Below are 231,190 nucleotides of genomic sequence, written 5' to 3' on the forward strand. Positions count from 1 at the left end.
ATTCATCACTTACATGTAACACCTAGTGCTCATCATAACAAATGTCCTCCTTAATACCCATCACCCATTTAGCCCATCCCCCTGCCCACTCCCCTCCAGCACCGCTTTTTGTTCTCTGTAGTTAAGAGTCTTTTACAGTTTACTTCCTTCTGTCTCTCTCCTTTTTTTTCTTTCAGATCAATGTACTCCTAGGGCAAGGTTTATTGTACTGATAGAAGGTCCAAGTCCAATATTTCCGTCTTCTTGATTTTTGTTGTTGTTGTTAACTTTTTCAATGACTAGATCATTGTATTTACCTAGTAATGTTTCTGACAGAGTTCATAGTTCTGTTATTTTCTTTGCTTGTTTTTGCATTATCAGTATTAGCTCCAATCAGCAGTTTCTTTGTAAAAATCTAAGCCACTTATCTACTTCATGAAGATTAGTTTAGTTAAACTAGTAGATAATAAATTCCACAAACCAAGTGCATACAAAGTATAGTCTGTAGCAATTTGCTGAAAAGTTCCTTTATTCTCCCCTTGGAAGTTAGAACTCCCACTTCCCTTTCAAGATACCTTATTTACAAAAATTCTATGTGACCACTTGGAATCTGCCAAATGAGGGAAAATCCCACTGTCAATCTGTACAATAAACTTTAGCAAAATTGAATTCACTTTTATTAAACATGAAAAAATATATATGTAAGTTTAAGTATTTTCTCTTACTTCTCCAGTGGAAGGTCTTGCACCTTCCCTGAATTGTGTGAATTGTGTGAATTGTGTGTACCCAATTTGGGACACCATAGAAAATGAGCCTATTCTCTGATAACCAAATTTTTAAAAGAAAAATGGTAAATATGATCATAAATAGGGAAGAGAAAGAGAAGAATGAAGGGTAGGATTCAACCCTGCAACCCCTTCTTTTTCTTTTTCATTTTCTTCTATCATATTGACCATTCACATGTATAAATTCCTATTGTTTCCATGTTTTGGTCTTTGTCAACATTTTCTTTTCTTTTTTTTGTCAACATTTTCTATGCCACCTTGTCTCCTTGAAGTCCTGTTACTTTTTTTTCCTTATGCTACTTTTTAAAAAATGTGTTAATCTCTTTCAGGAGGTGTACCAAAATAGTTTCAAAGCCTAAGAATACAGTAAAATTATTGTATTCATTATTTGCTGTTTTGCATTAAATATTACATGCCATAATTATATTTTTAAAAATCACTACAGTTTAGTTCAAGCATAATTAGATAGTTCTGAGAAAAGATCCAAAAGAATAATTTTATGGCATCTTATAGTACTTATCACATACAACATGATAGGTAATATAATATGGTGGTTACTACGGAGTCAGATCTGAATTGAAAATCTAACTCTGGAACTTACTAGCTGTGCCATCTTAGGCTTGGTCAATTTACTACAGACTTGCCTTACATACAAAATGGAGCTAATAATTTTACATATAATCATCTACAGTTCTTAATTATGAGGCTAGCAAACACATAACATTATTTGCAATTGTACTTTGGTCATACATTTTAAGAATTAATATTATATTTAATATGGTTCTAGTCCAAGTAATGGCAACAGCTAGATGACAGCAGTTTATATGCTCTGCAGCTCCCAAGGAATTCAGGCAATAGTTTTCAAATTAACAAAATATAAGGAAAATTTTACTCCTTCCTTCCAGAAAAAGAATTGTAAGAAAAATTATAAAATAGGAGAGAAAAATTGTTATTCTTTGCTATAGATGTGTCAAGCACTATATTTTCCATCTTTTCTGCACTTAACCTAGCAAATGAGTTACTCATAGCTATTCAGCTATCTACTGTTTTTGTTCATTTTTTAAAAAATTTAAGTTCTATACCCAATGTGGGGTTTAAACTCATGACCCTGAGATCAAGAGTCATACACTCTACTGACTGAGCCAGTCAGGCACCACAGGTTATCTTCTTGAATGAGTTTTGGTAGTTTTGTCTTTTTAAGGACTTTGTCAATTTCACCAAAATTTATTGGCATAAAGTTGTTTGCAAAATGTGTTGTTTTAATGTCTCTAGGATCTGTAGTGATACCTCTGCTTTCATTACTAATCTTTGTGTCTTTTATCAGTTTGGCTAGAGGTCTATCTTACTAGTTGCATCCCACAAATTTTGGGATTTGTGTTTTCATTTTATTCAGTTAAGAAATCCTAATTTCCGGGGCGCCTCAGTGGCTCAGTGGTTGAACATCTGCCTCTGGCTAAGGGTGTGATCCTGGGGTTCTGAGATCAAGTCCTGCATCGGCTATCTCGAAAGGGAGCCTGATGTGGGACTCCATCCCAGGTCTCCAGGATCACGCCCTGGGGCTGATCGGGTCTCCAGGATTAAGCCCTGGGCAGAAGGTGGTGCTAAGCCACTGAGTCACCGGGCTGTCCCCCTTACTGTAACTACATTTTAGAGTTTTCATGTAAACAGCTTATAGTTGGGTCTTCCTTTTTGCCTAAGCTGACAATGTGTTTTAATTGAAAGGTTTTAGAGTTTCAATTTTAGACCATTTACATTTATTTATTATTTTAAAGATTTTATTTGAGAGAGAGAGATAGCACAAGCTGGGGGAAGGGCAGAGGCAGGAGAATCAGGCTCCAGGTGAACAAGGAGCCCCATGTGGGGCTTGATCCCAGTACTCTGAGATCATGACCTGAGCCCAAGGCAGATACTTAACAACTGAGCCACCCCAGGCATCCCTAGACTTTCAGTTTTTTAACAATGAAAAGTGTTATGGGAATGGATGGTGGTGATGGTTGCGCATTTTGAATGTATTTAGTACCACAGGCTGCACACTTAAAAATAGTTAAGATGGCAAACTTTATCACACTAAAAAAAACTTGAAAAAAAAAAAAAAACCTTTTAGAATATATTCATTTGTTCAAATATATGCTGGTACTCAATACCCATACCCCCAAATATTTCAAACCAAATCTGATATGGCTTAAGACATTGTTAAAAAAGTAATCCCTACACCTAATGTGGGGCTCAAACCCAAGACCCCAAGATCAAGAGTCTTACGCTCTGCGAACTGAGCCAGCCAGGAGCCCTGAGTTTTTTTTGTTTGTTTGTTTTTTGTTTTTGAAAGAATGATAAAAACAGACTGAAAGGGGTGCCTGAGTTGGTTAAACGGTTGCCTTCAGCTCAGCTAATGATCCCAGAGTCCTGGGATCAAGCCCTCTCTCAAATAAATAACTAGAATCTTTAAAACAAGCAACCAACCACCACCACCACCACCACCAACAAAAACAAACCCTAAAACAGACTGACACATGTATTATTACTTTATTAAATCTTAATAGTATTTTTTACAGGAAAAACACAGACGAGTAGGCTACATTGAAGAAATCTTATTTTTAGAAGAGAATTAAGAAGCCTTTAAGATACTTCCAGGTATTATCTTCAGTGATGCTTCTTATCTTTATTCTTGGACTCCAGGAAATATTCAGCCCCTACAGCTACCACAAATGCAGCAAATCCCCATTTGAATCCTTTTAATAACGCACCAACAAAGGAAACATTGTTTGCAAATCCACCTGCATATCTCCAAGCTTCATTGCTAGAGGAAAAAAAGGGGAAAATCATAATCACACACAACTTATGTATATTCACTGAGTAAAACAGATTTAATTTTCATCTTTCTAACAGACTTATATGCAACCTTATGTAAGTGGATCACAATGGGAATCTTACTGTGACATAAGATAATTAGGTCTATATGTCCATGTTTCATATATAAAACATAAGACTTGATTTCACAGTTTTTTTTTTTTAAGGATTTTATTTACTTATTCAAGAGACAGAGAGAGAGAGAGAGAAAGAGAGAGAGAGAGGCAGAGACACAGGCAGAGGGAGAAGCAGGCTCCATGCAGGGAGCCTGATGTAGGACTAAATCCCAGGACTCCAGGATCACACCCTGGGCCGAAGGCTGGCATGCAACTGCTGAGCCACCCAGGTGTCCCTCATAGTCATTAATAACTAGACTTTTACAGAATTCTCAAATGCAAGACTCATTTCAGCCTATTCATTACAGGTCAGTTGTGTGGCTTTGCCCATGTCAGTCATTACAGCATCATTTAAAGAGGAAGTTAGAAGCTTGGATATCAAACTGTTCTGCCACTTAGATTCACAATCTTGTAGGCTGCAAAAATAACTTAACCTGTCAAGGCATGCTTCCTTTTATTCAATGATGATTAGTATCTACCTTATAGTGTTATTACAGAGATTAACCAGGGTAACCAGATATATTCTGGCACAGAGAGTATGTAATACTTAACATTATTTTTTTAAAGATTTATTTATTTATTTATGAGAGACAAGAGAAAAGCAGAGACATAGGCAGAGGAAAGCAGGGTCCTCACAGGGAGCCTGATGTGGGACTTGATCCTCAGACCGCGGGATCACGACCCGAGCCAAAGGCAGACACTCAACCATTAAGCCACCCAGGCACCCAACATTATTATTATTATTATTATTCCAGAGAATCCGAACTTTTCCCTGTCATAGCAGCCTGAGCTTTAGAAGACTGACCTGCTTAAAAAAATAAAAAAGAAAAAGAAAAGAATACCAACTTCCTGCTCTGGCAATCATTTTTCTGAATATCCTGAACAGGAAAGTAAACAGAAATGAGAAAGCTCTAGTGAAAAAAAGTCTTCTCTCACAGGTAGGGATTAATGAGTAGAAAAAATAAGATATAAAAAACAAAAACCATCGAACTCTAAAAATCTGACTTACTAGAAAATGAGTTAATCAAATCTAATCAGATACCCAAACCAAAGACATTAGAAAAAAAAGCTACAGAGTAACATCCTTCATGAACACAGATGCAAATATTCTCAAAAGAATTTTAGAAAATTGGGTAGTCCGGGTGGCTCAGAGGTTTAGCGCTGCCTTCAGCCCAGGGCGTGATCTTGGAGACCCAGGATTGAGTCCCACGTCAGGCTCCCTCCATGGGGCCTGCTTCTCCCTCTGCCTGTGTCTCTGCCTCTCTCTCTCTCTCTCTCTGCTTCTCCCTCTGCCTGTGTCTCTGTCTCTCTCTCTCTCTCTCTCTGTCTCTCATGAATAAACAAATAAAATCTAAAAAAAAAAAAAAAGAATTTCAGAAAATTGAATCCAGCAATATACGAAAAGATAATATATCATGATGAAGGGTTTACCTCAGGAATGCAAGATTGGGTTGGTATTTTAAAATAAGTCAGTCATCATATTAACAGAAAAAAAAAACTATGTAAGCATCTCAATAGTTGCAAAAAATCATTTAAAAAGATTCAACACTCAAGAGAAACTCCACAATTGGATGAAAGACCTCTATGACCACCCTACAACTAATATACTTAATGGTAAAAGACTGAATGCTTCCTCCTCAATTAGGAACAAGGCAGGGGCTCCTGGCTGGCTCAGCTGTAGAGTGTACAACACTTGATCTCATCAGGGTCATGAGTTCCAAGTTCCACGTTGGGTGTAGAAATTACTTAAAAAATACATTAAGACAAAAAAAAGGAATAAGGCATGGATGTTAGCTCATACCACTTTTATCCATTATACTAGTAGTGTTAGCCACTGCATGAAAGAAAAAAAGTCTGTAAATTGAAAAGTAAAAAATAATACTGGTTTGAGACAAAATGTTCATCTATTAAGTAAATTCTAAGAAATCTGTAAAAAAAAAAAAAAACCCTGCTAGACTGAAAATCTGAAGTTAGCAAAGTAGTAAGATACAAAGTTGATATATAAAACTCCATTGTATTTTCACACATTAGTAAAGAAAACTGGAAAAGTTCAACAATACCATTTATAATAGCATAAGGTATGGAATAATTCAGGATAAATTTAATAAAATACATACAAGGTTTGTTTTTATTTTTTATTTATTTTTTAAAAAGATTTTATTTATTCATGAAAGAGAGAGAGAGAGAGAGAGAGGCAGAGACACAGGCAGAGGGAGAAGCAGGCTCCATGCATGGAGCCCAACGTGGGACTCGATCCTGAATCTCCAGGATCACGCCCTGGGCTGAAGACAACGCTAAACCGATAAGTCACCCGGGCTGCCCACAAGGTTTGTTTTTTATTTATTTTTATTAAAAAATAATTTTTTAAAAATTTATTTATGATAGTCACACACACAGAGAGAGAGAGAGAGAGAGAGAGAGAGAGGCAGAGACACAGGCAGAAGGAGAAGCAGGCTCCATGCACCGGGAGCCCGATGTGGGATTCGATCCCGGGTCTCCAGGATAGCGCCCTGGGCCAAAGGCAGGCGCCAAACCGCTGCGCCACCCAGGGATCCCAAGGTTTGTTTTTTAAAGCAATAAAACACTATTGAGAAAATTAAACTGAATCTAAACTGTCCATAGTCTAGAAGACTCAATATTGTTAAGACACCAACTTTCTAGGTTTTTATTTAAATTCCAGTTAACATACAGTGCAATATTAGTTTCAGGTGTACAATATAGGGATTTAACTTGTTAAGACCTCAATTATCCTCAGTTGAGCTCTGAGTTAATGTGATCCCAATTAAAATTCAAATAGCCTTTTTCTAACTTTGAAAAGCTCGTTTTAACATTTAAATGTAAATACAAAGAATCTAGCTAAAACAATTAAGAAAAAAAATGGAACATAGATACTGATCCTGTAGAATAAATTGCCTAAATTATTTAATTATTCTTACCGGCCCCATGGATCCCTTAGCCCTCGTGCAGCCAGCTTCTCCTGGACAGTTTCTAACGGTGTCCCTTCTATCTTCCATTGTTTATAATCTGGAAGTTCCAGTTTACTATGGCCATGATCATGGCCATGTCCATGGGCCATGTCTAAAGGATAAGATTAACGTAAAAAAGAAACATGCTGACTGTAGATATTAAATGCCCAAACATTTGTTAATGTTTTAAAAAGAGCCAGTATAAATACTTAAAAATTCTGAGTTAATAGGTTTTATAAAACAGCATCCTATTATGTAACTAACATATTTACAGTTAGGAAATACACATATACAAAATATAAAAAAGAAAAAGTCAATAATCCTCCCACTCAGAGAAAACCATTTACTATTTTGTTCCTTTCTGCATTACAAGAACAGCAAACATTTCTTGTGCCCTATGTGCCAGGTGCATTAAAGTGCTCTAACATGTATTAATTCTATTACTCCTAAAACAACTCTTTGACCTTAAATTACAGTTATATGTGAAGATCATGAAGCTTCAACAAGGTAAGTAACTTTCTGAAGGTAACAAAAACAGTAAACGGTACAATTGGTTTTGAACCTTGCAGTTTGGTTTAAAAGCCCTAGCTCCTAACTTCTAAGCAATACCGTTTCTTTCTTTTTAGTCCTTTCAGTGCATAATGAAATGAAAATGTACATACTGTTTAGTTACCTGCTTTGTTCAGATGATTCTTTTAAAATGCAGTGCTACTGTGTTTAAATATCTATGGTCACATGAACTTTTTCTGTAAAGAGCCAGATAGTAAATATCTTAGGCTTTGTGGACCAAGAGGTAAAATCAGGTATATTTTATAGGTAGTTATATAACAAGAGAAAAGAATTTCATTGATAAGATTCAAAGTATATAATTTTTTTAGAAAACAAGTCTGATGAAAAAATGAAATTCCCTTTTTTGGGGATAACATTTTGCTTAACTGGGGTTCAAAGTTAGCATTCTTTAGTTAGCAAATTTATTCCAAATGTTCATATGTAAAACCTTCTTACTTCATGGGCAGTATAAAAACAGGCAATATGCTGGATTTGGTCAGCAGGCTGTAGTTTGCTGACTCCTGAACTGACCAAAGAGACCTTAGGACCCCTAAGGCTCTTTAAGTAAAATATGCCTGTAATAGTTATAATAAAGACTTCAGTTTTACTAGTGATTTTTTTTTAAGTTTATTTATACTCTCAACACCCAACATGGGGCTTGAACTCACAGCCCCATGATCAAGAGTCACATGCTCTATGGATAGAGCCAGCCAGGCACCCCGCCAGTATTATTTTTATAGATAATGTAAAAATAAACTTTAGTTCAGTCCCGATTTAAATTACTATGAATTTCAAATTAAGGGTGTATGAATTAATACCCCCTTTGTATAAGGTTAGCAGTAGCAATTCTATAATCACTGCTCTCCAGAAATAAAACCAAACCAAATAATTGCTACCATAATGTCTGCATTTATAACCACGAACAGGCTCAATAATAAGGCAGGGCTCTTACACGGCATTTTAGAAGACAGAGGTAATTATTAGATAGTGTATACTAAAGATACATCATGTGAAATGTTGATTCCATTAAACAATAGTTCCCAAGAATATTGTGGGTTTAAACATAGCAATTCTGACAAATTAACCAACACTTTAATATTTAGAAATACTAGGATAATCACAAAACATTATTTTAATGTTTTTTACATTTAAAAAAGAATGAAACCCAGTAACTACCAAACACAAGTTAAAAAAACATCCACAATTTCAAATGAAACATTTGATCTATTATTTCTTTTTTTTTTTAAAGGTTTTCTTCTGACACCTTTTTTTTTTTTAATTTTTATTTATTTATGATAGTCAGAGAGAGAGAGAGAGAGAGAGAGAGAGAGAGGCAGAGACATAGGCAGAAGGAGAAGCAGGCTCCATGCACCGGGAGCCCGACGTGGGATTCGATCCCGGGTCTCCAGGATCGCGCCCTGGGCCAAAGGCAGGCGCTAAACCGCTGCGCCACCCAGGGATCCCTTGATCTATTATTTCATTATTATTTGGTGTATTCAATAATATAAAGGAAAAAAGTTACCGTTTCAGATTTCAGGCTGACTTTTGAGATTCAATACATTATAAAAGAAATAGTTTTAGAAGTGTTTAATTAGAAGGACATCTTGGCTTCAAACCATGTTTAAAAAAATTTTGTTTTATTTTAAAAATCTTTAAAAAGATTGCAAGACAAACTCTTATTTTGGCAAATATCAATTCTAGAATGCTAACCCTAATTGAGTATTAACATACTTGGAAGGGAATACAAAACAAATATCAAAATCTTTTGATGAAATAGTTTGATTTTAAAAATATACATGGAGGGGCGCTTGGGTGGCTCAGTCAGTTAAGTGTCCAATTCTTTTTTTTTTTAAAGCTTTATTTATTTATTATTCATAGAGACAGAGAGAGAGAGAGAAAGAGAGAGACAGAGACACAGAGGGAGAAGCAGGCTCCACGCAGGGAGCCCGATGTAGGGCTCGACCTCGGGTCTCCAGCATCACGCCCTGGGCCAAAGGTGGTGCTAAACTGCTGAGCCACCCAGGGATCCCCAAGTGTCCAACTCTTGATTTCAGCCCAGATCATGGTCTCAGGGTTTTGAGATCAAGCCCTGCGTCAGGCTCTATGCCGGGCAAGGAGCCTGCTTACGATTTTCTCTGCACCCTCCCTTAAAAAAAAAAAAAAAAAAAAAAAAAAAAAAAATATATATATATATATATATATATATATATATATATATATATATATGCATTACCATGTATGAAGGCTATTCCAAAGTTACAATATTACTATGTTCAAATTTTAACTTGGGAGATAAATCTTTGAACAAAAACATGAAAGTATACATACTAATTTCTAATTTCCTTTAACAAAATCAATGTGTTTTCTCTTCTACCTCATTAAAATATTTCAGAAAGCATCCCTTTATAGTCATTGACTAAACAGAGTATCTCAATGACTTTTTAGAAAGTTGAACAATACAATTTCTAGAGAACTTTTCATTTTCTTTCAAAAAATCACTTCTACTTCAGGGCGCCTGGGTGGCTCAGTGGTTGAGCGTCTGCCTTTGGCTCAGGGTGTGATCTCCAGGTCCTGGGGTCGAGACCTGCTCTAGGCTCTCCTGCATGGAGCCTGCTTTTCCCTCTGCCTGTGTCTCTGTGTCTCTCATGAATAAATAAATACTTTTTTTTTAAAAGAATAATGTCATTTATAGTACATGTAATTTAATGGTTTATTAATGACTTTCAGGTATATATCCCAACCACTCCTCGTTTTTAAACTTGTGACTTAAGAACACTAGAAAATAAAACGAACACAAGTGACTTTTAGTGTCCCTGCACCTACTTATATGGCAATTTAAAAACAGTAATCACTCTAAAAATGGATGTAATTCTGTAACCTGGTTTTTTTTTTCTCTTTAACGTTGTCATACACATTCACACTAGGAAAGCCTTACTATTGCGATTATCCTCTTATTTTACAATGTTTCGATTTGGGGCCGTTGCCTTTAGGCAACTCAAAGGTCGCCACCAGAAAATACACGGCGGGGGGTTTGCGGGTGGGAAAGTAGGAAAAAAAGCACATGGACTTAACTACAGTAATTGTCACCGCATCCTTCTGCCAAGGGCCCTTCTCTAACCCCAGGACTTCATTGTTCTCTAGTGCTAGTTCTTTGATCCCCTTCCCTCGAGGTTACAGACTCTCAAGACGGTTCTCCACTTAGTCTCTCCCTTTTCTACAATCCCCAGAACAGTGTTGCACGGTTACTCCTGATCAAGAGGTGTCCCACCACCTCTAATTTACCTGACAGCAATCCGACCTCTCACGACACTCAAGAGTCAATCCTCCAGCCCGAGCCAAGCGGAAACGGAAGTAGTCTCTCGGAGTGCCTTTCGGCAGGAAAGCAGGAGAACCGTTCAACCGTTCCGCACCGGGCCACGGATTCGTGGACCGACGGGAGAGGAAAACGCGAAGGATGTGGAGTTCGACATTTTTTTTCCGCGCATCTGTGCATCGGTGGTCTGACTGAGGTAAGAATCATTGTGCAGGACGGAATGGCAGGGCAGAGGCGATGTTTCCCCTGCTCGGAGGCCGGAATCCTTAGACGCCGTACAGAAGGGCGGGCCGCGAACATGCTCCAGCCAATGAGGGAGGCAGTTTTTAGAGCGTGGACTCGGCCAATGGGAAGGCTGGTTGTTGCGCTGCAGTTGGCAGGCTGCTGCGGGAGGCGGTGGCGGCAAGAAGCCGGAGGCAGCGGGGTGACAGGTAGGCGGCGGCGGCGTCTTTGCGGGGCGCGGAGTGCTGGGTCAGGAGGGCTTCTTCTTCTCGGGCTGCAGGAACCCCCACAGGGGATGTGACGAGGGTGGTCCGGGAAGGCGGTAGCTGGAGTGGCGGTGGTTCCGGAACCTCGCGTAGACCAGGTAGCAGCTTGGGAGGGCGGTGAGGAGAAGGCAGCTGAGGCGGGGGGAGGCCGGGCGTCGCGGGGCGACGTGGGGGCCCCGGGCGGCCGGAGGCTGCGGCGGCAAGGGCCGAGGGAGGAGAGAGGCGGGAGCACGACGCTCTCGTGAGGGCTGGAGGAGTTCCTTGCACGAAGCTCGGAGAGAGGAAAGGACGCGCGCGGCATTGCGGGCACCGGAGAGAAATCCTAAGAATTGCTTCTTAGGGTCATTTCTCGAGGTGGGAAGGGTGCGTGAAGAGACGCCTATTTGCTGGCGGTCAGAGCCTCCAAACTCCTTATGGCTACATATTATGTAACCCTTGGCTATTATTTACCTAAACAACTAGGTTGTCGCTCTCGGAAGAGGAGGAAGGTCTTGCAACCTCTTGATGTGTCAGAATAGTTTTTGTTTTTGTTTTTTGTTTTTTGTTTTTTTTTTTCTCGTTGGTTTGCGTGCTCCCTACCTTGGCAGGCTCCGTATAGGTGAAGCAGCATGGAGCAGCGTCAGGTCGAGCTTATCCCGACTCCGGACTTGGGTCGAGAGAGGCGTCGGTGTGAGACGGGCAGCCAGGGTGGTGTTTTGTAGTGTTTATGAATTTATTTGTTTCCAACGGTCAATGCTGATCACAAATACTTTTTGTTTGTTTGTTTTTGATCTTCAGGAAAGTGGGGAGCCTCAAAAACCTATAGTAGGAGGTAAGTGCGAGTTGGAAAAGGACTCGAAATTTAGTTGTTAGGGAGGGAAACCTCCCCCCCCCGCCCCCACCTAAATATTGTGGATGTTAGAGACCGTGAAAATCAGGTGGTGGTGGTTTTTAGGGGCATAAGGTAGGGGAGAAGAAGTCCTCTTTTAAGTAATATGCTCTTTTACGCCTGATAAACCATTTGCCCGGAATAGTTATGAGTGATTTCTTAGGTTTAAAAGAGTATGCTCTTGGAACCTCTCCAACGGAGGTTAAAAACATGTATTCATGGACAGGATTAACTGTAAATTATCCCTTTTTCTGAGTTTTTACAACTGCACAGTGGAATAGAGAATAAAATAGGAATTCCATTCAGTATGTGTTTACCGAACCACAGACTGCCTTAAAAATGAGGTGTCCTAGCACACCGGGAAACTTTAAAAGACGCATCATAAATTGCTAAAATGTAAGCTGGTTGAAATGTAGCCTTTGGCTGAGAAGATAAGGACTAAGGTAGTGTGAGCACGTGTACGATTTTCGTTTTTGTATTAGCGATGATTTAATATATCCCAGAGCCTAAATGAAAAGATTCTTGATTTTCCCTCTAAATATCATTTGGTAAAGAGAGGTAGATCATTAGAGTTTGTACTGAAATGTTTAACCACAAATATTTATCAGTGCTTCAGTCAAAATTTTTGATTCCCGGTGTTTTCCTTGGTCTTTTTTACCTTTTTGCAAGAGTAATACTGTCTCAGTCTCAAAGAATACTGCTGTAGGTGCAGTTCTGTAGTGTGAGTACCTGCGAACAAATCTCTGCTGCTTGTGCAGGGTGGTGTGAGTGTGTGCCTGTGTGTTTCTGTGTGTGTGTGTTTCTTATGTAACCAGCCTGCTAAGAGCTCTTAGAGAACTAACTAATGGCTGATTTTGAACGGCCAGTAGGTGTCATTGTAGAATGCAACAAAGTTGAACATTGAGTAGGAAATTACCAACTGATTTAAGAAACGCCAGTCAGAATTAGAATATAATAATAATTGGCCTATTATTTATATAACATTAGAAGCCCACTTTCCTGACACATTTCAGTATTGGAGCTGTTTATAGGAAGCTGAAACACTGGCTTAAAGAAGTATAATTTTTTTTTTTTTTGCTCTAAAACGGACCTGTAGAGTTTTTTAAATCCAACTCTTAAACCATCTTGACATGCAATTTAGATTTAAGTTTGTTTCATTAAAAAAAAATTTTTTTTAATACACAGTTTTGGCATTTAATAGTAGTTTATTAAATTCTATAATTAAGATTTTCAGCTTGACGGAGCTTTATAATAGAAAAAACAATGCTACATAATAAAAAAACTAAAATGATAAAATATGGAAAGAAAGTCTCCAAATTATCAGCTGCACCAAAAAAAGTGCTTTGTTGTTCTTTTAAAGCAAGAACAGAGGAGTTTCTATCTTTCATTCTGTGGTTTCTTAGTTTTTTTGATGCCCAAAATAGCTTCTTTTTATATTTTTATCTGGCTACTAGACTATGTGCCTTTCTCCGGATGATGAACTGGATATTTGTCATGGTCTAAAATATAACATCATGAATTCTGGAAGGAGCTGGCGCAGAAAGCTCTTGAAGGTTGCTTACAACTGGTGTGAATACAGCCGGTTACCTGCAGAGCCTCCTTCTAAGCTCTTGTCTCTTTGTAGCTCTGATCCTTTGCCTGCTGTTGATACAGTGTTTAAAAAAAATAGAGTTGGACCTAATTCAGGAATTCTCATTGAGGGTAGAGAGTTACATATGTATCAGAATAATCTAGGAGTTAAAAAAAAAAAAGGCATACACACATAACTATTGTCTCCACTTCCCTTCAGAATCTTAGTGGTAGGGGGAATGTGAAGAGAAATAGATACATTTTGAAGGAAAAAACATCTCCTAGGTGATGTGGTTCACCACTGGCTTCCATGTTAGAATTGATCTAATTCATGGCTCTCATACTTGTGGTATGAAATAGCAATGGTAGTTTTCCCTTGAAAGAAAAGGCTGCTAAATCTACCAATATTCTTATAGCTCAATAAAATTTCACCATTTAACATTATAGCTGGGCTAGAGTCTCTAACCAGGAGCTGAAGTTGCCAGAAATAAAAATTTCCTGACTGTTTTGGTTTGGATTAGTTTTTACTTGGTAGTCGCTATCCATAAAACAAACTAATTTCTTCCACAATTCAGACCTGTGCTAATTTGCACAGATATTTAGTGATAATCTTGTTTTCTCTCTCTTTTTTAAAGATTGTGTTTGTTTGTTTATTTATTTATTTGGAGAGAGAGAGAGAAAGCGAGCCAGGGAGCACAAGCGGGGGAACAATAGAGGGAGAGGGAAAAGCAGGCTCCCCACTGAGCAGGAAGCCCCACATAGGGCTCAATCTCAGGACCCTGGGATCGTGACCTGAACCAAAGACAGACACTTAACCAACTGAGCCACCCAGGGGCCCCTTTATCTTGTTCTCTTAAAATGTCTCTAAAAGCTATCTAGTTTAAGAATTAAATAGAACTGGAAAATAAAAATTGGGAGTTTTCTTGATTAAAGTTCTTTTTGTGATATTGCTATGATACAGTGAAAATATACATTTATCTTTTGTGTGAACATTCATTCATATATGTTAATATGTTAAAAATTGGAACTGTGAATGTGTTGACTTTGACATGGGCCCTGTTTAGAAATTCCTGGTTCATTTTTACAAAGTTTGAGCTTTTCTGTTTGGGTCTCTGCCATGGAGACAAGTATGAGAAGAAGTAGATGAGTAGACTTATTTTGGAAGAAGATGTAAAAACTCAATTATGTAATATATTAAGAGGTCATTCTATAAATGACTTTGATCATTTATAGAATTATAGTTCTTTCTAGGTTTGAAATACAACAAAAGTCATGAAATATGGTAAGTGGGCAGCCTGGATGGCTCAGCGGTTTAGTGCCACCTTCAGCCCCGGGCGTAATCTTGGAGACCCGGGATCAAGTCCCATGTTAGGCTCCCTGCATGGAACCTGCTTCTCCCTCTGCCTGTGTCTTTGCCTCCCTCTGTCTCTCTCTCTCTCTCTGTTTCTCTCATGAATAAGTAAACAAAAAATTAAAAAAAATATATGGTAAGTGACACCAATTTATTGGATGGCAAAGTAGGGGTTACAAAATAGTTATTTTGTTCATTGTAAAACACTGAACTCCCAAAAATGTTGGAATTCAATTTATCACTTTTGTTATTATGGACCCTTAACTCTTTTTTTTTTTTTAATTGAGGTAAAATTGACATAACCCTTGACACTTGATAGTGCTTGGTTTTTAATTAATAAAGACTTGTTAGCTGCTAAGATTTGTCAGTTTACTTGCTTAAATTCCTGTAGAGGGAGTTGGATGCTGAGTGGGGAATGAAACTAATAATTTTTAATATATTCTTTTATATTGAGGATTAAAAGCAATTTTTTTTTATTAAACTTTATTTTTTAGAACAGTTTTAGGTTCACAGTAAAATCGGGTGGGAGGTACAATGATATCCCATGTACTCACCCCATACACTTGTAGATCCTCCCCATTATCAGTATCTCCCACAGAATGATACATTAGTTACAATTGAGGAACCTACATTGATACATCATTATCACCCAAAGTCTATGGCTTACATTAGAGTTCAGTCTTGGCCTTGTACATTGGACATGTATCCACTATTATGGTATTAACAGAGTAGTAGTGGGGCTTTTTAAAAAAATTTTTTTAATTTTTATTTATTTATGAGAGAGAGAGAGAGAGAGAGAGAGAGAGAGAGGCAGAGGCAGAGACATAGGCAGAGGGAGAAGCAGGCTCCATGCACCGGGAGCCTGATGTGGGTGGGATTCGATCCCGGGTCTCCAGGATCGCGCCCTGGGCAAAGGCAGGCGCCAAACCGCTGCGCCACCCAGGGATAGGAGTGGGGCTTTTTAACCAGCTTTTTATAGTTTTATAGTTCTTTCTTTCTAAATGAAAAAAAGTAGTGGGGAGTATACTACTGTCCTTTCTACTTGATGATTGTAAAATCTAAAGTTAATATGAACTTGGAGTCTGTCACAGTACTTACTGTTTGTGGAAAAAGACTAGAAGGAATGAATGTTTGTTTCTCTTCAGAGTTCTGTGGTAACATCTCTTCTAAATCTGTACCTTGTCCCTCTGATTTTATTTGCTCAGCATCTAAATGTGATGTGATTCTTAAATCTATGTCTTTAATCCAGAGCTTTTTCTTGATCTCTGGTTCCTGTTCTGTAAATCTAATTGCCTGCTAGATGAGGACGACCTGCAGGTCCCTCAAATATAGTATATCTAAAAGTGAATTTTATCTTCTATCATCTAATGTGCTGAAGCTGGAACCTGGTATTATCTTTGAATCTTTACTCATATACTCCTCATCTCAGCAATGATAGGTTCTGTTGACTTTATTCTCTTACTACTTTTTAAATTCACTTCTCTTAATTTCTGCAACCTCTAGGAGTGTGAAGAGTTAGGACTTAGAAGTACACTATCTATTTTTTTTTTAATTTTTATTTATTTATGATAGTCACACAGAGAGAGAGGCAGAGACATATAGGCAGAGGGAGAAGCAGGCTCCATGCACCGGGCGCCCGACGTGGGATTCGATCCCAGGTCTCCAGGATTGGGCCCTGGGCCAAAGGCAGGCGCCAAACCGCTGCGCCACCCAGGGATCCCAGAAGTACACTATCTAGATGAGAATTCCAGCTCCACATTTGCAGCCTCAGTTTCTTTGTCATTAAAAACAGAGTTGTACAACTGCGCAGTTGCATTCTTAGGCATTTATTCCAGATAAATTGAAACTTATATTCACATAAAAACCTGTATATGAGGACAGCCCAAGTGGCTCAGCGGTTTAGCTGTCTCTCATGAATAAATAAATCTTAAAAAAAACAAACAAACCAAAAAAACCTGTGTATGAATGCTCATAGCAGCTTAATTCCTAACAGCCCCAAACTGGAAACAACTCAGATATTCTTCAGTAAATGAATGGTTAAACAAACTGGCACATTTACACCATGGACCACTATGCAGCAATAAAAAAGATTGAACTATTGATAAATGCAACATCTTAGAAGAGTCTCAAGAAAAAAAAAAAAAAAAAGTACTCTCAAGAGGTTCCATACAGTATGATTCCATTTATATAATGTTCTGAAAATAACAGATTTATAGAGATGAAGAGCAGATTAATTATTGCCAGGGGTGAAGAATCAGGGGGAATGGAGCCTTTTGTTAGAACAGTTCTGTATTTTGATTGTGGCAGTAGTTACACAAATATACATATGTCATAAAATTGTATAGAGCTACACAGACAAATGAGCGCTTATAAAACTGTTGATATCTAAACCTCTGTAGACTGTGCCAATGTGAATTTCTTGGGTCTCGGTATTTTACCATAGGGCAAGATGTTACCCTTGGAAGAAACTGGACCAAGGGTACCTGGGACGTCCTGGCACATATTTTGGGAACTTCTTGTGAGTCTATTTATATATTAAAAAAAAAAATTAGAGTAATTAGATTAAATGAGCAAATATAAGTAAGGTTCTTATTATAATATTTAGTGCATCATAAATACATAGTAAATTTAATGGTAGTGGCAGTAGCAGCAGTGATAATTCAGGCCTCTAACCTCTTTCTAGGCCTTTCACTTGGACCATGCCAACAGTCTCATGGGTCATCATGGCCTCAGTCTTTTTTTCTCTCCCGGCCATTCTGTGCTCTTTCCGAAATGCCTATCACATATTACTTATTTCATGCAAAATACTTTAATGGCTCCTCGTTGTACTTTCATACATTAATTTTATTTTTTAAACCATAGTGGAATGAAACATCGGAGTCAGCATGACTTCTGGGATACTACAATAGCTGAATTAAAGATAAAAAAAATTCTTGAGTGATTTTTCTCATCTTCAAGGAATTATTAAATATTATTTTAAAGTTCGGTGGTTTGGTTTTTTGTTTTTTTAGGGGAAGGTTTTTCAGTACTGATGCCTAACACCCTATGCCAAAACTTAATGACTTAGGAAAAAGAGATTTATTATTTTTCATCATCTGTATGTAGGTTGACTGAGCAGTTCCTCTGTTGGTTTCACTTGGCTCTCTCATGTAGTTGAATCTACCTAGAGAATTGACTGAGTTGGAAGATCCAAGATGTCCTCACTCACTTGTTTGCACTTGGTGCTAGCTGTCCATTAAAGTTCTTCAGTCTTCTCAGTGTGACTTCTCATTCTCTACTAGGCCAGTCTGGCAACCTTACATGGCATTTTCAGGGTAGCATTCTCAGAAGGTAAAGGTGGAAGCTATAGGGCTACAAGCGGTCTTTGGAGCTTAGGCTTTGGAACTTACATAATGTTCCTTCCATCACATTCTGTTGGTCAAAACAATTCACAAAGCTAGCCTAAATTCAGGGGGATGAAGAAATAAAGATAAAGACCTTTGTCTCTGTCAGTTTGGACTGCTATAACAAAGTATGATAGACTAGGCAGCTTAAACAACAATTTATTTTTCAGTTCTGGAAGCTGGAAAGTCCAAGATCAGTGTACCTCTAAGTGTACTCATCCCACTTATGAGAGCTCTACCCTCAACTTAATCACCTCCCAAAGGCCTCACCTCCTAATACCATTACTTTGAGGGTTAGTATCTCAATATATAAATTTTGGGAGGATACATTCAGATTATTTTCTATTTTCTTAATGTAAGGATGAAAAACAGTAAAAAAAATGACACATCACTAAGAATTTTTGAAAAGTTTTGCTGAGACTTAAATAACTATAAATAAAAACATTAGTATAAAAGATGTTAAATGGCAAGCTAGGTAGGGCAGGTTTATTTATTTTTTAAAACATTTTATTTATTTATTCATGAGAGACAGAGAGGCAAAAATAGAGGAGAGGGAGAAGCAGGCTTCCTGCAGGGAACCCGATGCGGGACTCAAGCCCAGGACTCCAGAATCACAACCTGAGCCGAAGGCAGACGCTCAACTACTGAGCCACCCAGGTGCCCCATAGGGCAGGTTTAAAATAATTATGATAATCTGTATAATATATGGGAATTCAACCTTATTTGATTGTTATACATACAACAATAAATATTAACTTAAAACTTGAAGGAGGTTATTCTGTAGAAAGGTCACTTTTTTTAAAAAAATTTGAACAGCTTTTAAATAGCTGATTTAACATCTTTCATCAAAATGTTTTTTCCTAAAAAAAAAAAAAAAAATGTTTTTTCCTAATCTCTTATTTTCATGTAATTTGGTCTTGCCAGTCACAGTTTTATAAGTCACATTACTTTTCTAGAACATAACTCCCAAATGTTGGCAAGAAATTACTATATTATGAAATCTTGTCACTGTACCAAACTACTATAAACATCCCTCCAACTGAACTATAATGGTGCCTGTACCTTCACAGAGTACAGGTTTTTTGTTTAGTCTTGCTTCCTACTCTACTCTGCTCAGTGGAAATGTCTTATATTTTATTATCATCATTAAATTGAAGCATAACTGAGATGGCTGTTGGCATCTTAGACCACAGATTTGTTGCTGGAGTCTCTTTTTCACCTTAGCAGTAAGGAATTGTGTTTGGCTGCTAGAAAGAGAGATAAAGAACCATTGCTTAAACAAGATAGTAGTTCATGTCTTTGTCTTGTGGGGTAAAAATCAGAAATTGGAAGTCTAGGATTGTTAGAGCAACTGGATAGAGTTGTCAAGGATGCAGTCTCCTCCTTTCTTTTCCTTATGCCATTTTTAGCACTTTAGGCTTCCATTCTCAAGATCACAGAATGGTTACTAGCTACCCAGCCATCACATCCAAGTTCTAGGCAAAGGGAAGGAAGAAGAAAGGCAAAGAACAAAAGGGGCACGCTTCTCATCTTTTAAGAAACCTTTCTAGAATTACCCACACAGTGTTTACCAGAACTTAATGATTTGGGCATATTTGGCTATAAGTGAGGTTCAGAAATAGTTGAGCATATAGGGTAGATCTGTAGGGGGAGGGGTAGGCATCCGTATTTGGGGGGAACTAGTAGTCTTTGCCATACGTCTCTTCTCTGCTGAGTCAGCTGCTGATTGCCCAGTTGTTGCCGCTAAGTTGTTCATTCAATAAACTTGAATTAATTGCTCTGTGCTAAGCTGGGTGGAGCTGGAAATGCAAACACAACTGAGGAATATTCCCTGCCCTGGAGAAGCTATGGTTTAATAATAGGACTAATCAACCTGTACACAGGTGTCTAGGAATTGAAAGTATTAAGTACTGTATTCTAGGGATCCCTGGGTGGCGCAGCGGTTTAGCGCCTGCCTTTGGCCCAGGGAGCGATCCTGGAGACCCGGGATCGAATCCCACGTCAGGCTCCCGGTGCATGGAGCCTGCTTCTCCCTCTGCCTATGTCTCTGCCTCTCTCTCTCTCTCTCTCTCTCTCTCTCTCTCTCTGTGTGTGTGTGACTATCATAAAAAAAAAAAAGTACTGTATTCTATTAGGACTAGTTACCACTGTGTTTCTGCCTACTGCATCAATTTACAAGAGGCTTAAGATGGATAGGGAGAGGCGATTGCTTTGAAAGAGCAATATCCGTGGAAAGAAATCAGTTGTGCTCTGCTTCCTAAGGAGAAGGAATGAAGGCTGTTTTCTTTCCCTGAAGGCTAGAGAAAGAGGTGTCCTAAAAGAATCACTCTTGATGTTTTGTGTGCTTTTAAGAAGAGAGACTATTGTTGTAAACAGTTTTTTTTTTTTTTTTTCCAGCATGGGCAGAAGCTGTTTAACCAGAGATATTGTGACATGAAGTAATGAGTATAAATGATATTTTGATGTCTAGACACTGTGAATTTTTTGTTTCACTGTTTTGCTTACATTTGTAATCAAATTAAATGATAAATTTTAGTTAGAGATTAATAAAAAGAATGATATGGGGCACCTATGTGGCTCAGTTGGTTAAGCGTCATGACTCTGTTTTGGCTCAGGTCATGATCTTCTGGTGGTGAGATCAAGCCCTATGTTGGCATTCATGCTCAGATTGGAGTCTGCTTGAAGATTCTTTCTCTCTGCCCCTCCCCTCACTCGCACATACTCTCCCTCTAAAACAAATAAATATATCTTAAAAAATAAATAGGAATGATATAATTTTCTTCCCATCAATTGCACAGGTTCCAGGGGGTCTGTGGACTCTAGGTTGAGAATTTGTGAATGAAGGAGGAAGAAAGGGTTTCAAATGGATACCAGATTGTATGTTAAGAAAGGCTTTAAAGAGGAAGTGACTTTTGATCTGAGTCTTAAGAGTAGATGGTTAGGCTAGAGGGTAGTTGACAGGCATTCTCGAGAGGAGAGAATAGCTTAAGAAAATGCATGGAGGTATGAAATAGCCTGACATGTCATGGAATTGTAGGTAAACATTGATGAGAGACTTCTGTGTTCAGCCAAGGTATAATTTCTGTTCCTACCGATTGAGCCATTTTGTTCATGAGCATAGTGAGCAAGTGCTAGTGATAGCCTCTTTGTAGCCAGTTCTTAAATATGTACCTCTGATCATTCTTTTCAGGCATGATGAACAATCAGATACAACCACCTGTAAATCTGCCTACTGAGAGGATTTCCCTTTTCTCCTGTGTTGCAGGGCCACCTCTATGTAGGGGTAATGCTGGTATTTCATATTGGAGCCATGTGAATTTTTCTTTCTTTGATCATGAGGAACTCTGCAAATTCTTAGATTAAAGGAATGTTGACATTTAGTAGAAGTGTGTACCATGGGTGTTTGAGCCATTTGTTTTTAAGGTTTATTTGTGCTTTCAGGGCTGCACTAACCTTATGTATAACCTTTTGTAGTCAGGATCAGCTACTTATGTAGTGCTAATAATACCTGATCTTCAAATAATGGCTTAAAATTTAAAAAAAAATTTGTTTTTTCTCCTGTAAAATGTTACAAGTTTGGGTAACTGCAGATGCGTAGTTATTGCATCTTTATGTTTTTTTCTGCTTCTGTTATCATAGTGGCAAGAGAAAAACAGGAGATTGCATACTGGCAGTTAAATGCTTCCACAGGAATCATTTCTGCTCATTGGTCAAACAAGTCAATGAGGTCACATCTGACTTTAAAGAAGGTAGAGAGCTATCATCTCATGTGCCCAAAGGATAGGAAAAGCTAATATTTGGTACAGTATCACTTCCATTTAATGATGGAACACTGCTAGCACATTCAGCTTTATGGCTTGGTAGGTTAGAACACCCAGTTGTTAAGAGTTGATCAGGTCACATAGTCATTTTGGTGCCCTGTGGTTCTCTATCAGAACCCAAAAGCCAAGCAAGGAACTCTTTCTCAACAGTAGTATAATCATCTACAGAAGACGGCATAGCTTTATTCTAAGCAGTGATTCTCAGGGCTCCTGAGTGGGTTAGTTGTTTAAGTGACTGCCTCTTGATTTTGGCTCTGGTCATAATCTCAGGGTCATGGGATTGAGCCCCATGTTAGGCTCTGCACTCAGCACAGAGTCTGCTCGGGATTCTTTTGCTACCTCTCCATGCTCCAATAGGGCATGTGACTTTTTTTCTTTAAAAGTCTATTTTCACCATGAAATTATGTTTAAAAATATGGAACGCTTCACGAATTTGCGTGTCATCCTTGCACAGGGGCCATGCTAATCTCTGTATCGTTCCACTTTTAGTGTATGTGTTGCCAAAGCAAGCCCGGCATGTGACTCTTGATCTCAGGGTTGTGAGTTTGAGCCTCATGTTGAATGTAGAGATTACTTCAAAATAAAATCTCCTACCTCAAATAAAATCTTAAAAAAATAAATATGTTTAGAATAGTGTGCCACATCTAATAAATGCCACATAAGTATCAGCTAATAATACCAGTAATAATACAAAATCTTTATGGAGAAAATATAAGTGGGTATGTTTTTAACCTTAGCATCGGGAAGGAGTTCATTAAAAAACAAAAAGCATAATACTATAAAGAAAGAAAGAGATTGACAGATGTGACTAGCTGTTTTCTTAATTTGTAAATCTAAATTTTAAAGATAAGCTCCTTTGTAATACATTAGATTGTATTTAAAATTAGAAATAGTACATCTGTTTTCTAGTACTATTTAAAAAGGAATAATGGGGCAGCCCCGGTGGCCCAACAGTTTAGCGCTGCCTTCAATCCAGGGCATGATCCTGGGGACCTTGGATCGAATCCCATGTTGGGCTCCCTGCATGGAGCCTGCTTCTCCCTCTGCCTGTGTCTCTGCTTCTCTCTCTCTGTGCCTCTCATGAATAAATAAATAAAATCTTAAAAAAAAAATAAAAAGGAATAATGGTTACAATAAGAAGAAGGGAAGAAATATTTTTTTTTAATTTATTTTATTTTATTTATTTATGATAGTCACATAGAGAGAGAGAGAGAGGCAGAGACATAGACAGAGGGAGAAGCAGGCTCCATGCACCGGGAGCCTGACGTGGGATTCGATCCCGGGTCTCCAGGATCGCGCCCTGGGCCAAAGGCAGGCGCCAAACCGCTGCGCCACCCAGGGATCCCAGGGAAGAAATATTTAGGCACTTAGATGCTCACCCCTACTCCATCCCTTTTTATTCAATTTCCTGCTTACTCTTTTTCCTAATTGTAGTTCTAGATTATAGTTTAAAATGATTTATTGAAGAGGCACCTGAGTGGCTCAGTCTGTTAAGCATCTAACTCTTGATTTCAGCTCGGGTCATGATCTCAGGGTTGTGAGATTGAGTTCTGTGTTAGGCTCCCATGCTGGACGTACAGCCTGCTTAAGATTTTCTTTCCCTCTCCTCCTGCCTCTCTCTTAAAATGATTAACTCAAATATTTTTTGCCTTCAGGAAGAGCTTCTTCTGAACTTTGTCAGTTAACTAGGTAAAGAAGAGAATTATTTAGAGCTAAGAATGCTACCAAACCCAGATGCTACTGCTTTCCTGGACTCTTTAAATACCAGCTACTTAAAACATTTATTTGGTATTTGAAAAATTTATTCTAAAACTCAGTGTAATTTCCTGGAATAAATTGTATTTAAAGTATGCCCATCTTTAGCATCCAGAATATAGTCTCTAAGTATTATTTCCTGCTGAAAGGGACAAGGGTTTTTTGGAGAAATGTTTGATCCTAAGTCTAGGGCAAAAACTGTGCAGGATGAGCCTGGAACTTCTTGGCTTATCAGGAAGTTAGATGTCTATCATCATTTACTAGGTTTATGTCAAAAGGGCTTTGGAGCTGTGTTGGGGCTCCCATGACCTCTCCCAAGTTTCATGATTTGTTAGAATCACTAATAAGTCATTATATTCAGTTATACTTTATTACAGTGAAATGATAAATATCATCAAAAGGAAAAGCATATAAGGTGAAATCTGGAGGAAACCAGGTGCAAGCTTGCAAGAGTCCTCTCCCTGTGGAGTTGAATAGGATGTGCTTAATTCCTCCAGTGATGAGTTGTGACATGTGTAAGATGTCTGCTAGGGAAGATCTCTTGAGCCTAGACGTTCAGGGTTTTTATTGAGGGGTCAGTCATACAGACCATAGTTACTGAAGTTTCAGATCTCCTAAAGGAAAGCTGATTTTACCATAGTCACATTGTTTATACAGACTACCTAAACAGACTAGTACAGTTTGATTGAAGTCCCCAAGAATGCAAAACGCTTTTATCAGAATGTTTCAAGAGCTCATTTTCCAGGAGCCAGCTATTAGGAGTTGAATGTATTGCCCAAAAAAATTAATGTTAAAGTCCTGACCCCCATTCCCTCAGAATTTGACCCTGTTTGGAAATAGGATCATTGCAAATGTAATTAGATAAGATTAAATCATAGTGGAGGAGGCTGGACCTTTAATCGAATATGACTGGTGTCCTTACAAAAAGAGGAGACACAGGCACAGTAAGAAGAAAGCCATGCGACAACTGAGGTAGCAGTTGGAGTAATGAGTCTACAAGCCAAGGAATACCAAGAATTGCTGGCAACTCCAAAACTTGAAAAGGCAAGGAAGGATTCTCTGCAAGTTTCAGAGGAAGTATGGTCCTGCTGATATCTTGATTTTAGGTTTCTTCTAGCCCATCAGAACTGTGAGATAATAAATTTCTGCTGTTGTACAATGTGCAGTTTATGTGTTATGGTACTGTGTGTTATGGCAGCCCTAGGAAAGTAATACACTAGCCGATGGCACAATAACAGACCCTTCTTGGGAATGTGCAAAGTTTGAACAACCCAGACTTGCTGGGTTAACTGTTGCCTTCATTGGAGCCAAGCATGGAAAACCTTCCACGGGCAAAGATGGGACAATTTGAGAATTAGTAAGAATAGTAATTATAGTGGGTTGAAATATATCCAGTATATTTAGCCCATGAGTTTATAATGATACTTAAAGCAAAACTAATTCACTACTAGTAGAGGATGCTAGCTAGCCAAATCATTTTGGAAACTGGTGAATAAAAGGAAAAAAGTTAAGCATTTATTCCATTTTTCCTATAAAAATGCTATTACAAAGTAATCAAATACTAGAGAAAGAGAAGTTTCTCTTTATAGAAGTATTCCATAAATGAATAATTAAACTAATTAAATGAAGAAAGAATAATAGGATTAGTTAATTAATTATAACTACCTGGTAATCCCTAAAAATCCTTAAGCATTGATCACCAGCAGCTGCATGACAACCAGACGTTATGAACCTTCAGACAGAAGCACGCAATATGAACAGTCTTCCCCCTAGAAAAATAAACCTGATCTGGTCAAACTGCTGTATCCAACCACAATTTTATAAGAACTACAGAAGGTAGGGACACTTGAGTGGCTCAGTCAGTTAAGTGTGTCTGCCTTTAGCTCAGGTCATGATCCCCCAGGGTCCTGAGATTGAGCCCTATATCAGGCTCCTTGCTCAGCCAGGAGTCTGCTTCTTTCTCTCCCTCTGCTGCTTCCCCTGCTTGTGTTCTCTCTCTCTCTCTCTCTCTCAAATAAATAACAAAATCTTAAAAAAAAAAAAAAAAAAGGATGACAGAAGGCAGCAGAATATATTAAATCATCATAAGGGTGCTGTCAGCAAAATCCAGATTTGTGGAAAATGGTAAATAACTTTCTTCAACAAATAATTTACAAGATACACATACACACACCTATAGATTAAAAGAAATTTAAGAGACATCATTCAGTCTTTTTTGTATACTGATTATATTAAGGAATTATTTTAAAATTTCTTAGATGTAATATTATGGTTACGTCTTTTTGAAAGGTCTCATATTTATATTATATAATATATTTATGTTACATGTAGAGAAAAATCCTATGTGATGAAATTATATCGGACTATTTCTGAAGGATTTAGTATTTTATTCATTCTCCTTTGGAATAAATGACTTGCTGTTTTCTGGAAGTGGAAACGTAACAAGACTGGGAAAGAGATTGCAGGTAAACAGAAAAATTAGTTACCTGTATATTATCTTGATTATGTTTTGCCCAAATAACCCCCCACATATAAAGCCATTAATTTAAGCTTTCATATTCTTTCTCTACTATATTCTTTGCACTTTTGCCTCTCATTTCTGAGACCAGATTTCATATCATTAACATATCTCCTTCCATGAAATCTGAAGTTGTTTCCTGGAGCTGTCTAGTAAGATCTAATTTGTTTAAAAAAAAAAAAAAAAAAAAAAGGGATCCCTGGGTGGCGCCGCCATTTGGCGCCTGCCTTTGGCCCAGGGCGCGGTCCTGGAGACCCGGGATCGAGTCCCACATCGGGCTCCCGGTGCAGGGAGCCTGCTTCTCCCTCTGCCTGTGTCTCTGTCTCTCTCTCTCTCTATCATGAATAAATAAACAAAATCCTTTAAAAAAAAAAAAAAAAAAAAAAGACAACCTCCCCGCCCCCAAAAAACCAAAAACCTTCAACCATACATTCAAATTATTTTTTTTTTAAGATTTTATTTATTTATTCATGAGAGGCACAGAAAGAAGAGAGAGGGAGGCAGAGACACAGGCAGAGGCAGAAGCAGGCTCCATGCAGGGAGCCCATGTGGGACTCGATCTCAGGTCTCCAGGATCATGCCCTGGGCCCAAGGCAGGTACTAAACCGCTGAGCCACCCAGGGATCCCCCCATACATTCAAATTAGCACATATTCAAAATCATTTTCAGTAGTTTGTTGTGTGTCAAGATGTGGATCTTACTGAGTTCATCCACGCAGGAGTTTGTTGAGATTCTTAGATGTGTAGGTTCACACATGTGAAGGTTCATTTTTAGATGTGTTGATCTTTTTCATCAAATTTGGGAAATTTTAGGCCATTAATTCTTCGACTACTATTTCTGTCCCTTTCTTTCTCCTCTATTTGGGAGCCCCATTGTGCTTTTGTGTAAGTGCGATGCTATCCCACGAATCTGTAGGCCTCTATTCATTTTACTCCATTCTTTTTTTGTGTGTGTGTTCCTCAGATTAGATAATCCCAATTGATTTATCTTCAAATTCACTGATTCTTTTATCTGCCAGCTCAAATCTAATGTGCCCCTCTAGAGATTCATTTGTTTCAGCTATTGTACTTTTCAACTTCAGATTTGTTTTTTTATTAAAAATGATCTCTATGTTCTCTAATTGGAGAGAGATCATTCTTTTACTTTCATTTAGTTCCTTAGATATGGTTCTTTTATCTTTGAATGTATTTGAACGAGGTGACTTAAAATCTTTGCTGAGTAAGTCTAATATTTGGGATTTTTCAGGGATGGTTCTGTTTACTCTTTTTTTCCCATATGGCTTTTTCATTTTTCATGTAATTTTGTTGATATTTCAGAAATTCTTCCTGATTGCTAGAGGTCTCTGTCCTATATCTTACTTGTTGAAAGGAAATACATCTCTTCTGCAGGTGATGCTTTTTTACTCTTTCTTTGGCTCCTGTGTATTCAAAGGAGCCTCTAGCTTCTTTCTGTGGTCAGCCTCTCTCACAGTGTTCTCTCTCTCTTTCACATAACCCATCTCTGATCCATGGTTAGCATTTTTGCAGTCTTCATGGACACACTCTGGGAGTGCTCATTCCAGCATATCAGTAAGCCCTTTTCACTCTGACATCCTGGAGTCATTGGCGAGCCCATTTCTTGCCCTTTAGATTTCTTAAATGTGAGTTGCACCAGTCTAATGTATCCTTCCAGCTGCTGATGACATATATCAAGATCTCTGAGTAATAGCTCTGAAGTTCCTTCTTTTTTGAACATGGTTCAAGAGGTAGTACTGTCGCCTGTATTTACTCCTTGGGGAAGGATATGACACATGACATTTCAGTGACCCTTTCTAAAAAGTACTCTCCAGTACAGTTCTTTAGTAACTAACTTCTAAATACTTTTGTACTTTGGCTGAAGGATTAAGATGTGTGGAAATGGGTTGAAACTATCTCCCTTGCAAATACTGCATTGACTCTCTCACATCTCATTGTCTTTTGATTTTAGTAATGTATCTAGGTGGTGGTTTGTTTCAATGGGAGGGTATTCATCCTGCTTAAATTCTCTGAGCTTCTTGGATCTGTGGTTTGATGTCTTTCAAAAATTCCCAGCCATTTTCTTTAGTGTTTTTTATTCTATTTTCTCTCTTTCTGAGACTTTAAATAAAACTGTTTTAAACAATTTGATACTGCCCCACAGCTCTTGGATTATCTGTAAATATTTCTGTACTCCTTTATTTCTCTTTGTGTTTCAAGCTTAATAATTTCTTTTGACTTTTTTTTTAAGTTTATTGATTCCTTCCTAAACTGTTGAAATCTGATAGGCTTGGAAAAGGAATTATTTGGCTCATTGTTATTGTTGTTGTTTTTCCCCTCTAGCATTTCCATTTGATTTTTTTCTTGTAGTTTCCATTACTGTATTGTAATTACTTATCTACTCATGCTTGTTGTCCAACTTTTTAATAGACTCTTTATTTTTTTTAAGATTTTATTTATTTATTTATGAGAGACACAGGCAGAGAAAGAAGCAGGCCCATGCAGGAGGCCTGATGTGGGACTCAATCCCGGGTCTTCAGGATCAGGCCCTGGGCTGGAGGCAGCACTAAACCTCTGAGCCACCTGGGCTGCCCTAGAGTCTTTAATATAATATAGTTATGCTGAAGTGTGCCTTTCTGGTAATTCTGAAATGTGGGTTATTTCTTAGTCTGGTCCTGTTGATTGCTTTATATCTTGGCTGAAGGTGGTTGTTTTGTGTCTTGAAATTTTTTCTTGAATGCCAGATATTTTGTGTAGAACGGTAGAGACGATTAAGTTGTATTTATGCCAAAAAATGAGCACATTTCTGTCTGGCCGTTAGTGTGGGGGGGGTGGAAGGGAGGGATGGTTTAGACAGCCTACTCGGGAGTTGAGCTGGGTTTGGGTGTGTTGCTACTATCATTACCTTCGCTGTACTTCACACTTCAAAGTTTTCTAATGGTAGGTTGGTTTGCTTTGTGTTAGGGTGAGGATTTAGTTCTCAGAGAGATTTCCTCAGTGTTCATGCTTTCCCTCAGCTTTCAACCATCCCTGTCTACCTGTAACACAGGAGTCTGGTCTTACATTTGACAGGGGCAGGGAGGTTTTTTATATTGCAAATTACATTTTTAAAATAGAGAAATATTCACATTATTTACTTCTTCTCGAGGAAGGTTTGATAAAATGTTTCTTTCAAGAAATTTGTCCATGTTGGGGCTCCTGGGTGGCTCAGATAATTAAGAGTCTGCCTTTGGCTCAGGTTATAATCTCCATGTTTTGGGATTGAGCCCCACCTAGAGCTCCCAGCTCAGCACAAAATCTGCTTCTCACTCTCCCTGTGCATCTTCCTCTACCTGTCTCTGTTTCTTTCTCTCTCTCAAAAGAATTAAAAAAAAAAATTGTCCATGTCAACTAAATTGTTAAGTGTATTGGCATAAAGTGTTTTATAAGATTCCTTTATTTCTCTTAATATCTGTAGAAAATAAGAAATTAATAAAAATCACGTGTTTATCTTTGTAATTACTGTTTATGATTCTCTTCAATCCTTTGTATAAATCCATATTTCTATTTGGTTTCCTTCTCTCCAAAGGGCTTTCTTTAAAGGGCCTTTTTTTTTTCTTTCAAAGGGCATTTTTTTATAGCACTTTTATGTGTCTAAAGGTCTGTCTTTTGCCTTTGTTTTTGAGAAATATTTTTGCTTTATAGAATTCTTGGTTGATAGGTATTTTTTTCTTTTAGTACTTTATTTTAAGATTTTATCTATTTATTCATGAGAGACAGAGAGGCAGAGACACAGGCAGACAGAGAAGCAGGCTCCATGCAGGGAGTCCCATGTGGGACTGGATCCCCGGGACTCCAGAATCACACCCTGGGCTGAAGGCAGTTGCTCAACTGCTGTACCACCCAGGCGTCCCAGTTTTGAGCAGTTTAATTTTAACATGCTTTGTTGCAGTTTTCTTCATATGTCTTGTGCTTGGGTTTCATTGAACTTCTTGGAACTGTAGGGTAATAGTTTTCATCTAATTTAGGAATTTTTTTCACCATGTTCTTCAAAACATTTTTTTTAGTCCTCTCTTCTATCTTTTCTCCTTTGAGGAATCCAGTTACACATATTGTAGGCTGCTTGAAAATGTCCCATAACTTACTGGTGCTTTGTTTTAATTCTCTTTTCCCTGTGTTTCATTTTGACTGGTTTCTGTTGCTGTGTCTTCAAGTTCACTAATATTTTTTTTTTTTTGCAGTGTCTAATGTGCCATTTTCCCCATTCAGTGTAATTTTTATCTCATGTTACAACTTTTGTTTCTAAAATTTTGGTTTAAGCCTTTTTAAAAACATCTTCTATAATCCTGCTTAATGGTTTGAATATTATTTATAATTACTGTTTTAGAGTCTTTGCTTGTTGTAACATCACATAATTTGGGCTCAGTTTTGATTGATTTTTCTCTTCATTTTAGATCTTGTTTCCTTTTTCTTTGTGTTTTATTGGATGATTGATACTATGAGTTTTACTTTGGGGTGTTCTGGATATTTTTGTATTGCTATAAGTATTTTTGAGCACTCTGGGATGTCAAATTATTGGAAAACAGTTTGATTCTTCCATTTTGATTATAAAATTTATTAAGTACTGGAACTTGTTCAGTAAAGAGCTACTTGTTCCCCATTATTTAGAAAGGAACCTCTTAAGATGTATTTTACCTCATTTTTAATCTGGTTTGTGAGAATAGTGCCATTTCCAGCCCTGCATGAATTTTAGGCACTGCTGCTTCTAATTCTTTAGGCATTTCTTTCCTGGCTTCTTCCCTTTCCCTGGCTGTCACACACATATGCTGAGCACTTTTCTGACTACAAGAGGAGAACCTTCTACAGATCTCCAGAGTTCTTTGTGCTGCTCTTTCCTTTCTTACTCTGTCCTGCAAACTCACTAATATCTTGGTCTGTCTGGATTCTTATCCTCTGCCTCTTTAACTCACGGTTCTACCTGCTTTTCCCTTCCTTGCTGCAGCCTGGAAACTCTCTCAAGGAAGGAAATTGGGCAATTTCATTGTTCTTCATTATCTGTGCCCAGTGTCTTGAAAACCTATGTTTTCTAATCCTTTCATCCCTTTTTTGATTACTTCAGGCAAGAGAGTAAATTTAGTTTCTATTACTCTTTCTTTTTTTCCTTCGGGAACTTTGACAATGCATATTTTGGTCCACTTGTTAGCAGATGGGTCTCTTAAGCTCTGTTCACTTTTTTCAGTCTTTTTGTGTTTTTCATCCGTGATAATTTTTATTTTATTTTACTTTATTTTATTTTTAATGAGGCTCCATGCCCCACACAGCGCTTGAACTCATGACCCTGGGATCAAGACCAGAGCTAAGAGCAAGAGTCCGACCAGCAGAGCCACCTGGGCTTCCCATATTTAAAAAAAAAAAAATATATATATATATATATATATTTATTTATTTATTTATTTATATTTATATTTATATTTATATTTAAATTTTATTTAACATACAGTGCAATATTGGTTTCAGGAGTAGAATTCAGTGATTTTTCACTTATATACAACACCCAGTGCTTGTTACAAGTGCCCTCTTTAATACCCATCAACCATCTAGCTGATCCTCCACCCACCTCCTTCCAAACCATCAGTTTGTTCTCTGTCGTTAAGAATCTCTTATGGTTTGTTTCCCTCTCTCTTCTCCCTTTTTTCTTTTCCCCTTCCCATATGTTCATCTGTTTTCTTACTTAAATTCCACTTCTGAGTGAGATCATATGGTATTTGTCTTTCTCTGGCTTATTTCACTTAGCATAATACACTCTGGCTCCATCATACATGATAATTTTCATTGTTCTTAAAGTTTGCTTCATTTCTTCCTCTCACTCAAGTCTGCTTTTGAGTCCCAGTAGTTAATTTTTCATTTCCGTTATTGTATTTTTCAGCTTCAGAATTTCTTTTCAGTTTTGTTTTAGTTTTTCTCTTTATATTTCCATTTTGTTCATACCTCATTTTCTTGACTTTCTCCACATACTCCTTTATTTCCTTAAATATCTTTAAGACAGTTGTTTTAAAGTTTATGTCTAATATATCTGGCACCAGATCTTTTTCAGGGATGGTTTCTGTTGATTTCTTTTTCCTTTGAATGGATTGCATTTTCCTTTTTCTTCATATACTTTTTGATTTTTGCTGTTGAATGCTGGACATTTGAATATAACAATATGGAACTCTGGAAATCAGATTTTTGCCCTTCCCTAGGTTTGCTGTTATTTGTTTTTGTTTTCACTTTGACTCTTGTTATAAGCTGTCTCTGTATCAAGGGTCGGCCTAGGATGTAAACTGCATCTTTTTCTGTGCATATGGTGGGCATGCATGGTCACTTTCTATTTTTCCCTGCATATGCAGTTGTTTTTGTTCTTTTGTTCTAGTCTTCAGTGTCTGGCTTCCAAAAGGAGAAAAAGAAAAATGGAGGGGGAAGATGGGCACAGTCCTGTCAAATCCCCTGGAAATCACTTCAGTGGGAGGGGTGAGGCTTGCAACAGTGAGGGGAGATGGAACAGCAGTGGTTGGCATCTCTTTTTCTGTACCTCCATGATCAGAAGCAGCAGTTAGCGATCAGAGCACACATCTCTGATACTGGACAGAGTCCTATTTGCCCTCTCTGGCTCCTGCAACCTGGTATAGGAACATGTGCTCTGCTGCTTGCCCTGTGGTTTGGCGTAGGGAATGGGCAGCTGTTGCTGTGCTGAGCCGATCAAAATTAGTCACAATTAAAATTAAAATCCAGAAGTCTTTCCATGGAAGTTGCAAGCATTCAATAGACTTCAGAATTCCAAAAACAGATTCTGCAAGTATAAGTGTTGTCTAGATGTTGATAGATTCCTGGTGCTCTCTGTTCTGCTATCTTCCCCCAAATCTCCACCTACATTTTTAAAGGATGTTTTGCTGGATATTTAGAGAATAGTTACTATATTCTAGATTGGCAGTTACATTCTTTTGTCCTTTTAACTGTCATTCTGTTATGTCCTGGCTTCTTTTGTTTCTGTTGAGAAATTTGCTGTCAGTCATACTGTTTCTTTGAAGGTCCCCTGATTTTTTTCTATGAATTTTCTCTTCCTTTACTCCTTCCTTTGATAACTTGATTATAATATCTCAGGTATGGTTTTCTTTGAGTATATTCTGCTTGGATTTGGCAGATTATCTTGAATCTCTGAATTGATTTCTTTCATCAGTTTTGTTAAAACTCTGTTATTCTCTCATTGAATATTGCTTATATCTCTTTCTCTTGTCTGGGACCTTGGTTACATGTATATTAGACATTTTGAGCATGTCTTCCATTTCTCTTAAACTTCTCCAACTCTTTCCGCTTTTTCCCTACCTTCTACTCTTCCTTCTGTCTTCTTTCCTACTTTCTATCTCTAGCTATAATTTGGTATTTCTTATTGACTTAGTCTTCTAATCCTATAGTCTGCTGTGTCCAATTTGCCATAACCAAAATACTGAAATCTTAATTTCATATATTGTATTTTTCAGTTCTAGAATGTACATTTAATTATTTTTATAGATCCTAATTCATTGGTGAAATTTTCCATTTTACCAATTTTGTCCATTTTTTCCTATGGTTTCTTTAGTATGTTACTCAGAATTATTTAAAATTATTGTCCTTGTGTGTGAACTCTCTTACTGGATCATTTGTGGATCTGACTCTTTCTAGTTTTCTCTTCATTATTGGTCATATATTTGTCACTCAGCATATTTAGGAATTTTTTATTGTGTGCCAGACCTTATGTATGAAAAAAACCATAGTCTCCGGACAGTGGTACCTTCCTGACAAGGTTCCCATATTCTTTCTGTTGCTCAGATGACTTCTTTCTTCCAGTTTATCAGGAGTTCATGTGTTAAAGTTTAATAGAACTGTTCGTATCCTTTGCCCTGTTGGGATTTTTTTCTTTTCTTTCTTTCTTAAATTGAGAACCTAGTGAGTATCTGTTTTGTTAACCATGAAAGATTGTTGGAGACTCATCTCTACAGAGATTCCCAGTAGAGCTATCGAGTCTGCTTACTTACAGTGCTTCGAAATCTGACAAGGTACAAAGAGAGAATTTCTTTGGGGCACCTGGCTGGCTCAGTTGGTAGAGCATGCGACTCTTGATCTTCAGAGTTGTGAGCTTGAGCCCCATGTTGGGTGTAGAGATTACTTAAAAATAAAATTAAAAAGAGAGTGAGTTCATTGATGTCAGATGTCCCTTTCCAAAGTATGAGCAGCTCCTTATGTATCTTTCAAGAGGTATTCTATTAGTCCTCTTCAAGTTTTTTCACCCACTGCAGAACTTATGAAATGAAAGTCTCATGTGATAGTAGCTTAGAGCAAAAAAGTCAGTTGCTGTGGTTGTATTAGGAGGCCCTAAGACATCTTCAGTTTGAAGAACATCAGAGACCTTGCAATAATGATATAACTTAACTCCAAGAGAATTTTGTTGTATTATTTGTATTTTAAAATCACATTTTGTTAATGAAAATATTTTAAGATGTTAATTTTGGGGGGTTTTAGATTTTAAAGTTGTGATACAGTTTTGAATCAAAGTGGTAGAGCATAATGTGGTCAACAACTACTTGAATATAGTTTTCAGTTTATGAGGACAGTATACTTTTAACAAATTGAAAAGAATTCTCTCTGATCAAAAAAGCTTTTAATACGTTTTGTACCAAAAATTCAAGGAATAGCATTTTCTGTGTTCTTTTTAAAAGTGATAAAATTTTCAGTTCTGTGGACCTAATCCAAAAGGATTTTATAGCCATTGATACTTCTTATTTAAGCTTGATGTTATACTGCATATTGAAATTTTAATGATTGTTTGCATGTGTGTGTATGAGAATGACATCACTGTAACATGTTCGAAAAGTTGGATTCATAGAATTTTTGACTGATAAGGACTTAATTTTATAGATTATTCAGGTGAAGCTCCAGAATATTTAAGTTACCTACTCAAGGTCTTACAGATAATTAGTGGGAAATTTGAAACCAGAACTGAGGCTTCCTTTCTCCAAATCTAATGTTTTTAAAATCGGGTTTGATAATGGTAGACAAATATATGCTGGTTATTATAGAAATTTTTTTAATACCTAATTATTTTTTAAAAATAGATAAATTGTGGTATAAATGTTTTATTGAAGTTCTTTTTATTACATTCTTAAGATTATTATATCAGCATTTCACAGTTTTTAATTTTTATTTTTTATAGAGCTGGAAAATATTTAAGTCTCAACAAATGAATTCCACACTTGAACTTTGCCGCATTCCTGTGCCACCTCCTCCTTTAGAAAACTGATCTTAGAACAGAGGTAAGATGATGGAATTTAACTTTTTAAATTTAAGAATGAATTTTCCATACAATTAGACATGTTAGAATTTTTGGTTATCTTTGGTGGGTAGCTTCTATTTATTTAGCAGTTTTACCTAAGAGACTTAAAATAATCACATCTTAATGATTGCATTTGAGTTTTACTTTTGTTTTTTTTTGTTGTCGTTATTTTAAAGGTTTTATTTATTTACTCATAAAACACACAGAGAGAGGCAGAGACATAGGCAGAGGGAGAAGCAGGCTCCCTGTGGGGATCCCAGTGCGGGACTTGATCTCAGGACCCTGGTATTATGACCTGAGCCAAAGGCAGATGCTCAACCACTGAGCCACCCAGGTGCCCATGAGTTTTACTCTTGAAAGTATTTTCTTCTTAATAGTTGTGCCTTTAACCTTGTTGCCTAGTCTTTACAGTTACTGAATAATTGAATGTACTCAGCATAATCATATTATGTAGCTAGACTGAGATTAGTGCTGTCCAATAGAATTTCTGTGATGATGTCCATGATCTGTATCTGTGTTCTCCAGTATGGGAGACAATAGTCGCATGTAGCTACTAAGCCCTTGAAATGTAGCTAGTGCAAGTAAGGAATTAAATCTTTAAATTTTATTTTATTTTAATTAAATTTAAATACCCATATGTAGCTAGTGATACCATACTGAATGGTGCAGCCTTAGGTTTTTTTCCTTAGAGAAATTAGTATTTACAATAACCACACATCTTGAATGCTTAAATTTCTGAATTATATCTTGAAATATTTTCATAGTTGTTGGCCTTGTTTGAAAATTTGCAGTAGCAAAACCAGTTTTTACTCTTTCATATGTTTTCCTGATAAATGTATAGCTTTGTTTATCCAATAATTTTGGTCTACTGGAAACCCTTGAGAGCAGTTTTCATTGTTTTTCTCATTGATGTGTTAATTTATTTAATTAAAAAAAACCCTTGAGAAAAATTAAATGAGATGAAAATAGGCAAACCATAAGAGACACTGAACTCTAGGAAACATACTGAGGGTTGCTAGAGGAGAAATGAGTAGGAGGATGGGGTAACTGGGTGATGAGTGGTAAGAAGGGCACTGGGTGTTATGCGCAACTGATGAATCACTAAATTCTACCCCAGTAACTAATAATACAGTATATGTTAACTAAATTGAATTTAAATAAAGAATTTAAAAAAACCTCTGGCATAGGTTCTTACATTATTCCCCTTTTATAAATGAGGAATTGAATTAGGCCATAAATCAGTAAAAGTTAATAATAATATAATAACTAATAAATTAACTTTCCCACATATATAGCTTGTAGGTCATGGAATTAGAATTCAAACTCAGGCAGCCTAGAGCCCATACTCTTAATATTAGGCTCTACTGCCTCTTATAATCTTATTCTCTATAAATTGGTAATTTCCAAAAAAAAAAAAAATACATGTTAATGTCAGCTAAGACACAATTTCTATCTATGTAGGCATTGGAAAGCTTATTGTACTCAGATGGATACGGTGAGTTTATTTACTGGCAAGTAGTTATTGACTTCAAGATCATGTTCCAGCAGTTTATTATTTTGTTCATTATTTTGTATTCAGGGCTTGCTAATAAAAGTTGCTATTACCATGGTCACCAAAAAGATAATTATTTTTGTGATTTTTTTTTTTTACTTTGTTAAATACTGAGAGGCAGTGTGGCCTGAGTTGAACTATATGTTGGGATAGCAGCTTGATTTTTGCTTTTAAGATTTTAATTTTTTTAATTTTTTAAATTAAAATTTTTAATTTTAATCTTTAATTTTTAATCTTTTAAGATTTTTAATTTTTTTAAAAAGTAATCTAGGCCTAGCATGGGGCTCAAACTTGTGACCCTGAGATCAAGAGTCACATGTTCTACTGACCAAACCAGGTACCACTTGATTTTTGCCTTTTTTTTTTTTTTTAATATTTTATTCATTTACTCATGAGAGACACACACAGAGAGAGGGGGCAGAGACACAGGCAGAGGGAGAAGCAGACTCCATGCAGGGAGCCTGATGTGGGACTAGATCCCGGGACTCCAGGATCACACCCTGAGCCAAAGGCAGACGCTCACCACTGAGCTACCCAGGCATCCCTGATTTTTGCTTTTTAATATAGTTTTTATATCCCAGGTAATGGGATGGGCATAATATATAGTAGGAAAAAATCTTAGGAATTATATATTGTATAGATAAATAAAAAGAAAACTTATAGTACATTTATCACTATGCTCACAGCTGTCTCTAGATACTAAGATACTGAGAATAGCAGAAATCTATATTTATAAAATTTTTTGTAATCTGTAGTAATCTGTTTTCAAATAAAGGTGCTAAAATATATTTTTAGAATTTTAGATGTAGTAAGTAATTTATCCTTGTAGAAAACTGAAACCCAGAGAGTTTAAGTGAATTGCCCAAGGTCACCTAAGCAGTGTGGTTTATCGATTCAACAAATACACATAAATACCTGTCATAAATCCAGATACCATTGTATGCTTGGTAGCTTTGAGTGCATAGTGAACACTCAAATGTGAGCAAACCAGAAGTGGACTGTTTTCATGTAACTCACGTCTGGTGGGGAAGATAGACAATAAGTAATAAGGTCTAAGAATTTGCAAGGTACAAAATGCAAAGCACTAGGAAGGAAATGAACCATGTTTGTGGGAATGTAAAATACTAAAGCGAGAAAGGGATGCTATTTAAAGTGGTCAAGACAGGCCTGCTGAGAATAAGAGGACTGAAAAAAGCCAGCTCTTTAAATATCACACAATCTAAATATCTATACAGAATCCCTGGGGTGAAGGGGTGCATGAAGCTATGGGAAAACAGAAAGGAGATTATGGCCAGGACATAGAAAGCTGTGAGGGGAGTAGTATGAGCTATAAGAAAGGAGCCAAGGTACATTTTTCAACTGTTGTTTTTAGAATAGTCATTAAATTAAAATCTGAGTTCTGCTATTTAAACTATGTTACCTTGTTTGGGTCATTTGACCTCTTTACACTTTAATTTTCTTATCTGTTATTGGAGAATAATAGAGGCTATATTATAGTATATAGTATCAGGAAAATTAAGTATATAATTCTTGTAGCAAACATTTTATAGTAGTTTCTTTGTTATAAGATCTAAGTATGGGACACCTGAGTGATTCAGTTGGATAAGCGTCTGCCTTCAGCTCCGGTCATAATCCTAGTCAGGCTCCCCGCCCCACAGGGAGTCTGCTTTCCCTCTGCTCCTCCCCTCCACTCATTCTCTCTCTCTCTCTCAAATAAATAAATAAAATCTTAAAAGAAAAAAAATAGGGCACCTGAGTGGTTCATTCAGTTGGGCATCTGCCTTTGGCTTGGGTCATGATCCCCACTGAGCACTGCATCAGTCTCCATGCCCAGTGGGGAGAGCCTGCTTCTCCCTCTCCCTCTTCCCCTGGCTAGTGCTCTCTCACACATTCCCATCAAATAAATAAAAATAAAATCTTTAAATATATATATATATATATATATGTGTGTGTGTGTGTGTGTATGTATGTATGTAAGTCTTCTTATCTTACAAGATGCCCATCATTTACCTTTGGTAGTTTAAATGCATAATACTATCCTCATGTTCAGTGTTTTTTTTCTTGCAGAGATAAAAAAGAAATAGAGTGTAGAAGAAGATGCTGGGATCTGAACGTGGTGTTGTGGAAGAATGGTTATCAGAATTCAAGGTAAATTGGGTTGGGATAAGAATGTGTCCTAGGGCTCTATATGTCAGTAATTGAAACAGGAATATATGTTCTATGGAGAAACTGAAATAAGTGAAAATGACAAAATATGAAATAATGTATTTTTATATTTGTGACTCTTTAAAAAGGCATTAGGTAATAATGACTAGAAAGTAATATGTAAAAATGAAAATATTTGTTAAGATTGATGAGGGGGTATGTGAGTTTTTAAATACATTCCATAAAAGAGGAGAAGCTTCCAAGCTTTAATAAGGCACAGACATAGGATTTGTGCCTTATATTTTTATTTCCTGTAATTAAAAATCACCCATTGATTTGATTTAAAACTACATAATTTCTGAGTACCATAGAAATAAATGTTCTATGAACATTAAATGCAAGAATTAAACTATATCCTATACTTATTTTTTTAGAGTAGATTAGTTTAAGGTGACCCATTTCAGCAAATCTTGGTATAATGTATGATTTCTAATCATTTTTCATGGCTGAGTAGTTTGAAGAACTGTATACTATAACATTCTGGCTTTTGTTTTATTAACTCTCATGGTTATTTCTTGTATTATTTTTATTTTTCTTAGTTGACTCTATCACAAATCTTTTCAAGAAGGACTCAGGTAAAATAAATTTCCTGACTTCCAAATATTAAGTTTGCTTTGATTTCCTTTGATGTTTTTTTAGGCATTACCTGACACTCAGATCACCAATTATGCAGCAACTTTACACCGGAAAAAAACCCTGGTACCAGCTCTCTATAAAGTTATTCAGGATTCGAATAATGAGGTAGGAAGGTTCATAAGAAAAATAATTTCAACGTAGTGAGATGAAATAATGTGTACTAAAACACGTATGTAAGTTTTGTAGTTTTCCCTCCTCTTTTTTTTTTTTTTTTTTTAATTCTTCTCATGGGACTGGAAAACTTTCTTTCTGCCATGTTTCATTCCGGTAGTTGCTTTGGCTTTCCCTTTGCCCTCCCTCTTACTATTTTAAATATTTTGATCAGATTTGTTTCTGTTGAGGACTATATGTTTTGATTCTTGATTTGAGAGACCATCATCTCAATAGATTACTTACTTAATTTGAGACTTTTCTTTGTTTCCTGTTTGGAATGTTTCCTTTTTTGGAATCCAGATTTTAGCCAAACACTGATTCAGATTTTTTTAAGTATTGTTTACAGTTATCCTATTGACAATATAGAACTATGTATATTACTGTAATCTGTGAACTCAAATGGGTGACTTGAAATGATGCTGCTAGTAAATTTAGCTTGAAATGATTGGAGGAGAAAGCGCTATTTAGCATGAATAGTCAAGATCAGTAAACTTAAAAGTTTCCTGTTACTCAACTTTGTGATAGAAGGGGGGAAACTGCAGCTGTTGAATCTATATGTTAACTTATGCAAAATACACACATTATCTTTCCATTAACACAATAGTATGACATACAGTTTTATCACCACTGGATTCATGTATGCTTTAAAATGAAAATGGAAGGAACACACAGGAAAGTAGCTTCTTATCTTCCCAGATACAGCCTCCAAGAGTGCCTCTGCTGTGTACTGGAGTGAGTTTGAAGAAGTTCAGGTAATCATCTCCTAACCAGCAGCTTAATTTAAAGTGTATCTTAATTTTTGTCCTATCACTAAAAGCTTGCTTATTGACCTCTTTCTTTCCTGTCTCCTAAACTTAGATTGGCTCTCAGTTAGGCTTGCATCTGTTGCTATTTGTAGCAGCAATTGCAGGATTCATTTGCTTCTTTTTCTCTTGCTGTGTATTTATGAATGTTTTATAACTTTAGGTGTTGTTTTATGTATATATATATCTATTCAAATCTTTTTTGGTTAGGAGTTTTCAAAATTCTGTTTGAATAATGAATGTGTGTATTCCTACCCCTTGTTTTGCATTGTTTTAACATTTAAGCTTTGCTTATTAAAATTTGTTTTATGCTTTCTCTTTAGATTGTAAGCTCTTCATGGGCAGTAGTCATATATTCTATATTTGTTACTTCCCTAGAATATATTTTGTCATGTACATAATGCACACTTAGTAAATATTGATAAGAATAGTGAAACACAAAATGACATTCTAAAATGCTGTCATTTTCATTAGAAGTCACAAGTATATAAAAAAGAATGCTTTCTTTTTTCTTTTATACTTTAGAAGCTATGACATTAAAAAAGTTATTCACATTACTTTATACTATAATACTTCTTAATACTCATGTATGAGACCTTATCATGGCTAGAAATGGGAAAATTACAGCGTGGGAGCTTCAGGCTCAGTAGAAGTCACTGTAATCATCCAGGTTCCCGAGCATATCTGTCTTTCCATATTTTCTCTTGTCAGATCATAAGGTTTTAACCATGTGGTCATATTTCAAAAATGCAGAATGTTTAGCACTATAACATCTCAAACCAATTCTGGACTTTAGTCCTAGAAGGAAACACCTTTTAGTCCTGATTTTATTATATTCTGAAACACAATCAACTGTTTTTATTTAGTTAACAGGAAATTATTTCAGAAAATTGTCACATGTCATATATAATATTAATTGAAACTTATGACAGTCTTACGAATGGTTTTGCTTTAAAGACTTTAAAAGTTCTTAAGAAAGTGTGTTTCCTAGTTTGGTATTAGATATTATGGCCAACCTGTACTGCAGCTGAAGTTTTACTCTCTAGACCAACGTATAGTGTAATTCTCATTTTCCTTGTTCCACATCCTTTGAACACTCTAGTAGTTCTTCCATTTCAAGGAGCCTTCCATCCAATCTATGAATCCTATCACTTTTTCATGATTTGATTCCCTTTTCTTCTTCCCTCACATATCTTGCTTCTCTTTTCACCCAGCTAAATTTTCATGGTATATCATAGTCTCTTTCCTTGCCTACATTCTTAGGTCCTTTGCTTCTCATTCCATTAGTTCTTATTCTTGAGGAAAATCTCAACACTGGATAAAACCCAGGTATTTGTCTTCTTTAGGCTTGTACCGCAGCAGCTGAAGATACTTGTAGAAATCAGCTGCAATAACAATTTTGTTGACTTTCTCCACTTTATATTTTATGTATTTATTTTTTGAGTAAAATAGAGGGAATCACTAACAGACTCCAGCTCAATAGGGAGCCTACATTGGGCAGATGCAGGGCTCATCTCACAACTCTGAGATCATGGCCAGCATGAGCCAAAATCAAGAGTTGGAGGCTTAACCAGCTGAGCCACCCAAGCACCCCTCCTTCTGCATTTAAAGTGAAGAAAGTCAGGGTGCCTGGGTGCTGGTTAAGCGTCTGACTCTTGATTTTAGCTCAGGTTGTGATCTCAGAGTCCTACAATTGAGCCCCAGATTGGGCTCCATGCTCGATGGGGAGTCTGCTTGAGGATTCTCTCTTTCTCTCTGCCCCTTCCCCAGCTCTCTCTCTCTCTCTCTCTCTCTAAAATAAATACATTAAAAAAAATGCAGGACTAAAAATCTCAAATATTCATATAATACCACCTTGCAGTCTTATTTTACTTTCTTGGTACACTGTCCCCACTGTGAATTTTATACCTTCTCTTTGTTCATCAGTCTTACCCACCTTTCTCTCATCTTCAGCTTGCTTTCTTTGTCATTAAAAAAGAAGATAATTGGGAGCTCTCTTATTTTCTCATTCATATCTACCACTCTACCAGCTTCTCCACCTATACTTTCCTGCCTTTTCTACTACGATGGATGAAGTGCCCCAGGTTATAGCAAAGGCAGTCTTCCACATAGGGCTAGATCACATCTTCTCAAAGATTGTTCCTGCAATTATATCTTCTCTTTCCTTCAACATTGATTTCTGATCAGAAGTTATTGGATTGCCAGCTATTCATCCCTCCCCTTTTTAAATAAAGCGGAGTAAAAATTTTGGCAACTCTGTATTTCCTTGCTGTGTTTAATTAATATATAGTCTCTTAAGTGCCATTGTGGTTCTTGCTACTGAGAAAGGGAAGTTAAAGTCTTTATAACAGAAACATTTTTTTTTTTAAAGATTTTGTTTATTTATTCATGGGAGATACAGAGAGAGAGGCAGAGACACAGGCAGAAGGAGAAGCAGGTTCCATGCAGGGAGCCTGAAGAAACAAATTGTAATTGGGGCACCTGGCTGACTCAGTTGGTAGAGTGTGTGACTCTTTTTTTTTTTTTTAAGATTTTATTTATTTATTCATAGACACACAGAGAGAGGCAGAGGGAGAGGGAGAAGCAGGCTCCATGCAGGGAGCCCGATGTGGGACTCGATCCCAGGTCTCCAGGATCACACCCCAGGCTGCAGGTGGCACCAAACCGCTGCACCACCGGGGCTGCCCGAGTGTGTGACTCTTAATCTCAAGGTCATGCGTTTGAGCCCCTTGTGTGGTGTAGAGCTTACTTAAAAATTAAAAAAAAAATTATAATAAAATTTAGAGACAGCAATTTTGGAGTCCTTACTAAAGAGAAAAATAGATTTGAAACACAGGTATATATTTTTAACTAATACATTCATGAGAGCAGCAATCTTTTTTTTAAAGTTTTGGTGGAATTCACCAGTGGAACCATTGGGTTCTAGGTTTTGTTTTTGTTTTTAAGATTTTATTTATTTATTCATGAGTGACACAGGGAGGGGCAGAGGGAGAGGCAGGCTCCCTGCAGGGAGCCTGATGTGGTACTCAATCTCAGGACCCTGGGATCATGACCTGAGGCCAAAAGCTCTACCACCGAGCCACCTAGGTGTCACGAGAGCAGCAATCTTTAATTCCCCAAAAGATCTGGCTGTTTTGTCAGTACTTTAAAAAAGATGCCACCAAAAAAAAAAAAAAAAAGATGCCACCAGTTGGCTATTTTCAGAAGTTTACTTCATTATTGACACTATGTGGAATATAGTATTTGTAATTAGATAATCCTCACCTCCCATTTTCCACCTTCATTCTAGTATAAAAAATGTGGTATAGTGGGGGCATCAACTTAATGTTTAGAAGACCTGAATTTTAAGTGTCTTCTTCTATCACTAACATCTGTGACTTTCTCGGCAAATTGTCTGACTAGTCTAGATTTCTGTGTAAGAGAAGAATTGGAATTTTCAAAGGATTTTAAATATTATTGGGGCACCTGGTTGGCTTAGTCAGGAGGAACATGCAACTCTTAACATTGGGGCTGTAATTTCAAGCTCCATATTGGGTGTAGAGATTACGTAAAATTAGAAAAATCCTAAAAAAAAAAAAAAAAAAAGAAAAACCCATGGTAGTGATTTCACATAAAGGGCTTAGTAGTTACTAGACAGTAGGGTGTGTGTATGTGTAACTTTTTTTTTTTTTAGCTTTCCTTAAGAGCTAAGCTTAACTAGTATTAACTGTATGATTATTTTTAGCTTTCCTTAAGAGCTAAGCTTAACTATTATTAACTGTATGATTGGGTTTATTGACTTTAAATTTCCAGTTGTGAAAATAGTAACTTATTGTAGAGCGATTATTACAGACATATATAACTATATTCAAGCAGATTTCCAAATGTATGTGAATTACTTAATCATTCAGAATAAAGATAGGCGTATAAATACTGAGTGATTGTTTTAAAATCTAGTATTAAATTTTAAACATTATATTATAGTTTTCTATCAGTTTTTTATTTGCATTTTAATTATGTCCCGTTTTGTTTTATTTCAACAAAACCATTATAGATTGGCAGTACGTGATTAGGATAAAGGGAGAGGTTTATTTTAAACTAAACTCATTTAGTTCTCAAGGTTAATGAAGATCCTTGTAAGTCATATTCTGTGATATCATATGAAAAATTAAACACTGAAAAAGCTATTTCTGTATACTTGCCTCCTTTACAAAATCTTTCAAGTAAATATAATTAGTAGAATTTAAATCAGTCTTCAAACATAAAGTAATTTGTTTTACTTGTGTGTATTTTAATATTAGCTAGCTTTTTTTTTTTTTTTAAAGATTGTCTTTATTTATTCATGAGAGACACACAGAGAGAGAGGCAGAGACACAGGCAGAGGGAGAAGGAGGCTCCATGCAGGGACATGAGACTTGATCCTGGGTCTCCAGGATCACACCCTGGGCTGAAGGCGCGGCACTAAACCACTGAGCCACCAGGGATGCCCTTAGCTAGCATTTGGGATGTCCAAATATTATACATTGCAAAATCCTTCTCTCAACTGAGTGGTATATAATTTTATTTAAACCATAGTCTAAATTGAGATTTAAAGGTTATTTCCAACAAGAACATTTGAAGTTGTTTTCTTCCAATAGAAACTTTTTTAAATGGAGGATAGTAAGGGCTAGTAATACTAGAAAACTTACTAAATATAAATGTAGTACATTGATTAAAAGACGAATTGTCTAATGTAATGGGTAGAGTGTATTGAAAAATATCTTGATATCATATGGCACAAAATTCTTAGTAGATCAGTTTAATATGTAGTCTTTGTACATAAATAGAGATTAGGTTTGCATCACACTGATTCAAAAATGCAGAAACTAATATGAGAATATATTTTTAAAATATTACCCGAGTATATGTGCCTTTTAAAAAGTTACAGCCAAAAGAATGGAAATAGCTAATGCACTTTATTTTCCTTTTAGCTTCTGGAACCTGTCTGCCACCAGCTGTTTGAGCTCTATCGTAGCTCTGAAGTTCGACTTAAGAGGTTCACACTGCAGTTCTTGCCAGAATTGATGTGGGTTTATTTACGGCTTACTGTTAGCCGAGACAGACAGAGTAATGGTTGCATCGAAGCACTTCTGTTAGGAATTTACAATTTGGTAAGTTGAAAATGATAGTTTGGGAAATTTTAACTATCTTTTTTTTTTTTTTTTTTTAATTTTTATTTATTTATGATAAAGAGAGAGAGAGGCAGAGACACAGGCAGAGGGAGAAGCAGGCTCCATGCACCGGGAGCCCGACGTGGGATTTGATCCCGGGTCTCCAGGATCGCGCCCTGGGCCAAAGGCAGGCGCCAAACCGCTGCGCCACCCAGGGATCCCTAACTATCTTTTATTTAAAATCTTCTGAGGTAATACTTAATGCTTAGGGGTGCCTGGGCAGCTCGATCCATTGAGCATCCAGCTCTTGATTTTGGCTCAGGTCATGATCTCAGGGTCATGACATTGAGTGCCAAGTTGGACTCTACATTGAGTGTGGAGCTTGCTTGGGATTCTCTTCCTCTCTGCCCCTCATCCCTCCACTCACATGCTCACACACTCTCTCTTTCTCTCTAAAAAAAACAAACAAAAAAAGGAATAATTATAAAAAATAAATGGAAAGTTCTACTGAATAATTTATTTAAATTAATATAATTGAGTACATAGAGGCTTAATAAGTAATTGCTGATAATGGCATTTTATAAAGCAGGCGAAACTATTTTAATTGATAGTGGTGTTAATATGTTGTGACAACTCTTTAAATTACTTTATTTGGAAAAAAAAAAAAATAAATTACTTTATTTGGGATGCCTGGGTGGTTCAGTGGTTGAGTGTCTGCCTTTGGCTAGGGGCATGATCCCAGAGTCCTGGAATTGAGTACTACATTGGGCTCCCTGCATGGAGCCTGCTTCTCCCTCTGCCTGTGTCTCTGCTTCTCTGTCTCTCATTAATAAATAAATAAATAAATAAATAAAATATTTAAAAATAAATAAATAGGGACGCCTGGGTGGCTTAGCGGTTGAGCATTTGCCTTCAGCTCAGGGCATGATCCTGGAGTTCTGGGATCAAGTTCCTGTGTCGGGATCCCTTCATGGAGCCTGCTTCTTTCTCCCTCTGCCTAAGTCTCGGCCTCTCTCCTGTGTCTCATGAATAAATAAATAAAATCTTTTAAAAAATAAATAAAAATAAATAAATAAAATTTATTTGACCAATGTTTATGAATGTGCTGCATTTAAAATTTTTGAAATTGTTTTTAATAATCATTTGCTAATATGTTATATATCCTTGATACTCTATGGTTTGAAACAGTTTTTTAAGAGATTCTTAAGTACCTTAAGCATTTTTTCCCTAGTGTCCAGTTAGAACATTGGTACTAAAACTCCTGTTCTTTGAAGTCTTATGTTCTATGTATTTAGTACTCATTAAATAAGCATTCCACATAATAAAAATAAAGTTTAATAGTTGAGAGGTAATAAAGTATCTCACAAAACATTGAGTCTCACAGTAAATAAATTTTCTTCTCTACCACTGCTCTCTCCTTGAGGTATTATCCCTTAAAAAATCATTAGAAAACATTTCAATCACTGGAACATATATCTGAAGGAAGCAGTGTGGCCTTTGGAATCACTTGTATTTTGTTTAAAACCAGGCATTGTTCTTTATTGGCTGCTTTAAATTCTGGCAAGCTACTTAATATCTTGACTTCAGTTGCCTTATCTGTAAAAGAGAAATAAAACATTGTTAAAATTAAAAATAATTAGAATCTGGATGTTGCCTGGGTGCTTAATAAATGTCATTAGCAGTAATTGTAGTAGTATCAAAATTAGGGGTGAGTTTTTTTTTTACATGAAAAGCTGGTCCAGGCATAAAATTTTCTGTTTCGCTAACTTGCCTGATTATTTTTTCTTTTAAAGCAGGAAAATTGTTTCATATACTACTCTCTTCTCTAGTATTTAGCATAGACACTTAGTAGATGTTTGTTGAGTTAATAATTGAATTTAGTGGTTTACCATATGTTGAAAATTAAGCTATCTTTGATTTGTTTAATAAAACTCAGTAGTGGGACAAATGAAGCAAAAAATTTTTATAGCAGAACGCTGACAAGTTCTTGACTTTGCTTGTTGGTGCTATAGTTTAATTATCTTTTAGTATCTCAGAAATAATGCCTATATAAGTGCTCAGTTATATGTCAGAAATGTAACCTCAGGCTTCTGTCTTCTTCTAATTCCCTGTGTTCTCACTTCTCTGTGGCTCTCAACTTTTTTTACTGCACTGGGTTTCTTTTATATATTTATTTCTCTTTCTCTTTTTTTTTTTTTTTTAAAGATTTTATTTATTCATGAGAGACACAGAGAAAGGCAGAGACATAGGTAGAGGGAGAAGCAGGCTCCCTTCAGGGAGCCTGATGTGGAACTTGATCCCAAGACCGAGGGATCATAACCTGAGCCAAACACAGATACTCAACCACCGAGCCACCCAGGTGTCCCTTCTCTTTCTTTTCTTTCTCTCTCTAGAACTTCCCTTGCTTCACCTAGCTGCAGGGGAAGTTTTTATTACCCTAAGCTTAAACATATTGCAGAACACCCTTTTTCAGAGATATATACAAATATAGACAAAGTTTATTTGGTTTAATTTGAAATTTAGGAATAAAAATTAAAGTTTTATTGCCTAACTTAAATGAGGTCCATTCATCTTACAATAGACTTTCTGTGAGGCATAATGGCCCACTAGTCAACTAGTTTGACTATAAAGTAAAAGGACCTCCCTAAGGAATCCTTAAACCCACTTCCCTGCAAAATTAGAGACATGGCCATTGTTCACATATAATTGGTACTCTCCTGTGACATATTAAACTCAGAAATGAGCCCTACAGGGAGGTTCTTTTGGGTTTGTATTCTGTTGAGATGTTTTTATTGTTGTTTCTTCCTTCTGTGGTGTGAACTACTCAGTCTCTCACTAACCTTCCTTTTAGGTCTACTAACAGTGGGAGGGGGCAGCCTTTTATCTCTGGATTCTATGCTAGTTATGTATACTAATAGGAGTTGTAAAAGAAACAGACAAAAATGAGGCAGTACAGAAAAGGAGTGATGCCAGAGGATCATTTCATGTCTCTATTTGCTAGCATCTATAGGCAGATTTATATTGATACTTGTAGGTGCAATATTGATACCTGGAGGTGCCAAGACTGTAAAAATGAAGGACACCATTGTCCTTTTCATTCAAAGATAAAATGCTTTAAAAAAAAAAATAAAGATTTTATTTATTTATTTATGAGAGACACAGAGAAAGAGAGGCAGAGACACAGGCAGAGAGAGAAGTAGGCTTGACGTGGGACTCGATCCTGGGTCTCCAGGATCACGCCCTGGGGTGAAGGCAGCTCTAAACCACTGAGCCACCCGGGCTTCCCGATAAAATGCTTTTAAGAGAAAATAAAGGGGGTGTCTGGATGGCTCAGTCAGTTAAGCATCTGCCTTTGGCTCGGTCATTTATCATAAATAAATCTTTAAAAAGTTGTCTAAATATGAACTTAATCACTGGAACTAATATGTTAATATGTAGCTTACTCAGGTCACTAATGTTTTGCTGAATAATTGTTTCTTTTAGTCAAGATTCATTTGTTTTTTAAAGATTTTATTTATTCATTCATAATAGAGAGAGAGAAAGAGGCAGAGACACAGGCAGAGGGAGAGGCAGGCTCCATGCCAGGAGCCTGATGCGGGACTCGATCCCGGGATTCCAGGATCGCACCCTGGACCAAAGGCAGGCGCCAAATCACTGAGCCACCCAGGGATCCCAAGATTCATTCTTTTAGTCAAAATATTGTTTTTCTTATTTAATAAGTGTATATCTTGGCTAAAACATATCATCTGTTTAACTCAGATCTAGTCACTTGTAATCTTCCTGTCCTGTCTGTATATTTAACATGAAAATCAGTTTGTGTGCCTGCCTAGTGTCTCTGCTGTCACATTGCATTTGATTTAGCTACAGTATTGCTCTTCATATCTCTCAAAGGGTAACTCAATTACTAAACTGTGTAGATTTGGTTAAAAAAGATACACTAGGGTAGTATTTTTTATATATTACTGTTTTAAAAATATTCCTTGGTTGCCATGATATATTTGGTAAATTAAGAAAGAAATTATTTCTTTTTTTTTAAAGAAATTATTTCTTATAGTCTTATAATTATCTTTGTATATTATTTTTTAACTATAGGAAATTGCTGATAAAGATGGAAACAATAAAGTTCTATCTTTTACTATCCCTTCCTTATCCAAGCCTTCAATATACCATGAGGTAAGTAAGATTGGAAAGATAGAATTATTTTAAATTATATTGAATAAGAGATGGAAAGTCAGTTTCTTACCAGAGATAAACGCTCCTAACACATCTTTATTGATTTCCTTCTTAAAAGTAAGTGCTACTTACTTAAAACTAAGCTTTTATCAAGAGAGGCAGAAAATAATTAATGGAAGATTTTCCTGTAGCTCTTGTTTATTTCTTTTTTATTCTTCCACCACTATCATTTTCAATTTTTTTAGTCTTTTGTGAATTCTTAAAAATATTCTTTAATTTTTTAAAGTTTCCCATGTTAATTAGAAATCTGTTAGAAAATTTTTTTTTTATTTTTTAGGGAAATGTCTACTCAGGATATTAACACTGAATTATTTCCATTTAAAGGAGTCTATAATTGATGCATTTTAGCTATTCATTAACATTATGCTTCTGAGTTTTGCTTATATTTATTTTTTTGGAGAATTAAGAACACTGATAATCATATAGAAGAAAGACAACTGTGAGCTGAAATCCCAGATTTAAGGATATGTTATGAACTTCTGGTTCATAACTTCTGGTTATACACTTCTGGTCTGTAGTGACCTTTAGTGTATAAAGTATAAGAAAAGCACTTAAACTTTATCAGTAGTCCAAAAATTATATTCCATTTTCTTATCAACAGATAGTATCCAGTTACGCATAGCTTCATGCAGCTATTTATTTCCTTAGTTAATTCCCCTGGGACTTTGTTTTGTATTAGAATGCGTCTAATAGACTGGGCTCATTTAAGCATAGACTATTTCTGAGTCATAGATATTAAGTTCTGTGTATCATGTTATAAAATAAAATGGGAGCATAGTAAGACACTTATGAATGGATGCTTCTAACTTCAGAAACCTGAAATCAGTTGTCACCATTAAAGAAACATTTGATCACAGTCTTCAGTATTATTCAGTATATAACTCTGCAACCTTTTTTTAAAGTTTTTATTTTAATCCCAGTTAGTGCTATATTAGTTTCAGATGTGCAGTGTAGTGACTCAGCAAACAGCAATTCCATACTCCATCCAGTGCTAATGATGATAAGTGTACTCCTTAATCCTCATTACCGATTTAAACCATGCACCTTGCTTTCTTCATTATAGAATGGGATTAATGAGAGTATCCACCTACCTGAAGTCAGACAAACTGCAAAATTTAAATGCATAATCTCAAAACTGGTGTGTGTTCTGGAGTACAAAGAATTGTAAAAATGGTGACTGAAAAACCTTCAGTCTTTCTAGCAACTTTTCATATTCTGTGTCCTAAATATAGATTGTAATCTTTTAAAAAACTAAAGCAGCGTATTTTTCGTTTTATATATTATATATAATTTCCAAAAAGAGCTATAGAATGTATGTAATTGAAAAATGCAAAAGGTTTTAAATGAGAAGAAGAAATGGTCTTAAACTGCCTTCTATTAAAACAAAATTAAGGGGATCCCTGGGTGGCTCAGCGGTTTGGTGCCTGCCTTTGGCCCAGGGTGTGATCCTGGAGTCCCGGGATCCAGTCCCACGTCGGGCTCCCGGCATGGAACCTGCTTCTCCCTCTGCCTGTGTCTCTGCCTCTCTCTCTCTCTCTATCATGAATAAAAATCTTAAAAAATAAAATTAATTATCCCTACATGATATAGATCTTTACTTCATTTTAGAGACAATGTGTCTTTAAAAGATACTTTATTTTATTTTATTTTTTTGTAGCCCTCAACAATTGGATCCATGGCTTTGACAGAAGGGGCATTGTGTCAGCATGATCTCATCAGGGTTGTTTATAGTGATCTTCATCCTCAGAGGGAAACATTCACTGCACAAAACCGGTAATGCTCAAAACTGCAGGCAATAATAATTATTAATTTGTGTTTGTTAACTGTAATTACTTTGGTTCAGGTTTGATGAGGGAAGAGGCAAAAGGTTTAAAAGGTCATAGTAGTGAATACATTATAGTGGTGAAATACCTATCTATCTCATGCATGGTACTTTATATGGTCATCTTGTATAAAGCAATGTAAAATCTAAAAGTGTGGGCACAGAGCAGCTAAGCCAAGGTTTGTGTTCTAGCACTACACCTTAGAAGCTCACTTTCTCAGGCAGTTTATCTACTCTCCATACCTTGCTTTCTTCATTGCAGAATGGGTTAATGAGAGCACCTACCTTCCTGAAGTTACATAGACTGCAAAGTTTGAATGCATGATCCTCAAGACTTTCCTCACTTCTGACACCAACTGCAAGTTTGGGGGCTTCCCACAACCACTTTAAACTTGGATAACTCACTAGAAGGACTCAGGACTCTATGAAAGCTGTTATATTCAGAGTTAAGGTTTACTACAAGGGAAGGATGCAGATTACAGTCAGCCAAAGGGAGAGACTCCTAGGATAGAATCTAGAAGGTGCCAAATGCAGAGCTTCTGTTGTGCCACTCACTGAAGGAGTTAGGATGCATTACCCTCCCAGCATCAGTGTGTGACAAAATGTACAGAGTCAGGCTCAGTGGCCATAGTTTTCACTGGCTCCATTATTGTATGTATGACTGATTGGATTGATTGCTCACATGGTTGATCTCAGCCTCTAGGTTGATTGAGGCTGTGTGACCCAAAGCCCTACCCTAAATCACATGGCATTTGTTTGTTTGTTTAAGATTTGTCTATTTTAGAGAGAATTAGCAGGGGGATGGGCAGAAGGAGAGAGAGAGAATCCTCAAGCAGACTCTGTTGAGCATGGAGCCCAATCCTGAGATCATGACCTGAGCCAAAATCAAGAGCCTGCCACAATCAACTGAGCCATCCAGGCACCCTATGGTGGTTGTTCCTAATGTGGCTAGCCCCTACCCTAAACAAAGACACTCCTGTCAGGTATGACAGAGGTTACTTACTCACAGGGGGCAAAGGGCAGACTTCTTTGGGCAAGGCCAAATTCTGTACTACACACAGGCCATGCCCTGGCCACTGGCTTAGGCTCTTTTAAACAAAAATAATCAGGTGTATCTGGGCATCTACTTTTAGTATAGAATTTATGTGACAGATATAGACAGCAGTATGATCATTAGGAATATGCCCAACATTTGAAGAGCCAGTGTAAGTTAGGAATAGATTTGAAGAAACAGTTTGTTTTCTAAAGCCACTATATACATACATTTTCATATTTTTGTACCATTTTGATTATTTTCCATCCCAACCTACCTGGGTACATAATCTACTGCTGTTTGTGCCTTATGATAAACTTTAGTAGAAATAATGATCATAGAAATTAGCTGATTATTAGCTAGGTCCAGTTTTTCCCTCAAGCCAATTGTTTTCTATAAGGAAGCTTTAACTCAATTTACAATATTTCATTATCAGTATTATAACCTTATCAACCATGCTAGTGTTACAGCATATCACAGAATGGCAGTAGGTGTGACCTGAAAAATTAGTCATAGATACTAAGAAATTAATAGTCTTAGTCACTATTATTGCAGTTCATTATCATCTCATGTGGCCAAAATGTTCCTAAAACAATGTCAGTCAGGTTTGCAGGCTTTGAGTTGACTTTATCAGGTATAAAAGTAGGAGTGGTCTCACCAACATATGGTTTCACCTTTTTAAGTATCTAATGTATATTATTGAACCAAGAGATAATGACATTTCTTGCTCTGAACCTCTCATGGTAGCAATGTAATATTGAGTTTCCCTCATTGCATCATCCATTTATTAATTCCTTTATCTCAGCTAAACATTCCAACCTCTCTCCATTTGTACCCAAACTTTGGAGAGGCTGTTAAGATGTGGCCACTGTGCTGGTCCAGATTTCTGGCAGCAATACTAGCCTAGCATGTGTCTCCTGCCTTAGTCCACTCCCACCCATGTATGGTAGATTTACCTAGGTATAGAACTAGTGGGCTGTTGACCACTAGGTGATATATCTGCACTCGTGTCAAGCCCAGTTTTGTCAGGTGGGATGAAGATACCACTCACCTCATCAGGCTCTTGGGAATTTTTTTTTAAATTTTTTTAAAAAATTTATTTATGATAGTCACACAGAGAGAAAGAGAGGCAGAGACACAGGCAGAGGGAGAAGTCGGCTCCACGCACCAGGAGCCCGATGTGGGATTCGATCCCGGGTCTCCAGGATCGCGCCCTGGGCCAAAGGCAGGCGCTAAACCGCTGCACCACCCAGGGATCCCAGGCTCTTGGGAATTAGGAATATAGTTATAATTTCTTCCTTAGAAATCCTTTGCTTCTGGCATCTGCAATTAGAGCCCTGGTCCTAGACCAGTGCTTTAGATAGCAAAAGAAAAGTTGAGCTGATGTGGGGAAGAAGGAAGTAGTATAGTTATACCACCATGTTAGGAAGAATTGCATAATCTTACCAATATTGTCCTACCCACCTCTTCCCACATCCCTAGAAAAGCAGAGAAATCTATCTAGTGGTGACCCTCTGGTGTAAACTTGCCCCTCATGCTTCATTCCTTTTCCTTGTCCCATTTTAGATGAGGGGTGTTTCAATTGCTTGTTCCACTTCTCTATCAAACCACTATGCTGAGGATATCTCCCTACCCATTGTTAGACCTTACGGGCTGTAAAGTGTGTTCACTGCTCTAAAGAAATGTGACTCAGCAGTCCAAATTATGCAGTATCTTCTGGTCCTTTTATAGCACTCTGAACATTTGATCTACCATCAGATAAGCAAAGTTTAGTGCAGAGTGTCTATTCCTGTCAGGACCCATTTGTAGCCACCAGGGGCTACTGGCATCAGTCCAGTTGTCACCTGTGTACAGGCCTTACCCCAGAGTAATCTGCCTCGTAGCCGGTCTATGTCTCTCTTTTTGGTAAACAAAAAGTTCTTACAGCATTTTTTTTAACTTAGGGTATAAAAAGAGTATGTCTAAATTCAGTTCATCTCTGCATTGCTGCAGTACCGCCACATCCACTCATTTTGTGGACACAGATAGTCACTTCAAGCTAACACATTGATACCAGTCTATTCATTGTTACCAGTTGCCTTCTGATTCCCCTGATAGACAGAGACATAATTCTACTTTAATGCACTCCTCAAAATCCCACGGTGATTTCCATAGGATTATTCCCCTTGCAGGCATCCTTTAATAGGCCGGATTTCCCTTGCCTTATTATGGGACCATATGGCTAGGCCATTGGCCACTACCACTCATTGTGGCAAACAGTGTGCAATGAAGTCTACATACCAACCTGATTTGCTTTTAACCTTCTTCAGTCAGAGTGGCAGTCTTCCAAACGGAATGTATTCCATTCATTTCAGAACTGTCATCCATAAATCAGACAGTTCTTTGTTGCTCAATGAGTGACCATCACTCTGTGTCCAGGTGACAGTAGAATCTAGCAGTTTGTTAGGTAGTACCAAAGTTGACCCTATGGAAAAAAAGAGGCTCCTTCTTGATGAATACTCTGAGCACCTCTTTGCATTCTCTGGTAACACTTCTCTGCACATACCATTTCCATTTTATTATGGAATTCTTCTGGCACTGCCTTTGTTTTTCTTACATCACCCAAGATGTTATGGGTGTTTCAAATTTTGAGATTATTTTATGTTTCTGGGTTACCAGCTCCACCTGAAACAAAGCTGTCAGGTATGACATGGATTATTTCCCAGAAGCTGAGAGCAAAGGCCATACCTCTCTTTGGGCAAGGCCAAATTCCTTACCACACATTGTGAGGAATAAATGAGGAGATGTCCGAAATATGCTTAGCATGGTGCCTGGCACATAGTAAATATTAGTGATATTATTTATCATTGTATAATATTTGGCAATAAAATAATACTATTATCTTGTTGGTTATAATATTAGAGTTATGGGAGGAATATAGAATCAAGCAGATTTTCATGGTCATTGACCTTTGGTCAGTGCTTCTGTCTGGAATTCTGGTTCTTTTACGGATCTTTCCAGTATTACACACGTCATAGAAAATACATTGTCTTTACCTGCATTCTAACACATTGTTTTGGAATTTAGCTCTATTTTTTTTTTTTTTTAGATTTTATTTATTTATTCATGAGAGACACAGAGAGAGAGGCTGAGACACAGGCAGAAGGAGAAGCAGGCTCCATGCAGGGAGTCCGATGTGGGACTCGATCCTGGGACTCCAGGATCACGCCCTGGGCCGAAGGCAGGCACTAAACCACTGAGCCACCCAGGGATCCCTGGAATTTAGCTCTAGTGATCATCCTTTATTAGCCAGAAGAATGCTTGTAGAAGGCTTTTTCTAACTTAAAGTAACAGCTTAATTTTTTTTCTATATAGTTATATTGGTTTACTCAAATCATTTCACAATATAAAATTTATGTTAAAAAAGTGGTTCAGGGGCTCCTGGGTGTCTCATTCAGTTAAACATATGCCTTTGGCTCAGGCCATGATCTCAGGGTCCTGGGATTGAGCCCTGTGTCAGGGTCCGTGTGCTCAGCAGGGAGTCTGCTAGAGGATTCTCTCTCTCCATTTTCTTCTGCCCCTCCCTTCGCTTGCATGTACATGTGTGCTCTCTCTCAAATAAAATAAATCTTTTTAAAAAGAGAGTGGTTCATAGTATAGTCTGCATTAAAATCATCTGGTTACCTGGCTCCCTTTCTGTTTTCTAATTTTAATTTTTAAAAGTATAACTTGTGAGATACTTGTGGTAAACTGTAAATAGAACAGAATTTAAATAGATTAAAATAGATGGAAACACAAAGAGAAAAGTATGTGTCCCTTTTCCCTCTAACCACCATTTCCATTCTCAGTAGTTAAAATTTTAGCTGTTTTGTTCTGTGTCCTTCCCGAAATTTTTAATGCATGCAAAACCATGTATTCGACCTTAAACGTATGTAGGTCCATATGCATTGGATTCAGTTGTATGTATTGTTCTGTAACTTTTTTCCATTTAAGAATGAATCTTAGACTGACTTTTCTAACAGCATGTAGAGGTCTCCACATTCTTTTTTAATGACTACTTAGTATTTCATTGTATATACGCACCATCAGTTTTTAACCATTCTTATATCAACTAAAATTTAGATTGTTTCACTTCTTTGCTACTATAAACAATATTACAAGGAACTCTTTATTTTATTTTGTATGTATATTTGCATGGGAGCACCAAAATTATCCAAAAGAAAAATTCCTAGCATCGAAATTGCTAAGCTAAAGGGTATTTCCTTTTTCACTTTGAGTACATATTTCCAAATTACACTCTCCTGAATAACTGCACCAACTAAATCTCCTACCAGTAGTTTGAGAGGGCCTATTTCCTTGTACCAACTCCCAGTAATGAGTATTTTCAAATTTTTTAAGGTTTGCTGATCTGATCTTTAAAAACTGATATTATGGGCAGTCTCAGTGGCTTGGCGGTTTAGTGCTGCCTTCAGTCCAAGGTGTGATCCTGGAGACCTGGGATTGAGGCCCATATCAGGCTCCCTGCACGGAGCCTGCTTCTCCCTCTGCCTGTGTTTTTGTCTCTCTCTCTCTCTCTCTCTCTCTCTCTCTTTCTCTGTCTCTCATGAATAAATAAATAAAACCTTTAGAAAATAAATAAATAAAAACTGATACTATGTTGTTTTACTTGGCATTCCCTTAATTATGAGTGGGCCTGAACACATCTGATATATTAATTCACTAGTTATTTTTTCTGACCTGTGAAATGCATATTCTAATCCTGTGTCCATTTTTCATATTGAACTGTATATTTTTTCCTGGTGATTTGGAAGAGTTTTTTTTAAATATTAAAACTACTCTGGGGCAGCCCGGGTGGCTCAGTGGTTTGGCACCGCCTTCAGTCCAGGGTGTGATCCCGGAGACCCAGATCGAGTCCCATATCGGACTCCCTGCATGGAGCCTGCTTCTCCCTCTGCCTGTGTCTCTGCCCCTCTCTCTCTCTCTCTCTCTCTCTCTCTCTCTCTCTCTCTGTGTCTCTATGAATAAATAAATAAAATCTTTAAAAAAAATTAAAAAAAAACTATGTGTTCTACACCTTGCACATTTTCAGTTAATAATTGATTTTTTAAATTATTTTTAATTGAGGTATAATTTGTGTACCATAAAATTCACTCCCTATACAGTGTACAATTCAGTGATTTCTAGTTTATCTACAAGATTGTGCAACCACTACTACTATTTAATTCCAGGAAATTCCCCCCCCCCCCCCCGGGACATTTTTATCACATCAGAAAAGAAACTTTTTTTTTTTTCCTTCCCTTCAGCCCCGGGCCCCACCATATCTTAGTTTTCTATCTGTAGAATTCTGTCCATTCTAAACATTTTATGTAAATGGGATTGTCTAATATGTGGCCTTTTGTGTTTGATGACTTAGCACATTTTCAAGATTCATTTATGTGGTAATGTATATCAGTACTCCCTTTGTATGACTGAATAAATATTCCATTATTTTGATACACATTTATCCTGTATCAGTTGATGGACATTTGGATTATTTCCACTTTTTGGCATTTCTGAATGATACTACCATGAACATTTTTTTTTTTTTGGTAAGTTTTTGTATGAACATACATTTTCAGCTATTTGGGATATATACCTAGGAGAAGATGGTTAGGTCATATGAGAATTCAGTGCTTAACTTTCTGAGAAACCATCATAATGTTCTCTAGAGTAAGTACGATTTTACATTTCTACAAACAGCTCTTTTTGAGTATAGCCATCCTACTGGTTGTGAAATGTGGTATCTCACTGTGCTGTTGTTTTATTTTTGCTGTATATTCTAGTTTTGTGCACTGTATGAGGAATACACTCACAGATACACAGGCAGATACATATTTTCAAATTTAAACATGCATTTGTTCTATATAGTTTATCAAGAAAAACTGTGATTTCCTTTTCCTCTCCCCCTTCCATTTCTCCTTTCCCACATATTATAACAACTTTTTTTTTTAAAGATTTTATTTATTCGAGAGAGAGAGAGAGAGAGAGAGAGAGAGGAAGAGACACAGGCAGAGAGAGAAGCAGGCCCCATGCAGGGAGCCTGATGTGGGACTCGATCCTGGGTCTCCAGGATCACGCCCTGGGCTGAAGGTGGCGCTATACCGCTGAGCCACCAGGGCTGCCCTACAACAACTTTTAACCAGTGGTTCTCAACCAGGACATTTCTGCCTTCCAGCAAACATTTGGCAATATCCGGAGATTTTGTTTGATTGTTAAAACTAGGTAGGAGGGAGGGCTGTTATAGGCATCTCATGTGTAGAGGTCAGGGAGGCTGCTCATCCTGGTGTGCTGCCAACCCCCCACATTTATCTAGCCCAAAATGCCACTGGTGCTGATATTGAGAAATCTTGCTAACTGACTCTCTTAATATTTATTTCCACATCTTTCAGTAACTTGCTGCTTCTTAATTTTCAGTCTTGAGCATTATCTAACAATTTATCCCTATGAAAGATAAAGATTTAGCTCTTTATCTCTTTCTCCTATCGTCTCAGTGTAGCTCTGTTGTAACTGTGGGGAATTCATTTTTCCAATTTATTATTACTATGAATGACCATAGTTCATTTGAAGCTTCCTTGCTTTGTATGACTGAGGCTTGTGATTAAATGTTTACTTTTCCTTTCTTATATACCTTTTTAATTGTCTTTTATTTTGTTTATTAATTGCTTTATAATTCAACTCCTGCAAATTCTCTATCAGTTGTCTAAATCTCCTTGTAAGTCTTCATTCACATCAGTTATTCTCTCAATTTCATTCTCCTACAAAAAGGGTTCCTGGAGCTTTTGACTTACTCCAATCCAGACTGTGTTGCCCTCTTTGCCTGATATACACTTATTATTGTGGGGTCTTCCTTCACTCTTATCCTGGGATTCCCTTTGTCTTTTTCCTGAGTGGATCTACTGTTTTCCTGTATGCACCTATATCCTCATTCTTTTTTCCTAGTGTTCTGAAACTCCACTGTGATATTTCTTGGTGTAGGTTTATTTCCTCCATTGTGCTGAGCATTAAGTGGAACTTTTTGATTTGGAAACTCATGTCCTTTAGACTGGAAATTTTTCTTGAATTATTTTTGTAAATTAATTTGGCCTCTCTGTTTTATCTGGTCTTTTATTATTTGTTGGTCTTTTACTTATTTGGGTTTTTATTGTCTGTCTTTATTATTTGGATTATTTTCATTATTTGGATGTTGGAACTCTTGGAGTGGTCCTTTTTTCTCTCTCATCTACTGTATCTTTTTCCTTTTGCTTTACTTTCAGTGATATTTCCTCAACTTCATCAACCAGTCTTTTTCTTGAGTTCTTAATTTCTGCAGTTCATATATTTTATATATTTAAATAGAAGCTCTTCTTGTTTTCTAAGTGCTTTTAAAGTAGATGCTTTTTTCCCCTAGAAACAGCATCTTCTATATTTTTGAGAATATCAATGATAATTTACTTTGTTTAAGGGTTTTTTCCTTCTTTGTGTATTCTGTGTTTCCTCCAAATTGTGCCCCACCTTTTGTATTTCTTTATTTTGTTCTTATTTTCATATTAGTAGACTTCCTCAGATGTCTGATAATCCTCCCCACCTTATACTAAGGAAGTAAGGAAAGGAAATAAAAAATGAACAGCTCTGACCATGTGAGAAGGGCTAGTTGACTATGAACTTCACTGAGCCATTCAGTTGGAGAACTTCCCAAGTCTATACCTCTAAGTCTTTCATTTTGAGGTGGTCCAATTCCCTATAGAAAACTCTTTCTAGTCTCTCAACCAGAGGGCTGGCTGTTAACATTCTGGTGGCCTGGCCAAGGAGGGAAGGAGAACTTAAGGTTTCAATATCCAGTAAGAAGTATTTAATTTTCCTGTTTTCAGTATGATATCCTTCCCGCAACCTCCATTCCAAACAACAATTGGGCTTGGTGGTTCCCAGGTAGAAATTTCTTTTATCCTTTAAAAAAGAAATCTTCAATAAACCTAATGCCATAGAGAAGGAGAAGGGAAGGGATCTGAAGATGTGACTGCTTCCAAGTCAGACTTTCAACTCAGTTTTAACTCTTTATTTTGAAATAATTTCAAACCTACAAAAAATGTTTCAAAAATAGTACAAAGAATTTCCATATACTCTTTACGGCCTATGGAAAGCTTTTTAGAAGAACAACTTTCCTGGGTGGTGCCCTCATAGATTCTAATTGGGTCAGTCTATGTTGAGGCACAGGAATATAGCATTCCAGAATGCCCTTCAATAACCGTAATATGCATCCAGATCAAGGAACCACTTAAAAAAATTAATTTATTTAAATTCAATTAATTAACATATAATGTATTATTGGTTTCAGAGGTAGAGGTCAGTGATTTATCAGTCTTATATAATACCCAGTGCTCATCATATCACGTGACTTCTTCAGTGTTCATCACCCATTCCACCTCCTCCCCTCCAGTGACCCTCAATTTGTTCCCTGTGATTAATGAGTCTCTTATAGTTTGTCTCCCTCTCTCATTTCATCTTTTGTTTTTTCCTTCTTTCTCTTATGATCCTATGCTTTGTTTAAATTCCACATGAATGCAGGGGATCCCTGAGTGGCTCAGCGGTTTAGTGCCTGCCTTTGGCCCAGGGCACGATCCTGGAGTCCCGGGATCAAGTCCCACATCGGGCTCCCAGCATGGAGCCTGCTTCTTCCTCTGCCTGTGTCTCTGCCTCTCTCTCTCTCTCTCTCTCTCTCATAAATAAATAAGTAAATAAATCTTTAAAAAAAAAAACAAAAATCCTTTAAAAAAATAAATTCAAAAAAAAAATAAAAATAAAATAAAAAAATAAATTCCACATGAATGCAGTCATATGTTAATTGTCTTTATCTGACTTATTTTGCTTAGCATGATACTCTCTAATTCTATTCATGGTATTGCAAATGGCAAGATTTCATTTTTTTGATGGCTGAGTAATATTCCATTGTGTATATATATCACATCTTCTTTATCCATTTATCTGTTGGTGGACATCTGGGCTCTTTCCACAATTTGACTATTGTGGACATTGCTGCTATAAACATTGGGGTGCAGGTGCCTCTTCAGATCACTACATATGTATCTTTTGGGTAAATACCCCATAGTGCAATGCCAGGTGGTAGGGTAGCTCTATTTTCAACTGTTTTCCAAAGTGGCTGCACCAGCTTACATTCCCACCAACAGTGTAAAAGGGTTCCCCTTTCTCTGCATCCTCACCAACATCTCAAGCTGTGTTTCCTGACATGTTCATTTTACCAATCTGGTGTGAGGTGGTACCTCATTGTGGTTTTTTTGACAGAACCACTTTCTTAGAGGCTGTAAAGATTAAGAAATTGTTATTCATTAAATCAAATCATTCAACAAAATTTATGGAACAATTATAGTGTATTAGACACTATGCTGGACACTAGAGATAGAGATGATAAACTAAATGAGCAAACTAAAGTTGCTTATTATTAAATAGCTAAAACAGAGGTAAAGAGAAAGAATTGTGATTCCCTGGGATAAATGTTGTATTCAAGCTACAGAACAAAGGGAACTCTTTCCTTTAGCCAGAGGAATTAAGAGCAGCTTTATGTCTAATGTAAAAGTTTAAGCCAGCACTTGAATCCTAAGCAGAAATTTCCCAAATGAAAAAGTATGTTCTAGTAAGAAAGGGCAGCCTCCATAAAAGCAAGGAGTTATGAAAAGTTATGATCTATTCATGGAAAAGCAAGGAGTTATGAAAAGTTATGATCTATTCATGGAGTGGTAAGATCGATGTAGAGTTGTGTATGTGGTAAGCAGTGGAGGGGACGAAAGATTGGAGCGGTAGGTTGAGGGTGGATTTTTTTTTTTTTTTAAGCTTTATTTAGGGGCCCCCAGGTGACTCAGTTGGTTAAGAGTTGCCTTTGGCTCAAGTCATGATCCCAGGGTCCTAGGATTGAGCCCCCATGTCAGGCTCCCTGCTGAGTGGAGAGCCTGCTTCTCCTTCTCCCTTCTTTCTGCTTGTGCTCTTTCTCTGGTTCTTTCTCTCAAATAAATAAATAAAATCTTTAAATTAAAAAAAAAAAACAGTTGTATTTATTTTTAGTGAGAGCATGGGAAGGAGAGGGAGAGAGAGAGAACCTCAAGTAGACTCCCCACTGAATGTGGAGGCTGATGTGGAGCTCAGTCTCAGGACCCAAGACCACGATCCAAGCCAAAATCAAGAGTCGGACACCCAAGCAACTAAGCCATCCAGGCACCCAAAGGGTGAATTTGATTTTATTTGATTTATTAAAGATATATTTATTTGAGAGAGAGCATGAGCATGGGGGAGAGGAACAGAGGGAGAAGAAGACTCCCCACTGAGCAGAGATCCAGACGTGGGGCTTGATCCCAGGACCCTGGGATCATGACCTGAGCTGAAGGCAGATGCTTAACCAACTGTACCACCCAGGCACCCTCCAAGGGTGGATTTTAAAGGCCTAATGCCATAATGAGTTTGGATTTTATCATATAGTCAACAGGAACAGCAGATTAATGGAGGAGTCATCTGTTCAAGCATGATGGTTTATTTTTGGAGGAAGAAAATATAGATGGTAGCAAGGGACGTGACCTTTAATAAGGAAAATGAAAACAGAAATTATAGAGGAGGAGATCACAGCAGTCTGAGAAATCAGGAAAGTCACTATTACTAATACATTCTTATTATAACCCTTGTTATAGGGATGTCAGAGTGGCTCAGTTGGTTAAGCAACTGCCTTCTGCCCAGGTCATGATCCCGGGGTCCTGGGATGCAGCCCCACATTAGGTCCCTGCTCAGTGGAGACTGTTCTCTTTCTGCCCCTCTCCTCCCACTCTTGGGCATGCACACACACACACTCTCTCTCTCAAATAAAATCTTTAAAAATAATAATAATACTAATAACCTGGGATGCCTGGGTGGCTCAGTGGTTGAGCATCTGCCTTTGGCTCAGGGCATGATCCCAGAGTCCCAGGTTTGAGTCCCACATCAGGCTCCCTGCATGGAGTCTGCTTCTCTCTCTACCTGTGTCTCTACCTCTACCTTTCTCTCTCTTTCTTTCTCTCTGTGTCTTTCATGGATAAATAAATAAAATCTTTTTAAAAATTTAAGGAATAATAATGCTTGTTATCATCCACAAAGAAATCAGTCTCTAGTAGAAATAGTTGTTGATAATCCTTTTCCTTTGTTTTATTTTTTTCTAGGTTTGAAGTCTTGAGTTTTCTCATGTTGTGTTATAATTCTGCTATTGTGTATATGCCTGCTTCATCTTACCAGTCTCTTTGTCGGATGGGCTCCAGGTGAGAAGAAGAATTCTCATTAGCCTTCATATACATTTATTTGACAAATACTTATTGAGCACATTTTCTATAGTAGGTGCTGTTCTAATTCCTGGTGATATAGCAGTAAACAAAACTTAGGGGCTTATATTCCTGTAGGAATCCTTATCATCTTTTATGTATCATGAGTTTTAAAAATACTTAAGCATTAAAAAATTATTTTCTAGCTGAACATCAAATTAAGCGAAGGTATCGTAAGTTTAGGGTGGTATAGTGATACACCTAATCATTGCCTATATGCCAAGTTTTATAAATCACTTCGAGATATTTGAATAAATAGTTCTATATGTGGAGAAAGACGAAAGGAATGCAAATTTTTTCATTTATGTATTTCACAAATAACTCTGCTTTGGAGAAGATTAGCAATAGTACCAATTATCTATATGTCTCTTTTGTATTTGTGTGTTGTAGTCTTTACTAAATCAGAATTTCTAAAAATTTGGACAGAGCTGAGCTGAAATTTAAATGGCCAGTATAGAAAAAAAAAATTAAGTAATAGGAATCAGATGGGAGTCAGAGTACCTTTTGAGTCACAGATTTCAGTTATAGAAGGAACCCTGAGTTCATTCCATCCAACTGATTTTCACTTGAGGAAACTGAGCCCCTCAAAAAAGGTTAAATGCTGTATTAATTTTTCATTGCCTTATGGCAAATTGCCACATACCATGACTTAGCAGCTAAAATAGCAGGCATTTATTATTTCCACGTTTCTATGGGTGAGGAGTCCAGCCATGCATTGGCTAGGTCCTCTGCTTATGGTGTTAGAAAGCTGTGGTTAAGATGTCTGCCAGAGGTTATCTGAGGCTCAGTTGAGGTATCAGACACTTTTATTGGCAGAACTCAGTTTTTCTAGTTGTAGGACTGAGTGCTTTAGTTTCTTGTTGGCTCTCTACTGAAGGCTACCCTCAGTTCTTTGTCTCTCCAACATTGGCAGCCTACAACATGGTAGCTTGCTTCTTTAAAGCAGAGAAAAGAGTGAGAGACTCCAGCAAGAACTGCAGTACAATCTTGTGATACAACATAATCACATACTCATGTACTTGTAGTCATGGAAATCTCATTATCTTTGCTATATTCTCTTAGTTGGAAGGACCATCCAGGTCCCACCCACACTCAGTAGTAGCAGATATATAGCATGTGAATACCAGGACAGGGGATCATAGGATTCATGGCCTTCCAAGAGACTGTCCACTCACAAATACATTATTGAAGTTCATGCTGCTGTGTTACTGAGAAGAGAGTATGGTCCTTTTTAAAACAAGTCTTTTGCTAACTGGGGAAAGGCCAATCTAAATTAGGTGTAAGTTTGATTTTATATAAAAAAAAAAGTTTGATTTTATAGTATCTTAAAAGAGCCTGTAATAACATGATAAATGATTAACAAAATTCTTGTCTCTGTAACTTAGATACTGTTATCAAGAAAGTACACTATTGAAGCACATACTGCCTATCTACAGATAAATTATGTATAAATGACTATTGTTGATTCATTAAAACAAAATCTGCCAAGGCTCTAATTTTTGTGGCACTTAAAAGAGATTTTCTTAATAGCAAAAATGATGATAGAATTTAGTGATCCTCACACTTTTGTTCACATACGCCTTAAAGAATTTTGAAAACATATGTAGCTTTCACATATTTAAGTTGACATTTAAATTTTTCATCTTATTTTAAATAGTTGCAAAAAGAAAATAAATAGTTGCAAATGGTATGATTTCTAGTATGTAGATATTGACATAAAATAATTTAGTATTTTAAATGTATATAACATAAATACCCAACATCATCCATATGAAGAATAGATGAACAGGCTTCTAATAGTCCAACATTATATTATCCCCTTTTTTCTCCTTGAAATTAATCTTCTCTACCATTTTAACCATATAATTTTATCCTAATGCCATTTTATGCTTATAAGTCTTTTTTTTTTCTTTTTAATTTAACCGTTGTTGTAGGTTTTATTTTTTACTTTTGAGTATTTTGTGGGTTTTTTTTTTTTTTTTTTTTGGTTGGTGTTGTTTTTAAGTAGGCTTCACAGCCAACTTGAGGCTTGAACTCACAACCCCAAGATCAAGAATCACATGCTCTACCGACTGAGCCAGCCAAGTCCCCTATGCTCTCAAGTCTTATTGATCTCTTAATTATATATCTCTGCTACAAAAATATATATGTAAATTGAGATTTTAGAGAAATTTCCAGAAATCATAATGCACTAAAACCCTGAAAAATCTCTTCTGGACTCACCTTACAATTATTCTAACAGATTAATTGATTAAAATAATATAGGTACATTACAACTTTTGATAATTAGCATAACTTTTCTGGAAGCCTCTCTTAGTGAGATGAAGACAGAATTGTTTATGGCACTTTAATTTAAAAATGGCCTCATAGGGGGCACCTGGCTGGCTCAATTGATCTTAGAGCTGTGAGTTGGAGCCCTGTGTTGGGTATGGAGATTACTTAAAAATAAAACCTTAAAAAAAAAAATGGCCTCATAGACATCAGTATTTTGAATGCCCATTTATTTGTTTTGACATTTCTAAATGGTTTTTTTAAAATTTTTTAAATTTTTATTTATTTATGATAGTCACAGAGAGAGAGAGAGAGAGAGAGGCAGAGACACAGGCAGAGGGAGAAGCAGGCTCCATGCACCGGGAGCCCGATGTGGGATTCGTCCCGGGTCTCCAGGATCGCGCCCTGGGCCAAAGGCAGGTGCCAAACCACTGCGCCACCCAGGGATCCCTGTTTTGACATTTCTGTATCTCCCACTAATTCATCCTGATAATATTTGGGATATGTAAAAATTACACATTTCTTTTCTTAAGAGGGAAAAGGATGACAGACATAGTTAGCTATTTGAGAAAATTTGTTGCTTTTATTGATATAGTTCTCTAGAATATATGCTTTGTGAGGGCACGGATTTTATTTTATCTTTTTGCCTGTTCATAACTGTATGCTTAGGCCCGGGATAGTGACTGACATGTAAGCAGGTACTCAGTAAATGTATGAGGAATGAAAAACTGAATAAATGATTTTATGAAAGGAAAAATGTTTAATCGATCAGGAAATCACACATGGCAAATACTGTGTTTTCCTAGGGTTTGTGTGAGTGGGTTTCCACGACAACATGAAAAACACTGGAAAGAACTCTGTGGTCGTATAGTATTGGATCCTGAATTCATGGTGCAACTTCTCACAGGGGTTTATTATGCCATGTAAGTACATAGACTATGAAATGGAGTGAATTCATCCTAACATCTGGAAACTTAATATTTCTCTTTTTTTTCCTTATCAGTTGCACAACACTGAATTATTTGTTCCATCATGGACCCATTATCTTCTTTAATATGAATTCCATTTAGTATCCTTTTTATTTATTTTAATTTTTAAAAAGATTTATTTATTTATTCATGAGAGACACAGAGAGAGAGAGAGGGAGAGGCAGAGACACAGGCAAAGGGAGAAGCAGGCTCCTCGCAGGGAGCCCGAGGATCCAGGGATTCCAGGATCACGCCCTGGGCCAAAGGCAGGAGCTAAACCGCTGAGCCACTCACGGATCTCCCCTAGTATCTTTTATTAAATGAATATATACTTGTTTCTTGAAAGCAGTATAATAATGATTAAAGACAGTTTTTTTTTTTTTTTTTTTTAAAGATTTTATTTATTTATTCATGATAGTCACAGAGAGAGAGAGAGAGGCAGAGACACAGGCAGAGGGAGAAGCAGGCTCCATGCACCGGGAGCCCGATGTGGGATTCGATCCCGGGTCTCCAGGATCGCGCCCTGGGCCAAAGGCAGGCGCCAAACCGCTGCGCCACCCAGGGATCCCTAAAGACAGTTTTTTAATTGAGATGCAATTGGCTTATAAGATTGTGTCAATTTTAGGTGTACAACATAATTAGATAGATTTTATATTGTGAAATGATTACTACAGTCAGTTTAGTTAACATCCATCACTACAAATAGTTACAATTTTTTTTCTTCTAATGAGCACTTTTTAAAATCTCTTAGCATCTTTCAAATATACAAATACAGTATTGTCAGCTCTAGTCACAATACTATATATTATATCCCCAGACTTACTGATCTTATAACTGGAAGTTTGTACCTTTCCACCACTTTCACTCTTTATACCCACCTCCACCCACCACCTCTAGCAGCCACCAGTCTGTGAATTTGGAGTTTTTTTCCTTTCAGATTTCACATACAAGTGAGCTCTAACAGTAGTTAGTATTTGTCTTTCTGTCCGACTTATTTTACTTAGCATTATGCCCTCAAGGTCTGTCCATGTTGTTGTAGAAGGCATAATTTCTTTTCCTTTTTTGTAGCTGGATAACAGTATCTTGTTTGTGTATGTGTGTGTACACACTATATATTCTTTACCTGTTCATCTGTCAGTGAACACTTAGATTGTTTCCATGTCTTGGTTACTATAGGTAATGCTGCAATGAAAGGAGTGTAGATATCTTTGAGTTAGTGATTTTGTTTCCTTTGGATATATACCAGAAGTGGGATTGCTAAATCATATGGTAGTATTTTTAATTTTTTGAAGGACTTCCATACTGTTTGCCATACTGTCTACCAATTTACATTTTCACCAGTATTGCACAGGATTTCCTCTCTCCACATCCTTGGCAACACTTATTTCTTGATAAAAGCCATTTTTACAGGTATGAGATGATATCTCATTGTGGTTTTGATTTGCATTTTCCTGATGATTAGTGATGCCAGGTATCTTTTCATTTACTTTTTGGCCATCCGTATGTGTTCTTTGGAAAATGTCTGTTCAGGTCCTCTGCCCAATATTTAACCAGATTGTTTTTTTTTTTAACATTAATTTGTAGAGGTTGTTTATGTAGTTTGGATATTAACCCATTATCGGCTATATCATTGAAAATACCTTCTCCCATTTAGTAAATTGCCTTTCCCTTTCTTTAGTGGTTTCCTTTGCTGTGCAAAAGCTTTTTATTTTGGTACAGTCCCACTAGTTTATTTTTGCTTTTGTTTCCCTTGCCCAAGGAGAAATATCTAAAAAAACATTGTAAGGTTGATGTCAAAGAAATTACTGCCTGTATTTTCTTCTAGAAGTTTTATGGTTTCATGTCTCACATGAAGGTTTTTAATCCATTTTAAGTTGATTTTTGTGTATGATGTAAGGTGGGGGTCCAGTTTCATTCTTTTGCATATAGTTGTCCAGTTTTCCCAACGCCATTTATTGAAGAGACACTCCTTTCCCTGTTGTAAATTCATTAGCCATGTATGTGTGGGTTTATTTCTTGGTTTTCTTCTCTTCAGTCTGATTTATACGTGTTTTATATGGCAGTGCTATATGTTTTGATTACTATAGCTTTGCAGTATAGTTTGAAATTAGTAAGTGTGATGCCTTTGGCTGTGTTCTTTTTTCTCAAGATTGTTTTTGCTATTCAGGATATTATGTGGTTCTATACGAATTTTAGGATTATTTCTTTTGTTTTTTGATTATTTCTATTCCTGTGAAAAATACCACTGGAATTTTGATGGGGATTACATTGAATCTATAGATTGCTTTGGGTAGTATGGACATTTTAACAATATTAATTCTTCCAGGCCATGAGTACAGAATATGTTCCCATTTATTTATGTATTTTTCTGTTTCTTTCATCAGTGTCTTTATGAAAACTTCAGGTGTACAGTATATATCTTTTATCCTCTTGGTTAAATTTATTCCTAGGTATTATTTTAATGCAATTGTGAATGGAATTTTTTCTAATTTCTTGATAGTTCATTATTAGCATATAGAAATGCAGACAGATTTTTGTATACTGATTTTTGTATCCTGTAACTTTACTATATTTATCAGTTCTAACAGTTGTGTTCTAACAGTGACATTGCTAGGGTTTTCTATAAATATCATGTTATCTGCGAATAGAGACAGTTTTAGTCTTTCTGTTCTGATTTTGGATGCCACTTCTTTCTTTCTTTTCTTTTCTTTTTTTTTTTTTTATTTTGCCTAATTTCTGTGGCTAGAATTTCTAGTACTATGTTGAACGTTTTTAAAGTGAGAGTAGGCATCCTTATCTTTCTCCTGATCTTAGAAAGCTTTCAGCTTTTCACCTTTGAGTATGATGTTAGTTGTAGGCTTATCACATGTGGCCTTTATTATGTAAAGGTGTGTCTCCTTTACATCCACTTTGTTGAGTTTTTATCATGAATAGATGTTGAATTTTGTCAGATGCTTTTTTGTTGTCTCTATTGAAATGATTATATGATTTTTATCCTTCATTTTGTTAATATGGTATATCATATTGATTGGATTGCAGATTTTGAACCATGCTTGCATCCCACTTGATCATGGTGTATAATCCTTTTAATGTATTGTTGAATTTGGTTTGCTGATATTTTGTTGAGGATTTTTGCATCTATATTCATCAAGGATATTGGCCTGTAATTTTCTTACAGTGTTCTTGTCTGGTTTTGGTATCAGGATAATGCTGGCCTTGTAAAATGAATATGGGAGTATTCTCTCCTCTTCTGCTGTTTGGAAGAGTTTGAGACTGGTATTAAGTCTTTTATAAGTGTTTTGGTAGAATTCACCTGTGAAGTCTTCTGGACTTCTGTTTGTTGGCAGTTTTTTGACTAGTGCTTCAGTTTCCTTACCAGTGGGGCACCTGGGTGGCTCTGTGATTGAGCATCTGCCTTTGGCTCAGGTCGTGATCCCAGGATCCTGGAATCCAGTTCTGCATCAGGCTCCAGCAGGACTCCTGCTTCTCCTGCTGCCTATGTCTCTGCCTCTCTCTGTGTGTCTCTCATGAATAAATAAATAAAATCTTAAATTTTTTTTTCTTATCAATAATTGGTCTATTCAGATTTTCTGTTTCTTCATGATTTAGTCCTGGTAGGTTGTATGTTTCTAGAAATTTATTCTTCTACTTTGTCCACAATCTGCTGGTGTATAAATTGTTCATAATCCTTTTACTACTTTATAAATAGCCAAGATATAACTAATCAATAAATTGAAATCTGGAAAGCAGTCAGGTTTTCTTTTTGGAAAACTGTTTCTCTACATAGTTTTTAAGTATGCTCCACACCCGGTGTGGAGCCCAGCATGGGGCTTGAACTCATGAACCTGAGATCAAGACCTGATTTGAGATCAAGAATCAGATGCTTAACCGACTGAGCTACCCAGAGGCCCCTCTTCAATTTGTTCTTGTAAGCAAAAGTGGGATAGTTTAGAAATAAAATGATGCACAAATTAATGTGAAAATCTTGTTTTGGAGCCAAAGTAGCAGGACTTGGGACAATAAAAATGTTGTTAAGAGATTAGAGATATTTGCTAAAGTTAGTTAACAGTCTGCTTGTCCACAGGTATAATGGGCAGTGGGACCTTGGCCAAGAAGTCCTTGATGATATCATTTATAGAGCTCAGCTAGAACTCTTTTCTCAACCACTATTGGTAAGTTTTTATATTTGTTTTTTATTAAATATACCTGTGCTGAAAGGGGCACTATTGAGTGAATATATTCAATATATAATATATGAGGCAATCTAAATCATCGCAGGAGAAAGGTTTATTCCATAACAATAGGTTAACTGTTGGACAGAAAACAAAATTGATTTAAATCCTCTACTACCACATATCAGAATAAAGTTCAGATAAATTAAAAAATTAAATGTTTTGAAATCCTTTAAGAAAAGAAAGGAAAAGGTTAGGAGCACTTACTCAAATTTCTAGAGATGGAAGGATTTTCTAAGCTTAAGTGTTGGGACAAATCACTAAAATAGGATTGAGTTCTTTTCTTTGACCACATGAACATCTAAATTCTAAACCACCAGTTTTTTTAAAAAACAAAATTAATGTGTACTGCACAGACTGAAAAAGATTCTCAACAGACATGACAAGAAAGCCAGTTAGGATTTTGTTCTATATAAATAAAAAGATTTAATACTCTTGCACAAACTCAACATATTTCTAAAAATTAAATATATTTCTAAAAAATCTTTCCATTACCAGTAGCAGTATAACACAACCCTGTACATCCTTTTGCAGAAGTAGTTCAGTAACATGTATACGTTTTCTTTAACCCACCATCCCATGTCTAACAGCACATCCCAGAAAACTACTTTGAAAGTTTTTAATGTATTAAAAGCACGACATTAGTGTCATTTCTAATTACAGAGGAATCAATACAAGGTGTTTCACAGCATAGAATAATTAACTTTATGTTTGCTTGATGAAATTATAGATTCAAAAAAAATTTTTTGAAGATTTTATTTATTATTCATGAGAGACCCAGAAAGAGGCAGAGACATAGGCAGAGGGAGAAGCAGGCTCTTCACAGGGAGCCTGATGTGGAACTTGATCCCAGGACCCTGGAATCATGCCCTGAGCCAAGGCAGATGCTCAACCACTGAGCCACTCAGATGTCTCATATTCAAAAATTTATACTAAAAAATACTAGTTTGTGTTAAGTGGTCAAGCAATGTACAATTATTTTTTATCTGGACAAGACAGAGGCAACATACAAATGCTAATGGTTACTCAAGTGTTTCAAATATGAATGGTTTTTCTTTGCAGTTTTTTGTGTTTTCTAAGCTTTTTATAGTATAATGGTATTTTAAGAATATTATTTATGCTTTTTTACTTGTAACACTTTAAGAGTACAATTTTTTTATCTAGATTATTGGCAGATACATATCATAGTGTAGATTTTAATTTTTTTTTTTTTTTTTAATTTATGATAGTCACAGAGAGAGAGAGAGGCAGAGACACAAGCAGAGGGAGAAACAGGCTCCATGCACCGGGAGCCCGACGTGGGATTCGATCCCGGGTCTCCAGGATCGCGCCCTGGGCCAAAGGCAGGCGCCAAACCGCTGCGCCAGGCAGGGATCCCTCATAGTGTAGATTTTAATTGTAATTACATTAGTTTACATTTTTTTTAAAGATTTATTCATTTATTCTATAGAGAGAGCACAAGTGGGAGGGGCAGAGGGAAAGGGAGAGTGAATCTCAGGCAGACTCTGTGCTGTTACAGAGTGCAGTGGAGGGCTCAATCTCACAACCCCAAGATTGAGACCTGAGCCAAAACCAAGAGTTGGACACTCAAATGACTGCACCACCCAGGCATCCCAAGAATACAAGTTTTAAAGCCATTTTCTTTGTATTCTTTATATTTTAAGCTAACTGTAAATTTATCAAAGTAGCATTTACTTTAAATGCATTTAAACTGTAAATTTATCAAAGTTAATTCTTTGCTATTTGAATTTCCATTTTTTTTCTCATGTCAGCAAACCTAATTTTACTCTCAGGGTTACATTAAAGCAAATGGATAACAAGATAAAATAATTGTACAGTATTATTATTATGATATATTTGTGAGATTCTAAATTCATACTTTTCTCCTTGTAACAGTCTTACAAATTAAGTAGAGATGGCATTTCCAGGGTAAAATAAAGAGATTAGTAATTTCTAGCCTAGAGCAATCCTTTGTTGTGGAGGGTCCTTGAGGGATCCAACCAAGACCCCAAGGGCCATCTTTTCTCTGTTAAAATCTAGAGCCAGGGAGCACCTAGTTGGCTCCGTCAGTTGTGTGCCTTCGGCTCAGGTCATAATCTCAGGGTTGTGGGATCAAGCCTCATGTCAGGCTCCCTGCTCAGTAGAGAGTCTGCTTCTCTGTCTCCTTGTGCCTCTGTGTGCTCACTTGCTTTCTCTCTCTCAAATAAATCTTAAAAAAAAAAAAAAAAAAAAAAAAAAATCTAGAGCCAGGTGGTAAACAGAGTAAATAGTTGGCAGGTAGAGAAACAAGCATCATCTCTATTCCTGATAAAATCTAAATTGAAAAACTTAACCTCCCCACCCCTGTAGTTGTTGGAGCAGCCTCCTGGAGAAGTTTGAGTTGGCAGAGCTGGCACACTTGTCCAGGTTGCTGCATTCTATTTATCCTTTCCAAGTGGAGAGGAAGGGAGAAAGATAGTTCTCCAGCTCAAGGTCTTTGCTAGATTAGCACTACTCAATTAAGAAATGTGCATCAGGGCAGCCCCGGTGGCGCAGTGGTTTAGCGCCGCCTGCAGCCTGGCCCGGGGTGTGATCCTGGAGACCCAGGATCGAGTCCCACATCAGGCTCCCTGCATGGAGCCTGCTTCTCCCTCTGCCTGTGTCTCTGCCTCTCTCTTCGCTCTCTCTGAATGAATAAATAAATAAATCTTTAAAAAAAAAAAAAAAAAAAAAAAAAAAAAAAGAAATGTGCATCAGTTAATGATAATTACTCTCCAGCCAAGTAATTTCCTCTCTTTGTGGAGGGAGTAGAAAGTGGTGTATAAAATGCCAGATATGTTTAGGGAAAATTTCTCATTGTGGAAACGAAGGAGTTGGGGAATCCTTGGGTGTCTCAGCGGTCTAGTGCCTGACTTCGGCCCAAGGTGTGATCCTGGAGTCCCGGGATCGAGTCCCACATAGGGTTCCCTGCGTGCATCTTGCTTCTCCCCCAGCCTGTGTCTCCACCTCTCTCTTGCTCTGTGTCTCTCATGAATAAATAAAATCTTAAAAAAAAAAGGGGGGGGGGGACAAAGGAGTGGAGAGAAGGCTAATTATTTTTTTTAACCAGAGATTAAATTTTGCATGTTATTTTCATCTGAGGAATCAAACTTCTAAATTTTCTTTATCAGGGTTTCTGTCTTTGAAATGGCTTTCCTCTTTGAACAACTTTAAGGGATCTGTGGGGTGTGTGACTCATATTTTAAAAGTAAATTCTCGTTTTAAAAGTCTACCTAAAGAAATAAGAACAGGGGCCCCTGGGTGGCTCAGTTGGTTAAGCATCCAACTCTTGATTTTGGCTCAGGTCATGATCTCAGGGTTGTGAGATTGAGCCCTGTGTTGGGCTCACAGCTAAGCATGGAACCCACTTAAGATTCTTTCTCCCTCTCCCTGTGTACCCCCCATAGTAAAAACAAAACAAAAATACCCAGAACAATGGAGGTACTAACTTTTCTGATACATTGTACTTTTATATTTTATAGTACCAGGATATATATTTTCAAAAAATTATGAAACGTGAAATGTAAAATAAGTGTAAATTATATATTCAATGTAAATACGTATAGACTTTATATTATCATTTTAGGTTGCCAACGCCATGAAAAACTCATTACCATTTGATGCTCCTGATTCTTCACAAGAAGGCCAGAAAGTTCTTAAAGTGGAAGTCACTCCAACAGTGCCGAGGATTTCTCGGACCGCGATTACAACAGCTTCAATCCGTCGTCATAGGTGGAGGAGAGAAGGTGAATGCAAAATTCCTATAGTGCATTCATGGATTCTAGCAAATTTATCCCTGTTTTTATAGTCTAGGTTAGCACATGATATTTATCTAAATCAAAATAAATTCAGGCATTTAAACACATATCTAGTGCTATATTTAAAAATGAAACAATTTTACTTTTATATAGAGTACTAGAATATTTTTTATGAAGTAGAAAGATGTTATTTAGACTGTTCTATGAATGTTAAAACAGAAAATAAGATCAAGTTAATTTTTGTCCTTTTTTTGGTACTAATAATAACAATAGGAAAGAAGTTTTTTTAAGCCTTAATCATAATAGGAAAAAAGGTGCATGAATGAGCACTGTGGGAGAAAATTCTATAACTGACCAAACCAATGATGAAATATAAGCTATCCATAAAAGAGTTAACTATTGTATTTTCAATTTTTGTCTTTGCTTTTCCTTTTCTTGGAGGTGCTGAATCCAGCAGTATTTCGTAGGCATATGGTACTTGAATAGTCAAGCTGTCTTGCCTAAGATATATTAATTGCCACTTTAATGATCCCTATTTTCCTGTGCTATTCATTTGCAAACCTCACATTGTTCATCTGCCGCCTTATGTGTGTGCATGCTGTGCACACACATGTAACTATATAAATAGTGTTTGTGTTTTTATCATATCCATATATACATTCTCTTATCTGCCTGGGTCAAAATGCTCAGAAAAGAATAGAGCAGCACAAAAGCACTAAAATTTTATATGTTGAATCCCAGATGGCTTTGACTTCTCAAACGAGGCTGACTCGAGTATTCCTGGCTCCCCGATCCAACACGGCTCCACTGACCTAGGGATCAAACGTGTTCAAGAGGGGGAGGTGCTGGTGCGCAGGACCCCTGAGCACGGCTCACCGGAGCCCAACTCAGCAGCAGCCACAACAGAGGGTAGGACAGAGATGAGGAGGCAGAAGTCAGTGAGGCAGTTGCTGGAGAAGGATCCTGGCTCTCTATCCCCAAGCAGAACATCATTCCATTCTAGTGTGTGTTTCCACTACCCCAGGGTGTATTAGCTCCTCCTTGCAAAGCACACCTCCCCATATGCCTAGCCGCCAGGTCAGGTACAATCTTTAGTTACCATTTGTGCTGGCCTGGAGTCTGCATTCTGTGTAATCCAAGAACAGCTTGGCATGGCTACTAACAAGGCAGAGTCCTGTTTCCAAAAGGTCTGCAAATGCTTGGGATTTTTTTCATTACTGAGCATGTTTACTCTAACTTTAGGAAAGGGAAAATGCATCCAATGGACATGAGCCTTTTAGTCATTATAAAATGATTTCCTTTATATAATAATTTACTCTTTAAAAATGTGTGAAGAGAGTTTTAAAACATTAATATCATTTGAGAAATTGGACTAAAGTGGAGCTGGCCGATTTATCTCTAATTCCAGGTTGGTCAGTTAACAAGAATTTCTTAACTCTTTGGCAGAGTAAACCAGTATTTATTGCTTTTTGTAATCTGTGGGTCAAGTTACCTGGTCTAAGTAGTGAACTACTGGCCTCTTTCCTCTCTAAATGTGCTCTATTGGTCCACACCACATTTTATCATTTATTGTAAATAATGATTGTCCTATGTAGCTCTCAGATAATTGAAATGTATTATTTAGAGTTCAGGTATCCTAGTAGATCCTTGTTTCTACAATGTAGGTATTTCAAAATGAGAATTTTTCTTACCCCCAAATCATCAGCACCACCACCACTATCACCGCCACCACCATCTGTAAAAGAACACTTCTCTCCAATAGGAAACTATTTATTTGCTGTTTTACATGTGATGCCCATAGGAGTTGACCTTGTGAAAGAGGGAACTGTAGCCTAATGGTTTTTCATTATTTAATGTTATTGCTACCATGGAACCGTTATATTAATTAATAAAATATAGCAAATAGTTTTAAAATAGATTATATATTTTTTACTTAAGACCAAACATATATGAAGCACTTACCTTCCATATTAAGGAAGTCTCTTGCTCTTTGGTGCATTAGAAATTTGAGCATGCTCAGTAAGAATCTAAATCTACCTTCTGTTCCCTTGCCCATTTGCCCACATTGACCTTAACTTCATTTAACAGTGTTGCATGTGCATGATCTAGGGACCCAAAGGAGTAGGTGCTGTTTTACAGAGATCCTTTGAAAGATGCAGCTTTCCCTTTTCATTTCCTATCTCTTTATGTTATCCTGAGTAGTCCAAGGGCATAAAAATAAGTGTATGAATAGATGTTGAACCCAGAGTTGGCCTAAATTGAACAACAGCCTGTCTCTCAACATTCCTAATCACTAAATGAGCCGCTTGATATATCTACTACCATGGTTAGAATGTTTGATTATTTGTGCTAAATGTAGTACTGTGTTATGATAATTAACATTCGAAATCCTAGAGACTATGGGATTAAGTTGAAATATTTCTTCCAGTTTATCAAAAGTCATACTTTGAAAAAGGAACCAAGATAGTAGTTCTTTTAAAATATCCTATTAAGGGGTGCCTGGCTGGTTCAGTTGGTAGAGTGTGCAACTCTTGATATTGGAGTTGTGAGTTCAAGCCCCACAATGGGTGTAGAGATCACTTAAAAATAAAATCTTTAAAAAAAACAACAACAAAATATCCTATTAAATATTAAAATATTGTATTTTAAAATATCTCCTATCACTAGTAAAAATTTCCATTTGTAAAGGTTAGGTATCACCACAAGGAAAGAGAAATAAATTCCTTCAGTGTTTGAAATTTCTCAAAAATTACTTTGCTTTTTAATCTAGATTAATTGTATCATTAAATCAATGTTAGTAGGAGGTAAATTTATAAGGAAAGGGAGACATGAATAGAAAAGTTCAGTAAAGGGGTGCCCAGGTGGCACAGTTGGTTGAGTGACTGACTCTTGATTTCAGCTCAGGCCATGATCTCAGGGTCCTGGGATTGAGCCCCACATTGGACTCCCTGTTTAGTGGGGAGTCTGCTTATCTCCCTCTCCTTCTGCCCCACTTGCTCTCTCTCAAATAAATAAATCTAAAAAAAAAGAAGTTTATTAAAGATCCTTTTTTGTTATCATCCCTGTAGATCATGAATAATATTGTTATTGCCCATGGAGAAAATTACAGAAAGGAAAAAAGTTGTGAGACGTAACTGCCTTTTTATTCCTTGAGGTTTTTTAAATAGAAGGAAAGAAATTACTAAAACCTGTGAAGAGTTTTGGTAATTCTGAAGTCTGCTGGAGCTTTTGTATTAATATCAATATTTGGCCTTTTAAAAGAATTTTCTAGTATATGGTTTTAAGTCATTTTACAATTAAAATTATATTTGTTATATGTTGAAATTGAAGGGCGAATATAAGCCAATCACCTACCCTTATCCTTATTGTCAAGTAACATTTTATTTGTGACTTTTAAAGTTGGGTTTAAAATTATTACTAAACTGAGGACAATGCCTGTGATTAAAGCGTAGTGAGTGTTCTATTGTGTTCAAACAGTATTTCTTAGTATATTAAATATCAGTAGCTTCTCTTGCATGATGGCTTTTATGTTATCATCTCTTTTATGGTCATATTGCTTGGGCATCAGACCTGCATGAGGCAAGATTTAGGCGCTAGCACTAAGTCTCTCAGTCTCCTTTCCTCGGTATATATAGATATATATCTGATGATACATTTCTATTCACTCTAGTTTTCTATTACTGATACTAATTGTGAACCAGTAAATATCTTTTCTTGGGCATTCTGGAGTTCTTATAGTAACCCTAAGAAAATTGCTAAGATGATACCATGTGAATATAATATAAAGTTTCATTTTGAGTTATAGTACATACTACTCTTGAAGAAGGGGTTGAGAGAAGTGGTGTCAGCTGCATTTTCATATGGCTTTGCATGATGGTTGAAGATTATTAAACTGCTGGATATAATAACAACATGCCTTTTGCTTTAAAGATAGCCTGTTTCGTTCTTCTTTTGAATGAAGGAAATAACTAATTCATATAAGAAAATATATCTAAGAAAATATTTTTATTTTTCCAGGTACTATGTTAAATAAAGATTGTGTTTAAATATTTTATGTATATTTTATTTAAATAACCTGTGTCTCAAAGTAATATTTGCTTAGAATTCTTTCCTAATGTTTTACCATAACTGTAATATTGATATCTGTATGTAGATTCAGATTAAACTTTCTTGCAGTCTGGCAAACATATGTAATGATGTAACAAATGGCTATGTTTTGAAAGAAGCAAATATATTACTTTCTAAGAGAGTGTTGATCCTACTTTCAGTAAGAGAATTGGGCTTTCTGGAAAACCCAAATTGAATATATACGCTTCTCCCCTTTTAACAAAATCCCAAGATAAGGATTATTTTGTTAACTGCAGTTCCTGCATGAAATTTAATGGGACACCATAGTATTTTGTGATTATGACAATAATACATCTCAAGACTAAAAATCTAAATTGTTGCAGCTACATAATATAGAAAGTAAAAATCTTTCTTAACTATTCCTGCTAGTTACTCTGATAATCAAATATTTTCTTCACATTAATTGGTCAAGAAAATATGAAAGCTAATGAATAGATATGCCCATAAGACAAAATACAAGTATGAAGTTACTGGAAACAATGTACAGTTTTTTGAGTTAGAAAATCTAGTAATTCTATGTTAAAAGTTTTAAAGCCATGTAGAAGCACTTAGCTGTTGAGTAAATATAAATTTTTACTGCCCTTAAAAAGGGTTTGGCTTGTAGGGAAAATGAGTTTGGCATTATTCTGGGTGACTGAAATTAGAGGGGTCTCTTTTGTACACTGTTTTATGGTGGGCTAAGAGAGATAAGAGGAAAAATTTTTGATTTTTTTTTTTAAAGCAGATATAGTCACCTCAAATAGACAAGGGTATATTATAAAGATTTGTAACAATGTATTTCACCTAAAGTTGTTTTATATGTGTAAATATTGAGATGCTACGTTCGTTTGTGGATAGTGTTACAGAAACTGGACTAATTAAAGCTGAATGAACACAGTGAATAACGTATTAGAATTCTGTGTAGATTAAGCTTTCTTCCCCTGAATTATTTAGGGGAAGTGTTGACAACAGGGCCATTGCCAACCAATAGCAAACATTACCCAAGAGATAAGGTCAGTTGAGTTTTTATTCACAGTTCCTTTTTTTTTTAAATTTAGCTATTGCTGAGTTTGTCTGATTTGTTTTTTAGGTGCTGAGGGTGTAAATGGAGAAGAGTCGGTAAACCTAAATGATGCAGATGAAGGATTTTCATCAGGGGCTTCCCTCAGCAGTCAGCCAATTGGGACCAAACCATCCTCCTCTTCTCAGAGGGGAAGCTTAAGGAAAGTAGCAGCTGGGCGTTCAGCTAAGGATAAAGAAACAGCCTCTGTCATCAAATCCAGTGAGAGCCCTCGAGATTCAGTCATTCGCAGGCAGTATGTACAGCAACCAACTGATCTTAGTGTAGATTCAATCGAGCTGACACCGATGAAGAAACACCTGAGCCTGCCTGCTGGCCAGGTGGTGCCAAAAACCAATAGTTTAAGTCTAATCCGGACAGCCAGTGCTTCCTCAAGCAAATCATTTGACTATGTAAATGGCAGTCAAGCAAGTACCAGCATTGGGGTTGGCACTGAGGGAGTTACTAATTTAGCAGCTAACAATGTTAATCGATACTCAACTATCAGTCTACAGGAAGACCGGCTAGGTCAAGCTGGAGAAGGTAAAGAGCTCCTCAGCCCAGGAGCTCCCTTAACCAAGCAGTCTCGATCCCCAAGTTTCAATATGCAGCTAATATCCCAGGTGTAGTTCTGACATCCTCTCATGTTTCTGCTTACCCTTTAAACTGAACATTTCATTGTATAAGAAGACACTTCATCCCACATTGTGAAAATATTGGTCATCGTAATCAGATTTGATTTAGTTTAGGTATCTTCATACTGTATTTTGTATGGAAAGAGCAATAAGGTTTTCTTTTTTCTCCTTCCTATATCTTCTCTTCACTTTATTCCTTGTAAATGTGTTTGTGAAGCAGTATAAAATGTATGCATTTTCCATGCCTTCCTTTCTCCTTGGGTGATGTGCAATCCATCGTAGGCTGATCGGTCCCATTTCAACACTGTGAGACTGAGAATATGTTAGAGGAAATGGTGTATATGATCCCTATGAAATGATTCTTAGGCTTTTGTTCAAAAAAACAAAACGGGTTTGTTCTCATAATCTATAGAACTATGGAGATTACTGGATCATATTTTTTTCTCTTTTAACCAGGAGTGCCTCAGAGATTCTGCTATGACTTTGGACTTCTCTGAGTCTGTGCAATTTTCTTGAGACGCATGGGGAAAGGTGGTAGACTGCTGCACTTTTTCATTAAAATGTGGGTGGTTCTTCCCTCCCCCCCCCATCTCCTTTATCTCGAGGATACAAATGTTCAATAACTGAGGCATTTAAATCAAGTTATGGCTCCCTCTTTTGGAGGGCAGGGCTCAAAGTTGTTTGTGTAATTGATAATGCACTTTCTCAGTGGCTTTACAGTCATTATTAACTTGTCTTCCCTCCTCCCCACAAGGACATAGGTCATTTCTGTCCTTAAAGTTTGAACAACTAACAAATCAGAGAATCCAAGAGGCATGTTCTATTTCCCAGGAATGATTGACACTTTGGTGCTGGGGTTTTGTGGGGGGGAGGGGGTGGTTTTTGTTTAGCTTCTGTGGGACTGTGTGTGTGAGGGGAAGTTTTGATAGGTTTTTTTTTTTTTTCCTTTGTGAGCTGATGATGACTGAAGTAGAACAAGTACGTCTTCAGGTAAAGAGAGGGATTTCTCAACCCGCTTTCTGTGATGTCAGACTATTGGAGAAACCCTTTCAGCTGCTTTCTAGATGTACCTAAATTCAGTCAGATATTTTGGATTAAGAAACCCGAAGTCCTGATAGATCATATACTCCAAGGAAATACATCAGGGACAGATAATTGGCTGAAAACACTGATGCTTCAACGTGACACATTTTTATAGAACATTTCTACCAGGGGGTACTGACTTGATTTCTCCTACAAGGACCACACTGCCTTTGTGTTAAATGTAATGCAGTTTGTGTAACTTCTAATCATATATCTGCAAAAGTTTCTCATTTTTATAAGACTTTGAAATCATGCCAGTAAGCTAGATGTTGAATGTATGTAATTAGCATTTGGTATCTTGTGTTAAGAGGCTACAAAAATGCATTATTAGTAAAAAAAATTTTTTTTAGTTCTGACTTGGTTGGGTGAGATTTCAGTATAAATTCTTTTGGGTCTCAGGCTCTAATGCCTGATTGAGAAAGAAGAAAATATATTGGTTTTTGAAAAATCACTGTATTGTGACTTGAATTGCTATACATTATCCTTCCACAAAATACATCAGAGCTATTAGTGCTTTGTACATTTAGACATTTTTATTTTATTGTGAAAGATAAATATACTGAATTTATAGAAAGCAAGTATTCTCCTAATTAACAAATTTTAAAATATTATCTCTATCAATTAAAATTACAATAGATTTTGATAAATAAAGTAACCAGAAAAATGCCTCTTGTTTTTTTCCACATCTGAAAATCTACCCCCTCCTCCTCTTATTTTATTGTAACAGGGTTTGTTTGTTTTGATTTGGAGGGAATTTTCAGATGCTTGTTTGAATTTGGTGGTCTGTAACTTTTCAGCTCATGTGAAAATGGAAAACTAGAACCTAAACTAGTACAACTAGTACTACTACTACAACATTGCCAAAGTCTGGGATAAAGTTAAAAGTTTATAAATAGAAGTGTATTGGGTGTGTGTGTGTGTGTGTGTGTGTGTGTGTGTGTCTGTCTGTGTGTGGTGTGTATATGTATATATCACAAAGACCTATGTTAGCTATCCCTTCTTTTAATTTAACCCAAGGGATGTCAGATAAATGAGTTTGAAAGCAGCCAAAATAAATGAGATGTAGAGATCTATAATATACTGAGGAAAGCAAAGTTTCAGGTAGGAAAAGAAAAGAACATTGTTCTTTTCATGGGTAAGATCTTGACCATGGCTGGAGGTCACTCACTTTATGGCCGAAATGCCTGGTTGATTTAGGAGGCTGGCGGGTTGTTTTGAATTCAACAAGTGGTGTGTTTATTGGCATCTAAACCTAGTATGATTTAGTTAAAGCACACACAGAAAAAAAAACAAAAACAAAAAAATAATATCAAATTATAGTAAGAGCTGTAATAAACATAATAAATCTCCCTTTCATTCTGTTAAAAATCTTAAAAGTTGAAAAGTCAGTTTTGGAAAACTTCAACTTAGAGGATTTCATTTTTCTTTTTTTTTATGGATTTCATTTTTCTGTACATGTGTACATGTATCTATTTTGTATGTATAACACACCCATTAATGTTTCATGACCCTGTGACATTTTGTTCTTATTTTAAGTTACGTGATTTGGCCTTAATTGAAGAAACATTTCATTTAGCTCAAACTGTGCATTCAGGGTCTTAGAACAGATTTTCTGTGCAAGATATAATTAAAATTTAGTTTAATAAACCATAAGTCAAATTTTCTAAGAGATGTTTTATATTCATTTGCATTATTTATTGTTATTGAATTCAAAGTAGTTTTCAGATATACAACAGCTGTTACAAATATATACCAGCAATAGTCATACTTTATTCTTTAGCAACCTGTTGTATACCTACTGCCTTTCATAAGAAAAAGTCTTTCCTTTTATGGAAAAGCTCATTACAGAGAAAATACTTGTTTTCTATAATAAAACAATTTGATTGATGCCATCTATGCCAGGTTGGATTAAGAAATACAAAGAAATATCTGAAGCTTTTGGTAACTCTTCTCTACTACATTAAGTTTAAATTATGTTACTTAGAAATGAACCTAAAATCTAAAGTATAAAAAGCTAACTTAGATGTAAGATTTTTAAATATAAAAATATTTTGGGAAGCTGAAGGAGGACGTGGTTATAATTTGAAATCCTGACCCTTGCCACCAACTCTTTTTCTCCCAGTTACTCTTCTGTGCCTGTGTATTATAGAGTCAGAATCTTTGTGCTAGATGAGACCCTAGAAATAATCTAGCTAGTCACCCAGGGTCCCCTCCCTAAATATCTGTCCTCAGGAAACTGAGGCTCAAAAAGGTTGTGACACGATTAACGTCACATAACTAAGAAGCAGAGCCAGAATATAACTCCTGTCTCCTGTCAAATGCGTATTAACACCCCACTGCCTCCCTGTACTCATACTATGGTAAATGTGGTAACACTCTCCATTTCTGCAGTTCTTTACAGTTTTGGTCTAGTAGTTGGTGAGTATAGCACATTAAGAAAAGTATTAAATTCAGAAAAAATGTAGAGTAATAAACATAGATGGGGAAGTGTTAGAAATGTAGGTATCTATACCACAGATGTAAGGATAGATACATTTTTCTTATTCTAATTTATGCCTTACTATTTTCTGCCACATAACAGTTGTATGCTGCCATTTTGTAGTTGATTATATTTCTGCGGATTTATTTAAGTGCAAAAATAAACCCAAAGAAATAGCTTTGATCAGTGTTTCTAGCTATTTTAAAGTAATTTTTGAATCAGCCAGCTTTCAGTCACCTATGTGGTAAGTTAATTGTGTTGCACAACGGAGTATTGCGAAGTAAAGATTAAATAAATTTAAATCCCATTAATTTCTGATGTCGAAAAAAATTGAACCTGACTTGTGCTTTAGAATAGATAGATACAAGCAATATTTCCTTATGTGGTTGAAAAAGGTTTATAGCGTGAAGCTTCTGATTCCATAATGGAATGGTGACCGTTACGTCATTTAAGGTGTATATATCATATAAAATGTCTTAAATGCGGTAGTCTCAGCTATATAAGCTCAATATTTCCAATGTATATTCTCAAATTCCACTTAGTAGCTTTAATTGTAACTATTTATTAGGCACTGGAATACTGAGAATACTTTCAGATTTTTTTTTTGTTTGCACTATTTTTGTGAATATTTTAATGAAGTGAGATGTTTCTGCTACCTCACTTTGTGAGGTTTGTATGGGTCCATTTTTGAGTACTTTAGTTGACAGTCAATTGTTTCATTTAATTCTCTGCATGTTCATTTGTAAATTTAAAAAATTAGTATCCGTCTTTAGGGGATAGTATACTATTTATATAAACACTGGCAAGGAGAAGCTCTCTATTTCTGATCTTGGATTACAAAGTAAGTTTTTGTTTTAATCAGTATTTCAGTTATTTATTTGTTTTTCAGGGTAAAATGTTTTAATAAGTCATGCCAGTGGTCAGAAAAACTATGAATTTTAGAGTAACTTTTCTATACTATGGCTCTGTTAAAGTCTGAATATTGGACTTTTTATCTTTCAAGTTGAATGATGATTGTCATGTTTCAAACCACTAAGTCGGTTGAGACACTTATTTGTAATACTTTAATTTTTTTAAAGTGCTTTCTAGAAACAAGTTATTTGAAAACCAACTAGAAATTATTGATAAACTAGGATTAGAATATTTGCCAGATTAGAAGATGGAATGCAGTGTAAAATTGTTAACAGTGCTAATAAAATCATGAGTCACCAGACTGGTACAAGTTTGCATTTCCAGGGTGGCCATGTTAGTGTTACCTGCATTATGTACTTAATGGGTATATCATACTGGCACTGAATATACATAGGAAATAATATTCATAAAGTCAACCAATGTGCACTTAAACTATATTAGATTTTTGGTGGTGCCAGAAATCTGTATGGTGATCCTGCCATTAGAATTAGTGGAGTCTTCATCACCCAACCTTGCCCTACCCATATAGGCACATTCCTTCTACACCTGACCACACAACTACAGACTTTGGAAACTTCAGTCACTTCAGTATTTTTGTAGTCTTAACCGTTTGTCAAATGAGAAATATACACAAGAGCAAACAGTTCAGGATAGAAGTTAGAAAGCTGGGAATGATGTGAAATAATAACTGGCAGCATAGTACAGAAATGTAGGTTCTAGATTTTACTTTGGATCTTGAGAAAATGTTTACAAATTAAGGCACATTCAGATGTCTGCTATTAGGCTTACATAGATTTTACCAAAAAATAAAGTGTAACTTACAGTATATAGCAGTCTTTTTATAATTGTGTATCTGGAGGTAGGTTCAATAAGGAAATTCTTTTATTTTCAAAGAGAAATGAATTGGACAATCCATCCCCAACTACAGAATTGATATCAAACAAGTTTGCTGTATTTGAGTGTCAACAACTCAGTGTTAGTTATATCAGAGGAAATTCCTTACAACTTTGTTGATTATAAAATTACCAAAGAAAATTTATTAACCAAATATAATTTTTAAAGTACTTAACTGCTAAGGAATGAGGTCCCTTTAACATAAAGGATTGCTTTCTAGCCCTGGGGGAAATAAATACTATAGGATTCTTTGACCTGCAACCTAGGTATACAGTACCTACAAGACTCCATTTGGGGTTTTCTTATGTCAACATTTTATACCTCCAGCAAAAGTACCAGTTAAGTCCAAATATTATTCCTTATGACACATTTTCATGTCTCCTTAAATTAAGGATTCTGCTTGTCAGTATTGAATAAAAAAGGGGATATTCCTAAAATTGGTGTATTGTATGATATTGTGGCTTTTTAAGAATAAAATTGAAGGGGGGATGTTATGGAAATACACCTTTTAAGTAATGGCTATTATTTCCAGTAAGTATAATATTGGCTAGAATGGTATGTTTAACATAATTTATGTACATGATCACTCTGGGTGTTTTTTTTCTTGGCAAAAAAAAGCTAAAATAATTCATTTTTTAAAAATGTATAAACCCATAAGAACTACTGGGTTTACTTAAGCTATTAAGTAACAATATCTTTGGAAAAACACAAAATGGAATTATATATTAACTAATGTTGCAAACAGGTTTTGTGTATCTTTTTCCATATCTGGTGATAGTTAAAAAGTAATGAATGTATTGATCAGCTATCTTGGAAAGAGAAGATTGCCTAACAATTACTGATGTAGGTTTGGATTTTAAGTTTCATCATCCAGACTGAATTGGGAGATAAGCTCAATGCTCCATGTGTTGTTTAAAAAATATTTTGGGAGTGCTTGGCTGGCTCAGATCGTAAAGCATGCAACTCTTATAAGTTTGAGCCCCGTGTTGGGTATAGAGATTACTTAAAATCTAGTAAAAAAAAATGCATAAATAAATAAAATATTTGTAGTAAGTTCAACTACTTTACAGTGAATCTTTTTGATTCTCATTCTAAAAATTATGCTGACTTTACATTCATTGTAACTAGTTAAGAGAAACAGTTTTTATGGTGCAAAGATTATTTTCCCACAATTTTTCTCATAATAATTAGGCTCTCCTGAGCTACAATTTCTGAAGGGTTTTTATTATAGCATTGTACAGTGTGATCTCTGTCAAAATGGACGGGTAAACAGGAGATATCCCACTTTCATATGTTTGCTTCATAAAAGGGTATGGAATGTATAGATAAGCTCTTGGTTTTGTTTTGTTTTGTTTTGTTTTGTTTTTAAACCAGCTTCCAAACTGCAGCTTGATATAAATTTCTCAAGTATTCAGAGAATCATGCTGGTTAAAATTTTAATAGGATAGGCATGAAGAAAATACGATTTCTATTGACTGGTGTCCTTTCAACCTAGGACTAGTGAAAACTTCATTTTTTCAGAGCTGAAGAAAAAAAACGCACATTTAAGATCATATTTATTGGTGCATGTAAGCCATTATCTTAACTGTCTTACTGAATTGGTTAATGCTGTTGATTGTTGAAATGTGAAACATAGTCACTGTTGACCTTGTAAATATCTGCCAGAGATGAAAAACTATTTTAATTTATTGTAAATAAAGATGTATAAAATTATCAATCTGCAATGCAGAAACATATCTAAGATGTTAAATATTGTGTTTCTTGAGAGATGTGTAATTTTCCCCTAGATGTATCTAGTAACATTAAGAATGTAAATTTTCTTTTGTACAGTATAAAAATACAGCTTTATTTGGCTTTTGACCGGATCCCCTGAGTTAATTTTATATCTTACCTAAATTTGATACCTTAAAATGGTCCTTCATTGTATTTTTTTCCCCAAAGCATGCCATTTTATTTATGTCTGAGCTTTTTGTTTATAGGACACCCTATTAAGGCAGTTTATAGAACTAATTAAGGCAATCTATGAAACAGCTATAATTAATTATAGAACTAATTACAGCAATATATAAAATAACATGAAGGCAGAAAAGTGAAGTTAATACATAAAATGTGTGCCATCCATTTCTGTATGTTATTGTTGACATACAAATTTATCTCTGAATTTTATTTTATTTTTTAAAGATTTTATTTATTTATTCATGGAAGACACAGAGAAAGACAGAGACACAAGCAGAGGGAGAAGCAGGCTCTGTGCAGAGAGCCTGATGTGGGACTCCATCCCAGGTGTCCAGGATCAGGCCTTGGGCTGAAGGTGGCGCTAAACCGCTGAGCCACCCAGGTTGCCCTATCTCTGAACTTTAAAGCAGCCAAATGTAATGAGATTACAAGACTTTCAGATCCTTAATATAAAACAAATCAGTTTCTCAGATGAAGCACAACTGTTTCTAGAACCGAGATGTTAGAACTAATTTTCTCTCCTAAGGTCCTTATAAAGAGGAGTCAATATTATGACAGTCATTTACACTGTCTTCAGCATTGTATGAAAGTGCCTGTTGCCCATACTCTTAACATGGTTTTCTAGTCAGTCAACTTTTTGGTCTTTCCCACATTGTGTTTTAAAAAGATCCACTTTAGCCTTCTCTTGGAACATAGGTTGAAAGAAGAGCTCAGCCCCAGGCCCTCTTTTACTTTCTTTACATCTACTTTCTAGAAAAATCTCAGGCCTTCCTTTCCCCACCACCCCCCCCCCCCATAGCTATTATTTCTTACTTATGGACCAAGACTTTATTCTCCCTTTTATATCAGATCCAAACATATAAAACATTTTTAAAGTATCCTGTTTATTATGCCTTAATCCAAAATTGTTGATAAAGATGAACAGTTCCAGAAGAGAATAGCGTAAGGCAACTCACAAAGCCTGACTTAATTTGTTTTTGCTTTGACTCAGGATCTGTGCCAGATAGGGAAGATTGGATTCATCAGTTTGACAGTTTCCATTTTTTTTCCTTTTATTAAAAACATATTTGCCCATTTTGAAAACCTTAGAAAATACATGGGACACCTCGGTGGCTCAGCGGCTAAGTGTCTGCCTTTGGCTCAGGGTGTGATCTTGGAGTCTTGGGATCATGTCCCACATTCATGGAGCCTGCTTCTACTTCTGCCTATGTCTCTGCCACTGTCTCTGTGTCTCTCATGAATAAGTAAATAAAATCTTTAAAAAAAGAAAAAACAAGGCACAAAAGGAAAAGCCACTTTTTAAGGTACTGTAATGAAATAGTGATAGTAGAGACCCTGTCCTGCTAACACATAATATGTCTATGGTCCAGATCACAATTTATGGTCCAGAGATTCTTCCCACATGAATTAATAACCTTGGATTTTAGGACATCCCAAGCACCATTCTAACCATTTTTAAGGAAAATACGAAAAAATCCGTACAATAGTATACAAATACCATCACTCTCCTTTTATAAGAAAAGAAAGGTTCAGGGCACCTGGGTGGCACAGTTAATCGAGGCCCACATTGCACTCTCTGCTTGATAGGGAGCCTGCTTCTCCTCTCTCTGCATGCCGCTCCCCATGCTTGTGCTCCCTCTCTCACTATGTCAAATAAATAAAATCTTTAAAAAAAAAAAAAAAGTTTCATCTGTCTAAGGTCATAGAGCTAATAGGTAGTACAGCTGGAATTGAACCAGACACACTCAGGCTCATGGACTTGTGCACCTAACCATCGTAAAATGCTGCTTCATACAGATGCTGCTTCATACAGTTGATTATTCTCAACTACTAGTATACTTGTCCTATCCCCACAAGGCCAAGGCCCTTGTAGGAGATGGGAAGGATGGGGAGATTCGATCTCAGTAGAACTAGGTTACTAAAAGTAAACGAAACCCATGGAAGATTCAAGCCCTAATAACCCAGGAATGCACAGTTAGAAATTTACTTACATCCTATGTATGGTTCCAATTGTGTACTACCCTTAATTGTATACCATTCTCAAGAGGAGAAAAATAGATTTTCTGTGGTTTGTATGAGGAACCTGTATTATGCTTTAAACCAGCTCCTTTGGTCTCTTTACAGGCCTTAGCCCCATCCTTCCCCTGCAAAAAAAAATGTCACCAAATTGCTTGGGAGGAAATCAGAATTTTGTTGGACTTACTTATAATTACTTTATGATTTAGTTTTTTTAAAGATTTTATTTATTCATGAGAGACACAGAGAGAGACAGAGACATAGGCAGAGGGAGAAGCAGGCTCCTCACAGGGAGGCTGATGTGGGACTCCATCCCCAAACTGGGATCACGCCCTGAGCCAAAGGAAGATGCTCAACTGCTGAGCGTCCCAGATTTAATATTGTTTTGAACAACAAAGGAGAGGGTACAAATATAGTCTTTTGTGTTTGGGTTTCTAAAGGTCTAAATCTGGCCCTGGATCCTAATCCAAATAGGATGGATATAGTCTGTATTAACAGCCCTAGTTTTCTTCAAGATGTTACATAAAAAGGGGTGGGACTCCCTTCTAAAACTCACTTGAAGGACCAATCCACTTTTGGCACTTTAACAATGTTTAATACACATTAGGAATGAAACATTTTTTTATGGCCAGGTCATGCTGACCAATACAAAGTTAAATTCTGAATCATTGTATAATTTAAAAAACTCAAAAATACTTTTTTATTCTCCTCAACATTCAGTAGGAAATATCCCCATTTCCTCAAAAATAATCAGAATTTTAAGAAATCTAGATATTTACTAACGACTTATAAGTAATGGCTTTATGTACACTAGAAAACTGTCTGTATTGAAGATTATATTCTAAAGCTTATTTCCCAGAGTGTGATTTATTATTATGTGTCTATTTTTTAGGGATTAATATGCCAAATCTGTCATTACTAGTTTGTGCCTTATGAGGGCTTCATCATCCCTGGTGTGAGAAAATCCTTGAGATAAAGTAGGATTTCATCACTGTATTCTCTTATTCCTAAATGTTTAGATAGAAGTAATCACTTTCTCCTGAACAGGATTGAAATCAAATTGGTATCTTAGAAACTCTGAGTAGAAATCATTTGCTGAAGCATCTGTGACTGCCATTTTCGACCTGTCATACCCTTAGGTATGTGTTTAATGCATAGTTATGTAGGTAATTTCACATTTGATAAAAAATTCATTGTCCCTAGCTCAGTGGTTCTTAACCCTTGCCACACATTAACATCATCTGGGAAATTTTTTCTTAAATTCTGATGGCTGGACCACATTTTCAGACTCTTTGGGATTGGGATCTAGCATTAGTAGTTTTAACACCTCCCTAGGTAATTGTCATATGCAGTCAGCACTGAAAACTCTTCCTAATCCTATAATAGTCTTTGGCTTTCATAGCTAAGCTTTTCTTCTTCCACCTAGAACCACTGACTCAATTTCTTTTCCCTAGAGAAATACATAAAACAATAAATGCCAATATGAGAAAGAGATTAGTCCAGTGTGTGTGTGTATATAACTTGTTCTTCTCAGTGCTACACTCTGCCTTTTGTATCCGCTTACTTCACTGAACACTATAGGCATCAATACAACTTCACTGGCCCCAACCTTAAACCCCCAACACTTTGAGGTCCTTCTACTTTTTGGCCTGCTTACTTTCTTATTCCCTTCAGTTTCTGTTCCAAAGCTTCATCACTTGATGTACCACTTTATCAGGAGCCTCAACTTTTACTACATCAAATGGAGGCCATAATGCTAGAAGGTTTTAATTTCTTGTTTTCTCCCATCACTTCAAAGGACAAACTATAACTACAACTATCTTCATCTACTTAACTGCCTATCTCAGAAGATGAGATACCTCACTTGGTTTTTTTTCTTTCTTTCTTTCTTTCTTTCTTTCTTTCTTTCTTTCTTTCTTTCTTTCTTTCTTTCTTTCTTTCTTCTTTCTTTCTTTCTTTCTTTTTCTTTCTTTCTTTTTTCTTCTCCCTTCCCTTCCCTTTCCTTCCCTCTTTTCTTTTTTCTTTTCTTTTCTTTCATTTGACAGAGCACAAGCAGGGGGAGCAGGAGGGAGAGGGAGAAGTAGGCTCTCTGATGAGCAAGGAGCCTGATCATGATCTGAGCCAAAGACAGGCGCTTAACCAACTGAGCCACCCAAGCATCCCACCTCACTTCATTTCTTATTTTGGTCATCATCGTAAGGCAATTCTTTTATTCTCCCTTTGACTTTATACACTGATGATCCCTAGATCTCTTTCTCTTGATCTCTTGGATGAATTTCAAACTCTTATAGCCACTGTTTGCAAGATAATTTGATCTCTTTTTCAAAGGGATTTCAAAGTCAAGATGCCTCAAGCTAAACTCTTTCCCTCTATCTGTAATTTTTTATAGCACACTGGGGAACTGATACCCAGACAACCATGCCAGACAGCTGGGACTTACAACTTCTTCCTTACCTCTATATCCAGTTTCCAAATCCTGCTGACTTGGCCTATATTTTAAATTTCAAATTCCTTTCTTTCCAGTTTTATTACTATAGCTCAAACTCCTGTCTTTATCTTCATATCCAGACTGCTTTGATAGTCTCCGAATTAGACCCCTGCCCCTCTAAAACTTATCTTCATTAGTGATTAATATAAAACACCTACCAGTCCCTGGTTATAATTATTCAATGGTTCCATCATAGAGGATAAATTCTGTCCTTTAGCCTGAGGCCTCCCATTCCAACAGCTATCAGTTTTAACTTTTACTTAAGGTTTAAATTAACACCAAACTGCTTTGTATTACCACAGTTTGTAATACCATACTCTCTTCCTGAAATCCCTTTCCCACCGTTATTCTCTATCATCTGTAGTTGGCTTTCTGTGTGCTGCCTTTTCTCTGCTTAGTAAGCTGAACTAAGTGGTAGCAGTCCTAGTAGATCTCAGCAAATTCTATCCTTGCACTTAAACCTTATTGTGTTGATTTTACCTTTCTACCCAGCAAGAATCTAAGTTCCTTAATGGTAAGGGACATATCTGGGCACTATATTCCTGATACAAGTAGGTGCTCAAAGTTATCTGAATAAACTGAACTATCCAAAGAAAAAGACTGAGAGAAATGGGACACCCAGCTCCTTCCCTCTATTTTCCACAAACATAAAAAACACCACTCAAACCAAGGCCTCTGAGTCCATAGATTTTGCGTTGATCTGAAGAGATGAGAGTTTACATTATAGAAACATACTAGTTAAAAATTCAGTAGGCCTGGATCTTCAAATTTTTAAGAAATTTTCAAGCACTTTATTGTTAACTGTTGACTATGTTCTTTCCTCTTCTTTTTTTAAAAGATTTTTATTTATTCATGAGAGACACAGATAAAGAGGCAGAGACAAAGGCGGAAGGAGAAGCAGGCTCCCTTGGGTAGCCGCATGTGGGACTTGATCCCAGGACCCGGGGATCACACCTTGAGCTGAAGGCAGACACTCAAACACTGAGCCACCCAGACATCCGTTCTTTCCTCTTCTTTGCTCATTCTTCCCCAGATTCTTTTTTTATTTCCAATGTAGAGAAAATTATCTTTATCCTTTGTTTTCTTAAATTCTGCTAACCAAAATGGAATATTGAGGGATCCAGGCTACCCTCATTTCTTTCTCAAATGGATTTCCTTTCTTTTTTTTAGAGAAAAAAATTTTTTTTTCTTTTAAAGATTCTATCCTTTTATTCATGAGAGACACACACACACAGAGGCAGAGGAGAAGCAGGCTCCATGCAGGGAACCCAACGTTGAACTCGATCCCAGGTCTCCAGCATCACGCCCTGGGCGGAAGGTGGCACCAAACCGCTGAGCCACCCGGGCTGCCCTCCAGGGGATTTCCTAAACAGCCTCCAAAATGATGGTTTCGTCTCTTCCTTCCTTACACTCCCACTCTTACCTCCTTTATTCCGTACAACTCTGACTAGTGCACCAAGGGCCAAACTACTCCTCAAAACAACAGACTCCACTTTGGCACTTGCTTGTTGGCCCTTTATGCACCTGCCGTATTGATTTGGGCTTTCTACCTGGAAAATTTTACCCTTCCTCTTTGCCTGGCTTAAATCTACTCAACTCTCACTTTAAACATCTCTTCCTCCAAGGAAATTGCTCCGAACTCCCGTCCTTTAGATAGATACTTGTGCCACGTGCTCAGTGAATGCTGAATTTCTCATGTGGTAACATTTTTCCTAGTCTTGCCAGGTCAGTATCTTCCCCTGTAGCATCTACCGTGAAGGCAGAGATGGTGTTTCCCACTGAATGGTGCATCGTTATCTGGTACGCAGGGGGTTCTGTAGTCTTGTTTGGAACAAATGAATCCAAATGAAATAGTATTGTTAGTGGGTAATACCGTACCCTAGTAGGTTCCATCCCTTTCTTCTTCGTCAGCTCTTTGTGCATCTACTCGTTCCATGTTCCCAGTCTCTCCATCCGCTTCGCAGTCTGGTCCCATCTCCCTATTCAGCGCCCACGCTCCAATTATCTGGTCTCCCTTCTTCCCTGTTCCAAACCCTTGAGATGTACAGAATCCTAACCTTTCACCCCAAATGAAATACATTTTAGAGAACAAAACACAAACGCAGATTCATTCCCATTATCTTTTTCCTCAAAAGAAAGTGCCTCGAGAGACTTATGAAGACTTTTCAAGATTGCCTCAAAACACACCTGCCACGTCTCGGCCAATTTCCCCAGGTGTAACCAACACTTCCTTCCCCCTCCCCCGGAAACGGAAGGAGGACAGGAAAGGCCCGGCGCTCAGGGTCTGGAGACGCGTTTTCCTCAGGTTCCTTGGTGGGCGGGGCCGGTAGACCGGAACCGATTGGCGGGCAGAGACGTCGCTCTCGGCTGAAGTCGCTTCCTATTGGCTTCCCCGGACTCCGCCCCCTGGGCAGGGCGGGAGATTCGGTGTGCGGCAGGCAGGCCTCCCATCCCCCCGCCCGCGGCCGGACTCCCCTCCCCTCCTGCCCCCCCGGACTCTGCGAGCCTGCGGCCGCCTCTGACTGCTTCCAGGGGGTTTGATCCTGCCTGCCGGGGACCGGGCCGCCTTCCCCGCGGCGCCCAGGAGCGGGGTGCGGGGAGCGGGGAGCGGCGCCCGGCGGAGACCCAGCGGTGCGCGGTGGGACGACGCGCCAGCCCGCTTCCCTCTCCCGCTTCGCTGGGGTTTGTGAGGTGAGTCCGGGGGCGCCCAGCCCCGGTGGCCGAGCTGCGGGCCGCGTCTCGGAGAGGGCTTCCCCTCGGCGCCGCCGGCTGGGTCGCGGCCGCCGGCCCCCGCGGGCCCTGGGACCCCCGGCTGGCGGAGCGCGGCCGACCGGCGGGCGGCGCGAGGCCCCGGCCGGAGTCCGTACGGGTTCTGGCTGGGGCGAGAGGCTCCTCGGGGCACGCGTTGGTCAGCCTCCCTCCAGCCAGTGACGGGCCTTCTGGGCGAGCGACGCGTCACCAACGCCTCAGTTTCTCGGCGTGAGGAGCCTCGTGCTTGTGAAGAGAAAACTGGAAATCGGTAACCGGCGTGTGGAGTGACCTGACAGGAGCGGCACGGGGAGGGCTGAGGAAGAGACTCCGTCCCAGGAGCTAGCACGGGAGCGAGAATCTTGATGCCATCCCGCTAAGCCAGCAGTCACCCTGGGACAGTGGTTGTGCCGCGTGGATGAACCGGCCCCTCCGGTGGCGCTTTTCAAGTGGAGAGGATGTGGATGCGTGACTTCTCGCCTTACAACTGAAATTCCGATAAAAACCATTATACTTCCCCTAGTTAAGTTGCGATCCGAAGAAACACCGCGTGGCCCCTACCCCTCTGGGTGTTGGCGCTGCCGGTGAAATAGGTGTCCTTCATCCATCATTCACTGAGCACCTTGACTGTCAGATGAGACGTAGAGATGTGAGGTCTGCGTGCTCAGGCTGAAGGTTGAGGAAGCTGATGATAGGAAACATGTAATTACCATTCTCAGATGCCAAGCACAGGATCTCACTGAATCATCACAGTTTTGTCCAGAGTCACGCAGGAGTGTGGAATTCAGATTAGAGCCCAGGTTTATCTGTTATTAAAATTGGTGCTTAACTTTTTTTTAAAAAAGGATTATGTTGTTGTTTTTTTTAAGATTTTACTTATTTATTCATGAGAGACACAGAGAGAGAGAGGCAGAGACACAGGTAGAGGGGGAAGCAGGCTCCATGCAGGGAGCCTGATGTGGGACTTGATCCCACAGACTCCAGGATCACTCCCTGGGCGGAAGGCAGGCTCTAAACCACTGAGCCATCCAGGGATCCCCAAGGATTATGTTTTTTAAAATTGTAGCAAATCCTTTATTTGCTCTCAAAGGAGGAGGCTATGTTGCTGTTAATACTCTTTTGGTGCTGCTGTATTAGCTGCCTTGCTGACTCCTTGAATCCACTTAAAAGTAAGCACCCAGAAACAGTGCCTTGAAGAGTAAATGGTCACTAAAAAAAAGGTACATTTTTATTGTGTAGTTATCAAGTAGTGTTTTTCTTGTGTCTTTTGTTTTCCGGAAATTGTTGGAGAAGAAGGAAGGAAAGGTTTCTTTCAGCTTTGTAGAAGTGTCTTCAGTTTGGTGATTCTGTACTGTGTAATAAGATGCCTTTAAATCTGGAAAAAGAAATGAGATATAAATGCAGTCAGCTACAAACAAGATTTAGTTAGGGTGCCTCTGTCCAGGCAGTTCTTATGTAAAATACCATAGGAAAATTGCAAAGGGCAATATTCAGTTGTCTGGAATTTCTGTTTTTAAATTTTCTTGAAAAATCTCTTCCTGAAGGAACCACCGAACTTCTGCCAATGAGAATCATGTAACTGAACGTTACTCCTTTTTCACTTTGATGGCCAATTGTTAGCCAGAGAGAGAATTCTTTGTATGTTGTATTTTGTTTTCTTTATATTTTCCTAGGTCCAGACTTCTTATTAGTATTATAGTTTGTTATTTGTTTTATTGCATTTACTTATTGTCACTACTTCAAATCCTTTGTAGAACATAGCTGCTTGTATTTTAAAATGATAGATTAGGGCAGCCCCGGTGGCTCAGCGGTTTAGCGCCGCCTTCAGCCCAGGGCCTGATCCTGGGGTCCCGGGATCGAGTCTCATGTCAGGCTCCCTGCATGGAGCCTGCTTCTCCTTCTGCCTGTGTCTCTGTCTCTCTCTCTCTCTCTCTCTCATAAATAAATAAGTAAATAAATAAATAAATAAATAAAATCTTTAAAAAAAAATAGACTGAATCTGGCCATGCTCTTAAAAGTATGCTTGTTAGAACAAGGCATGTTTAGCTTAATGAACTGGAAATGTAGAGAAACTGTAGAAGTCTTTGGATGTTTGAACTTACCAGGTGGGAAAATGATTAGATATATTAGGAATACGGGTGCCTGGTGGCTCAGTCAATTAAGTATCTGTCTTTGGTTCAGGTCACGATCCCAGGGTCCTGGGACCAAGCCCTACATCATCTTCTCCCTCTGCCTGCTATTTCCCCCTACTTGTGCTTGCTCTGTCAAATAAATACATAAATTTTTTAAAAAAATAGATATAAACAGTATCCAGAAGTCCGAACAAGCATTTAGGATAATGGATTTGGGGGCACCTGGGTGGCTCAGTAGGTTCAGGATGTGATCTCAGGATCATGGGATCCAGCCTCCATTCCAGGTTTGCGCTCAGCAGGAAGTCTGCTGGAGAATATCTCTCCCTCCTTCCTTCCCTCCCTCCCTCCCCCTCTCCCTCCTTCCTCCTCTTTCTCCCTCCTCCTCTGTCTCCCTCTCCCTTCACCCCTCCCCTGCCTCCCTCCCTCTCCTGACACCTCCTGTCTTTTTCTGCCTCTTCCCTCAATTCTTTATCTCTTGCTCTCTAAAATAAATAAGTAAATTTTAAAAAATAACAAATTTGTATTTAATGGCAAGAAAAGTGTGTGACAGAGTGATTAGGGTCTTTAGAATCAGTCAGACTTCGGTTTTAGCCCTAACACACTTTCTAGTTGTATAAATTTGGATGAGTAATTTAATGGTTAACCTCAATTTACTCCTATATGTATTGGGGGAAATAATATATATTTTAACTGCCTCAAAGAATATGAGGACTTAATGATTTGCTATGCATGAAAGTATCCAGTAGAGTGCCTGACAAGCAGCCCCTCAGAAAAGCTTTTATTTATACAGATATAAAGAAATCATGTTTCTTTATTATATAAAAATACCACATAGATACATTAATTTTTTTCTCTACTACATCTGAATTCCCCATAATAGAAAACAGTATCATGACTAGAAAGATGGCCCAAAGGAGTATATATTCTGTTAGCAATGGTCTTATAAATTATAGATGAAATATTATCTTTATACACAAAGCATAAGCCGAAGAGGATTGTTATGAGGGTTAAATGAAAATATGTATAGAATATTCAAAACTGTGTTTAGCATGTAGTAAGTGCTCCCATGGCCTCCTCTCTCCAGCCACTTGCTTCTGCGATTGAATCTTCTCAGTCTCTAGTACTCCTGGCCAAAATACTGATGGGTGTTTTGCCCTTTACCATGCCATCATAGTAACTTTGCAAGAACTGCATTTATCGATTTATCTTGTTTATTAAAACTCAGGAACTTGTTTGGTTGTTTTCATTTCCTAGAAGCTGACCTTGACCAAGTTCTTTTTCCAATTGCAGGTGACTCTGAATTTTCCAGCTGCAGAATGTGTAGGGCCTTTAAAGGTAAATGAAAATTAAGACAAAGTCATTTAAATGTGCTAGTTTCAGGGGCACCTGCCTGGCTTATTCCGAAGAGCGTAGGACTCTTAATTTCAGGGTTTTTCCTAACTCTGGGAAACAAACTAGGGGTGGTGGAAGGGGCGGTGGGCGGGGGGATGGGGGTGACTGGGTGACGGGCTCTGAGGGGGGCACTTGATGGGATGAGCACTGGGTGTTATTCTATATGTTGGCAAATTGAACACCAATAAAAAAAAAATTCAGGGTCATGAGTTTGAGCCCTATGTTGGGTGTAGAGATTATTTAAATAAAACTTAAAAAAAAAATGTCATTAAAAAAAAATCGGTGGGGGATGCCTGGCTGGCTCAATTGGTAGAACATACCCGCTCTTGATCTCAGGGTCATGAGTTTGACCTCACGTTGGTTATAGAGATTATAAATAAATAAGCTTTTTATTTTTTTAAAGTGTGCTGGTTACGAAGGAAAACTTGACAACGTTTAGTAAGTTATCTGCATGTGAATAACTGACTTATGAGTGACATAGTCTGCAGTTCCTATTATTAGTAGAAAAAACAAAAATAGGATTTATAGTAGAGAGAAAAGAGAAAAAACTCATTTTTTTGAGTAAACTGATTAGCTAGGAGCTAGTTGGAATCATCATTATTTAGTTTCAGGCCATTAGTATTTTAAGTTCCAAAACAAAATTTTTCAAACTAGGCAGAGTTGATCAAGTTTTTGCTTGCCAGATTCTGAAATCTGTAGTGAAGAACTGACTATAAAGTACTGTTTAGTTACCAGGATACGCAGAAAGCCATATTCATAACTGTAAAGTTGTTGGTAAGCATACAATAATAGTAAAAGGAGGTGCTTGAGGATTATTTGATCCAGGTTTGGTATACCAATGAAATGCATAGACTTCCCCCACTAGAAGTAAACGATTTGTTTTTAGTGAATAGATACTACCAAACCATTATTCTTTGCTTGTCTGCTCCTTCTCTAAATTCATGTATTAACCACTCCTTTCTGGTAATGTTATCATTCTGTAGATTGGTTAGGGCTTTCTTTACAGGAAGAATTGTTTTCCTATTATTATATTTTAGTTGCGTTGATTGAATTTTGCTTTTTCCAACTCTCAGACACCTCCTGTCTTTTCCATTTTTCAGATAAAGAGTTGATTTACCTATGTTCAGAAACATAATACTAATATAATAATGCATATTATGTGTTTTATACTTAAGACTTTTTAAAATGTCATACAAATGCATGTATTATGTGAATGTTTATTTGGCTGTTGATATCAATTTTTCATCACTTTTGAGTGCTTTATTGTTTTTGTTTAGATTGGCAATGATGAGTAAACTGGAATTAAAGGAAGACAGGATGCTGGAGGTTCAGTTTGTGGGAGATGATGATGTCCTTAATCACATTCTTGATAGAGAAGCAGGTACTGATTATATAATTGTAGAGATTTTATGTGATGGTTACGGATTACTTCACTTTTAAAATATTTTAAACTATTTTGAAAATACAGCACAAAGTATTTCATCTAAGACTAAATAAAAACTACTTTTTTAAGTTTATTCCACTCAAATTTTTGAAAATTAAAAATAATAAAGCCTTATTTGATATGAAATGCTTAATAATAGGGGTAAGTGATAACTACCCATTGTAATTAAAATGTGTCGCCCCCCCAAAATAATAAACTTTCAAGATTTTGCTTCAAATTATATAAAGTGTGGTGAAAAGTGGTGCATGCTTTCATCAAAAACACTGAATTTTTTCCCCAGATTTTAAATAATGATAAGTTTAGTACAGTTTATTTACTTATTTAAATGTAATGTTTAGAAAGAATTTATGCCTGTCACATTGTAATTATTCAGATGTTCTTACAGGAGCTAAATTAAAAAAGGAGAGAACTCAGCTTTTGGTCAACACAAAAAAAATAATAAAGAAGCCAGAATATGATTTGGAAGAAGATGACCAAGAAGTCTTAAAAGATCAGAACTATGTAGAAGTTTTAGGACGAGATATTCAAGGTATTTTGGTGGTTGGAGTTGGGGAAACTACACTTAAATTTCTGCTAGTAGCTGAAATTGCTTTGCAGGATACATAACCATAGTCTGGTAGGTTAGGCAGTGGCGAACTATATTATTATTTTTTAATTGTAAACTACATGTAATATAAACTTTACCATCTTTAACACATTAAGTGTATACTTCACAGTTATATATATTCATGATTCTGTGTTACTATCCCCACCATCCATCTCCAGAGCTGTTTTCATCAGGCATACTACATTATTATGTTTCTCATCAGAAAAGCATTTGCTTCAGGGTTTTATGTACAATTGGAAAGGTTGGAAAGGTTGGAAGCACTGAGTTTCCAATACAGTTTTTTTCTTTAGTTTTATTTTTTCTCACAAGCAACCAGTCCTACACTGAATTATTTTTAGATTCTACAAACCAATCTAAAGTTATATTTAAGATATTTATATGTTTAACTTGAAATAATTTCATAAAGCAAGTCACTTTGTTATGACTGTAATCTTTACAAAATTAGTTAGAAAGGGGAACCTGGGTGGTTCAGTCGGGTAGGCATCTGACTCTTGATTTCAGCGTGGGTCATTTTCCCAGGTTGCTGGGATTGGGTATCGTACTGGGCATGGAGTCTACTTGTAGTTTTCTCGCTCCCTCTCCTTCTGCCCTTCTCCCCCCTGCTTTACACACACACACACACACACACACACACACACTCTCTCTCTCTCTCTTTAAAAAAGAAAAAAAAGAATAAGAAGGAAAATTCCAAGAAGTAATGTTGTTTCAACATTTGCATGCTGGTGTTGTGGGGTTTTTTTTATTTAAATTATTTATTTATTTATTTATTTATTTATTTATTTATTTATTTATTTATGATAGTCACAGAGAGAGAGAGAGAGAGAGAGAGGCAGAGACACACGCAGAGGACGAAGCAGGCTCCATGCACGGGGAGCCTGATGTGGGATTCGATCCCGGGTCTCCAGGATCGCGCCCTGGGCCAAAGGCAGGTGCCAAACCGCTGCGCCACCCAGGGCCCCGGTTTTTTTACGCCTAAGCCAGATTCCTGCCAGATTATATTTATTTAAAATTTAAGTTGGAAAAAAATAAAATAAAATAAAATTTAAGTTGACTTAAAAAAATAAGGGACACCTGGGTGGCTCAGCGGTTGAGTGCCTGCCTTTGTCTCAGGGCGTGATCCTGGAGTTCCTGGATTGAGTCTCACATCGGGCTCTCTCTGGGGAGCCTGCTTCTCCCTCTGCCTATGTCTCTACCTCTCTCTCTCTGTGTCTCTCATGAATAAATAAATAAAACCCTTAAAAAAATAATAAAATAAAGACCAGGGGCACCTGGGTGGTTCAGTCAGTTGAGCATCTGCCTTCAGCTTAGGTCATGATCCCAGGGATCTGGGATCAAGCTGCATCGGGCTCCCTGCTCAGCGGGGAGTCTACTTCTCCCTCTCCCTCTGCCTTTCCCTTCTCCCCTCTCCATGGGGCTTGATCCCAAGACCCTGAGATAATCACCTGAATCAAAGTCAGATACTTAACTGACTGACTCATCCAGGCACTCTAGAACTTTGCATTCTTGACTCCTATTATGGTAGACCTAAGATTGAAAACAACATATTTGTCTTTAAATTGTTTTTTTTAAGACTTTTTTTTTTTTCAAAGATTTTATTTATTTCTGAGAGACACAGAGAGGGAGAAGCAGGCTCCACGCAGGGAGCCCGATGTGGGACTCAATCCTAGGACTCTAGGATCACTCCCAGAGCAGAAGGCAGACGCCCAACCACTGAGCCACCCAGGCATTCCAACACTTACTTTTTATTTGAGAGAGAGAGCATGAGCAGGAGGGGCAGAGAGAGAGAGGAAGAGAGAATCTCAGGCAGACTCCCTGCTGAGCTCGGAGACCAACTCAGGTGTCTATCCCACAATCCAGAACCAGGACCAAGTTGGTGGCTCAACTAACTGTGCCACCCAGGCACCCCTAAATTTTTTTTTAAAGATATTATTTATTTACTTGAGAGAGTATAAAGAGAGAGCATGAGTGGCGTATGGGGAGAGGGAGAAGCAGGCCCCCCACAAAGCAGGGAGCTTTCTGTGGGGCTTGATCCCAGGATTCTGGGGTCACAACTTGAGCTGAAGGCAGATGCTCAACCAACTGAGCCACCCAGGTGGCCCTAAAATTTTTTTTCTTTTTAAGATTGTATTTATTTATTTGAGAGAGACGGCAAAAGGAAGGATGAGTTGGGGGAGTAGGGTACCAGGGGTTGGGAAGAGGGACAGAAGCAGGCTCTCTACTGATCAGGGAGCTTGATGCAGGGGTTAGTCCTGGGACCTGAAGATCGTGACCTGAGTCAAAGGCAGACACCTAATCAACTAAGCCACCAAGGCTCCCCAAAATTATTTTTCTCCCCCAAAAATACATATCTGTGAGGCACATGGCTGGCACATTCAGTAGAGCATGTGACTCTTTGATCTTGGGGTTGTAAGTTCAAGATCCACGTTAAATGTAGAAATTACTTTAAAATTTTAATTAATTTTTTTTAAAGATTTTATTTATTTTTCATGAGAGACGTACCGAAAGAAGCAGAGATACAGGCTGAGAGAGAAGCAGGCTCTCTTTAGGGAGCCTGATGCAGGACTCCGTCCTAGGACCCCGGGATCACAACCTGAGCCAAAGGCGGACACAACCACTGAGCCACACAGGTGCCCCTAATTAAATCTTCTTAAAAAAAGAGTAATACATATTTGTAATAGAAACTCAGTGCTTCCAAGCTTTGTCACATAGTAGCATTCACAGCAAATTATATTTGGAAGCATGCTGGAATAAATGGAGGAGAATGCTCCAGACCAGGACAGATGCCCTAGGGCTACTGACCCCTGTTCCTGCCCCTTCTGGAAGCCTTGTCTGGCGTCCTCAAAAGCCTGAGAGGATTATTACTCAGCACACCTGTAACCTATGCCTTTAATTTTGCACACTTACTGGGAAACTTTGCCTTAGAGCAGCATTCTACAACCTGTTTTTTACTCTCATCCCCTAAAGAGCCTTTTTTTAGACAGTTTCTCCTAATTGCCCCCACTCAAAATTTTAATACCACACGTATGTATCTGTTTACATATCTGTTGCCCTTGTGAAGACCACAGACCAATTTATAATATCTAGGATGTTTTCACATTTTCCCTCCTCCCACACCAAGAGCTAATTTTTAATCCATTAAGAGCAATATATTCCTGTTAAGAATGCATGCTTTAGAGAACATGGAACTGTTAACAGTTGGGTGTTAAGCACACACATAAGCTTGTGTTGACAGTCTCTGAGTCGAGGAAATAGAGCTGTTCATTTGGCTATGGGTATGTACAACAAATGAGCTCAAAACTTGCAGTTGAGTCTCACAGACATGACTCTTTCTGTTTTGATTTGTTTTTTCTTGTTTGCCAAAATGTGGATAGGGATAGAGAATGCTGTTCCAGTTAAGATATAGGAAGGAGTTTTTTCTCAGTGTTTTCTTCAGAGAGAAAATGTGACATTTATTATAGTCTTTTTTAGATATGAACAATAAGCTTCTGCCCAATCTTTTATTATAACAAAAAGCATATATGCATTATTTTTAAGACACAGAGGACATTTGGTAAAGAATCTTTAGGAATAATTAGAAAGCAGCCTTTCAACAAGGACCTCTTAATACTTTATTGATTAATCCCTTTACTTACTATCAAAGTGTAAGCTTCTGCTTATAATCACACATCTTGACATAACTGGCATAATTCTCATAATCTATTAATCCATCTAGTCTGGAGAACAATCATTGCATGGAAATGCTAGGTGATCTCAGCCTTAAATAGAAGATTTTTCCCAAAGATCTCCCAAAGCAAGTAGATAGGTGTCCTCAAGAGCAATTTGTCTTATTGATACTTCTCTTGAGCAATTGGTGTGTTTTTTAGTCTTATAAACAGTATAATTCTATACTTGATTCTTTATAAGTTGAATGCTAGAAAATTATGTGACAAATATGTGGTCTATTTATAGTTTATTTAAAGATTTTATTTATTTGAGAGAGAACACATGCACACAAGTGGGGGAAGAAAGAGGGAGAAGCAGACTCCCCATAAGTGCAGAGCCTGGTTTGGTGCTCCATCCCAGGACTCTGAGATCATGACCTGAGCCCATCAACCACTTAACTTACTGAGCCACCCAGGGCCCCATTCATAGTATATTTAATGTTGCCTTATTCACAGTTCCATTTTTGAACTTAAGGATTATATCAGGTTTTTAATTGTGGTTAAATAAAATCTCTTTAAAAATTATGAGAGGAGTGCCTCGGTGGCTCAGTCAGTTAAGTGTTGTCAAACACTTAAACTAGTTTTGGTTTAGGTCATGATCTCAGGGTTGTAGGAATGAGCCTTGCTTTGGGCTCAGTGTAGAGTTTGTGGGATTCTCTCTCTTCCTCCCCCATTCTGTTGATTTCTCTCTCTAAAATAAATCTTTAAAAAATAATGTGATAAAAAATAAATAAAAATTGTAGTAAAATAAATGTTACATAAAATTTCCCATCTTAAAGTGTATAGTTCAGTGTTAAGTACGTTCACATTGTTTTGCAGTCAATCTCCCGAACTCTTCATTTTCCAAAACTGAAATTCTACTCATTAAAAAACTCCCTAGCCCTTCTCCCCACAGCCCAACAAACACCATTCTATTTTCTCTCTGAATTTGACTATTCCAGGTACCTCATATATGTGTGACTGGCTTATTTTACTTAGTATAATGTCCTCAAGGACACGTGCCTCATACATGTTGTGGCACGTGTCAGAATTTTCTTCCTTTTTGAGGCTAGATACTAGTGCATTGTATGTATATACCACGTTTTGTTTATCCATTCATCTGTCAATGAGCATTTGGGTGGCTTCAACCTTTTGGCTACTGTGAATAATACTGCTGTGGACATGGGTGTATAAGTATCTTTTTGAGACTCTGATTTGAATTCTTTTGGGTATATTCCCAGAAATGGAATTGCTGGATCATATGGTGATTCTATTTTTAATTTTTTGAAGAACTGCCACGTTTTCCACAGCAGCTACACCAAATTACATTGCCATCAACAGTGCACAAGCATTCCAGTTTCTCTGCATGCTCACCAACACTTTTTTTTTTTAATAGCCATCCTAATGGTTGTGAAATGGTAGTGCTATTTCTGTAATACTGCATTCAGATTTATAAATAACATAGTTGGCCTCTATTAGACTTGGATTATTTCTAAATTTTTATTGTAACCAATGTAGTAGTGATTATCCTTGGACATAAATTTTTGTTTAGAAATCTTATTTCTTCAAAAGAGACTTCTAGTAGCAGAATTACTGGTAAAAGTCTACTAACTTTATAAAGCATACATATTGCCAAATTGTTTCTAGAAAGATTATATCAACTAGTATTAAGATCTCTCATTGGCATTAAACATTTTTTCTTACATTTATTTAGACTTTATTCCCATTTTAATTTCTTCCGTAGTTTGTATAGTCATAGTTTTTTGGTTTTGTGCTTTTCAAGTAATTTAAAACCTATTCAAAAGTTTTTATTTTTTTCTATTCAAAAGTTTTATATGTATTATAGTAAAACCTTCTTAGCCTTTGTGATTAGAACCATTGTTAGTCGATCAAAATGTCAGAACCAGAAAATCACAAAAATAACTACTATGCTCTAAATATTTTGAGTTATTATATATAAGCATGCATTATGCTTATTTTTTTATTATGCTTATTATTATATATGTATATGCATTTCACTTAGTAATAGGCATTTAAGGTTCCCCCCCCTCTCTCTCTCTCTCTCTCTCTCTCTCTATATATATATATATATATATATATATATATATATGCATGCACACACACCAGAGTCTTTTCTTTAATTAGAAGTTGGCTAGAGGTCAGTTGGTTGAAGAACAGCATCACCTTTTGTTTGTTTTTTTTTAATTTTTATTTATTTATGATAGTCACAGAGAGAGAGAGAGAGAGAGAGGGGCAGAGACACAGGCAGAGGGAGAAGCAGGCTCCATGCACCGGGAGCCCGACGTGGGATTCGATCCCGGGTCTCCAGGATCGCGCCCTGGGCCAAAGGCAGGCGCCAAACTGCTGCGCCACCCAGGGATCCCAGCATCACCTTTTGATTTTGATGTTGGACATTGTTAGCATAGCCATAATGCATCACCTGGGATTTCAGGTATCATTTCCCTCCATTAGATTGTATGTTTAAACACACTTTAAATGGAGTCTTGGTATAGTTACTGTTTTTTCTTTTTTTTTTTTTTTATAGAGGTTTTAATTTGAAGACCAATTTGTATTTGTTTTTTTTTTTTAATTTTTATTTATTTATGATAGTCACACAGAGAGAGAGAGAGAGAGAGAGAGAGAGGCAGAGGGAGAAGCAGGCTCCATGCACCAGGAGCCCGATGTGGGATTCGATCCTGGGTCTCCAGGATCGCGCCCTAGGCCAAAGGCAGGCGCCAAACCGCTGCGCCACCTAGGGATCCCTAGTTACTGTTTTTTCAAAATTTTTCTTAAAATCTTTTATGGTTTCTCATCTATACCTAATATGAAACTATTCATTTTAGTTAATAACTTTTATCAGATACTTCTAAACCATTTAATTTAGTTTACATAGAAACCACTCAGTATCTTTAAATATTTTGTCTCTGTGCCAGACATTTAAGTTATATAAATAGAGGTTTGCCATAAACAGATTCATGCATACATGAAAATCAGATATATGAGAGAGGTAGCATTGAATATTGCTCAGCTAAGGTTCAGTAAACAGCATTGGGACAGTTGGGTATCCTTATGAAGAAAAGAAATTGGATCTCTACCTCCAGTCATAAACAAATTAATTACCTTAATTTAAGACTTACATATGAGCAAATGTAAATGCTTTTACAAGAAAATATGAGAATATGGTTTTGACTTGATTATAGAAGAATTTCTTTAATCAAAAGAAAAGATTGACATATTCAACTAATTATAATTAATGCTTCTCAAGAAGACAAACCACAGATCAGAAGAAAATATTTGCAAAAGACATTTTTTAAAGAAATGTTACTCAAAATACACAAAGACCTCTTAAAACTCAACAGTGAGAAAATGAATAACCTGATTTAAAAAAGAACAGAGGAACTGGACATCTCACCAGAGAAGATATACAGATGGCAAATAAGCACATAAAAATCTACTAGCAATATATGTCATTAGGAAATTGCAGATTAAACAATAAGATATTATTTAACACCTATTAGAATGGCCAAAATGCAAAACATTGACAGCATCAAATGCTGGCAAATCTGTGGAACAACAGGAATTCTCATTTACTGCTGAGATTGCAAAATGAATGGTATAGCTCTTTGACAGTTTTGCAGTTTCTTAGAAACTAAACATATTCCTACCATATGATAAAGCAATAGTGCTGATGGTATTTACTCATAGGTGTTGAAAATTTATGTCCACTCAAAAACCTGCACAAAGATGTTTATAGAAGCTTTGTTTATAATTTCCATGGCTTAGCAGCAACCAAAAAGTTCATGAAGAATAAATTAATTGATATATCCATACAGTGGAATTATTCAGCACTTTTTAAAAAAAGCTATCAAGACATGAAAAGATGTGGAGGAACCTTAAATGCATATTACTAAGTGAAAGAAGCCAATCTGAAAAGGCTACTGGCTATGACTCCAACTATATGGCATTCTAGGAAAGGCAAAACTTTGGAGACAGTGAAGAGATAAGTGGTTGCCAGGCATCAGGATGGGAGGTATGAATAAGTAGAGTATATAGGAAATCTCTGTATCTTCTATTCAAGTTGGCTCTGAACCTAAAACTGCTTTTAAAACAAAGTCTGAAAAACAATTCAGTACTTCTCTTCCTCAAATGTCATCATAAAAATGAGAGAAGACAAGTCACAGAATGGAGAAGATATTTCTTCCTTGGAAGAAAGAAACGTGAAAAGATGTTCAGCCTCATTAGTGGTTAGGGAAAGGGAAATTAAAACAACTCTCCCCATAAGATTCATTTTACACCCACTTGATTGGCAAAGATTAAGGAGTTTTGATAATTCCAGGTATTAGTGCATATATAATGGGGACTCTTAAACAGTAACGGTAGAGAACACTGATTCAGGGAAAGTCTGGTACTGTTTTGTAATAACAGTAATAAACCCATTACATATTAACATATATTACATATGTTTAGATGAAAACTATTTCCAAAGAGAAATTAGTGAAGAAGTCATTGTTTCACATTTTTACAAATCTCTTTCATGTCTGACTTAGAAGATGAATTTTCATATCTGCTTCACATATTCCATTAATCCACAGGGCGGTGCTGTCATCACACATCATGTAGTCTCTGGAATAGCTCACTATCCACTCTTGATTGAGAAAAAGTCAAACAATGTCTAAGTGTTGTTATTAAATAGTTTTTGCTTTAGCCACTTTGAGAATTGCTGTGCCAGAGAGTAGGCTACCAGCCATGGGTATCTAGTATGTTGTAGGTAGCGGTTGTTATTTAAAGGGATGATTTTAAAGAAGGGAAATGAAATCATCTTGATAGAGAATGAGAGCTTCCACTATGTAACAACTATTTAAATCTCAGCCTCAAATAGCTCAATTGTACTTTGCATGTTTGCTTCAAGAAGAAAATATAATAGAGTTCCTTCTGTTTTCCCTCCTCAGGGGCAACACTATCATGTATATTCCTCTAGTCTGAAGAGGCTTTTTTTGGGGGGGGGGGGGGCGCTTTGTGTGTGTGTTTTAAGTTTTTAGTTAAGATTTTATCTTTTTTTCTGTTTATTTTGCTTATTTTTCCAAAATAAGCATTGGATTTTCTCTTTCAGAATCCTTGAAAAATGGCTCTGCTGCAGATGGTGGGAATAAAGTTTATTCTTTTCAGAATAGAAAACACTCTGAAAAGATGGCTAAATTAGGTATGTTGCTTTTTCTAAGGTGTATTTAACCACATGCCCCACAATTATGTTATTACATTCCTGAAAAGAATGAGGAGATGTCATTTTATCATGTTTTCAAGCATACAAAAAGTCAGTGTTTCATCCTCAGATGTGTCTTCTGTTCCCAGCTAGGTTTTAAGCTTCTCATAGGAATCCTGTCTTTGCCTTCTTCTCACGTGTAGCCTAGGTTCTGAACAAATTTTTAAGTATATGGGTTACTTAAGTCACAGATACTCTGAATTTATTGAATAAGAATTTTATACTATATATAGAATAATGTTTGTGTTATAGAAAACTATATAAAATTGTTACTAATGGGCTCTTGTAACATTTTCTTAATTTACCACTTACACTAATTATACATGAATTACTAATTTTTAGAAAACTAAACTAAAATGAATTACATGTAGCATTAAAACTAAACCGTCAATCCAATTAAAATTAAAATTCAGATTGCACTTTATTTGGGTCCTGTGGGGTGTGAGGGGTCAGATTTAAAAGCTTTGAGGAAGGGAAATAATATGTAAAAGCAGTTTGAAAATTAAGGAAGTCTGTAAGTATATAAGGTTCAGGAACACCAAGATGTTAAGAGCAAGGGAATAATAATTAGCTACCTGGTAAAATGTAATAGTTGTTTAATTGGGTTTATAGTCTATAATTATGGAATACCAACATATATTTCTGAAGTGGTATATTTTTATGCAATCATTCTGGTTAACCAGGTAAGCATTCAAGATCAAGTGAAAAACTTCGGTGTTGACATTGATGAGGAACATAGAAGAGTAATTATAAGACCTATGTTATAGAACATAATATTTAATCATTTGCAAAATTCAGTTTTTCTGAAAGGTATAGTATGAAATTTATTAATTTTGAAATTAATATGGTACGTATAATAATTTACATTAACTGATCTGTTTCTTAGTGTTTATAATCTCCTTGAAAGTTTTTGTTCTGTAAAAATGACTGCATTCTTTGTAGGATCTCTGAGAAACCAGAGAAGAAATGCTAAAACAATTATTAGGGAAAGTAGGACAAAGAACATTGGAGAAAGAGAACTCATAGTGAAGAGATGAGCCCCAGAGGAGTAATCAAGTAGAAATTCTCCAAGTAGATAATCAACATGCATATAATAACCATGATATATGTCTTATATTGTATGGGCTGCAAGAAACTAAGTATTGTTAGGTTGTGCATTTGTTTGGAAGCGGGAGAGCTAGGTTCTTGTCTCACAGAGTTGAAAAATAAATCTTGGAGACAAAAGAGAGTGAGTATAGTGATAGAGTTTTATTAAGCAAAAATGCAGAAAAAGCTCTTAGGAGTGAGAAAGGTCCCAACAGGGTTGCCACTGAGGGCTTTTAGGGTTGGTCTTTGATTGAAGGCTAACCAGGGAACTTAAAACTTATTCTCTACTGACAGCATCTTTATGTAAGCAATAATACTTAGTGATAACTTAGTAATACTAGTGATAACACCTTTATTGGCTTATTTTTTTTTAGGGTCTTTGTATTTCCTGTTGACCATAGGTGACTGTCATAAAAAAGATACCCCCCCTTCCCCTCAGACACCTAGAGCAGAGTGGTCTGATGTGTTCACTTATCTCTGGTTTCCTTACACCTCTGCATTTTTTGGGATTTCTGTGAGCCTGATCACATAGCCACCTATCTATCCCTCCTACCCAGCCCTGTCTGTCCCTTACTCATTATCATCATAAATGAAAGAAATATACAGTCATGAAAAGATGGTTTTCTGGATAATTTGAGACTGATCATACTTTCTAAAATCTGTGTTTAGTTAGGACTCCTGTTTAGTTGTGATGCTTTTTAAAAGAGTTTCTTTGACTTACTAAGTATTGTTGCTAATTGTGTTTACATCTAATTGTATCAATGAAGTAGAAGGCCTTAGTATATTTTTTTAAAGGTCTTATTTGAGAGAGAGCACCAGTACCTGCACACATGAGTGTCGGAGGGGCTGAGGGAGAAGCAGACTCCTCACTGAGCACAGAGCCTAATATAGGGCTTGATCCTGGGTGGCTGAGATCATGACCTGAGCCGAAGTCAGACACTTAACGAACTGATCCATCCCAGCACCCCAGCCTTCATGTTTTTAAAATAACTCTAACATGCCATAAAATCATATATTACTGTGTATAAATGATTAGATATAATTAGGCTGACAAAGACATAGGACTAGAAATACACTCGGGGTTAGATTGGGTGGCTTTTAAAAATACGTGTCTGAGATGAACAAATGAATGCAAACAAAAGAACAAAGGTAGCAATACCAAGTAGAGGACAGTAAGGAGTTCAACGAACTTGTAGAAAGGGATGACTTTAGGGAAATTAAATTAGATTGGTTGATAGGATAAATAATATCCTAATAAGAAGGCAAACAAGATTTTAAAATTTTATTTTAAAATTTCCGATATATTGCAGACCAGTGTGTAAAATATAATATAAATGAAAAGCCACAGAATATATGCCTCAATTTTTTATTAGTAGATTCAGTAGCCATACATGGATAATGTCTCATGTTCTTTTTCCTCTTTAATTCTTCCTTTTCTTTTTCCTTTTGAGGTTTGTAGTTTATTTAAAAACAGCATTTTTCCATGTTTCAACATATAACCAAAATGATCCCAGGTAAATTACTTTGTGTTTACATGACTTTTTGTTGATGTGAAGTTTTTTTCCTGTCCTTTGGATCAATAGCCTTTAATCTAAAGGTACTATATTCTTCTGGTATAAAGAGAAATGGAAAGCCTGATCTTCATGAATACTTAGAATGTTGCAGATGAGACAGCAGAGAAGAAATGGAATAACTACCAACAGTAGCTGGGGGCCAGAATAATGCCATAGAACAACCCAAATGGAGGAATAATTTCAAAGAAAGATGAAAAAGAAAAAAAAAAAAAAAAACTCCCAGTGAATGATACAGAAGACCGAGGAGGTTAGTTAAGAAAAAAGAGGGCAGTACTTTCGTGGAAGCTGTCAGGAGTATTTTAGATCAATTTCAAGTTTGGAAGATAAAACTATGAAACAGGAAGAGTTTGAGTCAGTAAACTGGCTTTAACTAACACAAATTCACCTATACTTTCTCCTTTACAAAAGATTTGGGGTGAGGTGCCTGGGTGGCTCAGATGGTTGGGCTTCTGCCTTCAGCTCAGGTCTTGATCTCTAGGTCCTGGGGTTAAACCCTGCCCCGGGCTCCAGTTCAGCAAGGAATCTTCATCTCCCTCTGCCTCTCCCACTGCTTGTGTTCTGTCTGCCTCTCTCTCTAATGAATAAATAAACTCTTTTAAAAGGGGAGGGGACGGGCAGCCCCGGGTGGCTCAGTGGTTTAGTGCTGCCTACAGCCCAGGGCCTGATCCTGGAGTCCTGGGATCAAGTCCCACATCAGGCTCCCTGCATGGAGCCTGCTTCTTCCTCTGCCTGTGTCTCTGCCTCTCTCTCTCAGTCCGTGTCTCTCATGAATAAATAAATAAAATATTAAAAAAAAAAAAAGAAAGAAACCAGTAAGGTCAAAACTGTTTATTTGTATTTTCTTGAAACACCTGTAGATAGTGAAAGAAGACTTAAGATGATTGGAATACAGCAAATAAAGATAAAAGAGGCAGTACTCTTAATATGGTAGATTTATTATCTTCCTGGTAACAGAGTAGGCAGGTTTCTTGTTTTTCCGCTCCCCTAAGAATTTGTGTAATTGAGGGGCACCTGGGTGGCTCAGTTGGTTAAGCGATGAGTCTTCATCTCGGCTCAGGTCTCATGGGTTGTGGGACTGAGCCCTATTTTGGGCTCTGTGTTCAGTTCGGTCTGCTTGAAGATTCTTTTCCTCTACCCTTTACCGCCCCCTGCAAGCGTGCGCTGTCTCTCTCTCTAAAATAAGTCAATGAATCTTTATTTAAAAAAAAAAAAAAAGAATTTAAGTGACATAAAGCTATTTCCCCCCTTCATGTGCTGTCATCCATTAAAGATTGTTTTTTATACTTCTTTTGTCTGTTTACAGCTTCAGAACTAGCAAAAACACCAAGAAAAAATGTTTCGTTGAGTTTGAAGAATGATCCTGAAATTATAAACATTCCTCAGTGTAGCAAGGGTAAGATTTTACCTCAGTTCTTTGAATAGAGTTCTCATAGTTGCTTCAAGTTATGCTTCTTTTCCTTGTCTAAATGCATTAGTATATAATTCTTTTCTGTCGTGAAAATTCATTCAACAAAACGCAGTTCATACCCAGTTTGTGCCTTAGTATACCCATATTTAACTAGTATACCCATATTTAACTATTGATAAAAGGGAGAAATGTGGGCAGCACCGGTGGCTCAGCGGTTTAGCGCCGCCTTTAGCCCAGGGTGGATCCTGGAGACCTGGGATCGAGTCCCACGTCGGGCTCCCTGCATGGAGCCTGCTTCTCCCTCTGCCTGTGTCTCTGCCTCTCTGCCTCTCTCTCTCTCTCTCTCTCTGTGTGTGTCTCTCATAAATAAATAAATAAAATCTTTAAGAAAAAGGGGGGTGGGGGGAGAAATGTCTGTGCTGATTGGAGTTGTGCAAATCGACAGGGCCAACTAGAAACACTTAAACTGCTATTATCATTTGCTTAAGTTAGCCACACGTTCGTGGAGGATTTGCTTTGCTACACTCTATTTGAAATAAGGCTTTGGGAGTTTGGAAATCACAGTTTTTAGAGAATTGTGGAGCAGTTAAATGAAACTAGACCATGATGAAAACTGAAGTACTTCTGGTAAGTAATGCCTCTTTATTTTATTCTTTAGGGCATTCTGCTTCAGACAACGTTCAGTTGAAGGTAAGCTATTCACTGAAAACAAGCAAAAACCTTAGTGCTACAAAGATATGATGAAAAATAATCACTTCATCTCTTATATGGTGCTTTATAATTTACAGGTATTTGCCAATTAGACACCTTACATTAGATGAAGAATCTGAGGTTTAGAGAGGTGAAGTGACTTGTCTTAAGTTCATCTAACTGGGAAGGACAAAAGGTGAAAAATGAAGCCAGGTCTTCTACACCCAACTGCTAAGCCCTCCCTCCCTCAATTCCTCCCTCCCCCACTTCTTTCCTTCCTTCCTTCCTTGAGAGATACAGAGAGAGGCAGAGACATAGAGGAAGAAGCAGGCTTCCTGCGGGAGTCTGATGTGGAATTAGATCCCAGTACCCTGGGATCACAACCTGAGCCAAAGGCAACACTGAACCACTGAGCCACCCAGACGCCCCTGCTATGCCAGATAGTTCTGTCAGAACTGTCCTGGATATTTTCACCTCAGTAGTGCTGGCCTGGAAATTTTATGGGTTTTGTTTTGTTTTGCTTTTATATATAATATTTTGTTGTTTCTTGAGAGAAATCCATTAATATAGTCTTTCATAATTTACGTTTGAAAACAAAGTTGGTTTTGGTAAGTTTCTTCTAGGGTAGCTGAGGAGAATTGACCATTTTTATCCTCTCCTTTGTGTTTTTGTGATTTTGTTTTCTCATTAATGCTTTGTCAAATGGCCCTATCTGGATATGAGCAAACCCAGATGGGCATGGATGAATCCAGGACAATGAGTATGTGAGTGATGAGTGTGTCCAGGCCTGGTGGCCATAAACTTAGACTTGCCTGGAATTGTTCATAGACTAAGTTTGGGGAACCCCTTATAAGAAAGTGAGTATAGACATTCAGGGCCATGGTTATGGCCTGTGTACAGATGTCCTATTTAGGCAAGTCTAGATGTGAGATTAGACATGTTAGATAGAGCCTCTTTTGTCTTTAATAATGCATTTTTCCTGTATTATATCTTATATACTGTATCACTATGAAAGAATAAAACTCATTCCATAATCCAGTCAAGAATATAGATATATTAATGTACATTGTTTTTCAAGATGTGAATTATAACACATAAATGGATTTTGTCAGTTCCCCCAAGAAACCATCAGAAAACCTACCACAATAAGAGGCAATATCAAAGTGGCAGTTTTAGTGCACTGTCTTAGAAGGGAGAGTTCAGGAGAGAATATGTATAGGGCTTGGGGATCTGGACTCAAAAGGCTTAAATTAGGGCAGATGGAAAACTGATATATATGAGACAAAATTCATTACATGATACTTGAGGATTGGTGGACATAGTAAAAAGAGGGTCTTGAACCGAGTCCTGATGAATGAATTATTGTTTGCCCTGCTGAGTAATCTATTATTCTGATGGGAGAAAAGGCTGCACAAATGAGCAAATTGTCTAGATAAGTTAGTTTGCAAAAATTTCTGTACCAAACACTGAAGTTAATTATTTGTTTATAGCCTTACCTTTTTGAGCAAGAATTTTCTTAAATGGTTATTTTGATGCAATTGTTCTTATACCTGATAATTAAGCTATATGAACACAGGCTGTTTTGACTTTCAGTCTTGAGATGAGTTTAGTAGGATATGATCTGCAGTTGTTTTTTTTAAAGATTTATTTACTCATGAGAGACACAGAGAGAGAGGCAGAGACAAAGGCAGAGGGAGAAGCAGGCTCCTTGCAGGGAGCTCAATGTGGGACTCGATCCTGTGATCACACCCTGAGGTGAAGGCAGACACTCAACTGCCGAACCACCCAGGTGTCCTGATCTGCAGTTTTAAAAATCAGATAGAATAAAATTGAAAATGTCTGTTTCATACTATTTCATTATAATTTGTTTCAATTATATTTGTTTCAATTATATACTACATGCATATGTCGATCAAGATGTACAAAATATGAAAACTTTTTAAGGATCTGGATCAAAAAAGTTTATATACTTTATAAACCTATTGGGCTCAGTTCATTTATTATAGTACTATTCTTAATATCCCAAATCAAAATGTATTAACATTTGAAACTAGCACCAACAACCTATCACAACAAATTTAAAATTTTTCATCATAATTTCACATTGCCAAAATCACAAAGGGTACTTTATCTTTTTATCAGTACTATTAAAAATAACATTGGGCATTTTAATGTGCTAGAAATTTATTGGTGTTAGATTATTCTGTGAGGAAAAGAAAAAGATTTTATGCTTCTGTAAAGTGTTTAAAAATTTTAAAATAATGGAATAAAATTATGTAGATCTCATTCTCTCATCTTCACATAGGGTAATACATTAACGCCAGTAAATTTCAAGCACATTAAAGGGCCCACTGCCATATGCATAGGAGTGCCCATATCTTCCCTTACTCATTATCAATGGATATTATCAATTTTTAAAAAAGAAATATTCTAATCTGATGGGTGAAAGTCATCAGAATGTGAAAGGCACATTCATATACTTATGCTTTTTCTTTACATAATAAAAAATACTATATGTGTGGAATACTACTTCTAGAATCACTTTGGGAATCCTTTGAAATTTGTTGTATTGTTTTTGTTGCTTTCCACTATTTTTTCCTAAGGGCCATTTGTCATTGTCTTCTGATTCAAAATTAATCTAATGAAATCTAATCTAATTTTTCTTTCCTAGCCTCTTCACTCATCCATCATTAATTTCCATGTCATCATTATTATTTAATTATTGAAACTGTATTGCTTTATTTTTAAACAGAACAATGATAAAAGTGAATTTCTATCAACAGCACCTAGTGGTCTAAAGAAAAGATTAATAGGTATGTATTTCTTTTTGAACTGAATCTTTATAAAACGCACCTAAACCGTGGGCAGTAATGGTTAAGTGTGTAGGTTCTAGTCTTAGACTGCTTTTTTTTTTTTTTTTTAAAGATTTTATTTATTTATTCATGAGAGACACAAAGAGAGAGAGAGAGAGGCACAGGCAGAGGGAGAAGCAGGCTCCATGCAGGGAACCTGCCGTGGGACTCGATCCCAGGTCTCCAGGATCACACCCCAGGCTGAAGGCCAAGCTAAACTGCTGACCCACCAGGGCTGCCCCTAGACTGCTTTTTTTTTTTTCACTCTTTGGCTTGCCACTTCCAGAGACTTGTCTGTGGCTCAGGTTTTTCATTTGCAAAATAGGGATAATAATGGTACTAGCCCTGGAATTGTTCTGAGAGTAATGGAAATAAAAGATGTCGAAGTGCTTAGTGTAGTGCTTGACCTTGATATATTTCACAGGTGTTAGCTGTTACCTTTTTTTTTTAAGATGTGTTCATTTTAGACAGAGTGTGCATGGGGGCGGGGGGGGGGGGGCGCGGCAGGAGAGGAAGAGAGGAAACAGACTTTGCTAAGCAGGGCTCGATCTCATGACCCTGAGGTCAAGACCTGAGCCAAAATCCAGAGTAAGGCGGCCGCCCAACCAACTGAGCCATTTAAGGTGCCCAAACCTTTTTTTTTTTTTTTAAGTGAGCTCCAGGCCCAACATGTGGCTTAAACTCATGACCCTGAGATCAGGAGTTGCATGCTCCACTGACTGAGCCAGACAGGTGCCCCCCTATTATTATCTTTTATTATTATCACTACTTCTTTTCATGAAAGAAAGGATAGCACTTTATCTTTCACATTATAGTAAGTGGGTACTGAAGTTAGTTAAAATGTCTGTCTAATAAAATAACATGCCTTTTAGGTTTTTCTTTCTGAGACAGTTTTGTAAGTGGTTCTGTTGATTTACTTAAATATTTTATAATGAAACCATTTTAAATATTCACAGTTATACTGAATGATATCAAGCCAAGTAAATAGACATGGTCCATCCTGCCTTCTGGGAAATTAAAAATAGTTCTAGATTTTCAAATATATAACTCTAGAGCAAATGACTTGTTTACTTTTTATATTTCAGAAAGATGTCAACTCCTTTCTTGAGGTTGACCCTTGACAGTAATATAGCCAACATTGTTAAATCTATATGCAGTAGCCTTTTCTTTTCAAGGCATAGATTTCAGAGAGCATTTAATAATTACATTTTTAATGAACATAAAAATGTAATACTAAATGATTAGATATCTGAAGCAATAAAAGATGATATATGCAGTTTTGATTATTATTTTACATCAGGTACAGTTATCCTATTTTCCCTCCTTACCTCAAAGACTTATCCTTTTGTGAGAGAAGCTGTAAACTTCCTTGTCCTTCTCAGTTACCACCATACAAGTAGGAAATATCCATGTAAATGAGGTAGAAGCATTTTCTGGTTCCTCCTGCATCTACCATGGGCAGCAGTCAGTGCAAATATGAATCTGCTAAGGTATATGTGCCCACAAAATCAGGCCCCTTTTTTTCTTCCTTTAGATCTACATTTATTATATGCTGACCCTAGATATCCTGAAATATATTTGTTGTTCAAAATTAATAAGTTATTTCACTCATACTGGAAGTTAACTTTTTATAATAGTTTTATACTTACTGTGTTGGGTGTAAAATTAGTTTTATCCTTTATGAGTATAAAACTAGCTTTAATATTTCTGGGGAGTAGTGGAGGTTGCTATGTTTTTGTTTTGTTTTGTTTTGTTTTTAAATAAAAAATCAGCTATGGGATGGAATGTGCCTGTGTATTAGTAGTACTTCCAATAGTAGCTACCATTTATTGAGTCAATTATGAGGGTATTTTCTGTGTAGGCAGCAACAGAAAATTCTACAACAGTGGCTTAAGCTGTAGACATTTAGTTATCTCACATAATGAAAAGTCCAGGGATGCACAGTTCCATGGTTGAGGTGACTCAACAGGTCACCTATCTTCTTGGCTCTGCTACCAGCATTTTTCATCTTTAGGTTTGATGCTTCATATTGCAAAATGGCTTCTTTGCCTTTAAGCTCTTGGTATAAATAAGGGCCTTTCCTTCCATAAGTGCAAGAAATCTTTCCCAGAAGCTTCTAGCAAATTTCCCCTCAAGTTTCATTGGTCAGAGGGTTACATAGCCAATCCTAGTTGCAAAAGAGGCTTGGAAAACAAGTATCAGGCAAACAAAAGAAAAGATAATTACCGTGATTATTTATCCCTTAGGTTGAGACACATTGCCACACTTTACAAAATTGGAGTACTGTTAGCAAGGAAGAGGGCAAGAAATGATACTAAGTATGATTGGCAGTTTCTGCCATGGTCCTCCTGTGTCAGGCATTGTCAGTTGCTTTATATACTTTCAGTGTGGTCTTCACAATGGTTCATTAAATTAGGCACTGTGATCCTCATGTGATAAATGAAGGAATTGATGCTCAGAAAACTTTAACTAGCTCTGGGGAAATCATCAGCAAGTAATGACAAAACCAGGAGTGAAAGTCTCTTATTTCAAAATCTACTTTCTTTCCATTACCCTTCAGTGCCTCTCCTGTCAAACTGTCAGATTTTTCCCTATTGCTTTTCCCACACAGTTCCGAGGTCTCATTCTGACAGTGAAAGTGAATATTCTACTTCCAACTCAGAAGATGATGATGGGGTTGCACAAGAAAATGAAGAGGACACTAATGAAGTCATATTGAACCAAAAGATTCCATCACAGAATAGAGCTGTTTCAGCTCCTGTTTGCAAAGAAACACCTTCTAAGAAAATGAAAAGAGATAAAACAGTAAGTGGAGGCTTCAGCCTTAAAAAAAAATTGTATAATATCTTAAAGCTAAGCTACCCTAAGAGAAGAGATTCAAATAGGGGAATCAACAATTTTTTTTCTTCTGTGTTTTCTCAGTCTTTCACATAAATGCCCATTTGTGTCTATATAGTTTCATTTTTGTAACATTGTTGATATATTCAAGTCAGTATAAGTAGTAAGTGAAGTGGCTGTGAATTCACATGGAGTTGTTTGGAAGAACCTTGTAAGACTATGGCCTGAGGAAAAGCTAATTATCTGGTGTTCTGTGTGTAAAGATTCAGAGTAGTCAAGGAACCCTACTGCTTGTAAGGTTTTGCATCCCTTACTACCATGGAGAGTAGTCCTGCCTCAAGTCCACAGAACAAGTAGTGAGCCATTTTACTGGACTAGTAGGCAAGTCTTTTACTTTGCTGTTGAAGTCTTCCTCATTTTCAGCTCTTCTACTGTACTAATATTAAAGGATTTGTTAGAACTGTGGGAGGCAACATGAAGGTCCTGATAGGTAAAACTCCTTTTTTTTTAAGTCTAAATGGAAATTTTATGTTGGAACTGAGTAATCGTTTTTGTAAACAGACTACTTCAGTCGAGTCATTTCTTTGATTTTCATGGTCTTAAGAGTTCCTTAGTTTTACTGCTAGAATTAAATGTCCTTGGTGCTTAATCTGTATTGTTGCTTCAAAAGGAAAATACTGCCAAATAAAGAATTTCACATATCCTATTTTATGCTAATGTTACTGTCTAGTTTGATATAGAACAAATATTTGAAACTAAGAATTGGTTTTGCTCTGTTCACTTTCAGAGTGATTTGGTAGAAGAATATTTTGAAGCTCATAGCAGTTCAAAAGTTTTAACCTCTGACAGAACACTGCAGAAACTAAAGCGAGCTAAACTGGATCAGGTATGTTGCAAGGAATGTTACTTCTACTTTTTTTTACCGTGAACTAGAAAACATACTTCATAAACAGATTTGAGTGAGTTTACACAAATAGAATTATTGTCCTGATAAAATAAAACACAAATTGATGTGACATAATAACTATTAAATATTTTATAAAATGGTAAGTGGTTCACTTGAATTCTGTTTGACATACTATAATTACATTTTTTTCTCTAATTACTTTATCATTTCTTCAGGATAATCATCAGGGCCATAGTTTCTTTGATATCCATGTAGCATTAATATCTGTTATTCTTGAACCCACATCTTCATTGAACTGTACCTTGGTCGTAAAATGGACTGTGACCTTTTAGTTAGAAACCTTGCAAAGAGCAGAGGAAATCTGCTTCTTGATATTATGGGAAACTGCTCAAGTGCCATAAGATAAGAAGGGTACTATATACTATGGTTCTCGTATCTCATTTTATAAAAAATACCTGTTATACTCAGGGTTTTGACTGATACCACCCTAAGAGGGAAGACAGACCTATTTGAGAAAATCTTTGAGTAGAAAGTGATATGATGGGATCCCTGGGTGGCTCAGCGGTTTAGTGCCGCCTTCAGCCCAGGGCATGATCCTGGAGACCTGGGATCGAGTCCCACACTGGGCTCCCTGCGTGGAGTCTGCTTCTCCCTCTGCCTGTGTCTCTGCTGTCTCTCTCTGTCTCTCTCTCTGTGTCTTACATGAATAAATAAATAAAATCTTTAAACATAAAAAAAAGAAAGTGGAATGATCATCTGAGTCAGGAAAAAATTATTATTGGCTCAGAGAATATTGAGACTTACTCCTTGCAAACTAGAATTTTTGTAATTTTCCAAGGTATACAGGGCTTTTTGCAGATATAGAAAAGAGGAGAGAATATAGGGTAAGCTGCTATGACCTGGAAGACATGATGCTATGTGGTTTTTGTTTTTGTCACTTGGCTTATTGGTATTGAGACTCAGAGCAGAGATTGGCTGAAAACATGTCAAGAAGCCAAGTTATTCCAGGAAGGAAATGGCACTAACATCTGCTTAGTGCATATATTTCTATATAAGCAACATGGGAGAAAGGTAAATGGATCTAGGGTCAAAGCAGGACTTTATAGGACTGAGATGCAGAAAGACCTCTAAAATGAAAGGAACACTTGTTACCAATAATGACAGAAGGGAAGGTCATTCAATGATTTTGGACATAGCTAACCAGCACAATCTCAGTAGCACGTGTCATTCAGCATTTGTTTCTTGTGTCTACAGGTCAGCGGGGGGTTGGCTGATCAAAGATTTGCTCCGTATGTCTCCCTTTTTGGACCAGCAGGCTAGCTGAGGCATGTTCTTATTGCAATGGCAGAGATGTAAAAAGTGGAAAAACATAAGACCTCTTACAGCCTGGGCTCAGAATTGGCCCAGTATCACTTCTGCCTCATTCTAGTGGTCACAGCAAATCATGTGGCGGAAAACAAAGTCAAAGATCAGGGAACTAGACTCCACCTCTCTAGGAGGAGGCAAAGTCACAGGGCAGAGGATATGGATATGTTGAGTATTGAGGCTGATAATGCGATTCTCTGCAGCCACGAAAGTTTAACATTAAATTTTATAGATAACATCCCAGATCGAGTTCACACTCAAGTGTGAGTATGCTCTGATAATCTGAGATTAGATCTGAGTATAAATGATTGCTGGAAATGATATTCATCTGCTTTTCCAGGTTCTAAACTTAAGAAGGAATGAGGGAAATGTGTACGTGTCCTGTTTCTCTTTAAGTGTGTGGATAAATGAAACCTATACAAGCCAGAATGCCTGGGATGTTGACTACAACTCTACCCTTTAGTATTAAAAAAAATATTTTTCTTAAGGGCCAGAATCATGGAAACATGGTAGCGCCAGGGTAAAATGCATATACAGCTTTTTTGCTAGAGTTTTCATTTCAAAAAGTGAGCTATGTTTGATTCACCAGCATGAATTTCCAAATTTTGGGTACAGGTACAATGTACCCTCCTTAGTTTATTTACATTATTGTTTTAAAAATGTTGTCATGAGACGCCTGGGTGGCTCAGCAGTTGAGCATCTGCCTTCTGCCCGGGGTGTGATCCTGGAGTCCCGGGATTGGGTCCCACACTGGGCTCCTTGCATGGAGCCTGCTTCTCCCTCTGCCTATGTCTCTGCCTTTCTTTCTCTGTGTCTCTCATGAATAAATAAAAAAAACAAACAAAAAACCACAAAACTTTGCCATACTGGGGCTCCTGGCTGGCTCAGTAGAGCATGTCACTCCTTGATCTTGGGGTTGTGAGTCTAAGCCCCACGTAGGGTGTAGAGATTATTTAAAAATAAAATTTTATTTTTATTTTAAGTACTTTCCATGCTCTTTCCATAACCCTAAGATCAAGACCTGAGCTGAGATCAAGAGTTGGATGCTTATCCAACTGCACCACCCAGGCGCCCCTTAAAAATAATATCTTAAAGAAAAAAATAAAAAAACTTTGTTGCACTTATCAGAGATGGATTTGTCAGAAGTAGATTTTGGGGGGCACCTGGCTGGCTCAGTTGGTAAGCATGTGACTCTTGATCTTAGGGTCATTGGTTTGAGTCCCATGCTAGGGGTGGAGAGCACTTAGTAAGTAAAAGTTTTTTTTTTTTTAAAAATCAAAAGTTAATGGGGCATCTGGGTGGCCCAGTCAGTAGAATGTTCCAACTCTTGATCTCAGGTCTTGATCTCAGGGTTGTGAGTTCAAGCCCTATGTTGGCCGTGGAGCCTATTTAAAAAAAAAAAAAAAAAAAAAAAAAGGTAGCTTTTGGAAAAGGAGAAGTGATTCAAGTTTATTTTACTAGTGACTATGATAAATTATAAAGAACCTTTAATATTTTCTGAGAATTCATATTTCACAGTTACCATCAGCTTTCACATTTCTTCAAATTCAATAGGTTTTTAAAAGTCTGTCTGGATTTGTTAAAGCTGGGAGGGAGGTTTAATCTCCTTATGGTAATGATCTTTTTAGAAATTAAAGCCTTATTGAAATTTATAATCACAGAAATGGCTCTAGACAAAACCTGGGAAATTCTTTACTATTACATATTTGTACTAAAAATGATGTTTAAAAAATTTTAAGAAAACAAGGATGCCAGGGTAACTTGGTGGGCTTCCAGCTCTTGGTTTTGGCTGGGGTTGTGATTTCAGGGTTGTGGGATCGAGCCCTGTGTCGGGCTCCACACTAGGCATGGAGCATGCTTAGAATTTTCTCTCCCTTTTTCCCTGCATTCATGCACATGTACTCACTCGCTCTCTTATCATACTCTCAAAAAAAAAATTTTTTTTAAGAAAACAAATATTTAAATCATACTTGAAATATTATGTGTATTCAGTTGATGATGCACTCATTACCAAACCTGATTAAAGTAATATTTCCACTAGTTTGCCTCTTCTAACCTCTACCTCTAATGAAATTTTTAGTTTGGATTGATTTTGATGTATGTGGTTTGAGAATGATTTTCTTTCCTTTTTTTTTTTTTAAAGCAAACTTTGCGTAACTTGTTGAGCAAAGTTTCTCCTTCCTTTTCTGCTGAACTTAAACAACTAAGTCAACAATATGAACAATTATTTCATAAATGGATGTTGCAGTTACGGTACGTACTATTATTGCTACTGTTGTGAAATAACAACATGGATATGCCTGTGTTAAAATCAAAGCAATTTAATTTTCTTTTTGCAATCAACCAGATATATTTTTCATATATAAAAATTTGAAAAAAAAATCCTAATTATATGACTCACATGTAAAAATGTCATATTGTATGATTCATCTCAGAAATTTTAGTTTTCAAGAAATGTGGCTATATTTATCAGATGTGAAAGCCATTGGTAAAATAAATAGCCCATCTTAGAATTCCAAGTTATTACTTATTAAAGTATTTTGAAATCTGATTTGTCAAGATTGACAAGATATATCAATTATATTTGAGTCCAGTTTTCCGCAGCAAAGTTCCTAAAAAGAATATATATATTTATTTTAATCTCATTCTATTTTCATGTACTACAGATCTTCAAAATTTTGTGATGTCTGTCTGATAAACATTATTTTACCATTTTAAAATTATTTCTTAGATTATATTTTCAATTTTACTGTTTTTCAGATAACAGATTAAAATTCAAATTTGCATTAAAATAACTAAAAGAATAACTTTTTATTTTTACTTTAATTACTTTTATATTTTTATTAAAAAGGATCTTAGTGCTTAAAAACTATACTATCGTGAATGTGTACTCAGTCACTGATAAATAAGAAGGCAGGTCTGCCAAGCAGTAAAAACAAATTGACACAATTTTCCCCATTGATACTGGTTTTGCTTTGCCAATAATACATCAAAGGGGTTATGCTTATCTTCCCTGCTAGGAGCTCAGCTTCTCTCAATAACTATTTATAGTTAGATCTGTTCATTATAAATTGGCAAAGTAGCTCTTCACTCTGATCCTATCCTCTATAGTCCAGTTCCTCCATCTGTCAACCCTGCTAATTTGTTGGGCTTTGCTTCCCAGCCTAGACTTTAGTCAGCACTTCAATAGAAATTGCCAACTCTCTGAATTCCCTTTTTTTCTGCTGCTGCCACCTTGCAGCAGAATGTGCTACGTGGGGGTTATTGCTTTGATTTCTAGGCACCTCTGAGCATCACGTAAATACTATTTCTGATTGACCTCTATAAACAATCATGGAATCGAGCTTTAGCTTTAGCCTTAGTGCTTTGGTGTTCTGGATCTTCTTAATCGCTTAGCTTTGGTTGCTTTTTGCATGTGAGTAACACCCATTGTATCTCTGGCCCACCCCAGATATCACTCCTCAGCAGCAGATACAGATATCTCAGTGTATATTTGAGGTTTCCATGTGGATGTCCTGTAAATAATTCAATATACATAAAATTTAACTCCTCTTAAACCCATCATTCCCACCTGCCCCCTGCAACCTGGCACAATGGATGTCCCATTTGTGTTGTTGCCTATACCGAAAAAATGAGGTATTCTGAAATATTCCCTTTCCATCACCTTCCACATCTAACCACTCTCCAAATTGATCTGACATGTAAAGCTCTTGACAACTTGTTTTTCTACACAACACCTAATTCAGGGCCGTAGTCATTGGTACTTCTCTCTCCTGTCTGTTCCCTCTGTTTAGCCAGGATGATCTTTCTGAAAATATCATGCTACTTTCCTACTTTTTTAAAACCTTTCAATTAACACCTGAGTAGTTAGTTTTAAATGGTCATTGTCCTTGAAATAAAATCTAATCAATGTCTTGGTTGCCTTAACAAAACCTTTGTGACCTGGCCTCTGCTTACCTTTCCTATTTAATCTCAAATAAATCTGCCTGAGCCTGTGGAATCGCTAGTGCCTTGTCCCCGCTGTTCTCCTTTCCCTCCAGCCAGCCATTATTTGAAAGGTAATAAAGAGCTGGAGAGAAAGCTACTGAAGTCTGGTGTACAGATAATAAAACTGTGCTTCTACAGTGTATGAGCTGGAAATCAATGTAATTACTTAGTCATCCTAGTCCTTTCCATATTCTTTATCAACTTAAAGAAACTAGTTGATTATAATAAATTAGGAGGTGCCGAACTTTAATTTCATGAATGCTATCTTTCCTAACAGCCTGGGGTTCAACATTGTGCTTTATGGTTTGGGTTCTAAGAGAGATTTACTAGAAAGGTTTCGAACCACTGTGCTGCAAGATTCCATTCATGTTGTCATCAATGGCTTCTTTCCTGGAATAAGTGTGAAATCAGTAAGTTTCAAAAATGTTAAAAGAAGCAACATTATATCTCCTGCCAATCCATACCCCTACATTAATGAGGATGCTACTTCTCATTCTGGAACATTCAGGTTTTTTTAGCCTTTACACTGGTAGGATTACATATTACTTAAGATCGTGTTTGAACTCAGGGTTCTAGCTTTGAGTCCTCATCTGAATTTCCTACTTTGTAACTGATAAATATATTAAATCTTAGAGAAATGTTAGTTTTGTTTACTATACCAAATACCAACAGTACTTCTCTGAAGGACAGGATTATGGAAGATTTTACTTTTATTATGCTCAGTGACACTTTGGTACTCTAAAAGTAGTAAGTTAATAGTTTGTAGTTTTAGAATACATTTATTATAGATCATTTTCAGTGCAAATACTCATGTTTCATCATTTGAAAACTAAACCTTTTGGTGCTGGCTATTAACCAATGCAGTGTCTTTAATGTTTGTATCCTATTTTAATTGGTAGATCTATGGTTTTCTAATGTTTTCCATAATCGGGGAGGGATATTTTTGCTACCCTCCTATCTATACATCTTTGCCGTTCTTTCGTGTTTCATTTTAGATATAACTTTATGCCAAAAAAATGAATTAGGTATACTTAAGTACCAGTAGAATTTTTTTTTTACCAGTAGAATTTTTTAAGTGGTTTTTCAGACTTGATGGGAAATCTAAATGCATTTTTAACTTATAAAAAAGGACTGATTGTAGTTGTATTTATCCTATATGACAGAATAAGTAGTAATTGATGTACCTCTTGCACTTTTATGATACAGATCCTGAATTCTATAACAGAAGAAGTCCTCAATCATATGGGTACTTTCCGCAGTGTACTGGACCAGCTAGACTGGATAGTAAACAAATTTAAAGAAGGTAACATGATATAGATGCTCTAGTTATAGGGGGAAGCTAAGCATACACTTCTACTTATTCATGTACAGATCAACGGTCCCCTTAAAATGGATTGACTTACCATTTTTTTGACTTTATGATGGTGCAAAAGCAGTATTCATCCATTCACTAGAAACCATACTTCGAATTTTTAATCTTCTCTTGGGCTAGTGATATGTGGTATATACTCTTCTCATGATGCTGGGCAGCAACAGTGAGTCAGCCACATGACCATGAAAGTAAATAACCGATAAATTTAAAACCATTCTGTTTTTCATTTTCAGTATTTTATTCAGTAAATGACATGGGATATTCAACACTTTATTATAAAATAGGCTTTGTGTTTTTGCTCTACTGTAGGCTAATGTAAGCTTTCTGTGTGTGTTTAGGTGGGCTAGGCTAAGCTATGATATTTGGTAGGTTGAGTGTATTGAATACATTTTCAAATTATATTTTCAAGTTAGAATGGCTTTATTGGGACATATCCCCATCTGAAACCGATGAAGATCTGTATTACTGTATACAAAAATCTGGATTATATCAGTAATAACACTTCTTTCAATGCTGATTTAGATTTCTCTGAAATAATTTGTCCTTTCTTTTATCATGAAGTTTTTCTGTGAACTTGACTTATACCTAACAGGAATGATTTTCTCATACTCCTTGAATTTGTATAACCAAAAAAGCCTTTATTTCAGAATAGTTATCAGCTTTTACTTGGCCCATATGAAATGCCCCCAGTTGATAGGTACATCTTTGGTATTGTTATAGTTGCATATTTTTATAACACATTTTATCTCTTTATTTGAAGTAAATATCACTACATTTGAATAGTTTCATACATTAAAATCTGTGGAATGGAAAAAACCATTTTTTATTTTTGTGTGAATGTTTTGGCTATGCGAGCATTTCAAGAAATTAAAAATAAAATTATTTAGAATCAAACGATTGCCACTTAGTCACTAAAGAATTAAAAGGAGTGGGGTGCCTGGGTGGCTATCAGTTAAATGTCCAACTCTTGGTATCAGCTCAGGTCTCCGTCTCGGGTGGTGAGTTCAAGCTCTACACTGGGTTCTACACTGTGCATGGAACCTACTTTAAAAAAAAAAAAAAGGATGGGATCCCTGGGTGGCTCAGCGGTTGAGCACCTGGCTTCAGTCCAGGGCGTGATCATGGAGTCCCAGGATCGAGTCCCACATGGGGCTCCCTGCATGGAGCCTGCTTCTCCTTCTGCTCTATGTATGTGTATGTCTCATGAATAAATAAATAAAACCTTCAAAAAAGATAAATAAAAGGTATAACTTAATTTGATCTGATGGAGAATTTTAATATTGTTTATATGCTCATGAGAGAATGCATGCCGAAGTCATTTTGTATGTATATATACATATATAATGCCTATTTTACATATTATTTATATAAAATATAGCTGTAATTATATAAATTGTAATTACATCATTCATAATTAAATATATATTATGCATGTGATATAAATGTCAATATATTAACATTTAAGTATAATTCAATTAATAAAAATATATGGGGACGCCTGGGTGGCTCAGCAGCTGAGTGTCTGCCTTTGGCTCAGGGCCTGATCCCGGATTCTCAGGATCGAGTCCCACATCGGGCTCCTTGCATGGAGCCTGCTTCTCCTCCCTCTACCTATGTCTCTGCCTTTCTCCCTGTGTCTCTCATGAATAAATAAATTTAAAAAAAAATCTTTAAAAACAAAAGTACAGGCATTAAAAAAAATAGAAATATATGTTTATATGTAATTTAAATACTGTTGATTATGGTGGCTTCTAGAATTTTAAGGAACTTTAGACTTTCAGAATGTTACCAGAATCTTTGTTGTTATATTGTCTCTCTTGTCCCTCTAGCCCCAGTGAGAGAGAAATTTACTCTAAAAAGCTCGTCCTCCATTATAAATGCTGAATGTTATGTTTCTCACAAACTCCTGAGAAACTTATCAATGACTTTTAAACATGTATAGGACTTCTTCCATTATAAGAAAAGGCTTACCTGATTCTACTGCCCTTCCACACTATTTTACTTTCTTATTTCAATGATTTCAGAGTTTTTGAAGACCTATTCTGCTTTCTACTTTTTACCTATTGCCTTAATTTCTTACTTCTGTGCTACCTTAACTATATGCTTGAAGATCACCTGTAATTTTCTTACTAAACCACAGCTGACCTTGGCCCATCCTTTGTTTTTTTGCAGTATTTTAATGGTTTTGACTGCCCCATCCATAAATTCCTCCTTCATTGACTTTTATATATATATTTTTACCTCTCTGACTTTCCTGATGCCTTGAGCAATATCCTAAATCCCCCTCCCCCCCACCACTTTTTTTGTTTCCTTTGGCTTTTGTGTTAATCAGGGCATTCTATCTCTTAATGCCTAGTGAGACCTTTATACGTGTGTGTGTGTGTGTGTGTGTGTGTGTGTGTGTGTGTGTGTGTGTCTCCTTGTCCCCTCTCCACTCCCACCTTACAATGCAACATGCACGGATTTACCTCCAACCCAAAATGCATCTTGCCTTATTTCCTGTGCTTTATTGAAACTGCTTTATGATCCGATTCAGGTGCTAACCATTCCAGTTAAGTCTCTAATACCCAGTCCCTACTGATTTTCAATGAATTTCCTTAAGACTTTAATAATATGTTGCCTCTTTTGAGACTGATATTTTCTCAAATAAATTACATACCTCTATGCAATATTTACTTTGTCTTATGCTACTTTGATACATCTTTTTTTTAATTATTTTTTTTCTTCATTTATTTATGATAGTCACACAGAGAGAGAGAGAGAGAGGCAGAGACACAGGCAGAGGGAGAAGCAGGCTCCATGCACCGGGAGCCTGATGTGGGATTCGATCCCGGGTCTCCAGGATCGTGCCCTGGGCCAAAGGCAGGCGCCAAACCACTGCGCCACCCAGGGATCCCGATACATCTTTTAATACACAAGCATTGTGTGTGGTAAGGACTTCACAAATACGCTTTGTAAATAATAATTGAATTGTCTTTCCTTTAGATTCTTCTTTAGAACTCTTCCTTCTCATCCACAACTTGGATAGCCAGATGTTGAGAGGAGACAAAAGCCAGCAAATTATCGGACAGTTGTCGTCTTTACGTAACATATACCTTATAGCATCTATCGATCACCTCAATGCTCCTCTCAGTATGTATTACCATTTTTCTTTCTTGGGATACCAGTCTTAAAAAATTTCTAAATGTTGTATATCACAACATTTTTATTGTTTTTCAGTACACTTTTTTTGTTTGCATACTTAAAAGACACAGATTGCTAAAAATAAAAGTGTCCTCAATCTGATTCAGAATATAATTCTTGGAAATAAAAATTAAGATTCTATAGGTGGTGTTTTACACCTAAAGTTTCATGAAGAAGAGACCCAACTCTTATTTTGGTCTCTTTCTACTCTTTGTGGTATTGCAACATTTATTTTAATGCATTTAAATTCAGAGACTTTGTGATAATCCTTATAAAACAAAATGTTAAATTATTAAATTGTTTTAAAAGAATGCCTTGGTAGCACTGATATATTTTAAATTATATTTAATACACAAATAAAGCTTCATATGTTGATTGATAATGAAATTAGATTATGAGGTACTGATTTGGATGGCAAAATGTCAAAAATGAAAAATTTCAGGATTCATTTTTTAATACTTTCTGATTCTTTCCTAGAGTAGAATCTAGTAACATGACATTATGATAATTAGTAACTCCTGTTTTCTTTAATCATATGTTATAGTGTGGGATCATGCAAAGCAGAGCCTTTATAACTGGCTCTGGTATGAAACTACTACATATAGTCCTTATACTGAAGAAACCTCCTATGAGAATTCACTTCTGGTTAAACAATCTGGATCATTACCACTTAGTTCCCTAATTCATGTCTTACGAAGCCTTACTCCTAATGCAAGGTAAGAATGAAAACTATAGTTTCTTTTTTTAAAAAAGCTCTACATTTTACGATACGCATGAATAGCTTTTAATGGCAATTTTAAAGTCTCTAGTTTGCAGGATTAAGACAAATGGTTAAGAAAAAAAAAAAAGTTGGCAGTATTAAGGCAGACTCCTTAACAGTAGTGTTAGCATTTTTTTCTTTTTATATTTCCAAATAAGAGCATCTCAAGATAGTGGTCACTGGAAGAAAACGAATTTTCATGGATTTTACTTAAATCTGATGGTAATTTTTAACTTTATTGAACACTGTGGTGCAAACATGGGGCCCTTTACATGAAATAATTCCTTCTATCCTCACTACCATTCTAAGGTAGATAGCAACAGGCACAGAGATTTTGATCCAAATCTGCCTGGCTCCCAGGTTCTTGCTCTTAAACATTTCTGTGTAATACCTCCAGTGAAGCCCCTTCAGCAGCCTCCCTATGAAGCGTATCTGAAATAATAAAAGCTAAGAAAAGCTCGATACAGCATAAAGTGGCAAAACATCAAGGGCATGATAATTAACCTGTTGAAAAAGGCTTTGAGTAGCAGATTCCCGCAAAGCCCCCCCGCAAAGCATAGAGTTCTAGAACAATTTTTAACAAGATGAAATATTTAAAAATAACAAGCCCTGTTGAGAATAAGTAAAGTTTGAAAAAAGATGAAAATACTATGTTCTTGGATGAGTGGACTGAGCATGTATTAGACCTATAAATTAATTCAAACATCAATGATTGTGTTTTAAATCTGACACAAAATGTAAAGTTTCTTAAAGAAGCAGATGTGACTAGCAAAATCTTTTTCTCCCAAGAGCAGTGGCACTTGTCAAGATGGTACAATACTTTTCACTCTTTAATTCATCTCCTTTTGTTCCAAACACACAGCATAACAGATAAAATATAAAATGACCAAAAAACATAGATACAGCCTGGCTGAAAAATATGAACATCTCAATGAAACAATCATAAAGCAGTGAGAGAGCTGAAGGCAAAGCCCAGCTACGTTCTGGATCTAGCTAGTAGCATTGGCAGCTGAGTTTCACTTATGTAGGGTAACAGTGGTATGATAATACCACTTATTGTCCAGACCTCTAGATACTTTTGTTCAGGACAAATGCCAAACCAGACAGGATGGTAGGTTATTTTTTTTTAAAGATTTTATTTATTTATTCATGAGATATACAGAGAGAGAGAGAGAGAAGCAGAGACACAGGCAGAGGCAGAGGCAGAAGCAGGCTCCATGCAGGGAGCCCAATGTGGGACTCGATCCCGGGACTCTAGGATCGTGCCCTGGGCCAAAGGCAAGCGCTAAACCGCTGAGCCACCCAGGGATCCCCAGGATGGTAGATTAAAAAAAAAAAAGCACGTAAAACAATACCATGGATATTATATAGTGCTCAAATTCATACGGCAGTATGGCTAAAATTTTAAAGTGTGCATGGAAGTGAAAAATAACCTGTTCAGGATGGCACTGACCCTATAAAAGAAGGGTGGAGACTAGCTAGGGGGTGGGGTATGCAGGAACTTTTCAAATCTTTTTTTTTCTTCTGGCAATTTCTTTTGCATTGTTTGCTTTTTTCCTTCAAGATTTTGTTTATTTTAGAGCAAGGGAGAGCAAGAGAGCAGGGGAAGGGGCAAAGGCAGTGGGGTAGAGTCCAAGCAGACTTTGTGCAGAGCCCGACACAGGACTGATCTCACGACCCCAAGACCATAACCTGAGCCGAAACCGAGAGTTGGATGCTCGACCGACTGAACCACCCAAGCCGCCCTACATGTATTTGCTTTTTAAAAAACTTTGGGTTGTGAAGTAATTAGATTCACAAGAGGCTACACAGAAACGTACGGGGAAATCCTGAGCATCCCTTTCCCAACTACCTCCCATCACAGTGCAGTATTAAAACCAAGAAACAGACATCGGCACCATCCATAGAGCTTATTCATATTTACCTTTGATACGTGTAGCTACTTGCGTGTTTATAGCCCTGAGCAGTTTAGTCACATGCAGAGCCTTACAGAACTATTACCACCACAGTCAAGATATTCATCTGTGTCCTCACCAGAAGACTTCCACATGCTAGCCTCATGCTAGTAATTTAATGAATTTTGTTACTCTGTAAAGCTGCACTGTACACCTGAAGGTTAGCATTGCATTAATACTGAAATGTGCATTGGGTAGCTAATCAAAACTTCTATGTATCTGCAACAGAAAAAGTCTCACAAAGTCTCATTCAGTCTTACTATGCTTACCCTTAATGGACTAGCGCAAGCTGCTGCATATAAAGTTAGGAATCCATGCAATAGAAGTACTCTCAACACTGCTCTAATGCAAGTAATTTTTAGTTCGGGGTACCCTCAATGTCTGTGCACTAGCCTTCGCTGCACTTTTTTTTTTTTTTTAAACTATGAAAATTTTTTTTATTCTGCAAACTCCAGTATCATTTAGTCTTTACCTGGTGTGAATATGATCAAAACCTTTGACCAACATTTAGCTGTGGAGTCACTAGCAAGGTCTACTTATAATGTGGCCACTCAGTCAGTCTAAATATGCTTATACTAATTATTTTCTAGGTAATCTTGAAAATGTAAAGGTTTAAAGTTTTTGCCATACCCAGGGAGTCCTGGAAATCTTAGTGTGTGTGCTTCCAGCCCCATAATTCCACTTTGTACACTTCTCCTGGAGAAACTGATATGAAAGAATCATGTATAATTTAATGTGGAATGTAAATGTCCAAAATGAGTAGGGCAATGGTAAGTTTGTGGTACATGATAGGATAGGCAAGCAGCCAGTAAAAATTTAGGAAGATTTTAATGACATGCAAAAATCAAAGTGAAAAGGTGAGATGTAAAATGATGTGTACTATATATAAATGCATGAATTCATGTGTCTTGACCTTGCTTCATTCCACAAAGACTTGAGAAGGCAGCACACAGGAATGTGATTTGCACATCAAATGTTAGTGGCTATTATTTTAGGTTTATGGGATTAATATTTTCTTCTTTACACTGTATTATATAGTCCAGATTTACTGTTCTCATTTGATGTTAATGTTCTGGATTTGAATTCCTGTTTTGTTTTTTTCCCTTAGGGGGATTTTCAGGCTACTAATAAAGTATCAGCTGGATAACCTGGATAACCCTTCTTACATTGGTATCCACTATTTATAATATTGTGTGTCTTTTGTTTCACCCCATAAATTCCTTTATGTTTCACAGCAGCAAATAAATGGTTTGCCCTGGGATCAGTTTGTCTGCCACGTGGCATATTTTCAAGAAGCCCCACAGATACACTGCTTGAACAGGCTGTTTGCCAAGGCACATTCAAAGACACGTCTGGCCTATTTTTAAATTTCCTATGGTAACTCTGGACATGTGTCTGCCAACTACATACATTTCACATGCTGGACATCTTAATCAGATTTTCTTCCCCCGGGGTAAAAATAATGTGTTAATTTGCACAAATATTTTAATAGTTCAGCTCTTATGACTTACTAGTTCTTTTTTTTTCTTAAGATTTTTATTTATTTATTTGACAGAGAGCACAAGCAGGAGAAGTGGCAGGCAGAGAGAGAGAGGGAGAAGCAGCCTCCCCGCTGAGCAAGGAGCCCAATGCTGGGCTCACTCCCAGGACCCTGGGATCATGGCCTGAGCTGAAGGCAGACGCTTAACTGAGCCACCCAGGTGCCCCTAGTTCCTTCTTTAAAGGTCAACTTTATTCATAGTGTTTAAAGCTACCCACAAGATTTATGTTCTACTTGGTCATAGTTGACTACTTTTCAACCAGTCAGTTCTCTTTAATTTAAAATATAAGCCACAGTGTATAATACTCACCTTTATCAATACTTACTGCTTTGACATACGATGGCAACAGCACTTTGTGTTCTCTGGTATGGGTATCCTTATATGGGGTCATGTCTTAAATGATGACTTATGTTCATATCTCCTTCTGAACTCTCTAGGACTTTCTTTTCAAGACTTTTACCAACAGTGTCGAGAGGCATTCCTGGTCAATAGTGATCTGACACTTCGGGCCCAGTTAACTGAATTTAGGGACCACAAACTTATAAGAACAAAAAAGGTGAGACTTTTGCTATTACAGCATTATATGCTAAGAATACTTTATCTCCTGTTTACTTAAGGACAAGTATGCCTCTGACTCAACTTCAGTGATAAAATGCAAGTTCCATGATGGGTCATAAGGATCCATTTAGGCAGTATGCCATCTGAGTTCTGTAGAAAGAGATAAAGTACAAGTACTCAGTTTCAGAGCAGAAAACGTAGGAGTTCTAGCCCAGAGTAATAGGCCATTAGAAATAGAAGTCAATTAATTCTATTCCCTTCTCCCTCTCTCCCTTCTACCACATTCAGTAATTGGATGTATATGGAGCATTAAGTATTGGGACACGGTATTAAGCAAAAACCTAATTCCTTTCTGATAGAGCTTAGTCTAATGGAGAAGATAGACATTTGTCAAATAATCACACATGTAAAGCGTTAACTGTAATAAGTCCTATGATCAGAAAGGTACATAGTTCTAAAAGACGTCAGATTCATATATTATGCTAATTTTGGTTATCAGATCAGTGAGCCGAGATCTAGAGAGAAACTAGGAGATAACTGGTCAGAGAGAATAAACCAAGGCCAGCATGACTTAGGATGAGGTTTATAAGACAATGACCTAAGGGCTAGCCCACACACTACTTTTAGGCCAAGGATTTTAATCTTCATTTGAAAATAAAGGGAAATCATTAAAAAAATTGTCCTCTGAATGTAGAGAGTGGGATGGGGATTGTTAAATGTCAGCACACAGAGACACCAGCTAGGAAGGTGTGTTAGGAGTCTGTAGTCTGGGTGAGCTGATGGTCGGGAACTTGACTAGGAACTTGGAGAAAAGTGGTTGGAGTTCAGATACACTTGGGAGGTGAAACTGACAAGAACTGGTGATAGGTTGGGCATGAGTGCCAAGGAAAAGTGAGCAAGAAGGATTTCTGGTGTCTGGCTTGCATAGCCAGAGAGGTGGTGAGATCACTGGATGAGAAACATTTTTGAGGAAGACAGATCATGAGTTCGTGATTGTAATATGTTTGGTCTTAACTATGTTTGAGGTTCTTTTGAGATTTCCAAATGGAGATGTCAACTAGGCAATTGGGTTTCCTGGGACAAGAAACCAGAGGAAAGATCTGGGCTAGAGGCAGAAGATTAATCCCTGTGTATTAAGGTAGTAACAAACCAGGCATTGGTGGGACTATCTAGAGAGGGGATATACAGTGAGAAGGCCAGGAACTAAGCCTAGAAGTGTGACATTTAATGGCCGAGTAGAAGATAAACGTGTAGAGGCGGGAGAAATAGCCAGGAAGAAAACTAGAATATGATGTTATAGAAGCCAAGAGAATGTTTGTTTGTTTTTAAGATTTTATTTATTTATTCATGAGAGGCAGAGGGAAAATCAGGCTCTCTGCAGGGAGCCCGATGTGAGACTCGATCTTGGGACTCTAGGATCATGCCCTGGGCCGAAGGCAGGCAGTAAACCGCTGAGCCACCCAGGGATCCCCCCGAGAATCATGTTTTTAGGAAGAGTAGTCAGCAGTGTTGGGTTCTGCTGAGTGGCCAAAAAGATGAAAACTGAAAATATGTATTGGATATATAGGAATAAGGAATTCCTGGTATTCCCAGGAAAAGCTCTTTTAATGACATGATAATGGTGGTAGAAGCTAGGTTGGACTGGGTTGAGTAAAAGATGAGGAAATGGAGACCACCAATTATTGACAGTTGATAGTAATGAGAGTCTAGCAAGAGTTTATTTTTATTTTTATTTTTTAAGATTTTATTTATTTATGAGAGACACGGGGCAGGGGCAGAGTTACAGGCAGAGGGAGAAGCAGGCTCCATGCAGGGAGCCTGATGTGTGGGACTCAATCCTGGGTCTCCAGGATCAGGCCCTGGGGCAATGGCGGCACTACACCGCTGAGCCACTGGGCGGCCCACAAGTTATTTAAAAAGGGCAGCACCTGGCTGCCGCACTTAGTAGAGCGTGCCATTCTTGATCTCGGGGTCATGAATTCCAGTCCATACTGGGTATAGAGATTGCTTTTAAAAAAATGGGTGTGATGGGGTAGAGATACCTGGATAAAAGAACAGAAAAATCAACAGTGTAAGATTCTAGAAAGAACAGGAGGGTAAAGAGATCTATTCACCCTCTTTTCCACTATGAAGTGGTTTAACTATAAACTCAGTGTATTTAAATAGATATGTCTTTGTGCCCTTTTGCCTTAATCTTTACATTTCTGTATTTCTATATTAAATCCATTGTTTTTGCCTGACCTACAACAGGATTCACATACATCGCTTTACAAATGACTAACATCCAGGTTATTGTCACTTCTTGTAGGGAACTGATGGAGTGGAATATTTATTAATTCCTGTGGACAATGGAACACTGAGAGATTTCCTGGAAAGGGAAGAAGAAGAGTCTTGAAGTTATCCCTTTCTCTTGAATCTTTTGTGGAAGGGTTGTACCCCAGCTGCCACTCCTCTAAAGTGTTTACATCTAACATTAGACTCTTTTCCAGTGTACAAGACTTAAAGTTGGGAGGGGGGAATGTCATCAATTAGAACCTTGATTAGCCTGGCTGGTGTATCATCTCTAGTACTATGCATTGGTCCTCGAGTTGGGAGAAAACGTGCCTTTCATTCATTACCTCTCTGGAGACTTCGTGCTGGAATGAACTGTGTGCTCAGGGACTATTTGGAGCTGGATGTTTTTGATTTATTTTATACTAGAGAGGATATTATTCCTAATTTTTTGAGGGCCTTTTAAACACTCCCAGAGCTGTTTGCAGATGTGTTTGTGCCAGAGTGTGGAAGTACAAAAACACTGGCATCACATAAACCTATTTCTTTATTTGCTGTTGTCTGAGCTGATGAGGGCAGATCATCTTACTGTTTTTGGTGGGCTTAACAAAAGGGATGCGTACGAGTAGGTGATCTAGCTTTCTCCTTTTGGAGTTAGACAATATCCTGGGAGGATGGGGAGGAGAGGGCATGACCCTGTTCAGTGGAGATAGAGGGAAAAGCATAATGAGTGTAGAGGGTGCATACCCACCTTAGAAAGCACATGAACAATAATCATGATCCCTGGAACAGCTAACATCTGTGCCATCACCTTCATGACACAGCCAGGCTACAGAAACACAGTCCTGAGTTACATTTTAGTTGTTGTTTTGAAGACAACAAAAAATAAAATTTTAATTATTCTTGTAGTGACAGTTTTTCTTCAATAACGTGCAAGTGAGTAGCATATTAATGGCTGATTTTAATCTTGATTTCTCTAGATTAAGTAGACCCAAAACTTACTGTAAGACATTTCAGTTTTTTTTTTGTTAAAGTAACAGTTTCAAGCCCTCTACATATTTACCAAGCTTTTTTCCTGAAGAAAGAGAAAAAGGCTAACCTTGGGCACTGGTCAGCTTATAGTCTTTACATACTCTCTAAAATACTTCATACTTGGAAATGAAATTCTTCATTAAAATATCACCAAAATAAGTGAGAGCTGCGGATGCAGTAAACTTTATCTTGTAAACCCCTTTCATGAAACTTTCCCAAAATGCTCCGAATTTAAGTCATTTCTCTTTGTGGCATATGATTAATTTGGTTAAGTCCATGTATGAGGGTTTGTTTAGTCTTACATATAATCAAAATATTTAAACTAGTACATAAATTTGATTCTAAAATTGTTACCAAAGGATATTCAATGAAAAGTGAGTTTCCTTCCCCTTCACCGATCCAGTCCCTTACACAACCAGTGATAGTTTATTCCTCCAGAGGTATTCTATGCACATGGAAGGGTGTGTCTATATCTCCTTTTAAAAACACAAATGGTAGCATATGATACACACAAATGGTAGCATATGATACGTGCTCGTTTGCACCTTGCTTTTTTTGCTTAATATATCTAGTTTATAACTTATAACAAAGTATATAAAATCTTTAAATGACCTAATATGCAAATTTTGCATTCACCCTTAAATATCTACTGGTTTATTTTTATAATTTTTGTGTCCATACTATTTGCAAGCAGTATGTATCAACAGTCTTATTAATAAATAAAAAGCCAATTTGGATAGAATCACTTTTTTATAGTACTGGTTTTTTACTAAAAATATTTTTAAGTCCTTCAAAAATTTTCTGAGTGCATCTTACAAATCTGAATATCTTAGCAGAATTATCCTACACTTTAACTTGTTTCAGTATCAATGTTCCTTATACTCTATCAGTTAAGAAGTTGACTGCTAAGGCTCCAACTTACATTACTTGCTTCTGACAAGGGTCAACAGACCTCAAAACCTTGATTTTTCTGGCTGCTCTTAATAAAATGGCCAAATGAACAGGTCCAAAAACGGCATAGGGGATGCAGAACAGGCATTCTTACAACTCTACAAGAATTGATTAAACACCACTGAATTCCCGATGCAGAGTGCTAAATCTGTTCCTGTGATACTCTAGAAATTGATTTTCTTAGCATGTTTGTCATTTTAATAAATGAGCATTTCATATAAAAGATCAGTGAATTTAGGGAATAGATTTTGCTTATCTTTTTAAAAAAAACTTACTTTAGAAGTCTATTTCTTCTAATTCAAATGTGGAGCCGTAGCACTGTATTTTCCTACATTCTAGGAAGCGAGGAGACTCTTGCAGCTTAGTCCTGAGCCATCAGAGGGCCTGCGTTATCAGACTGTGGCTCCTAAAACTGATGGATAAAAATGGGTTACGCAAAGGACTTTATTCTCAGGCTTCCTGTAATTACTTCTCCCTTAGGAGGGTCTCCTATCTTTTGGTATTTCAAACTGCTAAGACATTTTAATTCATGTTTATTGAACACTACGTAGAAGGCTCTATGCTAGATAGAGGAGTTGTAAGGAATATGAAGGAAGAAATATTATGGGGTTTTAATAGCTTTATTAAATTACAGTATTCTTAATTTGCCGAAAATAAATTTGAAATAACCGATGCTATGGAAAATATAACTAAGTTATATTTTAAACTGAGTTTAATAGAAAGCTAATTACCATGTTTTCATAACCATTTTGGTATCTACCACACTTCGGCCTTGAGCCCTCCCATATTTAGGTCACCACCCTTATTTTGTTACCTAACATCCTGCAACAGCAGCATTCTCTCTCTGGAACTGAAGTGCTTGGGCCCCATTCAAGTATCTGAATCAGCATTTTAAGAATCTGCATTTTAAAACTCCATCTCCATACATTTTTCTGCACATTAAAATTTGAAAAGCAGTGGGGCAGCCTGGGTGGCTCAGTGGTTTAGCACCGCCTTCAGCCCAGGGTGTGATCCTGCTCCCTGCAAAGAGCCTGCTCCTCCCTCTGCCTGTTTCTCTGTGTCTCAAGAATGAATAAATAAAATCTTAAAAATAAAATCTTAAAAAAAAAAGCAATGATATATACAATTAACACCTTAAAGTTAACAGTTCAGAAAATCTGACAAGTGAAAATAATTCATCTTTGGTGATACTTAAAAACAAAACTACAGAGGGACATATTTGAGGATATTTTATTTAGAAAAATTTTTTTTTAAGTCAGAGACCCAGGCAAAGGGAGAAGCAGGCTCCCCACAGAGAGCGCAATGTGGGATTTATCTGGGAATCCAGGATCACACCCTGAGCCCAAGACAGATGCCCAACCACTGAGCCACCAGGCATCCCAAAACTTTAAAAATTGTAGTAACAATGGCATTCTTTTTTTTTTTTTTTTTACGATTTATTTATTTATTCAGAGAGAGAGGCAGAGACACAGGCAGAGGAAGAAGCAGGCTCCATGCAGGAAGCCGGACGCGGGACTCGATCCTGGGTCTCCAGGATCACACCCCAGGCTGCAGGCGGCGCTAAACGCCGCGCCACCGGGGCTCCCCAACAATGGCATTCTTTAAAAAAAAAAAAAAAAAAAATGGCAATAGCATGTCCAATCATCATTAAAATCTTTGATCCATTAGATCCTTTCTGAAACTCAGCAAAAGGCACTAATCTACAACCTTCAGCGTGAATAAATGTTCAAGGTGAGATCACGTCTTACCTTCAGTGCCATAAAGGAAAAGGTTTAAGAATCCCTGTCACCAAGCTATTTCCCAAGCATCATCTCTGACCATACCCTTCCCGCCTCCTGCTCTCTGCCCTGACAGTAAGTGAATTGTGGGCTTTTTCAATGCATTGTGCTGCTTCTCCAGTGTTTGTTCAAGCTGTGCCTGATTGCATCCTACCCTTTCCCCAGGAAACCTCCTCTGTAGGCCCCCTGCGGATCTTCAGCATGTAATTACAATAGCCTCTCAGGCATCATCTCCAAGCCATCTGCTCTCCCATTCCCTAGACCTTGACCTCGACCATCCCTCATCAAAGCTTTCTCCTTGGCTTCTGACCCTTTGCCTCCTCTAACCTTGGAATCAGGGTCATTTCTAAGGCTCAGTCCTATTAGTTATTTCTGTAGTGAATCAATATTACAGGTGAACCACCGAGAATAATGTGTAAATTAGGATCCCAAGTCTTCCAGAAGATGATTAGTAGGAAAAGAGTCCCACAAAAGAAATGCAGGTTGTGGAAGGGGAGGTGTGCGAGGGGGGGATGGGGTAACTGGGTGACAGCACTGAGGAGGGCACTTGATGGGATGAGCACTGGTATTACATGTTGGCAAATCGAACGTCAATAAAAACAAATGAAAAAAAAAATGTAAAATTCTTTCCTTTCTCATCTTAGTATTTTAAAAGATTTGCTTTTGTCATTCCAAAGGAAAAAGCTCTCTGCTGAGACACTGGAAATATGCATAGAAGGATTCAAAAGAAAAGCCTCCCATACCATTCGGGAAAATCCCAGTTAAAATGGATTTCTTTTCCTTCAGAATTTCTTACATACCTCCTGTATCAGGTTTATTATCAATGTTCATTAAAAAGGAGTTAAGAACAGACTCTGGAACCAGACTGAGTTTGTGTCCAAACTCCCATCATTTCCTAGCTATGTGGCCTTGGGCAGACTCCGTAACCTGTTTGTTTACTCATCTGTAGAATGGAAATAATACCTGTATTCTTGTTTCTGAAGATTAAAAGTGTTTATAACATACCTGAGAGTGCCCAGGACAAAATTAGCATCGTATGGTAACTGGGAATATTTTGGAAGCTAACTATCTTTTTATAATACTAATAAAATTCCAGGTGAGTTACCTAAAAAGCACTAAAACAGTCATGAATAATGACCATGTATATTAAGAAAAAAAAACAAAAACAAAAAAATAAAACCTCATCCTGATTCTGAAATTCAGCTGAGAGATTAGTGATCTGGGAATGGGAACATAGAGACAGACCTTATCACCCTCTGCAGGCTGTTATCTACAAATAAGTATTCCTATCTCAAGTTTTTTAAAGTACATTTTAAACTAGCCAAGGGCAGAGAGATCTAGAATGACACATCCCATCTATAATTAAGCAAAGGAGTTGCTCAAGCAACTTACCAGAATGCTAAGTAAACAGATTTTAGTGGATCTTTCCTGGAGTTTATAATGAATATATGCTTTACATTTATAATCTTAATTATCTTATAATGAATACTTATTCCTGAATGGTAGTTATGTTATGGTTTTCACCATATGAGCTACAGAACATTTGGTGAACAGATTTACAAACAAGAAATAATATACATTTTAAGACATTCTTCCAGGAGGAGTCTAACTCTGATTTGTGTTATGCATTCAAGTTGGAGCCAATTGGTTTGTAGACTGTCATCCTGTCCTTTCTGTATGCTTTATACCACATGAAGAGGGTCCCTGTCTGTTTCTGACAGGATAATATTAATCTTATTCTCCAAGTGAGCACCCAGCATATCTCGAAGATCAGAAAGAAAGCCTCGTTCAGTGTTGCTATGTTCACAGAGGATGACATTTATTCCTTGGGATGCAGCATCCAGAACATCATGATGGGACATCTCACCTGCCAAGAGAGGAAAGAGCAAGTACTTAAATATTAGACACAGAGTCTGTAGAATGTTGAACCATAACTGCATAAATACCAAGTTCTCATTGTGTAAAAAAGCAGAACTTTACACATAAATCTAGAAAGTTATATTCAGGCTTTATTACATGTTCTCCAATTAGAAAGAGACAGACCATCTCACTGAGAATTCCCAATTCTTTCTCCTTGGCAGACTCAAGTCAAGTATCTAAACCCACATATACAACAGTATCTAATACTGCCAGAACTAGACCTATAAGAACACCCGTTCAAAATGTTTCCATTGGGGCGCCTGAGTGATGGTGACTCTTTTTTTTTTTTTTTTTTAATTTTTATTTATTTATGATAGTTACATCAGAGAGAGAGAGAGAGGCAGAGACATAGGCAGAGGGAGAAACAGGCTCCATGCACCGGGAGCCCGACATGGGATTCGATCCCGGGTCTCCAGGATCGCGCCCTGGGCCAAAGGCAGGCGCTAAACCGCTGCGCCACCCAGGGATCCCAGTGATGGTGACTCTTAATCACAGCTCAGCTCCTGATCTCAGGGTCATGAATTTGAGCCCTGCATTGGGCTCCATCTCTCACATGGAGCCTACTTCGAAACAAGCAAAAACCCCAAAATGCTTCCATTATAAAAATTAAAAACTAAGTGAACTGGGGCTTTCAGAAATCTCTCGTATTAAAAAATAAAAAAAAATAATAAAAAAACTCCTATAAATATTAAAAGGTATAGAAAATCCTGGGTGTACTTCCCAAAGACTCCTTTTGGCTTTATGAACACCAAAATTTTCAGTATCAGCTCTAGTCTAATTCATAAGGATGAAATAAATTTAAGGTTATTTCTAAATTAAAGACAAGGTAAAAAATAAAAATAAAAACATGCATTTATTTTCCTTTGACTTAGGCAAAATTTCTAGAAACTCTGAAGTTTCTAGTACAAGAGGATCTCTCATCTTTTGGAAAAAGATTTTAGGAAAACTCAAGTGTTTTGCATTTTTTAAAAACCCCACTTGTGAATCTGATGACTTCTAATTTACCAGCAAAAATATACTGTACAATTTGGCTTATTCATAACAAGCATAATATTGAAATCTGTTTAGAGCTCTAAAAGCATTAAAAAAAAATATGGAAAAAAAGTTTTTTCCCCTGAAAAATTTTCAATCCTTTACGTTTTTCCCATCTCCCCAGTATGCGTCATTTCGTATATGGGACAGTTTTTATTCAAGCACTTTTTAAAGTTGTGTGTGTGTGTGTGTGTATTTTAAGATTTTACTTATTTATTTTAGAGAGCACTTGGGTGGAGGGGCAGAGGGAAAGAATCTCAAGCAGACTTCCTGCTGAGCACAGAATCTGACCCTGGCACCCTGAGATCATGACCTGAGCTGAAACCAAGAGTTGGGATGCTTAACTAGTAGAGCCTCGCAGGAACCCCTAAAATATCTTAATCTATAACAGCAAAATATTTTAATCTATAATAGAAGAAAAGACCCTAATGGGCTCCGTTAGAAGCCATGCTTCAGGAAAGACAAGTCTGGTGTCTGAACGATTCCACATGCTCTGATGGACGTGGGGGAACCTGCAAAGACTCTGCAATACTAGCTGAAGGCAGGGGCACCCGGGTAGCTCAGTCAGTTAAGTGTCTGCCTTCTGCTCCAGTCATGGTCTTGGGGTCCTGGGATCCAGCCCTGCATTGGGGACCCTGCTAGGTGGAGAGCCTGCTTCTCCCTCTGCCTCTGCTGCTCCCCACCCCCACTTGTGCACTCTCTCTGTTGAATAAATCTTTTGGTTTTTTTTTTAAGATTTTAAAAAATTTATTCATGAGAGAGACAGAGAGAGAGGCAGAGACACAGGCAGAGGGAGAAGCTCCCTGTGGGGAGCCTGATGTGGGACTCAATCCCAGGACCTAGGGATCACAATCCATGCCAAAGGCAAGGCTCAACCACTGAGAGCCCCAGGTACCTCGATAAATAAAATCCTAAAAAAAAAAAAAAAAAAAAAAACTAGCTGAAGGCAAGGGGAAGAGAAGCCTAGCTCAGGATGGTAGCTGTGGGAAAGAAAGAGCAATGAGAGAAAATTTCTATCTGCAAGGAGCAAGCTCTCCATCTGCTGGTCTTTCCACAATAAGACCCTTAACAACCTGATACTACCATGTTCTGCTCAAAGAAAGGGTGATGAACATCAACAGAGGCCTATGTGTGGCTTTAAACAATTCTGAATTGCATTAATTTATCTTATGCACATATTGCTTAATAATTTAAAAAATCAGTTTAAGAAAGTAATTATTTATGAGAAAACAATCACATGCCCCAAATTAAGAGATATATCACAAAACAAATGGCCTATACTCTTCAAGTGCCAGTGCTCTGGACAAAGCTGAAGAACTATTCTAGATGCAGTGATCATGGACTAGATATCAATCAGAAAAAGAAATGCAACAACACGGATGCCTGGGTGGCTTAGTAGTTGAGCATCTGCCTTTGGCTCAGGGCGAGATCCTAGAGACCGGGGATCAAGTCCCACATCGGGCTCTCTGCATGGAGCCTGCCTCTCCCTCTGCCTGTGTCTCTGCCTCTCTCTCTCTCTGTGTCTCTCATGAATAAATAAAAATTAAAAAAAAAAAAAAGCAACAATTCTGATCAATTAGCAAAATAAATAGACTACATATTAAATAAGTGTTTGGGTTTTTTTTGTGGTGGTTGTTAAAGATTTTATTTATTTATTCATGAGACACAGAGAGAAAGCAGAGACACAGGCAGAGAGAGAAGCAGGCTTCCCCGCAGAGAGCATAATATAAGACTAGATCCCAAGACCCTGGGATCACGCCCTGAGCCAAAGGCAGAGGCTTAACCGCTAAGCCACCCAGGGGTCCCTTAAATAAATGTTTTAACAATATTAAATTCCTGTATTTGATCTCTTTCCATGTCCTTGTTCTTAGGAGGTTATAATGTCCTTGTTCTTAGGAGGTTTATGTTGATGTATTTAGGGATAAGATAAAAGGCCACGTATATAATTTATTATTAAATGGTTTTGGGAAAACAAATGAATAGAAATATATTTATACACACACTCATAGATATTTATAGACATACATACATGCATACATATATGTGACACAGAATATGCACATGTAGCAAAATATAACCATTAGCAATCTTTATTTTTATTCATTTATTTTTTAAGTAAGCTTCCATACCCAGCATGGAATCCAACATGGGATTGAACTCACAACCCAGACCTGAACCAAGATCAAGAACTGGATGCTTAACCAACTAAGCCCAGGTGCCCCTATAACCATTAATCTTAAGTGAAGGACATACAAAAGCTCATTGTACTATCCTTGCAACTTTTCTACAGGTCTGAAATTCCTCCAAAGTAAAATGTTATAATTAACTTTATTTTTTAAAATATGTATTCATTTAACAGAGAGAGAGCAAAAGAGAGCAAAGGGAAGAGCAGAGGGAGAGGGAGACAAGCAGACTCCCTGCTGAGCAGGGGGCCGACAAGGGGCCTGATCGAACAACCCTGAGATCATGAACTGAGCTGAATGATTTTTTATTTTATTTTATTATTTTATTTTACTTTTTTAATTTTTTAATTTTCAAATGACTATTTTAATTTTTATTTTATTTATTTATTTTTATTTATTTATGATAGTCACAGAGAGAGAGAGAGAGAGAGGCAGAGACATAGAGGGAGAAGCAGGCTCCATGCACCAGGAGCCTGACGTGGGATTCGATCCCGGGTCTCCAGGATCGCGCCCTGGGCCAAAGGCAGGCGCCAAACCGCTGCGCCACCCAGGGATCCCTCAAGTGACTATTTTAAAATTAACTGTAGGGGCACCTGGGTGGCTCAGTTGGTTGAGCATCTGATTCATGGTTTCGGCTCAGGTCATCATCTCAGGATTGTGGGATAAGGCCCTAGGTCGAGCCCCCTGCTCAGCAGGGAGTCCACTTGAAGATTTTCTCCCTCTGCCCCTACCTCCTGGCTCACACATGCACGCACTCTCTCTAAAATAAATATTTAAAAAATTAAAACAATAAATAAATAAAAATAGTCATATAATGCTGTAGGTATTTTGTCAAACTCCTTATACACTGAAAGTTGATTTCAATCTAGTACAAGTTTGAGGGCTTATACAAATTTTACATCTTCAGAAGAATAGAAAACAGATACTGGTCATGTGCACTTGTAGTAAGTTCAGAGAAGGAATAGTAACGGAGAGGCTTAGGAAGTAGCCATGGGAATAGCCAGAGGGTTAAAACCCTGGATTCTGGTCCTGGAAGTAAAAAAAAAGTAATTTTTTAAAAAGATTTTTATTTTTAAGTAATCTCTGTACCCAATGAGGGACTCGAACTTACAAACCCGAGATTAAGAGTTGCATGCTCTACTGAATGAGGAACATACAAAAGCTCATACTGAATGAGCGAGCCAGGAACCCTGAAAAAAGTATTTAACTAACTGCCTCTCTCCTAACCCTAAGGAGGAACAGAGGTGGAAATGCAGCACGTAGAGCAAGTGTACAAAGTGCCTCCAAATCTTTTGAATGAGCAGTCACGTTACCTATTAGATGTTATGCTCAAGGACAAAGCATAGAGCCAAAGTGCCAAACAAACACTGTCCAATAGAAATATATACCGCAGGTTAAGAACAAAGCAATGGGGACTGGAGAGGAAGGCATGACCATCAGGGCAGGAGCCATATAGTGTCAGAAAAAACTTCTCAGAGGAGGTATCTCAACTTATCACTAGAAATATAAAGAAAGAGGCAAGAAAGGCATTTTAACCAGAGAAAACAAAGGTTGCATGAAACAAGATAAACATTCAGGCTTGGGGAATCCCTGGGTGGCTCAGCGGTTTAGTGCCTGCCTTTGGCCCACAGCGTGATCCTGGAGACCCAGGATCGAGTCCCGCATCGGGCTCCCTGCATGGAGCCTGCTTCTCCCTCTGCCTGTCTCTTTCTCTCTCTCTCTCACAAATAAATAAATAATTAAATCTTTAAAAAAATAAAATAAAATGGAAATGCAGAAGGTGTCCCATTAATTGACATGAAATCTAAGAGAAATCATGTGTAAGAAGAAGACACATGCTAAACATCAGTCTTTTAGATAATCTAATAATAAATTGTTGGGGCACCTGGGTGGCTCAGCTGCTTAAGGCATCGGCTTTCAGCTCAGGTCATGACCTCAGGGTGTTGCTTCTCCCTTTCTCTCTGCCATTGCCCCTGCTTGTGCATGCTCTCACTCATATAAATAAATAAGGTCTTTAAAAAAAATTGTTAAATGATTCCCCCCCCTTTTTTACATTTTATTTATTTATTCATTCATGAGAGACACAGAGAGAGAGAGAGAGAGAGGCAGAGACACAGGCAGAGGGATAAGCAGGCTCCATGCAGGGAGTCACGTGGGACTCGATCCTGGGTCTCCAGGATCAGGCCCTGGGCCAAAGGCGGTGCTAAACCACTGAGCCACCCAGTCTGATTTTTCCCCCTCTACAAAGATTATGGTCTGTCTCCAATTTCACTGTAGTTCCTGTTTAGTTCAGGACTAACTACAGTTGTTAGATCAATTTATATAGTAAGTGCTATCCTAAATTCTATTTTTTATCTTGTAAAAAATAAACCAAGGTTGAGAAAACATACACACAAAAAAGAAAGGGAGACCCAAAGGCTGTCCTACCTGTGAGGTAAAGGTCGGCCTCTGCCCCTTGTAGCACCGTACTCCCAGAACCAGCACACAGGGCCACGACTTTGACTGGAGACTCTTCAAGATAAAACAAACAAGAGACCAATACTTTACAATTCCCCTTCATTTTAATATTACAATTTGTATCAAAAATACTTCATGTAATGCAGGTATCACTCCTGGTCTCATCAACAGTATATGAACTTTGCTTACTATATTTTAAAAAATAACAAAACATGTCTTCATATAAACAAGCAAAATTATTCTTTGGTATTGCATAAGTAGTCCAGCACAGGGCTGTTATTTCTTCAGATGTATGTGGCTGCACAGCCCACACAGGGTACCACCAAAGACTGCTAACAGTGCAGCTCTAGGCTTCCTCCTTGCTGCTCGGTAGAGTGACCTCTCCTGGGTTTCCAGGCAACATTGAGAAGTGGGCCAGGTACTATCTCTATTATCAGGTGAGAAATAAAAAAAGCTAGTTAAAAGTATGTTACAAATTAATATAACACATATTTTTAAATATCATATTCAATTTAAAAGAACATCTGGGGGACACCTGGGTGGCTCAGTAGAGTGCCTCCCTTCAGCCCAGGGCGTGATCCTGGAGTCCCAGCATTGAGTCCCGTGTTGGGCTCCCTGCATGGAGCCTGCTTCTCCCTCTGCCTGTGTCTCTGCCCCTCTCTGTGTTCTCATGAATGAATGAATGAATGAATGAATAAATAAATAAAATGAAGAAAGAAAGAAAGAAAGAAAGAAAGAAAGAAAGAAAAGAAAAGAAAAGAAAAGAAAAGAAAAGAAAAGAAAGAAAAGAAAAGAAAAGAAAAGAAAAGAAAAGAAAAGAAAAGAAAAGAAAAGAAAAGAAAAGAAAAGAAAGGAAAGGAAAGGAAAGGAAAGGAAAGGAAAGGAAAGGAAAGGAAAGGAAAGAAAAGGAAAGAAAAGGAAAGGAAGGAAGGAAGGAAAGGAAGGAAAGGAAGGAAGGAAAGGAAGGAAAGGAAGGAGAAAGAAAGGAGAAAGAAAGGAGAAAGGAAGAAAGGAAGAAAGAAAGAAAGAGAGAGACATAAATAAATAAATAGGGACACCCAACACCCAAGTGGCTCAGTGGTTGAGTATCTGCCTTTGGCTCAGGGCGTGATCCTGGAGTCCTGGGATCAAGTCCCACATCAGGCTTCCCACATGGAGCCTGCTTCTCCGTCTGCCTGTGTCTCTGCCTCTCTCTGTGTGACTCTCCTGAATAAATTACTAAAATCTTAAAAAAAAAAAAAAAAAAAAAAAAAAGACCATCTGAAGAGTTGAAGAATAAAATAACAGAAACTTTGAAGCCCAAATCCAACAATTATTTAGCCCTTAAGGCTTCTAGAATGGGCACTTCATTAGTGACTACTCTGTTTGAAATATTTTAAAGATTTATTTGAGAGTGTGTGCATGTGTGAGCAGGATAAGGAGAAGAGGAAAGAGAGAGAATCCTCAAGCAGACTCTACACCAAGCACAGATCCTGACACAGGGCTTGATCCCAGGCCCCTGAGATCACGACCTGAGCTAAAATCAAGTCAGACTCTTTACCGACTGAGCCATCCAGGCACACCTGGGGGTATTTTAAAAGAGACTGAGGGCACCCTCTGCACAGAGAGCCCTGGGATCCCCTGGCCTATACCCACCTTCAGCTATAGCTGTCCTGCCAGGGTGCTTTAGGGACCTCCCTAGCCCAAGCCCCACCTCCATTCCAGCTGCGCCAATGAGGCACCCACTGCACAGAACACCCTGAGACACTTGGCTTACACTCACTTTAGCTTCAGTTGTCCTGCCACGGCATTCTCTGAGAGCTTTGGGACCATCCCAGTCAATACCCACTTTAGCTACCGACATCCCACTAGGAAAGCCCTAGTGCAGAGTGCCCTGAGACTCCCAGTCCATGCTAGACACTGCTGCTGCCAGCCAAAAATCACACACAGTCTACTATACAGGAAGGCCCATACACAAGACCATTCCTTCAAGTTTAGGAGCAGTACCTGTTCTTCCTGATTCATAGAAATGAACACAGAGGGATCCCTGGGTGGCGCCGCGGTTTAGCGCCTGCCTTTGACCCAGGGCGTGATCCTGGAGACCCGGGATCGAATCCCACGTCGGGCTCCCTGTGCATGGAGCCTGTTTCTCCCTCTGCCTATGTCTCTGCCTCTCTCTCTCTCTCTGTATGACTATCATAAATAAATAAAAATTAAAAAAAAAAAAAAAAAAAAAAAAAAAAAAAGAAATGAACACAGAAAGTCAAGCAAAACGAGGAGCCTGAGACATATATTCCAAATGAAAGAACAAGATGAAGCCTCAGAAAAGAACTAAATGAAACAAAAATAAACAATATTGCCAGGTAAAGAGTTTAAAATAATGGTCATAGAGACGGTTACCAGACTAGAGAGAAGAGTAAAACAATTCAGTGAGAACTTCAACAAAGAGACAGAAAATATAAAAAATATAAAAGACAGAACTCTCTATGAGAGTTGAAGAATATAACTTAAATGAAAAAAAGGTAGAGGAAATCAACAGATTAGTGCATGCAGAAGAACAGGTCAGCAATCTGAAAAACAGGGTAATGGAACACACTCAACCTGTAAGAGCAAAAGAAAAAAAATTTTTTTAAAGATATTATTGATTTTGGGCAGCCCTGGTGGCACAGCGGTTTAGCGCCGCCTGCAGCCCAGAGTGTGATCCTGGAGGCCCTGGATCAAGTCCCACGTCAGGCTCTCTGTATGATGCCTGCTTCTCCCTCTGCCTGTGTCTCTGCCTCTCTCTCTGTCTCTATGAATAGAATAGAATATTGATTTATTCATGAGAGATGCAGAGAGAGAAGTGGGCTCCATGCAGGAAACCTGATGTGTGACTCAATCCCAGGACTCCAGGATCACACCCTGGGCTGAAGACACTCAACTGCTGAGCCACCAAGGTATCCCAGAAAAACATTTTTTAATGAGGACACGTGAAGGGATCTCTTCAACATCAAGCTAACAAACATTAGCATTATGTAGGTCCCAGAAGGAGAAGAGAAAAAGAGGCAGAAAACTTATCTGAAAAAATAATAGCTGAAAACTTCCCTGACCTAGAGAAGGAAGCAGACATCAAAGTTCAGAAAGCACAGAGAGTTCCAAAAAGATGAACCCAAGGAGGTCCATTCCATGACACATAATAATTGAAATGTCAAAGACTAGAAGAGAATTTTAAAAGAAGCAAGTGAAAAGCAAAAGCTATATATAAGGAAAACCCTAGCATGCTATCAGCTGATTTTCAGGAGAAATCTTACAGGCCAAAAAGGAATGTTCATGATATATTTAAAGTGCCAAATGGAAAAAAGCCTACCATCAATAATAATCTTCCTGGCAAGATATTCATTCAGATTTGAAGGAGATATAAAATGAGTTTCCCAGACAAGCAAAAGTTAAAGGAGCTCATCACCACTAAACCAGACTTACAAAAAATATTAACTTCCTTAAGTGGAAAAGAAAAATCCATAATTAGAAGAAAGTTACAAATAAAAAGATATAAAATAACATATACAAAAATATGGAGGAGGGAGTAAAAAAAAAGTCCTTTTAAAATGTGGTCCAACTGAGGCACCTGGGTGTGTCAGTCAGCTGGGCAGCCAATTTTTTTTTTTTAAGATTTATTTATTTATTCATGAGAGTCACAGAGGCAGAGGCACAGGCACAGGCAGAGGGAGAAGCAGGCTCTCCACAGAGAGCCCAATGTGGGACTTGATCCCAGATTCAGGGATCATGCCCTGAGCCAAAGGCAAATGCTCAACCACTGAGCCACCCAGGCATCCCCTGGCAGCCAATTCTTGATTTTGGCTTGGGTTGTCCTTGGATCAAGCCCCACATGAGGCTCCGTGCTCAGTGGGGAGTCTGCTTTTACGATTCTGTCTCCCTCTGCCCCTCTCCTCATTTGCTTGCTTTCTGAAAATGAACAAATGAATCTTTTTTAAAAAAGTGTTCCAATTTAAGTGACCATCAAATTATTATAGATGACTGGGTGCCTGGGTGGCTCAGTCAGTTAAGCATCTGCCTTTGGCCCCAGTCATGATCCTAGGGTCCTGGGATTAAGCCTAGTATCAGGCTTCCTGCTGGGTAGGGAGCTTGCTTCTCCCTCTCCCTCTGCCTGCTGCTCCCCCTGCCTCTGTCAAATAAATAAATTTCATTTTAAAAACTTTTAAAAATTGGGATCCCTGGGTGGCGCAGCATTTTGGCGCCTGCCTTTGGCTCAGGGTGCGATCCCGGAGATCCGGGATCGAATCCCACGTCGGGCTCCCGGTGCATGGAGCCTGCTTCTCCCTCTGCCTGTGTCTCTGCCTCTCTCTCTCTCTCTGTGTGTGTGACTATCATAAATAATTAAAAAAAAAACTTTTAAAAATTATAAATGGCTATATGCTTAGGATTCCATAAATAAACTTCCTGGTAATCACAAAACCTATAACAGATACACAAAAAGAGAAAAAAAAACAAGTATAACACTAAAGGAAATCATCAATTGTAGGAAAAGGGAGCAAGAGAAGAAGAAAGGAACAGAGAAGAACTACATAAACAACCAGGATGAACAAAATAACAGCAAGTACATAACTACCAGTAATTACTTTAAATGTAAATGGTCTAAACGCACCAATCAAAAAACTTAGGGTGGTGGAACAGATAAAACACAAGACCCAACTATAGGCTGCCTTTAGACTCACTTCAGACCTAAAAACACATACAAACTGAAGGAGAAATAATGGAAAAAGATATTCCATGCAAATGGAAGCAAAAGATAAAAGAAAAAAAAAAAAGCTGAAGCAGCAACACACAGACAAAATACGCTTTAAAACAAAGACTAAGGGATCCCTGGGTGGCGCAGCGGTTTAGCGCCTGCCTTTGGCCCGGGGCGCGATCCTGGAGACCCAGGATCAAATCCCACGTCGGGCTCCCGGTGCATGGAGCCTGCTCCTCCCTCTGCCTGTGTCTCTGCCTCTCTCTCTCTCTCTCTCTCTCTCTCTCTCTGTGTGACTATCATAAATAAATAAAAATTAAAAAAAAAATAAATAAACCTAAAAAAAAAAAATAAAAAAAAATAAAAAAAAAATAAAACAAAGACTAACAAGAGACAAAGAAGTGCATTACATAATGATTAAAAATCAATGCAAAAAGAGGATATAACAATTATAAATATCTACATCCAACATTGGAGCACCTAAATACACAGAGCAAATATTGACATAAAGGGAAAATCTGACAGTAATACCATTATAGTAGGGAACTTTAACACCCATTTACATCAATGGATAAATCATCCAGGTGGAAAATCCATAATGAAACAGTGTCTTTGTTTTGTTTTGTTTTTTTTAATTTTTATTTATTTATGATAGTCACAGAATGAGAGAGAGGCAGAGACACAGGCAGAGGGAGAAGCAGGCTCCATGCACCGGAAGCCCGACGTGGGATTCGATCCTGGATCCCCAGGATCGCGCCCTGGGCCAAAGGCAGGCGCTAAACCGCTGCGCCACCCAGGGATCCCTGAAACAGTGTCTTTGAACAACACATTAGTCCAGATGGACTTAACAGATATACACAGAACATTCTATCCAAAAAAAGTCCAGAATACACCTTTCCAAGTGTACATGGAAGATTCTCCAGGATAAAGCACATGAGAACATAAAACAAATCTTAATAAATTTAAGACTGAAAATAAATAAATAAATAAATTAATTAATTAAGTAATCTAAGACTGAAATCGTATCATGGGTCTTTTTCTGACCACACAACATGAAACTAGCAAGCAATCACAAGAAAAAAAACTGGAAGAAACCACAAACATATAAAAGCTAAACAACCAATGGTTAACAAAGAAATCAAAGAAAAAATAAAAAGATACATATAGATAAATAAAAATGAAAACACAACAGTCCAAAATCTGAGACACAACAGAAGCAGTTCTAAAAAAAATTTAGTGATGAAGGCCTGCCTCAAGAAACAAGAAATACCTGAAGTAAACAATCTAACCTTACACTCGAAATAGAAAAAGGACAAAACCCAAGGTTAAGGTCAGTTGAAGGAAGGAAATAAAAGATAAGAGCAGAAATAAGTGAAAGAGACTAAAAAAAAAAAAAAAAAGGAAAAGATCAATGAAACCAAGAGCCATTTCTTTGAAAAGATAAAATTGATAAACCTTTGGCCAGACTTATCAAGAAGAACAAGGAGGACCCAAATTTAAAAAATCAGAAATGAAAGAGAAGTAACAACTGACACAACAGAAATAAAAAGGATGAGAGACTACTTTGAAAAATTACATGCCAACAAATTGAACAATCCAGAAGAAATGAATAGGCTCCTGGAAATACACAATCTTCCAAAATTAAATCAGGAATAAATAGAAAATCTGAACAGACTGATTCCTAGTAAAGAAATTGAATTGGTAATCAAAAAACTCCCAACAAATACAAGTCTAGATGAACTTACAGATGAATTCTAACAAAAACTTAAAGAGAGTTAGTATCTATTCTCCTCAAACTAGTCCAAAAAATAAAAGAGGAAGGAAAGCTTCTAAATACATTCTACAAGGCCAGCATTACCCTGATTCCAAAACCTGACACTCCAAAACTACAGGCCAATATTCTTGGTGAACATGGATGCAAAAATCCTCAACAAAATATTAGCCAACCACATTCAACAATACATTCACCATGATTGGGCAGCATTTATTCCAGGGATGCAAGGATGCTTTGATAGTCATAAAATCAATGTAATTTACCCCATTAACAAAGCAAAGGATAAAAATAATATGATCATCTTAAGAGACACAGAAAAGGCACTGGACAAAATTCAACATCTGCTCAACAAAGCAGGTTTATAAGAAACATTCCTCAACATAATAAAGGCTATAATATGAAAAACCCATGGCTAACATCATATTCAATGATGAGAAACTGAGAGCTTCTCCTGTAAGATCAGGAGTAAGATAAGAATGCCCACTCTTCCACCAGAAGTCCTAGTCATAGAAATTAAACAAAAAACAAAACATATCCAAACTGATAAGAAAGAAATAAAACTCTATTTGTAGATGACATAATGGTATACATAGAAAACCTGAAGGCTCCACCAAAAAATGATTAAAAGTAATAAATGAATTTAATAATGTTGCAAAATACAAAGTTAATATACAGAAATATGTTACATTTCTATACACTAATAATGAAGTAGCAAAAAGGGAAATTAAGGAAACAATTCCATTTACAATTGCACCAAAAAGAATAAAATTGGAATAAACTTAACCAAGGAGGTCGAAGTTCTCTATTCTGAAAACTATAACACACTGTTAGAAAACATTGAATATAACACAAATGGAAAGAGATTCCATTATCATAGATTTGGAGAATACTGTTAAAATGTCCATACTTACTGAAAGCAATCTACAGATTCAATGCAATCCCTAACAAAATGCCAATATCATTTTTCACAAAACTAGAACAAATACTCAAAATTGTATGGAATCATAAAAACACCTTGAATAGATACAGCAATCTTGAAAAAGAAGAACAAAGCTGGAGGCACCACACTTTCCGATTTCAAGATATACCAAAGGTTTAATAATCAAAACAGTACAGTACTGGTACAAAAACAGATACATAGATCAATGGAACAGAATAGAAGCCAGAAATAAACCCACATTTATATTTGGTCAATTAATCTTTGATAATGGAAACAAGAATATCCAATGGGAAAAAGTCTGTTCAACAAGTGATGCTGGGAAACCTGGACAGCTACACATAAAAGAATAAAACTGGACCACTTTCTTACACCATACACAAAAACAAACTCAAGACAGTTTAAAAACCTAAGTGTGAGGGCAGCTGGGGTGGCTCAGCGGTTTAGCGCCACCTTCAGCCCAGGGCGTGATCCTGGGAGACCCAGGATCGAGTCCCACTTTAGGCTCCCTGCATGGAGCCTGCTTCTCCCTCTGCTTCTCTCTCTCTCTTTTTCTCTCTCTCTCTCTCTCTGGTGTTTCTCAAGAGTGAATAAAAAAAAACCTAAAAAAAAAGAAAACAAAAAAAACTAAAACAAAAACCTAAATGTGAGACCTGAAACCATAAAACTCTTAGAAGAAATCATAAGCAGTCATTTCCCTGACATTAGCCTTAGCAATATTTTTCTAGATAGGTCTTCTCAGGCAAGGTAAACAAAAGCAAAAATAAATTATTGAGACCACATCAAAATAAAAAAACTTTTGCACAGCAAAGAAAACCATCAACAAAATGAAAAAGGCAATCTACTGAATGGAAAAAGACATTTGCAATGATGAATCCAATAACAGGTTAACATCCAAAATATATAAAAGAACTTAGACAACTGACACTAAGGAAAAAAAAACAAAAACCTCAAATAATCCGATTTAAAGATGGGCAGAAGACCTGAACTAACATTTTTCCAAAGACATAAAGATGGCCAACAGATATGTGAAGAGATGCTCAATATCATTCATCATCAGGGAAATGCAAATCAAAACCACAATAAAGTATCATTCACACCTATCAGAAAGGCTGAAGTAAAAAAGACCAGAAATAACAAGTGTTGCTGAGGAGGGGAGAAAAAGGAACCCTCATCCATTGTTGATGGGAATACAAACTGGTACAGTCACTGTGGAAAACAGTATGGAGATTCCTCAAAAAATTAAAAATATGTATACCACATGACCTAATAATTCCACTACTAGGTATTTATGCAAGGAAAGTAAAAACACTAACATGAAAAGACATATGTACTTCTATGTCTACTGCAGCATTATTTACAACAGCCAAGCTAAGGAAGCAACCTAAATGCTCATCAATAAATGAATGGACAAAGATGCAGTAAACACACATAATGGAACATTTACTCTGCCACAAAAAAGCAGATCTTGCCATGGATGGACGAAGAGGGTTTTATGCTAAGTGAAATAAAAGTCAGAGAGAGAAAGACAAATACCATATGAGGAATTATATATGGAATCTAAAAAAACAAAAAGCAGGAGACCCATAAATACAGAGAACAGACGGTTGCCAGAGCGGAGGGAGAATGGGCAAAATAGGTGAAGGGGAGTTAGGAGACACTTCCAGAATGAATAAGTCATGAGGACAAAAGGTACAGCATAGGGAATATGGTTCATGGTATTTTAACAGCATTGTATGGTGACAGATTGGTGGCCACACCTAGTGAGCACTTGCTGAATCATTATGTTGTACACCTGAAACTAATGAAACATTATATGTCAACTACACTTTAATTAAAAAAAAATAAAACAGAGATGCCTGGGTGACACAGTTAAGCATCCGACTCTGAGTTTCAACTCAGATCTTGATCTTAGGGTCATGATCTCAGGGTCATGAGATCAAGCCTCACTCCCAGCTCCCTGTGGTACAGTCTGCTTAGGATTGTCTCTCTCTCCCTCTGCCCCTCTCCACCCCTCTACACATGCCCATGCACTCTAAAATAAATAAATAAATCTTTAAAAATAATTAATCAAATAAAAATTTTAAGTCTTAAAGAAAATAATCAAAAAAGCAGTTTTGGAGTTGGATCAGAAGTCAAATCTCATCTCTACCATCCATTTTCTTTGGAAACTAACTCCCATGAGTTGTTGTGGACTAAGTTACCTATATTTCTGAATGTCAATTTTTTCACCTGTAATATAATGGGAATAATAATCCTACCACACAGCTAACATGTACTATACTTAATGTGTGCCAGTCACTGTGCCCTGTCACATGGATTATACTACCTTGATGAGTCAGGTTTTATTATTACTGCAGTTTTTACAGATGAGACTACCATGACACAGGGGTGTTAAATAACTTGTCAAAGTCATGCAGCGAATAGGACAGATGAATTTGAACCCAAGTCATTCAGAATCTACACTCATAACAACTATGCTCCACTCACTGCCTCTGCAGTAGGAATTCACATACTTAGGACATTCAGTATGTTGCTAGGCCCAACAAATGTTGTTCCTTTTTTTTTTTTTTTTTTTTTAAAGATATTCATGATCCATGAGAGACACAGAGACACACACACACAAAGAAAGAGAGAGAGAGAGAGAGAGAGGCAGAGACATAGGCAAAGGGAGAACCAGGCTCCATGCAGGGAGCCCAACGTGGGACTTGATCCCGGGTCTCCAGGATCACGCCCCAAGCTGAAGGTAGGCACTAAACCGCTGAGCCACCCGGACTGCCCTATTCTGTTCCTTTCTTCTGTTCCCCAAGATACTGGGAAAAGCCAAAAGATAAGACACTGGCTACAAGACTCAAACTGTAGTGGATCACTATTTATCACCTCACTATAAAATATCACCAGTATTGTAAAATATAATATTTGCATTATAATTAGAGCAATAATAATTAACAGCTCTTTTCGTGGCCCATGGTAGGACTACATTTCATGCCCTGACTTGTACTGGCAGTGTGATTAATTCTGGACAAGAGTTGAACAGAAAACATTCCAGGCTAGAATGTTTAACTGATGTGTTTAAGACCCTCCGAAATGCCTCCTCTGCAACACTGATCAGCCTATGGTGAAGAGACTTCTGCTGACTTGAAATGAACACCAAATATGAGAGACATAAATCTTGTTTGAGCCAATGAGATAACCGAGCCCACCCTGATTGATAAAATAAACCATCCATCTTCTGTGAACTAATGTTTCCTGTCACTTATATTAATATAACCAAGAGCTATAACTTGGCCCATATACTACATAATACTACATTAGTAGGTACACTGGACAAATAAACAGTACATATTTACCTAAGGTCCTTCCTACCCCAAGAGCAAGGCGAACATGAGATAGTTTAAGGTGCCTTTTGATTCGATCAATCATGGTTGCCAAGGAAACAGATTCATCCAGTGTGCACAACCGTCCCATTCCAGTGTGTAGAAGCAGAGGCTGAAGAGAAACAGAAGTTAGAAAAACTGTCCATTTCAGTCCTAGAAAACAAACAGCAAATGCTGAGGACAATAAAATATGCACTGTGAGCTTACTATACCCAGTACCAGGCTAAAGTTTGGTTATGCAAAATGACAAAAACATTCTCTGATTTCTAGGAGCTCAGTGTTCTGTAAAGGCAAATGTTTAGTTAACTAACCACAATAAAAGTGCTTAAATACAAGAGAGGTACTATTTTATGGGAGCCAAAGCAATGACAAAATAAATGAGCTGGGAGTTCAGGTGGGAGTACTTGGAGGAAGTGGAATCAAAGGCTTTACGGACTTGTGTTTCCCAGACCAGAAAAAAGTTTAAAAAAAAAAAAAAAAAAGAAAGGAGTGATGTCAGGTGCAGTGTGGTAGGAAAGGGATAGGTGAAATGTGTAAAGGCATGAGCTCAGACACTATAGCTGGTGTGCAGAGCAAGGGATGGGGACAGAAGCCATAGCTAGTCATGAAGGGCTTTGTACATTATGCTAAAAATCATGGGCTGTCTCTTGTAGGGGCTCACTAGCAAGACTACTCATGTCCCAGATGATGAAAGATCAGAATTTCAAGTACTATGGTGACAAAGCAAATAAAGAAGAGAAACAGTTCAGACTTGGGGACAAACTAAGCAGGGCTTGGATTTAGGAGAGGCAAAGCAGGTTGCAGAAACTTGCAAAGTAAGGTAGATGATGATGCCATCAATGAAATAGAAAAAATATGTAAAGGGTTGATGTAGGGGCACCTGAGTGGCTCAGTCAGTTAAGTGTCCAACTGTTGATTTTGGCTCGGGTAATAATCTCAGGGTGGAGCCTGCTGAAGATTCTTTCTCTCTCTCTGCCCCTCCTTCCAAACCCTGCTTTCACGGGTGCACACGTTCTCTCTCAAAAATAAATAAATAAACAAATAAATATATAGAGGACGAGGTCAATATTTGTTATGTGCTGAAGTACCTGTGGGATCCATTAAGTGGAAATGTCCAGAGAGTCCTTGGAAATATGGGTTTTTAAACTTTTTATCTTAAGAAAGCATTCTGAGCCAGAACATCAAGATACAGGAATCATCTTATGAATTGTAGTCAGGTAAAAGGAGCAAATAAAATGGTCCAGGCAGAGGGTATAAAAGGGATAGAACCTGTAACTGAGTCTCTAACCCTAAAAAGTACTGCTATGTAATACTGGGTATCAACTATACTTCAATAAAAAAACAGAATTTTTAAAATTATTTTTTAGAGAGTGCACATGTGAGTGGGAGGGGAGTGGGAGAGATAATTTTAAGCAGGCTCCATGCCCAGCATAGAACCCTACCTCATGACCCTGAGATCATGACCTGAGCCAAAATCAAGTCAGAGACTTAATGTACTGAGCCACTCAGGTACCCCCAAAACCAGAACTTAAAAAAAAAAATACACACACACATATATATACTGCACTGCTAGGACCTGAATGTGTCTGTCCACACAAATTCATATGCTGAAATCCTAACCCCCAAAGACGATGGTATTAGGAGGCAGAGACCTTGGGGGAGGGTACTTAAGTCATGAGAGGGGAGCTGAAATGACTGGGGTTTGCTTCTAAAATAGGCTCCAAGACAGATCCCAGTCCTTCCCATTATGTGAGGACACACAGAGAAGGCAATGCTGGACTACCAGGAAGTGAGCCCTCACCAGATACCACTCCAAATCCGTTGATACCATGATCTTAGACTTCATAACCTCCAGAACTGTAAGAAATAAATTTCTGTTGTTCATAAGCTATTCATAAGCTGGGGTATTTTGTCCCAAATTGTTATAGCAGCCTGAATGAACTAAAACATCTACCAACACTTTCCCACTCCTGGCATGTCTCCCTTTCTCAATATATTCTCCAGGGTATTTTATCCCTCAACACCACCTTGTGCTTCTTTATGTAAAAGTCAATAGCCGGTCAATCTAACAATTGATAATGATCTATCAATAAAAATGCACAGTAATATATTTTTATTACCTTCTCCAGTGACAGAATTTCAGTCTTCTGATAGAATTGTTTGCTCTGGGAAAGAAATGCCACCACCTGTATCAAAGCCTCCTGACTACAATTCAGACTAATCCTTGTTTGTTCTTCATTATCAGTCCTATTTAAAGAAAAAAAAAATCACTTGCTGCTTTAGGATAAATGTAAATGAGATGTAGTTTTTGGTAAAGATTTTGTTTACTTGAGAGAAAAAGAGAGTGAGAGAGTGTGCTCACGGAAAATGGGATGGGGGTGGTGGTGAGAAAATCCCAAACTGACTTTGTGCTGAACTTGGACCTCACTGCCACAGGAGCTCAATCTCGTAACCCTGAGACCTGAGCTGAATCCAAGACTCGAATGCTTAATCAGATGCTTAACCAACTGAGCCACCCAAGCACCCTGTGAAACATATTTTGAACGATCTATGGTTTACAACCTCCTATAAGATAGATTAGATTACATGAAATTTAGGAATCAATCCCAAATCAAACTATTTTCTAGAATAATATTTTTCAAATTTCAGCATGCATCAAAATCTCCTTGCAGACTTTTTAAGATTTGAGACACAGAACACAAGAGAGAGGGGCAAAGGGAGAGGGAGAGACAATCTCAAGCAGTCTCTGCATTCAGTGGGGAGCCTGACAACAAGGCTCAATCTCATGACTCTGAGATTATGACCTGGGCGGAAACCAAGAGTTGGACACTTAACTCACTGTGCACCCAGGCACCACAAAAATCTCCTTGTAGACTTATTAAAAACACAGATTGAACTCTCCCCTCAGGGTTTCAGATCCAGTAGGTCTATTAGGGATCTGAGAGTTTAACTTTCTAACAGTTCCAGGTGATGCTGATGTTGCTGACCCAGAGACCTCACTTTGAAACCACTGTTATAGGGACACCTTAATGGCTCAGCAGTTGAGCATCTGCTTTTGGCTCAGGGCATTATCCTAGAGTCCTGGTATCGAGTCACGATAGGGAGCCTGCTTCTCCCTCTGCCTGTGTCTCTGCCTCTCTCTGTGTGTGTCTCATGAACAAATAAATAAAATCTTAAAAAAAAAAAAAAAAAAAAGGAGAGAGAGTAAACCTATGTAATGTGTTACCAGTAGGGTTTATCTAGGGATGCCTGGGTGGCTCAGTGGTTGAGCATCTGCCTTTGGCTCAGGGCGTGATCCTGGGGTCCTGGGATCAAGTCTCACATCAGGCTCCCTGCAGGGAGCCTGCTTCTCTTTCTACCTATGTCTCTGCCTTTCTCTGTGTCTCTCATAAATAAATACAATCTCAAAACAAAAGTTGTTTTAAGGGTTTACCTATATCTATATCTATATCCTCTCAAGTAAAAACCACCACCTTTCAACATTAACAGGAGAATTAGAAATATTGTAAGTAAAAGGTGTAGCATAGTCCTTCCCACATAGAAAACAGTGTTACTTGTCATTTTTATTGTTTTGAAAGGGTCCCATGGAGCACCCACATGCAAATGAGAAGTAGGCAGCCTTAGAAACCCGCCCTGGGGGAAAACAATTTGTTTCAGACCTAAATACTGGGGTTATAGAATTTATAAGGAAGATTCATACAAATACACATAAAAAAGGAGGAAAATATATCGTACCTAGTAGAAAAAGAAGTGACAGAAACATCTGCAATTCGTTTCACTGCAGAAATAACTTTGTCCAGGTCTTCGGTACCATTAACACTGAATTCTACTCTGTGTGTTCCCGTTGTAGGGTAGTTGGGAGCTCTGGAAGGATGTATGGGCCTGGAGGTGCAAACTCCTGGGGAAAAATTGTGTGCTTTTTTTTAATTAAAAAGAGAAACCATTATGGGCACAACTTTTAAAAAATGAGTTTTTAAAGACTGATTCTCAGATACTTATATAATATATACACACACATCTCTTACCTATACATCCAAGAGCCCCCATATTCTAGGGATTTAGCACAGACATACAAAACCAAATTTACTTTCAAAATTATTTTCCAGAACTCTTAAATATCACAAAAACTTGACTCATGAATTCTTAGAGGATGTACAGAATTGTGACTGCTTCCTATACTTCTTCATGTAAATCATCATTCAGGTTGCAAATGCTCATAATCTACTTGACCACATTAATCCAGATACGTCATCACAAAAGCTTCAGCTCCAAATGAGTAAACTAAAATAACTTACTAAAAAATAAAGCTAAAACACATAAGTTAAAGTCCTCCATTGCATGGAGCATGAGTAAGCAATAAAACTCTGATATCTTAAAAAAAAAAAAAAACCTCTGATATCTATTTTACTGACAATATGAAGTAGATTCTGGAGACGTCTGTGCTTTTGACTCAATTTAACAAGCACTTCTCAAATTTCTGGGTGCTAGGCACGTTGTTCCATGAGTGAGGACTCACAGCAATGACGATTTCCTATGCTTTCCTTATTCATTAAGGATAAAAACTTATCAAATACAACTGCCAGATTTCACATTATTTTTAAATAGGTAAAAATAAAATAATGGTACACACATATAAAGCAGTTAACATTCTATTCAAGACACTTTAAAATTTCAAAGCATTTGTAGGGAAAATATTAAACATGAAAAAATAAAAGGCTTCTCACCAAGCCCTTTTGCCAACCAGCTGTTGACTCCTTGGGGTGCAGCATCATAGGCGGTGTGAGGAGAGTAAATACCAACTCTGTTTTCCAGAGCCCGGATCACCAGGCGCTCCTTCCAGGTTTTCCAGGTTATGTGTTTTAAGGGTCGAAAAATAGGTGGATGGTAGGAGAGAATGAGGTCCGCCTTTTTTTGCAGCGCCTCCTCCATCACTTCCTCAGTCAAGTCGTTGGTAAGGAAGAGTGTGTTTACAGTGTGTGGTGGGCTTGGTTCCACCAGTAAGCCAACATTGTCCCAACTCTCAGCAAGGGAGAGGGATGCAAAGTCATTCAAGGAGCAAAGGAGCGCCTTTAAATCCATGGAGGAATGGCAAGAATTGTAGATGAGGGAATGAACAAGCCGGACTGTTCTGGGAATGAGGCGTACACGAGACGACAACATACAGAAATCAGGTAACACTGAGTATCTGAAGCCAAAACACAGAAAATGGTACAGATACATACTTTAGGCCTGGACCCTTGAGGGAGCAAAGCACAGGAGCAAAAGAGCTGTAGTCACATACCCCTGGGTTCAAATGCAGAGTCGGCCACCTACCAGCACGTGGTATCTCAGTCATTTACCCTCTCTGAGGTTATGTTTTCATTTACAAAACGGGAGACGCTACAGCCTACATCAGAGGCTAACCACAGGAGCAAATGAATTAATACGTGTAAGTCACCTAACATGAGCTTGGTACATAATACACAAATGTTCATCCCCACTTTCTCCACCCCACACACACCTTGGTTCTTTTCTTCTCATCTTTGCTTTAATCATCCTCCTGCCTTCTCCAGTTCTCTAAATATTACCCTTCCTTCCAAGTCCTAAATAAAGCTTTTCTTGACAAACATTTCCAGTGTCTAGGCCCTATACTAAACTAAGAGTCAACTCCAGTTAAGAATCCATGTACAGGGGATGCCTGGGTGGCTCAGCGGTTGAGCATCTGCCTTTGGCTCAGGGCGTGATCCTGGAGACCCGGGATCAAGTCCCACGTCGGGGCCCCCGCACGGAGCCTGCTTCTCCCTCTGCCTGCGTCTCTGCCTCTCTCTCTGTGTCTCTCATAAAGTCTTAAAAAAAAAAAAAAGAATCCAGGTACAGGGACGCCCGGGTGGCTCAGCGGTTTGGCGCCTGCCTTCGGTCCAGGGTGTGATACTGGAGACCCAGGATCAAGTCCCACGACCGGCTCCCGCATGGAGCCTGCTTCTCTCTCTGCCTATCTCTCATGAATAAATAAATAAAAATCTTAAAAAAAAAAAAAGAAAAAAAAAAGGAATTCACCCACTGTCCTACAAATAAAGAGAAAATTAAAAATCCAGGAATATTTATATTTTTGAAGAAAAGCATTCATAATATGCATAATAACTGGGATCCCTGGGTGGCGCAGCGGTTTGGCACCTGCCTTTGGCCCAGGGCGCGATCCTGGAGACCCGGGATCGAATCCCACATCGGGCTCCCGGTGCATGGAGCCTGCTTCTCCCTCTGCCTGTGTCTCTGCCTCCTCTCTCTCTCTGTGACTATCATAAATAAATAAAAATTAAAAAAAAATATGCATAATAACTGACAAGGTATAGCACAGCCAACCGAAAATCTAATCAAATATTAATAACCTAATTTCAAAAAACTTTTTCAATAAATATGCTCAAATTCGTTGAAAAAAAAAAAGTATGTTTTCAGCAAAAAAAATGTTTACTATGAGGTGTGCGCACTTATTCAGTGTCTGCTCTGAAGGGACGTGGGGCCTCCGAAACCCACTGGGGCCTGGGGTCGCGTGAGAGCTCAGGTCCTCATACCACTCTCCTCTCCGGATTCCAAGCACCGACGCTGCGCTCTGCACTCACCCAGGCTGGCGGGCGGGCAACTGAGGCCGCGGGGGCCAACGGCTAAATTTGAAAGAACCCTTGAAAATACCACCACCCTCCCACTTCACGGATCAGGAAGCAGCGAAGCGGCGTGGCTTGACGCCATGAACAACGGGGGGCGGCTTTGCCGGCGGGTGGGGGGGCGCCCACTCGGCAGCCAGCCCGACTCGCAGGGCCGCGGCTGTGTAACCAGGTACCCGACCCCTGTCGCTTCGCCCTCTCAAGAATGAGAAGAGGGCCCCGCTTACGTTGTGCTCGCGAGGTTTCGCGGGACGGCGGGGAACGAGGCCTAGCGTGGCACGCCCCCGCCCTACAGCCAGCCAGCGGCACCCTGTTGCACTGCGCCGGCTACCTCTCACTTCCGTCCCACTTCAGGCCGCTTCCAGGGCAAGGCAGACGCCAGACGCGCCGGAAGCTCCCAGTCAGCACTCCTGCCCTCCCCGCCGGGGGCCCTAGGCTCCCCAGCCACACGCCACTTTCCGGCCCGCGTCTCCCCCCTCTGCCTCCTTTCCCAGAAACGCCCTCACAACCTCCACAGCGCGCAATGACCGCGGGGCGCCACGCGAGGCCCGCACTCGCCACTTCCGGTCCTGCGCAGGGCCTCCAGGCGTGGCCGGACGGGCTGAGGAGGAGCCGGGCGGAAGTGACCTCAAGCCGCTCGCCGGTGTTGCCCGCCTTAGTTCCGCTTTGCGTTTCGCGTGCTTGTAGGGTTATGAAGCGAGCCCCCTCTCCCTGTCAAAAGCGTACCAGGTGAGGGTAAATTCCATTGCCTTCGTAAGTTCTAGTCACTTTGGTTTGAAATAGGGAGCGGGAGGTAAAAGGCGAGCAGGTGAGGAGCGTTCTAACGGGCCCCGCGCTCGGCCTGCGGTAGCCCGAAGACCCTAATTTCGAAACGTGGGTAAATGCAAGGGCATCGTCTCGGTTGCCACAACAGGTGTGCTAACGGAAGTGGTCCGTCACATCCCCCATTCTCTCATTCACTTACTGAGAGAGACCCTTGCTAGGCTCTGTTCTGGTGCTTGGGCTGTTCCATCCAGTGAGCATTCTGGACGGGAGGGTAGTATTGGAACAGACTTCTTTAGAAAAATATATAGCGTATTATTGGTCAGTGCTATGGGAAAAGATAATCGGGCAGGTACTAAAGTGAAGGCAATTTTTTTTTTTTTTTATGATAGTCACACACAGAGAGAGAAGCAGAGACACAGGCAGAGGGAGAAGCAGGCTCCATGCAGGGAGCCCGACGTGGGATTCGATCCCGGGTCTCCAGGATCGCGCCCTGGGCCAAAGGCAGGCGCCAAACCTCTGCGCCACCCAGGGCTCCCTGAAGGCAGTTTTAAGGAGAGTTATAAGGCCAATAGGAACTGACTTCTGAGCAGAGACTTGGACTCGAGGAAAATAAGCGGCCAGACGTCTGGGTGTAAGGGCTCCAGACAAAGAGAGCACCCAGCGCCTGGACCCCAAGGCGGAAATGTACGCGACTTGGAGGACTTGCAGGGAGTGAAGAAGAAGTGAACAGGGGAAGTAGGAGATCGATAGGTTCTCATCATTTCCATCACTAGACTTTTATTACTTGGGGGGTGCTGTTCCAGACTTTTTCTTTTAAATATGGGGTAGAAATGAGCATGTGTGAGTTAAGAGAGGAAAACGAACTTAATTTTCTCTTTTGGGAATAGAGACACGTTTTCTAACTTCTCTTGGTGAGACTGAGAAATTGAACAATAGTACTTCCTGAAACTCACATCAAGAAGAAAAATGGTAAGTTTGATTCAATTCTTGTTGTCTTTCATTATAGATAATTTTTAGAAATTCAGTCAAGGAAAATAAAACTGGTATGATGGCTAAACAAAACCCGAAGCAAAATTACTTTTAAATTCTTCAGTGGAAAAAAATATAAATAAATAAATAAATAAATAAATTAATTAATTAATTAATTAAAAAAATAAATTCTTCAGTGGTTTCACTTCAAATGCACAGAATTTAACTTTTTTAAAGAAAAAGATTTATTACAGCATATAATGGAAAGGAGTTGCAGAGTATACCCAGGTGTGATAATTTTGATTGGATCCTTTTGTTCTGGATCTAAGGTAGGCAACTAGAGCTTGAAATAGAAGAAAAGCAATGAGAATACTACCCTGTTTCCTCCCACCCTACCCCAACTCACACACTCTTGCCCTTGTCAGCTTGACCATATTCCGACTGCTAGATTCTGATGTGGGAAACAGAGGCAGAAGACAAATTATTAAATTTCCTTACCACCTACAGCCCATTGACAAGTCCTTGAAACAGGCAGAGTGACGCTCCTCTAGGGACTTAACTGCCTCAATGTCAATACCTTGCTAAGGGCAAGAGGCAGTCTTACCCCAACTCCCACGATGCTGTAAATCTACTTTAACATATAAAAATTCCTTTAGGAATTTCCTTATCTCGGGGCACCTGGGTGGCTCAGACAGTTGAGTGTCTGCCTTCGGCTCAGGTCATGCTCTTAGGGTCCTGGGATTGAGCCCCCACATTGGGCTCCCTGCTCAGCGGGGAACCTGCTTCTTCCTCTAACTCTCCCCCGCTTGTGCTTTCTCAAATAAAAGAAATAAATTCCCTTATCTCCCCCAAGATACCTGTTGGCAATCATCCCCCAAGCATATGGCCCACTGATACATATCTGAAGGATCTTTGCCCAACAATAGCTATCACCCCACCACCACCAAGGTCCTGGAAACCTTGCTTCCAGAATTCCTTAGAGATTTATGCTCTCCCTACACCCCTCCCAACTTGAGAGTATATAATGGGCCACTCGCTGTGACCCCAGTGCAGCTCTTTCTGCCCGTGAGTCCTGTCCCCACGCTTTAATAAAATCACCTTTTTGCACCAAAGGCACCTCAAGAATTCTTTCTTGGCTGTCAGTTTCCAACCCTAACGTCTTTTCCTACATCAGATACTACTGGAAGAGGAGAAAGGAAAAAGGAAGCCTCAGAATAACCCCTGACCCCACAATGGGATAACAAAAGGAATATGCAGGTTACTCGAACATCAGAGAAACAAAAAGCAAGCAAGGAGTAATATGATTACCTCTGCACATTTAAGATTGTTGTCTTCAGTGAAGAATCGTTTTTAACACTCTCAAATTACATAGGGAAATAAATGGTGGAGACTCTGTTTTGAAAAGTCATTTTCTTACTCTTTTTCAATATATATTAATGATGTTGGTGAATTGCCATTTAAATCAGTAATACTAATATAACCATTGTTTTCATTTTTATTGATGACAAATTCACACTTAAAATAAGTATTTCCATCACAGTATATTTACTGTTAATTTTTTTTTTTAAAGATTTTATTTATTTATTCATGAGAGACACAAAAAGAGAGAGAGGCAGAGACACAGGCAGAGGGAGATGCAGGCTCCATGCAGGGAGCCTGACATGGGACTCGATCCAGGGTCTCCAGAATCACACCCTGGGCTGCAGGCAGCGCTAAACTGCTGCGCCACCGGGGCTGCCCTACTGTTAAATTTTTATGATAGGTACCATTTTACATTAACATTTATATTTATTTTCTGGAGTTTTTTTCTACTGTTGAAATAAATTTTGAAGAAGTACACCTTACTCTCAGGTGTGTAGACATACCATCTCTGAAATGGCATTTCTTTTTGTGTTTTAATTCAGGCTGTCATCTTTAATCTAGTTTGAGAATAATATAGCACATAAAGTCACAAAGAAATCTAATTTGTTCTATTTTTTTTTTCTCTTTTTTAGTCAGTGACACTGCATACAGATGTAGGTGATATTAAAATTGAAGTATTCTGTGAGAGGACACCCAAAACTTGTGAGGTGAGTACCATTATGTCCATATAAAAAATGAGTTAATGGGCAGCCCCGGTGGCTTGGTGGTTTGGCCCCGCCTTCAGCCCAGGACATGATCCTGGAGACCCAGGATCGAGTCCCACATCAGGCTCTCTGCATGAAGCCTGCTTCTCCCTCTGCCTCTGTCTCTGCCTCTCATGAATAAATAAATAAAATCTTAAAAAAAAATGAGTTAATGCAGCAGGATAACCATTTTGGAATTAAATCATCTAACCTAAAAAAAAAAAAATAAAAGCTTGTATATAAAACCATTGTCAGGAAAAACTAGCCATCATAATTTCTGGCCTAATTTCCACTTACCTTTGATATTAAAGGTGGATCAAAGAAAGAGCAGATAATTTTTCTCTAAACATAGAGGGGTTGGGGGGTACCTGTGTGGCTCAGTGGTTGAGCGCCTACCTTTGGCTCAGGTCATGATCTTGGGGTCCTGGGATAGAGTCCCTTGTCGGGCTCCCAAGAGGGAGCCTGCTTCTCCCTCTGCCTAATGTCTCTGCCTGTCTCTGTGTGTCTCATGAATAAATAAAATCTTTAAAAAAATATGTATATATGTGTAAGTGTATTTTTGCTATATCATTTCCCAATCATTACTTTCTCTCTTTTCAGAATTTCTTGGCTCTTTGTGCCAGTAATTACTACAATGGCTGTATATTTCATAGAAATATCAAGGGTTTCATGGTTCAAACAGGAGATCCGACAGGTAAGTTAATTCTATTAATATCTAGAGAATTGGGTATATAGTGTGAAAAAGAGGGTAAACAAAGAACAGAAAAATATAATGTAACATTGTATGTCAACTATACTCAAATTAAAAATATTTTTTGGAATACCTATGTGACTCAGTTTAAGCATCTGACTATTGATTTCAGCCCAGGTCTTGATCTCAAGCTGGTGAGTTCAAGCAAGCACCACTGGGCCTAGAACCTACTTAGAAAAAAAATGTGTATGTGAAAATTTAATTTTTAATAAATAAAATTAATTTTTATAAAATAAAACAAAAATATAAGCACATAGAGTTTTTATAACCTGGCTACTTTACCACAACAATAAATTTTTAGGGCAGCCCAGGTGGCTCACCAGTTTAGCGCCGCCTTCAGCCCAGGGCCTGATCCTGGAGACCCGGGATTGAGTCCCATGTTGGGCTCCCCTGCATTGGAGCCTGCTTTTCCCTCTGACTGTGTCTCTGCTTCTCTCTCTGTGTGTCTCTCATAAATAAATAAATTAAATCTTAAAAAAAAAAAAAAAAAAAAAAAAAAGGCAGCCCCGGTGGCGCAGCGGTTTAGCGCCCTGCAGCCCAGGGCGTGATCCTGGAGACCCTGGATCGAGTTCCACGTCAGGCTCTGTATGATGTCTGCTTCTTTCTCTGCCTCTATCTCTCTGTCTCTATGAATAAATAAATAAAATCTTTAAAAAAAAAAAGAAAAATTTTAAGTAGAAGTTACTGGCATCTAGTTTTATTTATTTATTCATTTATTTATTTATTGCATCTAGTTTTAAAATAAAATATGAACGGGGTGCCTAGCGGCTCAGTCAACTGAGTGTTGGACTCTTGGTTGCAGCTTGAGTCGTTATCTCAAGGTTGTGAGATTAATCCCTGCATCGGACCTTACGTTGAGCAGGTTCTTTCTTTGTACTCCTCTCATTTCATGTGTTTGCACTCTCTTTAAAATAAATAAAACAGGGATCCCTGGGTGGCTCAGCAGTTTGGCGCCTGCCTTTGGCCTAGGGCGCGATCCTGGAGACCTGGGATCGAATCCCACGTTGGGCTCCTGGTGCATGGAGCCTGCTTCTCCCTCTGCCTGTGTCTCTGCCTCTCTCTGTGTGTGACTATCATAAAAAATAAAAATTAAAAAAAAAAATGAATAAAACAAAATATGAACAATACTGATAGTGAGGGGATTTGTTTTTTGTAGAGATACTTTATTTTTCTGCTCTATAAAGTGGAATTTTGAGAAGAGGACATTGCAAATTTAAAGAGTTATAAAATAGCCCTTATGTTTTAGAAAATGAAACTTTTTCAACATTAGATACTCCCCCTCCCCTTTTTTTTTTAATTAGATACTTTTTTTATTTGTCTGTCTCATAATATAGGTACCGGAAGAGGAGGTAACAGTATCTGGGGCAAGAAATTTGAGGATGAATATAGTGAATATCTTAAGGTATATCTCGAGCGCTTCAAAATCTATCTTCTCATGCCTTGTTTACACTTGAAAACTTTAATACATATGTTGTAGTAACACAAGGTAATGTCATTAGTATACAAACATGCTTTTTTTGTAGTTTTAGTACACTTGATAAATGTCAGGGAGAAAATATAAATATAAATGACATTTCTTACCTAAAAAATATTCTGGAATCTCGCAATCACATGGATCTTGACATTAAGTGAGCTTTTCTTTGGGTCCAGCCTGAAATGTTTATTAATCAGTGATGTACCAAAAGGGCTTAATGTCTCACTATAAAATTTATGTTGAATGACATGAATTACTAGCCTTTTTTGAGGATAGGCAAGAAAGACCATGAGACCTCCTGGTTGCAATACTGCACATGGTAAATATCCAATTTTTATTATCATCTGTTAGATGTTTGAATATTCCTGAGTTAACTTAATTTCTGTGGTAAATCCCAGCTAGGTTAAAGAGAAGTGCATAGCATAGTAAAATTAGAGATTTTTGTTTCCTTTTTTTTTCTTTTCATATTTTTTTCTCTATTTTTCAAACTTTCTAAAGAACATTTTTTCAAATTTCCTATTTTTAAAAGATTTTATTTTTTTAAAAAACAAATATATATATTTTTTAAGATTTTATTTTTAAGTAATCTCTATACCTAAAAGGGGCTCAAACTTACAATCTCAGAATAAAGAATTGCCTGCTCTGCCAACTGAGCCAGGCACTCCAAGAACCTTTGTTTTTAAATAAAAAACTAACACATGCCTATTTAAAAAAATTTTTTTATTAAAATTTAAAATTAAATCAGTTCTACTTCCCAGAGATGACATCTGCTGACAATTATCATGTGATCTTATAAACTTTGTATCTGCATAGAATGATAACTTTAGAAATTTTTAAAAAAGAGATAAATTCTCCTCAATAAGAACATGTAATATATTTTTTTTTCTTTTTTTGAGAGAGGGAGCGAGAGAGAGGCGAGTGCACAGCAAGGGGAGCTGCGGCACAAGGAGAAGCAGGCTCCCCGCATGACCTGAGCCGAGGGCAGACTCTTAACCAACTGAGCCACCCAGGTGCCCCTAAAATATGTGATTTAGTACATCGTATTTCAGTCACATTAAGATATATCCAAGAGGGATACCTGGGTGACTCAGTGGTTGAGCATCTGCCGTTGGTTCAGGTCATCATCCCGGGGTCCTAGGATCAAGCTTTGCATCAGGCTCCCTACAGGGAGCTTCCTTCTGCCTCTGCCTTATACCTCTGCGTCTTTGTGTCTGTCATGAATAAATAAATAAAATCTTTAAAAAAAAAAAAAAAAAAAAATATATATATATATATATATATATATCTCCAAGAAAATTCTGAAAATTCATTGCAGTGTTTAAGTCTGGATGATGGGACTAGGAGTAATTTATTTTTTCTTTTTGTTTCCTTCATGAGGAAACATTACTTTTGTTATAGGAGTTGGGGCTGGGAGGTGATAAATTGTTTATAAGTCATCCTTTTCCTGAATTACAAACAAAGCAACTTTAGGTATTAATTAATAACTGCTTCAGTAACACTAATTCACCATCCTATACCAGTGATTTTCAACACTGGCTATTATAGACTCATCTGTGTAGTTTTAAAAATAGGAAATATTAAGGCCTTATACCCCTTAATATAGAAAAAAAGAATAAAACTGATTAGAACCTAGATTATATTTTAAGGTTCTCTAATGATTCCTAAAGTCTTAAGAACTATCATCTTTATATACCAGAGTTGGGTGTGTATTGAATATTCACATACTCTGACCCAGCAATTCCATTCCCAAATGTTTACCTTATAGAAACTCTTGTACATATGCATTAGGAATCAGTACAGGAGTGTTCCTAGGGTGCTATTTTAATAGCAAAATCTAAAAACAACCCAAATATCCATTGATCATAACATGGACAAATAGAGTATATTCAGTGGTTGATTATTATCCAGCAATAAAAAAATCACAACTGGACGCCTGGGTGGCTCAGCGGTTGAGCACCAACCTTCAGCCCAGGGTGTGATCCCGGAGTCCCAGGATCGAGTCCCACATGGGGCTCTCTGCATGGAGCCTGCTTCTCCCTCTGCCTACGTCTCTGCCTCTGTGTGTCTCCATGAATAAATAAATAAAATCTTTAAAAAAAAAATCACAATTACTGCTACACATTTATGTGTAAGTCTTAGAAACATAATGATGGTATAAAAAGCATTTACCAGAAGACTACAAATAGTATGATACTATTTTAGAGAGCTCAGAAACAACCGGAAGAGAACAATCTATTGTTTAGGCATGTATAAAGATAGTAAAATGGTGGTTTTTTTTTTTTTCCTTGGGAGAGGTTGAGGTAAGAGATGACGAGTACATAGGCACATGCAATAGTTTGGTAAGTTGGAATTCTTTTTTTTTTTTTTTTTTTTTAAGATTTTATTTATTCATGAGAGAAGCAGAACAAGAGGCAGAGACACAGGCAGAGGGAGAAGCAGGCTCCATGCTGGGAGCCTGATGCGGGACTAGATCCCGGGACTCCAGAATCATGTCCTGGGCCGAAGGCAGACGCTAAACTGCTGAGCCACCCAGAGAATCCAAGTAAGTTGGAATTCTTACATCTTAGAAATAGGTTAATGAATATTTTATTAAGTTATAAGTTAAATGTAACATTTGAGTCACCTTTTGAGAAGAAAATAAAGCTTTAATATCTTGATGTAGCTAGATTTCTATTGCTTTCTCATTAGTGTCTGCTGATGAATAGCTTAAGAGAGAGTAATCAGGGATCCCTGGATGGCGCAGCGGTTTGGCGCCTGCCTTTGGCCTGGGGCGCGATCCTGGAGACCCGGGATCGAATCCCACGTCGGGCTCCCTGCATGGAGCCTGCTTCTCCCTCTGCCTGTGTCTCTGCCTCTCTGTCTCTCTCTGTGTGACTATCATGAATAAATAAATAAAATTAAAAAAAAAAAAAAGAAAGTTTCATTGCAAAAATAGTAATAATAAAAATAAATTAAAAAAATTAAAAAAAAGAGAGTAATCACTAGTTATTTATGATATATTTTATATTGCGGCGCCTCCTTATAGCACAGTTTTGTCATGTCTTCAATCTTCTCAATAATGTCCTTATAATTCTTATATACAGTCCCTTGTATAACAAATAGTATCATGAGTATTAGAGCAATAGGAGACCTTCCCTTACATCATCCGGTCCTGGTTTATGAGCTGCCTGCCCTTGGGTGGAAGATCCACAGATACATTCTCTGTGGCCGTGGTCTAAAAAAATGTTTTAGTACTATTTAGGCAAGAGATATACTATTCCTTTTGCCAGACTCCATCACTCCTACATTCTGTCCAAATAACCCATTTATTATCTGCTGACCCAGGTGAGCATTTGAATTATGGATAAAACCCCTGAACTAGTCCAACCTCCCTCCCTTGTTTTACAGATAAAGCAACTAGCCAGAGGCCAGTGTACGTGTGAAGAGATTATGGGGATTTTGGTTTTGTTCTCTTCCTGATTGTTTCATGCCAGCACACTGTTCCCTAATATGATGTAAAGACTTCTCTTATGCCTTGGTTTAGCTAAAAATGTCTGTGGCTGTACTCCTCCAAAGTGAAAATGCAATTAACTGGGGCATATGATTTGATATGTACACAATTCACATACAAGTGTTAGAAATACAGATCATACAGAAACTGAACATTTGGATTAGCCTTAATAGAAGCTAATTAAATGTTTTCTTGGTCCCTTAAAAAGTACAGATCTTGTCTCAGTCCTATATTTGGAATACTTACATAAAAACACAATTAAGGGCAGCCCGGGTGGCTCAGCAGTTTAGCACCACCTTCAGCCCATGGCGTGATCCTGGAGACCCGGGATCGAGTCCCACGTCAGGCTCCCTGCATGGAGCCTGCTTCTCCCTCTGCCTTTGTCTCTGCCTCTCTCTCTCTGTGTGTCTCTCATGAATAAATAAATAAAATTTAAAAAAACCCACACAATTAAATATTTTGGTCTGTCTTTCACAGCACAATGTTAGGGGTGTTGTATCAATGGCTAATAATGGCCCAAACACCAATGGATCTCAGTTCTTCATCACCTATGGCAAGCAGCCACATTTGGACATGAAATATACGGTATTTGGAAAGTGAGTATTTTGGTTATAGTTTTCTTTGGAATTTCAATGCAAGGGCTGCATATGAGAGACTATGATAGCATAATATTGAAAGAGCAGTATGAAAGCTAAATACACCTGGTAAGCCCACCACTTACCAGCCCTGTGACCTTAGGAACGTATAACCTCTTCGAGCCTTAATTTCTTTATTTCGTAAAATAGGAGCAAATACTTTTCCCTTTTTTTTGGACTGTTATGCAAATTAACAGTACTGTATTTTTTATGAATAACATTTTGCAGGAATGAACAGATCTGAAAAATAGGGGCCTTAACAAGATGGGCTAAGACGGTGGTTCCCTTCTGTCACCAGTGTTCTAGGCGCCTCTTTCTCCTCAACCACCTTTCTCTTCCATCCTCATGCTCACCTCATGGTCATAACATGGGCAGCATAGCTCCAGTCAGAACATGTGTTCCAGGCAGAAAGGAGGAGGAAGGGCAAAAGGGGCTTGCCAGCTGAGTCAGTCCCTTTTTTTTAAGTTTTACTTTATATGTTTTTGTGTGTGTTTTAAGATTTTATTTATTCATGAGAGACACAGAGAGAGAGGCAGAGACACAGGCAGAGGGAAAAGCAGGCTCCATGCAAGGAGCCCGATGAGGGACTCGATCCCTGGACTCCAGGATCATGCCCTGAGCCGAAGGCAGCCGCTCAATCACTGAGCCACCCAGGTGTCCCTATTTATATGTTTTTTGGTTTTGTTTTGTTTTTTTAAGTAAGCTCCACAAGTCGGCCCCTTCTTAAATAGCTTTCCTAGAAGACCCAGAACTTAACATTGTGGACTTCATTACCTACAAGGGAGGGTAGGAAATGTTTTTCAGAAACACATTGCCAGTCTCAATAAAATCAAGATTCTATGAGGAAGAAGCCGGGAGACTGGATTCTAGGTAGTTGTTCAGCAGACTGTGCCAGAATATCCACTATTAGCACCATGCCTGGGAATTGCTTTTATAAATCAGCAAAATGTCAACCTGTCAAATGTTCATTCAACAAACATTTACTGTGTTCAATAAACCAAGGCACAGTTGTAGGGTTTCTTTTAACAGTTTGGATGCCAAGTTAGATAAACTAGAAGACTCAGGGTGCCTGGTTGGCTCAGCTGGTTGGGTGTCTGCCTTTGACCCGGGTCGTGGTCCCATGGACCTGGGATTAAGCCCTGAGTCAGGCTCCCTGCTCAACAAGGAGTCTGTTTCTCCACTGCCCTTCGCTTCACTCATGCTCCCTCTCTCTCTCTCAAATAAGTAAAATCTTTTTTAAAAAATGGAAATAAATGGGCCTGTGTAAAATTTTTTAAAAAATCGAAGACTCAACAACTCTTAGTTTTCATTCTATATAAATGTCTAATTTACAGATTAATAATCAATGAAATTAGTGAAATATTACAGCCTTAGTAGTAATTGCCTGGATGTAGATAATTCAGGTTCCCTTCCTTTTGTTTTCTCCTTTAACCCAGAATCATTGATCATTAACTACCAGGATTTATATCACTAGATTTGTGACAACTAGAGAGTTAAGAACAAAGATTCTTAACTGTAGGTTTCTTAATTCCTTGAAGTTATGTGTTCTGTGTATACACACATACTTTTTTGGAAGATGGCATGTAGCTTTCCATTTGTTCTCAAAGGTGCCCATGTCCCAAACACTTGACTAACTTGACTCAATTCTACATGCCCTTTTTGCTTGAGATCTGTTTCCTATGTCCTGTTTCTCTGACCCAAAAGGTGAGGAAGCTTTTGAAACTCAAAATTTAAGGACCTTAGTGAGGGGGCACATGGGTGGATCAGTCTGTTAAGCATCTGCCTTTGGCTCAAATCATGATCGCAGAGTCCTAGGATTAAGCCCCATGTCAGGCTCCCTACTTAGCAGGGAGTCTGTTGCTCCCTATGCTTATGCTCTCTTTCTCTCTCTCAAATAAATCAAATCTTAAAAAAATATTTGGTTCTACATTTGGGAGTAAATTCAAAAGGTTGGTAGAAATGCAAAATAAAATGTAAATCTGTTATCTTTGTAAGTTATGCTGTAAGTCTTGGAAATTGATTAGAGTTGCACTAAGAGATATAACCTAAAGCCACCTGGGGCATCTCAGTGGCTCAGTCCATAGTGTCTGACTCTTGATTTCACTCAGATCATGATCTCAGGGTCCTGGGTTTGAGCCCCACATCAGATGCCCTGCTCAGCAAGGAGTCTGCTCAAGATCCTCTCTCCCTTTCCTCTTCCCCCCTCCCCATTTGTGTGCTCTCTCTCTTACTTGCTCTCTCCAAAATAAATAAATATATAAATAAATCCACCTTTCCTTAGCAAATGTTTTAGACCATTTGCCAGAAGGATAGCTCTCTATATTTTCTTATATTTGTGACGTGGAAATACGCTTCCTGGAAATGGGCTTAAGTTCCCATCTTTCCTTCTTTTATTATTAGTGCTTTTTGTTGTTGCCTAGATGCAAAAAGTAAAAACACCATATTTAAATAAAGTGCAAAATGGCCACCCACTTCAGGATCTTTAGTATAGGGCAATACTAATTAATAACAGTGTCACCATTACATACTTTCTCTGAGTATTTCCTCTAGTAAAGAAAATCTTATGACTGGTTATATTAGACCCATTTGTAGCTATGCTGTGGGAATACTTTGGTGGTAATATTCCTAGTCACTGCTATTGTCTAAAGTCCATAAAAATGAATTTTTGTTTCTGAATTTTGGCTTATATCCATGGTAGAAAAACAAATCCGTATTTTATTGCATATTCAACTAGGGAATGCAAAGAACTATGAGACATGGTTCTTTTTTCTTTTTTCTTTTTCTTAATTAAGGAAACTGTAATTGCTATTTGGTATTTGGATATTATGTTTCAATCTATGGAAATTTTCAAACATTTATATTTCTCTTTCAGGGTAATAGATGGTCTAGAAACTCTAGATGAATTGGAGAAGTTACCAGTAAATGAGAAGACCTACCGGCCTCTTAATGACGTACACATTAAGGATATAACTATTCATGCCAATCCATTTGCACAATAGCTATAATAGACCTAGAAAAATATTTGGCAGACTATTTAAGGAACACACCTATTGTGGTTTACCCAGTTTTAATTATGTCAAAAGATTACATCATCCTTCTGCTTGTTTATAGCTAAGATCTTATTTAAGTTTAATTTTCCAAAAAACTCTTCTAATTTTTGGTTACATATAGGCATTCATTTTTTTTTTTTTAAGATTTTATTTACTTATTCATGAAAGGCAGAGACACAGACAGAAGGAGAAGCAGGCTCCATGCAGGGAGCCCGACGTGGGACTGGATCCCAGGTCTCCAGGATCAGGCCCCTGGCTGAAGGCGGCGCTAAACTGCTGAGCCACCTGGGCTGCCCAAATCCTGGCATTTTTAAGCACTATGCATATTCCTGCCATATCTAGTCCACGTCCTAGAGGTAGTCTTTTCCATTAATTATTCACTTTGTGCAGTCAGAGTAAGGACAAGATAGAGATGATCTAGAAAAGCCAGCCAGCCAATCCATTTGCTATTTTCTGTGGTCTTTAGATTACAGTAAAGGCTCAGAGAAGTCCTAGAGTAGAGTAAGCACTCAATTTCCCAATTCCTTTTTCCATGGAACTTTTTTAAAGCTATCATATACAGTATTGTAGGACAGAATTCTACAGGTGATCTGTTTGAAAAATGCAACTAATTGGCTAAGAGCACCAGTTGTAGAGTCCTGGATTGTGTTTGAATCACAGCTCTACCTCCTACTAGTAACTTTAGGCAGGTTACCATCTCCCAGATTTTCTCATCCCTAAAGACTCATCCCCTTCATAAGACTGTGAGGACTAATGAAACAATGTAAAGCTTCTGGCATCTGATAAGTGTTCTGTAGTGAGTAAACAGAAGCTATTCTCTTAATATTTATCTCCACCATAAGGCTCTCACCTAATCAGGCCTCATCATTTATATATCTATAAATATATAGATATATATCATTGATCTCATCAAAACCGTATTCTTTGATCTGCCTCCATCACCTTGATTAGATTTTGGTATTACTAAAACTGATGCCAAGCATTTCTTGGTTTGTATCATTTCTACAGATAGCTGATCTAATATTTTCTTTCTTAATTATAATTTGGATGTTAGCTTGTAATATTCTCTTATTACCACCTATACCTTCTACTAAACTGATGTGCCAATTATATTAATGTCTTCACTTTTTAAAAAATAAGCTCTGTGCCCAACATGGAGATTGAATTCATGACCCTAAGATTAAGAATTGCATGCTCTACCTACCGAGCCAGTCAGGCACCCCTAATGCCCTCACGTTTTGATTCAGCCTTCTAATTTAGTCATTTAGATTTCTAGACCATATTAAAGCCTCTTGTGGGCCAAAATTTGTTTTGACACTTTCTTATACCTGATTTTTTTTCTCCCAACTGAATGGCATTGAATGTTTTTGTCATTACTCTTAGGAGGCTTTTACTGATTGCCAAGATGTTTTTGTACTGACTGGCATTCTGTCAATTTTAATTCTAAACCCTGCTCTTAAAACAAAACAAAACAAAAAAACAACCCTGCTCTTGTTTTTTTTATGTGCTACCAATATGGTGAGTTTTTAGTTTTTAGAGCTCATCCTTATAATGTCTGTTTAATGATAGCCATAAGGATCTTATAGAAAGACTGGCTGCCCGTCTTGGGCCTTTGAGAGGCATCATGAGGATCAAGATCCATAACACTGCTTTCTGTCCACTCACAGAATTGGCTGGTTCACACATCACATTAGCAGTTGAGTCTGTTCCATGTATTAACCGGAGGTAAAACACACTTAGCCAAAGGCAGACATTTAACAACAGAGCCACCCAGATGCCCCCAAAATAAAATCTTAAAAATAAAACTACAGTAAGGGGTGCCTGGGTGCCTCAGTTGGTTAGGTGTCTGCCTTCAGCTTGGATGATGGTCTCAGGGTCCTGGGATCCAGCCTCCCATGCGGTTCCTTGCTCAGTGGGAAGCTTGCTTCTCCCTCTATCCCTGCTTGTGCTGTGAAATTAAAAAAAAAATCTTCAAAAATAAATAAAAATAAAGCTATAATGAAAAAGGGATTAGCTGCAAACATTTTATAAAGCTCCAAATACTAAATTGGTACAAGAGATATGGCTAGAATAGTATACAGGAGTTCAATCCAAAATCATAAAGAGAAAAGTTATCCCGTAAATTGTGTTAAGAGAACCAGTAAAGTATATGGGGAAAAATAGAAAAAGAATTTCAACTCATATGATGATGCAGCAAAATTCCAGAAGGATAAATTGCCTTTAAAAAAAAAATCTAGGGCAGCCCGGGTGGCTCAGCGGTTTAGTGCCGCCTTTGGCCCAGGGTCTGATACTAAAGACCTGGGATGGAGTCCCATGTCTGGCTCCTTGTGTGGAGCCTGCTTTTCCCTCTGCCTCTCATAAATAAAAAAATCAAGTTGTGGGCAGGGTTGTTTACACTAAGGTCTCACTTTGGCTGGTAGATGACCATCTTCTACACAATCTCCTCAGTGAGTGCGTAGTAATCTCTTCAAGAAGAAAGACATCAGTCATTGGATTGGGGCCCACCCTAGTGACCTCATTTTAACCTTAAGTAGGTCTGTAACAGCCCTATCTACAAATAAGTCACAATCTGAGGTAGTAGGAGTCAAGACTAAACATGAATGGGGGGGGGCAGTGCCACCTCAAAACCAACAGTATGCACTAGGAACACAACATTTTCATAGGGCAGCCTTCAGTCCAGGGCCTGATCTGGAGCCTGCTTCTCCCTCTGCCTGTGTCTCTCATGAATACATTTAAAAAAAAAAAGGATAAAAAATTTAAAAAATGTTCATAAATGAAATTTTGGGTAAATATCAAATTAGTAATTGCCTAGGTATGAGTAAATTTAAAACCATTTCGAAAACTAATTTTGGTAGTATACACAAGATTTTTTTCAACGTTCATCATCTTTCACCCTTGTAATCTTATTGTGATTTCTAAATTTCTCTCTGCAGTCCTTCACTACTTGTGAAAGCACAATATAGTTGATGCCTTTTTCCCATCTCCTAGATTTTTTTTTTTTTTTTTTTTTTTATGATAGTCACAGAGAGAGAGAGAGGCAGAGACACAGGCAGAGGGAGAAGCAGGCTCCATGCACTGGGAGCCCGACGTGGGATTCGATCCCGGGTCTCCAGGATCGCGCCCTGGGCCAAAGGCAGGCGCCAAACCGCTGCGCCACCCAGGGATCCCGCCCATCTCCTAGATTGTTAGCATTGAGAATATATGTACAGTGCTTGGCACAATAACCAGCTCACTATGATTAGCTACTATTCTCCAAAGGCAGGAATTCCTTAGGTTTGCTTAAGACTGAAAAATGCGGGATCCCTGGGTGGCGCAGCGGTTTGGCGCCTGCCTTTGGCCCAGGGCGCGATCCTGGAGACCCGGGATCGAATCCCACGTCGGGCTCCCGGTGCATGGAGCCTGCCTCTCTCTCTCTCTCTGTGACTATCATAAATAAATAAAAATTAAAAAAAAAAAAGACTGAAAAATGCTAAATAGATCCTGATTTTCACAAGTTAACAGTGATGAATTCCTCCCTCTGAAATATGTATCTTCTATTTGGTGACCCTGGCCCCCATAAAGATTTAAGTATTAATAGTTTTAAAACATCTTCAAATCTTATGAAGGGGCTTAAGAAATGCAAACTACCATAGGATTTTGGAAATACATATTCCTCATCACTTTTTACCCAATAATTGTGCATCTGTGTAGGGCTGGCTACATATGTTGCTCTCCTGTGCAACAGCTAGTAAAATTACGGTTGGTTGTAAGTTAATATTATACGTTTTTGGGACGCCTAGGTGGTTCAGTGGTTGAGCGTCTGCCTTTGGCTGGGATCACCATCCCAGGCTTCTGGGATCAAGTCCAGCATCAGGCTCCCTGCATGGAGCCTGCTTTTCCCTCTACCAAGGTCTCTACCTCTTTCTCTTATGAATAAATCTTTAAAAAGTGATAATTTTTACATTTTCCACTAAGTTTGGAACGAGTGAGCAAGACACAAAATTGTGGAGGGCACGGGGCTAGGACTGGCAGTGACTAGTCTATCCAAGTGTAGTTTGATGATTTTGTTCAGGTTGTTTCCTGACGTTTTCTTCAAGCCCTTCCATTTCCCCTCTTAGAGGTCATGCAGAGGACGGACTCTATGCCAAAATGCTTAACTGTGAAAGGTCCCCATTTCCTGTCTCCAAGCTCTTGCCCATTCGTTTCTGCAACATTTAACACCACGAGGGTCGCCCGGGGGGCTCGGCGGTTGCGCATCTCCCTTGGGCCACGGGCGTGACCCTGGAGTCCGGAGATCAAGTCCCGCATCGCGCTCCCTGTGTCTCATGAAAAACATCTTATGAAAAAAAAAAAAGAAAAATCTCTCCAATCTAATTTCAGTGTATGTTGAGTCCCAGCTACTAAAGACTTACCGAGTTTTAAATCTCAGAAACTTAGCAAAAGCCGAAATCCAGACGATTAACTCATAAATGACTATAGGACGTCGTGTTTTTTTGTTTTTTTTTTTTTAAGGATTGTTGCGTGGTTGCACTCAGGTCACAGGAGATTTAGTAGCACGCTTCCCTCACTCCTTGCCACATCTACCGAGCACATTCGAGAGTCCTCTCTAGCACTTCCACGGTTGCCTCAGACCCAGAGCGCCCAACATGGCCGCCGGGGCCGCCGGGAGAGACCTCCCACCTCCCCCTTCGGTCTTCGGGCTTCCGCCCCGGCGCCTGCGCACTCGTCGGCCACCGGGCCTCCGGCCGTCCCTGCGCGCAAGCGCCGCCCACCCCGCCCCGCCCCGCCCCGCGGCGAGACGCGCTCGCGGCGTCACCAGTGTTTTCGAGTCGAGTCCCGACGCTGCGGCTGTCACCTCCATTTTGTTGTCGGAGCCCGTCGCAGCCAGTTGGGCTCCTCCCCGTTGTCGCGTTGCAAGCTTTGCCTCTTTCGGCTTGGGCTGTCTGGCCGGGACGGTAAGACGCAGGACGAAGCGGGCTAGGTGTCAGGGCCCTCTTTCTGTTCCTGGTGATGCCCTCTCGCTTGTTTGCTGCCTGTAATCTCCGGCACGACGACCCTCCGCCCTCCCCCCCCGCCGCCTCCTCCCGGGGTTGCGTGAAGGCAGCCTGCTTGTCTTCCTAGCGCCGCCGAGCCTGTGGCCGCGATTTTCTCCTTAAACCGCAACGCCCGGGACGCTGGCGAGGGCTAGCGCCTGACTGACGGCTGGGCGGGGATCGCCGGGTCAAGGGCCCGCGGGCGCCATTTTGTCGGCGGCGGCCTTGGCCACTTCGGCGGAGCTGTAAGATGGCGGCGGGGCGGAGGAGGCGAGGCTCCTGTTGAGGCTGCTGTGTACTTGGGTCCCTGGATGTGCGTGTCGCTCTCCCGTAAGCCGCTGTGTTCGCAGCAAGTAGATCACGTTGACCTGACAGGACTCGGTATCACCTAACGTCTAGTCGAGTCTTAAAGGATTCGAGTGAAGGTCGCGAGTGTCCTTGTCCTCGGTGGCGTTAACCAAAATCAGGTTTCGCAGAGCCCGGAGAAGCAGAAATAATAGGGTGTATTCGAAGGTGCGTGGGAGACGAGACAGGTTATGAGACGTCTTGCGCCATAGAATTTTGCGCCGCCTTGCCCCCAACCTCTAGGGAGCAGCTGGAGCCTTTTGGTTTATAGTTTATATGCAAAGACGTGGTGGCGTCCCTTCAGTTAGTACTGTTAGGAACGGTGGTTGAGATGAAAAGATGCTATCTACTGTTTTTTTCCATAAAGGTTTTATTTATTCATGAGAGACACAGACAGGCAGAGGGAGAAGCAGGCGGCTGCGGGGAGCTCAATGCAGGACTCGATCCCGTGGTTCCAGGATGACGCCCTGGGCCGAAGGCCGGCGCTAAACCGCTGAGCCACCCAGGGATGCCCGCCCTCATTCTTTTTTTTTTTTTTTTTTAAAGATTTTATTTATTCATAAGAGACAGAGAGAGAGAGAGGGGCAGAGACACAACACAGACAGAGGGAGAAGGAGGCTCCATGCAAGGGAGCCCGACGCGGGATCGACCCCGGGTCTCCAGGATCACGCCCTGGGCTGTAGGCGGCGCTAAACCGCTGAGCCACCCGGGCTGCCCTGTTTTGTTTTGTTTTTTCAAGTTATTAGGAATTTCTGTTCAAAACATTGAAAAGAAGGTGCTCCCCTCCCCCAAGTTGATCTTGTAAGATTGCTTTCGGAATAAGCTAGGTCTTACTGGGTATAGCGTGTGCTGGGTACCTCAAAAGATGGTATGTTGTGGTTTTTAAATGCCACCGTTGACTTCTGTGTATGATAAAAGGCCTTGGTAGTTTGATCCGTTTATCTTCTTCACGGAGAAATAGTAGTGAGGGTTCTGTCGCTAAGAACATTGACGATTGCATTCGAGTTGGAGTTGAATGAGGCGAGTTAGATACGTGGACGGGTAGTAATTTTGTGCTGCTGACAGAAAAGGGGTAAGATCTTACCAAAGTTGGTAAATTGGATTTCCTGGCTCCCCACCTCATTTTTTTTTTCTTTTCCTAGTGCTTTCAATAAATCTTAGAATAAGGTGGATAATGGCAGAATGTCTATTAATAGAGTTTGGACTCCACATTTTGGCACAGTGCACTAATTGGATTTATGAGTGATTTTTTTTTTTTTTTTTTTCTTAGATTGGTTAACAACTACTTTCGAACTTTGATTTTAAAGAACAGTTGAGGGATCCCTGGGTGGCGCAGCGGTTTGGCGCCTGCCTTTGGCCCAGGGCGCGATCCTGGAGACCTGGGATCGAATCCCACATCGGGCTCCCGGTGCATGGAGTCTGCTTCTCCCTCTGCCTGTGTCTCTGCCTCTCTCTCTCTCTCTCTTTCTCTCTCTCTCTCTCTCTGTGACTATCATAAATAAATAAAAATTAAAAAAATTAAAAAAAATAAAAACAGTTGAGGGCCACCTTTCTAAGTCAAAGCATGTGACTTTTTCTCGGGGTTGTAAGTTCAGCCCCATGCTGAGTGTGCATATTACTTAAAAATAAAATCTTTAAAAAAAATAAAAATAAAATATTTTTAAAAATGGAGATTGAAAAAGTCATAGCTAGAGTGAATTTGCGAAGAAGAGTTTTACTAAACTGCTCAGTGTTGACAAGTGGGATACAACTTACCTGGGAAAACTTGTCTTTTATACAGATGAGACACTCAAAGAGAACTTATTGTCCTGACTGGGATGAAAAAGATTGGGACTGCGGAAAATGGAGAAGCAGCAGCAGTCATAAAAGAAGGAAGAGATCACATAGCAGTGCGCGGGAGAACAAGCGCTGCAAATATAATCACTCTAAAACATCTGATAGGTAAAGATGGTATTTAAAGTGTCTCCATATAAAAATACATTTCATTAGAATGTATGTCAGTTATGTCAGTAAAAGGAGGAGGGGTTTATTTTCATGACTAAAATTACAGTATCACTTAACCATGAGTCCCATTCCTGTTTCCAATGATGGCTTGTAATGTTTGTAAAAATTATGTTTTGGGGGGAAAAAACTGGGGATTTTTTCTCATGTGAAAGCATAGTTTTATTAAGATTAGTGTCTTGATGAGATTTACTGAGATTTTAAGAATATTTGGTATTAGCATAAAGCATTAAAAATGTTTTTTATTTTTTAGCCATTATTTGGAAAGTAGATCCATAAATGAGAAAGATTATCATAGTCGACGCTACATTGATGAATACAGAAATGACTACAGTCAAGGATGTGAACCTGGACATCGCCATAGAGACCATGAAAGCAGATATCAGAACCATAGTAGCAAGTCTTCTGGGAGAAGTGGAAGAAGTAGTTATAAAAGCAAACACAGGAATCACCATAGTACTTCACACCATCGTTCACATGGGGTATGAGCTCTTTTAAAATATTTTTTAAAGTTTATTTCTCACATGGAACAGGAATACTTGATTTGTGTTTGATCATTTGAGAAAGTTCTGTTTAAAAAGAAGTCATCTCAATTTAACTTGGATTCTTTCTGTGTTTGTGCATTGAGTAGGAAATTCCTGAAATACAGTGCATATTAAGTTAGAGTAACAGGTTTTATTACTAGTTGGCAACTAATTGTTACTCCAGTGAGTCAGTAGAAGTAATTAACTTAGTTTATTTTTATGGTAGTTCAAGAAATCTGATTTGTTTTAATAAATTGAAGTTTTATCACAAAAGTAGAATAGGCGTTTTATTTTTGTATGGGTGAGGGTTTAGTTAGGCATGCCTTTTTCTAGCAAAGCATGCTCTAATTTTTTTTTCACTAAGGAAATCAACAGATATGAACATTACAGTTTATGGGTTAATTTGCAGATCATTTCAGATGACATTTTAAATGGTATAGTGTTATTCTTATATGCCAAATTTTTTTTCTCCCCAAAATTAGGACTTTAATTTTATTTACTGTTTCGATATTTGTTTTCTTAGATTAGCTAGGAAATCTTAATTTGGCCACAGCCTACTTTGACCAAGTAAATATTACATCCTACGATTTTGCAACATTAAATTAGAACACTAGAAACTTAAAATTATATTTCAGTGAATGCTACAACTTAGCATTTTTTTTTTTTTTTAAGAAAAACAATTGTATTATGTTTTGTTGCCTTGCCACTTTGAGTATCTTATCTGAAAATCTGTTCCTTGCCATGTTTTTCTCCTGTTAACATAAACTATGTGCCCTGTGAATTTCTGGGGACTGAATTTGAAATTGCTCCTGCCAACCGTTTGTGGCCTGGCGTGTATCTGAATGCCTGAATATCTCCCCGCTGAATGAATTTCGTATTCTGCCCTGAATTCACTCGGGTATATTGATTGGCTGGATGATCTTGGTGCCGCCCACTTGACGTTTCCAGAAGAGTCACCGAAGGAAAAGAACCAGGAGTGTAGAGGATGATGAGGAGGGTCACCTGATCTGTCAGAGTGGAGACGTACTAAGTGCAAGATGTATAGAATATTTTTCAACACTTATTAACTTTTCAGATAACATAATCTGTATATAAAGATTTCAGGGATTTGGAAATCTTTTTTTCTTTCTCTGTTTTTTTGTTTGTTTTCCATTTCTTTTGGTGGGCGGGGATTGTGTTTTTTTCTTTCTTTAGAAATTTAATATTTGTTAAGCAGAAGTTCCAAAAACAGTAAATCAAGTTAATAAAATGAGCTTAAGAATGAAATTAGACCTAAAAATAGTTATAAATGTTTTTTGACAGTGTTGACCAATAAAATATCTAGTGATAAGGAAATTTGTAGCATCAACTAGAATAATCTGTATTGATAGCATTTATTATGTTAAGTAAACTGTTTCCACTTCCTGGTATAACTGAGATTTATTTCTCTTTTTTAGATGAAATTGTTGATACTTTAGGAGAAGGAGCTTTTGGAAAAGTCGTGGAGTGCATTGATCATAAAGCGTAAGTTTCCTAGCTTGTGATTGCATTTGGGGCTATCAGCAGTAATTGAAAATTTGCTTAGCTTTAGAATATGTTCTGACTATGATAGATACACTATTAATCCTGTCCCTTGGGTTTTTTTTGCTTTGATGTAGGAAATTCCTAGTAAAAGGTACCAACCCTTTAGGGATGCCTGTGGCTTACTTGGTTAATCTGCCTTTGGCTTAGGTCATGATCTCCGGGTCCTAGGATGAAGCCCATGTGCTGCTCCCTCTCTTTTCTCATTTTATATTTATTTTTTAAATTTTTATTTATTTATTAGAGAGGCAGAGACACAGGCAGAGGGAGAAGCGGGCTCCATGCAGGGATCCTGATGTGGGACTCCATCCTGGGTCCCCAGGATCACACCCTGGGCTGAAGGCAGCACTAAACGGCTCAGCCACCCAGGCTGCCCCCAAAATTTTTTAAAGGGCAATAGTGTATGTAGCCCTTAAATTTTTTTTTTTTTTCCAGAACATTTTTTTAAATTTTTTATTTATTTATGATAGTCACAGAGAGAGAGAGAGAGAGAGAGGCAGAGACATAGGCAGAGGGAGAAGCAGGCTCCATGCACCAGGAGCCCGATGTGGGATTCGATCCCGGGTCTCCAGGATTGCGCCCTGGGCCAAAGGCAGGCGCCAAACCGCTGCGCCACCCAGGGATCCCCTGTAGCCCTTAATTTTGAGTTGAGAGCAGATTTTACTTTTTTAGAGCGTATTTTTTTGTTGTCCCACTGGGCACAGTTGTGACTATCTCCTCTCCTCTTCCCCCCTACACCCCCCAGATTAGTGATCTAAATCAGAACTTCCCACAATCTTGGTTTTTATGTTAGGAGTATTTGGAACGGCACTTAGCCCAGGCATATTGATGCCATCTACAGAGTAGTTAGCTAGGAATCTGTATTTTTAGAAAATACTGTAGTTCATAACATACAGATGCTATAATTGATAACACAGCCACGGGTGAGAACTCTTTCTAAATTGGCATCACATATTTAATACTTATGCCTTTTTTTTTTAACTTATGCATGTTATTTTGTTTTAAAGATTTTATTTATCCATGAGAGATGCAGAGACACAGGCAGAGGGAGAAGCAGGCTCCATGCAGGGAGCCTGACGTGGGACTCAATCCTGGGTCTCCAGAATCACTCCCTGGGCCAAAGACAGGCGCTAAACCTTTGCGCCACCCAGGGATCCCCCTACTTACGCCTTTTAAACTACTGACAGAAATTTCTTGAGATAGTGTAAAAAAATTTTTTTCCTTTGCCTTGTTTCCTGTTGGAATTACTTCTTCTGAAGGGCAGAACTTTTCTGAGTGAATTAGAAAAGGCTTCCTACTATTAGTGAGGCTCTGAGAAGTAGAGCTCATTACTACGGCCCCTCCCATACCCCATCTTTTCTGGTAACTGAGACAAAATGGAAAGTGTTTTTTTTTTTTTTTCTTTTTTAAGATTTTACATATTTTTTAATGAGAGAGGGGTAGAGGGAGAAGCAGGCTCCCTACAGAGAGCCTGATGGTGGGACTCAATCCCAGGATCCCCGGGATCAGGACCCTAGCCAAAGGCAGAGAGGCTCAACCACTGAGCCACCCAGGCATCCCTAAAATGAAAAATTTTGAGTAAATATTTGCTGGTGACAGATAATACAAGAAGAAATTGTTTTTTGTTTTTTTTTTTTTTTTTAAGAAGAAATTGTTTTTACATGTTTTGAGTCTTATAGTTGGACTACAGATTGAAATAATGATACCTCAATATTCTTGTTAAATTTCGACTATTAATATATAGTTTAGTTGAACGACCAATAAAGAATTCATATGAGTGGTGGTTTGATGAAAAACAATTGGGTCATTCAGCATGTATTTGTGTTAACTGATTCTTTCATATACCTGAGGATCATTCTCACTGTTTACATTGAGTTGCAATTAGAAGAGAGTACTTAGTTTTAGTTAGATAAAATCGAATGCTAGCCAGTAAATGCAAGAAAACAAAATGGCAGTAGTAGTACAGTTTGAAAAGAGTGATAGAAAAGTGGAAGAAGATGTCTTTTTTTTTTTTTTTTTAAGTTTATTTATTTTTAAAGATTTATTTATTCATGAGAGATACAGAGAGAAGCAGGCTCCATGCAGGGAGCCTGATGTGGGACTCAATCCCAGGACTTCAGGATTACACTGTGGGCCGAAGGCAGGTGCTAAACCGCTGAGCCACCTAGCAATCCCCTATTTTTTTGAATTCAGTTAGCCAATATATATTACATCAGTCGTTTCAGAGAGAACATAATTTTTGACTTTTTTTTTTTTTTTTTTTTTTTAACTTTCTCTAACAGAGGAGGTAGACATGTAGCAGTAAAAATAGTTAAAAATGTGGATAGATACTGTGAAGCTGCTCGCTCAGAAATACAAGTTCTGGAACACTTGAATACAACAGACCCCAGCAGTACATTGTAAGTATCAAAGTGTAGAACTCAGAAAATGCTCTCAGGTAGATTTAAATTGTGAGAGGCTGTACTCAGTTATTTTTCGTGTGTTTATAGCCGCTGTGTCCAGATGTTGGAGTGGTTTGAACATCATGGTCACATTTGCATTGTGTTTGAACTACTAGGACTTAGTACTTACGACTTCATTAAAGAAAATGGTTTTCTGCCGTTTCGTCTGGATCATATCAGGAAGATGGCATATCAGATATGCAAGTCAGTGAATTGTAAGTATTTGGCATATCTTTAAGAAACTTGAGGTTATTGGGACTAATTTAATGCAGACTAATTTGAATCTTTAAGAAAAAATGGGATCTAACATACAGCTTATGGAAGCCTGACTTAAGAATAGGGATGAGAAAGATGATAAGCACTTGGTCAGTTTCGCATTTCATTCATTAAGTAGTTATATTGTCTATGATATAATACATTGTCATGTAGAAAGACAAATTTAGCTGTATTTATTTATAACTATCCTACTTCAGAAGACTTGCTACTATGGTTCTGATAACTGTTTTCATGGTCTCTGGTGATGTCTAGATTCATATCTTTCCTTGACTAGTCATTTCTTTATCAATGTAGCATCAAGTAGGATAATCTCACTTTTATGTATCTGCTTTCTAAATAATGGCTAAAAGTATTTTTAATGCTTTGTGCTAATATTAAATATCCTCATATTCTCAGTAAATCTCATTTTTTTTCAGTAAATTTCATTGATGCTATTCTTAATAAGACTATATACTTTGCCAACCAGAAAAAATCCACACAATTTTACAAATATTACAAGCTGTCATTGGAAACTGGCAAATCTCTGCTTCCTGAAGAAAAATACTACTATACTTTTTGAGCAGTTAGCTGGCAGTGGACTAACTTTGAGGGTAGTGGGAGGTTTTCTAAGCAGGCTACTGAATGTTGACAATTTTGGACATGTAGAAAAGGCATCAGGTTTTTTGTTGTAGGGCTTTTGAGTTTGGTTGGGTTTTTGATTTTCAGATTACAGCAACTTTTTCTGTTTCATTCTCAGTTCTGCACAGTAACAAGTTGACTCACACAGACTTAAAGCCTGAAAACATCTTATTTGTGCAGTCTGACTACACAGAGGCATATAATCCCAAAATGGTAAGGCTTCTCAGTGTATTATCTTCATGGTTTGAAGTTAATATCTTGTGCCTTCTTAATATCATGCCTCCTTAACCCATTGTTTGTGATTTTAGAAACGTGATGAACGAACCTTAATAAATGCAGATATTAAAGTTGTAGACTTTGGAAGTGCAACCTATGATGATGAACATCACAGTACCTTGGTATCTACAAGACATTATAGGGCGCCTGAAGTTATTTTGGGTAAGATACTTTCTCTTTTTTTATTATTATTTTAATAGAGATTGTGTGCAAATGCCTGCACGCATGTGGCGGGGAGCAGACACCACCACCACCACCCCCAGGTGCTAGGTAACTTGCTTCTGAATTGTGCTTTTGAGAACCTGCATATATCTTTACTGAAGCCAACTTTAAAGTTTATAGCTCTAGTCTTATTCTTTGTGGTTTTGTTTTTTTTGTTTTGTTTTGTTTTTTTAGTTTTTTTATAATTTTTTCTTTAAGAAATTGTTAACTTTAAAAAAAAAAGAAATTGTTATCTTGGGGCAGCCCGGGTGGCTCAGCAGTTTAGCACCGCCTTCAGCCCAGGGCCTGATCCTGGAGACCCAGGATGGAGTCCCACATCGGGCCCCCAGCATGGAGCCTGCTCCTCCCTCTGCCTGTGTCTCTGCCTCTCTCTCTCATGAATAAATAAATAAAACCTTTAAAAAAAAAATACCGAAAAAAAATTTTAACTTAACACATGAAGGATAGGAGGTGACTGGGTGGCTTGGTAGGTTAAGCATCTGACTTTGGCACAAGTCATGATCCTCAGGGTCATGGGATGGAGCCACTCTTTGGGCTCTCTGCTTGGTGGGGAGTCTGCTTGTCCCTCTGCCTTCCTCTAGCTTATGTGTGCATGAAGTCTCTCTCTGAGTCTAAAAACACACATTGGGGCACCTGGATGGCTCAGTTGGTTAAGTGTCTGCCTTCAGCTTAGGTCATGATCCCAGAGTCTTGGGATGGGGCCTCATATCAAGTCCCCTGCTCAGCAGGGAGCCTGCTTCTACTTCCTCTTTCCTTGACACCCTCACCCCACCCCCACCCCACCATGGCTCATGCATACTCTCTCAAATCTTTAAAAAAAAAAAAAACAAGATAAATAAAACATATTAAGGATTTTAAGCTCATACTTGTTCCAGATAGCTCTAATACTTTGAGTTAAATGTCTTAATTTTCCTGGAATTGAGTTTGCATATATGTAATGTGATGAGATTTTAAGATATAATTCACACCTATTATATCTCAGACACTTTTCTTGTCAAGTCCTTGGATGGTGTAGGTAACTCTCATTTTACTGGTTAGGAAATTACGACTCGGGGGGCGGGGGGGGGAATAGTTCCCCAAATCACTAGTCCCAAAAAGAGTGGGCTAGAGTTGGAACTTGACCAGAGGTCTCTCTCCAGAGCCCTAATTCATATGTTATCCTATTACAATACACTTTAAATGATTCCTTAGGGTATTTCTAGCTCAGACATTAAATTGTATGCTGGCTTGTTGTGGTTTTTTTGTTGTTGTTTTAATGTCTTTAAGAAATATTGAAGTTTTTTGTTTGCTTTTACTTTGCTTTACAGCCCTAGGATGGTCTCAGCCATGTGATGTCTGGAGTATAGGATGCATTCTCATTGAATACTACCTTGGGTTTACAGTATTTCCAGTAAGTGACAGTGCTTAGTTTCAAGACTTTGCTCAAAAAAGGTGCTTGTTTATGTAAATGAGCCCTTTAAGGCAAAGTATACACACTTTTAAGCAGCTCTCCCCCCACCCCTTATTATATACTTGTGAAGTATAAAGAAATAAAAGTCTGTAACTTGATGCTATTGGGTATTATATTTCCTTCATAATTTATCATTTTATTTAAAACATTTTAAAATATAAACAGTAATTCTGTTCATGGGGAGAAAAATCATTGGTGAGCTTGTTCTGTGGGCCTTAATACTTTGCAGCTGTAACTTGATAAGAGTTTGCCCTTTTTTTTTATGATCACCTTCCTTTTTTGATCTCTAATTTATGGACTAGAAATTCAGCTATGTAAATGAAATCAAGGCACACGGTGTGCTTAACAAGTTTTGTTTATTGTTTTAGACACATGATAGTAAGGAGCATTTGGCAATGATGGAAAGGATTCTTGGACCTTTACCAAAACATATGATACAGAAAACCAGGTATGTTTTTATTAAACAATGAAGTGTTAGACATTCTTTTTTCACTCCAATTACTTTGTTGGGAAGGCAGTAACTAGGGTATCTTTTCAAGTCTCTAGTAAAGTGTTCATCTTTGATTTATAAAAGCATAATGATGAAACCAGTCACTTTCACTAGATGTTTTAAGTTTTCATGGTTGACATTATAAAAATGACTGGTTATTGCTTACTTTTAGGAAACGTAAATATTTCCATCATGATCGATTAGACTGGGATGAACACAGTTCTGCTGGCAGATATGTTTCACGGCGCTGTAAACCTCTGAAGGTGAGCCTGAGCCATTGCTATATGATTAAAACTTTGAGATTCCCTTCTCTTTATGGTAGAGAAATAAAATTATAATGAATGATGGTTGAAAGGACTGTTGACTCTTCTTTTCAGGAATTTATGCTCTCTCAGGATGCTGAACATGAGCTTCTCTTTGACCTCATCGAGAAAATGTTGGAGTATGATCCAGCTAAAAGGATTACTCTCAAAGAAGCCTTAAAGCATCCTTTCTTTTACCCCCTAAAAAAAGCTACATAGATTTGTAAGTGTATAGTTCTCTTGAAGAGATTTTACAGACTGTATCAGTCTAATTTTAAATAATTTATTTTGTATAGCTTTTGTAAATTTCTTACATTTTTGTATTGCCATGTTTATTTTGCTTGGATAATTTGATTCATTAAATAGCTAAAGTAATGAACATTTTTTCAAGTAATTACTGTATAAAATGATATATTCAAAATAAATTTTTGTGCTTATGAAATTGATAAGACTGTACAGTTTGTTTTTAGCACCGTTTTTCTCCCTGTATATATTTCCTTAAGTCTTTGGAAAGATAGCTTTGTTTCCACTTTAGGGATTGCCAACATTGGGGCTTTTATGCCTTGTGGGTTTTTTTTGTTTTGTTTTTTTAATTTTTATTTATTTATGATAGAGGCAGAGACAAGGCAGAGGGAGAAGCAGGCTCCATGCACCGGGAGCCCGACGTGGGATTCGATCCCGGGTCTCCAGGATCGTGCCCTGGGCCAAAGGCAGGCGCCAAACCACTGCGCCACCCAGGGATCCCTATGCCTTGCTTCTTAAAACCAAATGTAATAAACCCAAATTTTACAGGCTACAAAGAACTAGCGATTGGCCCCAATTTTATTTTCTCCCTTTATTCCCACTCAAATTTATCTCTACCTGCCCCCCACCCCCCAGTAGGGTACTGCAAATGGCTTTAGGTCCTGTGCTCATTCAAGACTAGTAACGAATGATAGAAAAGCTTCCAGAGGGGCACCTGGATGGCTCAGTTAAGGGTCTGGTCTGCCTTTAACTCCGGTAACGATCTCAGGTCCTGGGATTGAGCCCCATTGTCATGCTCCCTGCTTATTAGCAGGAGAGTCTACTTTTCCCCTTCCCTCTGCCCCTCCCCCTGCTTGTGCACTCAAGCTCATTCTCTGTCAAATAAAATCTTTTTATTTTATTATTTATTTTTAAAGATTTTATATATTTATTCATTAGAGGCAGAGACACAGGCAGAGGGAGAAACAGGCTCCATGCAGGGAGCCCAATGTGGGACTCCATCTGGGGTCTCCAGGATCAGGCCCTGGGCTGAAGGTGGCGCTAAACCACTGAGCCACCTGGGCTACCCAAAATCTTTTTTTTTTTTTTTTTTTTTAAAGAAAAAGCTTCCAGGATGCTTTATAGCCAAGTCTGAAATATCAAGTGACAAGTAAGTGAGGTGTTTGTCCATGGTTTTACTTATGCATGATCCATTTAAGGCTCCGACAGGTTTGTTTTTTTTTTTAATTAATTTGTCTTTTCTTTAGAGTCTAGGTTCAGCAAAATTGAAAGAACAGAGATTCCCTGTGTACCTCCTGTTGTCCTCATTCTGTCATCCCCGTCAGTTTCCCCCACCACCACCACCACTGCTGTGCATGTATTATCTCCTGCATTATCAGCATCTCTCACATCAATGGGTACAGTTGTTAAAGTTGAACCTATGTTGACGTAGTCCTATAAAGTCCATAGAATACTTTTTAGTCCACTTTTTTAGTGCATTACATTCTGTGGGTTTGTACAAATGGATAATTACATGAGTCTATCATTATAGAATCCTGAGCATTTTCATTGCTCTCAAACTATTCTCCGTGTTATCCCACTCCCCATCCATACTCTGGCAACCAGTGATTTTTTCATTGTAGTTTTGTCTTTTCCAGAATGTCCTATAATGGGAATCCTGTAGTGTTTAGCCTTTCACATTTCTTTGAAGTAATGTGTGTTTAAGTTTCCTCCATCTTTTCATAGCTTTATTCCTTTTAGTTCTGAATTAGTATTCCATCGTCTGGATGTACCACAGCTTATCCATTTACCTACTAAGGACATCTTACTTGCTTCAAGATAATTAAATAAAGCTGCTGAAAATACCCGTAGACAGGTTTTTGTGTGGACATAAGTTTCCAATTCCCTTAGGTAGATAACAAGGAGTGATTACTAGATCAAATACCAAGAATATATTAAGAGTTTTTTGTGGAAAAAAAAAAAAAGAGTTTTTTGTGTATTTGGGATAGTCTTTTATTAAAGATATCTTGCAAATATTTTCTTCCAGTCTGGCTTGATTTGTTCTTTTGAAATGGTCTTCCACAGAGCAGAAGTGGTCAATTCTTCATGGGTTATGCCCTTGGTGTCTTTAAAAAGACCCAAGATCAATCATCTGGGTTTTCTTTGTAAGAGTTTTACAGTTTTGTATTTCACATTTAAGTCTGATTCGTTTTGAGTTAATTTTTGTGAAGGATTCATCTTTTTGTATATGGATATCCAGTTCCTATACTATTTGTTGAAGCGAGTGTGTTTTTTTAGAAATTTAAAAATTGAGCAGATTTGTGGCCATAATATAAATTCTTGGCTGCTAGAATGAGGATCTCAACTCCAGAGCTCATAGTTTCAAAACTAGCCCTTACTAGCTGCAGGACTTTGGAATGTCCCTAAGTCTATGCTTGTCTATATTATTTGTAAAACTAAGGAATATTACAGTTAAATTCCCCTGAAAAGTTAAAAGTTGCCTGTGCAGAGGATGTCTGAATTTTTTTATTGAGTAAACCCTAAATGATAGTACTTTTTTTTTTTTTAGCTTTTTTTTTTTGAAAGATTTACTCATTTTAGAGCAGTGTGTATGCATGAGGGGGTGGGTAGAGGGAGAGGAAAAGAATTGCAAAGCACAAAGCTCACGTAGAGCTTGATCCCAGCTTGATCCCAGGACCCAAGCTGAAATCAGGAGTCAGACCCCCAGCTGTGACTGAGTCACCCAGGTGCCCCCCTTTTTTTTAATTTGAAAAAGGGGTGGGGAGGGACTAGCAGATCATGCTGAGCATAGAGCCCAAAAAGGGGGCTCAATCCCACAACACTGAGATGACCGAAGTCAAAATCAAGAGCCAGGACTCAACCAACTGAGCCACCCAGGTACCCCATAATAGTACGTTTTAAATGACAACCTTCAATATATCTCATAGTCCAGTTTTTTTTTTTTTTTTTAGTTCTTTTGTCATTGAAGATGGTTCTATGGATAGTTGTCGTAATTAATAGCCTAAGTTGTGAGAGAAATGCACTGGTTACATGTTTGAAAGCTGTATTAGATTGAACAATATAAACCTTAACGGCTTAGATTTTAAAGCAAAGAGGAAAAAAAAATAAAGACGGATGGTGGGAAAAACAAGGCAGTTCAGGCTTTGAGGCTTACCCTGCCCCCTCAGGAATGGTGTCCTACAGTGAATTTGCTAATAACATCCTGTTGGTTAAAGAAAGCCACATGGCTAGGTCAGCATCTATGTGAGAGGGCATTACAAGGTTACATGGCAAAAGGTGTGGATAAAGGCAATGTTAGAGATCTCTATTTGGACCATCAGTGGAATCAGTCACCACCCCGCACTCCCAGCTGTCCTCCATCTACAAACCAAAGCCAAAGTGAGCCTGTTAAAACAAATTATTCATCTTTAAAATCCAAAGGCGGGGGGCGCCTGGGTGGCTCAGGTGGTTAAGCATCTGCCTTCAGCTCAGGTCATGATCCCAGGGTCCTGGGATCAAGCCCCGCATCAGCTCCCTGCTTAGAGGGGAGTCTGCTGCTCCCTCTCCCTCTGCCCTTCCCCCCCCCACCTTGTTCATGCTTGCTCTGTCACTCTCAAATAAATAAAATCTTAAAATCCAAAGGCTTTCATGTCAGTTTACTAAAGTCCTTATCATCACCTTTATAATGTAACTTCTGTACCACACCCCCATCTTTCTGACCACAAAGCCAGCTACCTTCTCTATAGTGTGCTTTGGCCTCACTGGCTGCCTTATTCCCCAAACCTACCAAATATAGTCCTTCGCTCCTAGATGTGCACATTTCACTCCTTAAGGTGTTTATTTCCATGAGTCCTCCCCTGACTACTTAAAATTGCCCTAGCCTCCCTTGTTAACATCCATACTCCCCTTTCTGCCTTGTTTTCCTGTAAGGAGTTTACTTTTACACTGCTGAAAGGAACCTCCGTGAGATCAGAGATGTTTTCATTTGTTCACTGTGTATCCCAAGGAGCTATAACAATGAGGTAGATTGAAGGTGCTCAAATATTTGTTGAATGATGGCTGATGACCTTCTTTTTGGAGAATTCTTAGGAAGTTTAGAGAGAGGGTTGCATGGATGCAAATAACCCAAGATTTTGCAGGGAGAGGAAATAGTAACGGCCACTGAGGCAGAAGCATTCTTAGTGTGTTCGCTCTACAGGAAGACCAGTATAGTTGAAACTGAATAGGTGTTGGAGTGTTAGGAAGTGAAGTTAGAGATCAATCCAGAGGCCAGATTGTGTAGGGGTTTGTAGATCATTGTGTTTTTTGTTTCACTTATTTTTGACTTAAGATTTTTTAAATTTGTTTATTCATGAGAGACACAGAGAGAGGGGCAGAGACACAGGCAGAGGGAGAAGCAGGCTCCACTCAGGGATCCCGATGTGGGACTCGATCCTGGGTCCCCAGGATCACGCCCTGGGCCAAAGGTGGCACCAAACCACTGAGCCACCTGGGCTGCCCTATTTTTAAGACTTTTAAAAATTTTTATTTTAAGTTCTCTGTACCCAACATGGAGCTCGAATTTACAACCCTGAGTTTAAGAGTCACATGCTCTACTGACTGAACCAGCCAGCACCCCTGCTTTGTAGATTATTGTAAAGACTAGATTTTGTTCTGTATGAGATAGGTAGTCCCTAGAAAGTTGTGAATGGTTGGAAGAATGGTTGCCTGCATCCCCTGGCTTCTATTCTCCCGGTGTAAGATAGAAAATTGCCTCCCTTTCAACAGTCACAGAAAAAGACTCCTGCTTGGTTTTGCTTCAAATAATCAAAAGAGGGCAGCCCCGGGTGGCTCAGCAGTTTAACACCAACCACCTTCAGCCCAGGGCATGATCCTGGAAACCCAGGATCAAGGCCCACGTCAGGCTCCCTGTGTGGAGCCTACTTCTCCCTCTGCCTGTGTCTCTGCCCCCCTCTCTCTCTGCCTCTCAGGAATAAATAAAATCTTAAAAAAAAAAAAAAAAAAAAAGAATACATAATCAAAAGGGGTTGGAAGAACGGGAGGACTGGGGGAATATAGATAAAAATAAGGGATCCCTGGGTGGCGCAGCGGTTTGGCGCCTGCCTTTGGCCCAGGGCACGATCCTGGAGACCCGGGATCGAATCCCACATCAGGCTCCCGGTGCATGGAGCCTGCTTCTCCCTCTGCCTATGTCTCTGCTTCTCTCTCTCTCTCTCTCTCTCTCTCTGTGACTATCATAAATAAATAAAAAAATAAAAAAAATATTAAAAAAAAAAAAGATTGGCCGTGAGTTAATAATAGTTGAACGTGGGTGATGGATCAGTGAGGGTTCATGATATTTTTTTCTTGTAATGTTTTAAGTGTATATGTTCTCTTTGGTAGTGAGAAAGCAGCTGTAGGTAACATGTAAATGAATGGGTGTCACTGCATTCCAGTAAACTTTACAAAAATAGTGGGTAGCTGGATTTTCAAAACATGATGTGCCTTGGTGTGCATTCTTTATGTTTATCCCATTTACAGGTGCACTCAGCTTCTCAAATCTGAATGTTTCTATTTTTTGCCAAATTTGGGAGTTTTCGGCCATATTTCTTTGAATACTTTTTCAGCCCTACCCACTGTCTTCTTTCTTTCTGGAACTGTAGTGACATGAATACTAGATCTTTCACTACAGTTCCACAGGCCCGATTCTCTGGTCATCTTTTTTTTTTTTTTTTTTAAGATTTTATTTATTCATAAGAGACCCAGAGAGAGAGGCAGAGACACAGGCAGAAGGAGAAGCAGGCTCCATGCAGGGAGCCCGATGTGGGACTCCATCCCGGGTCTCCAGGATCACGCCCTAGGCTGAAGGCAGGCGCTAAACCGCTGAGCCACCCAGGGATCCCCTGGCCATTTTTTAAAATCTATTTTCTCTGTTACTCATAGTGGATTATTTTTTATTATTTAAGAATACCAGTTTTTTTCCTCAGTTCTCTTTCTGCTGTTTAGCCCATCTATTGGGGGTGGGTCCCTCAATTATGTTTTTCAGTTATAAAGTTTCTATCCGGACTTATAGTTTTCCACTTGTTTCAAGTGTTTTTGTAATTGTTCATTGTAGCATTTTTGTGATGAGTGCTTTAAAATTATTGGGTAATTCCAAGTTCTGTGTTATCTTGGCATCTGTTGATATTTTTAAATCCAGGTTGGTATTTTCTTGGTATGACAAGTGGTTTTTTTTAAAATTGAAACCTGGACATTTTCTGGCATATATAAGACTCTGGGTCTTACTTTTAAATATATATATATTTTTTAACTTAAATATTATATTTCACTAGTTTTCTGACATATACCCTGATGGGAAAACACAGTATTGTCTCATTACTACCAGGTTAATGGGGAGTCCAGGTTCTCCATTGAACTTAGTTAACACTCAGGGTTAGGGAGCAGCTCCTCCTCCCTGCTGGACAGAGTTGGGAGTTCTGACCCTCTGTGAGGCCTCTGCTATCACGCTGGCTAAGAGGGGCAGGTTGCTTCATGACCTGTTACCTCATGGCCTCCACTGACACAGGGTAGAGTGGCCTTAATACATGTTCTCTCTGGACAGCATGAAAGTTCTGAGTCTCTCTCACCTGGGCTCATCAAATGCCACACCAGCAACAAGAGGGAGGGGAAGTCCAGGCTCTCCAAGGGACACAGCAGGAGGTTGGAAGGAGCATTATCATCACCCAGCAGGGATGACAGGCCCAGCTCCCTACTCAGCCTTCTCTGGCCGACCTAGTCAGGGCTTGAGGAATCTTTTTTTTTTTTTTTTTAAGATGTTATTTATTTATTCATGAGAGACACAGAGAGAGAGGCAGAGACACAGGCAGAGGGAGAAGCAGGCTCCTTGCAGGGAGCCTGATGTGGGACTTGATCCTGGGACTCCAGGACCATGCCCTGGACTGAAGGCGCTAAACTGCGGAGCCACTGGGACTTGAGGAATCTTGTTAGAGCCTGGTAAGGGTGGAAGTCTGGGGTCCTCACTTAAGTTTTTGCTGGCAGGAATGGAAGTGGGGCCATGTATTTTTCTGTGGTACTTGCCTAGAGTAGAGCAATCATAGTCTTTGAAAGTTTTCTGTCTTGGGGCACCTGGATGGCTCAGTCTGTTTTAGGTTAAGTATCTGCCTTCAGCTCAGGTCATGATCCCAGGGTCCTGGTATAGGGCTCCCTACTCGGGGAAGTCTGCCCCTCCCCCTCCTCGTTTTCTATATCTCTCTCAAATAAAATTTTTTTAAAAAGTTTTCTTTCTAGGATGCCCTTTTTGTGGTCCTTTGGCTAGAGAGAACACACTTTATTGACGATCTTTTTTTCTACACCTTTTGGTGTTTCCAGGTTGCCTACTTCTGCATCAAGTCTAGGGCAGAGGGCAGCCCAGGTGGCTCAGTGGTTTAGCGCCGCCTTCAGTCCAGGATGTGACCTTGGAGTCCCACATCGGACTCCCTGCATGAAGCCTGCTTCTCCCTCTGCCTGTGTCTCTGCCTCTCTCTGTCTCTCATGAATACTAAAAAAAAAAAAAAAAAAAAAAAAAAAAAAAAATATCTTAAAAAAAAAAAAAGTCTAGGGCAGATAAAAAATCAATCAATCCAATCAAGCAAACCAGGAAAAACTCACAACCATGTCATTCCTCAGATCCAGCTAAGGTCCCCAGCTCCTTTCAGTCTCTTCTTACTTTTGTCTTATTTAGAATGCTTGGGGATTTTAGTTGTACTTAGTCAAAGGAGGAGGGAAAAGTCAACCTGTCCTCCTGGAAGTGTCCCTCCTGTTCTTTTTATATTTCCCATCTTCTCCATGTTTCAATTTGGGGGTTTTCTTCTGGTCTGTTTTCCAGTTTACTAATAATACTCTTTAGTTTGTTCAGTCTTCTGTTAATTTCATCTATCAAAGTCTTAATTTCAGATATATTTTGGCTGTAGGGATTTTATAATAATTCTAGTTCATAGTTCCCAGTTTTCTGCTAAAGTCCTCCATTGTTATCTTGAAAATATGGTCATAATTATTCAAAAATAATTTAATCGTGTCTGATACGAAGATCTGGAACCTCCTGTGGATCTATTTCTCTTGTCTACTTTCCCTCTTGTCTTTCAGTCATTTTTGTCTTTTTGTTTGCCTGGCTGCTTTTATTTGAATGCCAGGCATTGTGTATGAAATTACAGAGATAATTTGGAGCCCGGGATGGTATCTTTCTCCAGGGAGGATTTACATTGACTTACTTCTGGCATGTAAATAGAGGAAAGAGAAATCATTCTAATCTAATCAAGTATTGTGCTGATTTGAAACTAGGTTTCAGGGACGCCTGGGTGGCTCAGTGGTTGAGCGTCTGTCCCTGAGTCCCGGATCAAGTCTCGCATCAGGCTCCCCGAGGAGCCTGCCTCTCCCTCTGCTTATGTCTCCGCCTCTGCCTGTCTCTCTCATGAATAAATAAAATCTTTAAAAAAAAAAAAAAAAAAAGAAAGAAAGAAAAGAAAAGAAAAACAAACCAGGTTTCAGTCTTCTTAGGACTAATCTATTTCCAGGCTACTTTTACTCCTGAGGTATATATTCAGGTAGTCTCAGTCATTTTGGGTTCCCGTATAGTAAGACCCTTAGGCACGAGTTTGAGTGCAAGTAGTTTATTGGGGAGGTAATCCCATGAAATAACAATTGTGGAATGGGGAAATGAGACAGGGAAGGAAAAAAACCTGTTATAGGGTACATGATCAAGCAAGTTACTACTTGCAGATAGTTGGAGTTTAATACCACCGAGGAATTCTGGGAAGTACAGGTATCTTAAAGTTACTCCACCTGAGGGACCAAAGATAGATTTATACACCCAACTCCTGTTAGTCACGGACTCAGGCTGCTCTGAATAAACACCAGGGGGGTGTTAATCCTTGGCACTTCTGGACTCTGCTTTTGGGCTCTGGCTCAGCAAAAAGATGCAAGTATTGATAGGAGGAGTGGAACCTGTATGTACTGTTTTGGTTAAGCCCTGAGGGGATAAGGAGGACACAATGTCTACCTACAGTTCACTCTTTGCATTGTTGAGATCCACTCAGGACCTACATTAAGTTTACTCTTTCCTGTCACTGCTTTCTCCAGGGGGTGGCTGGTCATAATTTTAAAAAAGAGGGAGGGGCACCTGGGTGGATCAGTTAATATACTGATTCTTAATTTCAGCTCAGGTCATGATCTCAGGGGCGTGGGACCAGTCCCCCCCACTTGGGCTCTGTGCTCAACACAGAGTCTGCTTGTCTCTCTCCCTCTGCTCCTCCCCCTGCTCTAATAAATAATTTTTTTTAAAAAAAGGGGGGAAAAGGAACTTCCAATAGAGGGTTCATTAGAGTAAGCTGTAAAGTCTGCCGTGGTATAATTGGCCTTGAGGCCAATACTGATATTTATCACTTCTCTCTTCTACCACTCATTCTAGATTTGTACTCCACTGGTCTAGAACTCTTGCCCCTGATGGGAAATCCATACCTTCATCCCTTCTGAGGCAACTGAGTCCCTGTTTACCTTGCCCTTGTAAGGCTGTGGTTGCCACAATTGCCCACTTGTAATTATCGAGTCATAGATGTACCAAGAGAGAGCCTGCCCAGCCCCTGTGGCAGCAACTATGTCTTTCATAATAATCAGTCCTATTTCCCTGCCAGTGTGCTAACATCTTTATTTGGCTGATGGTCAACCAGCATAAAGAGCCCCAAATATTCAGGCAGCAGTCACAGCAGCAAGTTTAACTCACTAATTTGTTTGCCCTTAATGCTCAGGAGTCCATCAGGCCACCTTTGACCCTAAATCATGTTAATGGCCAGGTATACTGCTCAAAGCTCTCCCCACTGAGAGGTCTTGCCCTCACCATTATCTGTCAGAGTCACTCCTGAGCAGGACTTACTACAAAAGCGGTCCATTTTCAGCTTTACCAACCTATTGAGCTGTCCCATCCACAACAGTCTACCTACTCGCCCCTTCCCTCCACTGCCTCAAGGCCCAGGGTATCAGATAAGGGAGAAAAGCTGGTGCAATGTAAGCACATGGTGTGACCTACTTGTGACCTATTCCAGACCTGCTTGAAATGCATCTCATCAATAGATTGTGTTGGAAGACAGTGCTCCATGAATACTGGCATGTTTCTCTTTTTTTTTTTCAATTTACTTATTCATGAGAGACACAGAGAGAGAGGCAGAGACACAGGCAGACAGAGAAGCAGGCTCTATGCAGGGAGCACGATGTGGGACTCAATCCCTGGACTCCAGGATCATGCCCTGGACTGAAGGTGGTGCTAAACCACTGAACCACCCAGGCGTCCCATTTGCATGTTTCTACACAGTTAGGGCTTCATGCACAAAATGATTTGTCATTCTGGGTTAAAGAACGACTGAATGACAAACACATCTTGAAAATTAAAGATAAACAAAAAAAATTAAAGATAATCTATTACTCCAGAAATTTGAAAGGTTCATTTCCCCTGGGGCCATTTGCTTATATTCTGAGGGTAAAAAGAACCTAGGGACTCTTGGGGCACCTGGCTGGCTCAGTTAGAACATGAGACTCTTGATCTTGGGCTCATGAGCTCAAGCCCCACATTCACTGTAGGGCCTACTTAAAACAAACAAACAAACAAATAACCAAAAAAAACAAACCTAGAGACTCCCTCTCCTTCCTCCCAAAGAGATAGAGAAGGCGCAGATGTGCCAGTCACCGTGTATCAAATCTGAGTCTCACAGCTTCAACGCTCCGCTCAGAAACAAGCCTTGTGCTGCAGACACATCTGACCCTCATCCCATTTCTCCATGTGTGTGTGAGATAGCATTGTGACAGGGTGGCATGCTGCCTGGGTCATCCGGGATGGGTAGGCTCAGACCCTTCATGATTTGGGACTTGACAGATAGCTGCTGCCCGCCTGACCCCATGACTGTGTGTGTGTGTGTGTGTCTGGTGGGTGGGTAGGGATTCTGAGAATACTCAGCTGAGAGTGGGCAGCTCTAGTCACAAATTCACTTGGTGTCTCATAGTTAGGGTTAGCTGCGTGCCAGAAGCCACTTTTCAAATGATGAATAGTCTCTGCTACAGACAGTCTAGCCTTGCTACAGAATCTGAGAGATCTACGGTGTGACACTTCTGTGGAAGGCTTTCCCACATCCTTCTCTACATGGAAACTTCCAGTACCACACCATATGTCCTCACCCAAGAGGCAGGGCTGTTTATACCACAGCCTGACTTGCCACATAGCTCTGTCTTGTTGTGGACCTCACTCAAAACTGAGCCTTCTCAGTTACCTAGGTAAGAGCAGTACTTTTTTTTTTTTTTAAGATTTTATTTATTCATGAGAGACACAGAGAGAGAGAGGGACAGAGAGACAGGCAAAGGGAGAAGCAGGCTCCATGCAGGGAGCCTGACGTGGAACTCGATCCCGGGTTTCCAGGATCACACCCCGGGCTGAAGGCAGCGCTAAATCACTGAGCCACCAGGGCTGCCCAAGAGCAGTATTTCTAAGTGGGATATGTGCTATGTCCAAAAGCATAAAGAGGTCTACCCAGCGCTGCTCCTCTCTTTTAGTCGTAGAAGGTACAGTGGGTCCATTACTTTGCAGAGAATGTGCTGGTAGGTCCTCTTCCTGAAAGTGTCCTAATGTGGCGGACTCAATCTTTGTACAGTTTACTTCCCACCCTCTGACTCACAGGCGTGTTTCCAGAGCATCGAGCTTACTTGCCACTTCCTCAGGTTTGATTTAAATGATGTCATTGTGGAAGTGGGCTGGTGCGATGTTCTGTGCAATGTGCAGATTCTGTGGCAGAGTAGGAGAGCTAATATGGCACTGGGACAAGACCACAAATAGGAATTGCTGCTGTTCCACATCAGTGTGACTTCCTTCCATCCTCCTCTACATGATGAGTAAGGCTGCACCTGCCAAATCACTAGCTCCATACTGTTTCATAGGCTGTGTTGACCTAACAGATACTAAACCGGATACGTAGCAGCTAAAATTGGGGCTACCTCTTGGTTACATTTAGGATAATCCAGTTATCCACCATGATCCATCTTATTTTTGCAGATGCCAAATGGGTGAATTAAGTGGGAAATAAAACTATCCCCACATTTTTAAAGACTTTGAGGGTATCATTCATTGATCTTTGATATTCTACTTAGGATGCAGAATTGCTTCTGATCTATCTTGGCTGGCGTGGGGAAGCAGTTTAAGAGGCTTCCACTTGGCCTTTCCTACTTCAGTCTCTCTCATACTGCAGCTGAGCGATCAATGTGAAGATTTCATCAACTGCTAAATGTGTCCATCCTTACTTCAAAGAATGGGGACATGACTGCAGTGTAAGACTTTGGGACCCATTGGACTCACTGTGAAATGGACTTGGGCCAGGACTCCATTCACCATCTGGACTCTATGTGCTCTAACAGGAAGGCCATGATGGGTATTTGGGTTTCCCTAGGATAAACACCAGTTCAGACCCTGTTTTATTTTGGGATGTTATAATAAAAATGCCATTGACTAGGTGACTTAACTAATAGAAATTAATCCCTTGCAATTTTGAAGGCTGGGAAGTCCAAAATTAGGGTGCTGATCAGTTTGGTTCCTGGTGAAAGCCCTTTTCCTAGTTTGCAGACACCTTGCTGTATCCTCACTTGGCAGAGAGAAAGACTGAGAGGATGCTCTCTGATATCTTATTAGGGCACTGATCCCATCATGAAGGCTCCTAATCACCTCCTATAAGGCCCTATCTCTAAAACACCACCACACTGGGGATTAGAGTTTCAACATACACATTTTGAGACACAAACATTCAGTCTCATGGCAGATCCACACTCAAAAGGCCCTCAAAAATAGTAGGTACTCAGATTTCCCCAGTTTACAATTACTTTGGTAATGGCCTTTGGGAAAAGTAAAAAAAAAAAAAAAATTGGCACTGTATACACTTGCTGAAGTGTTGAAGGATTCTTCCTTAAGGGAACCCAGCCATCCCTTCAGTTGGTGGTCTGAGAACAACTCAAATTTGACAACCGGAGAGGCATTGTGACTTTTTACTGTGGTAGCTGACATTAGCCTCTGCTAATTTATTCTTGAACTCTTTTGGTTCTTACAGACATCAGACAGCACTCTTAAATGCTATCTCAACACTAGGAGGGGTGACACAGTTGTCACAGATCCCTGCAAGTCAGGGCTCCCCTACCCCTAATTGCCAAATTGAATTTCCTGACAAATTATGTTCACTTTGCTTCTGATGGTGAAATATTGCACCCTGACCTCTGCTCTTCTGGAATCCATTTATTCCAACTGATGCTAAAAACTCAGTTCTGGGATCCCTGGGTGGCGCAGCGGTTTGGCGCCTGCCTTTGGCCCAGGGCGCGATCTTGGAGACCCGGGATCGAATCCCACGTCGGGCTCCCGGTGCATGGAGCCTGCTTCTCCCTCTGCCTGTGTCTCTGCCTCTCTCTCTCTCTCTGTGACTATCATGAATAAATAAATAAAATCTTTAAAAAAATAAATAAATAAATAAAAACTCAGTTCTGTAGTAATATCCCCTACTGATGATCCTGACCTGTAGAGATAGGTCATAATAAAGGCCATATATGAAAAACCCACAGCTAACATCATACCCAACGGTGAAAAACAGCTTTTCCTTTAAGATCAGGTACAAGACAAGGATGTCCATTCTCACCACTTTTATTCAACATAGTACTGAAGTCATAGCCAGAGCAATCAGACAAGAAAAAGAAATAAAAGGCATCCAAATTGGTAATGACAAAGTGAAACTCTATTTGCAGATGACGTGATAATAAATGTAGAAAACCCTAAAGACTCCATCAAAAAAAAAAAAAAATACCAGAACTGATAAATGAATTCAGTAGTCTCAAGATACAAAATCAATATACAGAAATCTGCACTTATAATGAAGTAGCAAAAACAGAAAATAAGAAAACGATCTCAGGGCACCTAGCTGGCTGTCAGTGGAGCATGCAGCTTTTTAAAAAAAGATTTATTTATTTTTAGAGAGAGAAAGAGGGAGCATGAGCACAGGAGGGTGGGGCAGGAGAGGGAGAGAGAATCTCAAGCAGACACCCATCCCTGCCACCCCGTGAGCTCAATACAACAACCCTGAGATCATAACCTGAACCAAAATCAAGTGTCAGATGCTTAACTGAGTTACCCAGGTGCCCCTGAACCCTGCTACTCTTGATTTTGGGGTCATGAATTTGAGTCCCATATTAGGTGTAGAGGTTACTTAAAATCTTAAAAAAAAAAAACCCAATAACCAATCTCATTTACAATTATATCAAAAATAATAAAATACCTAGGCACAAACTTAAAGAAGTAAAATACCCGAGAACTATAAAATATCGATGAAATTAAAAAATATATCGATGAAAGAAGTTTAAGATGACACAAAAAAGTGGAAAGATATTCCATGCTCATGGATTGGGAGAATATTGATAAAATGTCCATACTACCCAAAGCAGTAATCAAAACAGTATAGTACTGACACAAAAATAGACACATAAAAAAAATAGACACATAGATCAACAGAATAGAGAGCTCAGAAATAAACCTACAATTATATGGTCAATCAACAAAGGGGGCAAGAATATACAACAGGAGAGACTGTTTCTTTAGTAAAAGGTATTGGGAAAACTGGACAGCTACATGCAAAAGAATGAAACTGGATCACTTTCTTACACCATACACAAAAATAAACTCAAAATGAATTAAAGACCTAAAGACCTGAAACCATAAAATTCCTAGAATAAAACATAGCCAGTAATCTCTTTGATATCAGCCATAGGAATATTTTCCTATGGATCAGTGGTTTCCTGGGTGGATCAGTGGTTGAGCATCTGTCTGCCTTTGGCTCAGGGCATGATCTTGGATTCCTGGGTTCGAGTCACCTTGTACGGAGCCTGCTTCTCCCTCTGCCTGTGTTTCTGTCTCTCTCTATCTCTCGTGAATAAATAAATAAAATCTTAAAAAAAATATTTTTCTAGACATGTGGTCTCCTTTGGCAAGGGAAATAAAAGCAAAATTAAACTACTGGGACTAGGGATTCCTGGGTGCCTGCCTTTGGCCCAGAGCGTGATCCTGGAGTCCCGGGATCGAGTCCCGTGTTGGGCTCCTGGCATGGAGCCTGCTTCTCCCTCTGCCTGTGTCTCTGATTCTCTCTCTCTCTCCCTAGGTCTATCATAAATAAATATTTTTAAAAAATAAACTACTGGGACTATACCAAAATAAAAAGCTTTTGCAAGGTGAAAGAAACCACTAACAAAACAGAAAGAGAACCGACTGAATGGGAGAAGCTATTTGCAAATGATATATCTAATAAGGGGTTGATATCCAAAATGTATAAAGAACTTCTACAACTCAACACCAAAAAACCCCCAAATAACCCAATTAAAAATGGGCAGAAGCCATGAACAGACATTCCTCCAAGAAGACATCCAGATGGCCAACAGACACATGAAAAGATGCTCAACATCACTCATCATCAGGGAAATGCAAGACAAAACCACAATGACATATTGCCTCACACCTGTCAGAATGGCTAAAAGCAAAAACACAAGAAGAAACAGGTACTGATGAGGATGTAGAGAATAAAGAATCCTTGTGCACTATTAGTGGGAATGCAAACTAGTGTAGCCACTGTGCAAAACAATATGGAGGTCCCTCAAAAAATTAAAAATAGAATTGCTATATAGTCCAGTAATTACATTACTGGGTATTTACCCAAAGAAAACAAAACACTAATTCAAAAAGATAAATGCACCTTATTTTTATCGCAACATTATTTACAAGAGCCAAGATATGAAAACAGCCCAAGTGTCTATCAATAAAGACATGGTGTATATATACAATGAAATATTACTCAGCTATTAAAAAGAATGAAATCTTGACATTTGCAACAAGATGGATGGATCTAGAGGGTACTAGGGTAAGTGAAATAAGTCAAAGAAAGACAAATACCATATGATTTCACTCATGTATAATTTAAGAAACAAAACAAAGAAAAAGAAGAGACAAACAACATCCCCCCCCCAGATTCTTAAATATAGGGAACTGGGGGTTACCAGTGTAGGGGGAGGAAATGTGTGAAACAGGTGAAGGAGTGAAGAGGATAAAGGGTACACTTAACATGAGCACTGTGTGGATGTAAGTGTTGAATATTGTACACCTGAAATTAATATAACACTGTTGATTAACCATACTGGAATTAAATAAATACATAAATGAATGAATGAATGAAACCTTAGTCTCCAGTGAAAACTAAGTAGGTAAGCAATTGTAAACTCTCTTATACCAGAATTCCTTAGATTGGAAATTTATGAATACATTTCATAATTCCAGAAATGTGTATTTTTTTCCTTCAGTAAAGCACAGAGCAGATTTACCAACAGACCCAAGCACCCTCAGTTTCTCTGTAATAAGAAGCAAAAAGCAAATTTATGTTCAGTAATCAATGCTTCGTTAGCCTATCTTATCTGAAAAAGAATTAGATATCTAATGAATTCAACCCAATTCATTTGACTTAGCAAAACTTCAAAGTTTCAAGTTACCAAAGATTTTGAAAGCTTTAAACCTTTTTATTTACTCTACCTACTTGTTCTTAACAGTTGTCCATGAAAACTTTGAGACAAAATTAACTATCATTTTAAGTCATGTTTTTGCTGACAAATTGCAATAGAAATAACATGAGCCTATTTGACCTTTAGTAAACCTTGGTGGAATAAAAGGTTTAGGGGCTGGCTCTGCTTAGGGTTTTCAGGAAACATGGAAGCGGCGGTGACAGTTGGAATTTAAGCATCTTTGTGCCGGTCTCCGGGTTCCCTGTGAGAGGAAAGGGGAGGATGCTGCTGGAATCATCTCCCTCTTCAATGCCACTATCCCTCCCTCCTCCTTTACCCTCAGTACCAGATAGTATTACTAACTCTTCCCCACCCCCAGTGTCTTACATCACTTCCCAGGAGATGAAGTGTATTCTTCACTGGTTTGCCAGTTGGTCAGGTCCCCAGCGTGAACGTTTCCTCCAGGACCTGGTAGCTAAGGCAGTGCCAGGAAAATTACAGCCACTGCTGGAAGGGCTGGAGCAGCTTAGTGTGTCTAGAGCAAACCGACCACCTTGTATCTTTGGGTGCCAGCCACATCTTTGGGATCAGTGGTTTCGAGGTTGGGCTGAGCAGGAGCGCAATGAATTTGTCAGGCAGCTGGAGGTCAGTGAGCCAGACTTCGTGGCAAAGTTTTACCAAGCAGTGGCTGCTACAGCTGGTAAAGACTGATGGACATTAAGATCAAAGAAGATAATCACAGCTGATGGAGCCACAACTTTACTGTGAGAACTTCAAATGTGTCGCTTAAAGGTCTAGGGATGGTGTTCCAACCAGCTGATTGAACTTGTTGACCTGTACAGGCTTGATTACATCTTTGGAGGCGGGGAAGGGCAGAGGGAGAGAGAGAATCTTAAGCGGGATCCATGCCCCGCACCGAGCCTGATTTAAGCGGGCTTGATTTCACAATCCTGAGGTCATGACCTGAGCCAAAATCAAGAGTTGGATGCTTAACCGACGGAGCCACCCACGTGCCCCAAGCCTTGGTTATTTCAGTGTTAACAGCCTATCAACTGGACTGCTCACATCATTGTTCTCCGTCCAAGTAAATCCGGTCTGCCTCCTACCTTGCTCCTTTCTACATATCAGATTCTGAAGAATTCCGTGGCTTCTTTTGCAAGTATAATGAGAGGGAACCTACACATTATAACTCAAGCATATTGCTGGCCCGTGGGGGCTTTTAAGTAAAGCTTTCCTACTCCAGAAGCAGAAGAGAAGGACAATAAAAGGTCATGTTTTTATAGTTTAACTGGATTCACATGGTTGGTTTCACTGCCCTTTCCAGATTCTGGCATAATTGTGCGACATGCCAACTATTAGCTTTCCTAGCGATGATTTTGTAAAATTATGAAAAAATCAGGAGAGGGAAACAATTAGTTACTCCTTCCACACTGATGTTTGTTTGAATCCAAATAGCAATGACTTCTAAAGTATATGTGATATTCTTGGAGCTGGTAACAGATTCCTATTCTGTAAGTTTGCTCTGTGATATGAAAACAAGTGACACTCTATAGGTTAAAGGGTTTATTTTTTGTATCAAAATAAAGAATCCTCAGGAAAAAATAAAAATAAAAAATAAAAAATAAAAGTTTTACATTTCAACGCTGACAGCTCTAAAGACGTTTCTATTTTAATTAAATCAACAAACTTAAAATTACTTTTAATACTGAAAATATTGCACCTGTGTCCACTGAAAGTCATCCTCCATCAATTTTACTTGGGGCTCCTGTGGGGAAATCTGAAGTGGGTGGTTTAAGCCCAGGGGAGCTCCTGGGCCCCTTCATGTTGACTTGGGAGATGCTGCAGTTGAAACCTCTTAAGAAAGTGGCCCAACAGCTTGGGGTGTGTTTTGCTCCTCGACAGTGAGGGTCAGGAGCAGGAGCTGATGGCATTACAGGCACCGAGGGTGATCTGGGAGCTGGTGTTGGTACAGCAACAGGAGGGAGAGGCAGGCCTGAGGGCAGCAGGGGTGCCACCAGCGAGGCCCAAGGTCAAGTCTAAGTTTGGACTAATGTTCCTTTATCTCCATTTCCTGTCTCTCCCTCCTGAAAAACAGGAGGTTCTCTCAGGTGGTTTCGCCCCCCTCTGCCCCATGTATTCCAAATAGGTCCTAATGGACTTTACTTGGGGCAGGAGTATTCTCTTTGTAGTCAAAAGCTCAGAAAGAACACAGAAGGCACAGCCTTTAGCCAAGCCCAGTGCTTCTGCTGTTAGCATTTGTTCTTCCCCAGAAGTTGGGGGGCCTTCATTGACTGAACCAAACAGCTTCCTAGGCAAGCCAAGAGAGCCAGAGCCAAACCCAAACCCGCTGTTTGGAGGCAACCAAATTGAAGGAAGAAATCCACAAGAGCTATTCAGTGACCTTCTTTCCTCTGAGCTTATCATATACATAGACCAGGCGGTGTTACAATAAAGATCATTTTCTTCTTAGTCCTAGATTTATAATGAAAAGTAGACCCGTCAGCCAGTATTCTCCGTCGGGGTCTTTGGGAAAGGATAGAGGGAGCCTTCCCTAGCTTGTGTACACACACACACACACACACACGTCAGTGCCAACAGAGATCTTGCCCAATGAGGACCCTGACTTCTTGTTTACTCACGTCCTTCCTCTTTCCAATGGTACTTTTACGGATGACAAGGGCCCCTGCCACAACTCAGGCTAGGTGTCAGAAGCATGCTATGCAGGTGCACACACAAGTTGTGTCTTTCCATGATGTTGGCTCTACTCAATCATAAAGCAAAGTTAATCCAATTTTATCAAGCAGGTTCAGGACTCCAAACTCAATGACATTTTACCATGTGATTAAACTTGGCTTCTTACACAGCACACAGAGCAGGACATCAAGCCACACAAGGTAACAGAAGGGTGTAAGAAGTGAACGAACCAAATGGGAAGTCAGTCTGTGGGCGCACAGCTGAGATAAGGCCTCGGTCAGGTCCAGGTCAAGGCTCAGTGCTTACTGCTTATCTTTGAGCTGTGAAAGATCTCGGTTCTGTTTGGAGATCAGTAGGAGAGAGCCTTCCATGGCAGTTGCCTTTTTTAAGTGGTCATAGAGAAGTCATGCCTGCAGAGTCAGATAGTTTGGTGCAAAAATCCTCCCTTTTTAAAGGGCTTTAATGGTCTTGGGCCCTGCACACCTCCTCTGGTTCTGCTTGTTATCAGTTCTGGGGTGTCCGCCGACACTGCAGTGCCTTTAACTACTTGTGTCATTGCTTGACACAGGCTCCTGCTTGACATGAGAGACTCCATTTTGTTCTCTACACTATGAAAACCTGAACAAATGGGTTATGAAAACCTAGAATGGGGTGCCTGGGTGGCTCAGTGGGTTAAGCGTCTGACTCTTCAATTCGGCTCAGGTCATGATCTCAGGGTTGTGGGATTGAGCCCCATGAGGGCTTTGTGCTCAGCTCAGAGTCTGCTTGTCTCTCTCCCTCTGCTCCTCTCTTCCCCCACTCACACTCTCACTCTCTCAAATAAATAAAATCTTAAGAAAAAAAAAAAACAACCAACAGAATGAATGGTTAAAAAAAAACTGAACAGCCAGGAACCAAGGAGGGATGAGGTCTGATGTGCAATTATCAGGGGAACTTACCAAACGCCAAATCTCTAAGGTCCAGTACCTGTAATTTGTTTCTCTGCTTCACCAAGTACGGTTAAGGCAGCCCGGGCCAGCTCAGGGCAAGGGAGAAAGAAAATCCTCCAAACGAAACAGGTTTTGGCCGCTTCCAGGGACTTCCTGTCCTCCTCGTGTGGGGCCTGGGGTCTGGGATCGAGTAGTCAAGAGCAGCTGACTCGGATCTACCGTGACCACTGCTCAAGAAGCAAATGGTGAGCAAATGGTGAGCAAATGATGAGCAAATGGTGAGCAAATGGTGAGCCCTGGTGCGCAGCTGAGGCCAAGTGCTCCATCCGGGGAATTCTGAGTAGGCTGGACAAATTGAAAGCATCACTCCTACATGGCTCACCAAGGTTATAACCAGGCCCATCTGTGGCACTTGACAACAAAAGAAGCCTCAGTCCTTGTAATTATCGTCGCCATCGTGCAAATGCCAGGGATGTTATATGAGCCAGCACATCCCCTGCCGCCGGCATCCTCTCTCAGTTCACAAGCGAGTCCTAGACGTGGTGCTACAGCATTCCAGGGGCGGCAGCACCCCGCCTATGGTCCTTGATAACCATCCAGTTAGTGAGTGACCCAATCAAGAGTCCCATCTTGGGAACCCCCTCTTGTAGGACCATTGCAAAAGCTTTATTTTGTGGCTTCCCAGAAGCAGAAACTCTGCAAGGTGATTTCAAATGCAAGTGGTTTATTTGGGAGGTGATTCCAGGAAACACCGGTAGGAGAATAAAAGAGTGAGACGGGAAAGGGATGACAACACGGAATGTATTATGGAGGAAATTCCTATTAAGAGGAACTTAATGCCTCTGTGGAACTCTGGGCGCCAGTGGAGAAGAGCCTCAGAATATTCTACCGAAGGGGCAATGTTGAGGACTGCGAGGGTGGAGAGAATAAATTCTTGGCGCTCCAGCCTGCCAACACAGAGTGGGCTCTGACAGCCAAAGAAGACTTCAGACCAAGAAATGCACAGGAGATACTGACAGTTGGAAGTTAATCTCCATTTACTGTAATGGGGAGGCTTGCAGGGGAAATGGGCCGGGCGTCAATGGTCTGCTGCAGGATCCCAGGTGAAAAATCTGGGGTCCTCCTTGGCAGGCTTCCAACACCCATTTTCCCCTCAGCCCCAAGCAGCTACCTAAAATTCTGCTCAGTCTTTCAGCTACTATTGGTAAATCCCCCAACACTTTGAAGGTATTGGCCTCTCTTTTCATCTCTCAAGGATATTGCCCCCTCAAGTCCTTACTGCCTCCGGAACTCCCCAGTGTTTGCAAACTTAAGCATTTTACATTTTGTTCAGATTTTCTAGTTATTCTTAGAGAGTTTATTTGGAATAATTTATGCCATTGCCAGAAGCAAAAATCACAACGCCAAAATATTGAAGGAGAGAAAAGAGAGCATGGGAAGGATCCCTCAGACTTTGTTGAAACCCACTAACAGATAAAAACCTTAGTAGTTTCTCCCCCCCTTTTTTTTTTAAAGATTTTATTTATTAGACATAGAGAGAGGCAGAGACCCAGACAGAGGGAGAAGCAGTCCCCATGCAGGGAGCCCGACACGGGACTCGAACCTCCAGGATCAGGCCCTGGGCTGAAGGCGGCGCTAAACTGCTGAGCCACCCGGGCTGCCCAGGGGCTGGTCTTAAAGAGGGAGGGTGAGGAGGTTATGGGAACGGTTGGACAGTGTGCCTGAGTCTAACCCACTGGTTGGGTAGGGCCTGTGGAGACTTTGAGGTAGATCACCTGAGGGGCCTGTCTGCATTGTCAGGTGGCTGCCGTGGGCCCTATCGCCTTGGGCAGGTTAAAAGCAGCCTCTACGATATGCATGTTGTCTTAAATTATTCCTGTGTCTGGTAAATTGAAGGCATCCACGTATTATGTCACTTATTCAAAACTGGTATTTTCTTTTTTTAACTGATAATTTCAACATTGATTAATTATGCAAAAAATAGATTGATAATTCTCATTGTAAAAGGCTCAAATAATATAAAATAACGTGGGCAGCCCGGGTGGCTCAGCGGTTTAGCGCCACCTTCAGCCCAGGGTGTGATCCTGGAGTCAGGATCGAGTCCCTCATTGGGCTCTCTGCGTGGAGCCTGCTTCTCGCTCTGCCTCTTTCTGTGTATCTCATGAATAAAAAATAAAATCTTTAAAAATATATATATAAAATAACGATCAAAATATACGGAAGCCCAGCTTTGCCCATCGTCCTCGTCCCTATCACAGGGATAACTGGTACAGAGATCCCAGTCCCTTCCAGTTCTTTCTCTTTGCATTTGTATTGGCACATAGGTACACACATTTTTTGACTTTACAAATAAGATTGTGCCTGCTTTTTCAATGGACGAATACAAGTTTTCTGTAAGATAGGTGTGGCAGATTTTTTTTCTAAAATGTCTGCTACAGGGACACCCGGGTGGCTCAGCGGTTGAGCGTCTGCCTTCAGCCCAGGGAGTGACCCTGGAGACCCAGGATCGAGTCCCACGTCGGGCTCCCTGCATGGAGCTTGTTTCTCCCTCTGCCTGTGTCTCTGCCTCTCTCTCTCTCTCTGTGTCTCTCATGAATAAATAAATAAAATCTTTTTAAAAAGTAAATAAAAATAAAATAAAATGTCTGCTACAATATGTCCAACTTCACATGGTCTTTGGAACTGCTAGCTGCTTCAAATAATAGACAATAGCAGAAGTCACAGTAGATCATTTCTTTTTTTCAGTAGTGACTTCAAACTGGGAATGAGGGAGATACAAATAATAATTTCCCCTTTTGCTTGCTCAGTCTTTTTTTTTTTTTTTTAACAAAAGATTTCACTAATTTCACTATATCCCTCAAGGCCTTTGTGTCCTCCAAAGACCGAAGCTGTAGATGAGCATCTCCCGGGTCCTATTGATCAGGAGTCCTTTGCCTGTCCAGGGGGAAGCAAATCCTTCCAAGGCCCCCATCCCATCTCAGAGGTGGGTTCTAGCAGCCAGAGAACCCCCACCCTATTGCCGTAGGGTGGCTGACCCTCACTCAGAGCTCCCCCTGGGCATGCCAGATGCACCTGACTTCCAGGTGAAGCCCCCCTCGGGGGAGGCAGGGGGGCCGGGAGGGCCGCGGGTCTCGGGGTCCTGGCGGGACCCCCTCAGAGAAGCAGCCTGCCCGTAGGTCTTGCCACAGTGGCCAGGGGGGGCGCAGGCCGGTCAGCGGTGGGTGCAACTGGTGTGGGGGGCCGGCCACTGGCCTGGGGCTGCGCTGCTGGCCCATCAGGAACTTAGGGGAGGGGAAGGAGTGGGTAAGGGTCTAGCAGATGAAGAGGGCCCCCCGAAGCTTCTGGGCCTGGAAATCTGCTGGGCGCTCCTGCTTCATGTGATGCTCCCGGAAAGGTGTCACCTCTTGGCCTTGGGGACTCCTCTCCTTGGGTGAATCCTGCTGCTCCATGGTCTCTGCAGGATGGGAGTCCTCCATAATGACTGGGGTCCCTCTGGGTGGGACCTAGGCTCCCTACATCAAACTAAGTCCCTGAACTCAGGGCATGGAACACTTGATCTTTCTTTTTTTTTTTTTTTAAGATTTTATTTATTTATTCATGAGAGACAGAGAGAGAGGCAGAGACAGAGGCAGAGGGAGAAGCAGGCTCCATGCAGGGAGCCCGACGTGGGACTCGATCCTGGGACTCCAGGATCACTCCCTGGGCCGAAGGCAGATGCTCAACCGCTGAGGCCTCCAGGTGTCCTGGAACTCTTGATGTTTGACACCAGCCTCACCCCGGTCTCCCAGTGTCCTGAGGCGGGGATTGGTATCCAGGCTTTAGCCCACCTCTCCCTGTGAGGCATCTTTCTCTGATCCTGTAGCCTGCGTTCCACCCAGGGCCCCCGCTGCCCCAAACACTGCCTGCTGTTCCCTCCTCCCTGTCATACTAGATCAGAAAAGGTTCATGCAGGTTCCTTCTGGTTTTCATGGAACACTTGCCCTCCACAGCTCCCTCCTGAGGGACTGACTACCTTTTGGAATCCAGCCCTCATGCTCTGAGAAGCCCAAGTCACTGGGAGGGGCGCATGTAAGTGCTTCAGTCAACCTCCAGTCTCTAAGTCATCCCAGATCAGCTTCCAGGTGTTTCCAGACCTCTGTCACTTGAGTTACTTCCCTCTCCCAACTGTCCGAATTTTCTTTTTAGACCTTACGGGACAGAGACAATCAGTCTCCACTGTGCCCTACCCAAATTCCTGAACCACAGAATCTATGAACATAATAAAAGTTATTTTATGCCACCAAATTTTGGGATGATCTGTTATATAGCAATATATAATGGAAATGAATTACTGGGATTGGAACAGCTAAATAAAAATATATGCTTATTTATGTTTTTTTCTAAAGATTTTATTTATTTAGTCATGACAGACACAGAGAGAGGCAGACGTAGGCAGAGGAGAAGCAGGCTCCTCACAGGAAACCTGATGTGGGACTCGATCCCAGACTCTGGGAACATGCCCTGAGACAAAGGCAGATGATCAATGGCTGAGCCACCCAGGCATCCCAAAATATAGGCTTATTTAAAATTAAATTGCCAGATTTCCTTTCACCAATAACTGACTTAAGATGAAATAGAAGAAATAGAATAGGAGTGCCTGGCTGGCCCAGTTGGTAGAGCATGCAACTCTTGATCTCAGGGTTGTGGGTTCAAGTCCCAAGTTGAGTGTAAGGATTCCTTAAAAGTAAAATTTTCTTTACATTTTTAAATAAAATAAGATCTTAAAAAAGTAGAACAGAAGACTTATAATAAGAGATTGAATTAGTGATTGAAAACTTTTGCACATGGGGAGCCTGGGTGGCTCAGTGGTTGAGTGTCTGCCTTCGTCTCAGGTCATGATCCTGGCATCCTGGAATTGATCCATGATCATTGAATCCTGCCCCTGCATGGGGCACCGTGCTCAGTGGGGAGTCTGCTTCTCCCTACTCTTACTCTCCTTCTCTCTCTCTCTCTCTCTCTCTCTCTCAAATAGATAAAAACTTTTGCACAAAAGAGGGGCACCTGGTTGGCTCAGTCAGAAGGGAATGGAACTCTTGATCTCAGGGTTGTGAGTTTGACCCCATGTGGGGTATAGAGATTTACTTAAAATAAAACTTAAAAAATCTAAAAAAAAAAAAAAAATCTTTGCACAAAGCCCAGGCATAGATGGCTTCACTGATGAATTCTACCAATGTTTAAAAAATTAACATCAATTCTTTGTAAATCTTAGCAAACAGAGAAAAGGAACACTTCCCAACTCATTCTATGAGGCCAATCTTAACCAGATACCAAAAATAGATAATGATCTCACAAGAAAACTTCAGCCCAGGGCACCGGCTTGCTCAGTTGGTAGAGTATACGACTCTTTTTTTTTTAAAGATTTTTTAAATTTATTCATGAGAGACACACACACACACACACACACACACACACACACAGAGGCAGAGACACAGGCAGAGGGAGAAGCAGGCTCCATGCAGGGAGCCTGATGGGGGACTGGATCCTGGGACTCCAGGATCATGCCCTGAGCCAAAGGCAGACGCTCAACCACTGTGCCACCCAGGTACCCCGAGTATACGACTCTTGATCTCAGCGTAATAAGTTCAAGCCCCACGTCGGGTATAGAGATTACTCAAAAATAATATCTTTAAAAACAAAATACTACAGACTAATATCCTTTATGACTATAAGAGCAAAAATTCTCTATGAAATATTAGAAAACCAAATACAGAAACATATGAAGGGATTGTATTGTGACCAAATGGGATTAATCCCAAGAATGCAAAAATATGGTTCAATATATGAAAAATCAATGTAATGCACCAAATCAATACAAAAGACAAAAAACAATTTTTTAAAAAAAGATTTTATTTATATATTCATGACAGACACAGAGATAGAGGCAGAGACACAGGCAGAGGGAGAAGCAGGCTCCATGCAGGGAACCTAATGCGGGGCTCGATCCCAGGACTCTGGGATCATTACCTGACCCAGAGGTAGACAGTGAGCCACCCAGGTGACCCACAAAAGACACTTGATAATTTCAACAGCTGTGGGAAAGTCTTTGACAAAGCCAACATTCTTTCATGGTAGAAACACTCAACAAGGGCACCTGGTGTGGCTTGGTCAGTTAAGTGACTGCCTATGGCTCAGGTCCTGATCCCAGGGTCCTGGGATAAAGCCCCATGTTGGGCTCCCTGCTTCGTGGGAAGCCTACTTCTCTGTCCCCCTCTGCCCCTCCTGCTGCTTGTGCTTGATCTCTGTCAAATAAATAAATAAAACCTTTAAAAAAATAAAAAATGGGGACGCCTGGGTGGCTCAGTGGTTGAGCGTCTGCCTTCGGCTCAGGGTGTGAGTGATCCCGGGATCCAAGATCAAGTCCCACATTGGGCTCCCTGCAGGGAGCCTGCTTCTTCCTCTGTGTCTCTGCCTCTCTCTCTATCTCTTATGAATAAGTAAATGAATCTTAAAAAAAAAAATTTAGAAAGAAACACCCAACAAACTTGGCATAGAAGGGCAATTCAGTCATATAAAATAGGAAAATCCTGCCATTTGCAGCAACATGGAGGAACTTGGAGGACATTATGTTAAGCGACATAAGCCAGACACAGAAAGACACATACTATACATTGATTTATATGTGGAATCTAAAAACCAGAAAACTAGAGTAGAATGATAGTTGTCAGGGAAGGAGGAATAGCAGATGGGAGAGATGGTGGTCAAAGGATAAAAACTTTCAGCCATAAGATGAATAAATTTGGGTGGGCGATCTAATATGCAGCATGAAGACTAGAGTTAATATTGAATACTTGAAATTTGCCAAGGGAGTAGATATTAAGTATTCTTACTACACACGCACAGCGCGCACACACACACACACACACACACACACACACACACACAGTAATTATGTGAGGTGATGGATGTGTTAATTAACCTGATTGTGGTAATCATTTAACATACATGTATATTAAATAATCACTTTGTACCCCCTTAACACATACATTTTTTGTCAATTCTACCTCAATAAAGCTAAAAGAGGAGAATTACTCAATTTGATAAAGGATATCTATGAGAAACCCACAGTTAACATTGTATTTAATGGTAAACAGATTGAAAACTTTCCCCTGAAGATCAGCTACAAGAAAAGGATGTTTGATCTTGGCACTTCTATTCAATAATGCACTGGAGATTATATCCAAGGCAAATAGGCAAGAATTCCTCAGAAAGGAAAAAGTAAAATTCCCTATTTGCAAATGACATAAACTTGATATATGACGAAAACAATCCTAAGGAATCTACTGAAAAAATGTTTGGAATAAATGAATTCAGGAAGATGAAGGATACAAGACCAATATATAAAAATCACTTGTAGCTCTATGTGCTAGCAGTGAATAACTTGAAAATGAAATTCAGAAAATTCCATTTACAATAGCACCAAGGAGAATGAAATAAATATTTAAAGATAAAGTTAACCAAGAGTGCAAGGCTTGTACACTGAAAACTACTAAAACTTCATTGAAAGAAATTTTAAAAAGCCAAATAAGTGGAAAGACATTTCATACTCATGGGTTCGAAGACTTAATGTTGCTAAGATGGCAATACTCATAAATTGATCTAACAATTCTTTACTTATTTGAGAGAGAGAGAGAGGGAGCACAAGGAGGGGGATGAGCAGAGGGAGAAGCAGACTCCTCACTGAGCAGGGAGCCCGACGTGAGGCTGGATCCCAGGACCCCGGGATCATGACCCGAGCAAAAGGCAGATGCTTAACCCACTGAGCCACCCAGGCACCTCTAATTATTCTTATCAAAATCTCGGCTTCCGGGACGCCTGGGCATGATCCCGTGGTCCAGGGATCGAGTCCCACATCAGGCTCCCTGTGAGGACCCTGCTCCTCTCTCTGCCTATGTCTTTGCCTGTGTCTCAAGTAAATAAAATCTTAAAAAATCAGCTTCCTTCTTTGCAGAAATGGATATGCTAATTCTGAAATGTATATGGAAATATAAGGAACCCAAAATAGCCAAGAAAACTTTATTTAAGATTTTTATTTATTTGGGAGAGAGCGAGCCAGCGAGTGAGAAGGAGCACAAGTGGGGAGAGGGGCAGAGGAAGAAGCAGGCTCTCCACTGAGCAGGGAGCCCAACGTGGGACTTTGATCCCACGACCTGAGCCAAAGGCAACCACTTAAACTGACTGAGCCACCCAGGCACCCCTATTTAATATTTTTAATAAAGATTTTTATTTATTCATTTATTTATTTGAGAAAGACTGCAGGCAAGTGTGGGGAAGAGCAGAAGGATAGGGACAAGCAGACTCCATGCTGAATGTGGAACCTGACATGGGGCTTGATCTCATTACCCTGAGATCATGACCTGAGCTGAAATCAAGAATCAGTTGCTTAACCAATGAGCCACCCAGGTGCCCCCAAGATAATTTTAAAAGAGAACAAAGTTGGAGGATTCACACTTCTCAGTTCCAAAAATTACCACAAAGCTACAGTGAGAATCAAAACTGTAAGGTACTATCATAAGGATAGACATGTAGATCAATGGAGTTGACATGAGAATCCAGAAATCGGGCAAGTGATTTTTGAGAAAGATGCCAAAACAATTCAAAGGGGAAAGAATAATATTTTCAGGAGATGTTGCTAAGACAACTGGATTTCTATATGCAAGAGAGTGGGGTTGGATCCCCACCTCGCATCACATATAAAAATTAACTAAAGCATAGGAATGTCTTTATGAACTTGGATTAGGTAGTGGTTACTTTGATATGACAACAGCACAAGGAATAAAAGACAAAAATAGATAAATGAGATTTCATGCAAATTCAAAAGTTTTTTTGCTTCAAATGATGGCATCAAAAAAAATGAAAGACAACCTGCAGACAAAATATTTGCAAACCATATAAGGAATTATGCCCTTATATGGAGAAAAAAGCTTTACAACTCATAATTAAAGGTAACCCCACTTAAAAACAGGCAACAGATTAGCATAGACATATCCCTAAGGAATATATACAAACAGCCAAGAAGATACACAACATTATTACTCACCAGGGAAATGCAGATAAAAACCAAAATGAGATAACACTTTATACTCATTGGGATGGTAATAATCAAGAAGCCCAATGATAATGTGTTGAGGATGTAGAGAAATTTGCTAGTGGGAATGTAAAAATTGTGCATCCATTCTGGAAAACATCTAGGTTCTTTTCAAAAAGTTAAATGTGGAGTTGCCACGTGGCCCAGCAATTCCATCCTAGGTATACGCTCGAGAGAAATGACATTTATCCAGACAAAACGTTGTACACAAATATTCATAGCATCATTATTCAAATAGTCCAAAAAGTAGAACCATCCCAAATATCCATCAACTGAATAATGGATAAATGAAATGTGGTATATCCGTACAATGGAATATTTGGCCTTTTAGGGAAAGGAATGAAATACTGATGTGTGGTACAATCAGATGAACCTTGAAACCAGTATGCTAAGTGAAAGAAACTAGATATAAAAAGCCACATATTGTATGATTTTATGTGAAATGTCCAGAATAGGCCAAATTATAGAAAGCAGGTTCATGGTTGACAAAGGCTGATGAGATGAGAAGGGGAAATGGGGAGTGGCTGCAAAAATGATTATGGAGTTTCTTCTGAGGATGAGAAAATGTTCTGAAACTAAGTAGTTGTGATGGTTGCACAATTTTGTGAATAAATTAAAAAACAATGAATTGTACATTTAATACATTAGATCTAAAAAACATCTGAATAAACCAAATTCTTTTTCCAGCCTTTTGCACATGCTCTTTCCTCTTTCAGGAACACTCTTCTCCATACCTTTCCCTACCTCCAATAGTATGTACAAAATGTAGTCTGCAGAGTTCCAGCCCCAGCATCCCATAGAACAAAAGAGTGTTTGAAGCTGAGAGATAACAGCTTAATGGCACATTACCACTGGATTTTTTTCTTCTAAGATGATTGATCTATTCAGATTTTCATCTTGTCTATTTTGAGTCTGTTTCTTTCACTATTTCTTTCTATTTCTAAACAGCTATTCAGGATTACATTCGGCTACATGTAACAGGAGACCTACCTAGAATAAAAAAAAACTTAAGTTATTTTATCACTTGAGAGAAGTCCTGAGGTCAGTTGTCCAGGGATGGAACACCGAATAAATTCATGTCATGAATCTATTTTGTTGCTCTGTAATGCTCAGCCAAGTCATTCACTTTCATGGTCCAAAAGCCCTGTTTGAACCCTAGTCACCACGCCCATTGCCCAGCTACAGGAAGGAAAAAGGGAACACATGGCCTCTTCAAGGGCATTTGAAATAGTCCCATCGTCCGGAGTCCGGAACTTAATCATGTGGCCACACTTACAAGGGAGGCTAGGAGATATTTTTTTGAGCAGTCATGTGTCCAGCTAAAAGTCGGAGATTCTGAGAATCAGGGAATAAACATCAGGGAGCACGATTAGTCTCTGCAACATAGGTGTACAGTGCTAGGAATCTATCCATTGTATTGATTTTTTAAAAAGAGAGAGAGACAGAGATGAGAGAGGCGAGCGTGAGCACAAGTAGGGATGAGGGTAGAGGGAGAGGCAGACTCCCTGCCAAGTAGGGAGCCCGATGTGGGACTTGATCCCGGGACACTGGGATCATGACCTGACCGAAAGCAGATGCTTAACCAACTGAGCCACCCAGTTGCCCTCCTGGTTTTTTGTGTGTGTGTGTTTTTTTTTTTTTTTTTTTTTTTTTTTTTTTTTTATGATAGTCACACAGAGAGAGAGAGAGGCAGAGACACAGGCAGAGGGAGAAGCAGGCTCCATGCACCGGGAGCCCGACGTGGGATTCGATCCCAGGTCTCCAGGTTCGTGCCCTGGGCCAAAGGCAGGCGCCAAACCGCTGCACCACCCAGGGATCCCTCCTGTTGTTTTTTGAATCTTAACACGGTGCCCTCAAGCTTACCTGGGTCTGGTATCCACGTCGATATCCCCCAGGCTCTTTTCTGTAACTTTCTTCTGCAGATGCTGAACCTTCTGTTTTCTGCTGAATTTAAGGGCAGTCACCTGGCAATGTAAGTTAAGGGGAGCAGAGAAGGTGGCTACTCCTTTTAAAGACTCCAATAAAGTCATGTTTTCAGCCTTGCCCCTTACCTTAAAAGAGACCAGTGCCCCCAACCTCTGAGCCTTCCTTGGCCCCGTGATACTGACCTAGGTTAGCTCTCCGCTGCACCACAGGCGCTTAGCCGAACAGAGAAAGCTAAAAATCACACTCACCTGTTGGTCACCTGCCTTCCTTCTTTCAACGTATTTATCACATACCATTAATTCTTTGTGGGTTTATAACTTCTGTGTTATTAGAATGGACTTTTGGAAGACATGGACTAGGTACTTGACCACCCTCACAAAACGTGGCTTCCGTTCTTCCTACTGAGCCCTGGGGATGTTAATTTTGTGTCTCTTTCGACAGTGCTAAAGCAAGCATGATGGTTTGGGGGACTTTTATTACCTTCTTTTAGCTTAAATCAAGCAAGAAACCTGTATTCAGGGCTTTAGCAGTGTCAGTAGTTTTTCGCTCTTCCACAACACATCCTTGGCAAACAAAAACAGCCACAGTTCACAGGTGATTAGGACAGGTGCTGTTTTTAAGTACCTTCCTTTTATTGAGGTAGATTACTTTATTGTAAACTTCTCAATCATTCCATGAGATAGGCATTATTTAAGCATTGTAATTCTTACAGATGCAGTAAACAAGGCTCAGAGGTTGAATTACCTGCCCAGTCACACAGCTAGTAGATGGGAGCTTTCCCCAGCCGCTCCAGGTAGGCATGCGGTCTATTTTGTTCAATGTTAGGGACTGCAAGCCATAGTTGAGTGTAATTGGCCTCCCATGGTGGTTCTAATGATTTACAGATTACCTAACCCTTGAAACCTGACCCTCCAACTTGCCAGTACCTACCATGTCCTTGGTTTTGCCTTCACCTCACTCTTGATGACCTACCTCCTCCTGGAAGCCTGAATTTTGGTATCCAATCCTGCCTGTCACTGTAGTGCTAAATAAAGCTCAGCAGAGTATCTGACAACATGCACTTACAATTTGTTGACTGACAGGTTCTTAACCTAATTTTGGTCACTTGTCATAGCAATCCTAACCATGGAACAGAAATACCTTGGATTTAACCTTAAATTGCTTTTAAATATTTAAATATTTCTAATTCACAGAACTTTCATGGTTTGCAACACTTCCTCACTTTTCGTATCAATTTCAGTATCCTAAACCCACAAGTATTACCATGTTCTCATTTCTTCACTTACCTAATATTTAATGCTTGCTACCTGACAAGCACTATTGGATGCTGGGCATATAGGGGTAAGAAAAAAAGGCAGATCAAGCTAAAGAATTAATCATGCAGGTCCAATCAGACAAAAAGGTCTTAAACTGTTTTATTTGCATTCAGACTAAGTCTAGCTGTTGAGAGATGCTGGTGGCCTGAATTAGAGTGGTGGCATTAAAGTCGGGAGTTGAAATGGACAGAACTTAATCCACAAGATGTGAGGGCTGAGGAAGTGAGCGGACACTTTCCAGGGAGGGTAGATGGCACTAGTATTTTATGAAGTGAAACTTGAACAGTTTTTGACTGGATGATTCTGAGGTATGTGACCCAAAAAAAGCAAGTGGCCTGAAGAAAAAAAAGTCTCTGGAGGAACAGGCCTTTGGATGGTATTTAAAACACCAAGGTAAAACTGAAAAGACCAGGAGCCATAACCAACTCCAGCACTTAAAGGTTATTATTGTACAACGACCAATGCAACAACAGTCATTGCTTCTCTCTTTACGTTAACAAGGAGTCTCATGAAATTTTATTCAATTTCAAGGGTACAGACAAGAAGCAGATTTCACAGTTAACACAGAAATAATGCAGCAATGTAATTATTGGTTTGGATGGCTGTACTTGAGGTGGTTCTGAGTGCCAACAACTATTTGATATATCAGCTATCCAGTTTTCTCCGTTCTTCAACTGTTTGCCAGGGCGGGTCCATTACTCCTAACTAGAATGGAAATGAGGTGTATTTACAGAGAAAATATTCTTAAGATGCCAGAGAACACAGAACATCTTTTTGAATAGAGGCTTCAGTCTATATAAATGGGTCACTTATTCCCCCAATAAGTTTACCTCTAAGTCAGCCGCTAAAGCAGTCTTCGGGGTTTCAGCTTTAAAAAATGGTCTAAAACTCTCTCTGTCCTTAGAGATTGTAAAATAGTTACACTGACTGGAAACTCTTGAAATAGAACAACTCAATTGTATTTGACAACTTTGTAACACCCCAAAGTCATTATATACATTTAATGCAGTTCCCAAGCCTGCACTAAACCACCACCAACATTGTCATAGTTTGGACAAGGTACTGGTCCCTCCAGATAGTCTGGGAAATAAGACTCCAGTGTTTCTCTATGGCGCTACAGTGGGCACCACAAGTGGCTGAGCTTTTCATTTAAATAAGGTTATTGAAAATACTCAGTTGACAGTGATTGAGTGCATTTGTAAAGTATCCTCCATCCTTTTTTCAATTCATTGAGGTGAGATTACACTCCCAGAATAAGAAAAAAATTATTTTAAATGCATGGAAAATCAAGACTGGATTTGATATGGCTGCTCACTGCCCAGTTAAAAAGGGGGAAAAAAGTTGGTAAGGAAAGGGTAGTTGGGAAGCCTTTCTAATCCACACCAAGTGTCATACAATTATGCATGCATGATTGGGTTTAGACACAAATCCAATGCAATTCATTTTTAAACAGAAGCCAATTATAGATTGATTATTTTGAAGTCAAAAGTACTTATATCTTCTAGTCCACTTATATAAAGCCTACTGAAAAATTTAATTATATTTTAAACCTTTAGACCTCAGTAGGCTGAATAAAAACAACTTCTATCAATACTAAAGGACTAATACTTCACATAAAAAAAAAAAAATCAGAGCATGGCAATTTAACCAGAATTCCCACAGAAATGCTTAACCTATTTTGCATGCTACCTGTAAATAGCATCTCAGGAAAATTTTCAAAGATTAATTCAGTAGTCCAAGTAATAAAGCACACTAAAATTTTGACCATGTATTATACTTAAAGCCAACCAATATTTCTGTCAGTTCCTGAATCTCCTGTAGTTTCCTTGGTAAAATTTCAAAACCATTATCCATGTGTTATGCCTAA

At 38.6% G+C, this 231,190-nt stretch overlaps 7 protein-coding genes, 3 long non-coding RNA genes and 1 other non-coding gene across 53 annotated transcripts; 6 read left to right on the plus strand and 5 right to left on the minus strand.

Moving 5' to 3' along the window:
* Positions 1-3,268: 3,268 nt before the first annotated feature.
* NDUFB3 (NADH:ubiquinone oxidoreductase subunit B3) lies at positions 3,269-11,409 on the minus strand. Of its 3 annotated transcripts, XM_072812835.1 has the most exons (4): positions 10,525-10,598; positions 7,367-7,439; positions 6,664-6,805; positions 3,269-3,561 (listed from the first exon to the last, which is right to left on the minus strand). In XM_072812835.1, the coding sequence occupies exons 3-4, from the start codon at positions 6,801-6,803 to the stop codon at positions 3,405-3,407; spliced, it is 297 nt and encodes a 98-aa protein (XP_072668936.1). In that variant the 5' UTR covers positions 6,804-6,805; positions 7,367-7,439; positions 10,525-10,598; the 3' UTR covers positions 3,269-3,404. The 3 variants fall into 3 exon arrangements, with proteins under 3 accessions (XP_072668936.1, XP_072668935.1, XP_072668934.1); XM_072812834.1 differs by lacking the exon at positions 7,367-7,439 and having other exon boundaries at positions 10,525-10,680; XM_072812833.1 differs by lacking the exons at positions 3,269-3,561; positions 6,664-6,805 and having other exon boundaries at positions 7,366-7,439; positions 10,525-11,409.
* HYCC2 (hyccin PI4KA lipid kinase complex subunit 2) lies at positions 10,636-88,813 on the plus strand. Of its 10 annotated transcripts, XM_072812807.1 has the most exons (15): positions 10,947-10,986; positions 11,821-11,854; positions 17,275-17,349; positions 35,504-35,603; positions 39,243-39,323; positions 40,020-40,121; positions 45,922-46,101; positions 50,194-50,274; positions 51,992-52,107; positions 64,376-64,471; positions 67,609-67,725; positions 71,855-71,942; positions 75,607-75,766; positions 76,520-76,687; positions 80,976-88,813. In XM_072812807.1, the coding sequence occupies exons 5-15, from the start codon at positions 39,273-39,275 to the stop codon at positions 81,572-81,574; spliced, it is 1,758 nt and encodes a 585-aa protein (XP_072668908.1). In that variant the 5' UTR covers positions 10,947-10,986; positions 11,821-11,854; positions 17,275-17,349; positions 35,504-35,603; positions 39,243-39,272; the 3' UTR covers positions 81,575-88,813. The 10 variants fall into 10 exon arrangements, with proteins under 10 accessions (XP_072668909.1, XP_072668915.1, XP_072668907.1 ...); XM_072812804.1 differs by lacking the exon at positions 17,275-17,349 and having other exon boundaries at positions 10,894-10,986; XM_072812805.1 differs by lacking the exons at positions 10,947-10,986; positions 17,275-17,349 and adding an exon at positions 11,023-11,141.
* On the minus strand, positions 22,445-22,546 carry LOC140625917 (U6 spliceosomal RNA). The gene has a single exon (XR_012025186.1). It is a non-coding gene; the product is annotated as a U6 spliceosomal RNA (small nuclear RNA).
* LOC140625515 (uncharacterized) lies at positions 47,414-56,205 on the minus strand. The gene is made up of 2 exons (XR_012024847.1): positions 55,474-56,205; positions 47,414-47,697 (listed from the first exon to the last, which is right to left on the minus strand). It is a non-coding gene; the product is annotated as an uncharacterized lncRNA (long non-coding RNA).
* A 7,013-nt stretch (positions 88,814-95,826) lies between the features above and the next one.
* Positions 95,827-140,025, plus strand: ORC2 (origin recognition complex subunit 2). 9 transcript variants are annotated; one of them, XM_072812818.1, is made up of 18 exons: positions 95,827-96,099; positions 99,579-99,623; positions 100,958-101,061; positions 101,510-101,653; positions 110,522-110,611; positions 114,635-114,724; positions 115,398-115,429; positions 118,182-118,242; positions 120,893-121,086; positions 121,907-122,005; positions 125,535-125,644; positions 127,656-127,788; positions 128,585-128,681; positions 131,736-131,882; positions 132,478-132,649; positions 135,757-135,818; positions 136,627-136,745; positions 139,056-140,025. In XM_072812818.1, the coding sequence occupies exons 3-18, from the start codon at positions 100,965-100,967 to the stop codon at positions 139,140-139,142; spliced, it is 1,734 nt and encodes a 577-aa protein (XP_072668919.1). In that variant the 5' UTR covers positions 95,827-96,099; positions 99,579-99,623; positions 100,958-100,964; the 3' UTR covers positions 139,143-140,025. The 9 variants fall into 9 exon arrangements, 8 of the variants coding, with proteins under 8 accessions (XP_072668919.1, XP_072668921.1, XP_072668917.1 ...); XM_072812816.1 differs by having other exon boundaries at positions 95,850-96,099; positions 101,498-101,653; XM_072812815.1 differs by lacking the exon at positions 95,827-96,099 and adding an exon at positions 96,434-96,677 and having other exon boundaries at positions 99,577-99,623; positions 101,498-101,653.
* Positions 110,636-113,582, plus strand: LOC140625517 (uncharacterized). The gene is made up of 2 exons (XR_012024850.1): positions 110,636-113,271; positions 113,379-113,582. It is a non-coding gene; the product is annotated as an uncharacterized lncRNA (long non-coding RNA).
* Positions 120,957-168,416, minus strand: NIF3L1 (NGG1 interacting factor 3 like 1). Of its 16 annotated transcripts, XR_012024846.1 has the most exons (11): positions 168,030-168,305; positions 165,889-166,349; positions 164,900-165,062; positions 163,285-163,411; positions 161,138-161,276; positions 150,561-150,798; positions 150,342-150,425; positions 141,277-141,413; positions 139,770-139,847; positions 136,515-136,897; positions 120,957-128,900 (listed from the first exon to the last, which is right to left on the minus strand). XR_012024846.1 is itself a non-coding variant. In XM_072812823.1 (7 exons), the coding sequence occupies exons 2-7, from the start codon at positions 166,322-166,324 to the stop codon at positions 144,462-144,464; spliced, it is 1,134 nt and encodes a 377-aa protein (XP_072668924.1). In that variant the 5' UTR covers positions 166,325-166,349; positions 168,312-168,416; the 3' UTR covers positions 141,603-144,461. The 16 variants fall into 16 exon arrangements, 9 of the variants coding, with proteins under 9 accessions (XP_072668924.1, XP_072668933.1, XP_072668931.1 ...); XR_012024843.1 differs by lacking the exons at positions 120,957-128,900; positions 136,515-136,897 and adding an exon at positions 138,459-138,789; XR_012024841.1 differs by lacking the exons at positions 120,957-128,900; positions 136,515-136,897; positions 150,561-150,798 and adding an exon at positions 138,459-138,789 and having other exon boundaries at positions 168,030-168,311.
* PPIL3 (peptidylprolyl isomerase like 3) lies at positions 168,376-183,047 on the plus strand. 6 transcript variants are annotated; one of them, XM_072812839.1, is made up of 8 exons: positions 168,376-168,531; positions 168,957-169,251; positions 169,455-169,536; positions 171,531-171,605; positions 172,242-172,335; positions 173,727-173,794; positions 177,834-177,952; positions 180,864-183,047. In XM_072812839.1, exons 3-8 carry the CDS (start codon positions 169,534-169,536, stop codon positions 180,988-180,990), a joined length of 486 nt encoding a protein of 161 aa, XP_072668940.1. In that variant the 5' UTR covers positions 168,376-168,531; positions 168,957-169,251; positions 169,455-169,533; the 3' UTR covers positions 180,991-183,047. The 6 variants fall into 6 exon arrangements, with proteins under 6 accessions (XP_072668940.1, XP_072668938.1, XP_072668943.1 ...); XM_072812837.1 differs by having other exon boundaries at positions 168,957-169,536; XM_072812842.1 differs by lacking the exon at positions 171,531-171,605.
* LOC140625516 (uncharacterized) lies at positions 172,903-186,702 on the minus strand. Of its 2 annotated transcripts, none has more exons than XR_012024849.1 (4): positions 185,433-186,702; positions 174,945-175,077; positions 173,974-174,043; positions 172,903-173,018 (listed from the first exon to the last, which is right to left on the minus strand). It is a non-coding gene; the product is annotated as an uncharacterized lncRNA (long non-coding RNA). The 2 variants fall into 2 exon arrangements; XR_012024848.1 differs by lacking the exon at positions 172,903-173,018 and adding an exon at positions 173,083-173,462.
* On the plus strand, positions 185,808-197,007 carry CLK1 (CDC like kinase 1). 3 transcript variants are annotated; one of them, XM_072812801.1, is made up of 13 exons: positions 185,808-185,975; positions 188,179-188,339; positions 188,653-188,881; positions 189,872-189,962; positions 190,360-190,426; positions 192,766-192,882; positions 192,973-193,139; positions 193,937-194,031; positions 194,127-194,256; positions 195,624-195,706; positions 196,135-196,214; positions 196,429-196,519; positions 196,634-197,007. In XM_072812801.1, exons 2-13 carry the CDS (start codon positions 188,179-188,181, stop codon positions 196,775-196,777), a joined length of 1,455 nt encoding a protein of 484 aa, XP_072668902.1. In that variant the 5' UTR covers positions 185,808-185,975; the 3' UTR covers positions 196,778-197,007. The 3 variants fall into 3 exon arrangements, with proteins under 3 accessions (XP_072668902.1, XP_072668904.1, XP_072668903.1); XM_072812802.1 differs by lacking the exon at positions 185,808-185,975 and adding an exon at positions 186,373-186,566; XM_072812803.1 differs by lacking the exon at positions 189,872-189,962 and having other exon boundaries at positions 185,841-185,975.
* A 16,436-nt stretch (positions 197,008-213,443) lies between these two features.
* LOC140625390 (uncharacterized protein C14orf119 homolog) lies at positions 213,444-214,533 on the plus strand. Its single transcript, XM_072812663.1, has one exon. It carries the CDS (start codon positions 213,617-213,619, stop codon positions 214,043-214,045), a length of 429 nt encoding a protein of 142 aa, XP_072668764.1. The 5' UTR covers positions 213,444-213,616; the 3' UTR covers positions 214,046-214,533.
* Positions 214,534-231,190: the final 16,657 nt, after the last annotated feature.

Source organism: Canis lupus, chromosome 36 (assembly GCF_048164855.1).
Source record: "Canis lupus baileyi chromosome 36, mCanLup2.hap1, whole genome shotgun sequence".
NCBI classification, from domain to species: Eukaryota; Metazoa; Chordata; class Mammalia; order Carnivora; family Canidae; genus Canis; species Canis lupus.

Bases quoted from the DNA above. Each gene is read 5' to 3' on its own strand.
- NDUFB3 (XM_072812833.1), bottom strand. From the start codon at position 11,344: ATGCCGCGCGCGTCCTTTCCTCTCTCCGAGCTTCGTGCAAGGAACTCC.
- HYCC2 (XM_072812808.1), top strand. From the start codon at position 39,273: ATGCTGGGATCTGAACGTGGTGTTGTGGAAGAATGGTTATCAGAATTC. The intron at 39,324-40,019 runs GTAAATTGGGTT...ATGTTTTTTTAG, and splicing joins AATGGTTATCAGAATTCAAG to GCATTACCTGACACTCAGAT. The intron at 52,108-64,375 runs GTAATGCTCAAA...ATTTTTTTCTAG, and splicing joins ACATTCACTGCACAAAACCG to GTTTGAAGTCTTGAGTTTTC.
- ORC2 (XM_072812816.1), top strand. From the start codon at position 100,965: ATGATGAGTAAACTGGAATTAAAGGAAGACAGGATGCTGGAGGTTCAG. The intron at 118,243-120,892 runs GTATGTATTTCT...TTTCCCACACAG, and splicing joins TCTAAAGAAAAGATTAATAG to TTCCGAGGTCTCATTCTGAC. The intron at 125,645-127,655 runs GTACGTACTATT...CTTTCCTAACAG, and splicing joins AAATGGATGTTGCAGTTACG to CCTGGGGTTCAACATTGTGC.
- NIF3L1 (XM_072812823.1), bottom strand. From the start codon at position 166,324: ATGTTGTCGTCTCGTGTACGCCTCATTCCCAGAACAGTCCGGCTTGTT. The intron at 165,063-165,888 runs GTGAGAAGCCTT...ATTTTTCCCCAG, and splicing joins CTGGTTGGCAAAAGGGCTTG to GAGTTTGCACCTCCAGGCCC. The intron at 161,277-163,284 runs GTAATAAAAATA...GTTTCTCTTCAG, and splicing joins AAATTCTGTCACTGGAGAAG to CCTCTGCTTCTACACACTGG.
- PPIL3 (XM_072812837.1), top strand. The intron at 172,336-173,726 runs GTAAGTTAATTC...CTCATAATATAG, and splicing joins TCAAACAGGAGATCCGACAG to GTACCGGAAGAGGAGGTAAC. The intron at 173,795-177,833 runs GTATATCTCGAG...TGTCTTTCACAG, and splicing joins AATATAGTGAATATCTTAAG to CACAATGTTAGGGGTGTTGT.
- CLK1 (XM_072812801.1), top strand. From the start codon at position 188,179: ATGAGACACTCAAAGAGAACTTATTGTCCTGACTGGGATGAAAAAGAT. The intron at 194,032-194,126 runs GTAAGGCTTCTC...TTGTGATTTTAG, and splicing joins AGGCATATAATCCCAAAATG to AAACGTGATGAACGAACCTT. The intron at 196,215-196,428 runs GTATGTTTTTAT...GCTTACTTTTAG, and splicing joins CATATGATACAGAAAACCAG to GAAACGTAAATATTTCCATC.
- LOC140625390 (XM_072812663.1), top strand. From the start codon at position 213,617: ATGCTGCTGGAATCATCTCCCTCTTCAATGCCACTATCCCTCCCTCCT.